Source organism: Papio anubis, chromosome 3 (genome assembly GCF_008728515.1).
Source record: "Papio anubis isolate 15944 chromosome 3, Panubis1.0, whole genome shotgun sequence".
Lineage (NCBI taxonomy): Eukaryota > Metazoa > Chordata > Mammalia > Primates > Cercopithecidae > Papio > Papio anubis.
In genome coordinates, this window is record NC_044978.1 from 36,814,078 (window position 1) to 37,102,435 (window position 288,358).

The 288,358-nt window shown below is 37.3% G+C and overlaps 1 protein-coding gene, 1 long non-coding RNA gene and 2 pseudogenes across 9 annotated transcripts; 3 read left to right on the forward strand and 1 right to left on the reverse strand.

Annotated features, from left to right (window-relative positions):
• The first annotated feature begins 9,796 nt into the window (after window positions 1–9,796).
• Window positions 9,797–10,771, forward strand: LOC116274234 (annotated as a pseudogene).
• An 11,724-nt stretch (window positions 10,772–22,495) lies between these two features.
• On the reverse strand, window positions 22,496–25,493 carry LOC101008015 (annotated as a pseudogene). Its single transcript, XR_001902299.3, has one exon. The product of XR_001902299.3 is annotated as an uncharacterized LOC101008015 (transcript).
• Window positions 25,494–26,305: 812 nt separating this feature from the next.
• Window positions 26,306–236,233, forward strand: FBXW7 (F-box and WD repeat domain containing 7). Of its 7 annotated transcripts, none has more exons than XM_031664221.1 (14): window positions 26,306–26,790; window positions 143,741–143,790; window positions 144,384–144,950; window positions 163,075–163,114; window positions 207,991–208,073; window positions 211,015–211,156; window positions 219,716–219,850; window positions 224,898–225,021; window positions 226,719–226,855; window positions 227,807–227,920; window positions 229,193–229,374; window positions 231,229–231,454; window positions 233,070–233,280; window positions 234,338–236,233. In XM_031664221.1, exons 3-14 carry the CDS (start codon window positions 144,712–144,714, stop codon window positions 234,604–234,606), a joined length of 1,902 nt encoding a protein of 633 aa, XP_031520081.1. In that variant the 5' UTR covers window positions 26,306–26,790; window positions 143,741–143,790; window positions 144,384–144,711; the 3' UTR covers window positions 234,607–236,233. The 7 variants fall into 7 exon arrangements, with proteins under 7 accessions (XP_031520081.1, XP_009205966.1, XP_017814619.1 ...); XM_009207702.4 differs by lacking the exon at window positions 163,075–163,114 and adding an exon at window positions 174,433–174,610; XM_017959130.3 differs by lacking the exon at window positions 163,075–163,114.
• An 8,665-nt stretch (window positions 236,234–244,898) lies between these two features.
• On the forward strand, window positions 244,899–259,747 carry LOC103884704. The gene is made up of 3 exons (XR_647401.4): window positions 244,899–245,889; window positions 246,652–246,784; window positions 258,892–259,747. It is a non-coding gene; the product is annotated as an uncharacterized LOC103884704 (long non-coding RNA).
• The last annotated feature ends 28,611 nt before the right edge of the window (window positions 259,748–288,358 follow it).

A 288,358-nucleotide genomic window follows, 5' to 3' on the forward strand; every position in this document is an offset into this window, starting at 1 on the left:
TTCCTCCACATATCTTCATGATTATAGACTTTAAAAACTTTGTCATCTGTATTAAACACCTACTATGTGCCATACATGGTGATGGGTGCTGAGTAGACAAGACAAACAAGATTACGGTTCTTGATCTAAGCTTTGAAATTGTCCAATATTCAGTGTCCAGCAACAATGAATTTTCTAAGACAATAAGCACTGTTCCTGGTCTGTTGAAACTCTTCTCTTCGTTCCCTGAGGAAATCACTTGCTTACATCATCTATGAGGAGATCAATGTTACCCATAATCCCATAACTGATTTACCATTTTCCAGACTAACCAGTTCCAGCTCCTTCGTGTAACAGGAATGAGTCCTCCTGGTTTAGTTTACAATGCAGATCCTGTTCTAATTTTTTTTTTTTTAAGAGACAGTGCCTTGCTGTGTCACGCAGGCTGGAGTATAGTGGCATAATCATGACTCCCTGCAGGCTTGAACTCCTGGGCTCAAACCATCCTCCCACCTCAGCCTCCCAAGTAGCTGGGAACACAGCTGCATGTCACCATGCCCAGTTAATTTTATTTATTTATTTATTTATTTATTTATTGGAGACAGGGCCTTGCTATGTTGCCCAGGCTGGTCTTGAACTCCTGGCCTCAAGTGACCCTCTTGCCTCAGCCTTCCAAAGTGTTGGGATTCGACATTGAGTTACGGCACCTGGCCCTATTCTAATTCTTGCTACAAAACTTGATGAAGCAAGAGAAAGGCAACTGCCCCCCAAAAGGTGGTCTCTAGTTGTGTTGTTTTGTTTTTGTTTTTTAACCTAAAGAATCATGAGATCTTCCTTCCTAGCAAATAACTAACATACATGAATTCATTTCTGCCTATTGTCAGCAGTAAAGTCTAAAATTATAGTTAAACTTTCAAAAGACAATTTATGAATCACCAATAATATTGATGAAAAAATACATAAGACATCCTCCAAGTCTTTGGCTGGTTTTTCCCCTGAAGATAGGCAAGATACTCTTATATATGGTAGATTTTACTGGATTAACAAATGGAGGAATCTAGTCCTAGGTTCTAATCAGTTTTGTTTCATTTAAAACCATTTCATGTTTTATGTCTCTTATCCTTGTTCATTATTGTTCACTCTTAAGATGGAACTAAATTGATGGATCTCCATGATAGTTAATGGCAGTTTTAAGTTTCCAGTGAATGTGGGGCATAATTTACCCTAATTTAAGGAGCAAGAATTTATCCTTTTACACAGAGAGTACTTAAGCCATTTGAATTCTGCTGTGTTTATCTCCTGATAAGACTAGATAATGCTAAAAATTGAATACGTTACCAAACAAAGCAGTTTAATTGTACATATAACATTAGAAACAATAGTTCTAAGAACATGAAAATATACAGCAAATCAGTAAGTTATTTTAGTTTTGTTTCCCCTTTAAGCACTGAGGTTTTCTGTACTATCCGTGTATTACAGAGTCATGAGAACTAAACCGGTTTTAGCCAGATTAGAAAATAGACTACACAGGATGATATCATGATACTCGAAGAAATGAATTAAATAATTAAATCTCTGATTAATGCAGGAACACAATGGTGATACTGAGATACCATATTTGTCATTGAATCTTTCCCTAGATTTTATTTTAAAGTCTTAGGCCAACAAAAAAGGACTGTCAAAATGGTTATTAAATCACAAAGAATGTGAACGCCCACAAACAGACAATTCTTTTCATCCCTGCTGCAAGAAAGAAATCTATAACTGAAAGATAAGAAAATCTGGAAATGGGGCTATATGTAGTATATTAAATTTTATATCAAGAATTGTGCATCTGTTTATAACCCAAATTTTCTATACCAAAGATAAGAAGGAGGTGTGATGATTTCAGTTATTCAGGCTGATTATTATTGGCAATAAAAAAGAGTATTTTAAAATGAAAAATATTTAGAATAATAGCTTTTTTCCCCTTGTGGTCTATCTTCACTTGTAGGATATAGCTGAAATACTTTGTCTTAGAGATAATTCTTATTTTCTTTGAATACAAACCTGTTATATATTTTTTCCTTCATGAATCTATCCTTAGATGACTTAATCACTGCTGCTGTTTTATTTGCTTCTTTTAATGAGGGAAGTAATACATGGAAGGAGCAGAAAATTGTTGTCAGACGAATGGGTGCCTGTGACTTGCCAGGCCCTAGGACAGGTGTGGCAGGGCATACAAGATGAGTGAGATCTTGTATCCCAGCAGTTTGTAAAGGAGCCAGTGCTGGCTGGAGCCATGTTGGAGCCCAAGGCTCAGGAAGAATCAGTAATGCTGATCCTGTCTTTATTTTAAATTCTGATATTTTGTTTAACATCAATTTTTTGCATTATCTTGATTTGTTAAAAAATTTATTTAAAATATTATATTATATACAATTAGAAAATGGAGTTATTCAATATGTACTAAATATAGTGCCGTTCTGCAAGATACATTTGATAAAGGTGGGGGAATGTTCTAGATGAAAAGGGTCTAAAGAGACAACTAAATGCAATGAGTGACTCTTGATTAGATACTGATTTGAAAATACTGGGTTACTGAGTTATTTGGCATCCCCTTAAAATTTGCAACTCAAGTAAGTGCTTCACTTGCCTCCCCCTGGCCCCAGTCCTGGAAAGAACACCAGGGGCGGGATGAACCATGGGTGGAGGTGCCTGTGGGAATGAACACACAGCTGGTTAGGGTGAGAGTAATCAGCAAAGCTTCCAGAAGAAGCTTTACAGGATGAGTAGGATTTCTACCTATCGGAGATGGCTGACGGGAGAAGGAGGCCCATGTGGAAAGAGGGTCTCTCAAGCAGAAAGAACATGGACAAGGGCATCAGCGGTACAGGCTTCAGTCAATCTGGGATGGGATGTACATAAGGTAGTAATGGGAGAAAAGGCAGAAAAGAAAGGTTTAGACCCTTCTGTGAGCTCCCTCTTTAATTCAGCAGGCAATTAATGCGCAGCCACTGAAATTTTTTTCTTTTGATTTTAAATGAAAATGCATTTTAAAATGTTTTCCGAAATTGTTTTCAGGCACTTTCATAAAATGTAGTTTAAAACTTAAAGTGTATTGTTGCTATTGTTTAAGATCGATGCCTCTTCAAATCCCTTGTAAAGTGCTGTAAGTGGAAGTAGGATATCAGAAATTTAGAAGCAAGTGCATTCTGTCCCCTCCAGCTTTTTAGAGTATTGAATTATAATTAATATACAGTAAATTGCATATATTAAAAATGTACAACTTAGTAGTTTTGATGTATGTATAGAACTGTGGAACCATGATCACAATCAAATAATGCACATATCACCCCAAAAATTTCCTCAGAGCAATCCACTTTTCCTTCCTTTCCCCACTCTGCCTCTTTTCCAGATAACCATTGATCTGCTGTCTGTCACTATACATTAATTTGCATTTTCCAAAATGTTATATATATGGAATTATGCAATATGTACTGTATATGCTACAGTCTATAAGATGCTTCTTTTTTCAAAAGGTGGAGGAATGTTCCAGATTAAAGGACTAAAGAAATAAAAGAAAAAAAGCAAATGCAGTGGGTGCAACTTGATTGAATGCTGGTTTGAAAACACTGTTGACACTACTAGGGTATACCCACACAATGGAACTCAGAAATGAAAAACAAACAAACAAACAAACACCCCGTTGATACAGGAGGGAAAAAAACCAACTCAAATTTGAATAGGATTGAATACAAAGTGACAATAAGGAATCATCGTTAATTTCCTTGGGTATAAAAATTGTATTACTTTTTATGTAGGAGCCTAGCCTAACATTGCATTTTGAAGCATTTGGGGTAAAGTGTCACAGTTTATATAATTTATGTTTAAATAGTTCCGAAAAATATCTAAATAAAGCAATATGGAAACACTTTAACAACTGTTGAATCTATATACTAGGAATATGGGTTTTCTACATAGTAGGACTAGTTCAACTTCTCTGTATGTTTGAACTATTTAATAATAGAAGTTGGGAAGAAAATAGGACAGAAAATTAAAAATCGGGACTGTCCTGGAAAATGTAGACTGTAGTCAGTCACCAAGTCCTTTTCCTACCAGTGTCTACCTTCTCACTGGTATCTTCTGTATATTCAATCTCAGCACTTCGCACCTGATTTAGAATAAGTGTATACTTTAAATAAAAATAATAATAAATATTGACTTTCACCTCACATCATATACAAAAAGTAACTTAAATTTGATCATAGGGCCTACATGCAAAAGCTAAAAATACAAAAAATTAGCTGGGCATGGTGGCTCATGTCTGTAATCCCAGCTACTCATGAGGCTGAGGCAGGAGAAACCCTTGAACTTGGGAGGCGGATGTTGCAGTGAGCCGACATCGTGCCACAGCACTCCAGCATGGGTGACAGAGCAAGACTGTCTCAAAACAAACAAACAAACAAACAAAAAACCTGTAAAATTTCTAGAAGAAAACAGAAGGAAAAATCTTAGTGACTCTGGGTTTGGCAAAGGTTTCTTAAATATAACACAAAAAGCTTGGACTATAAAAGAAAGAAAATCAATCAGTTGGGCTTCATAAAATTAAAATGCAAATTAAAACCACAGGGAGATACCATCACACACCTGATAGAATGGATAATAGTAAAAAGACTGACCAAACTAAGCATTGATGAGAATGTGGATTTCTCATGTACTGCTGGTGGGCATGTAAAATGATACTTTGAAAAACAGTTGAACCATTTCTTTAAAAATTACACACATACCTGCCAGATGTAACTGTCTATGAATACTTATGCAGCCATTCAACCCTTAGGTTTTTCACTCAAGAGAAATGAAAGCAAAAGTTGAAAGAAACATGAGTCCACAAATGTTCCTAGTAGCTTTATTTGTAATATCCCCAAACTGGAAACAACTCGAATATCCATCAACAGGTGAACAGATAAACAAATTGGGGTATACCCACACAATGGAACTCAGAAATGAAAAACAAACAAACAAACAAACACCCCGTTGATACAGGAGGGAAAAAAACCAACTCAAAATAATTATGCTAAGTGAAAAAATCCAGACAAAAATGATTGGTCCAATTATTTCCTTGTGATGATGTTTAACTTACACCTCCATGTTTTGGAAGTTAGGCCTGAAGGCTTGATTTATTTTTGGCAAGAATACTTCCTAGATCATGCTGGGTCCTTCATATTGTATCACACGAGGAGGTAAATAGGCTGTTTCACTGTGTGATGCTAAATTTGATCGTGTGTTTAAGGTGGTGATTGCTAGATCTCTCTTCTATGAAGGTGTATTTTTTCCTTAGCAATTAGCAAGCAATCTGTGTGCTGTACTTTAACCACAATTGAATATCTTGTTTGGCATTAACTTTTTCCTAACAGTTTTAGCGTCCATTGGTAATCTTTGGCTAAACTGATTATTCCATTGTTTGTTTGTTTGTTTTTTAAAAGAGGATTGATTTTTAAAATTCTGTTATTTCTTCTCAATGCATTAGCTGTTTTCTTCTTAGTCAATTGAAACTGAAAAGTTTTTGAAAGGAACAACTTTTTCATGTTTGATTCCCTTGGCAAATTCATATTCGCTTCTTATGGCTCCACTCAATTAACCCCTCTTCTCAAACCCTAATAATTTCCTTCTCCTTCCTAACTTCCTAGTCACAGAGGCTGTTTTCAAACTATATTGCAAATATCACTTTTTTTTCATTCACTCATTCATTCTGCATTTTTTTGTGTCCATACTATGTCTTAGGCACTGTTCTGGGTATAAGGATGTATATAGTGGTGAATAAATCAGATGAAGTCCCTGGCCTATATTCTAGTGGGAGTGGAGAGACAGATAAGAAAATAAATATAAATAGTGGCTAGGCACGGTGGCTCATGCCTATTATCCCAGCACTTTGGGAGGCCAAGGCAGGTGGATCACTTGAGGTCAGGAGTTTGAGACCAACATAGTGGGCAACATAGTGAAACCTTGACTCTACCAAAAATACAAAAAATTAGCTAGGCATGGTGGTGTGCCCCTGTGGTTCCAGCTACTCAGGAGGCTGAGGTGGGAAGATTGCTTGAGCTCAGGAAGCAGAGGTTGCAGTGAGCCAAGATCACACCACTGCACTGCACTCCAGCCTCCAGCCTGGGCAACAGAGCCAGACCCTGCCTCCAAAAAAAAAAAAAAAAAAGAGAGAGAGAGAGAGAAAGAAAGACAAAAGAAATAGAAATAGAATAGAATGTCAGGTAGAAGTAAAAGAAAGCAGCTGAAGAGGAAGGGTAATGATAAAGAAGGGTGACAAAGCTATTTTAGACAGGAAGTCGTTGGAACATGTATAGCTGACAGCCATCAGTGCCCTGCCCACATCCCCCAGATCCCTTGGGACTATCTAGTAAAAGCCAGTGTTATTGAAAGCACCTGTGACTTTCTGCCTGTGGCCCAAAGGCTTCTCTCTGTCTATGGGGCAGGTCCATGCTGGGGGAACAGCTCTTACTCAAGGGCAAATGGGAGTTGAAAGACAAATACCCCAACTTTCCTGCACCCACTGGGTGGGAAAATTTTGATGTGTATTCCACATCTCCCAGAGGTTTTTGGTGGGATTGAGCCCCAATTGTTCTCAGTGGGTAACCTGGCAATTAAATATTCTGCTGGCCTCTTTCCTTTGCTGGCTCATGTCTCCACTTCTCTACTAGTTCTTCCTGGTACATTTTACACTTCAAACTTACCACTTGTACTCAAATCCTTAGTTTTGGAGGAACCTAGCCTAAGTCAGTAAATCAGAGCAGTGGCCCAAGGCAGGAGACCCTCAGAATGAGATTCTAGCATTGGATCACTTGCTGGCCAACAGAGAGCAGGTCAACAGAAATCCCATCATTGTTAGTAAGTGGGGCAGTGATGATCTCTGGAGTGCTATAGCATCACTATTACTACGAGTCTTGCCTGTGATTAACTGGGGTAGTGTGTAGGTGTGTGTGTGGGAGGGAGGGGAGGGAATGCACTGGCTGATAGAGTAGCTCTTGAACTGAAAGATACAGGGACAATGATAATTATGACAACTGTGGAGCTGGTTGGTTGTTGTTAACTGCTAGAGAAGCCACAAAGGAAGGAAATAGCAGGCTCAGGTGAGGTAATCATTGACTTAGAGCATGGGTTAAAAGCCAGAAATCTTTCATGGCATCACTTAAAGGGAGCCTCATCTGTAGACAGAGGGTATAATGAGCTGGAGAATAAGACCCCAAGTTTGATTTTAAATGCAACAGAGCTAAAAAGGAGGCTGGCTTCACAGTCCACCAACCAACTAACTTTCTTTCTCTCTTTCTTTCTTTCTTTCTTTCTTTCCATGCTTTCTTTCTTTCTTTCTTTCTTTCTTTCTTTCTTTCTCCTCTGCCTTTCTCTCTTTCTTTCTCTCTTTCTTTCTCTCTTTCTTTCTCTCTTTCTCTCTTTCTTTTCTTTCTTGAGTGCTTTGCCATCTAGGCTGGAGTGCAGTGGTTGCAAACCTTTATCCACGCAAATATCGCTCTAAGACTCAAGTGACAGTTCCTGTAACTAACTTGCTCTTTTCTTTTCTTTCTTTCTTTCTTTCTTCTTTTCTTTCTTTCTTTCTTTCTTTCTGTAACATGCCTTCTTTCTTTTTCTTTCATGCCTTTCTTTCTTTCTTTCTCTCTCTCTCCTCCTCATATGTGTTTTCAAACAACAACAACTTCTTTCAAGCAACATTTGACATTTTATTGTGTACCTGTTTCTTTATTCTTTCCTCTTTACTCCTCCTCCCTCCTCCTCCCTCCCTCCCTCTCTTTCTTTCTTTCTTTCTTTTCTTTCTTTCTTTCTTTCTTTCTTTCTTTCTTTCTTTCTTTTCTTTCTTTGTCTAACTTTGCCATCAGGCTGGGTCACAGTCAGTTGGCTCACGCCTCACTGCAGCCTCAGCCTCCAGTGATCCTCACCTCAGGCCTCCAGGTAACTGGGACTATAGGCATGCACCACCATGCTCAGCTAATTTTTTTTTTTTTTTTCATAGAGATGAGGTTTCACCATGTTGCCAAGCTAGTCTCCAACTCCTGGCTCAAGCAATCCACCCACCTCAGCCTCCTAAAGTGTTGGGATTACAGGTGTGAGCCACTGTGCCCAGACCCCAAATTTCTAATGCTAAAGTAAGGGACCTGAAAAAGAAGGAGAGGGACCCTGAGAGTTCCGATGGAGATATTTGGGTGGATGGGCTCGAGGACCTTAAAACCCCAGATTCCTCTTAAAACTCAGAGTGAGAATACTCTGGAACCTTTCTCCTTGCTAGGAGAAATCAGACTTCTATTGCTCAGAGACTATGCCAAGGTCTCACATAGCAAGGGCAAATGCCTTGCAGGACGATGCTTGTTTCTAAGATCCGTCCCTACCTCTCTTCATTGCTTCTAGACCAATAGTGAGAAATCTTATTATGAGTCAAGCAAGGAAATACTGTTATGTGAAGAAAGGGGTTATTCACCAAAAGCACTGCAAAACCTGGCAAATATGTACTAGCAGGAAGTGGGAGAACTTGCCTGGAAATGAATCTTAAAGGTGCCAAATCAGGGAGGGCAGAATATAAGACTGAATAGGGGACAGTTTGTTAATACAGGTGTATTATTCAGTGACACGGGACTCACTCTCCTGGTAGAATGCCTAGAACTGTACCTAATACATTGCAGAAATAGCTCCTTGAAACTTGAAAATAATGATAAGATGGAGATACTGGAACCTCTTAGAAGAGAGATGAAGAAGAGGTCAGCAATTTCAAAGAGATTAGAAGTAAGGATGCATTTTTTTTTTTTTTTTTTTTTGAGACAGGGTTTCACTCTGTCATCCAGGCTGGAGTGCAGTGGCACAATCTCAGTTCTCTGCAGACTCAACTTCCTGGGCTCAAGTGATCCTCCCACCTCAGCCCTCTGAGTAGTTGGAACTACAGGCATGCACTACCATGCCCAGCTAAGTTTTGTATTTTTTGTAGAAATGGTGTTTTTCCATGTTGCTCAGGCTGGTCTTGAACTTCTGGGCTCAAGCGATCTGCCCACCTCAGCCTCCCAAAGTGCTGGGATTACAGGCGTGAGCCACCGCACCTGGCCAAGAATGCATTTACTATGTAATACCAGAGAACCCACCAGCCAACAATGTTTCTTGGGAGGTCCTAGAGGACACTCCCTTACTGAAGTGATAAACAATATGCTAATATATTCTGAGAAGCTCAGAACTGCTTGTCCTCTAGATTAAGCTTGATGGTAAGAAATGTCCCAGAGTAAATGGGAATAACAGAATTCTGGAGACTAGGTTGGTGGTACTAGACCATCAGAGGCCCTGGGGATATAATGATGGTTACGTGTATCAGCCTGAATCAGTTAGGAACCTAATATTGAGTAGGAAACAAGTGAGTCCCAGAATAACACATGAATCATTTAGATTTTGAAAACATGCAAAATGCCTTTTGGCTCTCTGAGCAGCAAGAACAAGTGCCTCACAAAAGGCAGCAAAAGGGGAACCAAGAAGAAAGTGGTTGATCTATTTTCTTCTTTTTTTTAATTTTTGAGATGGAGTCTTGCTCTGTCACCAGGCTGGAGTGCAGTGGCGTGATCTTGGCTCACTGCAACATCCGCCCCCTGGATTCAAGCGATTCTCCTGCCTCAGCCTCCCGAGTAGCTGGGACTACAGGCAAGCGCCACCATGCCCAGCTACTTTTTGTATTTTTAGTAGAGATGGGGTTTCACCATGTTGGCCTGGATGGTCTCAATCTCTTGACTTCGTGATCCACCCACCTTGGCCTCCCAAAGTGCTGGGATTGCAGGCATGAGCCACCATGCCCAGCCTAGTTGATCTATTTTCTAAGAAAGACTGGTAGGATGTGAAAGCACTTGCTATGTTCAATATAAGAAATATTGGAGAGACACTAGTCACCAGGACTGAAGGAACCAAAATTGCATCAGATGGCCTCAAGGGTCGTGTGTTTGAAGTGAGTCTTGATGATCTGCAAAATTATGAAGTTGCATTTAGAAACTTCAAGCTGATTACTAAAGGTGTTCAGGGAAAAAACTACCTAACTTCCATGGCATGGATCTTACCTGTGGCAGAATGTGTTATGTGGTCAAAAACTGGCAGACATGATTGAAGCTCATGTTGATGTCAAGACTACTGATGGTTACTTGCTTTGTCTATTCTGTGTTGCTTTTACTAGAAAACTTAACAATCAGACCTGGAAGACCTCTTACATTCAGCACCAACAGGTCCGCCAAATCTGGAAGAAGATGATGGAAATCATGACCTGAGAGGTACAGACAAATGACTTGAAAGAAGTGGTCAATAAACTGATTCCAGACAGCATTGGAAAAGACATAGATAAGGCTTACCAATCTATTTATTCTCTCAATGTGTCTTCATTAGAAAAGTAAAAATGCTGAAGAAGACCAAGTTTGAATTGGAAAATCTCATGGAGCTTCATGGCAAAGGTAGCAGTTCTGGAAAAGCTACTGGAGAAGAGACAGGTGCTAAAGTTGAATGAGCTGATGGGTATGAACCACCAGTCCAAGAATCTGTTTAATGCTCAGACATTTAAAATGGCAATTAAAAAGTCTTATTTGTGAAAAAAAACCATGGAAAATGAAAATGTGTGTGTGTGTGTGTGTGTGTATCACAGGTGGGTAAGCACAAAACTAGAATAATGGTTACTTCTGGGAAAAAAGGGAAGAGAATGGGGCTAGAGAGATGCATGCAGGGACTGCTAAGGTACTGGCAATATTCTCTTTCTCAAGCCAGCTGGTGAGTACACAGGTGTTCATTTTATTATTATTCTCCATACACATGAATAACGGTTTTTTGAACATACGTAATATTTAACAAAAAATAATGCAAAGAAATAGAGCCTAACCATAGTTCTCTATGTTTGTGATTCACAGTAGAGAGTAGTAAAAGGAACATGAGTTCCTTTGGCATTAAGTAGATCCAAATTCAAGCCACAAGGCTGTATAACCTCTGGGATGTTACAGTTTCTTAGTAATAGGTTTCTTACCAGTAAAATGATTTTGGTAGCCAGCTACCCAGCAGGGTCATACTAAGGATTAAATGAGACCATTTACATAAGTTTTATAGTCAGTGCCTGGCACCTATCAGGTGCTTAAAAATAATAGTTGCTATTCTATAACTTTGTCCATGCTTCCCATTTTTTCCCCTTTTAGAAAGCTTTCATTTTCGTCATTTCACTTCATTCAATTTAATGATTTCCTGCAAGCAAAGCATTATGTAGGTGGGCTATACTTTAATGTGTGTGATTTTTTTTTTTTTGTATTTTAAGTTAGTTTTCAAAATGTCATTATCTCATCTGATTCTCAATTTCAATCCTCAGTGCCTAGCACAAGTTGGAACATGGAAGGAGACAAATCTAAGCAAATGAATGAATGTAATAGGTGGGTATTAGGGGCTGAATTGAATTCTCCTAAAATCAATAGGTTGAAGTGCTAACCCCCAGTAGTTCAAAATGTAAATGTATATAGTGATAAGGTCTGTAAAGAGGTGACTAAGTTAAAATGAGGCCATGGGATGGGGCTAATCCAAGATTATTGATGCCTTTATAAGGGGAAGAAACAGGAATGCACACACATATACACTAAGGACCATTTCAAGACAGGAAAAAGGTGGACATCTCCTAGCCAAGGAGAGAGACCTCAGAGAAACCAAACCTGCCAACACCCTGATCTTGGACTTCCAGCCTCCAGAACTGTAAGACAATAAATTTCTGTTGTTTTAAACCACTTAGCCCATGGCATTTTGTTGTAGCAGCCCTGGCAAGCTGATACAGTAAGGCAAGTATAATTATCCCCAATTTACAAATGTGTAAACTAAACTGAATCTCAAGGGTTATTGTACAGTTACATGAACAGTAAATGGGCAGAATTGGTACTTGAATCTAGGTGCCAAATTCTGGTTGTTTCCCCTTCAGTCTGCTTCTTATCTAACTGTGCTATATTAAGACACATCAATCTGTATAAACTTAATTTTTTAAATTAAATTATTTTATCAAAGTAATATAGGGGAAAACAAGAGTTTCTTATAGCAAAGAAAACCAAGTATCACTTGTCTTTCCCCTCATTTGCTATGGCTTCCTTAGAGCAACCATTTTCCACTCTTTTAGGTGTTTTTTCCTTTAGTATTTGCATCTAACATGCTTATATATATGTGTCATAATTTTTGAAATCAAGACATCATCTACTAATTTCCCACAATTAAAGTTGAGTCTTTAATGATCTTAAAACTCATGCATGCCCCCACCATGCCCCGCTTCATTTAAATATACTTTTATCACAATATTGATAACTTTTACTTCCATTTTGTCTGTTTTCTCTAGGTTAATTTTCTTTTTAACTTTTATATTAGACTTTCCTCAAACATGTGGTCATCCTTGGTTGCCCATTCATGCTTAAGAGAAAGCCTGCTTTCTGCTTTACCCTGTGTTTTGAGAGGCAATTAGTGACTTCAGTTTCTGACATTTTCTGGGGTTCTGCAACAAGGATTAGCCTGAGAGTGCTGGACACTGGTGCAGGAGCATAGGTTTTAGCTTCTTTTTCTCTAAGTCAGTCATTCCTTGTCCAAGTACTTTCTATCTTCTAGAATTTCCTGACAATTCTTTTCCGCTGCCATCACCTCTTCTGTTCTCTTTGTATTTTTTTTGTATCATTTCCATTCCTTTACTGTTATCTTAGGGGGTTTTAGGAGGAAGTGGAAACACAGGTTTACAGCCAAGAGTTTACATTTAATATTTTGACTTCTCTTGAGGTTTTATTATTAGTCAATAAATATTGGTTAGTATCAACTCAATTTAAATGAATGAAAATATCATTGGATAACTATTTTTCCAGTTGCCTCTGCCAAACTTTCTTTTACACCGAAAACCTCAGTTGGTATTATTAGCAATAAGAGTAATATAATAGTTCAAACTTAAGTGTGACTTATATAAGACTTTTGTGCTTACAGCAAGATAAGGAGGGTGTGCATGGCATCACTTTAGTGATGTTCCTGCTAAATAAAAACACACTGAAATTGAGGGATATCCCACTGGGGAAGGATCTTGGTGGTGTAAGTTCCATACCAGTACAAGGAGGGTTTATGAGTGGAGGATAGACTGCTGTACGGTGGCAGAGCCTGAGCAGGGGGAGGAGAGATCCATGCAGTAGGGTGACCTGACCCAGGGTACCAGATCCCAAGCAAGGTGAAGAGGGCATCCATACCGTGGGGGTGGCCTGGGTGAGCTACCAGAGCACAAGTTGAGGGAAGAGGGTGTCTACATGTGGGGATGGCCTGGCACAAGGGTCAGGGCACAGACTGAGGAGGAAGCGACACTGGGGAGGGAGCAGTGGCAGCAATGCAAGTTTGGTTAACATACCAGGGGATGGATCAAACAAATAAATATATTAAGGTTCATGGGAGTCCAGTTTCTCACTTTGAAAGGAGTCATAAATATGGAAAGGGAGAAAGTTGGAATAATCCCTGAGGTATTGAATTAGAATTAGAATATCGGTGTGAACTCATGGAATGCAATGTTTCTGTATCCATATGACATCAATGTCAATGTTGACATGTACAGAGGTAAATGTGTATGTGAGTGTGTATGTGTTCCCTAGCACTGTCTACTGAGACAGCCTAAGAACTGTGAAACAAAACTGGAATCAGCAGACCTGCTCTGGTGGTTGTTGTTTTCTCTTTTTTTTTTTTTGTGATAGAGTCTCACTCCCATCACCTACACTGGAGTGCAGTGGCACAATCATGGCTTACTGCAGCTTCCGTCTTCTGGGCTTAGGTGTTCTACCAACCTCAGTCTTCTGAGTAGCTGGGACTATAGGCACATGCCACCATGCCCAGCTGATCGCTGTATTTTTTTTGTAGAGACAGAGTTTTGCCATGTTGTTCAGGCTGGTCTCGAACTCCTGGGCTTAAGCAATCCATCTGTCTTGGCCTCCCAAAGTGTTGGAATTACAGGCGTAAGCCATCACTCCTGGCCAGATTGTGGCGTCTAAATACCATTCACCACTTAAAGGAATCAGGGCTCCTTGGTAGGGTGCCAGATTTGGCAAATGAAAATACAGTAAATATTTAGCAAAGAAGATATTATTGCATGGGACATACCTGAAATTCAAATTTAACTGACTATCCTGTATTTTATTTAGCAACTTTACCCCTTGGAGAAATAAGTGATTCCAATACTGGGTCAGGAAAGGTATAAGATGAGCCAGAACACTTTTTTTATGCAAGAAAAAAAGTAAATAATCAAGGAATGATGGGATGAAATGACACAGACACCAATTTAAAGGGACTCCCATTAGCCAGATATGGGAGCAATTTAAGCATCAAAATAAATAAATAATAATAGTAACAGGTTATAATCCATTTAACAAAATAGGAAACCATGAGCCTAATAGAAATAAAACAATAAAATGGAAGTTTGACGATGAATTGAGTATTTATCTAGATTTATCTCCACTCAAAATACTTATTAATTCCATATGGACAAAATAGTAACTTCATTGTGGAGAAGCCTGGCAGATACCATTTTAATCAAGTGATTAAAGTGAACGTCATGAGTAACAGAAGGAATTAAAATTGAGCGTCAGCTGATGAGATGCAGTAAGAACGTAAAGTGATGAATATCATCGGTTTGGTGATGTTCCTGCTAAAACCAAACACGTTGAAACTGAGTGATGTTCCCTAATAACTAGCTGTAATCTTCACAAGTACTGAGGTCATGGAAATAAAAGAAAAGCTGAGGAAATGTTTCAGAGAAAGGGCACCAAAGACATGTGACAATTAAATGCAACACATATTCTAAAGTGGATCCATTATTTTTGCTATAAGGAATTTTACCGGGATAATTGATCAAATGATGGGATTTCAGGATTAGATATTATTGATTATAAAGGTCAATTGATAATTAAAAATGGACTAAAATTTAAATCAATTTAAATGGATTACAAAATCAAGTTTTACTTTGTTTCTGTTTCTTTTTTTTTTCTTTTTTGAGACAGACTCTAGCTACGTCTCCCAGGTTATAGTGAAATGGTGTGATCTCGGCTCACTGCAACCTCTGCCTCCCAGGTTCAAGCGATTCTCCTGCCTCAGCTTCCTGAGTAGCTGGGATTACAGGTGTTTACCACCACGCCCGGCTAATTTTTGTATTTTTAGTAGGGATGGGGTTTTGTCATATTACCAAGGCTGGTCTTGAACTCCTCGCATCAAATGGTCCTCCACCTTGGTCTCCCAAAGTGCTGAGATTAGAGGCATGAGCCACTATTCCCAGCCTAAAAAATAAATTTTAACTGTTGTACTGTGTTTCTGCTGGAGAATGTCCCACATATAGGGCATCACATGGGCAACTGACTCCCAAATGGCTCAATATAAAAGAGTGATTTGTAGTGGACTTCCAACTTTTCTGTAGGTTTCAGATTGTTTTAAAATCAATAAACATAATGTTTAGTTTTGGTTTTAAAAGGAAATGAATGATCATTCTTATATATGGGCCTAAAAAAGAGCTTAAAATACCACTAATAAAACATGTTTTGGCCAGGCGCAGTGGCTCATGCCTGTAATCGCAGCACTTTGGGAGGCCAAGGCAGGCGGATCACCTGTCAGGAATTCGAGACTAGCGTGGCCAACATGGTAAAGCCCCATCTCTACTAAAAATACAAAAATTAGCCAGGCATGGTGGCACGTGCCTGTAGCCTCAGCTACTCGGGAGGTTGAGGCAGGAGAATCGCTTGAACTCGAGAGGTGAAGGTTGCAGTGAGCTGAGATCGCGCCACTGCACTCCAGCCTGGGTGACAGAGTGAGACTCCATCTCCAACACACACACACACACACACACACACACACACACACCAAAATGTGTTTTGCAATGATGATGCACAGTACTCAAAGCCAACTATATGGAGACTACAAACTCATACATTAAAGAATGCTCCTGAAATTAGATTCCTAGAATTTTTAAACTATAAGAAGCCAAAAAGGAGACTCAACGTATTACTGATATTTGTATGCAAAGCATTGGGGGGAAAATAGACATTTAAAAGAAAAACCAATGGCAGTTATTTCTGGGGTTTAGAAAGTGGCATTTCATCTCTGGGGTAGATGGTCCTTTTGTTTAATAAAAACATCTTTAAGGGTGTGTCAGACACTGGTAATTTTCTACCCTATAACTATTTTTCCTGCTTCCCTTATTAACAGAACTCAAACTTCACTTTGGGCAACAATACTCGGGGCCTTCTCAGCCTTCGTTAGAGCTGGGTATGGCCTTAAGACTCCACTCTAACAAGGAGAGCTAAACAGAATTGTGCTGGGAATATTCAGTAAATAATCAGTGTGGATGTGACTCCGGAGGATCTGCAGATTATTTGTGAGTCATCAGGTAACGGGTTTGACGATAAAAGTTAATACAATATGGATGACAATAAAGATGGCAAAGGAAGAGAAATAGTCTCAGTATATGATGGTATTATGAGCATTATGGTGTATGACCATACATTGTAATGCTCAATGCTTCTGTTTTTTTTTGTTTTTTGTTTTTTTTTTTTTTGAGACAGGATCTCATTCTGTTGCTCAGGCTGGAGCGCAGTGGCATGATCACGGCTCACTGAAGCCTTAACCTCCCTGGGTCAGCTAATCCTTCTACCTCAGCCTCTCGAGTGGCTGGGACTACAGGTTTGTGCCACCACACCCAGCTAATTTTTGTATTTTTAGTAGAGATGGGGTTTCACCATTTTGCCCAGGCTGGTCTTGAATTCCTGGGCTCAATGAATCCACCTGCCTTGGCCTCCCAAAGTGCTGGGATTACAGGCGTGACTCGCCATGCCAGGCCGTGTTTCTGTATTTTTAAAAACTGCCATAATGAAAATTTGAAAAATGACAAATAGGATTGAAGGTTTCTAGAATGCCATTTGTTTATTCTGAGAATGCAAGCAGTGACTCATTTATTTGTAGATCAAATCCTCACAAAATATAGATCAAATAATTTTATTTTAATGTTTTCGAGATGGAGTTTTGCTCTTGTTGCCCAGGTTGGAGTGCAATGGCGTGATCTTGGCTCATTGCAACTTCCTCCTTCCGGGTTCAAGAGATTCTTCTCCAACAGCCTCCCGAGTAGCTGAGATTACAGGTATGCACCACCACATCCAGCTAATTTTTGTATTTTTAGTAGAGATGGGGCTTCACTATGTTGGCCAGGCTAGTCTCGAACTCCTGAGGTCAAGTGATCCACCTGCCTTGGCCTCCCAAAGTGCTGGGATTATAGGCGTGAGTCACTGTGGCTGGCCTAGATTAAATAATTTTAGATGGTAGTGGCTAGGGCCAAGTACTGAGTCTGGCACATTCTAGGTATCAGACTGTATGCTCCACGAAGGGAGGGACATGGTCTTTTTTTTCCTCTTCTCATCACTGTATGTTCAGTACTTTGCTCTGATGTTAGAAAATAGTAGATGATAGTAAAATTGTATTGACTCAATAGTGCCTTTTGGAAGTTAAAACAAAAAATATACTAATAATATTTATAAAGCTGGTCCCTTTGGGAACTCCCTATTGTTAATTCAATAATTTAACTTTGAATTTCAAGCCAGAACATTTTAAAGCCTTTGCTCTACAAGTTTAGTTACATTTAAGCCTACCTTAATATTTTTAAGAAGCTATTTTTAATTCTGTTTTACTCAATTTTTAATTTTAAAAATAGCTGGATTTTATTGATAAAAATATTTCATGACTATTTTTGACAAAATCAACTGGCTTGTATCCTGAAGGATTCCTCTAAAGCTAAAGGTTACATTTTCAATGATTATACGTGATTCAAAGTTATTTCAATTTCTATTAAAGCCAGTGGTCATCTATCATTAATCTTCAGTATTAATCTTTTTGCAAACACAGATGATCAGAAAGGTAACACAGGGGAAATCTCATCATTACTCTGTAAGTTTTCCAGGTTGATTTGTATTTTAATTATTTTATTTTATTTATTTTATTTTATTATTTTATGAGAAAGTCTCACTCTGTCGCCCAGGCTGGACCTGGCACAATCTTGGCTCACTGCAAAATCTGCCTCCTGGGTTCAAGCAATTCTCATACCTCAGCCTCCTGAGTAGCTGAGATTACAGGTGCAAGCCACCACACCCAGCTAATTTTTGTATTTTTAGTAGAGATGGGGGTTTCACAATTTTGGCTAGGCTGGTTTCGAACACCTGACCTCAAGTGATCTGCCCGCCTCAGCCTCCCAAAGTGCTGGGATTACAGAAATGAGCCACTGTGCCTGGCCTATTCTTGTATTTTAAAATATCATTAAATTCTGAAAGCCTCCAACATTTTTACAGTACTATGAAATTATTAAGAAACTCATTACCATATCCAATGGCATTCCTGCAACATTTGACACTTCTATTTGGTAAAACTCTTTTCTCAGTTATTAAGGAAGTATGGCGATTCTTTGAAGAAGCAATAGGGACCAGTGACAGATTGGCCATAAGGGATGAAGGGGAGAGTGGAGAAACTTTATGTTTTAAAGCAAGTTTTCTTCCATTTAATCCATTTTTAGTGCTACTATTTATATTAATCTTTATTTATTTATTTATTTTTTGAGACAAAGTTTTGCTCTTATTGCCCAGGCTGGAGTGCAATGGCACAATCTTGGCTCACCGTAACCTCTGCCTTCTGGGTTCAAGCGATTCTCTTGCCTCAGCCTCTTGAGTAGCTAGGATTACAGGCATGCACCACCACGCCTGGCTAATTTTGTATTTTTAGCAGAGACGGGGTTTCTCCATTTTGGTCAGGCTGGTCTTGAACTCCCAACCTCAGGTGATCCACCTGCCTCGGCCTCCCAAAGTGTTGGGATTACAGATATGAGCCACTGTGCCTGGCCTAATCTTTAACTTTTAAAAAATTTATTTCTATTTGTATCAATATTAATCTGATCCTAAAGCTGTGAGGCTTAAAATAAACCTTATTCAATTGTAGAATAAGAGGTCTGCCATGTGGAAATGAACAATATTCTACAGACTTTGGGAATTAATTTACCTTATTGTTCCAGAAGACAGAGTCAGAGTGATACAATCACAAGCGTACCGTATCTGAAGACTTGTGGTGGAGTCGGGGCTTCCCATTTACTTGCCCTCCTGACTCTGGGTAAGTCAATTTCTCTGGGTCTCACCTTCCTCCAGTTTTAAAATATCACTGATTCTAAACAGAGAACTGAGAGATAAGAAATTAATGAAAATAATAAAATGTAGAATGTTGGGAAAATATGCCAGGCAGTGACACCAATGTTGTGTATTTGATGTTAATGAGTGAAATTAAAAAAAAAAAATCCATAAATTGTAGCAGGAATGTTAGTAGTAAAGAAAAAGCCATTGTGACTTTTAAAAAATCAATGAACCTGGGAAATGAAAAGAATATGTAAAAAAATTTTTTGCACAATTGCCTTGAGAAAAATACACAGCAACAAAAACAAAGTTTAGTTACACAGATTCAAGAGAATTAAAATTGCCTTTATATTCTTGGAGGAAACTAAAATACAACAACAACAAAAAGCCACCATGAGGGATTGCTGGCAATAGTCTAATAGTTGAAAAATTGCATGATTTTGGATGGTAAAGAAAAAAAAGCGCTGTAGGCCAACTTTTAAGAAGTTTATTAGCTGGGTGTGGTGGTGCATCCCTGTGGCCTCAGGAAGCTGAGGTGGGGGAATCCATTGAGTCCAGGTTGAGGCTGCAGTGGGCTGTGTTCACTTGCATTAATGCACTCCACCCTGGGTGACAGGGTGAGACTTTGTCTCAAAAAAAAAAAAAAAAAAAAGTAAAAAAAGAAAAAAAGAAAATGAAAAAAGTCAAGAAAAAAAAAGTTTATAGGGTGAGCATGGTGGCTCACACCTGAGGCTGAGGTTGGAGGACTGCTTGAGTCCTGGCGTTTGAGACCAGCCTGGGCAATATAGTGAGACCCTGTCTCTATAAACAATAAAAAAATTAGCCAGGTGGTAGCACGTGCCTGTAGTCCTAGCTGCTTGAGAGGCAGAGGCAGGAGGACCGCTTGAGTCCGGGAGCTTGAGACTTCAGTGAGCTATGATTAAGCCACTGTACTCCAGCCTTTGTGACAGAGTGAAACCCTGTCTAAAAGAAAAAGTTTATAATCAAAGTAATAAAAAAATATAACTAGGTAACCTATAACTATTCTTATTTTGGAAGGAACTTGTCCCAAATATAACTTACTTGGTGGCATTACTGATGGCAATGGCAGGCCGTCCAGAGCAGCCACTGCCATCACGCCGGCTGCAGTGCGGATGTGTGAGCATTGGTGGCAGGAGCGGCTGTGGGAGTGGCAGTGGCAGTTGTGGGACCTTTGCGCCCCTCGTTCCCGAGGTGGACAACTGTGCGGCCCCCAGTACCCATCCTCATATGGCCAGACAGGACCCGTTCCCAGCCTTGGAGCCTCCACTGCTCCAGACCCTGACCCTGAATTACTGCTCTCGCCCACTGTCACTGTGGGGAGCACGTGCGGAGGAGGTGGACAGTCCCCAGAGCCCACTGCCCTGGGGGCTGCTGTGATGGGGCAAGGTTGAGCTGCCTGCCAGTAGGGGAGCAGCATGGTCGGGCATGGAGAGGTGGGCAGAGAGGGGCCCAGCAAGGACCTGGAGTCCTCGCCCTGGGCTGCAAGGAGGCGCAGCTGGGGCTGCCTGTACACTCCATGGAGCAGGCGGGAATCCCACCCTCCCAGGCGCAGGACCAGGGCATCTCTGCACTCTGCACCCTCTGGGGGACAGGAAGGCCCCATTCCCCCTGCAGGCCTGGGGGTGTCTGTTCCCACTGCCTGGCCTCTCTCCGCTCCCAGCGCCTGCTCCGATCTCAGAACGGGGTTGGGGCCAAGCCCGGGTTCTGTCACAGCCCAGCTGGGTATGTGCAGGCTTGGGGCAGTACTGACATGCCAGCCCCCTGCTGCTTCTGCCCCCTCTAGATGTTGGGCGCCGACAAGCATGGGAGGGAGGCAAGGGTTGGCAGGGCTGAGGCCTGGCCTCACAGGCGCCCCTCTGCAGGAACAGCCTGGGTGCCACGAAAAGTGGTACGAGGCAGACAGGCTTCAGAGTGGAAAGGAGCAGGTTCTCAGTGAAGCCCCACCTTTAGGCCGGGTAAGGCCTGAAGCCCAGGGACTGGGCTGCCCATCCTGCACACTAGAGGGGGAACTTATGGTGCTTTTTCCTGGGCCTGCCCAAGGGCCAATCAGCATGCACTTCCTCCCCTCTGAGGCCCGTAAAAGCCCGGGGCTCAGTCAGAACTGAGCAAAGGATGGATGACCAGCTGCAGAGAGGAACTACCTTCTCTGCTGCTAGCTGAACACTTGTTAGGATGACCAGCTGCGGAGACCAGCTACCCTCCCTGCTGAGAACTGAACATTTGTTGGAACAACCTTCCTGCATAGACGAGCTACCTTGCAAAGAGAAGCTCTCCTCTCTGCTGAGAGCTGAAAACTCATCAGGACAACCTGCCTAGCAGAAAGGAGCCACCCTCTCTGCTAGGAGCTGAACACTCATTGGGACACCCTGGCTGTAGAAAGGAGCTACCCGCTGTGGGTCTCCTCTGAGCTGTTCCATCACTCAATAACATCTTGCTCACCCTCCACTTGTCTGCATACCTTGTTCTTTCTGGTCACAGGAGAAGAACTTGGGACCTGCCAAATCGTGAGGCTAAAGGAGCTATAACACAAACGGGGCTAAGACATCCCCCTTGCTGCCAAATTGCGGGTGAAGAGAAGGGCTGTGGCCTTTCGGGGAGTCCAGACCTGGGAGCTCCCCAACCCAGGGCTGTGACTCCCTCTTTGGGTCCCTGCAGTTCCTGGCGTCTCCCAGCTTCTGGGTGCCAATGTGTTCCCTGGTGCCAGCTGTGGAAGCTGCTTGCAGTATGCCTGGTCCAGCCACAGCCTTGCAGAGAGCTGGCACATCTGGAGCTGCCCGCCCCACTGCAGCAGCTGGTGTGTCTGACTGTGCAGTAGCCAGACCTCACGCTTGCTCACACATGCCTTGCTGCTCCACGCCGTACTTGCTCTTGGCAGACGTGGGATCCAGGCCGGTAGCGTAAGTTGAGCACAGCCTGCCAGGCCAAGTAGGTGGAATGAGCCCAGTGGGCCTGAGCAAGACTTGGGCAAAGGCGCTACAGGCCACAGAGGTTTCCGGCCAGAAAAGCGACACCCTCAACATCCCATGACATTACTTTACCTGTTCAAATATGGACTATGAAAGGATATTGAAAAGTTGGGCATCTCAGAGACTTCGACATTGAAAAGATAATAACGCACCACAAAAATGTAAATCCAAATGGCTAGTTGTACACAAAAAGGTTCTCAACAGCATCAGTAATCAGAGAAATGCCAGTTAAAACCATAATGATATACTACTACACGCCCACCAGACTGGCAAAACCAAAACAACCAACAATGTCAAGTGTTGTGAAGGTGTGGAGCAATGGGACTCATACATACCTAATGTGAGTGTGTAACCCTCTAGAAAAGAACTTGGCATTATTTATTCAAGTTTATGATACATCTTACCACTCCCAGGCATATGCTATACAGAAACTGACATAGATGTGATGGAACACATATATGAGAATGTTCACATTAGCATTTATAACAGTCCTAAACTAGAAACAACCCAGATGTCTATCAGCAACAGAATGGCTAAACATATTGTCACATACTGGTACAATGAGACACTGTAATATGCAGCAATGAAAATGCACAGATTACAGCTATAGGAACAACCTGAACAACATATGAATTAAAAACAATGTTGAGCAAAAGCAGCAAGAACAACAGATTACATATTATATTGTTCCAGTTACATCAAGTTCAAAACAAAGAATGAAACTAAACAATATATTGTTTAGGGATGCATGCTTGTGACAAAGAAAAGCAAGGAAATGATTATCACAAATGTTAGAATAATGGCTACATTTAGGAGGGAGGGAAAGAGTTGTGTTCAGGAAGGTCATGGGGCAGGGCAGGGAACTTCTGAGTTGCTGGAAATATTCCATTTCTTGACCTGGTTGATCGGTTACATGGTGGTTTCCTTTATAATCACTTATTATACTATATAATTGCTTTATGTATTTAAACTATATTTCACAATAAAAATGTTAAAATTAATATACTATAGATAGCATTTCTGGAAAGCAAAATTTTGCCAGATAATTTAGCTTATACAATCTTTGACAGTAAAACCCACTGATGTGGAATAACAAAACATTGATTAATTTCTCATAAGAGCTCACTTTCAAGTGTAGAGGTCAAAAACTTTATAAGAATCTCCTTTGTTCTATATTTTAACACAGTTTTTAGGTCTTTATCTTAAATTGATGAACCAGGGAAGGAACTATTAGCTAAAACTTCAGATTTTTTGGAATTTTGAATTAACTAGCTGTTTTCTCCTCTGGATTAATAAGCAATACAAGGAACTAAAGAGATGCAGACCAAGTTGGAAATGTATGAACTTCCTTCTCTCCAGCCTCCAGTTCCAGCTGTTTCCTCCTGTTATCAAGCTGGATGTTGAGGAGGGTATCTAGCCCAGTAAGCTTAGTGTGCTGTTATTAAATACTTTCTAAGTAGGTGGCTCAGGCTCTCCTGAGTGTCCTTCTGTTCCTCAGCACTGAGGTTGTAAGGTGGAGCCACTGACAGTGAAAACAGAAGATCACGCTGCTGAAAACCCTATGTGGTACACACTTAACTGGAGGTGTTCTCTGCTGGGCTGCAGAATTCTGATGTTTGCACTCTTTTCCTTCAAAGCCCACAAAGGTTAAACTCTCTGAGGTGTTTAGCTTCACAAAATCCCCTAAATCTGTGTGTTTTACTCCTTTAATTTCCACCATTCCCCTGCTGTAAGATAGGAAGAGGGGGAAAAACAAAAAATATTTATTTTGTAGCCATGTGAAACCATCACTTGTTGGTCTGATTAACTGTGAGTCTTATTTGGAAGGCTGTAGCAGGGGATTGGTCATGTAAAGACAGAAAAATCCAGGGTAATTTAAGCAGGATATTTAACCTGGCTCTTGGAACTTCGGATCAAGGGCAGTAGGGTCAGGTGCTAGTCTGTGAGTCTCTCCTTGGTTTTGCCACATTCTCCTTTGCCCCTCCCACCACCTTTCCCGCAGCATGTTAATGAACACGAGGCCTTGTATTTACCCAGTTAAAAGGCTCCTTAGTCTACTGTTTGCAGATGTTAGTGGCAGTAGTGGGAGAAACCCAGAGCTTCCCACATTTGTCTATATTACATTTGCTCCTATCTCACCCCCTCCTTCAGGTGGAAAGACTTGTAAAGTCCATTACTACTGCTTCCCAAGGAGGTAGAGTGTACTAGGGTCCACGGACAGAATTGTGGAATCTGCTTTCATCATTGCTGCTGTTTTAATCTTTTCCTCATACTACTCACTTAAGACAGATTTCTGAGGATTCTGGTCCTTTTATCTTAAATTTCTTTTCCTAGAGAACTACACTTTAAACTTCATGAGTTTTTCCTTGACTTTCCTTTCCAGGATAACATCTGTAGGAAAAGCTGCATAATAGTAATAACATTTATTTTAGAAAGAAAATAACCTTTGAGTCAGACCTGAAACACAGGCTAACATTTCTTGATGACAACGTACACTGATGAACCAAGATCAGAAGTTCTCGAAAGCCCCAAGCCATAAGAAAGAACCATTCGTAAAAGTGAGGCACTATTAAATTCTTCCCCTGACAGTTAAAAATCCTTCAACAATCTCCCAGAGGATGGCTCCCTTCCAATCCTCCCTTCCCGCCATCCTAACAATCTGCACGAGGATGGGTTCCTTCCTCTGCCCGGCATTTCGTCTCCTTGTCCACTAAAGACTCAGGTTGTGACTGTACTCAAGCCGCACCCCTGTTTCCTTTCACGGCTAGGAGGAGGGAAGGAATTTATTACAACTCATTTGTACAATGCACTGTAGTTTACAAAGCACTTGCACTTCCACCATATCCTCTGAGCTTCGCGAGTGCCACGTGAGAGAGGCATTCATTCATTCATTCATTCATCAAACATTTGCTCGTCCCGACCACACGTTATCCAACGCCGGGTCTCACCCCACGCCACGGGAAGGTTGGGGCGCTCTCTCCCTGGAGCAGGTGCAGCGGGTCAGGCTGTGCGGGAACTCCTCGATCAGTCCGGCTTTTCGAGGGTCTGGGGCCAAATGCCTCATCTTCGGGTGGTGCGCGCAGCTGTCTGAAGGCGCGGCCTGGGCCTCCTCTTTCCTCCCAAAGGAGCAGTCCCCACCTGCCCCGAAGGAAACTGCTACAGAGCAAGCTCTCCAGGCCGCCCTCGGGTCAGGGGTAAGATCGAGCGGCAGCTTAGGCTCGACTCGGCTCCTCCCCTTCCTTTCTTCAGTTCTGACGCGGCCGTAGAGGCGGCAGCGGCGGCGGCGGCTGCGAGTCCCGCGGCCCGAGGCGCACCCACCCGCTCGCCGATCCCCACTTCCTCTTCCCTTGGAGCGTCATCAGAGGGCGCCAGAGGCGCCCAGGGCGGGGTGGCTGGAAGGGGAAAAGAGGCCAGCGGAGGAAGCCTCAGAGCGGAAAGAAGAGGGAGGGGGAAGAGAGTGGTTGCTAGGTGACTTGCGTCATCGGCAGGCGCCGCTCTCCTCCCGCCCCTCTCTCTGGAGTGAGGCGAGAGCCCCGCACAGAGCGAGGGAGACAGCGAGCTGAGCTCCGGGCGCTGCCGCTGCTGCCGCCGCTGAGAGTGAGAGCGAAGGCGCATCCGAGAGACCCAGCCCTCCTGCACTGGCCGCCGAGACCTTCGCTCTCACCTGGGCCAGCGGGAGCCGCGGCCGCACTCCTCTCCCCCCCTCACCTTCCCGGCCGGCAGCGGCGGCTGCTGCACACGCCGGAGCCGGAGCCGGAGCCGGAGCCCGAGCCTGAGCCGGAGCCGGCGGCTTGGGGGGCAGGGAGGCGGCTGCCACCGGCCGGGACTGGGTAGCTGCTCCGTGGTGAGAGAACGCTGAGGAGGCGCCGGAGCTTCTGCCTCGTCCCGGGGGGCCTGGGGCGAGAGACCCCCAAGGTGTAGGGAGGGGGGTCCCAGCCGCAGCGACACATGCGGGAGCCGGGAGCGGGGGCGGCGCCGAGCGGAGCCGGCCGGGTCCCTCGCCTCGCCGCCGCCTCGGCCACCCGCCCGGGGCCGTAGCATCTTGCCCCGGAGTGTATGAACCGGGGCCCCAACCAAGCTCGGCAACCACCCCCCGGCCGGGGGGGCGGGGACCCCGATGTGAAGCTGCGGCTGGGGCGGCGGAGAGAGCAGGACCGACGCCGCCGTCCTTTCCTCACCTTTCCCCTCCCCTCAGCCCCCTCCGGGGGTCTTCTCCCTTGGCCAGTCGCCGGCCCCCCGGCTCCTTGGCTGGACTCCGGGAGGAGTTCTTAGAGCCCCCCTCCCCCGCCCCAGTCCCGAGGGCGGCGGGGCCGGGGGGGACCCGGGGGGCCGGCTGCAGCCTCCACCTAGAGGAAACTTTACAAAAACAAAATTCGGAGTCTCCCAAACCTGACTGTCCCGGGAGAAGTGGCCCTGGACGGGCAGAAGCCGCAGCCTGAAAAGACCCAGGAAGAGGAAAAGAGGAGGTAAGCGGGGCCGCCGCCTCCTCTCCCCTGGCAGCACGGAAGAGACCCGGGTGGCCGCCTGGTTTAGCGACACGAGCACCGCTTCAACCTCAGTATCGCGCCGGAGCCTTCCGCAGCTGCCGCCTCAGTCCGAAGGAGGAAGGGAACCAACTCACTTTCTCGGCGCCGCGGCTCTTCTCTAAAAGTGTGAGTGGCCCCGGGAGAGGGGATTGAGGGGGAGAAAGTGGGAGGATGCCGGCGCTTCCTCCTGGAGTTTTGCTGATGTTCTCCAGTAGTGTTGGGAGTCTATCAATGAGAGGGTCTAGCTTTATTCACAGAGGGGGAAAGGTGTTAGAGAGGCCTGTATTTTGTGACTTTTTAGCTCTTTGTACGAGTAATGCAAGTATGGAGGTTTTACTTGGAGGAGTTCTTTCTCCAGAGTGAATACTCGCACCTTTCTGCCCAGTAGTTGGCAAAGGGAAATTGAGGAAGCCAGAGCATATGTGCGCACAGAGGCCATCTGTATCTGTAAACTTTTCCTGGTACTGTGGGTGTGTGCGGTTTACTTTTTGTTTCTGGGGTACTCTCATATAGGTTCCCGAGTGAGAACCACTTACCATGTGGACCCCTGAAAGTAAAATTCCTTTGTTTTTTTTTTAAACAAAACAAAACCAAAAGCCAGTCCTGAGAGAGGTTCATTTCAGTACCTATTGGTACAGGAGTTAAGCTTCTCAGTTCCTGGATCCAATTCATGTGTGTTAGGAGGACACTGTAACAGATGTCAGTTATTCAGGAACTTGAGTTCTCAGGAATCACAACTTTTTTGGGGAAGAGCATTTATCACATTAATCATTTTATAAAAGTTGTGATTTTTTTTCCCTTCACCCCTCCCTTTTTTTTTTTTTAGAGTAACAAATGACAACACTTTTTTATTTGGTTTGAGGACTTTTTTATTTGGTTTGAGGCTTTGCTCTTTTGAATTATCTTTATTTCTGTATCAATTTAGGATACACCTTTGATATTTAAGTCAGGAATGATTTTTTCTTTCCATTATTTTAAAGTTGAAGTTTATAAAACCTTTGACTTGTATTTTAGGTATCTTGTCAGAGTGCCAAGTTAAAGGTTCATGAAAGTAATTAACATTTCATATACAGACCTTAAGGGTTAAACATAGAGCAGGATTTTATATAGGAAGGCATAGGCAGTACTATACTGAGAATTGTGGTCCATCTAGACAACTGTGGGCTCGTTCTGTCTGAAGCCACTGCTGAGAGATGCTTTGTGGGAATGAATGTAAGCCTGGGATTATCTCTGTATTCGAAGTTCTCCATTCAGGATCTTGATTAGACTAATTTAAAACTTTCTCAAACTTAACAATGTTTGTTTTTTTTTTTTAAAGTAATGAGTTCTGCAAGTTTATTAGCCTGTGTATTATATGACAATTCATTTACATATTCCCTACCTGTGTCCCTAAATTTTCAGGACACAGAGTTTATATTTCAAGAAATACCAGGACAAGCCTCAGTTTATCTTTTCTTAATTTTATAGACTTTCATTATTTCTACCGTCATTTTCTCCAACTCTTGTCTTAGAATAATGTCTTTCATTTCTTTGACCACTTTTCCCTCCTCTGAAACTTCTCCCACTGAATTGTTTTTCTTTAGTTGCCTTGTTATGCTTTGGTAAGGAACTTTAAATTCTTTTAAATGTGTACTGACATGAAAATACTGAATAGTGGATGTAATGTTAGACTTAGAATCAGAGTCATGTATTCCGTTTTTCACAAAGATATGATAAAGAGAAATGTAGTCATGTAGAAGCTGTGTTTTGGGACGGAGGGGAGGACAAATTAAGAAACAAACTATAGTTTGAATGTAGGTTGTGCTCTGTCAAAGTTGCTTACTAATTTTAGGACCTACTTTTATTGCTTTAACTATAGATTGGTTAAAAATTATGGTAATTTTTTTTTTTTTTTTTTTTTTGAGACACAGTCTTGCCCTGTCACCCAGGCCGGAGTGCAATGGAGCGATCTCAGCTCACTGCAACCTCTCTGCCTCCCAGATTCAAGCGATTCTCCTGCGTCAGCCTCCCGAGTAGCTGGGACTACAGGCATGCACTACCACGCCTGGCTAATTTTTTTGTATTTTTAGTAGAGATGGGGTTTCACCATGTCGGTCAGGCTGGTCTCGAACTCCTGGCCTCAAATGATCTACCCACCTTGACCTCCCAAAATGCTGAGATTACAGGCATGAGCCACCGCGTCTGGCCAAAAAATTATGGTAATGTTTAGCATGTTTGGGCAAAAAAATTATGGTAATGTTTAGCATGTTTGGGTAGAAATGACAAACTATTTGGGGTCCCTGCCTTTGAGATGCTTTTACTTGGTGGTGGTGGAGACAATCAAACACAAATTGCACAAAGCTATAGGAGAGGGGCGAAAGACCAATATTTATCTAAGACCACACTAGATGTTAGATGTTATTTGGCAACTTATAGATGTGAATATGTTTTTACATTTTTCACTAGGGAAATGTTGCTTTTGGACGTGTACATATAGAACTAATTGAAGTGTTGAAGCCAAATCTGTGAAGGTTTCTTTTAGGAAGAAAAGAGCAAGTAGAGACAACATATTTAAGACTTGGAATTGGAAGGTATAAGGGACAGATAAAATTATGAAGTTGGTTTGAAGGGAATACAGATGGAGGTTGTTGAGTAGTGTTAGGGTCAGTTGTGTTTGTGTAGACACATGATTACAGTTCAAAGAAGCAATTGAGAAGAATGTTCCTGAGAGAGTAGTTTCAGATGACTGACGAGAAATTACATTTTAGGCAAAAGCAGTTATGCCTGGATTAGGATTTTCTTTTTCTAGGGAACCAACATTTTTATTATGTCATGGCTATCAAGGGCTATACAGAAGGAGGAGTGAAAAAGAAGATGCTTAGTATGTTGCTAGCAACTTCTTACAAAAAAGAGTTTGGAAATGGTACAGTAAACTTTGTTTTGGATGTGAAATTTTAGGGCAACAATTGGATACTGTTGCAGTTTCAAAACAGCAAAATAGTTTAGCAGGTAATATACTGAAAATGTAAAGTTGGAATTATTTTCAATGTATTTAGGTTTCCCAGAGTACTGATGGAAAGTGAAGAGCTGAAAAGTGGGTATTTTTAGTTAGGGGGAAAATCTGAATGAATGAGACACTACCTAAAATAGATGTTTTAGAAGTGGATAAGAGTTGAAGTTAAAAAGGAATGAGCAGGCTTTAAACATGGCCACCAGTTTAGTCCCAGGGTATATTATTCTGTGTTTTTGAAAGAAGCTAAAAGTTTTTATTTATTTTTTAGATAGGGTATATAGGTCCCTTGAGATTAAGTTCAGAAGAGCATATTTAATGATAATTTCATTGTTAAGGAATTTATAAATAGAAGGACAGATTTGTTTCCTCAAATTCATGTTTTTAAAGTTCGCTGTGCATTATTATCGTACGTTTGGTCTTAATATGACGAAGTAAGGCCAAAAATAGCTGACAGAGAAGGCTGCTTCCCTTGTTCACAGTTGGTGTGTGTCTTTGTGTCCCATACAATGGAGGGGATATCCCTGTGTAGGCACAGCAGTGCTGAACATGCTTTTTTTTTTTTTTTTTTTTTTTTTCCTTTTAACCTTTTTATTAAAAAACAAAAAGCAACTTGGCACTTAAAAAATGTAGACATTTTTGTGGCTTGCATTTAGTATTGACTTTAACAGGATTAAGGATTGTGAGGAAGGAAATATATATTCACACTTTTTTGTGTTCCTTAGTTGGAATTCTACACTTTCCCAGTAGCTTCTCTGACTTCTTAACAGTGATTATTCAAATGGCAGAAACTCTGGGGAAGAGATGTTTCAACAGGGAGATAGGTCTAAGGTGATTCTAGGGTGAAGATACAGGGATTGGATTATATGCCATATGGAGGCCTTCTCTTGTCACCCTCCACTTTCCACAACATTTTTTGTGCAGTCGAAGCCATGTTCAGATGAATTTTAGAAGGCAACCATTTATAGTTAAAGTTATTTACTAGTAAGGACAGTGAGAAGAGTGGTAACTTCATATACTTTGCCTTGGCAACTTTGGATTGATAGGGAACTAGAGAGACTTGAGGGAAATGTTTGTGTGTGTGCGTTTTAGCACCCACCAGATGACCCCAAAGCATAGGCTTATTGCATTGTACTTTGGAGATGGTTCTTGGAGAAGTCTTCTGGTGCTTCTGACATCTCATTGTGTAGAGAAGGAGTTGGCAAACTATTTTTGTAAAGGGCCAGTTAGTAAATATTTTAGGTTTTATGGACCACATGATCTGTCACAACTTTCAGTTCTGTTCTTATAGTGTGAAAGCAGCTGTAGACAACAAGGAAGTGAATGAATGTTGCTGTGCTCCAATTGGCCCATAGGCGGAAGTTTTTGGACCCCTGATACAGACAACTGCCAAATCCACCAACAAACAGTATGAGCTTTATTACACTACAAAGCCAGGACTGGCTGTTTTTGGTGGTCTTTGTTTTCTAGGTGAGATGTTTTTCTCTGAGTTCATTTAAAATGATTCGGCATAAAGCACATACTCTACTGTAAAATACTTTTGCCTTCATGATGATGCAAACTATGGATTGAGGGGCATGGGTGATGCCATCTTTAAAGGGATGCAGCTAAAAAATAGGGACTACCTGCATTTCTTATCTAAAGATAACCACAATTGACATTTAGTGATATACTGGCTTTGTATCATGGCCAAAAGTATCTGCAAAGAAGCTTGTGGTCATACTTTAGAAACCTGAAAATAAATGTAAAGCATTTTCTTCGTATGTAAAATTAGAAGTGTTTATGGTTGGTTTGAATAATATGAGTCAAACTGTAAGAGCATTAAAGTTTGATACTGCATCTCTTTAAGTCTTAATCTCTTGCAGTGACTAATTCAGTGTGTAGAATTATTGGCTCCGCAGTTTTTGTTTTGTTAATTTCAAATACTAGTGTATCTTAACAAATTACTTAAATCATTTAAATGTGTACTTTAAAAAGCTTTGATGTATATACATGTATATATACACATATATGTGTGTGTGTATGTTTGTGTGTGTGTGTGTATATATATATTTTTTGGGTCTCATTCTGTCACCCAGGCTGGAATGCTGTGGTGTGATCTCAGCTCACTGCAACCTCCGCCTCCTGGGCTCAAGTCATCCTCCTACCTCAGCCTCTCGAGTAGCTGGGATCACAGGCACGCACCACCACGCCTGACTAATTTTTTTGTATTTTTGATAGAGATGGGGTTTCATCATGTTGCCCAGGCTGGTCTCTTAACTCCTGAGCTCAGGTAATCCATTCACCTTGACCTCCCACAGTGCTGGGATTACAGGCGTGAGCCACCACACCTGACTAGCATTGAGAGAGAGAGAGAGATATATATATTTGTGTGTGTGTATATATATATGTATATATATGTGTGTGTGTGTATATATATATATTTTATTTTATTTTATTTTATTTTTTAATTTTTATTTTTATTTTTTTTGAGACGGAGTCTCGCTGTATGGTCAGGCTGGAGTGCAGTGGCGTGATCTCGGCTCACTGCAACCTCCGCCTCCTGAGTTCACGTCATTCTCCTGCCTCAGCCTCCCGAGTAGCTGGGACTATAGGCACTAGCCACTACGCCCGGCTAATTTTTTTGTATTCTTTAGTAGAGATGGGGTTTCGCTGTGTTAGCCAGAATGGTCTCGATCTCCTGACCTCATAATCCGCCCGTCTTGGCCTCCCAAAGTGCTGGGATTACAGGAGTGAGCCACCGCGCCCGGCTGCATTGCTATATTTTTAAGAGTGAATCTTTCTCACATGTGTTGTTCAGAAAGTGTAATTCACTTTGTGCAATTTTACATTACAGTTAATATTAAAATATTTGTTTCATATGTCAGCAGATGCCAACATTGGATGATGGTATATTTAGTTTCATAAATCCTATTTATTTTAGGATTCCCTTGTTTATGGCAGGGGTGGAGATTACTCTTGCAAAAATGATCACTTTTCAGTGAGTATGAAACCTGCTTTTACTTTATATATAGTATTTCTACATATTGTTACTTAAATTGAACAACTTTTTAATTTTTCTTCTTTTAAAAAGAGAGTATATAATCTGACAATGTTAGTATGTCTTTTAGAAGGTCACTATAAAGTTGCTTTCCTATTTATTTGGAAAGGATTATTTCTTTATTATTTTAAAAATCTTTTAATCTTTGCCTTTTCAGGTAATTTTATCGTTGTCCCAAGCCTAAGGATGAGTGGTAATTTAAAAGACACAAGGTGTGCATCTCATATCTGTAGATACTCCAAACAGAAATATTCTCATTCGTTGATACTTTCAGTGGACCAGGAAAAAATGTGTATTAGTTTTTTTTTAGTGTGACTGGATTGTCATTACAAAAAGATGAGTAAAATTGCTTTTAAATAATGAATTCTTGCTGTTAAATTGTCCTGTTTTTAGACTTTTCCCCCCATTAAGTATAATGGGGGAAAATGTACACACACATACACACAGAGTATGTGTGTGTAGAGGTACCTAGTGTACTGTGCTAGATGTTCATTTCTGCATGACTGCTCTGGAATTTAGGCAGTATTAAAGGACTTTACAAAATATTTTTGATATCACTTAATATCATCCTGTTTTATGTCTTAATGTACTTTTATGTTTTTGCTACTTTCTGATGATACCTCCTTGGTATTTCCTTATGATACCTTTGACAGTACATTTAAATGGAATGCATTTTTTCAAAGTATGTGACATTTTCTGAATACTATGGGATATATATCTTCTAGTAATTATATTTTTACATGCAAGTATCTTTAAAAATTTCTTCTTATTACAACTTCAGAATTGTGAAATGTTTGAGGGAGCATCTGCGGTTTTTCACCGAGCACTCGATCTGGATATTGGAATGACAAACTAAAATAACGTTTAACGAAATTTTTCAGAGGTGTTCCTTTATAATTTTTGAGTAACACTTGATTTCTCTAAAGCAGAAGGCTTATAAGAAGAAAATATGAGAGCCAATGTTTGTCTTGTATTATCCTGCCATGCAGGTAGTTGAAAATCAGAAACAAGCAGAAACGCACAAGAGACCTTATTGCTTGAGTATCTTTTGCTCTTCCCCCATCAGACCTAAGGGACAGCTAGTGGGTCAGTCAGATACTGTGCAGTTCCTGTTGCTATGCTCTGTCACCTTTGCCCTTTCTTTCTAGCAGGAAGATAGCTACTGGAAATCTGGCTGTAAGAAAGAGATAGCGTGTTTTCTCTGTCTCTCTCTCTGTGTGTGTGTATGTCTGTGTACACGTACCTAGTGTGTTGTGTTAGATGTTCATTTCTGCATGACTGCTCTGGAATTTAGGAAATATTAAAAGACTACAAAATATTTTTAATATTATTTAGCCTTTTCTCTGACAGGATCACATCCTCTGGCTTTGGCGTTTTCATCTCACAGCATCTTAAAACTAACCCATCAATGTATATTGTCAGTTCCAAATGTGAAGTCTCAAGGCAAATTGCTGGTTTGTTTTTGGAAGAATGTGTGTATGTGTGTGTGTATATATATGTGTGTGTGTGTGTGTGTGTGTATGTATATAATTTTTAAATTTTTAACAAAAATTCCTAATCTAGCCAATGCTTATGAGAGTGTGTGTGGTTTGTATAAAATTATTTTTTTTAGAGACAGGGTTACACGTTGTCACCAGGCTGGAGGGCAGTGGTGTGATCCTTGCTTACTGCAGCCTCGACCCCCTGGGCTCAAGTGATATTCCCACCTTAGCCTGCTGAGTAGCTGGGACTATAGGTGTGTACTGCCACACCCTGCTAATTTTTAAAAAATTTTCTGTAAAGACAGGGTCTCACTATGTTGCCCAGGCTGGTTTCAAACTCCAGGACTCAAGCAGTCCTCCTGAAATGGCCTCCCAAAGTGTTGGGATTACAGGCTTGGGCCACAGTGCCTGGTCAGAGTGTATGTATTTTTTAACAGCCTTTTAGGATTGTATGCTTTTTAGGGGGGTGTATAGGGGGTAATATACCTTTGCATGACATTCTTTAGGTCTGAGAAGGAGTTGCTTCACTAAAAGTAGTAATTTATAATTACCTAATGGTTGAAAACAGGTCTACCTGGAGTCAGCTAGTTTACTTCTGACCACACAGGCAGCTAGTTTACTTCTCATTTACCTAATAAAATACATTCATAATATGAATTCAATAACTCATAATTCAATAATTTCTTGGCTTCATGGCCTTGAACAAGCTATTTATTATCCTTTTAATTTTGGTGGCATCACCTGTTGATGGAGTAAAACATGTCCTTTACGTGGTGGTTGTTAGGATTAAATGAGATAATATAAAGCATGCAAAGCTCTTAATCCAGTGCCTGGCATATAGCATTTGACCCGTCAGTGTTAATTTATTAAGTTAAAGTTCTTTTAAAGTGTGCTATAGATAGAAGATTTAAATCAGGCCTTATATTGCCCAACATTTAAATTCAACACTTGAGTTTGGTGAATAATACCGAAGTAATTCTGTGTTTTCAGAAGCATCTAAAACTTCATTAACATTTTATTAAAAACTGAAGAAATGACAGAACTGTTGTGCTTTTTTTTAATAGAAAAGAAAGACTGATTTGAACATAACTGGAATTTGCATTTATTTTCAAAGATCTCAGTAGTATATGGACCAGAAAAGAATCCTTTTTTGAATAATTAGTGATTATCTATGATAGTGACTATGGTTTAAATTGCCCATTTAGAAATAGCAGGATCTAATTCAGTTATCAGCCCTTTTAATTGCCCATCTCTTTAACCCTTGGAAATAAAAAGCTTTAAAAAAATCATTAAGAAGTTGAAACAGAAGTTTTATCTGTGTCATTTACATCTCAAATTCAGATTGAAGTAGTTTTGTTTACATGATTCTATTTTAACTACTTAATTTTAGTTATTGTTTTTTCCTGAAATTATTAGTATGTGGGTTTTAAAAGTTCCTTTTTTTTGTGCTTAGTATTTGTTAAATACAAGATTGGTTTTCAGAAATACCTTTTCTTCAAGCAGGGCATAATCAGTGTTTTATTGGCCAATACAATAAATAAATGCTTCTTGATTGTTTTTGTATTTGGAAAGAATTTCTATGTTGAGAACAGTTTTGCTATGCTTTCCTTCATAGTTTGTTTATTTAATAGAACTATATTTAAGGTATATGAAAAAAATCTAAGCTAGAAAAAAATGATTGAGATATATTCTTGGGGGAAAATATTTGCACACTTTGCATCTGACATAGGTCTACGGTCTAACGTCTATAAGAACTTACATTTACAAGAGAAAAATGACCCCATTAAAAAGTGGGCAAAGGACATGAACAGGCACTTCTCGAAAGACTTACATGAAGCCAACAAGCAGAAAAAGTTCAATATTACTCATCATTAGAGAAGTGCAAATCGAAACCACCATGAGATACCATCTCACACTATGCAGAGTAGCTACTATAAAATGTCAAAAAATAACAGATGCTAGTGAGGTTGCAGAGAAAAGGGAACACTTATGCACTGTTGGTGGGAGTGTAAATTAGTTCAACCATTGTGGAAATCAGTATGACGATTCCTCAAATTGCTGACAGCAGAACTACCATTCCACTCAGCAATCCCATTACTGGGTATATACCCAGAAGAATATAATTCATTCTGTCATAAGGACACATACACATGAATGTTCATTACAGCACTAGTCACAATAGCAAAGATGTGGAATCAATCTAAATGCCCATCAGTGACAGATTGGATAAAGAAAATGTGGTACATACACACCATGGGATACTATGCAGCCATAAAAAAGAAGGAGATCATGTCTTTTGTGGGAGTAGGGATGAAGCTGGAGGCTATTATCCCTAGCACACTAATGCAGGAACAGAAAACCAAGGCTATTATCCGTAGCACACTAATGCAGGAACAGAAAACCAAGTACTGCGTGTACTTACTTGTAAGTGGGAGCTAAATGGTAAGAACTTATGAACAAAAGGAAACAATAGACACTGGGGTCTACTTGAGGGGGAGGGTAGGAGGAGGGAGAGGAGCAGAAAAGATAACTATTGGGTACTGAGTTTAATACCTGGGTGTTGAAATAATATGTACAACACACCCTCGTGACACATATTTACCTATGAAACCTTCACATGTACCCCCAGACCTAAAATAAAAGTTAAAAAAAAATAAAATCTTTAGCACTGATTATCTTGCTAGCTGTGACTTCTCCTTTTAAGGAAAATTTGCTTTAGATTTTGGTATAAATGTAGAAATTAGATTGGTTTATCTGCTAGTGGATCTCTGGTTAGATGATTAATGAATATTCTAGTTTAACAAATTTTCAGCATTTTAAATACTTTGTTGGTAACGATTTGGATTATGCTTCTAGGGATCTTTACATTTCATAGTTTTTCAAAAAAGACTTTATAATAAGTTACTGGATGGGAAGAAGAGCATGTTCTCTCTAGTTTACTTAATTTCTTCCTGATTATTATGTATGTAATACTGGGAGGTTGTATAAATAAATATTTGGGTTGTAAGTTTTCTTTTGCATGATTGGTGGTCTCTTAATTGACTGCTGTGTGAATTTGATAGTATAAACTAGAATGGTTATACAGTGAGTGGGGAAACCTTTTTCAGGTGGATTTTTTGTTTTTCCCTCTGCGGAGAAATACTAAACTTTTATGTTACCAGGTTTAGACATTTAGAGCAGGAAACAAAATTTCATTTTTTTTTTTTTTTTAACAACTGAGCAGGAGAAGAGAGTGGGGTTGTACAGAGGTGGGGAGAGGCAGTAAAGGAGGGAGGAAGAAGAGGCAGATATCAGGGCGAGTGGCTCCGGAAGTTTGGAGGTCAGTCTTAGTCATGGGTCACACCCTGTTATTTCTTTGGGTTGTGGACATGAGGTGTTACCACTTGTTATCTGTCACCCTTTGAAATGATGATTAGATTATTGGTTTTTATTCATAGCTTTTCAACATTTGGGTTCTTTAAACCATTAAAGATTTAGTTTGTATGGGATAATCAGTGTTATTTTAGGGTGGGAAAATTTCCACCATGCCTACTAGGAGAAGATGATGGCTAAAGAGTTTTTGACTTACAGAGGAATTTCTTTGTTCTGTTGTTGTTTTTTCCTCATTGACCCTATTTTGCTAGCTTTGTCTGAGAGGGGTGCTTGTAATTCTACATGTGACGTAGTAGCTGAGAGGCAAGCTTTGGAATTGATAGACCCAGGTTCCAGCTCTGCTGCTTTGTGATTTCAGGCAAGTTATTTATTTCATGTGTGTTTCTTTTAAAACTGGGATGATAATAATAGTACCTATTTCCCCCATAGGGTAATTAAGAGGATTGAGTGAGATAATGCATGTAAGCCTTTAGCACAGTGTCTGGCTAAGTTAGCATCCAGTAAATGTTAACTGCTGCAGTAATAAAAAATATTATAGTATTAAGTTATTGTTATTTCTGTGAGGGTGCTGGTTTTCTGAATGCTGAAACATTGGTGATCTTTGTTGCTGAACTTGTTACTATTTTGAATACTGCCTTTATTCAGCAGCAGATTCAGTTCAGATTTACTGAACACCTACTATGCCAGGAATTGATCTAAATAAGCAAAACAAAAATACCTGCTCTCTTAAAACTTACTTTCTGGTTAGGAGAGGCAAAATACACAAAACAAAATAGATGATGTGTCACTCAGGAGATTTGGTTGTTGGACTTTGTCTAAGCTTTCATTAACCAACCCTAGAAGTCTTAACCTTTAAATACTTTTTGATTGTTCCTGTTGCTGTGCTTGAGAGTGTTTGGAGGTAGGGGCACCCTAAAAGCATATCATAGACTAGGTTTATTGTCTCCAGCTTCAGCTTGATCCTAATTTTAAGGCAGCCTTAAATGATAGTTTTCATCATTTCCTTGACTTATTACTTAAATTGGCTATCTCAAGACTTTCAGTCCCCAAAACTTGTATTTCACATCGTTCAGAGAGATGTTGCTCCTGCCCAGCTGCTCCTCTTTTGCTCTTCTATGCCGTTTTCTTAAGAGGAGGGGATACTAGAAACCTCTTTTTAGAAGTATTTTCTTACTAGTCTAACTGTATACTTTTCCTTCTCATATTTTGTGTTTTCTACCCTTTATTTATTTTTAACTGACATTTAATTTGCTTATTTTCTTTAAAACGTGGTTGTTTTTGGTCTCTCCAATTAAATTGTGAAAGTTTTTAGGTCAGAGACCACTTTTCTATTTTGACCTTGAGCTTCCTCTCTTGAAAATAAGATAATACCTCCCAAGAATGTTGTGAGATCTCAAAGAGATAATGTGTGAAAGGGGTCCTGGAGCCAGATCCTTAATAAATGATAGTTTCTTCTTTGAAACACTGTAGTTCCTAAAAGTTAGTGCTGTGCATATAATCAGTGCTTAAAAAATGCTTGTTAATTTATCCTGAATTGAGTTTGTGAACTTTTAATTTTTACTTGTGGTGGTAGTTTGAGTTGTTAGTGCTAGATAAGATTCAAAATATTACTTTTCAAGAGTCAGGTGATAAATGCTGGGTCATTAGTGGTAGAGCTCAACAGTGATTAGGAACAGGAACTTGAGCCATCATTGTTTGGGTTCAAGTACAGGCTACCACACTTACTGGTTGTGTGACCTGTGGCAAGTTGTTTAACCTCCCTCAGTTTCTTTATCTGTAAGGAGGGGAAAATGATATCTGCCTACCTCATGAATACTTTTTTGTTAGTATTGAGGGAAGTAAATGAGAAGCTCGAAACAGTGCTTACCGTATAACAATCTGTAACAGGGTCCCCGGGGAACATTTGGCGCTATTTGGTGATGTTTCTGATGGTCATTTGGGGGAGTGGGGAGAGGGAATGGTGCTACTGGTATCTAGTAGGTAGAGGTCAGTTATAAACAAGGTGTAGGACAGCATCCACAACAAAAAATTACTTGGTCCAGAATGCCAGCCCTGCCAAGCAACATTGGGAAACCCAGCTTAGTTCCTTTGTATAAGGTACTTTGCCAGTTAGATTCTGTATAAATGCTGATTATTGATAAAGATGAGTCACAGACATGGATAGACTTCATTTAACCTTCATTTTAAAAGACAGACATGTAAGAAGGTTAGTAGATTTCTTTTTTTTTTTAAGGTTACAGGGAAATTATTCCAAAATTAATCTAAAAGTCCTTATACTTTTTTCAGTAACTGAGACAAGGTTCCAGATGGATTTTACTAATTTAATTTTTTTAATGACAAACTATTCATGTGAAAGTATGTTGAGAATAGAGGGCTTATGAGATATGAATGCCGTAATGTGTATTCATAAAGTCACATGTACTCTTAAAAAAGTGTCAAGGTAAGTGGAATGATCTGTTGGGGGAAACCTTGGAGCTCTCTCTCTTTCCTTATGCTTTATTGGTCACCAAGTCAAGGGCTCTTTAACTTAGAATCTTGTTTTTCTGTGTGCACTTTTCCCCTTTACTGTTTAAAATTGGACCCTTACTAAAAATACAGAAAATTAGCTGGGCATGGTGGCGTGCACCTGTAATTCCAGCTACTGGGGAGGCTGAGGCAGGGAGAATTGCTTGAACCAGGGAGACGGAGGTTGCAGTGAGCTGAGATCGCGCCATTGCACTCCAGCCTGGGTGACAGAGGGAGACTCAGTCTCAAAAAAAAAAAAAAAAAAAAAAAAAAAAAAAAATTTTTTTCCCTTGTCCATTTCAGGAGCCTCTTAATTGCCTTGCTTCTGTTCTTTCTCTGTATTCCCACTTGAATTAACTCTTCTTTGCTGGGATCCCTTTGGGATCCCTTCTAATCCAGATCCAATCTACCCTTCAGATCTCCTTCCACTGTCCCCTTATTTGTGGGAGAGAATCCAGCCTTAATACCCTAAGGCTGGAATTTGAATGTACTGACTTTTCTGCTATTTATAGTGTTGTGTATTATCTTTGGAAGAATTAGGAAGTCATATCATTTTCTGTATGTTGTGGTTCAGATGACTTCTTTCACTTGTATCCAAACACTGGTTGTGTGTCCATGTATATATAGCATGTATATACTTTAATGTCTATTTGTATGTGTGTGTACATGTATATTCTTTCTTGTATGTTTGTCTCTACACCTTGCTATTTCCTCTGCTTGGAATATTCTTTTCATCTGGGAAACATTTGTCTCTTCAGACCCTACTTAAATATTGGTCTCCTAGGAAGTGTGTCCTGATTAATATAGCTAGAGTTAGTTATTTTTTTCCACTGGTTACCCACAGTATCTCTGTGGCTTTTATAGCACTTAACATCCTTGTTTGTATTTTTCTCTTCTACTGATCTGTCAGTTCTTTGAGGGCAAGAGTCTTGTCTTAGTCAACACCTGCTCCACCAAGTACCTAACATTCCTGCCACATTATAGACATATAGTATGTTAACAAATGAATGGAAGAGACAAAAACCTGGAAAACTTTTAAATAAGTTCTGTGGGGGTTAGCGGGAGGGGAGACCACACATTGTTTTGTCCCCTTTGTTTCCAAGTGCTTAGTGTTGTGCTTGCCCATAGGTATTCAGCAAATATTTATTGAATGAATTAGAAGCAAATCCCAGGAGTCGATAAAATTTTCATGTGAACTTTTTTTCTTCTGCATTTCTAGAAAGTATATCCTAGAAGTAAAGTGTCTTAGATATTTTGGAACATTTTATTCTTAAAGTCAACCTTCCTATTTTTGACTTAGTAGTGAAACTTTGATCCAATGGATACTTCCTGAATTGTGCTTTTGGCTGATTTCTTTTTCGCAACATGGGTCCATTCTGGTGTTGAGTTTGTTGGAAAGATGAATATGTAGTATCATTTTTACATCATGGAGGAGCCATCATTAAGTAAAATTGTTAAATAAGGACTCTGATCCCCTTTGCACATTTGGGTCCAAATAAAGTGAGTAGATACTCTTAAGTATGGGTAATGACTGAGGCTATTGAAACGTAGGAAAGAGGACAGACAACTGGAGGTGAAGAAGTGACCTACTAGGTCTCTTTGTTTCGATAATGATTGATTTTTTACCCCCAGTTATTTTTAAAGAATTAGCAAGTAAGGAGAGGGGTATAAATCTAGAAGATAAGAATGTAGATTTTGTAATTCATGATCATTATTATTACCATGTATTGAGTGTTTACTGTATGTCAGGAACTGTGCTAAGGATTTTGACAACGGTTTTTTAACTTACTCCTCACAGCGATTCATATGAAATAACTACTGATGTTTTATGGCAAGAGGAAACAAATTCAGAGAAATTTCCAAGAACACATAGTTAGGAATTTTAACTTGCAGAACTGGGATTCAAATCTAGATCTGTCATACTCCATGGTCTATGCTTTTAATCATGCATGCTCTCTCTTAAGTTTTTGTTGAAAATGGAAAGTTGTACTGACATAGGAGGGGAAAATGACAGAAAATCATCCTATTGGAAGGCAGATTAACAGACTCATGAAGAAGCAATTCCCAGGTTTATGTCAGTATACAAAATGTGAAATTGAAGTCTGTCATTTGAATTAATTTGCATTAACCTTCATTTTTTAGTCTTGCTCTTGGAATCGTCATCAGGATCGGTGTCCCAGGTATGTTAGCAGTGGAAGAAATTTATCTAGGCAAAATCTGTCTAAGATTATGGAGCAAACTGATTTTATGTGTTAAATGTGTTTTTTAGTGAGAGTTAAGTCTTTTGAAGGAGATTATTCTTGGGTAGGGGATGAGCCTCAAATATATTATTTAGAATTTGAAAACCTGTGGTTTGGCATCCTTGTGAAGTGTAGCAAAAAATCTGAGAATCAACATTTGTTAGTCTCTTGGGTGTAAATTATTTAAGTCAATGGGTATCTGTGGAATATTTCTCTTACGTAGTTTATTTTTCTTTCTTTTTTTTTTTTGAGACAGAATCTCACTCTGTTGCCCATGCTGGAGTGCAGTGGTGCCATCTTGTCTCACTGCAAGCTCTACCTCCCGGGTTCACGCCATTCTCCTGCCTCAGCCTCCCGAGTAGCTGGGACTACAGGCACCCGCCACCACGCCCAGCTAATTTTTTGTATTTTTAGTAGAGATGGGGTTTCACCGTGTTAGCCAGGATGGTCTCGATCTCCTGACCTCGTGATCTGCCCGCCTCGGCCTCCCAAAGTGCTGGGATTACAGGCATGAACCACCGCACGTGGCCTCCCTTATGTAATTTCTTAAACTATTTTTGTTTGCTGATTTGGTGTTTGTAATTAAAAAAAAATTATTTTTTCTTTTACATACTTTGTAGAACTATTCCCTACCCAGTGAGTTTATTTATAGATATTTCATATTTAATTAATACTGTGAGAACATAGTTTTTATATCTGTATTTTTATTTTTTCATTAGGATATTTAAAATAGTTTTTGTAATTTTGTTACCTTAAAAAGAGCTAAACTTAGATGTTGGCCTTTAAAAATGTTTTGTGAAAGATTTTCTCTTGGTTCCACTTAAAATACTGTATTTGTAACTATAGTTAAGTACATTTGAACTTTGCCCTTTCCAGAAGTTTTAATTATATGCTTTTATAAAATTTTATCATAAGTTACATGCAAATACTAAGTATAGAGTGCTGAGCGTGATGGCTTATGCCTATAATCCCAGTTACTCGGAGGCTGAGGCAGAAGGATTGCTTTAGGCCAGGAGTTGGAGACCAGCCTGGGCAACATAGCAAAACCTCGTCTCTACAAAAGTAAAATAAATTAGCTTCGTGTGCTGTTGTGCGCCTGTAGTCCTAGTTACTTGGGAGGCTGAGGTGGGAGGATGGTTTGAGCATAGTAGTTCAAGTCTGTAGTGAGCCAAGATCCTGCCACTATGCTTTAGCCTGGGTGACAGAATAAGACCCTGTTTCAAATATATAAATAAATAAAATAGTAGGCTGGGTGCAGTGGCTCGTGCCTGTAATCCCAACACATTGGGAGGCCGAGGCGGGTGGATCACTTGAGGCCAGGAGTTCCAGACTAGCTTGGCTAACATGGTAAAACCCTGTCTCTACTTAAACTAGAAAAATTAGCTGGGTGTGGTGGCTCGTGCCTGTAATCCCAGCTACTCTGGGGGCTGAGGCAGGAGAATTGCTAGAACCCGACTGGTGGAGGTTGCATTGAACTGAGATTGCACCATTGCACTCCAGCCTGGGCAACAGAGCGAGACTCTGTCTTGAAGAAAAAAAGAAAAAAATAAGTATTGAGTGCTGAATGATGTTCTATAAAATATTAAGAATGCCTAAGTGGGACTAAATTCTGGTAACTAGAATTTAGGGGTTGGGGTAGAAGGAATCAGATAAGTACTTCAAGATTTTCAGAGTTTTAAGTCTTAGGCTCATTAGTATTCTCTGACATCATCTACTACAGGTTTCCTTTCTTAGAAGTGAATGTTAATATGGCACCACTATACAAATAATATCGATATCAATACTTGAGTGTTTAGTATATGACAAGCACTGTTCTGTGTCCTTCGTGTGTATTACCTCATCCAGTCCTCACGATAGCTCTATGAGGTAAATGGTGTTAATATCCCTATTTTATAGCTGAGAATTTGGCACAGAGAAGTTAAACATGGTCAAGGTCCCATCTTTAGTTAATAGTGGAGCTGGGATTGTTTCCAGGCAGTCTGGCTCTAGAGCCTGGGACCTTAATCTTTATTCTATACTATCTGTATCATCTGTAAATTTATTTCTTATATATTTATAAAACAGTGCCTGGCACCAGTAAGAGCTATAGAAGTACTGGCTATTTTCATTGGCATTTAATTATATACTCTATGAGGTTGGCAGAGCATGCATTATTATTCCATTTGTTTATTTATACTATTAATTAGATAGTAGACTTTATTCAGATTTCTGTGTTTCCTTTTTTAAAATAGTCGAGTTTACCGAGGTTCTTAGAAACTGGATGAGTGTCTTCAATAATGTGGCCATGCTAGATCTCAAAATTAACTTTTTTTTAAAAAAAACCACCCATCCAACTTTATTTATACTTCCGTAGAAATGGATAAAGACCAAGGTTGGGCTTTTGTTTTTGTATGTCATTGGTTTAGAAAGGCAGAAATGGCCTGGTGCAGTAGCTCACACATATAATCCTAGCACTTTGGGAGGCTGAGGTGAGTGGATCGTTTGAGCTTAGGAGTTCGAGACCAGCTGGACAACATGTCAAAACCATCTCTACTGAACATACAAAAATTAGCTGGGTGTGGTGGCACTCGCCTGTAATCCCAGCTACTTGGGAGGCTGAGGCAGGAGGATTGCTTGAACCCGGGAGGACAAGGCTGCAGTGAGCCAGCTGGGATGGTGCTACTGAACTCCAGCCTGGGTGACAAAATAAGACCCTATCTCAAAAACAAACAAACAAGAAAAGCAGAAAAAAGCATACTAAGTTTACAGTATTGTTTGTGTGCCTGCTTGGTGGAAGAAATAAATTCTTAGCAGTTATAACTTTTTTTTAACCTGTAAAGTGTTGAGATTAGTATTACCCCTTTTCCTGTTGACTTGTGAAATTGAATTATATTGCTTATAATAATGTGAAGTTTTAGAAATTGTTTTGATGATACAGTAAAGACTAGCAGCCTTTAAGATAAATAATGTAAACCATGTTTCCTCAGATCTAAATAGTCATCTGCATGGTATTAGTTTTCTATCGCTCTGCAGAAGCAGTCCCCAACCTTTTTGGCACCAGTGACCATTTTTGTGGAAGACAGTTTTTCCATGGATGCGGGGTAGGAGAGGCAGTGGGGAATAGTTTGGGATGAAACTGTTCCACAGATCATCAGGCATTAGGTTCTCATAAGGAGCATGCAACTAGATCCCTTGCATGCACAGTTCACAACAGTGTTCATGCTCCTATGAGACTCTAATGCCGCAGCTGATCTGACAGGAGATGGAGCTCAGGCGATAATGCTCACCTGCAGCTCACCTCTTGCTGTGCGGCCGGGTGTCTAACAGGCCATGGACCAGTACCAGTTGTGGACCCTGCTCTACAGCAAATTAACACAAATTTAGCAGCTTATCTTACAGTTTCTGTTGGTCAGGAATTTGGGTATGGTTTAGCTGAGTCTTTCCTCAGGTCCTCACTAGGCTGAAATTAAGGAGTCAGATGGGGCTACTATCTCTTCTGAGGCTCTGGGTTCTCCTCCAGGCTCACTGGTTGTGGGAAGAATTCAATTCCTTGTGCTTGTAGATCTGATGTCCCTGTTTGCTTGCTAGCTGTCAGCCAGGGACCACTTTGAGCTCTTTAGAGGCCCCCCCCCCCCCGCCACCATGTTCTTGCCATGTGGCCAAGTCATTATGTTGTGTATGACTAAGGAAGAAAAATGCTGGATTAAAATATAAGACAAATTGTTACTTTATATATGACTAAGGAAGAAAAAATGTTGAATTAAAATATCATACAATGCATTATTGCTTGGATAGTGCCTTGCGAAAAAAAAAAAAAAGAAAAAAAAAAGAATTGTGGTCATTCTTCCAGCCGCAATATCTGCTTCAGAAATGTCAAATTTATTTTCTGCTGTTGTGTTTGTATGCTTTTTTGTAAACGTAATTTTTTTTTGTTTCAGTGCTGAATCATAGTATTTTACAGGACATTTAAAATTAAGAAGTAAGCCTGACTTGTGTACCAAGAACGTACAGAATTTAGTACGAATTATGGTGAAATAAACTGGCATTACCAAATTTGCAAGTGTACGGGGAATGACAGCTATGTTGTGACTGCCACGGGCAAATGGTGATTTGTAAAGCATTGTTGCTTTTTTCCCCCCCATTTATTTTAAGTTGATTTTATTGAGATATAATTTATATACAGTAAACTACAAGACATTTCTATCACCATCAAAAGATTCTTCATGCCCCTTCACAGTTAAATCCTTCCCTGCACCCTCACCCCAGGCAATCAATGATCTGCTTTTTTGTCACTACAAATTAGTTTGAATTTTTTAGTATTTTAAACAGTGAGGAAAAAAGAGGATATGGAGACAGGCTATTTTAAATTTTTGTATTTTCTTCTTTGTTCTTAGAAAAATCCTAGTTTCTTCATTAGGCATTAGGTTTATTCCTTCAGTGTGGGGGTAAAATGATTCTTCTTGAAGCTTTCTAAGTACGTTTCCTAGATGTTCTTGAACTGTTTTGCCTAAGATAACTTTTCTCCAGCATACCCAGAGTTGGCTCTCTTAAACCATACATGCTTGCATAGCTGCCTCATCCATATTTCTACTTACTGTCTTTGTAGGACTATAAACAGAGGTGATTTTCAACTTGACATTCTCAGCTCCTAAATAATTTTGTAGTGTTACTGAAGCTTTTCACCTGTCACATACCTCCTGGCCTAGTCTGTTTTTGTGTTGCTGCACATACCCGAGACTGTAATTTATGAAGAAAAGAGGTTTATTTGGTTCATGGTTCCTGCAGGGTGTATAAGAAGCCTGATGTCAGAACATCTGCTTTCTGGTGAGGGCTTCAGGAAGCTTCCACTCATGTCAGAGCGTGAAGGGGAGCAGGTATCACATGGTGAGGCAGGAAAGGAGAGAAAGAGGAGAGGGGGTGCCCGGCTCTTTTTATCAGTTCTCATGAGAACTTATAGAGGGGAAACTCATTCATTACCTTGAGGATAGCACCAAGCTGTTCATGTGGAATCTGCTCCTATGACCCAGGCACCTCCCACTGTACCCAACCCTCAACACTGGGGATCAGATTTCAACCTGAGATTTGGAGGTGTCATATATTCAATTTATATCATCCCCTAGAGAACATACCGCCCCACCCCTGAGAATCTCAAAATGTATTAATCTCAGATTTTCTTGTTGAGAATTCATATTACAGTATGAGTTGTAGGAAACATGAAGGAAAGATTTCCCTTCTAGTCAGTTCTTATATTTATCGCTTGTTTCATGCTGCTTGGTGTGTATAGTGTTTTCTAGTGCAGGAAATGCTCTGGGAAGAATGTTGCTTCTTAGAACATAAGAAAAAGGGAACCCCAAGGGAAGACTCAAATGAAGTCCCTAAAAAGCCCACTTAGCTCCTTCTAATACAGCATTGTCCAATGGAATGCAAGCGAGATGGTTAAATTTAAATTTTCTAGTAGCTGTGTTAATAAAGCAAAAAAAGAACCAGCCGACATTAATTTTAATAATATATTTTATTTAACACGATATATCCCAAATGTTATTTTAACATTAATCAATATGAAAACTGTGAAGACTTGGATATTTAAAATTCTTATTTTAATACTAAATCTTTGAAATCAGTGTGTATTTTATACTTACAAGACATCTGAATTTGGACTTAGTCACATTTCGAGCACTCATGACCACCTTAGTGGACAGTGTAGATATAGATTATGAACTTTTCAGGAAAAGACAATAGCATGTGGACTCCACAAGAAATTGTCTTTAACAACTGTTTGACTCTCATAGGTTAGGGCTTTAGTGTTTCAGAATGGTTTATATGGTTGAGATACAAAGTTTTTTATTTTTATAAAGGTAAAGAGATTTTTATACATTTTCATTATACAAGTAATGTCATTGTTGAAGAGTTGGAAAAGACAACAAATGGTCCTCACTTCCTCAGTCCAGAGATAACCAATGGTAAACTTGATTGAATTTCATCTTTGGGAATGTTGCTTTTTAAAATCAAAGAGAAAATAGATTTCTTTTTTGTCATAATTCCTTCCTGTTCACATTCAGACATACATTATTATTGACAATTCTTTTACCTCTTTGTTTAAATTTATGTATTCTTTTTCTTGGGCTGTATCCTCCAAGAGGGTCTCTGTGAGTGGAGTACTCTGGATCACAGTAACCTGAATGGTGCTTCCCTGGATTAGGGTTAACAATAGAAACTTTGAGTACTTTTATGTACTCATTGCTAAACCAGTGTAGTTGCTTTCTATTTTAACTGTCTGCGATCTTTTTGCACATCCCCCAACTTTTTTAGTTATTGAGGAATAATTTACATACCAGGAAATTCACTCTATTAAATATTCAATTCAGGCTAGGCACAGTGGCTCATGTGTGTAATCCTGCTTTGGGAGGCTGAGGCAGGCGGATCACCTGAGGTCAAGGGTTTGAGACCAGCCTGGCCAATATGATGAAACCCCGTCTCTACTAAAAATACAAAAATCAGCCGAGCATGGTGGTGTGCGCCTGTAGTCCCAGCTATTCGGGAGGCTGAGGCAGGAGAATCACTTGAATCTGGGAGGCAGAGGTTGCAGTGAGCTGAGATGGTGCCATTGCACTCCAGCCTGTGCAACAGGAGCAAAACTCCGTCTCGAATAAATAAATAAATATTCAGTGGTTTTCATTGTATTCACACAGTTGTGCAGTAATTATCACTATTAATCCAGAACATTTTCATTACCTCAAAAGAACCCTGATGCTCATTAACGAGTCACTTCCCATTTCCCCTTTGCACAGTCTCCTGGCAACCACTAATCTACTTTCTATCTCTATGGATTTGCCTATTTTAGACATTTCTTATAAATGGAATCATACAGTACATGGCCTTTTGTGTTTGACTCCTTTCACGTAACACGATGTTTTCAGTGTTCTTCTGTGTTGTAGCATGCATGAGAACTTCATTCTTTTTAGGACTGAATAGTATTCAGTTGTATGGAGGGTACCACATTTTATTCATTCATGAGTTGATGGACTTCGGGGTTGTTTCTGCTTTTTGAGATCACATTAATTCTTCAAGAACATTAATTTCTTAATATCATCCTCCATTCTTGTCAAAGCTTCCGCTGCTTTCCTATTATCTATAAACATAATAGAAAAATATTTAGTTTGCAGTCTTACAAAGTGTAGCTTCAAGTTACTTTCTTTTCCACTCTTATTTACCATCTTGGTGTTGTTTACTATGTCTAAAATATGTGCTACATATGAATTATAAAATTATGTAGACAATATAGATAAACTTGTCATCTGATCAAATTTTTAAAAAGTGAATGTTAATACTGACAAACTAAGGAGTATGTGTAGTATGGAGAATTTGAGAAAGACAAGTTTCAGTAAAGAAGATACATTATAGCAAAACAAAATTTTTTTCTGCCATGGTCCTTTCAAAGAAATACTTAGTTTCATATAACATGAACAAAAACCTTCATTTTGAATAAACATTTGATACATAGAAACTCATTCAAATCATTGATTTTCTGGTTAACTTTGTTAGTAGTTTGTTTTTTTCTGAGTCTTTTGTTTTAATCCGGATAGAGTCAGTCTTTTTTTCCTTTTCACATGCCTGAAATAGTAAAAATGAAATATTTTTACTTAAAATATTTCCAGAATGTCTTACACACACGTACACTTAGAACCAAATACAAATATATAGTGATATTCTCTCACATTTTACAGAGAAAAACATAGTATACATACTTTGGTTTTTAATTTCACAGTAGATCTGAGATCTTTTAATATTAGCATACTGAGAACTTTCTCATTTTTTTTCATAATAGTATTGTTTATTCCATTGTAATGAATATGCTATTGCTTTTGAAACTAGTCCCATATTGGTGGACATTTAGATTGTTTCCAGGTCCGCTATTACTGATAATACTACAGTGAATAAGTTTGCACATGTATCATTTCATATGTATGCCAATATTTCTGCAGGATAATTTCCCAAAAGTGAAATTGCTATCCACCTGAAATTTGATTACCCATATTTTTAAGCATAGAGGAGGAGATAAAGGGAAATAAATAGAAAAAAAGAAACTATGGATTTTCAAAAACTTTGTTTATAGATGAAAAAATGGAGGATTAGAACTTTTAAGTAATTGTCCATGGTTATGCACTCCACAGAGGACTGGGCATAGTGGGGATCAGAGCGGGGGCTGTGTCAGCATGCTAACCCAGATGTTCCTGATTTTAAATAAGCTCCTATCCTTCCTGTTATATTCATACTGCATGTTATGAGCAAAAGGGGAGATAAGTCACAGAAAAATAATAAAATCCCAGACTTTACTTTTGGGATTATTTGAGGTGGGAAGATGGCTTGGGCCCAGGAGTTTGAGACCAGCCTGGGCCACGTAAAGAGACCCCCTGTCTCTACCAAAAAAAAAAAAAAAAAAAAAAAAATTAACCATGGTGTTTGAGGCTTCCGCGAGCTGTGATCACTGGATTCTCTAGCCTGGGTGACAGAATGAGATCCCAGTATACGTAGCTATTGAATCTGTATCAAAGGCAGCATTTCAGATTGGTAGGGGAGAAGATGAATTATTTGGTAATTTATATTGCAACAACTTTCTAATCATTTGGGGAAAAAACCCTGTCCCTTGCTCTTACTCTTTACATAAAAATTAATTTAAAAATTAAAGCAAAAGGTAATATAGAAGGATGTTGTGAGGTTAGCCTTATTAAATAGACTGAACTCAGTACTGAACTCATGAAATTTTGATTTTTTTCCCCAGTCACTGTCTTTTGCATTTTCCTTAATTGATTTTTAACATCACCTTGGATTAATCTTGTAGCTTTCCCAATGTGTTTTTAGTTATGAAAAGTCTGTTTCTGCTCTTGCCCCATATTAGGCTTGACCTGTGGCTCGAGAGACCTATGGTACTCTTTCACATTTACCACCATCCTCTTTCTCTCCTCCCTTTTTTACTTGTTGTGAAAACAATGAGTAAGGTTAAAAAATTATTTTTCACAAACTTGAAAAAGGTTGATAATACGTAAGTTTTGAATATGGGGGAAGTTACTCTCGTACTGTTGTTGGGAGTATACATTTTTATGGCCTTTTCAGAGAGCAGTTTGACAGTATTTATCAAAATAAAGTACACAGGCATCTTGAATCAGCAGTTGTTCTTCCAAAATTTAGTAGTACAGATATACTGACATAACTTTACTTGAAAGTAGAATCATTTTTGTAACTTGGGGTTTATTGACAAGAGAATTAGCATTTATTTGAGTCATTTATTATTCTAACTCTTCTACCAAAATGGTGTGATGTGTTGTAATTTACTAGAAGTTTAGGTGTTCCTGATTTTAAAAATGCTCCAGTGAACATCTTTGTGTGCTACCCATTGAACATCTTTGTCTGTGTGCTACCCATTCATTACTGTTGAGAGTGTTTCTTAATGGCTATATTTAGGTAAGTGTTATTTCCCCTCTTATACTTTAAGGAACACAGGAGATCTCAGTTTTAATCACAGCTCAATTGCCTAAATGGGTGTGTGAGTTATAACAAGCTCTTTAACTTTACTGAGCAGGAGGTTCTGCAGATATGGGCCTCTCAGGCTGTTTTATAGCAGTAACAAATGGACTACCTATTGTTGACCATAGTCACATTCTTCATCGTCCTGTAGGGAGTATGTGTCAATAGGACAACCCGTTGAGTGATAGTCCTAACTTTCTTGGTTCCTCTCTCTCATTGTGAAGTCATTGTTTCACAATTGTGTATACTTACTGATTCAAAAAACAACTCCAACACTTGTTGAGGGGTAGTACTGCTCCCAGTTGAGAATTACTGTTGTAAAAATTTTGGCAGGAATTAATATAAGATTATTCGTGATTGTTATTGACTTATCTTTATTCCTTCATTTTTTTTTTTAAAGCAGGAAGCAATAATAGTTTACATTTGTTAACCTCAATATCTACTCTAAAACGTCATTTTTCTTATTATCACCATGAAAGTCTGGGTTAACAAGAGACGAGACTAGCTTCTTCACAGATACATACATTAATTAGACATGATAGAAAAACGAGACTGTATTCTGACTTGCCAGTTTGGTTTTGATTGGTGGTTTCATTTTTTTTTTTAGACTCAGGAAAACGGTGACAAATATAGTATAAAGGGTAAATTCTCATATGCCCTTCATTCAAGTTCCCAAAATTTAACATCTTACGCAATGACAGAACAATTATCAAAATCAGGAAATTAACATTCATGTAATACTGGTATATAGTCTACAGACTTTATTCAGATTTCACCCCTTTTCTCACCAATGGCCTTTCTCTGGTCCAGGATCACAATATGAGATTACTCATGTGTTGTATTTTAGTTATCATATTTTCTTAGTTTTCTTTAACCTGAAACAATTCCAATCTTTCTTTACCTTTTGTGACTGTTACACTTTTGAAGAGTACTGGTCAGTAATTTTGTGGAATATTGCACACTTTGTGTTTGTATGATGTTTTCCTATGATTCAATTAATTTTAAGCATTTTTGATTAAGAATACTGCAAAAATGATTTTATGAATCTTATTTAGAGGCACATGATGCTGATGTGTCCAATTATCAGTGGTATTAACTTTCAGTTCCTTTGGTTAAGGTGGTATCAGTCAGGTTTGTCCACTCTAGTTGCTTTTTTTCCTTTGTAATTAATAAGTAGTGTTGATTCAGATTCTAAGTAAAGGAACAAAAAGTATCCTATGGGAAGGTACTTAAAAATAAGTACTTCGGGACACAGGTAATTATCATTTCTCATCATACTCTACCAATTTTTAACTTCTTTGCTTTTTTTTTTTTTTTTGCCGTGGCATGATCACGACTCACTGCAAACCTCGATCTCCTGGGCTCAGGTGATCCTCCTACCTCAGCCTGTTAAGTAGCTGGTACTGCAGGCGCACACCACCATGCCTGGCTAATTTTTCATATTTTTTGAAGAGACGAGGTTTCACCATGTTGTCAGGCTAGTCTCGAACTCCTGGGCTCAAGCAATCCTCCTGTGTTGGCCTCCCAAGGTGTTGGGATTACAGGCATGAGCCACTGCCTGGCCCCAGACTTTAACTTTTATTGATGATTTTGTCATGGTGATTTTCTGTTTCCATAATTTCTTCTGTATTTGGGTTTGTGGTTTTTGGTAAGGAAGAACTTTCCCTTGTTATGTATTTATTTAATGTTTTATGTATATCAAAATGGACTCACGGATTTTTTTTCCCTCTCTTATATCAGATGGACTTATAGATTCCTCTATGGATTTCGTCTGTTATCATCATTATTTATTTTGCTGCTCTAATTATCCCAGGTTTGGCCCCGTGAAGCCTCTTCAAGGAAGTTCCTGGTCCTTTTGACATGTCTCCGTCATTTTGTGAGAGCTTAACTTTCTGTTTCTTTCTTTTTTTTTTTCTTTTTGAGTCAGGGTCTTGCTGTATCACCCAGGCTGGAGTACACAGTGGTATGATCATAGCTCACTGCAATCTTGATTTCCTGGGCCCAAGTGATCCCCCTGCCTTAGCCTCCGGAGTAGCTAGGACTACAGACCAGGTATGTGCCACCACACCCCGCTAGTTTTGGCCTTTTTTTTTTTTTCCTCCAATAGAGAGAGTGTCTTGCTGTGTTGCCCAAGCTAGTCTTAAACTCCTGGTCTCAAGCAGTCCTCCCACCTTGGTTTCCCAAAGTGCTGAGATTATAGACGTGGACCACCACACCTGGTCAGAAGGCTTAACTTTCTAGTAGCACAAAATGTTCTAGTCTCATCTTGTACTTTTCTCTGCCCCAGCCATGAAATCAGCCATTTCACCAAGAAATATTGATTCCTTTTATTGGAAATTGGAATTCTTCCATTCCCCCTGTCCCTGGTACTTATATCTTACCATCTTTTTAAAAGTTTTTGTGTCTTAAAACCGTGTTGGATGATCTGGACACATTACCTTGATGTGCAGAAATTAGTTTATACACAGTAATTCTTTTTGTAGCAGACTCTATTTAGTTTGTAGCAGATTCATTTTGCACTGATTAATTCTGGAGGGTTTCTTCACAAGTTACATTGTGTCAAATACGTTATTTCATGGGAACACAATTGAATTTTTTCTTTAGTTTTGTTGGGTGTTTGATAACAATTAAAAAACTTTTCTAAGAGTTTCCTTCTAATATTATATGGTATAGAAATGTTTACATTTCTCATTTATTTATTTGGTGTAGTGATCTCAGAGTTGTTTTTAAAATAAAAATCTTGACTTTGTCTCAGGTAATCTCAGTTCACTTCTATGCGGGAGGGTGATTTGCCATCCATCCAGAGTACCTTTTTGATTAGGCTTTTCAATGTCTATAAATGTTTCAGTCTTTTCTGATCATTTAATTTCTAATACATGCATATGCTCCTAATGTATAATAAACGGACAGCAGTTTCTAGAAGGTTGGAAAAGGGAAACTTTGTGGTGTGTAATTTGCCAGCCATCAGATCCTACATATTTGAGATTTTAACTAAGCAAGTTATTAGATAGACCATGTTGTTTTGTCTTCACAGAATTCATTCATATTGTGCATTACACAATCAATGTGCATATTGCACATTGATTTTATCTGTAAGTTGTCTTTATCAGTGGTTCTCAAAGTGTGGCCCCCTGCTAGTATAGTATCAGCCTCACGTTGGAACTGGTTGGAAATGCAGACTTCTCAGGATCCACCTAGTTGTAGCAGTTAATTTTAACAAGCCCTTTGGTGATCCTGAAACATGTTACAGTTTGAGAAACACTGCTGTAATACGTTTCATTTAAATTGTTTCAAGTTGTGGGGGTAGGGAATAAGAGTACCAGTTTATTCATCTTCTGTGCAATATTACCTGTTTACCTAGCTCTTAGGGATATTGAGATGTTTTGAAGAAATGTGTCCCCTAAGATTATAATGGAACTGACAAATTCCTATTGCTTAGTGGTATCATAGCTATCATGAAGTCTTAGTGCTCTACCTTACTCATGTGTTTGTGGTGGTGATGGTGTACACAGATCTTTTGCATTGCCAGTTATCTGAAAGTATAGCACATGGCCGGGTGCGGTGGCTCACGTCTATAATCCCAACATTTTGGGAGGCCGAGGTGGGCGGATCATGAGGTCAGGAGATTGAGACCATCCTTGCTAACATGATGAAACCCCATCTCTACTAAAAATAAAAAAATTTAGCAGGGTGTGGTGGCAGGTGTCTGTAGTCCCACCTACTCAGGAGGCTGAGGCAGGAGAATGGTGTGAATCTGGGAGGCGGAGCTTACAGTGAGCCCAGATCACGCCACTGCACTTCAGCCTGGGGGACAGCAAGACTCCATCTCAAAAAAAAAAAAAAAAAAAAAAAAATAGTATAGCACATACAATTATGTACAGTACCTAATACTTGATAATAAAGAACTGTGTTACTGGTTGATGTATTTACAATACTGCACTTTTTATTGTTATTTTAGAATGTACTCTTTGAACTTTAAAAAATAAATTCACTTTGGGAGGCTGAGGTGGGCGGATTGCTTGAGGCCAGGAATTTGAGACTAACCTGGCCAACATGGCAAAACCCTGTCTCTACTAAAAATACAAAAATTAGCTGGGTGCGGTGGTGCACGTCTGTAATCCCAGCTACTTGGAGGCTGAGGCATGAGAATTGCTTGAACCTGGAAGGTGGAGGTAGCAGTGATCCAGGATAGCACCACCACACTCCCATCTTGGTGACAGAGTGAGACTCTGTCTCAAAAAAAAAAAAAAAAAATTCAAAAAAGCCTCAGGAAGGCCCTTCAGGAGGTATTCCAGAAGGCAGCATTGTTATAGGAGATGACAGTTCCACGTGTGTGATTGCCTCTGAAGACCTTCCAGTGGGACAGTATGTGGAGATGGAAGACAGTGATATTGATGATCCTAATCCTGTGTAGGCTTTGGTTATTGTGTATGTTTGTGTCTTAAAACAATGTTGAAAGTTAAAAAAAATTTTTTTTTAAAACAGGAAAAAGAGGCTTTTATAAAATAAGGATACTAAGAAAAGAAAATAATTTTATACAGCTGTACCATGTGTTTAAAGCTAAGTGTTATTACAGAACAGCCAAAAAATTAAAACGTTCATAAAGTAAAAACACTATAGTAAGCTGAAGTTATTATGGAAGAAAGAAAAAATCTTACAGTACAGCCTAAGTGTACACTGTTTATAAAGTATATGGTAGTATCCAATAATGTCCTAGGTCTTCATATGCATTCACCACTAACTGACTCATCCAGAGCACCTTCCAGTCCTGCTAGCTTCACTTATGGTAGAGATGCACCGCTTTAAATTTTATATACCTTATTTTTAATATACCTTTTATATATTTAGATATGTTAATATCATTGTGCTGTAGTTGCATATAGTATTCAGTACAGTAACATGCTGTACAGGTGGGAGCAATAGGTTATACCATGTAGACTTGTGTAAAAGCACTGTATAATATTCACACAAAGAAGAAATTGCCTGACACGTTTCTCTGAATGTATCTTTGTCATGAGGCGATGTGTGACTGTATAATTTGAGCCACCATATCCATGTTATTTTAAAAATTGCAGTACCCTTATTAATGTAAAAAGCAGTTAAATTAATTTTAAGATATTTAACCTGATGGAGCCAACATATTACCATTTCAACATATACTTTATAAAAAAAATGTTATTTTAGATTCTCTCTTTGTACTAGGTTTTTGAAATCTGGTAGATATTTTATATATCAATTTCAACACTAACTTTTTACCAGAAGTAATTGATCTTCCTTTAGATTTCCTAAAATTTATGGTTGGAAAAGTAGATTCACATACCTACATTGTTTCAAAGACACTTAAGTATTTGAAACTTAAGTATTTCGGTACCTGAATTAAGTACCAAAAAATAATTTTTCTGTAATATTTGCATCTAAATTGGTAAAACTTGTTCATGTTTTTTGGTAGAATGTATTAGATTTTGAAGCAAAACTATATCCATTTCAAAATTGAGCCACTCAAGCAAATTCACGAACTCTTGTGTCAACTCCGTATTACTAACATTACATTCAAAAGGATATTGGATGTTAGGCAAATCTATATTAAATAAAGTGTTTTTCAATGATATTTTGTAATTTTTGCAACCACTTTGCAAAACACTGTCAATTAAAATTTATGCATGTTGATTTATGTTAGAGCAAAGTGTAAAATCTTTTTTATTGATTGCGTTATGAAAACTTTAAATTTCAATGTAAATTTATAAGAACATTCTTACAAAATTTCTGGCATACCTTTTTCCAGTTTCTTTTTATTTTACTTTTACTTGTGTAGCCTGGTCATAAATAAACTCTACCTTTCTTTGGTGCAAGTTAAGCTTGTTCATAGGCATTGAGATATAAGTGAGAAAACAAAAGAATACTGCCATTTTTGTGTTTTATTACTCAATAGTGAAAAGCATCTCTTTCTAAAATCAGAGTTAACATTAGAGTAGATTTTTGTAAAGTCATTCTTCTATACCCGGTGAGCAAAGAACACAGGTGTTTTAAATGTATTGTTTTCTGTTTTTTCAACATTTCCATGAACTGGCTAGGATTCTTATTTTTGGCATGTACATACTGAACAATTTAACTCTTTACATAGGGCTTCTCATAGTCTGCTTCAGAAAGCTGGACACAGATATTTTTAATGTGTATTATACAGTGGAATAAAGGAATAGGAGAAACATCAATTTTTGCTTGTAAAATTCCTAACAGCTGCAGCTGTCTGTTGTGATAGAAACTAATTGTTTAATACCTAGCTGAAATTCTTTGACAGAGGTAAAGGATTTAAAAACATCTATGCCACTCTTGATTTTTTTTTTTTTTTTTAAAGCTATGTAGTGACAACTTCTCTTAAATTTAGAAGGTCTTTCAAATAAAACTTACTTAAAAGATTTAACTGGGGCCGGGCATGGTGGCTCACACCTGCAATTCCAGCACTTTGGGAGGCCGAGGCAGGTGGATCACTTGAGGCCAGGAGTTTGAGACCAGCCTGGCCGACATGACAAAACCCCATCTCTACTAAAAAATGCAAAAAATTAGCCAGGCATGGTGGTGTGCATCTGTAATCCCAGCTACTTGGAGGCTGAGGCAGGAGAATCGCTTGAACCTGGGAGGCGGAGGTTGCAGTGAGCCGAGGTTGCACCACTGCACTCCAACCAGGGCAACAGAGCGAGACTGTCTCAAAAAAAAAAAAAAAAAAAAAAAAAGACTTATTAAGGTAGCATCTCTTACATCACATAGCTCATCTAAAGCTGAAGGGAAATAGTAATTTTTCAAATTTTTAATCTGTTGATTTTTGATATTATTAGAAAGGTCTTCCATATGATGAATGGTGTCTTAATTGAATATCTTCCATGTGTTGTATCTATTTTAGTATTCCTCATAATTTTCTAACAAAATTTCTATAATTGAAATAATTTATTTACCATCTCTTTATGTAAATGTGATTTTCTTTCCTTTGGCGCAAGAATTTAAGCCAGTTTATAGCTGACCACAGTTACAAGCCCAGATTTGTTAAAAATCTTTTACACATGTTTGTTGGACATGTAATTCTGACATCGTTTGGCTAATTTTTTTGCTTTTCTTCTGACTGTAGAGCAGAAAGTTCTTATAAAATTCACTATGTATTTGTTGAAAATGTCTGCTAATATTGTCTACTTGTAAAACTTTAAAACACAAGAAATAGCTTTTAATTTTGCTCTGTCATAGCTAACTGTAATTGTCATTCATTAGAAAATTTCTGGCATACCTTCTTCCAGTTTCTTTTTACTTTACTGTTCTGGTGGTAGCATTAGCTTTTGTATCTCTACTTGATTGTGTATTGCTGTAATGCCTTCTTTTTAGTTTTAAAAATGTGTCCTCCTGTTATCCATTCATTTTTAAAGTAAGAAAATTAATTATATTCAAAATATATTAAAATTAAAAAGTAAAAATAAAAAGTATTTCAGTTGAATTACCAGTTGTGATTTACATAGGCATTGCTGCAACTTGCGTTATTTGTGAGAAGCATATTTAAGTAAACGCATTACAGAGTTAGATTGGTGAGTAGAAAAATACTCATTCTAACTGAATTAGCTAATTTTTACTGACCAGATCAGTATTTTTATGTGTAATACTAGAAATGACTCACTGTATCCTGAGCTGTGGAGTATAATATGCAGTGCAATGGTCACAGTGAAATGTAGTACTACCAAAACAATAAAACTTTCTTTAGTAGAAAGACATTTTACACAGCTTCAACTTTTAAATTTAAATTAAGTACAACTAAATAAAGCTAAAAACTCAATTCCCTGGTAACACTAGCCACATGTGGTCGTATGTGGCTAATAGCTAATGTATTAGAAATTAAGCCTTTGAGAGTTGGTTATGTATATGGTTACAGTATTTTGGTTACCTGGGACTACAGATTACAGTCATTTTTGCTAAGGCTTATGTCATAGGAACAGTACCAAGGGGACTTCTGAATCAAGCACCCTGGAAAGAGCTACTTAGAGCTACTTGCATTTTCTTTGTGGTGTCTCTTATAGTCATGAATAATTAGTAGAAAAAATTTCTAACATTTTTCATGGATAAAAGGATTTAATCAGAAAAGCATTTGGATGTACCTATTTGAAATCATAGCTTGCCTCTATGTTACTAGAGTAGTTGGAGAGTGGGAAAATATCTATATTCTAAAGACTTTCATCATTTGGGTGAAAAACCAAAAATGAGAGTAATGTTTTGCTTAATAACTCTTTCACAAATAAAAAAAAAGAATGTTCATCTGTAGAGATGTATCGAGGTCTCATCAGGTTTACAACAAACCTTTAGATTAGCAAGCTCAATTTCAGTTGACATGGATTGTGGAAAGATTTTCACTGGAGCTCAAATATTTAATATCCTGAGTTTGGATGGATATACAGTTTTTTAAATTAAGTACTTCAACTCCTCTGTGGTTTTAAAGCCAGTAGTGGCTATATCTTGACTAGTTATTAAAGCACCAAACTTTTTTTCTTTGTTACTTTGCTTTTATCCTTTGAGCAAGTTAGGCAGTAAGTTCTCCGTGTTTTTAATTTCCACAGAAGTAAATGAATGTTATTGCTGGTGTTTATTTCATTCTGTCATTATGTCATGATATGAGGATATAAGGAGATGTCTAAAAACTTGTTTTAAAAATATGAAGCGTAAGTTCATGAATAAAGAAGGAAGTGGAACTTGTCTTGAGAGAATTTGCCCATTTAGATGGTTTCCAAAGTACATTCTGCTAGTCACTAGAGATGGTCCTTGAAAGAGTTCTCTAATTAAGTTTGAAGAAACACTATGTACCATAATAATGGCCTATTGAATATTTTACCGTGCACATTAATATATCAAAGACTTCGAGATATCTTACAAGAAAGAAACTTGCTAAAGCTTGTCTTCCTGCATTTCTTAAAACTTCTTCCAGTGACTTTAAGTTGGACTTGTCTATCCTGTGAGAAATGCTGCCCTCTAGAGGCACAAATTCAGTTGCTCTTACATTTGAGTACCAGAATGCTGCTGCCTGATCTTAGTGTGAAGTTGTAATAATTAATAGTAATCAAATGCATGGTAACAAAACCAAATAGAAGAAATCTTATGTTGCCTAATTTTAAGAAAATATGAGGATACAGAATTGCAATTTATAAATACCCACTTTTTAAATTGTACATGTGATATTTTTGGCTGCTAATAATCTTTCGAATACATTTCTGTATATGGGGAATAGAGGACACATACTACTTCAAGTCTCCAAACTCTGAGTCTCTCCTGCTAGCAGAAGCCATCCTTCCCTGTGTTAATAACCTTGCTCAAGACAGTTACCATCCACAGGGAAGCTAGTTTCCTTATACCCCTTCCCATGATACTCATGTTTCCATACCTGTAACTGGAGTCAGATTATATCATGCTGCACCTTTGCAGTCACAGTGGGAAGAAAAGGATTCTATGTAATTTTAAAAATATATATATATTTTTTGCTGACATAGCAGCAAAACCTTCAGGAATGTGTGTAGAAATGGGTGATGAGGATGTGAGAGAGAAAGAAACATGCTTTTGCATTTGGCTGAATGTATTGGTATGGTGCAGTTATCAGAGATTCTGAATTCATTCTTCTCGTTCAAGTAGCCAGGAGTGGTTCTAGTTGTTTGCTCCTTTGGTCTCAGCATTGACTTATACTAAATGAAGTTGAATGCCTAGAAATGCATAGCATAATATAGAGGAAGAAGTCAAAAGATTAAAGGAAATAGAACTGGTGGAGTGGATTTATCACTGTGACTATTCACTTAGCTCCCCTATTCCCTCTCCAGTATTCTCTACTAAGAAGTCTGGAAGACACTTCATTCGCCAACCTAATGAGAAAACTTTGAGGGGAGTGCCAGCATACATGAAAAGTAATTCAATTGCTTTTGTCTGTAGGTTAGAGGAGATACTTTCATTGAAATTGTCTTTTTTACTTCAGGAGGTGTGGCCAGATGCTAGGTAAGGCCCAGGTATCATATTCATAGGGTAGCTTGACAGGCATGATGATCAGAGGTGTACTGACTTGAATTCTTTTTGGCTCTGGCTAAAGGATCATGGATCCCTAGGTCTAAAATAGAGAGACAGCCTGTTAAGATCCTACTTTATCTGTATGAACAAAAAATTTTAGGTCTCATAAGAGAAGGCCTGACTTGAACTACCATAAGAGTGAGTTGGCCAGCCTGGCAACATGGTGAAACCCTGTCTCTACAAAAAACACAAAAGTGAGCTGGCCCCTTTTTGCAGTTTAATTCATGGGTTATGTAAGAAAACAGAAAGGAGGGGGATATCACCGAGAGATTCTGATATTGGAGCTCTGTGCAATAACTGGTAAGTCTCTGGCTCTTACTTCCATATGAGGAACAGAGAGTTTTGTTTGTACAAGGCTTGAGGATCTACAAACCTTGATCTGTATTTATGGTTGCTCATTTCAGATACCCTCTCAATGTTGGATAAGTTTGCATGTTCATGTTTTATAGTCAGAACTCAATTTCCTAGCATTCCTTGCAGCTAGGGCACAAGCATATGACCTAGGCTTTATTGATCAGATGCATCTGTGTAAGACATGAATTCAGGGTCAGAGAAATGCAGGGTAACAGCTCTTGCCTGGAATTGCTTCCTAATGTGGATGTTGAGTGGTGAGACATTGAACTGTTTAGAGGTAGCAGTAACAGAGGTACTGGTGAGCCTTATTGTCCTAGGCTCAGCTTTCATGGTACTAGGGCTGAAGGGTGGGAACAATTTGGTGGGGAGACTTAGGTATTTTTCCTGGCTTCATACCTCCAAGTGGATTCTTCAATTCTCTGATAATTACTGGAATCACCTAATATATTAATAAATTTATTTTCTCTTGAAACCACCTCAAATAGGTTCTGTTGACAGCTTAGAGCCCTGATTGATTGTCTAACTTTAAAGATTTTATTTATTGTCAAACTATTTTATTTTTCTAATTGAGATCTGAAAATTGTCAAGCACTTTTACTCCATTTTCTCACTTCCTAGAGCTCTGCATCTTTTGCCATCATTTTTTCTTACCAGGAATGCCAATTTTTGTACCTTTTGAATTGTTTCTTATTCTTTGCTACTTGGCTTGAGCTCCACTATTGTTGTGAAACCTTTCTTGTACCATCCAAGCAGCCTGATGGATTCTTTTCTTCCTCTGAATTCCAGTAGCACTTGTTTAGACATTAAGTGCAAGGTGTTTTTTTGTTTTGTTTTGTTTTTCTGTATGCATCTTAAGCTTCCACACTAAATGATAAGCTCCCTGAAAACTAGTACTATGCCTCTTTATATCCCTTGCATTATCCAACAGAATGGTTTGCACCTATTAGATTCAAGGTTCAGCACGGTCACGTCACCCTCATAATATATAGTGATGAGTGTTGCTGAGAATCACAGTGATGCCAGGCTGAATAAGCTGAGATAGTAAACTAGTTAGATGCATAGTCTGGCCGTGAGGCCCAATTTCCATCTTCCTCAAGGAGTCTGAGACTTGCCTCCTAGTAATTTTCATTAGTAGGTGACCATATCTTCTGAATTACTATCTTCTTAATGTTTCATGAGTTTGTTTTTTTTTTTGCCTTGACAAAAGCCTTCTATTTCTCTCGTACTTCCTAGTTCCTTCCATTGTGCCCTCTGCAATTTCTTTTCACCAAGCTTACTATTTGCAGTCTCTTAAAATTTTGTGTAAATTATGAAATAATTCAAATATACAAAAAAAGTACAGAAAGTAATATAGCAAACACCTGTGTACCTAACCTCAGGGTCAAGCAGATATCAACCTTTTGCCTCATTTGATTTTCTTTTGAAGTTCTCCACTCCCCATACTTTTCTCCCTTCTTTGGAGGTACTCATTATCCTAAAGTCCTTGAGATTATTTCCCTGCTGTTTTTGTACACATAAAACATTTACGCAAAAGATGACCTGAAACATTTTCATGCAATGTTTTTTTCTAGATATGTTCATATTGACATGTGTAGATTTAATTCATTTCTTTAACTACTGTTTAGTTTTCCAGGTTGAATAATGCTAAGTTTTACAGGTGCCTGCCACCATGCCTGGCTAATTTTTGTATTTTTAGTAGATACAGGGTTTCACCATGTTGGGCCATGACCTCAGGTGGTCCACCCACCTCAGCCTCCCAAAGTGCTAGGATTACAGGCATGAGCTACCGCGCCTGGCCCAGTTCCATTTTTTTCTTGATGCAAGTCTTCTTTAGATTTTTTTTTTTAGGTCTTTATGATTTTTGTTACCATCATGAATGGCAAATTTTTATAAAAATACTTTTTGTTACTGGTAGTTACAAACCAATTAGTATAACAGAAAAATTGCTAAGAAACAAGTTGCTATTTGTATCTTGATTTTGTATCTCTCAATCTTGCTGAACTCTTAGTTGTTTTTGTTTGTTTGTTTGAGGTGGGGGGTTTTACTCTGTCACCTAGGCTGGAGTGCAGTGGCATGGTCACTGCTCACCACAGCCTTGACTGCCTGGGTTCAAGCAATTCTCCCATCTCAGCTTCCCAAGTAGCTGGGACCACAGGTGCATGTCACCACACTCAGCCAATTTTAAAATTATTTGTAGAGATGAGGTCTTGCTCTGTTGCCCAGGCTGCTCTCGAACTCCTGGGATTAAGCGATCCTCTTGCTTTGGCTTCCCAAAGTGCTGGGATTATAGGCATGAGCCATTGCACCTGGCCTAAACTCTTACTTCTAATGATAGATTCTCTTGGGTATCTCATGCAGATAATCATATAATTAGTGAATAAAGATGTTTTTTGTTGCTTTCTAACTAAGCCTATGTCTTTATATTTTTCTTCTGTTATTGACCTATGTAGGACCCCTTTACTAAAATTGCAGGTGTTCCTGGGTCTTGGCTTTATGTGTGTATTAATGTATGGAGTAGAAAGGGGTATCTGAGAACTGAAGTCTCACACTAAGGGCCAAAGGTCTCATTTCTAGTCCCTGCATATGAGTCAAAGGGTAAATATAGGTTAAGACTAACAACTCATTGAAGGGAAGAAATATTTCCAACTTGCAGCCTAATATATATGTTTTTAATATGTTACTGTTTTTTCCATGTTACTGGCACACACTTAAAGATTTCTGTTTCATGGTGGCTAAACGATTAATTTAAAATATATATATATATATTTTTCTTTTTCGAGACGTAGTTTCATTCTGTTGCCCAGGCTGGAGTGAAGTGGGGTGATCTCGGCTCACTGCGACCTCTGTCTCCCAGTTTCAGGTGATTCTTCTGCCTCAGCCTCCTGAGTAGTTGGGGCTAGAGGTGCGCACCACCACAGCCAGCTAATTTGTTTTTTTTTAAATTTTTAGTAGAGACGGGGTTTCACCATGTTGGACAGGGTGATCTCGAACTCCTGACCTCAGGTGATCTGCCCGCCTTGGCCTCCCAAAGTGCTAGGATTACAGGCGTGAGTCACTGCACCCAGCCTAAAAGAATTATTTTGTTATACCCTTTCTGCATGAAGTTTCTGTGGGAAGGCTTTTCAGGTGATCTGATCTGATACAGTGTTAGGACTGGAAGTATAGCTTATACTATATAGATTTCCTTATTTGAAATTTCCTTTTATTTGGGAACTCTGTGCCCTGAAGCTGTCTCACTCTGGTATTTGATGTCCTACAATTAGTTTAAGACAGCAGCCTTGGGTAAGTTTCTTAAAACTTCTTTATATTTGTTTCTTCATCAATATTAGTAGTATAGTATCTCCTGTCTTATAGATTATTATAAGAAATAATAATGTAAAGCATTTAGAACAGTATTAGTTATTGGTCTCAACCTCCTTTTAGCTGTTATCTACAGCCTTTCTGGTAGATTTTACTTATTCTGGGAAGATAGTGGCATATTCCTCATAATCTCCTTGTACATTCCAGGTCCTATAATAATTCTCAATCATTTTAGCATCCTTACATAGACTCTCCTATTTATATCCTGGTCTTATTTCCCTAATCTCCTCAAATCTACTGATTTTTCTCTTCCTCAGACAAGCGGTTTTTCACTTATTTGGTAAAATCCTAATCCTGGATTAACTCGGTTATCAGATTCTTTCATTCCTATACTACCTGAATGCTGCAGTAGAAAGTTACCTCAAAGGACATTTTAAAAACTTATAAATTCATGATTGTCGATCACAGACCCTAATACTGCGTGGAAATCCATTGCATTATCCTTGTCAGCTGGTTTCCTTATCTTTACCATGACTGTTTCAATCATCTGTTCTCCTCAGACCTCCAACATGCCCTTTTTCTTTCTACAGAAAACTTTTCCTATTACTTTCCAGTGAAAATCGGAGTATTCGATGCAACCCTTAGTTGCCCACTATCTTTTCTATATTTTTTTCCTTCTTAATGTTAAAATAGAGGTAGTCTTGCTTTCTATCTAAGGCTCTCTCCCTTTCTCTGCAGTACCTTATGCTGTTGATGATTTCCTTTTTTTTTTTTTTTTTTGGTATATTTAACTTTGCTTTACACTTGATTCTTCTCGTCAGTATTTAAACACGCTTAATTCCTACTATTAAAAAAATAAAAACAATAAGCATTCATGGGTACCAGATTACTGACCTTTCTGTTCTCTTTCCTATCCAAATGCTAGAAATTGTTGTTTCCATTTCTCACCTTTGACTCACCTGTTCAGTTTATTCATTCCACTATAATAGTATTTGCTTATTGATACCAACGACCTCTCTGTTAGTAAATTAAGTGGATATTTTTAGACTTACTCTTATTTGATCTCTCACTTAGTGTGCTAGGGCTTCCATAAAATACCACAGACTGGGTGGCTTAAACAACAGAAATTAATTTTCTCACAATGTGGAGGCTGGACGTCAAAGATCAAGGTGTTGGCAAGTTTGGTTTCTTCTGAGGCCTCTCCCCTTGGCTTGCAGAGAGTGCCTTCTTGCTGTGTCCTCACTTGGTTTTTCCTCTGTATGCATGCGTTTCTGGTGTGTCCAGATTGGATTGGGGCCTGGAGGATGAATTTACTCACCTCTCTAAAGGACCTATATCCAAATACAGTCATGCTCTGAGGTACTGGGGATTAGGGCTTCAACATGTGAATTTCAGGAGAGACAATCTGGCACGTAATCTCCTAGCAGGTTTAAGCAGTTTTGAAAAACTATCCTTGACTGGACACATTGGCTCACACCTATAATCCCAACACTTTGGGAGGCCGAGGCGGGTGGGTCAACTGAGGTCAGGAGTTTGAGACCAGCCTGGCCAACATGGTGAAACGCTGTCTCTGCTAAAAAAACAAAAATTAGCCGGGTTTGGTGGCACATGCCTGTAATCGCAGCTACTTGGGAGGCTGAGGCATGAGAATCGCTTGAACTCGGGAGGCAGAGGTTACAGTGAGCCAAGATCGTGACACTGCACTCCAGCCCGGGCAACAAAGTGAGAATCTGTCCCTGGAAAAAAATAAACAAAAAAACAAAAAAGAAAACTATACTTAAACTTTTGATTTTCATTTTGCCTCTCTGATCTATTGCTCTTTAGTCTTTTTTTTTTTTTTTTTTTTTACAGGCTTCTCTTCTACTTGGTCATTAAAAGTAGAAATTTCTTGAGTCTTGGTCCTTTGGTATTTTCTGTTTTCTCTTCCTTCTGTTGTTTCTCCCCAGGCAGTCTTACCACTTTGATTTCCACTTATGAAGGAACTGCATACCTGTTGTTCCAGCACTTATTTGCCTAAGTTTCAGACCTATTTGATAATGCCATTTAGCTTATCCCGGAGGTACCTTAAAAAAACGAGTTCAAATCTAAACTCATAATAATCCGCATCCATGTGGTTTGACCCTAATCTGCCTCCTTAGCCTTAACTATTCTTTGTTACCCTTTGCCATAGCTACCCTATAGCAAAGCATGGCCTCTTGGTCCAGGCGTAATATACCTTTTCCTCCAGAATCTTTGCTTTTGTTTCCTATGTTAATATGGTCCTCATTTTTCATTTATAACATTACCCAGTTTTCAACACATAAAAAGATACAAACATTAGTCATTAGGGAAATGTAAACTTAAACCATAAAATAATCACTAAAACCAACTAGAAGGGGTAAAATTAAAAAGACTGTCAACGACAAGTATTCTGGGAAGCCATCCAGAGCACTCATAAATTTCTGGTGTGAGTATAAAATGGGAGAGCCACTTTGGAATACCGTTGGCAATTTCTTATAAATTTAAGCATACACCTTTGGATCCAGCAATTCTACTTCTAGGTGTTTTCAGAAAAGGAATGAAAATATGTCCACAAAAAAGTTTTAAAAATTATATTTATAGTCTGTTTATTCCTTATATCTAACAACTAGAAGCAGCCCAAATATCAATAGGATTAATGACTAAACGTTTTTTGGTGTATTTGTACAATGTAATGCCACTCAGTAATAAAAGAACTACAAAATGGCAAATGTACACAACGTGGCATGGATGAATTTCACATACTTAGCAAAGGGAGCTGGACATGATACTGTATTATTCCATTTATATTAAGTTCTAGAAGAGGCAAAGCTAATCTGTAGTGAAAAAATAAAAACAGAACAAAGGTTGCCTTTTGCTTGTGGAAAATGCTGATACTCAACTGGGAAGGTGCATAAGGGGCCTTCCTGAAGTGATGAAAATGTTCCATATCTCATAGAGGTGTGTGTTACATGGGCTTATCTATTAAAGTTGTACAGGTAAGAAGTATGTATTTCAATGGCATACTTGTATCTTAGATAAAATATACAAGTTTTATCTAAAAATTATAGAAATAATTGAGTTGGGTGATAGGGAGTGGGAGGTGTAGATGAAAGAAGAATTGCAGAACTTCAGGTTGCTGAAGTTAAGTAACGGATGTGGGGAAGTTTAGTATACTATTTTGTTTGTTTTTTGTGTGTTCAAAATTTTCCACATAAAGAGATATTTTTAAATTAAAGTGATGAAGACACTTAAACAGCACCTGTGGTCTCACTACCAGCTTAATAAAGAATGCTTACTAATGGTAATTTTCCTCTCTTGTGAATCGTACCCTGATTCTGTACTCCTTTCTCCCCACCAACCACTATCCTAAATTCCTCTTGACTTCTTAAGACATCTTCCAAATATCATTCTAAACATCACTTCCTTGGGGGAAAGCGTTTTCTGATTCAGAACACTCACTAGTTTTAAGTGCCCCTGTTAAGTCCTTTCATAGCTTTTATCATAATTATGATTTATTTGTTTAACTGTTATCAACCTCTACACTAGACTAAGCCTAAGTTTTTGGAGGGCAAGATATATCTATTCTTGCTGTTTTAGTGTCTAGAATAGTAATACATTTATTGAATGATTATGTTGGTGTAGTTTTTAAAAAAAATTAAAGGATACCCAAATTGAAGAACTATTCTATCACTGCTTACACTGTAAGTTCAATGTGTTACAAAATTTATGAATGTGAGAGAATGACTGAGAAATGATAATGGTTTCTTTCTGATTTTATTGGCATCTGATAAAAACAAGGGGCAGTAATACTGTATTGTTAGATCTGGAACTATGTCCAGAAAGTCCTGTCAGTTGGTTCTCAAATGCCCTTGAGCTTTATTATGCTTCTTACTTATTATGTAAGTATTAAGTCATGTGAGTGAAAGACCCCTTTCCTCTTTACAAAGAATATTCAAAATCACCTCTTTCTTCTCTTTTCTCTAATGTGCTTCTTCCTTTGACTATTAGTTTTGGTATTTATCAGGGACAGTGATCTTTAAGAGCTTGTTGTTTTGTTATTTTTTGTACTGCTTGCTGTATGTTTTAAATTTTGATGTATCTTACTGCCAAATGAAGGTGTGAGCTCATAAGTAATAAAGATAGAAAAAATATGCTTTGCTTATAATTGTACCATTAAACATGTCCTTAATATAGATACACATTATTGGTATTGTAGGTGCAGGATTATGCTTTGATTTTTGCCAGTTCATATTTCCATGGAGTATTTAGACAACTTTAACAACATAGATTTCTGTAATGAATGTTTTTGTAACTTATGCTGCTGCTTGAGAAACAGAGTCAGACTGCCAGGGTTTGAGTCCTGTGCCCAGTATTTCCTAGCTCTGTGACTTTGAGTTATCTGCTTTTTGCCTGTTTCTTCCTCATTAAAACAGAGATACGAAGTGTACCTTATGGTGTTGTTGGGAGGACTATATGAGGTAGTATATGTAATGCCTGGTACTTATTAAATGTTAGCTCTTTTTTACTTTTTTGGGTTCTAGGGAGTCCAATAAGTAACAAATTTTTCCTCTAAGGTTTTTTTTTTTCTTTATTGGTGGCAAAATATACATAGTATAAAATGTACATTTCAACCATTTTAAAGTATACAATTCAGTGACATCAAGTACATTCACAATATTTTGCAACAATCCATCTCTGTCCATTTCCAGAAGTTTTCCATCATCTCAAATAAAAACTTGATACCCATTAAACAATAACTCCCATCTTTCCTCCCTTAATTCCCTGGTAACGTCTGTTACACTCTCTGTCTTTATGACTATCACTATTCTAGGTACCTCATAAATAGAATCATACAATATTTGTCTTATTGTCACTCTCTTATTTCATTTGGCATAATATTTTCAAAGTTAATTCATGTTGTAGCTATTGGCTTCTAGTTCTGTTTCTTGTGGTTGAAGAAAGTACTTCCCTAATAGAAATGAAAATATGTTTGCAAAGCTTTTTAAAAGAATGCTTATGGATTTAGTCATAATAGGTAACAACTGAAAACACTGGTATGACTGGGTCAAGTTGTACTAAGTGTAGCCCAGGGTCGTATAAGAACATGGAGTTTTCAAGGTAGGCATCGGGGGTGGTGTTGAGGGGAGGGTAGTAAGCATAAAATATGGTACTCAGAAGAAGATAAGGGTGCCAGGTTTCAGTTCCAGGGCTGTTTACAGTAAGGATTACAGTGGGCTAAAGTTTAAGATTAATTTTATAAATTCTAAACACATCCTGTTGACTTTAACTGCAACTCTTAAAATTTATCAATAACATGACTTTATGATTCCTGGAAACTGGTATTTTTCCCAATACTTTGAAGAGGTTTAAAATAGTTGACTAATATTAGAACCAATATTTCATGTATTGATTTTTCTCTTTAAGTGGCAATTAGTTTAGAAAATGCTAAACTTAAGTTACCAGTATAGAGTTGGTACATAGTTATACTGAGTATGAATGTCTTCGTAGGCTTGGAAGCCTACCATTTGTGTCCTCTTGAGGTACCTGAATTACCAAAAGCTATGTATTCTGAAGTTATTGAAAATAAGAGCTCTTGGGAATTCAGGTAGTTCAGGAGTGACTTTTCTAAAAAACAGACCTGAGCACCATATACTACTACTTATAGCCTTTTATTTACTGCCAGTTGCCTGGAATAAAGTTCAAATTCCAGATCAACACAAACATGGCCGTTCATGAACTGACAGACATTTCCTAATAATTCCTTACATACATGATACCCTTGAGCCTTACAAAATTAAGAATTTCTGAATTTACCTTGGTGTTTGATTCATCTGTGTTTCTATACGTGCTATTTACTTACCTAAAATAGACTACTCTCTATTTAGCCTCAAAAGTCTCATGGAAGGTTTTAAAAAAATCCTGTCTAAGCTCAGTTAATTATATTCTTTTTACTGTTCTATTTAGTAGTTAATATTATAAACTATCTTACAGTAATTTGTACAGATACCTGGCTTACTCCCTAAATTGAGTTGCGTGAGGGCAGGAATTGTGTATTAATCTTTGCCGTATTTTCTGTGCCTTGCTTACTGTAGTTGATTGATTAGTGCTAATTGAATAAATGAGCATTTATGCTTTTCTTTTTGAGAATATTATATGGGTGCTTTCTTTAGTTGTTTAATGGAAGATAGCACAGACTTCTATACAATTGGTTTTTATGGGAAGGCACAAGAGAATAATTAAAATATAATTTCATCTAGAAATAATTTTCTGCAGTTGGAGCGAATATTTTTTAAGTTATTAACTTACCTAGAGTGGAAGGTTGAATTTTTGAATGATAGTGTTTTAGTTATTAAAGTGGGCCTGTAAGAGAACTTTTAAGTTCATGTGGCGAAACAGGGAAAAATTGCAAAGTTAAGAGTCTGATGTTTCATAGACTAACAAAAGGTTGCTTTATTAGCAGCATTAATGAACGAATGGCTTTATTGGCCTAGGCATACTGGTAGCATTGTTGTTCCAAAGAGCTGAGAGTTCTTATTTCAATTCATGATTATGTTAGACAAGTGAAGTGAAAGCCGTTGACCTTCTCTTAAGGAGAAAATAGAAAGTTTTTACAAATAGATTATAGATTAAAGCCTTTTAAGGAACATGGTGAAGAACTAAATTACTGCTAAATCACTTGAAAAATTTACATTTTTTTTGTGCACCAGTCTTATAACAGGAGATTTTTTATAGACCTGTTAATTGATATTTAAAATAATAACTTTAATAGGATGATTTTGTAGAGTTAGGTCAAAGTGATTGACAAAAAGCAAATTATTAAAATAGGCAAACTTTCAATTCTCCAAAGGATGTTCAATTTTAAAAGCAATATGAGATACAGGAAATATTAAACTGGAGAAGATGTAATGCCACTTGGATGGCATACTTTTCAAATTATTTTTTATTTATTTACATGAAATGCATTTTGCTTGTTAGAATCATTTTGGAAGTGCCAATTTGCTTCTGTTGATTTACATCAAAGATTAAAATAGGAGTCACTGGTGACTTTCTAAATCAAAGTTCTTCAAAATGGTTGTTTTAAATAGCAAGAATTACAGAACTAAATGTTGTATAGCTAGCTGTTAAAACTAAAAATTATGTAACAGCAGTCTATTTTAAATTTAACAATTTTAAATGATACTTAAAAATATAAAAAAATACAAGGAAGAATATAAGATGCTTATGTATCTGTACTGCCAAAATTTGCTATCATTGTTTCAGAACTTTTAAAAATAAATTAAAAATATAATTGGAGATTACTAATCTCATTCTTTTTTCTCTCTTGTTAGAGGTAATTACTTTTCTAAAGGTATCCTGTAAGTTTTCAATACTTTTTAGCACCTATTTGTGTAAAAAGATAAACAGTACTGATTTAGTTTTAAAATGTAAAAAATAATATATTGTTGGTATAACTTTTTAACTTGCTTTTTTCACTCAGTGTTTATTTATATCAAGATTTATTCATGTTGATATTTGTATGTACTTAAAGTTTGTTTATTTTTTCCTCTGTGTTATTAGTTTGTTCCATTATTTATGATGTTGAGTTTCATTACTTGATTAAGGTGGTGTGACCTGATTTCTCTATTGTAAAAGTATCCTTTTCCCATTGATAATTAATCATTAATCTGTGGGGTAATGCCTTGAGACTGAGTAAACATTGTTTCTCAACAGCCTTTCTCCCAGTGTTTTTAATATCCATTATTGATTTATACCTGAATTGTTGGTTACATTGATGCTTGCAAAATGATTTTCTACACCTATTATTCTTTCCACATTTATTAACTGGCATTCCTCTTTCTGTAAGGGAGTTTCTGTCCTTTCACTATGGGCTCATGGTTTCTTCATTAATTCAGTGAACTAAAAATCCATTATTGTTATGTAGTCATGCACTGCATATACGACATTGATCCCATGAGATTATAATGGAGCTGAAAAATTTCTGTCGCATAGTGACGTTGTAGCTGTCATAACATCCTAGGACCAACGTCACAACCAACACATTACATGTTTGTAGTGATGTTAGTGTAAGTCAAATCTGTGCTGCCAGTTGTATAAAAGTATAGCAGATATAATTACGTACAGTACATACTTGATAGTAATAATAAACAGCGATGTTACCGGTTTATGTATTTACTATGCTATACTTTTTGTTGTTATTTTGAATGTACTTCTTTGTTGTTATTTTGAATGTATTAAAAAAAAAGTTAACTGCAAAACAGCCTCAGGCAGTTCCTTCAGGAGGTACTCCAGAGACATCGTTATTTTAGGAGATGACAGCTCTGTGCATGTTACTGTCCCTGAAGACCTTCCAATGAGACAGTATGTGGAGGTGGAAGACAGTGATACTGATGATCCTGACCCTGTGTAGGGCTAGTCTAATGTGTGTGTTTGTGTCTTAGGTTTTAGCAAAACAGTTTTAACAGTAAAACAGGAATTTTTTTAAAATAGAAAAGACTTGTAAAATAAAGATAAAAGGAAAGAAAATATTTTTGTGCAGCTGTATAATGTGTTTTATGTTAAATGTTATTACAAAAGTCAGAAAAGTTTAAAAACCAAAAAGTTTATGTAAGCTAAGGTTTATTATTGAAGAAAGAAGACATTTAAAAATAGATGTAGTGTGTCTTGAGTGTATATTTACAAAGCCTACAGCCGTGTACAGTAACACCCTAGGCCTTCACATTCACTCATTACTCAATCATTAACTCACCCAGAGCAGCTTCCAGTCCTGTAAGCTCCATTCATAGTAGGTGCCCTATATAGGCATATGATTTTAAAAAATCTTTTATACTGTATTTTTACTGTACCCTTTCTGTGTCTAGATATTTTCAGACACACCATGTTATAGTTACCCGGCAGTACTCAGTACAGTAACATGATGTACAGGTTTGTAGCCTAGGAGCAATGGGCTATACCATGTAGGCTTGTGTAAATACACTCTGTGATGTTACCACAGTGAGGGAATAGTCTAACGAACATATTTCTCAGAAGATATCTCTGTGGTTATGTGACGCATAACTGTGTATCCTTCGGTGACTCAAACTGTTACAATTTAGCCAGCAAGAACTCAGTCTGGTTTGTATGTTTCTTTGACATGCCCCCTCAGTTTTACAGCACCAATTTGCTTTGTGGCACAACAAAACATTCTCTCCTTACCTTATGGTATTCTTACCCCAGACCTGGACTTGGCTATTTTACCAGAAGTTCTTGTTTCTCTTAGTGGGGAATGGTATTTGGAAGCCAACATCATTGATGCGTTACTGGGTGTCATTGCTTCTATTGGTTCTTTTCATTAGACAGAGCAAGAAAATAATACTTTTAAAAACTAGTGATATTTGAATTCCTAGTGAGACTAAGGTTCTTTCCTTTCCTTGTTTCATATTCCTCTTCTTCCATAATGAAGATCCAGTTTACCAATAACATCAATATATGTTTATTCATTTTCTCTGTCTTAAAATATACATAACATTGGAATTACTATAGCAATACCACTCATAATAATCTCAATAACGTTTAAGATTTCTATGCAGTTTTTTATTTATAGCAGATAGCCCAGTGAAGGTTTATAGAGTGCTATGCTTATAGTTATTTTAATTATATTTTTCACATAGGCAATTTGAAACTTTTTCTAATAGGAAGGTTAAGCCTATTTACTTATCTTGGTGTAACTAGTATGTTTTATCTAATTGATATGTTGTATTTGCTGTTGTTTTACGTTATATATGTTTTTGTTTTACTCTTTTTAAAAAGTATTTTTACTAATACAAAAATCTTCCTTTCTCTAGATCTTTAGAATGTTGGTCTTAGCTCTTACAGTTTCCCAGTCTTTTTGGTATTTTTGTTGTCATTACTGTGTTTAATTTTGTTAGCTAGAATTCATGTTTTCTTTTCTTCATCCATTTAGTTGGGCTGTATACTCTCCTTTCTTTTGGAGACGGAGTCTCGCTCTGTCATCCATGCTGGAGTGCAGTGGTGCAATCTCAGCTCAAAGAGAAAAAGCTTCTCTTTTTCCCCTCAAGTAGATACTGTGCATTTGAACTGCAAAAAGGGTCATATTCTTGCTTTATCTCTCTTTTAAAGGCAAAGACTGATGGTTACTTTTTCTTTAATAAGAATCTTGATTTTTTCATTTTGTGTATTTGATATTTATTTTAAGAAAAAAAATCCTCTATACATAGTTAGAAATTTATGTAGAATGGATGTTGGAACCCAATCATAAAGCTATAAAACCATAAAATAAGTAGGAATAAATTTTAAAAAATGAATAGGATTTGTATGAAGAAAATAACAACAGTTCGTTCTAGGATCAAATAAATGAAGAGAGAACTATTTTTCAGAATGAAAAACCAAATAGTGTCCAGTGTAGACTATTCAAAGTTCTAACCCATAAAATTAATAGCAATTCTAGTCAAAATAGCTGCTTTTTCTTTTGAGGAGTTCGGGAAGTTTGACAACCTGATCTTCAAATATATGTAGTATAGTATGTGAATGAGAATTATCCAGTGTAAAATTTAAAAATAAAAATAAGACCGGTATTGTTATACTGTACCGTATTGCTTGCTATACTGTAGTGCTGTAGTAATTAAAACACCATGCTACTGATACAGGAGTAGGGTCCAGATAAATAAAAACTGAGAAGGAAATTGTATACAGATGCAAGTATGCGCACACACACACAGTACCAAAAGGGTTTTTTGTTTGTTTGTTTGTTTGTTTTTGAGACAGGGTCTCACTTTGTTGCCTAGGCTGGAGTGCAGTGGCATGATCATGACTCTTTGCAGCCTTGACCTCCCAGGCTCAAGCAATCTTCCCACCTTAGCCTCACGAGTAGCTGGGACTATATCTGTGTGCCACTGTGTCCAACTAATTTTTGTACTTTTTGTAGAGACAGGGTTTTGTCATCTTCCCTAGGCTGGTCTTGAACTCCTGGGCTCAACTGATCCTCCCACCTCAGCCTCCTGAAGAGCTGGGATTACAGGTGGTAACCACTGTGCCCAGCCTCAAAAAGCTTTTTTTTTCCCCCTATAAAGAGCCATATATCTAAAGAGGGAAACAGATTTGACTCTATTACAATGGAATTCTGTGAGAGAAGACATTTTAACAAGATCAGACTATCTAGTAGAAAATATTTGTAACATGTAACAAAGTTTTAACAGACATAATAAAGACCTTCTAAAAATTAATAAAATTGAAAAAATGGGTTATGAATAAGTACAAATAATTCAAAGAATGTACACAAATAGTTTTTATAGAAATATGCATAAAGGTGTATGTACAAGTATGTTAATTTTGGCATTATTTGTAATACCAAATAATGATATCTCAACCAAATAGTTGGAATAATCTGAATGTTCACCAGTAGGGAAATGGTGCATCCATATTTTAGAATATTATCAAGCTGATTAAAAAGAATAAGATCTTTGTGACCACGTATGACAAAATATCCCAGATTATTCATGAAAGTATAGAATGATCTGTGTAGTACAATCTCATTTACTTAACTCAGTAGGTCTATTGTTTGTGGTAAACTTAAAATTATTTTATTTATCTTATAGGATAGGGTTAACTTAAAAGTCAACCTATTATAGTATTAGGAACTAAAATATATCACTGTAAGAGAATAAAGACACAAATATAGAATAAAAGGAACTAAGAAAAATATTTTACCTCAGATTAATTGGAAATATTGGTATGAATCCATGAGTAAATAAATATCTCTCCCCCCACCCTGTTCTGTCTACTAGAAAATCTAAGAAGCATGGACAGTCTCAGTAGCAGTGGTTACATGCATGTTGGATGCCAAATATGGCTTCCCATTGAAAGGATTCAAGATGTCTCAGAAAAACAGATGATCCCAGTTCTTAGGAAAACACACAGCAAGCCAGAAAACAAGGAAGTGGTAAAAAACTGAGGAATTATGTAAAAAAGAACCAACTCAAAGGAGTTCTAGTGGCCACCTCCGAAATAATGATTGCAGTCACAGGCATATCTTGGAGATATTGTGGATTGGGTTCCAGACTATCACAATAAAACAAATATTACAATAAACTGAGGAGTCACACACATTTTTGTTTTCCTAGTGCATATAAGTTACGTTTATACAATATTGTCTAAGTGTGTAATAACATGTTTAAAAAATGTACATGCCTTAGTTGAGAAATACTTCATTGCTAAAAAATGCTAATAATGATCAACTGAGCTTTTAGTGAGTTGTTTTAACCTTTTTCCTGCTGGAGGGTCTTGACTTGATGACTGCTCGCCAGTCAGGGTGATAGTTGCTGAAGGTTAGGGTGGCTGTGGCAATTTTTAAAACTAAGACTGCAGTGAAATTTGTGACATCAATTGATTCTTTGATGAAAGATTTCTCTGTAGAATGTGATGCTGTTAAATAGTGTTTTACTTACAGTAGAAATTCTTCAAAATTGGAGGCAGTCTTCTCAAACCCTGCTGCTGCTTTGTCAACTAAGTATGTAATATTGTAAATCCTTTATTATTTCAATAATGTTCACAGCACCTTCACCAAAAGCGGATTCCATCTAAAGAAATCACTTTCTTTGCTCTTTTTTATAAGAAGCAACACCTAAGCCATTCACATTTTATCTTGAGATTTCAGCAACTCAGTCATGTTGTCAGGCTCTGCTTCTAGTTTTCTTGCTATTTCTGTCATATCTGCAGTGATTTCCTCTGCTGAAGTCTTGAGCTCCTCAAAGTCATCCATGAGGGTTGGAATCAACTTCTTCCAGACTTCTGTTAATGCTGATGTTTTGATCTCCACTCATGAATAATGAATGTTCTTGAAGGCGTCCAGATTGATGAATCCTTCCCGGAAGGCTTTCAATTTACTTTGCCCACATCTATCAGAGGAATCCCTATCTATTGACAGGGATATGAAATATCCTAAATATTAAGACTTGAAAGTCAAAAGGACTCCTCAATCCATGGCCTGCTGAATGGATGTTGTGTTAGCAGGCATGAAAACAACATGAGTCTTCTGGTATATCTTCATCAGAGCTCTTGGGTGACCAGGTGCATCATCAATGAGCAATGAGTAGTATTTTGAAAGGAATCGTTTATTCTGAGCAACAGTCTCAACAGTGGACTTAAAATATTCAGCAAACCATGGTGTAAAATAGATGCGCTTTCATCAAGGCTCTGTTCTGCACAAGCCAGAGTAGATTTAGCTTATTTCTTAAGGACCTTACAATTTTTGGAATGACAAGTGATCATTGTTCCCCTTGGAAGTCACCAGTAGCATTGACTCCTAACATGTTGAGTCAGCCTATCCTTTGAAGTTTGGAAGCCATACGTTGACTTATCCTTTCTAGCTAGGAAAGTACTACATGGCTTCTTCTTCCAATAGAGAGTTATTTCATCTACATTGAAAATCTGTTGTTTAGTGTAGCCACCTTCATCAGTGATCTTAGTTAGATCTTCTAGATAACTTGCTGTAACTTCTCCATCAGCACTTGCTGCTTCATATTGTACTTTTATGGAGACAGCTTCTCTCCTTAAACCTCATGAAATAACCTCTCCTAGCTTCAAACTTTTCTTCTGTAGCTTCCTCACCTCTCTCAGCCTTCATAGAATTGAAGAGAGGACTTTGCAGTGAATTAGGCTTTGGCTCAAGGGAATATTGTGGCTGGTTTGATCTTCTATCCAGAACACCAAACCTTTCTGCATATCAGCAGTAGGGTTCTTTCTTGTTCTTATTATTCATGTGTTCACTGGAGTAGCACATTTAATTTCTTTCAAGAACTTTTCCTTTTTTAACTTGGTTAACTGGCGCAAGGATCCTAGCTTTCGGCCTATCTTGGCCTTCATCATTCCTTCCTCACTAAGCTTAATTATTTCCAACTTTTGATTTAAAGTGAGTAATGTGTGACTCTTCACTCCAACACTTAGAGGCCATTGTAGGGTTATTAATTGGACAAATTTTAGTGTTGGTTTGTCTTAGGGAATAGGGAGGTCTGAGGAGAAGGAGAGAGAGAGAGGGATTGGCTGGTGGAGAACACACGCAACATTTATCAATTAAGCTTGCCATCTTCTATGTTTGTGATTTGTGGTGGCCCAAAGCAGTTACAATAGTAACATCAAAAATCACAGATCACCATAACAGATACAGTAATAATGATAAAGTTTGAAATATTGTGAGATTTACTAAAATGTGATACTGAGACACAAAGTGAGCACATGCTATTTGAAAAATTGCACCATATAGACTCGCCCAATGCAGGGTTGTACAAACCATTATTTGTAATGTAAAATCTACAATATCTTTGAAGTCCAGTAAAATGAAATGCAGTACAATGAGGTATACCTATAATTATAAAACCTTCTATTGAAAAGAATAATCCATGAGTCCAGAGAGATAAGAAGAAAAGAAAGAGAAAAGGAAGGCCCTCCTTAGAGAATTGTTATAGCAGTGTTAGAACTGGTAAACTTTGAAGAAAACAATCTGTGCCAATAGCATCAATGGATACCAAAACCTTTAGGTGTAAGAGTGCTGTGAACATGCATGATATGTATGCAATGGTGCCCAATTATTCTCTAAATCTTGTATAACTACCAAGGGAAAATGTGCCTTTGCAACAGATCTGTAGATTGCCACTTGAACTAAGTGTTCACACTTATAATGGAACAGCCTGATACCATGTTCCTTTTGTTATGATGTAATACGGAATGATGTAACCTTGAGTGTATTCTTGCCTGATGTTTATCTAGAATCCAGTCAGGTTTCTAGACTTGATCTTGTTTCCCAGAAATACAGAAAGTTGTGGAGTAAGTCAGAATACATTCTGGGAAGCAGTCAGACAAATCTAGGACGTGGGACGTTTGATAAGAAAACTGGCTATGAGTCCTCACACATCATTGTCTTAAGAAAAAGATGTGTGTGTGTGTGAGAGAGACTATTCTAGGACAGGCGAGACCAAAGAGATATAACAAGCAAATGTTATACATACATTTTCATTTGCCCTTGGATTGCTCTCTCTACCCTGAAGGCTTAAAAATAGGTATCTTTGAGACACTTGAGAAAACATCAAGATACCTGCTTACCTTGTTTTTACTTTTTTTGACTAGATGTCTTAATGGTTTTATTACCTTTGTAAGACTTGTTTTAAAAGATATGTTTCACTACTCAGTATAGTCTATGATAAAAACAGTAAATATAAAATATTTGTCGTTTGCATCTTTTAAGAGGTTCATCTCCATGGATGAAAGCTCAGCTTATGTGTAACTGTCTTCCAAAGTAGCTTGCTTGGAAGGACATTCACTGTCATCATATTCTGCTTTATTTAATAGCTGTGTAATCAGATCTACGACATCCTTGATTATTAGATTACTGCTTTTAAGCCTATTTTAGTTCTTTAATCTGAGAATAACAGTTAATTTCATTAAAGCAAGATTGCCTTTAATTTTTTTGTAACCTTAGAAAAGTACTGTGCCCAACAACAAAACAAAAACCTAATTCAAAAATGGGTAAAGGACTTGAACAGATATTTCTCCAAAGAAGATATAAAATGGCCAATAAACACATATGAAGAGTCTCTGCACCATTAGTCGTTAGAGAAATGCAAATCAAAACCACATTTAGATACAATTTGGCTATTAGCAAAGACACAGAAAATAGCAAGGATTGGGAAGGATGTGGAGAAAATTGGAACCATGCATGCATTGCTGGTGGGAATGTAAAATGGTACAGCTGCTATGAAAGACAGTTTATTAGTTCCTCAAAAAGTTTGATGTAGAATGATTGTATCATCCAGCAATTTCGCTCTTAGGCATATCTCCAAAAGAATTGAAAGAACGGACACAAACTGGATAACTTATACAGCAGTGTTGATAGCAGCATTACTCATACTAAGAGGTAAAAAAGGCCAAATGTCTATGAACAGATGAACGGACAAATGTGTTTACACATATAGTAGAATTATTATTCAGCCATAAAAACAAATGAAATTTTGGTACATGGTACAACATAGATGAACCTTGAAAACATTGTGCTAAGTGAAATAAACTAGACACAAAATATTGTATGATTCTACTTAAATTAGGTACTGAAAGCTGGCAAATATATAAAGCTGGCAAGTATATAAGGCCTAGGGTGAGGGAGGAATGGGGAGTTTGCTTAATGAGTATAGAGTTTCTATTTGGAATGATGAAAAGTTCTGGAAATGAATAGTGGTGATAGTTGTACAACATTCTGAATGTACTCAATGCTACTGAATTGTCCATTTAAAAATGGTTAAAATGGTACATTTTATATATATTTTATAATACAAAAATATTTTTAAAGTAAAAGTTTGTATTTTGATGTTATTTATGGAAAATATTTTCACTAATAAAATTTTTGTTTGTTTCATTGCTCCCTCTTTGAAAATGTATTAAAAATTTTATGCATTTTGAAATATTATAGCTATGTAAATGAAAAAGAGTATCAGTAAAGAATTTTAACTCAGTACTCTCATATCATGTTATTTATTGTCCTTTCTGCTTCACATTAAGTTATACAGAGTCACCAATTTAAATTTGCAGATTAAAAAAAATTTTCTGCTTTTGGCCCTATAGAAATAAACCAAACTGGAAAAGGTGTCATATTTCCTAGATTGTGGGCACAGAAAAAGAAGAGATCAAAAGGACAAGTAACTCAGCACAGTAGATGCTTATTGACCTGATCATATTTAAGAATACCCTAAAATGCAAAATGTTAAGAAGCGAAACTGGGAAATATTGGGATGATATATGAAAAATTCAAATGTCAAATATGCAGTAGTTGAGTATTTATGGGTTTTTTTGGGTTTACTATTTTTTCCCCCCAAATTTAATGTCTCCTCTTTTAAATACTTCTACTGGATTCTTTTTAGATGATGCCGCAATTGGATTGAGACATTTTCATTGTTTGACTTTATAAGATTTCCAAATGCATATAGTTGTTACAATACGTGTTCAATGAGGGTGGAAGGAAACACGGAAAAATAGAAATATGTCACTCTGGTAAGAGATGATAGGTCTGATGACTGCTAATACTCTTCCAAATGGCATTTGGATCCTTCTTAGAACTTTTATATTATTCTAATATTGACCTACCCCTTTTATTTGGAACTGGAGTCCCATTGTCAAGAACTGTGAAGAAGCTGACATTTTACCCTACTTGCAAGCTAGCAATTACTCAGTTGTAGTTTTATGGGTGGTGGTTAAAGATATGAGACTCCTGAGTTGGAGTTGAAGGACAGTTTATTAGTGCAGCAAGCAGTAGCAGTGACCAGGGTATTAGCTTGCTTCCCTGCCCCCCCGCCCCCCGCCAGTTTTCCAACTCCTGGTTCCCATATAGCAGTGTGAAGAGGAAGGCCACATGATGCTTGTACACACTGTGGATTGCATAACAGATGCCGAATCCTCAACTTCTTACAGAACCTGAATAGTAGTGTATATTAGGAAGTAAGAATGCCTTTCTTTGCTTTGGAGCAAGATACTGTCTTTGTCTCCCAACACTGTTGCTGTAAAAGTATCCTCAAAAGGATAGTGCATACCAAAAGGGTAGTGAGTGTCTTGCTCCTAAGAGGTGCAGAAACATGAGAGTCTCTTAGAAAATTATCACCCAGTAATATTTTCTGCTCATTTCTATACTATTTTGTCTTCAGGCAAATTTTTTTCATGAGTATACCACTCTGATTTACCTGACAGAAGATAGTGAAGTTATCTGTTCAGATGGTTCGCTGGCTTTTAAAATCAGGTTATTTGCTTTCTTATTGTTGAGTTTGAGAGTTCTTTCTTGATTCTGGGTACAGTCCTTTGTCCGATGTGATTTGCAAGTATTTTCTCTGAGTCTGTGATCTGTCTTTTCATATTCTTCAATCTCTTTTACAGAATAAAAGTTTCTAATTTTGATTACTGTCAAGTTTTTCTCTTATGAATTGTCTTAGGAACTTTTTGCCTAGTTGAAAATCAGAGTTTTTTTCTTTGTTTCGTCCAGATGTTTTATTATTTTGTGTCTTACATTTAGATCTGTGATCTGTCTGGCATTACCTTTTGTTTGTATAAGTTATGAGGTAGAGTTCAGGTTCATTGTTTTTACATATGGATATTTACTTGTTCTAGCACTATTTGTTGAAGAGAGACTATCTTTTCCTTCAGTGAGTTGCCTTTTACCTTTGTTTTACCTTTGTCAAAAATCAGTTGTCCTTATTTGTAAGTATATTTTGCTGGATTTATGATTCTGTTGTGTTGATTTCTGTGTGTGTCCTCTTGCTAATACATCGTTGCCTTAAATAGTAACAGTTTTATAGTAGTTATTGAAATTAGTGTTCTCAAATTTTGTTCTTTTTCTGAATTGTTTTGGATATTATAGTACCTTTGCATTTTCTTATAAATTAAGAATCAGCTTGTTGATAACTACAAAGATACTTTGAGATTTTGATTGGTATTATGTTTAATGTACACGTCAATCTGAGGAGACTTGACATTTTATCAATATTGAGCCTTCCAATCCGTGAATATAGTTATTTTTCCATTTTTTAGGTCTTTGCTTATTTTCATCAGTGCTTTATAGTTTTCAGCGTACAGATCCTGCAAATATTTTGTAGAAGTATATCTTTTTTGGATGCTATTGTGAATGCTACTGCTTTAAAAATTTTTGATGTACTAATTTATTGCTGATATATAAAAATATGATCGATTTTTACATATTGATTTCATATTCCACAACTTGTTAAAATCATATTAAAATCATAAAACCCTTTGGATTTTCTATGTAGACAACATGCTTTTGAATAAAGGCAGTTTTACAAAATTTCATTTTAAATTTGTATACCTTTTATTTCATTTCCTTTCTTAATTGCACTTGCTAGAGCTTTCCAGGACAAGGCTGAATAGAAGTGGTAAAAACACATCTTTGCTTTGTTCCTGGTCTTTTATTACTCTTTTATTATTACTGTTATCTTTAGAGATGGTGTCTCGCTCAGTTGCCCACGCTGGAGTGCACTGGTAAGATCATAGCTCACTGCAGCCTCAAACTGTTGGGCCCAAGTGGTCTTCCTGCCCCACCTTTCTGAGTAGCTGGGACTACAGCATGTGCCATCATGCCTGGCTGAGTTTTTTATTTTTTGTGGAGATGAAGTCTTGCTGTGTTCACAGGGTGGTCTTGAACTCCAGCCTCAAGTGATCCTCCCACCTTGGCCTTCCCAAGTACTGGGATTACAGGCATTAGCCACCACACTTGGCCTCTATTTATTAATTGTGTGTATATATATATATATATATATACACACACATAGATATATAAAATATATATATTTATTGAGACAGTCTTGCTCTGTCAACCAGGCTGGAGTGCAATGGCACAATCTCTGCTCACTGCAACCTCTGCTTCCCGGGTTCAAGTGATTCTCCCTCTTCAGCCTCCTGAGTAGCTGGGATTACTGGTGTTTACTACCATACCAGGCATGGTGGCTCACGCCTGTAATACCAGCACTTGGGAGGCCAAAACGGGCAGATCATGAGGTCAGGAGATCGAGACCATCCTGGCCAACATGGTGAAACCCCATCTCTACTAAAAATACAAAAATTAGCTGGACGTGGTGGCGTGCACCTGTAGTCCCAGCTACTACTGGGAGGCTGAGGCAGAAGAATCACTTGAACCTGGGAGGTGGAGGTTGCAGTGAGCCAAAATTGCACCATTGCACTCCAGTCTGGCAACAGCAAGACTCTGTGTAAAAAAAAAAGAAAATTGTTATGGGATGAAGTTTTAAAAAGACCTTTGAAAGATACAAGATAATAGGATTCAATTCTGTATAAGGTAGAGATAAACTGTTGATTTGTACTAGTTTGATTTGTGAAATATTACTATTAGGCTAAATCAAGTAGGTGATGGGTAATTGGAGAATTGATTTCTAATGCTTTGTCCTAGTTCATTCAAATCTGATGTTCACATAACTACTTAGAATTCTTGACTAGTTGTCTGTGCTTTTTAAAAACCTTTACCAGGCTGGCTCCAGCTTTTCTACCGCCAAAATTAAAATTGAAAACAAAAGAATTAGTCTCTTAGGAAAATAGTTTAAGAACACTATCTAAATATGCTAGATTTTAAAATACCAGTTAGAATTCATGAACAGTCTTCATTAGACTTAGTGCTGAATGAACAGCATACAGTCGCTAGCATATATGCTTCCCTGTATCTGTCATATTCCTTTACATGAAAGGTAACTAATATTCTGACTTGGTAATTGGGTCTTGCTACATTGCCCAGGCTGCACAAAACTGACTTTTTAAATCAGTCTGACTCTACAACCTCCCCAAGCATGAAACATACAGTCGCTGAATTCATTGTGCATCTTTTGTTTAAAGGGAAGATTGTTTTGCTTATATCTTTGCAGTCTTCTCTGAGATCTTCAATATTACTAGAAGTTATAAAGTTTGATTAATTTTCCTAATAAATCTTTATCTGATTCTGTGGGCTATTTAGATTTGGGATGGGATCTGTTGTCTTAATTTGGTCACTATTGGCTCTTGGCTTCAAAGTGGACCCTAACTATATTCCTAGTCTGTCTAGTATTTGTCTTTTTTTTGCTGAGATATGTGACCCCTGGGGAGGTACCCCTTATATTCAATAAGTTAATCTTTCTCTTTTAGGAAGATAAAACAAATTTCTCATAAGGGAGGGTTCTTTTCCTTTTTTGTTCTAGAGTGCCTCTCAAATTAACAATTTTGTTCATATCAAAAGTTGCCCATAATGATCACTGTAAGTCTCAAGTTGTTCTTGGTGAAAATATGCCATTTAGAAAGATAAATATCTGAATTGGAAGAAGCATGTTTCATGCTTGGGGAGGTTGTGGAGTCAGACTGATTTAAAAAGTCAGTTTTGTGCAGCCTGGGCAATGTAGCAAGACCCAATTACCAAGTCAGAATATTAGTTACCTTTCATGTAAAGGAATATGACAGATACAGGGAAGCTTCTGAGGAGCTGACATCTTGATCTGGGTTGTGGTTACAAAAGTGTGTTCACATTGTAAAGTTCATCAATATGAAAAGCTCATATGTACTTTGTATATGTAAATTATACTGCAATTTTTTTCTATGGAAAAAAAAAATAGGCAGGCATGGTGTTGCACACCTGTAGTCCTAGCTACTCCAGAGGCTGAGGCAGGTTGAGCCCAGGAGTTGGAGGCTGTAGTGAGCCATGATCATGCCACTGCCCTCCAGCCTGGGCTAAAGAGTAAGACCTCATCTTTTAAAATATATATACCGGTTTTTCTTCAAAAGATTCAAAAGGTATCGCTTTAAAAGATGTAAGATTTTCTAAGCAATAGGATGAAGTAATTTGCTTTAAAGTTTTTATGAATGCGTGGCTTGGCTATCTGGTTGCTTTTGAAATCAACATCTTAGTAAGCTATTAATGCTTTTAAAATGTGTGCAAATTTACATATTTGTAAATTTAACTTGAGTCTATCTAGGAAAGCATTAGCAAGACATTCCAATATCGTAGTGGTCTTTTTGAGATAGTCTTGCTCTGTCACCCAGCCTGGAGTGCAGTGCAGGTCACTGCTCACTGTAACCTTCACCTCCTGGGCTCAAGCTATCTTCCCACCTCAGCCTCCTGAGTAGCTGGGACTACAGGTGTACATCACCACACCCAGCTAATTAAAAAAATGTATTTTTCATAGAGATGGGGTCTCCCTATGTTGCCAGGCCGGGCATTAGTAAGATGTTATGGAAAATTTTTTATACTATTAGTAGAAAATCATAAGGAATCCCTTGCTGGTAAAATTTATATTAAAACTACTCTTAAACATATTTATATAAAATGACCAGAGATATTTAATTTACCTTTATATAATAAATAGAAATAAATTGAAATACATTGTTAGGAATTTCAGATTTTTTAATTAGTAAATTGCATATTGTTAGTATGATGGCTTAAAGTTATTTTATTGAGGTAATTTTTCATCTTTGATTAGAAAAACTTAAAAATTGTAGTATAATTTACATACACAAAGTATATATGACCTTTTATATGGATGAACTTTACAAAGTGAACACACTTTTGTAACCACAACCCAGATCAAGATGTCAGCTCCTCAGAAGTTCCCTGTATCTGTCATATTCCTTTACGTGAAAGGTAACTAATATTCTGACTTTGTAATTAGAGATTAGCTTGGCTTGTTTTTGAATTTTTATAAATAAATCATATAGTATGTAAGACTGTATGATTTATAAGTTTTTTTAAACTGGCTTCTTTCCCACAGCAATATGTTTTTGAGATGGATATTTGGCTTACAGCATTTTTCATTTTCACTGAGGTTTAGGGTTTCCTTGTATGAATATACTTACAGTTTATTTCTCCCTTCTCTGATGGACATTCAAATTATATCAATTTTGGGTTCTTACAAATAATGCTGCTGTGATGATTCTTGTACATTTTTTTTTTGTGCATAAATGTATACATTTCCTTTGAGTGTATGCTCAGGAGTAGTATCACTTAGTCTTTGGTTATATCTTCAGCTTTAGTAGATACTTCCAAACAGTTTTCCATACTGTTTATATTATATTATTATACATTTTTACCTGCAGTATTTTAGAATGTCAGTTGCTACACATTTTTGCTTACATTTGGTATTGTCTATTTTTTAGATAAAAGTTAGTCATTTTGGAGGGTAATAGTATGTCTTTTTCAAGTTTTGTTCGGTCTTTGGCCTATCTTAAAAATCTGTTTGTCTTTTTAGATCAGTTGAAGTGTTTTTAAATAATATTTTGGGTGCGAGTCTTTAGTTGAACATGTGCATTGCTAATATTTTCTCCTACACTGTAGCTTGTGTTTTCATTTTTAATTTATTTAATTTTATTAATTTTTTTTTTTTTTTTTTTTTTTAAGAGACAGGGTCTCGCTCTGTCACCCAGGCTGGAGTGCAGTGGCCTTATCATAGCTTATTGCAGCCTCGAACTCTTGAGCTCAAGCAATCCTCCTGCTTCAGCCTTCTGAGTAGCTGGGACTGCACATATGTGCCACCACACCTGGGTAATTTTTAAATTTTTTTGTAGAGACAGAGTCTCACTATGTTGCCCACACTCGTCTTGGACTCCTGGCCTCAAGCAGTCCCCCTGCCTGGGTCTCCCAAAATGTTGGGATTACAGGTGTGAGCCATTGCGCCAGCCATTTCTTTCTTTTCCTCCTTCCCTCTTTCCCTCCTTCCTTCCTTCCCTCCCTCCTTCCTTTCCCTTCCCTCCCTCTCCCATCCCTCCCTCCCCCTCCCCCTTCCCTGACTCCTTTCCTCCTTCCTTCCTCCCTCCCTCCCTCCCTGTAACTGTAATGAAATTTAGTTTGTTTGTAATGAAATTCAGTTTTTTTTTTCCTGTGCTGTGCATTAAATCTATGCCTAAATATCATGACAGTATTTATCTCGTCACTATATAAGCTTTATTATTTAAAATTTTATATATAGGTCTCTAATATACCTTATTTTTTCCCCACCTTTTCTGTGGCTTGTGGATAGATGTTACTCATTTTACTGATTTTGATTTTAACAGTAGTAGTCATAGAAAATCTATTGATATGGCTTACTCATGAGAAAACATTTTTATTTTTATATGTGATACTATAATTTCTAGTATGGCAACATTTCCTGCTAGTTATGATAGGTGATTTTCACTATGGAGATTCTTTAAGAGGAATTTAAAAACAGCTTTATTCCTGACTTTAGAGAGGGCAGTCAGTTTTACTTAATATGTCATTTTATGTCTTGTTACATTTTGTGTTTGGGGAGTCATACTGGTAGTTTAAAAATACTGAGTTTTATCATCAAATGCAGCTACTGTATTTAAGCTGATGACTTAATGTCTGTGAGGCATGAGGTGATTAAAAAATGTATGTATATGCTTTTTGAAATACAAAGTAAATTGCCTGGCAGACAAGAAGAGCTTCATAAATATTATTTAGTGCTTTTTATTCTAGATTTTTGAAATAAATTGGACTTGAGACTTGATGGAAAGGATTTGTACTATAAGCTTATTATAAAATTATTAACAGCTAGCTTTTGTAAATAGTAAAATTGATTTGCCCGTTATACATTTCTTTTTGTTATGCATAAAATATTTTTATTTTAAAGTACCAACATAGGATGGATTTTAAAATGCTTCCTCATGTTAATTTTTTGATAAACATAGAATGAATACTGTGTGAAATATATTCCCACTTCATTGGCTCTGTTTTAACTCAGTAGACTCTATAGTTAGATTGTCTAGGTGCCAGTTAAAAGATGGTAACTAGATACCAGAATGTGTTACATTATATGTTGATTGTCAGGAAGAACTGAATGCATGAATGCTTCCCTAAGACATTGTTAGTATGCTGTTGTCTTGATCTATAATTTTTTGTCTAAGTTGTGATAGAGCTCATTCTTTACATGGTCTAGTAAATTCTGCCAGTGTCTTTATAATTCATTAGCATCTCTGTATATTACCTATAACATTTAAATTGTAAGGCTATGAAAAAATTATTTCATATGTGTAATATGCCGAAGTTTTAGCATATGGTTGGGGTTTGAAACTGTTTTACTGAAGCAGATTACCCTCATTAAATGGAATCCTTGGGTAGACATTACAGAGTAGGTATAACTCTGAAGTTGAAAATGGTTTCATCTTCTTTTTTTAAAAAAAATTTTATTATATAGGGAATCTCAACCACCAGCAGGATTTTGAAAAGGCTATCTAAATATTTGGTAAGTAAATATTCTCCATGTTAAATATTTTGTATGTAACTTAAGTTTACACATATGCTACATGAATGACATTTATAATAGTGAGTGTAAATTACAGTTATAATTAATATTTTAAATTTTACTTGGTTACTAGAATTTTTGTCTCCTTAAACCTATTCCAGTCATTTTCTCTCTTGCTCTTTATGTTGTGTCCAGAAATTCTTTCAAGTGTATAGCCTTAATATTAAGAGTTCAAGGAAAGAAATGGTTTTAGTGAGCAGGAATGCTAATACTTTATGAATAAAACAAGATTTCCCCTACTTGAGATTTTGTATTATTTCTTGTGTGTGAAAACACTAATACAGATTTCTTCTTTAGCCATCCATTACTTGACTCCTCCTTGTATTTAGGTCCTATTTGCTGCAGCGTGCCAACATGAGCCAAATACTGTGGTCAGCATGTATGCATTTCCTATCTAGATTATTCTTTGTTCCAAGATTAAAATACGAAAAATTATGTAGGTGTCTATAGTTAAGAATTTCATAAACTTATGATTTCATAGATAAAGCTTTGACTTTTTCATTTTTGAGTAAAGGTAGGTGAGTCAATCTCAGAATGTATTTTACTTCAATTACGTAGTATTTTATACTTGTGTATTATGATTATATAGATACAAAATGCTTTTGTTAATCATAATAGATTTTAAAGTTATTAAATATGCTTCAAAATGAGAAAGAAGTGCTGAGACATTGCATAATGATGTGTCATAATATAGGCTTCTGGTTGTTGTTTTTAATATAGTCAGTAACAGATTAAGGAGAAAATATTTAGTGATAAGCATTGGCTTCTTTTATTATACTTTTTAATGTGTTTGAAACAGCAAATATTTGACCAAATTATTTTTCTTAAATTTTATAGTAACCACAGTAGATGCCAAAATGTTCAACAGTTACACTGTTCTGTTTACTGTACATTTGTAATAAATATAACTACTTTTAGGAACAAATGATGCCACAGAGATCTCTTAAACAGATTTTTACTACTTTAGGAGGTGGTAACTGATTTCTGGAGATGTATTAAGTAGAAAAGAGTAACTTATTGTCATTTTTTCCCCTATTGATGCATATATTTGAGTTAGAGGGAAGCAGTCGTCCTTGCATTGTGTGCTTATCATATATATTTCATCTTAGCAAATTTATTAATTTTAGTGACAGTTTTATTGAGATGAAATTTACATACCAGGAAATTTCATCTCTAAGTGTACAATTCAGTGATATTTTAATTTATTCACCAAGTTGTGCAACCACCAGTACTGTGTAATCTTAGGTTACTTTGATCATCCTTCTTCTCGATACCCTTTATCATCCAGCCCTAGGCAACCACTAATATGCTTTGTTTATATAGATTTGCCTATTCTGGGCATTTTATAAAAATAGAATCATACAATGTGTGTCCTTTGTGTCTGGCTTATTTCACTTAGCATGATATTTTAAAGCTTCACTCATGTTGTTGCATGTATCAGTGTTTCATTTTTGTGGCTGAGTATTTCTTTGTATATCATTTATGTATTCATCAGTTAATGAGTTATAGCCACTTCTTTTTTTGGCTATTAGGAATGCTTTTCTATGAACATTCTTATATAAGTTTTGTGTAGATATGTTTTTGAGTATATTTGGATGGGGTGGCATTGCTCGAAAATATAGTAACTGTGTGTAACTCTTTGAGGAACTGTCAAAATGGCTGTACCATTTTACAGGGCCACCAACAATGTATGAGGATTGTAATTTCTTCACATCCTCATAAACACTTATTGTCAGTCTTTTGTATTTCAGCCATTCTAGTAGGTATGAAGTTGTATCTCATTATGATTTTGATTTTGATTTTGATAATGACTAATGATAAGTATCATTTCACATGCTTATTGACCGTGTATCTTCTTTGGAGAAATATCTTTTCAACTCCTTTGCCCATTTAAAAATAATGGATTATCTTTTTAATGTTGACTATTGTAAACATTCTTTATATCTTCTGGAAACTAGTCCTTCATCACATATATGATTTGCAAATATTTTCTCCTATGGATTATCTCTTTACTTTTTATGATGGTGTCCTTTGAAGCAGAAAAGTTTTAATTCTGAAGTTCAACTGATCTGTTTTTCCTTTTGTTGCTTGTTCTTTTGGTGTTATATTGCAGATTTGTTTTTAAATAAATACTCATTGATAGCCTAGGTCTATGACAAAGTTTTAATTGTCATAGGACTACAAAAAAGCATTGGCATTTTCTGTGTTTGACAGTCAAAGCCCAAAGGAGGCAATTACCCTTGTATTTGTGCTTCAGTTCCTCAGCTAATTGTTTTAAGCAAAACCTATGTTTTGATCCCATGTGTTACTGTGAAAATATTAGCTGTGCGTGATATGTTTATTGATATTAGTCTTGTGAATTTACGTAGTTTTTCTTGGATTGAAGAAGGGAGGGGCCATCCTTAATAGGTGTTTTTAGTCTGTTCTCATGCTGCTAATAAAGACATATACCCAAGACTGGGTAATTTATAAAGGAAAGAGGTTTAATTGACTCACAGTTCCTCAGGGCTGGGGAGGCCTCAGGAATCTTATAATCATGGCAGAAGGGGAAGCAAACACATGGTGACAGCAAGGAGAAGTTGCAGAGTGAATGGGGGGAAAAGCCCCTTATAAAACCATCAGATCTTGTGTGAACTCAGTCACTATTACGAGAACAGCATGGAGGTCATCATCCCCGTGATTCAATTACCTTGCACTGGGTCCCGCCACAGCACGTGGGGATTGTGAGAACTGCAGTTCAAGATGAGATTTGGGTTTGGACACAGCCAAACCTTATCAATACTTTAGTTTATTATGACAATTACTGCATATTTCATTTCATAGCTTAAGAAACCATTGCTTTTTAGACTAAGGATCATCAGGTGCTTATCTTTCTTGTGAAGAAGGAATAGATTTTGATAATCTCACTGATTTTAATCGTACAGATTATTTTTAAGCAATGATATTTTGATTTCTTTGTAAACTTATGTATGGAATATGTAAGTTTTTCCTCTATTAAGTAAATGTCTTTAATTTTTTTTTTTTTTGAAATGGAGTCTTGCTCTGTTGCGCAGGGTGGAATTCAGTGGCACAGTCTTGGCTCACTGCAACCTCTGCCCCCCAGGTTTAAGCGATTCTCGTGCCTTAGCCTCTTTAGTAGCTGCGATTATAGGCATGTGCCACCAAACGTGGCTAATTTTTGTATTTTTTAGAAGAGACGGGGTTTCACCATGTTTGTCAGGCTAATCTTGGAACTCCTGACCTCAGGTGATCCACCCGCCTCTGCCTCCCAAAGTGCTGGGATTACAGGCATGAGCCACTGTGCCTGGCCAGTGTCTTTAATTTTTAAGGTACCAGTTTAGTTCCTTATTTTTTTTTTTATCGTTATGTGACGTTATGTGGTCAGTTGAAGGTATATTTCATGATATTTTGGCCTATAATGTCTAATTTAGTTTCTGGAGAAATGGTGTGTAACAATGGAATGTCACTCATCTTTAAAGCATTAGCTTTCTGTGTGAGGTTGTGGTTGTAATATAAATACGCTAGATGTGGTTTTATTAGGGGAATTGACTATTCTTACCTTTCGTGTTATCTGACAGTATTCTTTGTCAACTTAAAATAACGAAAGGCCTATTTGGATGAGATTTTATAGTGCTAAGATCACTGATACTCTTGTTAGTCGATTTAAAATCATGGTGTTCATTGGCTAACAGTCACTTGAGTGCCTATTAGATGGGTAATATTGTTTTGTTTTTTTTTTTTGAGAAGGAGTCTCTGTCACCCAGACTGGAGTGCAGTGGCATGATCTTGACTCACTGCAACCTCTGCCTCTGGGGTTCAGGTAATTCTCATGCCTCAGTCTCCTGAGTAGCTGGGATTATAGGCGCACGCCACCATGTCCAGCTAATTTTTGTATTTTTAGTAGAGATGGGGTCTCACCACGTTGGACAGGCTGGTCTCTAACTCCTGGCCTCAGGTATCCACCCGCTTGGCCTCCCAAAGTGCTGGGATTACAGGCATGAGCCACCGTGCCTGGCCAGATGGGTAATATTGTTCTATATATTGATGTTCTTATAGTTTATGTTATAGTTTCCATGGAAATTTAGCAATGGAAAAGGAAATGAAAAGCTTACTCATGATGTTAAATTTTCAATACTCTTGAAAGTAAGGAAAAGACATAATTGAGAGCTACCTCCAATGGTTTATATCAAATGTGGTAATTAAGAGGATTTTGGTGACCTATCTATGGCTGAATTAATGCAAAATAGCTTTTATATCGTATTCTTTCCTCTTCCCTTCTCTTGTTCTGTGTGCTTACTATCATAATAATTGAGTATACATTAATTTTCTTTAAGTATTTATATTTTAACTAGGATTGTAATGTCAATAGAGACTTTTTTTTTTTTTTTCCTCTTCAAGGTAAGTACCCTTTAAGCTACTAATTTGTCACTAGAGTCTATAGAGGCTTCCATATATAACAGGTAGCACAGCTTCTCAGGGCATGTCCAGCTTTGCTGCTCTGCTGATCCATAATACACCTTGGAGGTACTGGTTCTGGTTATATGAATAGAACAATTAAATTGTTCTTCATTAGATGGATTGTTGATTACTAATCTTACTCAGAAAGGCTCAGCTGGACTTGGATTATTCTAATTGCCAATACTGTTTTTGCACAAATGTCTGCAAACCATTGAACAGTAATACCCCTTTTTCTTCCAATGAAGTTATTGCAGTAACCACATCATCGCAGAGAATATTTCTTAAAAGCTTTTTTTCAGTATTCACTTCTTTAATGAAAAACTTAATCCAGATTAAGCCACATACATAGACGTCTTGACTTTATTATTTTGAATACTTGAGATTTCCAAACTCTCTTTAACTGTCTTCACACAATTTCTAATCTGTTATTTTAAGTAATTACAACTGTTCATTTCTTCTGCTTTTGTTTCCTCTTCATGGGCTGCCTAGCGTTGCTAGAGTTTCATCAGTTTCCTGTCTTGAGAGGTTTCTAGTACAAATTCACATTTTCCCTTCCTAGTTTATCCAAGTTCCTTCCTGGTAATTTTTATCTTTTTGATCTGTTTCATTTCACACGTTATTTGGAACCGTTCTACTGTGCTCAAATGACCAGTCTGATCCCTAATTCTCTTACTCCTTTTTCATTGCATATTTTGTACCCTTTTTTCGTCAGTCCGTCTTAAAGAATAAAGTGTTTTCATTTCAAAAGCTTATTATCTCTGTTTTTAATCTTAGCCTTTCTTTCTTCTACCATTTTTCTTCCTCTTATGCTTCATGCTGGGTTCTCTGCCTTATCAGACTTAATCTTGAAAAGTACGTTATTTCCTTCCCATTATCTCCAAGGTTGTTTGATTTATAGTCCATTCTAGGTGTCTCCAATTTCTCAGCTCTTATTCAACTACTTTCTGAAGTTTGCTATTATTTCTGCTAGTGTTCTGCTTTCTTAAGTGTAAGTAAACACATTTCTTACTTAACCAGGTAGATAAACATTAGCTGGATGGATCTGGCTGTAAACATGCTATTATTTCGAAGATAAAACTGAGTTCCAAATGGCTAAATCTTTGTCTTTTCACTTTTCATCCTTTCCTGTCTTTTTTAGCGTTTGTTTTTTTGCTGCTGCTTAACATTCACTTCTCCTTTGTCTTCTGTAATAAACCTTAATGGTTTTTCTCCTCTCTCTGGCTAAATGTTTGTTTTGTTATTGCTTTCTTCTTTTATATACCACTTATGTATAAATTGGGTTGAAGCTTTGCTCTTAGCTCTTTTTCATTACACATCATTTTGAGGAATAGGTCTCCTGTTCATTATGTAGATTATCACAAAGTTGATGACTCAGAAATACCACATTTTTCTTGGTGACCTGTTTTACCACTATCTCAATCGCCATGTCCTTAGCACCCCAAAATTGTTACTTCCCAGTGGAAAAGTTTGTCTTGTACAATGCTTGATATATGTTTGGAACTAAGTAAATGCTTTTTGAATTATGAACGAACTCCTTATCTGAGCTATCCAATCCGTTCAATTTGTTTTTTTTTTTTTGTTAAGATAATGGTTTTAACTGTCCACCTATTCTCATGTCACAAGCGCTGTAATATCTCTGACCACTTCTTGTCTACACTTGTTAATATTAGTTGTCATATTTTGGTCCTAAGTTTGACTAATGAGGAAGATGACATTTTTGTCTGCAGATGGTGGAAATCAAGATCACAGAGATTGTGATTTCCTTATGGTTTTATGGGTAGTGGTGGAGTTGAAACTTACAACTAAGTTTCTGATGACATGTTTCCTGGTATTCACAGACTGTTTTTTTTTTTTTTTTTTTTGAGACAGAAAGTCTCACTGTGTCGCCCAGGCTGGAGTGCAGTGGTGTGATGTCTTGGCTCACTGCAACCTCTGCCTCCTGGATTCAAGTGGTTCTCGTGCGTCAGCCTCCGAGTAGCTGGGATTATGGGTGCCCGCCACCACACCCAGCTAATTTTTGTATTTTCATTATAGACGGAGTTTCACCATGTTGACCAGACTAGTCTTGAATTCCTGGCCTCAAGTGACCCACCTGACTCAGCCTCCCAAAGTGCTGGGATTACAGGCATGAGCCACCACACTCGGCCAAAAACATTCTTTATAATGATACAAGTAATATGCCAGACAAAAGATTACTCAGTGTACTATGTGAGATTAAAAAAAAAAAAAGACTAGAAATGGAAGTGGGAGTACTTTAAATTCTTGTCTGATGAGGTAAAGATTTTAAGTTGGTGGAAGGAATAGGAAGGAGTAAAAATCAAGGGTGTGAGAAATTTTTCATTAATTAGAATTTTGAGATTCCTCTTTGAAGGATGCAGTGATGCTAGTGAAGTGGTTGAGTGAGCCATCTTTCTGGTAACAGTTATAAAATCTGGACAAAATATTGAAAGAAAAACTTTAACTGTTTTAAAAGCAATGGAAAGTAACCAAAGAAGGCAGAAACCAGATGAGAGCCTCCAACTGCAATGTGTAATTGTATGTTTGTGGCTTTCTTGCTTATATTTTCGCCTCCTATCGTTCAGTGGCATAGGAAAGAAGTTACGGGTAGCCTAACAGTTGGAAATTTACTCAGGGAAATCATGGAAGCAATAAGTAAGATCCAAAATCTGAATGTAAACTCTATCCAAATCATGGCTAATCACGAAACTATACATGCATAGGGGAGACTGCAGAGGACCCAGTGTCAAAACAGGTAGAAACAAGAGCGGAATCTGCTCCTGAAAGAATTGAACCATGTGGGGTTTGTGATTGCTTCTTTTTTTGACAGTACATTTCTCAACTTGCAGGCAATTCGCGTGGCCAACAGCTGGCTTGAGGTATCAGAGCACAGAACATATTGTTGACAGAAGAGTTAAAATTTAGGGAACAAACACTGAAAGCAAGATAACATCAGAGGATGTAGGCTACACATCTGAGTATAATCTCTGCCCAGTTCCTTCACTGACCACCAGACTACCCAGTGCAGAGGGGATGCCCTGGGCATCAGATTAGAAGGAGGAAGCAGCTGGAAGGTGAAAGAACTAAGCAAAATCATTGTTGCTTACCACAAGGGAGACACCCAGTAAGTCCTCACTTAACGTTATTGATAGGTTCTTGGAATCTGACTTTAAAGGAAACAATGTTTTTGTTTTTTTTTTTTTTTTTTGAGGCGGAGTCTTGCTCGGTAGCCCGGGCTGGAGTGCAGTGGCCGGATCTCAGCTCACTGCAAGCTCCGCCTCCCGGGTTTACGCCATTCTTCTGCCTCAGCCTCCCAAGTAGCTGGGACTACAGGCGCCCGCCACCTCGCCCGGCTAGTTTTTTGTATTTTTAGTAGAGACGGGGTTTCACGGTGTTAGCCAGGATGGTCTCGATCTCCTGACCTCGTGATCCGCCCGTCTCGGCCTCCCAAAGTGCTGGGATTACAGGCTTGAGCCACCGCGCCCGGCCCAATGTATAACAGAACATTTTTTTCCTCATCAGTTTTATAACAAAACTAAGTTAAAGGAAATGACAGTATTCAAGGACCTTGCTGTTTGTTGTTTTGCCTCAAGTTGCTGTTTCCAAGACCTATCGACGATATTAAGTGAGGACTTACTGAAGTTTGCAGTTTGAGTCCGTATAAGCCCATTCAAATCGTACAACATGAAAACCAAATGGTCCTTTGAAAGATTGCAACAAAATCTGGTTGCTGTAACTTGCTATTTATAATATGCATTTTCAACCAAAAACTTAATTAGATATGCAAATAAAGTGGAAGTATGACTCATTTTCAGGTAAAGAAAGTCATTCAATAGAAGTTAACCTGAGTATAGCTAGATATTGAATTTAGCAGGCAGACTTTAAAGTAGCCCTAAATATAGTCAGAATAATTTAAGGAATCCTATGTTCAAAGGATTAAAGAAAAATACAGTCACCCCTCTGTTTCCATGTTTCTGCATTTGCAGATTCAACCAACCATGGTTCAAAAATAGTTGGGAAAAAACATAATAAAATTTACAGTACAGCAATAAAAAATAATGCAAATAAAAAGCAATGAAGTCTTGTTGAGTGAATAGATAGGAGATCAAAACAGAGAAACAGATACTATAAAGAAGAAGCAAAAGATAATTTTAGGGTTGAGATCAGTAAATGGAATGAAATTATTTTATTTTATTTTATTTTATTTTATTTTATTTTATTTTGCGACGGAGTCTTGCTCCGTCGCCCAGGTTGGAGTGCAGTGGTACGATCTCGGCTCACTGCAACCTCCGCCTCCTGGGTTCAGGCGATTCTCCTGCCTCAGCCTCCCGGGTAGCTGGGATTACAGACGTGTGCCACCACGCCTGGCTAATTTTTGTATTTTTAGTACAGTAGAGACGGGGTCTCACCATGTTGGCCAAGCTGGTCTCGAACTCCCGACCTCAGGTGATCTGCCTATGTCAGCCTCCCAAAGTACTTTGATTACAGGCATGAGCCACTGTGCTTGGCCCATGAAATGAAATTAAATAAGCGAAACAGTTGTTTGGAGATGGCAAAAGAATCAGTTAAAGATAGATTAATAAAAGTCATCTATCTGAAGAGAAAGAATGGAGAAAAATAAGCAGAGTTTGAGAGACCTTTGGAGTAATACAGTGCTTGAACATGTATCTAAATGGAGTCTCAAATGGGGAATAAATAATGGCTGAAAACCCCCCCAACTTTGGTGGAAAGTGTCAATTTATGTATCCAGGAAGCTCAGCAAACTTCGAGCAGGATAAACACACACAGAAAACAGATGTAAGCACATAAGTGGTCAAATTGCTCAATGCCAGAGAATTTCTTGAAAGTAGCCAGAAATAACTTGCCAGAAACAATGGCGACCTCTAGCCATGAATATGGTATATTCACCTGAAAGGCAAAAAGCTATCAAGTAAGAATTCTGTGTTCAGCTAGAAGTGAAGGTATAATAAATACATGTTCAGATAAACCAAAACTGGGAATTTTTCACCAGCCAACCACCATTGCAAGCAGTTCTAAAGGAGTCAATTTCAAGGGAAATGGCAGCAGATGGCAAGTGCCATCTGCAGGAGGAAATCAACATCAAAACTAGTAAATACATAATTTACTCTAATTTTTATAAACTATATTTTTCCTTATTTTAAAAACAAGTACATATAACTTGAAGCAAAAATTATGATGCTGTATTGTTGAGTTTATAATGGAGTTGAGAATGTACATATTGTACAATTTTTAATATGTGTTATGACATACAAATTAACGTATTAATAGTCTTCTAACTTATGAACATGGCATATATCATTAAGGTTATTGTTTAATTTTAGTAATGTATAATAGGTTTATAAAAACTTAAAAATGGCCGGGCGCGGTGGCTCACGCCTGTAATTCCAGCACTTTGGGAGGCCGAGGCAGGCGGATCACGAGGTCAGGAGATCAAGACTATCCTGGCGAACACGGTGAAACCCCGTCTCTACTAAAAATACAAAAAAAATTAGCCGGGCGTGGTGGCGGGCGCCTGTAGTCCCAGCTGCTCGGAAGGCTGAGGCAGGAGAATGGCGTGATCCCAGGAGGCGGAGGTTGCAGTGAGCCAGCCAAGATCGCGCCACTGCACTGCAGCCTGGGCGACAGAGCGAGATTCTGTCTCAAAAAAAAAAACACACAAAAACTTAAAAATGTGGTAAAATGCATATAAAATAAAATTTGCCATTTTAGCTGTACAATTTGGTGGCACAGTTACATTCACAGTGTTGTTCATTTATTACTACTTTTTCCAGAACTTTTCTATCATTCCAAACAGAAACTCTGTACCTACAAAGCAGTAATTTCCCATTTCCCTTCCCCTAGTCCCTGGCAGTATCTAATCTACTTTCTGTCTTCATGAATTTGGCTATTCTGTATTTCATATATAGTAGTCCCCCTTATCCACAGTTTTGCTTTCCACAATTTCAGTTATCCGTGGTCATCTACGGTCTGAAAATAGGTGGTTATAGTACAATAAGATGTTTTGAGAGACCACATTCATATAACTTTATTACATTATATTTTAATTGTTCTTTTTATTGTTGTTAATCTTTTACTTTGCCCAATTTACAGATTAAACAAATAAGTATATATGTATAGGAAAAGACATAGTATATATAGAGTTTAGTTCTATCTGTGGTTTCAAGCATCCACTGGGGGGTCTTGAAACATATCCTCTGTGGATAAATGGGGGACTAGTGTACTTCCTGCCCTGCCCCTTGGTTTGGAATCGCTGCTGTATGAATATAAGGGCAGTCTGCCTGTGATGTGACTCTCCATTGATCACCAGGGTGTATGAATTAATTGCTGTTTATAAAGAGTCTTGGAATGACTGTTGAGTTTGCTCTGTGTATGTATACGTACAACAGTATGGCTACTGTTGTAGCTGATTTGGCTGTGGTACTGTAGTACCTTATTTGCTCCAAAGAGATGGAGTAGTGATAAAATCTGTGTTTACTAGGTGGAAGCTTGTGTAAAAATGTGTACTCTGTTTTATTGAATTAGGTTGATTGGAAAAAGTGGAAGTTCTGATGGTTTTGAAAATATGATGATAATGATGTTATCTCTCTGGTTTAAATACTTTGTAGCACTTGTGGTAGATTGAATGCTGGTGTCAGTAGTAAAGTCATGCTGTAGTTATAGTCTGAACTAGCTGTACTGTTTTGGGTAGTAACTTAGACAGTAGAGAATACCACTTTCCTAGGCAGGGCTCCTCACCTCTCCTAGGGGGCCATTTCACTGCACCTTGGAGTGAATATACAGAGAGGAAGTAGCTAGATCCTAATTTCTATAAGTTATGTCAGTTGGGGAACAATTGTGGTTGTCAACCTGTGTTAGGGCTGTATTGGTCTTGCTTTCAGTTGTGCTATAAAGTGGAAAAAATTGAATTGTTTATTTATCTCTTATTTATGATGAAACTTTCCTGTGGTCCATAGAAGTGGCATAGCAAGCTGAACATAGCTGGGTTGGTTCTTCATTACAAGATCCTACCCCCACCTCTCTTTCTTTCCTGCCTAGTTTCTTATATCCATACTGCAAGCTCTTTTTCCCAGTTAGAAGTAAGTTAGTTTAGTCTTAATAGAGCTGATTTACAAAGGAATTTTATGTGTGTCATACTGTTTGATTCTCTGAAAGGTAGATATGGGACTGTGGTAACATGCCAGCATGATGTTAACTGTGCTCTCATTTTTAAATGTGTAAATGGATGTGTGTGAAATGGTGGCTTGTCTGATACAATATTGGCTGCTAAGACATATCTGACCTAGAGCCTATATGTGTTGACTTCTTAATAGTCTCTTTACCGTGTCGGATGATGTATATCTAGCTCATTCTTTTTAATTGACTAAGATGATACATATCTTCTACCTCTTCAGAGTTAGGAATGTAAAAGCAAGTGAAAAAATATATTAGATGCTCTTAAAAGATGAAAATAGATGTGCTCCGTCACTAGTATAGTTTCTTTTTGACCACTGTGTCAACCTGTTTAGAAAGTATATTTTAGGCCAGGTGCGGTGGCTCACGCCTGTAATCCCAGCACTTTGGCAGGTGGATCATGAGGTCAGGAGTTCAAGACCAGCCTGGCCAACATGATGAAACCCCATCTCTACTAAAAATACAAAAATTAGCTGGGCGTGGTGGCACATGCCTGTAATCCCAGCTACTTGGGATTGAGGCAGGAGAATCGCTTGAACCCAGGAGGCAGAGGTTGCAGTGAGCTGAGACAGCACTACTGCACTCCAGCCTGGCAACAGAGTGAGACTCCATCTCAAAAAATAAATAAATAAATAAATAAAAAGAAAGTATATCTTAAACATCAAATTAAAAGAATTTCCTGAAGTAGCTTTTTTTTTTTTTTGTATTGGTGGGGAAGATACGAGTAGAAGAGAAATGAATTGGAAACTGAGTACCACTACCCTTTTGCTTACGTTCTATCCAGAAATCTTTCTTAAATTCCACAGTGTCAGTGCAACATCTTTTATCTTTTGAGCTGTCTTTGAGGTTCTTTACTTTGTCTCTAGACTGTTTGTTAGGATTCTACTAGAGAAGTTGTTTTCAGATTTTAATTTCTCTGCTCCATTTTCATCTTCTAATTTTTTAATTAAAAAAATCCCATTTTATTGAATTCTAATTAGTGCATAATTTGTTGAGTTTTGACCTATATGTCTACTCATGAAACCATCACCACAATGTATATATACAATGAATATATACATCACCCTCAAAAGCCTCTTTGTAATCTCTTCCCTCCCCACTTCCCAGGCAACCACTGATTTGCTTTCTGTTACTGTAGGTCAGTTTGTATTTTCTTGAGTGTTATGTAGGTAGAATCATATAATGTGTCTCCTCTTCTGTCTGATTTCTTTCAGCCCTAGCTCAATGTATTTGAGATTTGCCTGTATTGTTGGATGAATAATCAACACTTTGTTTTTGTTTTTGTTTTTTTAACTGGGGAATATTCATTTTTAGTACATATTATAATTTGTTTTTTGCCTGTTTCCATTTAGCTATTATTGCTGAATTGGGTTATTAACAGTTATTTATAATTGACTGTTATAAATAAAGTGGTCACAATTGTTTGTGTGTGGCGTTTTATGTGGACTTGTGCTCTTATTTCTCCTGTAAGTGGAATGGCTGAGTCATATAGTAGGTGTATGTTTACCTTTATAAGACACTGCCAAACTTTTCCAAACAGTTTGTATCAGTTTATATTACCACTTGCAGTGTATGAGCATTCCAGTTGCTTCATATCCTCAGAATTCTTGGCATGGTCAGCATTTTAATTTGATTTGTTTTAGTAGCTGTATAATAATGTCTTATTGTGGTATTCATTAATCATTAGGAAAATGCAAATTATGTTGAACATCTTTACCTATGCTTGTTTGCCATTCACATATTTTTTTGTTGAAGTATTTTTTCAAATCTTTTGCTTATTTATTCATTTATTTTGAATAAAACAGAGTCTTGCTCTGTCTCCTAGGCTGGAGTGCGGTGGTATGATCATAGCTCATGGCAGCCTTGAACTACTGAGCTCCAGTGATCCCCCTGTCTCAGCCTCCTGAGTAGCTGGGACTACAGATGTGTACTATAACACTCGGCTACTTTTTTTTTTTTTTTTTTTTTTAATATTTTCTTTAAAGAGACAGGGCCTGACTGTTGCCCAGGCTGGTCTCAAACTTCTGGCCTCAAGCCATCCTTCTGCTTCAGCCTCCAAAAGTGCTGGGATTACAGGCTTGAGCCACAGTGCCTGACTACTTAATTTTTTTATTGTATTGTTTGTCTTATTATTGAATTATAAGAGTTCTTTCTATGTGCTAAATACTAGTCCTTTGGATAACTATTTGCAGATTTTTTCAGTTTGTGGCTTGCCTTTTTTTCTTTACCATTGTCTTCTCAAGTTCAAAAGTTTATTTTGATGAATACATGTTTATATTTTTTCTTTTATATTTCATGCTTTTTGTGTTGTATTTTGGTAGGCCAAATAATGACCCCTGAAAGATGTCCACATCCTAATTTCCAAAAGCTGTATATATGTTACCTGACATGGCTAAAGGAACTTTGCATATGTGGTTAAGTTAAGGATTTTGAAATGGGAAGATTATCCAGGTGAGCCCAGTATAATGAGAGAGTCCTTGTAAGAGGGAGGCAAAACCAATCAGGGCAGAAGAGATGAATGACTGCAGCAGAGGTTGGAATGATGTGCTTTGAAGATGAAGGGAAGGGGCCATGAGCTAAGGCCATGAGCTAATAAATTTGTGTTGCTTTACACCAAGTTTATAGTAATTTCTTACAATAGCCAATACAGATATTACCTATAAGTGGAATGCTGCTGTAACACATATCTAAAAAGGTGAAAGTGGCTTTGAAGTTGGGGTTTTGGCAGAAGCTGGTAGAATTCTGAGGAACATAATAGAGAAAACCTAGATTGTCTTGAATGTACAGATGGTAGAAATACAGATGTTAAAGGCTCTGCTGGTGAGGCCCCAGAAGGAAGTGAGGAGCACAGTAGAGAAAATGTGTACCATCTTAGAGAATACCTAAATCATCATAAAGAGATTGTTGGTGGAAATGTGAATGTTAAAGGTGCTGCTGCTTGTGAGGGCTTTGAAGGAAATGAGGAAGATATTATTGGAAACTGAAGTGAAGGGGATCCTTGTTTAGATTGTGACAGAAAGCTTACCTGAATTCTGTCCTGCAGTTATGTGGCTAACTCTCCTGTCTTGCCTGGGTATAACAGCAGTCATTTATGCATACATTTGCAGTTCTATTCTGTACTTGTTATAAAGTAGTTTTAATTAAAGTGACAGATTTATATTTTTACAAATTAAATTTAGATTTAAAAAATCAGTATTTAGAACAAATATCTTAGTAGACTATATATACTTATTCTTGAGATATTATCATTATTAAATCTTTTTACAGCTTCCTTTTGAGTAAATGGATATGTAATTTAAACCTTTAATTTCTGGATTTCCTGATGACTTTTCTTAAAGAATAATTTTTAAAAACACATTTTAATTTATAACTAATGGTTATTTAAGGAAACACGTATATTAGTTTTATTTAGACATATGCTTTTTTTATTATTGATTTGGACAATGGAAGTGCATTGTTTGGTAGAATAGTATTAAATGGTAGCTCTTGTTAACGGTTAATATTTATTAGTGGATACAACTTAAAAATATCCATACATTTAGTCTTTATCCTTATCTTCCATATCTCTTTCTTCTGCATTCTAGGTTTTTTTGTTTGTTTTTTGGAAGGAGGATATATAAAAAAGTAATTATTTCTACATTTTTAGCTACTGCCAAGTTGAAAGTCAGTGTTTAAATTTTTTTAAAAAGGGCTGTTTAGTGTGGAATTCCTAAATATTATAGTTCCCTCTTCTGTCCTTTCAGAGCTATTGCACCCTGTTAAAATTTTTTTGCATTCAGTTCAACTAGTGTTTGAAAATTTCCAGTAGACTTAAAGTACTTCTCTGGAATTAGAAGAGCTCCTGTGTCTGATGCTATATTGCTAGTATTTCTCTTCAGGTTGGAATTTGGAATAGTCATTATCAAAAGTTATTTGTAGGCAAAATAAAAAAATAACAAAAAGAAAAAGAAAGTTATTTGTAGGATATATTGGAGATTGGGGTACAAGATAAGTGACACAGTGAAGAAACACAGACAATTTCAGAATATGAGACACCTAACATGGTTTCTGCAAGTTAGTGGCATGGGAGAAAAAAAAAAAAAAAAGAAGAACTTAGGGAGTTACTCTCCAGTAAAAGAGATAAAAGAAGCAGTACTATAGTTATATACAAAGGGTCGTTCTTTGGATTCTGTTTAGATCAAATTAACTAGAAAATACATTTTTAAAATAAGATGAGGAATTTGAATATTGACTGGTATTTTACTTAATGTCATGGAAGTATACTTAGTTTGAATGTGTATAGTGACTTTGTGAGCATTAAAGGCAGTGGCCAAATTATTTAATGATACATAATGATGTATGTGGATGAGTGAAGTAATGACGCGATGTCTGGAATTTACTTTAAAATACCTTGGAGAAAATGAATAAAAGATAGATAAAGCAATATTGCTAATATTTTAGTACCTGTTAAATATAGGTGATGGTAGATATATAGAGGTTCATTATAGTCTTTTCTCTACTTTTTGAAAAATTTCATTTAAAAATTCAAAAAAAATTCTAAAAATATTTTTTCTTTTAGAAACCAACACGTGCTGAAAAAATTCAAAATTTTGTTCATTGACCACGTTTTTGCTGCCACCACTCTTTCAGCGTTTAAAAAATGTCCTTAAATCTTTAAAAATTTGATTTAGTTTTTCATTAAGAAAATGAAGCATTTCCTGGCCATTTCATCCTTCCTCTTGTATTTTTTCTCCTTACCTGTTGCCACCGTCTATTAGAAAAGTATTTCTTTTTGTTTTTTATGTACCTTCTCCTTGAAATATAAAAGTTCAATGAAGGCAGGAGAGATTTTAGCCTGTTTTTGTATGACTGCATCTTCTTTATCTCCATACCTGTGAAGCATGTGGTAGGTGCTGAGTAAACATTTGAATGACTGCATGGATGACTGAATAGACTGAATGGACCAGAGTTCTAGAAGACATGGGGTGATGTGGGGTTTGGTTAAGGACAGAACCAAGGAGAACCCCTTTGAAAATTAACTCTGTGGGATTTACAGGGGAAAATGTGGGCTAATGCATAAGAAGATTAAGAAATCATCTTTCCGGTTTGACTGTAAAGCCTTAATATTTCAAGCATTTAACATATTCTCAGCATAGATAATTAAGTATTTTTTTAAATTTTTTTCTGAGACAGAGTCTTACTCTGTTGCCCAGGCTGGACTGCAGTGGCGCGATCTTGGCTCACTGCAACCTCTGCCTCCCAGGTTCAAGTGATTCTCCGGCCTCAGTCTCCCGAGTAGCTGGGATTACAGGCATGTGCCACCACACCTGTCTAATTTTTTGTTGTTTTAGTGGAGACTGGGGTTTCACCATGTTGGCCATGCTGTTCTCAAACTCCTGACTTCAGGTTATCCACCCGCCTTAGCCTCCCAAAGTAGTGGGATTATAGGTGTGAGCCACTGGCCTGGCCAGTAATTAAGTTTTTATACTGTAATTTCTCTAATTGTCTTTAATGTATTCTTGAAAGTGTTTTTCCTCCTAATTTATTTAATCCTGCAAGACAATCCGTTCTTGAAGTTCTATTTAAAGTTTATGTATTTCTTCTCAGGAAAAAAATTACTTAAAACTAGTGATTTGTACAGGCAAGATGAGTTTTAGAAACTGTTCTTATAATTTCTTTTTATATTAAAAATATATAATGTCACATTTCCGTTTTCCTAACAACTGATATTCTTCCTTTTTCAATGTATATTTATAAGCTAGATTTTTAAATTTTGCTCCATGGACTACTGTAGTTGTTCTACTACTTAAAAAATAAAGATGTTAGTATTTAACACTGTTATGAGACACAGCTGATAACAATTGTGCTCAACAATGACGGCTAAATATTGGGTTTTTAAAATGACAGTGAAAATTTAGAAACATTTTATGCTTGCTGTTCTAAAGTGAGTATTTTTCTAATCACTGCTTTAAAATTACTGAAGTCCTTTTAATAACCAACTCTGTATTTTAAGGAGAAAATGTGAGCAAAGATTTTTAGTGATTCTAAATTTGTTTTGTTCTCTTAACTTTTAAAAATTATTGAAGACCCCAAAAAACTTTGATTTATGTGGGTTATCTCTCTTAATATTTACCCTATTAGAAAATAAGGCTGAGAAGTTTAAATAGTTTTCATTTATTAAATTTATTTAAAAATAACAGCTAATTACGTGTTTACACAATTAAAGTCTGGCTTACAGGAAGACGGTTGGATGCTCATATCTGCTTTTGCATTCAGTTTGTTAGGATATTACATGCTGTATACTCTGACAGAAACTTTGTGTATACTCAAGAGACAGAGTAAAAAACATAAGTAACATCTTAGTATTATTATAGAAATAATTTTGATCTTATAGACTCCATGTAAGTGTCTCAGGAACTCCCAGGGTTCATATTTTGAAAATTGCTGGAGTCATCTCTGAGACACTATGTGTGACAAATAGTGTTTTTAAATGAAACAATAATTTTTAAAATATAGTGTCAATTGGCTAAGTTTTTATTTGATACTTTTTTTTTCCCCCCAGACAGGGTCTTGCTCTGTCATCCAGGCTGGAGTGCAGTCATGGCTCACTGCAGCCTCCACCTCCTGGGCTCAAGTGATCTTCCCACTTTAGCTTCCCAAGTAGGAAGTAGATGGGACTACAGGCAAGTGCCACCATGCCCCACTAATTTTTGTATGTTTTGTGGGGACAGGGTTCACCATGTTGCCCAGACTGCTCTCATACTCCTGGGCTCAAGCAATCTACTTGCACCTGACTCAGCATCCTGGGAGTTCTGGGAGCCAGATTCTTATTTGATACATTTTTACCTTTAGAGGAACCATAAAAATTAGTTTATGCTTATGCAAATAAATTTGAGCATTGAGGAAGTATGTCTTGTTTAGGATTGTGTTTGTAGATTTCACATCTTTTAGACTACCATTTAAGAGAAGTGATCACCTTGTATCTTAAGGAAATTAAAATTATTTGATAGAAATGGATTGTTAAAAATTTTTAAAACAAGTTTTGACGGTTACTTGTAATTAAAGGGGAAAGCAACTTTCAAATGTATTAGTTAATTGAAGAAATACTCAAGATCCTTAATTGTCGTTAGTGAGCAAGTATTAATGTTGTTTCCTCTTTGAAAACATATCTGTACCTAGACAAAGTTAATTATAAACTTTTTCATAAACAATATTATGCTTTTTTTTCTAGTAATTTTTAAACCTTATCTTTGTTGGTTTGCCTTCCAGCTCCATCTATCTGCAACCTAAGAATCAATAATACTCTACATCAAATCAGCTGATGTGGAAGGAAAGTGATAAATAATGAAAGTATCTCATATTGCTTATACTCTGTTTAAGTTGTAATTAATATAAGATCCAAGGGATATTGGTGTGGGGGATGAGGAGGAGGGAACATTGCAAGTCAAGCTATTTCACAGGTATTCTATACCTTTGAATCTTTTATTTCATAATTTTCTTTAGAAACAATAGTAATGCAGACTGAATAGCTAGTAAGATAACTTTCATTAATAGCAGTATGGCAAGGATTTTTAATGCTTGTTGGTAATATTAGACACATAATTTATTTATAGGCTTTTGTTAATTAGAAAACTAATACAGATATCAAATTATTATGGACAGGTTATACATTTTTTGGCAACACAAATCCTACCAGGTTTTATTACCTGATACCTTGTTTTTATGTTAGCATGAGGTGTTTTTTCATTACTACTCTTAGCTTCCCTGGCTTACCCATTTATTAGGAGTACATCAGCAGTACTAGGACATTTTTCCCCAACGTGTCTGACATGCATCTGAAAGTGTGACAGAGCAGGAGTATAGCTAGATTTTAGAAGTTCTTTTTTTCATTTAAGAAACTTAAATTTCAGATTTGATAGTACTTCAGATTTTCTACATAATGTGCTCTTTCGATGAATAGCTGTGTAGCAGTAGCACAGGAAAAGCAGAGTTCTTGGCAATACCCAGCTCAATTGCATCTGCAGATGAGGATTTAAAATTCTATGCAGCAGACAGTACCTCCAGCAGGCGAGTAAAAGGTTACTGCATTATTGTTCTTGTTTGTTTCCATAGCCTTTATCTACCAAAGGATTTTTAAAAAATTGAATGTGAAATGCGTGCCTGTTTTTAGATATTCTGGAAATTGATTTAAGTATAACATGAATATCAAAAGGGCAGTGCAAGGTGAAGGCAGAAGCAGTGCTGGATCTTTTTAGCTTTAAACCAGGGAAGAAATTGAGCATGTTGCATACACAAATAAGAAACCTTTCAGTGCCACAGACAATGGGAAGTTTTAAAATACGTACTTTAATTCAAGGTGTCTATTATTTAGTTTTTAGACTATCTTCCCCAAAAAGGGTGCTATTACATTAGCAATCATTGGTCTGTGAATGTTCATTTAAGTTATAGTAATTTGAAGTATGATTATTTGGGAAGACTATAAAGTATTTGTATTAATGTGACCCTCCCTTGTCCTGGAAATTGTAATGTGGATTAATTATGTGGTATAGACAGATATCTTTGTGCATTTTTGGCAAAGGTAAAATGCTTAAATATAAAAGATATTATAGTATAGCTAACATACTTAATATTATTGCTTATGTTTTCAGGGTGGTTCATGGTTTTTAAAATAATCTTTTAAATGAAATGCAGATAAGTAAGTGGGAGAAAATTCAGTATCAAAACAATGAGGTTTTTGATGGCTTTTTACTTGTTGTCAATACCTACCTATATAGCCATATGTCCTTTTTTTCTCATTAAAACTCTTCTAACATTTATGATAGCAGGAGCCACCTTGGATTCTCCAGCTTGTTTATTACATCATTATCTGCACCAATATTTTTGCTATAGATTTTTATTGTTCCATTACTTCTCAAGTCTACATAAAGCATCCAGAGGGAATTTTTACTTGCATGTCTTATTCAGTTACCCTCCTACCCTCTCTCATCAGTCCTCAAAGATTTGTATTAGCTACTGTCTACATTTTGTTTATTTAAAAAATACTTAGGCCCATATTTTTGTATTGTAGATTGAACAAGATTGAAAACAGTTCTGTAAATAAATCTACAGTATAGAAGTAAAATTTGTTGATTATTCTTACTGTGAGTATTTGGCAGGCTTCTTGAATTGTAGAGTCATAAAAGGTCAACAGTTCTGATTGGTAAGTTAAAGAATCCGTGCAGTAATTTGCTCCCTGTTGTTTCTCAAAGCAATGCAGCAGCAGTTCTTTTCCAGATATTGAACGGTTCTTGAACAGTGTGTGTGGAGATGGGGAGGGGTGGAGCTCATTCCTGTTGGTTGTTGAAATAGTGTGCATTTACAGAGGGAACAGGTTGGATAGGCTGAGCTGAAGGAGTAGGCAAACAGATCTAAACTGATGGAAGGCAGAAAGTGGTTAGTATAATTTTGGGGTGTCTTATCTAGAGTTTGCTCCTTTGTTAAGTACTTGGGCTTTAATATAAAACAATTTAAAATATTAAAGCACCTTACCTTCTTTCTAAAGAGTAACTGGGAGACTTCTATTTTTAATATTGAGTTTTTCTTGGTGATGAGTTTGTGGCTGGCATCTTCTGTAGCAAAGCTGTTGTTTTATTCTTTTTTAGCAGTGTTTCTTTCAGCCAAAGAGCTGCAGAATGAGGCAATTTGACAATTTTGAGTATATACGTGACATCACCAGTTCTGATTTTTTAAGTCAAGTTCTCATCCATTGAGCAAGTCAATGTGTGGCTGTGGCTGCAGCATTATTTCTTCTTTAATGAAGAGGTTGAGCCGTTCGACCTGCTGCTCCGATTTGTTCTCTTGTAGCCATACATCAGACCAGTTGCAGAGATTATCCATCGAATGTCCCAGGCAACCAAAGGTAACTACACAGATTTATTTCAGATAAAAATATGCAATGAAAATGGATGCATTATGACTAGGACCAAATGATTAAAAATAAAAGACCAATTAAAGATGTTCTTAGCAGTTTTCTTGACCTTGCAGTAGATATCCAATATCATTTTGTCATCATCAGATTGTGTAGCAATGGAAATGCACTGCAGTAATTGATTTTGTAATAGGATCAGGTGATTTACTAGCTGCACTGACAACCACTTGCTTGCTTGCTCTGAGCTGTGGAGCACTCTAATGGATGTTGTGATTTCAGCCTGGAGTTTATGTGAGACTGCCGGCCACTTAAAGCAGCAGCACTTATTTTAAAGATTAGATTAGTTTTTCTTTCTCATTTTCTTTCTTTCAAGTTTTGTGTGTAGCCTCAGTAATTTGATGGTTGTGTGCCCTCATGAAATTTTAGAGATTATATATTATTTCACTCATCAATTCATAGTCTTTCTGCTCCATATTCCTAGCTCAGCATCAACATATTCTGGTATTGACCATGAGAGTATATCTCTCAAATATGAGAGTTATTGGTGATTATGCTGTGTTATCTAAATGAAGTGGAATATTCCTCACATTCGTAAATTTCATTAGCTTCAAACTCTAGCTGTAATTAGAATGATGGTAAGGTTCTTGATCTCTTTGAGTTGTAGTACGGTTGTTTTGCATCCTTTTTTGGTCTTTTACTTTCTTAGTGGTTTCATGGGTACAGCACTATTCAGGAAATAGGAGTTGTATTACTTCTAAGGGATACTGATGAGGATATATAAAGCTATTTTAAAGTAGTGTTTAAGGATATAGCAAATTAAAAATCTAATATCCAGTATTATAAATTTCAAAGTGATTATTTTAAAATAATTTTTGTTTTCCTTTTCTATGCCTTTTAAACAAATAATTGGTTCAAATATAGAAGTGTAGGAATATTGCTAACTGTAAAATAGAAACTCAGATGCTGTCAAAGACTTGGTTACTTAAAAGTTTTGCTGATGGTGTTATATTAGAAAACAAACTCTCTTCCACTCACGTCCTCACCAATACCACTACCTCATGTAAAGTGTTTTATACAGATTCCGCCACATAAAAATACTGAATTCTTTATCATTCCCTATTTATGTTCTTGCCATGATAGAGACACCGTTTCTCTCAACCACATCTAAAAACATTTACAAAAATTAAATAACATTAACAATTTACTATAGTAGAAACTGAGCATAAAATTGTCATCACATGTGGTATTCAAATCACCATGTTAAGAGAACTTTCCTTTTTGATATACTCAAATAGTCACCCGTAGTGTTTGAAGCCTTAGTGTTTATAGAAAGTTGAAAATATTAGCTGTGCTAGTCTGCACATTTCCTTTAATTCAGATACTTTAAACATTAATTATGGAAGATTGAATATAATTTAAACACTAGTATTTGTAATCATTTATTATTCAACAGGTAAAAAGTTTATAGACTCTCCCGACTTTCAAGAAAAAACCCTTCTGTGAACACTGATGAACATAAGCACATTAATATCATTTAGGATTTGGTCAAGGGTGTGTCTGAATTTCATATATATTGAAAATGTTTAATGATGGGCCACCAGCAAATTAATCATGGATATATTTTACTGGAGTGCCATACATGAAAGCATCTTTTCGTGATGGGTTCAGCAAATAGGTGACGAGGAAGTAAACACCAGAGTGTTGACTACTTTTTATAAAAGTTAGAAAGATAACTATGATACTGTGATTAGACATTATTTTATGTAAAATAAATGGGCAGTGTGAAGTTCTAGCCTCAGTGGAGCTGCCTTTTCTAAAGAGCCCTGGATCGAGCATTAAAAGAGTTGGACTTAATTTGGCTCTGCCATTAATCTATTTGATAACCTTGATCAAATTACATAAGAACATTTTAAAGTCCCTTAAACATGCTCTTGAAATGTCCATTAAAAAGATTTCAATTTACCCTTACCAGTGGGAAGTATTAGAATACTTGACCTTGAAGTTATAGAAGTTAGGAAGAAGGATGAAATTTCTTAAAAGAGTCAAGTTGTAGGTGATCTTAAAACATTTCCTTTAACTTTTAATGCCTTTTTTTTGGGGGGGGAGGGGTAACATTTCTTTGCTAAGAGTACTGTTTTATCTCTTTGATATCCAATATTTCCTAAGTAGGATAGTAATTCTGGAAATTATCCTAGTGGTTAAAAGAATAGACCTGGGATTAAAATCTGGTGCTGCCATTTTTTTCTAGACTTTCTAACAAAGATGATGTCATTAGGGAGTTTATTCAGTACCTAGCATATTTTTTAGTAAACACCTTTTAAGAAGGGCGGCCATTACGTTATTGGTGCTTTCTTCCTATATGGTATATTAGATAAGCTGTGTGCAGTCATCTTTGTTGCCTTGGTAAAATGGTTTGTAGGTTGGTTGATTGAACCCTTACTTTGGACCAAGCGCTGTACTAAACACTTTAAAAAAAAAAAAAAAAAAAGAGTCTTGCTGTGTCACCCAGGTTGGGGTACAGTGGCACAATCTCGGCTCACTGCAACCTCTGCCTCCTGGGTTCAAGCAGTTATCCCGCCTCAGCCTCCCAAGTAGTTGGGATTACAGGCACCTGACACCACACCTAGCTAATTTTTTTGTACGTTTAGTAGAGACGAGATTCTGTCATTTTGTCCAGGCTGATCTCTAACTCCTGTCCTCAAGTGATCTGCCCTCCTTGGCCTCCCAAGGTGTTGGGATTACAGGCGTGAGCCACTGTGCCTGGCCTGTACTAAGCACATCTGTGATAATTATGTCATTTATGAGAAAGACTCTAATGATTATTTTTAAACATGAGAAAACTGAGGCTCAGAGAGATTCTACAACTTTCTAAAAATCACACAACTAGGAAATAGGAGAATCAATGTCAAAACTTTAGGCATCAGCCTGATGCTCAAAGGAAGTGCTCATTGAAGCACTTTGGATTTTGAAATTTCTGATAAGTATAATGCAAATATTTTTTTAAAATCCCAAATCTGAAACATTTCTGGTTCCAAGCATTTCAGATAAGAGATACTCTGTGTTTGTACTTTCAGTTAAGCTGTGAGTGTACAGATGAAGCCAAATTTCATCTGAAGATGTTATATAAATGATTACCTAATTTTTTTAGTCTTGAATAAGAAGTGATTTGTTCACCTCTTACTCAGCAATAATTCGTAGGAAGTAATTATTCATATAAAGCGTATTTGTACTGTTTGGAGTAATGTTTTCCAAAGTGTGGTTCAGGACTGGGCATGGTGGCTCACATTGTAATCCCGACACTTTGGGAGGTAGAGGCAGATGGATCGCTTGAGTCGAGAAGTTTGAGACCAGCCTGGGACACATGGCAAAACCTCATTCTACAAAAAATGCAAGAAAATTGGCCAGATGTGGTAACATGTGCCTGTAGTCACAGCCATGTGGGAGAATCATTTGAGCCTGGCAGGTCGAGACTGCAGTGAGCTGAGCTGTGGTTGTGCCACCGCAGTCCAGCCTGGGCAACAGAGTGAGACCCTGTCTCAAACAAAGAAAGTATGGTTCAGGGGATCACTTGTATCTATCACTTTGGATGGTGGTTAGAAGTACCAGTTTACATCAGGGCCCACTGAAAGAATCACCAGAATGGGATCCAGAGATCTTCGTTTTCAAATTAGCTTCTCACATGATTCTTGGTTATACCAAATTGTTACAACCAATGATATTGAGAATGTTTTCCTGTTTTAACTTGTTTCTTTGCCTTGCAGCTTTTCCTTTCTTTTACGAATTTGTTTACAAACCACAGATGATTTGTAAAATTATCCTTCTGACTTATGGTGAAATGTAAATTGGTTCTTTTGTGGTACTCATTTTAGGAACATGTTTAGGATTAAAAGTATTCATAAACTTTGACTCAGAAAACCTACTTCTCGGAATTATGCTAAGGAGATAATCAGATTCACAGGAAGACTTAGGCACAAGGATGTTCACACCATTATCGTCTATAATGGTGAAAAACTGGAAACAACTCAATTTCAAACATCAGATAAATGGTTTGTTTTTTATATCCATTTGTTTGGACTACCATCCAGCCATAAAATGTCATATGGGGAAGATTTTGTAAGACATAGGAAAGTGCTCATGATTTAATGTACAGTGGAGCCTACAAAGACTGGCAGGCCTCCTTGAGCTGCTGTGAGCTCCACCCAGTTAGATCTTCCCAGGGCTTTGTTTACCTACTTAAGCCTCAGCATTGGCGGGCGCCCCTCCCCCAGCCTCGCTGCTGCCTTGCCGTTAGATCACAGACTGCTGTGCTAGCAATGAGGAAGGCTCTGTGGGCGTGGGACCCTCCCGGCCAGGTGTGGGATATAATCTCCTGGTGTGCCCGTTTGCTTAAAGCACAGTATTGGGGTGGGAGTTACCCGATTTTCCAGGTGTTGTGTGTCTCAGTTCCCCTGACTAGGAAAAGGGATTCCCTTCCCCCTTGTGCTTCCTGGGTGAGGTGATGCCTCGCCCTGCTTCAGCTCTCGCTGGTCCGGCTGCAACAGCTGACCAGCACCGATTGTCCGGCACTCCCCAGTGAGATAAACCCAGTACCTCAGTTGATAATGCAGCAATCACCTGTCTTCTATGTGGCTCGCGCTGGGAGCTGGAGACTGGAGCTGTTCCTATTCGGCCATCTTGCTCCGCCCCCCTATTTATTTATTTAATTATTTGTTTTTTGAGACAGTCTTGCTCTTTTGCCCAGGGTGGAGTGCAGTGGTACGCTATTGGCTCGCTGTAACCTCCACCTCTTGAGTTCAAGCAATTCTCTTGCCTCTGCCTTCCCAGTAGCTGGGATTACAGGTGCACACCACCACACCTGGCTAATTTTTAGTAGAGACTGGGTTTCACCATGTTGGCCAGGCTGGCCTTGAACTCATGTCCTCAAGTGATCTGCCCGCCTCTGCCTCCCAAAGTGCTGGGATTACAGGCGTGAGCCACTGCACCCAGCTGAAAAATACTTTATTGCTAAGAATTGCCAACAATCACTTGAGCCTTCAGGGAGTCATGATCTTTTTGCTGGTGTAGAGTCTTGCCTCATTGTTGATGGCTGCTGACTGATAGAGTGATGGTTGCTGAGGGTTGGAGTGGGTGTGTCAGTTTCTTAAAATAACAATGAAGTTTGCTGCATTGATTGACTCTTCCTGTCATGAACGATTTCTCTGTAGCATGTGATGCTGTTTGATAGCATTTTACCCACAGTAGAACTTCTTTCAAAACTGGAGGTAATCCTTTCAAATCCTGCCGCTGGTTTATCAATTAAGCGTATGCAGTATTCTAAATTGTTTGACTTTGTCTTAGGAAACTACTTTCTTTGCTCATTCAGAAGAAACAACACCTTATCCATTCAAGTTTTATTGTGAGATTGCAACAGTTTAGTCATGTTGTCAAACTCCGGTTTTATTCTAGTTCTCTTGCTATTTCTGCCATACCTGTAGCGACTTCCTCCACTGAAGGTTTTTTTTCCTTTTTTTTTTGAGACAGAGTCTCGCTCTGTCTCCCAGGCTGGAGTGCAGTGGTGGGATCTCAGCTCAGTACAACTTCCACCTCCCAGGTTCAAGTGATTCTCCTGCCTCAGCCTCCCAAATAGCCCTCTGCTGAAGTCTTGAACCCCTCAAAGTCATCCATGAGGGCTGGAATCAACTCCTTCCAAACTCCTGTTGATATTGATATTTTGACCTCCTTCTGTGAAACACAAATATTCTTAATGGTATCTGGAGTGCTGTATCCTTCTCAAAACGTTTTCAACTTACTTTACCCAGATCCATCAGAGGATTCGCTATGTGTATATAGCAGCTAATGTATTTCTAAAACAAGACTTGAAAGTAGAAATGACCCTTGATTAATGGGCTGCAATGTGCTAATTAACACAATTAATGAGTATTGTGCTAGCAGGCATGCAAACAACATGAATCTCCATGTACATCTCCATCGGAGCTCTTGGGTGACCAGGTGCATTGTCAGTGAGCAATGAGTAATATTTGAAAGGAATCTTATTCTGAGCAGTAGGTCTCAACAGTGGGCTTAAAGTGTCTAGTAAAGTCTTGAAATAAATGGATGTGCTGCTATCTAGGTGCTGTTACTCCATTTGTAGAGCACAGGGAGATTATATTTAGCCTAATTCTTAAGTGCTCTACAGTTTTTGGCATGGTAAATAAGCACTGTTCTACCTAAAGTCAACAACAGTGTTAGCCCCTAACGAGAGAGTCAGCCTGTCCTTTAGTTTGGAAGCCAGGTATTGACTTCCCCTGTCCAGCTAGAAGAGTCATGGATGGCATCTTCCAATAGGGGGCTGTTTCATCTACATTGAAAATCTGTTGTTTAGTGTAGCCACCTTCATCAGTGATCTTAGTTAGCTAGACCTTCTAGGTACTTGCTGCAGTTTCTCCATCAGCATTTGCTGCTTTACCTTGTACTTACATGTTATCAAGACAGCTTCTTTTTTTTAAGCCTCTGAACCAACCTTTGCTAGCTTCCAGCTTTTCTTCTGAAGCTTCCTCACCTCTCTCAGCCTCCACAGAATTGAAGTGAGTTAGGGCCTTGCTCTAGATAAAGCTTTGGCCTAAGGAAATCTTATGGCTGATTTGATCTTTTATCCAGACCACTCAAACTTTTTCCATATTAACAATAAGGCTATTTCACTTTCTTATCATTTATGTGTTCACTGGAGTAGCACTTTTAATTTCCTTCAAGAACTTTTCTTTTGCATTTCTAGCTTTTGATTTAAAGTGAGAGGAATGTGACTCTTCCTTTTTGCCTGAATGCTTAGAGGCCATTTTAGGATTATTAATTGGCCTGATTTTAATATTGTTTTATCATAGGGGATAGGGAGGCCTAAGGGGAGGGAGAAAGATGGGGGAATGGCTGGTTGGTGGAGTAGTCAGAATAGACAGCATTTATTGATTAGGTTTGCCATCTTCCATGGGTGCCGTTTGTGGCACCCCAAAACAATTACAGTAGTAACATGAAAGATCACTGATCATTGATCATCATAGTAGATACAATAATAATGAAAAAGTTTGAAATACTACAAGAATTACCGAAATGTGACACAGAGACATGAAGTTGCCACATGGCTTTTGAAAAAATCATGCTGATAGACTTGCTCAACACAGGATTGCTACAAACTTGCAATTTAAAAAAAAATATACTATTTGTGAAGTGCAGTAAACTGCAGTGCAGTAAAATGAGGTATGCCTGTAAAACAAACCTGCAGAAAAGAAATCCTCTACTCAGAAGAGCACTGACCACTATCAGTGAATTATTATATCTACACCTTACTAATCAAGCTAATGTAGCGTGAGTTGTAGATATAACCATTTTAATGCAGGCGTCCCTGAGATCTGAAAATTATTTTAAGTGTTTCTCCAGTGTAGAAAGATTGAGAAAGGTTGAAAGTGAAGATCAGTAATGGGACGAACTGGAAATATGCCTACCTGATAATACAAAGCAATGAGAGAAACGTAGTATTACTTTCGTCATATTCGTGCCTGTGATGCATAATGTGAATAAAAAATTAGACAAACCAAAATTAAGGGCCATTATACAAAATGAATGGCTTATAATCTTTCAAAGTTGTTAAAGAAATGAAAGTAAAGAAAGGATCAAGAAAGTATTTCAGATATGAAACTCAAATGGGGTCTGAGGAATAGACAGTTTGATATGTCAATGCGATTTTCCTTAAACATTTATATTGTGATTATGAAGAAGAATGTCTTTTTTACAAGAAATGCATACTTATGTGTTTGGTAGGGGATGGTGCATCATGTTGGAAACCCCTCCCCTCCCCTCCTCTCCCCTCCCCAGACCTCACCTTTCCCCACCTCTTTTCTTTCTGATGGAGTCTCACTCTGTCACCCAGGCTGGAGTGTGGTTTCCAGCTGTGGTGCGATCTTTGGCTCACTGCAACCTCCACCTCCTGGGCTCAAGTGATTCTCCTGCCTCAGCCTGCCGAGTAGCTGGGATCACGGGCACCTGCCACCATGCCTGGCTAATTTTTTGCATTTTTAGTAGAGAGGGTTTCACCATGTTGGCCAGCTGGTCTCGAACTCCTGGCCTCAGGCGATCCATCTGCTTTGGCCTCCCAAAGTGCTGGGATTACAGGTGTGAGCCTCCGCACCTGGCCTGGAAACTTATTTTCAATGCCCTAGGGGAAGTATAAGTTCTTAATACTGTACTGTTTGTAGGACTTTTCTGAAAATTAAAAAAGCAGGGGAATGGGGGAGGGATTTGGACATCATTCTGGTTTACATCATTTGTTGCAAACAACCTTTGCCTTGTCTCCACAATTTTGTCACTATACATATCACTAAGTCCTGCTAAGTCTACCTCTTAAGGATGTCTACAATCAGTCCCACTTGTTTAGTACTATTTAAGCAGATGCCATCTGTCTCTTGCTTGAACTATTGGAATAGCACCCCTAGTCATCTGCCTATCTTTTGTCTCCCACCTCTTTCATCTGCTTTCTGTGCTGCTGCCAGAACATGAAATACCAACATCTCATTAGTAGTTTCCAAACCTTTTGCATGCTGAACCCATTGCTCAAATGAAGGCAGAATATTAAACACGTAAAAGAAGAGCTTGTGTGTGTGTGTGTGTGGGAAAGGAGTTTGGGGGAACAGAGAATTAGGAAACCTCGAGTGACTGCAGAACTTCTGAAAACCACTGTTCTGTAGGATAAAATCTAAACTCTGAAGCTCATTATACAAATCTCTATCTCTACGCACCAGTTTGTCTGAAATTGTGTATTTCTCAACAATTTTGATCATTTGTATTTCAATATGTCACATGCTCTCATATGTCTGTATCTTTGCAAATGATACTTTCTTCCCTGTAACCTTTTTTTGTCTTACCCTGCTGGCAAGGTAAGTCACCTTCCCTCTCCCTTCTATATATCCTTGTCAAAGAACTACTGAAATTGAATGGCATAGGCCTTGATAAAAGAACCTCTCTTTTCTCTTTATAAAAAAGTCAGTAAATAGTGGTGGAACATTCTGGAGAAAGTTGGGGACATAGAGACTAAGAAGGCAATGCAGTATTATTAGGTTGACAGAGGTATAAACTAAGGCATAGAGGACAGATTTGATGAACATATTATCTTTTTTATATACATTATAAGAAGTAGAAGGCTAGAAAAGTGAACATGCTTGCTATTGCAAATGTCCCACTTTCCACTTTCATGAAGAAAGCAGCAACTACTTCTACTTTATTCCCTCTTTTTGATGTTAATTGGTACCACATCACAAGTTTGCATTATAGTACTAAGCTTTAAAATGCAGGGATATACTCATGTATATACATAGACAATAAATAATAGATTCTTTTCTACATTCAGACAGTGAAACTCAGCTGTCTATACAACATTATTACCGACCATATATAGGCATCCCTCAGTATCTGCAGGAGATTGGTTCCAGGACCCTCACATACACCAAAATCTAGGTATACTAGTCCTGCAGAACCAACATATATGCAAAGTTGGTCCTCTGTATACTCAGGTTTCTATATCCCATGAATGTGGAGAATACTTTTGATATGTGAATATGGAGAGCTGACTGTGTTTGTTGAAAAAAAATCCACGTATCAGTGGACTTGTGCTGTTTAAACTCATGTTGTTTGAGGGACAACTGTATTCTGTTACTTCCTATAATTTCTAAAAGCCTTAACCAGCCAATACATGTAAGATGCATGGAATAATTTTTCCATTTCCCAGAAAATAGTCAATATCTTTTTTTTTTCAGATTGTAAACTAGAAAGCATAGTGAATATAGATTTTTAAACGTGAAAATGTAAGTGTCCATTTTAAATTGTTATGGATATTTCTGTTTGCTGAAGTTCAAGACTGAAGACTACTGGAAAAAACCTTGTGACTGAGAGCACATAGATTCCTTCCTTTTAGGTAGAGCGCTGCAGTCACCATGACTTCGGTGTTTGCATATGAAAGCAAAAATCTGTCTGAGAAAGGGCAAACAATCACAGAAGTCATTGATTTACTTATTTGTTCATTTTTAATGCAAATTTTAATTGAGCGAAAAAATGGTGAAAAGATAGTTGACTAAGGAAGATATGAGAAGGTTTAATAAATACATGAAGAAGTCCTCAGTAATATTAGCCACCACGGAGATGCAGATTAAAACCACAATGCCATACTACTTTCCATCCACAAGACAAGAATAGCTAAAATTAAAAGAAGTCAGTCACCACCGAATGTTGGTGAAAATAGGAAGCAGCTGAAACTCTCATACATGGCTGGTAGAAGTGTAAAATGGGACCAACCCTGTAGAAAACGTTTGACAGTTTCTTAGAAAAAACACTCACCCTATGAGCAAGCACTCCTAGTTATTTACCCAGGAGAAATGTCCACAAATAGGCTGGCACAAGAATGCTTGTAACAGCTATATTCAGAATAACCAAAAACTGAAAACAACTCCAACATTCATCAAGAGAAGTGATAAATAAACTGAGGTATATTCATAAAATAGAAAGTACACAGGGACAGAAAAGAATGGATTTCTGATACATGTGACAACATAAATGTCGAAAACAGTATGCTGAATTAAGGAAAAAGACAAAAGTAATGCAGCATGAGTCATATAAACATCATATAGATAATGATGTTTAAAAATCCACACAACTAATCTGCACTGATGGAACAGTGATTATCTAAGCGTCCTAAGGAGTGGTTGGAATGGGACATGAGAAAAGAGGGAACTTTCTGGAGTGATAAAAATATTCTGTATCTTTTTCTTTTTGAGACAGAGTCTCGCTCTGTTTCCCAGGCTGGAGTGCAGCGTCGCAATCTCATCTCACTGCAACCTGTGCCTCCCGGGTTCAAGTGATTCTCCTGCCTCAGCCTCTTTAGTAGCTGGGACTACAGGCTTGTGCCGCCACGCCCGGCTATTTTATTTTTTTGTATTTTTAGTAGAGATGGGGTTTCACCATGTTGGTCAGGCTGGTCTTGAACTCCTGACCTTAAATGATCCACCTGCCTCAGGCCCCCAAAGTGCTGGGATTGCAGGAGTGAGCCACCGCACCTGGCTGAAATATTCGATATCTCGATTAAGGTGTTGTATACATAGATATATATGTTTTTTAAAACTCACTATGCATTCTAATTTATATAAAAAGTACCTCAATTAAATTACATATTAATTGAAGGCAAGGTAAAAACATCTATGTCTTTAACTCTGCTTCTATGAGTCTGTTGCATGTGGAAGAATGCTTTTGTCTTCTTTTCTTTGCTCTCTTTAGTTGGGACTTCCCTGTTCTACTACCAGATATGCTCACATTAGAAAGCTAGGATAGAGGCCTGGAATACTGATTTTTTTCCACTTCAACAGGCAAGGCGACAGTTTTCCTAGAGTTGACAAGTCTTGGTATTGCAAGTCAGCACATAGTTCACGGTGATACATTCTCTAGGAGGTAGAGAGAGTTGTGACTGAAGAATATGATAGGACCAAATAAGTAGCTATACTAGAAGGAAGCACATTTGAAACCACTACCCTAAACAGCCAGTGACTACAGAACTAGAGAAAACCAGAATCTGCTAAATTTCAGAAATAACTCAGCATCTTTACAGGGAGCCTCTACATAATCACAGTGAGTCTCTGAGGAGTAGCAAGTACTCATTCAAATCCTTTTAGCTGTGGGCTCCACTCTGCCTCACAGTCATTTTAGAAGAGGGTTTTGAGCTTCAGAATAAGCCCATCACTGTATAAAACTAGTATAAAACTAGTGAGTCTGTTTTTTAAGATAGGATTCCCATCTTTGTAATAATAATTTTGGCATGGCAATTTTTAAATATGAACCACAAGGAGGAGAAAATGTCCTCTTGTTATTTACTTTTTAAATTAGGCATTTTATTTTCATTTACTACTGCTAACTCTTATCTGGGTTCCTGGGAGGTTTCGATTGGTAAGTATTGTTGAGTAAAAATTATGGGACACCATTGTTTTGGACTGTGCTCTTGCGCTAGGCCCCAGTGGACCGGATCCAACTAAAATGTAGTCATTCATGTTAACTGCCACATAATCAAATAGAAACTTTCACGAAGCAGATAGATCCCAAAGCAGACCATTTTTTTTTCCTGAAAACAGGAGATTCCAGCTGAATCCCCTGTGCTTTAAACTCTTAGAAAAAGTAAACTGAAATAATCTGATATTAATCAATCAGCTTTTTTTTTCCTGTTCTGTTTCCTTATTCCCACCTTAACAAAACCCACTGTTGTGCTCTTGCTCAGTAGGACCTCTAATTCTACCTTGCAGAATGGGGGCTGCCCTGATTCATGAAATGCAAATAAATGCCAGTTAGATCTGTAACTCAACTGTTGTAATTTTGTCTTTTGACAGAATGCAGCTAAAACTCGGGTATATCTGCACTGCTTTTATTTCATCTCCTTCCCATTTCAGAAACTCCTGTCTAGATTTCTTTTCTTGCTCTCTAAGGCAAACAATTACCACAGTTAGATGAACATGCCTGGCAATCGCTATTCACAGATAGACTCTCAGAAACAATCATTCCATCTTCCTCTTCAAATTCTTGGCAGGAAGGCTGAGTGGATATATTGAAGGAGATACTGTTTGATTGTACTGCACACAGTGTGGTTTCAAAAATGTGTATTTGAATTGGAAAAGAGAAATATATGTCAGGCACTGGGGATACAATACTGACCAAAGGTATATACCCTGCATCCAAAAATAAATATAATATAGTTGCTATAAAGATATTAATTTTAAAGATTATGAGAAGAATAGCTACCCTAGTTAGACCTTTGCAAAATATATAGATGAGAAAATTTCTAAAAGTTACATAACTAAAATAGAAACCAGTAAAATGAACTTCATTCTACTCTGGTTTCATCCCTCTAATGTTCTTATCTGTCAATACTGTGACTGAAAAAGCCAAACCTACTACCACCACCACCACTGACAAAATCCAAAAAACTACAAATATCTGCAACATTAATTCTAACACCAAGAAACATTATAATCCACTTAAAACTGTTCTTTTTTCTTTCTTTTTTTAGTACAGAGAGAACTTTTTTTTAAACGGTAAGAAATATCATGCTTTTCTTATAAAGATCTTCTCTATGTACAAATAAAGCTACACTATCATAGTGGTTAAATCAGTAAACAGTATCTCTTATGTAATGATCTGTAATTTTCACACAAGAAATTTAAAAAGTTTTTCAGGTTATAGAGCAGTATTTCTGGACAAACCTAATAAGGCAATAGTTGACATTCTCAAACTTCAAAACACCCTCAGTTTCAATACAAATAATGCTGTGTTGTACATTCAACCTCAAACTAAGAGAAAGCATTGTGGATTGGCCACAACTTGAATTTCTTACTACAGTGAGGACTGCTTCAGGATTTTACCACTAAACTCAGCCGTTCAAAGAACTAGGAAAATAGTAACCATGGTTACTGTTCTCCAAAAGCACTGATTTCAGATTTGTTGAAGGAGTATTTCTTAGATCTTCAAGTTTCTGAGTAGGTTTCCTTCATTCTGGTTTTCTGGATTTCCTTGTCATTCTGAAGTTATTTCTCTTGCACAGGCAAAGTCAGAGTACTCATTCAGTAACAACAACAACAAAGCCATAAAATATGTCGTCTTTTTTCTACAACACCAATTTAGCTACTCAAGATACAGAATTAAAATATTAGCCGAAAATCTTGTAGGTATGAAGCCAGTTATATATTCACATTAGTAAAGATGATTCCACTGCATTCATTTAATCAGCAAACATTTACCGAATGCCTACTACATACCAACAATTTATTAGTGACTGCATATTCATTTAATCCTGAACTCTGAAATCATTATTCCTGGTTTACGAAATAGGAAACAGGCTTGGATTAAGGTTGCTTGCCCAAAAATTTGTAGTTAGTAAGATTCACTACCAAGTTTGAAACTCAGATATGTCTGAGCCAAAATTTATGCTCCTTCCACTAAGCCGAGCTGTCTTCCAGCATACTTAGTATCTTGTTGTATCAAGAGAAAATAAGGTACAGGTGACAGTGACATGATGCCATTATGGCTATCTCTTTTTATATAAAAAGACCCTTGTTAGGATAACTACAACTCTTTTTTTCTCAGACCTCCTACACATTGCTTTTCCTTCAATCATCAGGGTCATGAGCCTTCTCCCCTCTCCTCCCTTCCCCCACCACCCGCCACCACCCAACTTCCCCCTAACAAAGTAAAAGAAATCAAATAAGATTTGATTAAAGTGTTTTGTCTAGACTGCTTCAGGACTAAAGGGTCTTGGTAATTTGTACCAGCATCTCACTTCTTCCCCACACCCAAAAACTCATGTACACAGTTTGATTGCTCTTGCTTTCTAAAGTGGTTTTTTTTTTTTTTTTTTTTTGAGATGGAGTTTCCCTCTTGTTGCCCAGGCTGGAGTGCAATGGCCGGATCTTGGCTCACCACAACCTCTGCCTCCCAGGTTCAAGTGATTCTCCTGTCTCATCTTCCCAAGTAACTGGGATTACAGGCATGTGCCACCATGCCCGGTTAAGTTTTGTATTTTTAGTAGAGACGGAGTTTCTCCATGTTGGTCATGCTGATCTCGAACTCCCGACCTCAGGTGATCCACCTGCCTTGGCCTCCCAAAGTGCGGATTACAGGCGTGAGCCCAGCCAAAGTGTCCTGAAAGCTATGTGTGAATCTGTTAAGTACAATCTATACTTACATTTGATTATAAATACTTTAATAGTCTGAATTGATAAGATTTTAGGCAAAACAATGAAATCAAATTCTATGGACTGTGATCCAAAGAATATATTCAGCTTTTTTTGAATATATTTCTTCTTGCTTCCTTACCAGTTCTCAACACAACTCCAGAATAACTGTTATTAACTCTTATTGAATCTTATTTTGTACTAAGCCTTGTTAAATGTTTTACCTATGAATTGTGATTTCATTGTTACAGCAAACCTATGATATAGATGCTGTATTACAGATGAAGAAAAGAGGTTCAGAACCTGTGCTACACTGCCTCGCAGGCACAATCCATCTGATGAAAGTAGTTGTCCCTTGAATCGCTCTTTCTGAATTCCAGTCCCAGAACAGTGGAAATATACAATATTGTGGTCAAAGATAAACCATTCTTGGCTCCAGGTGAGCTAATGGTTTTAGATAAGAATAAAGAATATTTGTTAGAAATAAAACGTTTTGTAAGTATAAAATTAGACTAGGAAAAAGCTCCTGGTTGAATTTTGTATTTATAAAATTCTTCCTTTACTGAAGTTGAAATCTTCTCCTTGAAATTTCTGCTTGGTATGGCCTCTCTGTTTGCCTCACAAGTGAAATTTAATCCTAATGTTATCTTACTTTCTAAGCATAACCACACCCGTAGGCTGCTTTGTCATGAGTTTAGTGTGGTGTCAGTAGAAATGAGACCAGTCAGTTATTAGGGTTACCTAATTCAAATCTTGACCCATTTTGGGTACTTCCTACAAGATTAGAATAACTGTCTTCCAAACCAAAAACTTACCCAAGGTTCCACGGGAAAGGGTGTAACTTCAACTCTTTTTAGGTGGAAAGAAAATCATTCTTTAACCTCTCAAAGGTCAGGAATAGGGTCGGTGGTCCTTAAAGTTTGGTCTGGGGACCACTGGTTGCTGGACGTTTTGCAGGAGGTCTGAAAGGTCAGACCTGTTTTCACAATACATATTAAGAAATTACTGGCTTTTTTGTTGTCATTCTTTTCCAAGTGTATTTGACTCTACAACTTGTTACGATGTTCCTCTGATAGTTAATGCAAGTATACTTATGTTTTAAAAGTTTGTCAGTTTTGATTTCTAATACAGTAAGTCTCAACAGATGGAACTCACATAACAAAACACTTTTGGGAGTCCTTCATAATTTTTAAGAGTGTGAAGGAGGTTCTAAGACCAAAAGGTCTGGAAACTGCTCTTCTAGGTTTCAGAATTATGAGGCATACAAAGACTAATAGACTCTTCATCTGGAAGGGTTTAGAGGCAATCTTATCTAATCCCCTTATTTTACAGGTTTAGAAACTGATTCTAGACATTTAAATTCCCAGTCTAATGTCACAGAAGCTAATGAATTGCAGAGGTTAATTGGAAGCCTGGTCTTAACACTCCCAGGTTATCTTAATGATGTCATGAGGATGGCATATGGATAATGTACTTCAAAGGGTATTTTAAATATTAACTAAGTTAATACAGGTCAAATGCATATATTAGCACTCGATGCATGGCAGTTGATTGATAAATGCTAGTGATTCTGATCAGAGAATCTAACCTCTGCTTCCACTCCCTGAGTAACATGTTGCATTTCTTGATCAATTGTATTTTTACTGAATTCTTCCTTTACTGAAGTTGTAATCTTCTCCTTGAAATTTCTACTTGGTATGGCCTCTCTGTTTGCTACACAAATGAAATTTAATCCTAATTTTATCTAGCTTATTTTCCAAGCATAACCACACCAATTTCATTAAATGATTTCTCATGTGGCATGACTTTAAACTCTGTCACCATCCCATTTGTCTTTCTCAAAGAACTCCGGTTGACTTCTCCTGTGAAGTTGTCCATCTATTAATGTAAATGTTTTTTTCTAATTTTACAGAGCTCCCTGTTGTATTGTGTACAGTGTTAAAATAGTTTTCTGAGATTTCTTGACTCTGTTTTCCCAAGCTTCTTGTGGCCCTTCTCTTTCCTTTGTCTCTATTCTGTGCGATTTTTATTTCACTCCCACAGTTTCTCATTACTGTGAGGCCCTGTTATGGAATGAGAGCCCTGGTTTTGAAAATTTCACAGAGACTAAACTTCTCTTGTCCCTGTAGTCCTGGCTGAGGGCCCACTACGCTTGTCTGTTATCCGAGTGGGCAAACGACCTACCAGTTTTCATCTGCTGAGTGGCTGGTTATTTGTGAGGATCTCCCTGTTGCAGGTCTGATCTCTGTTGCTTCCTTTTGCTTGTTCATGCTGTGACACTGATAGCATGTAGGTCTTGGGGATGTTGGTGGTTTGCCTTTATCCAGTTGTATTTTAGGGGTCTGAGGACACTCTGCTATTGAGTTTGGTTTTGGTAACTTCTTGCTCTGTTTATAGATTTGGGAAGATCCAAATACTGTGTTGCTGCTTTCTTCCTAGACTTCTGTTTTAAATTAAATTAACAAAGTTAAAGTTTTTTTTTTTTGTTTTTTTTTTTGTTTTTTTTTTGAGACAGAGTCTTGCTCTGTTGCCCAGGCTGGAGTGCAATGGCGTGATCTCGGCTCACTGCAAGCTCCGCCTCCCAGGTTCACTACATTCTCCTGCCTCAGCCTCCCAAGTAGCTGGGACTACAGCATCCACCACCATGCCCAGCTAATTTTTTGTATTTTTGGTAGAGACAGGGTTTCACCATGTTAGCCAGGATGGTCTGGATCTCCTGACCTTGTGATCCACTCGCCTTGGCCTCCCAAAGTGCTGGGATTACAGGTGGGAGCCACCGTGCCCGGCCAACAAAGTTAACGTTTTAAGCTAACTTTTCAAGCTATTCTTTAAAATAGGGAGTAATATCTAGAAGATTTAAATAATACAACAATTTGTACTGTTATACAGAGATAATTTTTGACAAATGAAATGACAGTTTGTAAAGTATACATTGATACTTTTAAATTTATTTGAATGTCAGATGTTGAAAAGTTAATAGTAGACTTGCATAATATAAAGAGAATTGCTTTACAAAGAGAAAATTCCTGTTATTTATGCAAGGTGGCATCATTCTTTGGCATTAGTAACTTAGCATAATGGTTAAGATCTTTCTTTCATACCTCTGGTTTGGGAGGTAGCTGTTACTTAAGGGGTCCCTGACCCCTGGATTGTGGACCTGTACTGGTCTGTGGCCTGTTAATAACTGGGCTGCATAGCAGGAGGTGAGCAAGCTGGCACGTGAGCATTACCGCCTGAGCTCCGTCTCCTATCAGATCAACGGCAGTGTTAGATTCTCATAGGAGTGAGAACCCTATGTGAACCGCGCATGCGAGGGATCTAAGTTGCCTGCTCCTTATGAGAATTAAACTAATGCTGGGTGAAACTGATCTCAGGTGGAACAGTTTCATCCGGAAACCATTGCTCCTCCCACCTTCCCCTGGTCTGTGGTTGGTATTCCGTGAAACTGGTCCCTGGTGCCAAAAAGGTTGGGGACCTCTGACCCAAGGGATCTGGCAGCTGTCTAGAATGTTATGGTAAAAGCAAATATCGATTGGGAACAATGTATAACTATTGAAACTCCCTCACCCCTAGTAGAGTTCTGTTTTGTCCTTGAAAGATAGCTTCACTGGTTATAAAAATGTGGTTGGGCGTTTCAGTAAAGGAAGCTATCATTCCACTGTTCTGGCTTCCACTGTTGCTATTCAAAATTAAGTCAAATGCCTAATTGCAGTTCCTTTCTAGGTAAACTATCTTTAGTTGTTTTTTTTTCTTTTTAATGTTTTCTCTATCTTGACTATTCTGTATTTGTACTGTAATGTGTCTGGATGTTAATTTATGCATACTTATTCTGGTTGAGATTCATTGAGCTTTCTGGATTTGATAATTGATGTATTGCAACAGTTCTATTATAGAAAGTTCATAGCTGGCCAGGGGCGGTGGCTCACGCCTGTAATCCCAGCACTTTGGGAGGCCGAGGCGGGCAGATCACAAGGTCAGGAGTTTGAGACCAGCCTGGCCAATGTGGTGACACTCCCGTCTCTACTAAAAATACAAAAACTAACCGGGCGTGGTGGCATGCGCCTGTAGTCCCAGCTACTCTGGAGGCTGAGGCAGAATAATCACCTGAACTCGGGAGGCAGAGGCTGCAGTGAGCCGAGATTATGCACTCCAGCCTGGGTGACAGAGCAAGACTGTGTCTCAAAAAAAGAAAAAAAAAAAAAAGTGCATATAGCCATTATATCTTGAAATATTTACTCTTCCTCATTCTTCTGCTTATATCTTTTTGGAACTCCAACTAGATGTATATTAGAGCTGTGATTCTGTTTTTCACACCTCTTAACCTGTCTTGCTTATTTAGTCATACATCTCTCAAGTTGCATTCTTCCTTGGAGCTTTTTCTGTAGGAATTCTTTGAGCCTTGAGTTGAGTTTATATTGCTTCAGAGAAAACTAAGGTTTGCTTCAGCTAGTTGCCCAGGAACATTACCACCTGGTTACCACTTTTAATTAAGGTCACTGCTTGAGGATTTCAGAGCGACACAGAGCCCTGTGTGAGGGCCTGCTTATGGTCATAAATTCTTGGGGTGTAGGTGGGGCGGGGATCCTGCTTCTTTACCTGGAGCTAAAACTAAGACAGAAAAATCCCTGACTGTCCATTTTTGTGTGGTGGGTTTATTTTCTGTTCACCCTAAACAATTATAGGTATTCACCTTGTAGAGCTCCCAGCTTTATGTGGGGGTTTCCTATTAGAGAACTATCTTATGTGGCCTTTTGGCTTATTTTCTTGCCTTCAGCACCTGTGCCAGTACATAAGTTAGAAACCCAAGGTTTCCAATTTTGAAAAACTCTCAGGGCAAAAGTTGGTTTTTGGCCATGCTTAGCTCCCAGGGTCCTTTGTACTTGGCCATATGGATTTCTTCTTCTTTTTTTTTTTCTTCACTGTGGTTTTATTTATCTATCTGACCTACTATTTTAATTTTTGTTTTATCTGGTATTTTAATTGTTTCATTTGAGAAGGTTTTTCATAGTATTTGTTTGGTAGTTGGCCATTCTACTAGGAGTTTAAGAGTTATACTTAACTCCTTCCAGGGAGACCTTGGAAGATTTTTACTAAAAATACAATATTTAAAGTGGGTATTGAAGTACAATCAGGGGTAAACCTGGGGTGGAGTAGGAAAACAAAACAAAATATTACAAACGGGAATAATTAAGAGTTAGGATATGTGAGATGTTTGGTTTTACTAGGCTTAAAGTAGAATTTTGGGGTATGGAATTGCTGCAAATGAGGCAGATGGACCCAGAGATGAGGCTCAAGAGAAGCCACATGCAACTTTTGAGAGTCTTTGTGTGTCACAGTAAGGAGGATGAACTTGTGAAATCACCAAAGGGTGGAATACATAAGGAGGAAGCTGACACTGTCATATCTATGCCTTAGGATATTTTGGCAGCAGTGAAAACAAAGCAGGTAGACAAGAGTGGAGCATTGCTCTTCAAAATTTGGTCATTGATTGGCAGTAATGGCATCATTTGGGAGCTTGTTAGAAATGCAGAATCTCAGGTCCCATTTCAGATTTACCAACTCAGAATCTGCATTTTAACAGGACTCCTAAGTGATTCATATACATAGTCAATTGATGTCTGAACCTGTGACCTGCAGAGCCAATGATCTGCAAAGCAAGTGAACATCAGCTTTATTTTAAATTTTAAGAAAGAAGTCTTAATTTGTCTAGAGTACATAGCATTCGTTAGATGTTTACAGTGTCACTTTATTTGCCTAATAACTATCTGACTCTAGATCCTTAGCATTAGATTTAGTATTTGACGTTTTGACCCTACATACCTTTGATATGTAGTGATTTGTAACTTACGACATAAATTTGAATTCCTTAACATGTTGCTAATTGCAAAACACTAGTGTCTGTAGCAGACTATCAAGAAATTGAGCAGGTTTTGTTCTCCACTCATTGTTAACATACATGGTAACTCACTAGGCGCTTAAAACAAGTGCGCTGTGGTGCAGGGTACTTCTTGTTTAGTGACAGAAATTAAAAGATCTAAGAATATGATGGTTTTAAATAAATATGATAAGAAGTAGAGAGAGTTTTAAGTAATAGAACTATTCTATGTTTTGGATGTTTGGTTTAGTGTCTCTAACTATAGTTCTCTTTAATGTCAAGTGCATAATATATTTGAACCATTCTATTTATTACATTTAATAACCATTGATTGTCTTTTTAGTCAAAGTTTCAGAAAAATGCAAAAAGTCTTGTTCTCAAAGGAATGCTCCCTGGACCATGCACATCAAAGTCGTGGGTGGCTGCTTGTGGGGGTAGAAAATACTAAAAACGCAGAAACTGGGCCCTACCACTGAATCCCAATGTACATTTTAAAATAAGCAGCATCTGGTCAGGCACGGTGGCTTTCACCTGTAATCCCAGCATTTTGGGGGGCCGAGGCAGGAGGATCACTGGAACTCAGGAGTTCAAGCCTGGGCAACATAGTGGGACCCCCATCTCTGCAAAAAATTGAAAAAAAGAAAAAGCATCTCCCAAGGAATTCTGCCAGAGCAAAGTTGTGTTTTTCCCCCTCAAATCTGGAAAACATAATTGTTCACTTTTTGACCTTTTACTGGAATACAGCATACACTGAGAAAAGTAACAGCACTCAGATAAAAAAATAGAACATTACTGCTATTCCAGAACCTCCTCTGGTGACTCCTTTTAGAAACTAGTCTAGCACCCCACCCCTCTAAACACAAATATAACCACCATAGTGACTTTTAACACCATAGATTAGTTTTGCCTGTTTTTGAACTCTTTAAAGTGGCATAATACAATTTATGCTCTTGTCTGTTTTGTGTTGTTTTTGCTTAGCATTATGTCTGTAAAATTTGTCTATATTGTTAGCTGCAGTTTGTCATTCTCATTCTCATTGCTGTGTGGTTCTCTGTTGTTTAAAAGTACCAGTGGTAAAATTATCATTTATGTGCTTTACGTCTGATGGACATTAGAGGTACGGTGGTACCACTGATAGGCACCAAAATCAAACTTGATAACCACTGTTGTATATTATTTGGGAAAATGTGTACTCTTGACATGTTTGGCAAATTTTTATTTCTCCAATCTAAAATTTAGAAAATTATAATTTTAAAATTTTATCAATAAAAATTTACAGGGTTTTTACTGTCAAATATTATCTAATAGCTCAGCTAGCACATGCTAGAGTAATATAGCACTACCAACTTTTCTAAGTAGACTATAGCACTGAGGAATTAAATAGCAAATAAGGGAAACATTTCTTTATGAAATCATTTCTTTTAATAAATTAAAAAGAAATGAGAGTATTAGAATACCACCATTTGCAGCCTTCTGTGTATTAATGGATGGAGGCAGTGAATATCAACAGCTGCTAAAATCATAAGAGGGAAACCAGATGCTAGGTGACACGTAATGAAGTAACACATTATTAGACAAAGGAACAAACCAAGTTCAATAAAGCCTCTGGATCCAACTTCCAATTTGCCAGAAATAAAGAGACCAGATGAATATGCTGAATTGCATTATGTGTAAATAATCAGTCAAATCTACACTACTAAAAGCCAGATCAAACATAAATTTTAAGAAAAAGAAAAGAATGGAAAATAAACCTGTAGATTAAAAGAGACTGAATAGAAGTAGCAACTCTTCTTAAAAATGGTCAAGATTAAATAATAGTTATGTAGGGAGGCTTACTTAGCTGTTAAAGGGATAAATACAGGATGTAATTGAGAATAATTTAAAAGAAGTGAGTTACTTAAGAGGAAAGGAAAGGGCTATGACTGAATCAGAGCACTTGGAGGAGCTTCTGGGCTTGCTGGCAGATTGCTGTGTGGTGGTCACAAGAATGTATTCTCTGAATATACTGAGGTATGAAGTTTTTGTATAGTTTTCTGTATCTGTATTTTATTTTACTCTAAAAAAGGAAATAGTTTTTTAAAAAATATTATAGATCTGCTAATCTAATAAAAACTTCCCTAGAGCTTCATCAGTAATAGTCCAGTGTCATCTGGATTATCTTCAGCAATCATTTTCATTCTAAATTGTCATAGTAAGTGTTGTCTCAAAGCAGAAAGAGATAGAGAGTTTGACAAAGTGTCTTAAAATGCCTGATGTCTATCTTAATGATTCCAATAGAAACTTTCCAGTATAATACTCAGACATACTGCCCTTAAAACTACATAATGGCTTATAAATTTGGGAAACTCAACAGATTTGGAAATACAGCATATATATAGCTGAGATCACTGATGAATGTGGCTACCTTAAATAACAGATTCTCAACATAGATGAAACAGCCCTCTATTGGAAGATGCCATCGAAGACTTTTTTGACTGGACAGGGGAAGTCAGTACCTGCTTCAGAACATCAAAGGACATGCTGACTCTCTTGTTAGGGGCTAATGCTGCTGGTGACCTCAAGTGGAAGCCAGTGCTCATTGGTCATTCTGAAAATCACAGGGTCCTTAAGGATTATGCTAAATCTACTCTGCTTATGCTCTATAAATGGAACAACAGAGCCTGGATGACAGCACAGTTTGCTAGATATGTTAAGTCCACTTTTGAGACCTACTACTCTCAGTGAAAGATTCCTTTGAAAATATTACTGCTCATTGACAGTGCACCTGGTAACCCAAGAACTCTGATGGAGATGTACAAGGAGATTCCTATTTTTTTCATGCTTGATAAACATAATAACATCTATTATGTAGCCCGCAGGTCAAGGAGTTATTTCTACTTTCAAGTTTCGTTATTTAAAAAATATATTTCTTAAGGCTATAGCTGCCACAGTGATTCCTGTGATGAATTTGGGCAAAGTAAATCGTAGACCTTCTGGAAAGGATTCACCATTCTGTGTACCATTAAGAACATTCGTGATTTATGGGAGGGGTTCAAAATATCAGTATTAATAGGAGTTGGGAAGAAATTGATTCTAACCGCATAGGCAACTTTGAAGGGCTCAAGACTAAAGTGGAGGAAGTCACTGCAGATGTGGTAGAAATAGCAAGAGAAGTAGAAGTAGAGCCTGATACAATATGACAATTGCTGAAATCTCAAGATAAAATTTGAATGGCTGAGGTGTTGCTTTTTATTGATGAGCAAAGAAAGCTGTTTCTTGAGATAGAACCTACTCCTAGTGAAGATGCTTTGAAAATTGTTGAAATATCAACAAAGGACTTATATTACATAAAATTAGTTGATAAATTGATAAAGCAGCAGTGGTTTGGGAGGATTGCCTCCAATCTTGAAAGAAGTTTTATAGTTAGGTAAAATGCTGTCAAATAGCATAGTGTCTTTCATAAAAGGAAGAGTCAATTGATGTGGCTAACTATATTGTTGTCTTATTTTAAGAAATTGCCACAGCCATACTGATTAGTCAGCAGCCACTGAAGTCTCAGTTGATCATTAGCATTTTTTTTTTTTTTTAAAGCAATGTAGCCCTTTTAAATTAAGGTATGTACTTTTTTTTTACACATAATGCTATTATGCACTTAGTAGTGTAAATGTGACTTATATGCACCAGGAAACCAAAAAATTTTTGTGACCTGCTTTATTGCAGTATTAACTTTATTGCAGTGGTCTGGAATTGAACCTGCATTTTTTCTGAATTATAAGTATTGGTGAAATCATTAACCTCCTTCTCTTTTTGTATGGTTTCTTCAACTCACAAAGGATAGCAGCCCCAGTGAAAGTCATTACAGAAGGCAGAGGAAACTCCATTTTTTTCCTTTTTTTTTTTTTTAAAGACTTTGCCGCTGTGTGTGTGTGTGTGTGTGTGTGTGTGTGTGTGTGTGTGTGTGTGTTTACCTTATCCTAGTGGGCCTTACCACCCATTTCTGTTATGTGAGATCCAAATGTGATGTGATATACACAAGAGTAATTTTCACCCCATTCTTAAAACTAAAAATGATGTTTAAGTTACTTTTTCCTGGGGGAAAATTCAACCCCGTGGTAATTAAGCTTCACTTGACTTGAAATTAATAACTTTTTATAAATTTTACGGACTCATAAGAAATGTAATACATTTTGCTTAAGTAACTAGCATAAGCCAAAATGGCATTTCATTTTTCTTAGGCTCAGCAGATTTAATTTAATAAAGATTATAAATTGATTTTAATTAATAATGCTTACAAAATGAAAATTAATTTACTGTGTTGAATAGTAAAGCTACTAAAACCATAAGCCAAAGCAATATGAATAAAAGTATAATTTAGATACAATTTTAAACCAGATTTTGAAAAACTTTTCTTTACTCAGTGATATAGTCAGGCTCAATTGTATACCTACTAGATTACTTCTTGTATAGGCTGATATATGCATAAAAGTATTATTTTTGAATTTTACATAAAATTATATTTATCTCTTTAATGCGAATTTATCTCTTTAATGTAAAAATTGTATTTGTCTTTTGTCCTTGTTTCTTGTTGCACATATCAATTACAGGTCAAGCATGAGATAAGAAAATCGTGTTAATTTCATTTTCAACTAAAATAAGACTATTTCTTAGCTTATTCTTGTTTGTTGAATAAAAAAAGATTGTTCATATGTGTGAGAAATTGCTGCAGCATAATGTTCAGTCTTTTTCTGTGAGTAGCATGATAATCTTTTCTTCATAGAAATCTACATCTTGTCTGGGAAAGATTAGTAAAACTCATCTTTAATGTATGGTAAAACTGCAGATCTTTTTCCTCTTTTCTCAAGTCAAATTTTCACAGTCAGAACATTCAGAAACAGGATCCCTTTTCCAGGTTTACACTTGTGTTTAAGTGAAGGAAAATGTGTTCAGTTTTGTTCTGCACTCCTCCAGGTGATTTCCAATAAGACTTGAGACTTGCTGATATCCTTCCTCACTCTCAAGCCCAAACAGCAATAGAAACATTTCAAGATTTTCTTTTGTAACATGTTTTTCAAAAGCTCATTTTCCTTTTAAATCTAAGAATGTTGTCCTTTGAAATAAAAAAAAAACCCAACCATTTTTTTCACACCTTGCAGAGACTGAAACATAAGTACTACGTAGGCTAGTTTCTACAGCTATTAATGTTTCAGGTATTCAACAGAATCTAGCCTGCTGTTTTCTTTAAAGGGCCCGTTTCAGTTCAGATACCCTATTGAGAAGTTTTCCACTGCTAAGTGGATTGTGTGTGTGTGTGTGTGTGTGTGTGTGTGTAAGAGTTCTTTAAATGAGTGAAATGACCTTTGTTTAATGAAGTTAACTATTTTATAACATCTTTCAGATGTTAAAACATTTTGCCCCAAGAGCTTTTGATATCAGTACTTTTATACAGATGTTTTTTGTGTTAGTTTGGGTCCTCTGAGACACAGATGTCAAGACAAGATTTGATGTGCAGGGAATCTCCCACCCCATCCTACTACCCTCCCACATTTTCTGTTGGAGCAATCCCCATTCTAGTACTTCTACCCTGCTCAGTAGCTTGCTGGGAGAAGCCCAGAGGCAGCAAGGCCAGGGGTGGTTGCCATGGATTCCAAGGTGCGATAGCTGGAGGCTGTCAAGCAGTTCTGTTCCTCATAGCAGGTTAGGTTGAAGGGACATCTGAGTAGGGTACCACTGTGGCCACTACACCCTCCTCTTTCCTTCAGCCTTTGACATCCTTCCCTCATGTGAACACACTTTACTGTGTTACCCACCCATGGGGATGTTGTCACTCTGTTCTGCCTTTGACCTATGGGGGCTTCTTAACTATATGGATTATTCCTCATGCTTCTTAGAGTCAAGCTTTGCCACCCCTTGCACCCTTGTTGGTCTGCCTCTGTTCCTCCCCACCGCCATCCCTCACTACAGAAAGGCTCTTTTCATTCTGCTTCAACTCCTGAATTTTGGACTACCTGCCTCCCACATATACACCTAGCTTGCTTGGCTCCATCTAATAGCTTTTTGACTAAATTGTTGAGGAAAAGAAGGAAGAAGAGCCATCTGGGTTTCTTACGTCTGCAACTGGCTAGAACATGGTTCCATTCACTGAAATAGAGAAAATAATAGGAGGATCTAAGAACAAATTTGGGCCTCACGTATGTGTGCATGTTGTGGGGAAATAGAAGTTTGGATGTTAAAATAATGAATTTGGTGTGACTTTGGGACACCTTCTTGAAATTAATAGGCTCAGTAGAGGAGTCTGACTGGAGATAATAGTATGGGGAATCATTAGCTTCTATGTGGTAGTTGAAACCCTGACTTTCAAAGAAACAACAAAGAAGGGAGGAGCTAGCGCTGGAGCACAGTGACAGTGCTGCCTGAGGGATGCACCGAGGAATGTACCAGGAAAATTAAGGGACAGGAGAGAGTTGAAAAGAGAGCTAGTGACCAACAGAGTATAAAGATATAAAAATGGCAAAAGAGTCATTGAGATTTAACAACCAGTTTAAAATTTAGTTATTATGGAGTAAGCCCATATCACACAGGTGGTGGCATGAATGGGAATGAGGGATTAAATTTAGCCAAAACAAAATATGTATTATAATTCAAATAACAAAAAGTATATATTGTCATGTGGACTGAGGAATAGTCTTTTTCATCCTTTGCAGTAAAGATATATATGATTGACTAGCCAAGTCGATTTAAATTATTTAGTGTACATCCATAAAACTTTATGAATTACTTGCTGCATATGTGATGACACTCGCCAGTATTGCCCATTTTGTGTTGATTTTGTTAACGTACATTACTAAGGAGCTTTTCATCAAATTTTGCAGTCCCTGAAACATTTTCATCTTTAAAGTTACAAATGTGATTTCTCAGCTGCTGTATAGAAAATATGGAACCAGAAATACTAAAAAATGATAATTGTTTTCAAAGTATTTATCTTTTTAGTCACACAGTTGTTTTTTACATGCTATGCTGAAAATAACAAGAAATTTGATGCAGAGGGAAAAATGACTTTTTATGACTTAGTAGATAATTCACAAATATGTGTTAAGATATTAGGATTTATGTCCTACCAGTTTCAGAAGTACTACAAGTGACTTGTTCAATACGGAGTACAACTTTAAAAAATGTATTTAAAGTAATTGATGTTGTGTTTGTGACCTGGCTTGAAGTTCTCTTTTGGTGAAGAGCATGCATAAAAAGGTTTGATAATTATTTACTCAGTGAACAAATGTTTTGAGTGCCTTATGAGTCAGGCATTTTTGTGAGTGCTGGAGATAATAGTGATGAAAAACAAAAGTCCCTTTTCCTTATAGAACTTAAAGTGTGGTAATCCCAGCACTTTGGGAGGCCGAGACGGGCGGATCACAAGGTCAGGAGATCGAGACCATCCTGGCTAACACGGTGAAACCCCGTCGCTACTAAAAAAATACAAAAATCTAGCCGGGCGAGGTGGCGGGCGCCTGTAGTCCCAGCTACTCGGGAGGCTGAGGCAGGAGAATGGCGTAAACCCGGGAGGCGGAGCTTGCAGTGAGCTGAGATCCGGCCACTGCACTCCAGCCTGGGTGACAGAGCGAGACTCCGTCTCAAAAAAATAATTAAAAAAAAAAAAAAAAAAAGTGTGGGAAGGCAGATAGTACAGAAATAAATTGATGGATGGATAGATGGATAGGTAGGTATTTACTATATAGCAGGTACTGTTTCTGCTTTTGTATAGTGCTGTGGAAATGAGTAAAGCCAGGACAAAGGAAAAGAAGAGGTGATGCTGGTGGGTATTATTTTAAGTTGGATGGTTAGAGAAAGTATTGAATAGGGGACATTTGAACAGAGTCCTCCATGAAGGAAGTAAAAATAATAAAAAGAGGAATAGCCAGCACAAAGGCTCTGAGGTTGCAGCACACTTTACCCCTCAAGAAAGAACGGTGACAGAAAGTGAGAAAGAGAGAAGTAAAATAAGAGTTCACAGTGGTGGGAATGTATGTAGATGATAGAAGGACCCAACAGGCAACCATAAAAGACATTGGCTTTTACTCTGAGTGAAATGGGAAGCTCTTAGTGGGTGTTGAGCAGTGGATTAGTAAGATAAAACTTATTTCATTATGCATTTCAGGTACTTACTCCTAATCATAGTAATTAATAAATTATTAATTTGGAGTATAGGAAGTTCATATGTGAAGTGATGGGTGTTGGCTCTTTTAGAATTCAGTGAAAATCCTAAACTTCTTGCAGAAAGTGATTCCAAGCTTTGAGTTACTCTTCTTGATGATCAGTACAATTGGTTTACTTTCTTGTTATCTTTGTCCTAAAGCTTCTTAAATCACTTTGTAGCTCAAGTCTAATGGATTATACTAGCCCATGTAAATTCTGAAAATGTTAATACTGCCCAGTGATTCAGAGGCTTTAGTAATTTGCTTAAACTACTTCTTGTTTTATTGGTATAAACTGTATTCCTCAGTGTCTACTATGATTCCAAAGTTAGTACTTGGCTTGGAATTTTCCTTTGAAGCTCGCGACTGTAGTTCAATATAAGATAGGCTGTCAGAGCTCCACTTATTTAACAACTGTATCTGTGCCCAGTTTTATTCCTTTAAGCATCCTAGAGTAAGCATTTCAAATGGTTTTGAATTATCAAAGGTCATTTTGGAAAACAAGATTATTGAGAAAATATTTTAAAAGTTCATGAGAAAGTTGTGTAAAATACACCCCCCCACCCAAGGTAGGCCTGAAATGCCACTAAATCAACAAAGGATAGTGAATAAAAGTTACCCTGTATTTTCTAGGATTTGGGGAAAGTGGAGTAGCTCTACTTTCTTTAAATAACCTATTTTAAATTTGTTTGAACAGCAGAATTATTATACCTCTGTTTCATCCAGAATGGAGTTGACTGTAGGCATCTTTTTAAAGTACCCATAGGTCAGGACCTCTCTGGACTTTCCACTACCTTGAAAGACACTGCCAGAAGAATGTTGTTCCCCACACTTACAAAAGGAACAGTAATGTTCTTTTCTCCAGCCATTATTTTATGCAAAGTCCAACTTTATTTGATCAGAGCTATCTGAACTTTCAATTTATTTGAAACATTCATTGACTAATATCTTTAATGGAGCTTTTAATGTCTCTGATCATTTATCCTTTGTTAGGTTAGCAGAACTGTAACAACACAGTTACTTTCACAGCTTCAAATGATACTTTCATAGTCATTTGTGGACATGTACTATGCAGTGTCACAAAGTTTGAGCCACCTGACAAACCTATTTCTAGTTGAGATCAACAAGGTGATGCTCTGCCTTCTTGTTGCAGCTGTCATACCATAAACAAGTGTCATTTTCATGGTCCATGAGGAAAAGTATAGCATTTTCCTCATTTTGGTGCTTTTCATTAGTGATTGTGCAGTTTAAAATGGCCCCAAAACATAGCCCTGAAGTTCTGTTTAATGTTCCTGAGTGCAGGAAGGCTGTAATTTGCCTTAAAGATAAACTAATGTGTATTAAATAAACTTAATTCAGGCATTAGTTATAATGCTGTTGACCATGAGTTCAATGCTGATGAATCAATCTATATTAAAGATATATTTAGACAGAAACACACATAAAAAAGGTTATGCGTTGATCAGTTGGCAACAATGTTGTGACCAGAGGCTTGTGAGAACTGTATTTCCCCTAGGAGCAATGGCTCAGTATTTGTTAATTCAGTGGTTGCAGCAGTTTTATAGAACACAATTACTGTGAATGCGAATCAACTGTATTTCATTAACAGTGGTGATTTATAGGGACTTTAGATACCAGAAGTGTTTCATAATTCCCTTTCTCGAAACCATTGTTTTAATATGTTTAAATGCATGCATGCAGAGTTGTGATGTTAAACATAATTTTACTGTGGGTTCTGGTCAAAAAGAGGAAATGTCATCAGTTAACTTGAAAGATACGTTATTCTAAACATTATCCTCCAGAAAATTGGCATGTACAAGAAGCATATTGAATGCTCAGCAAATAATTTGTTTTAGAGTAATAATCTTTGAGTATTGTAGTGATTCTAGTTTTGGAAAAGAAGGCAGTATCAGTGTTAGAGAATAATATTCTTTCAGGATTTTATGTGGTTACTTCAAGGTGTATGAAAGAAGACTCACTTGGGTGTTAAATTCTTGTCCCTGCTTTACTTAAAGCTAGTAATCTTGAGAAATTTACTAAATCATTTTAAGCCTGATTACCTTGCCTGCAAAGTGAGGAACATTTTCAGTTTAAAATTTTATTTCTTTTATTAGTATTCTTCCTGACCTTGAATCATTTCTATTCCCATCATATCCAGTTGCCAAGAAATCCATGAACCTTAATGTTGTTTATTAGCCATCAGATTTTATTTTACTGAACTCAAGTTCAGTCACATTAGTTACCGATAAAATCATGTTATATATATTAATATATATAACTTATATATTTATATATTATATTATATTAAATGTATAATATATTATATAATATATTTATATATAAATATATAACATGATTTTATCGGTAACTGTGACTGAACTTGAATATATCAAATATTTGATATATCTTGACATTTTGTATTATGGTAAGAAGAAATAAAAGACCTTCCTCAAATTTTAGGATATGGACTTCTGTTTGTTGATGTTGGTGTTTTATGATACACTGTTGTAAATCATACTAAAGGTTTTCTCTGAAAAAGACTAGAATTGACAATACTTCATTTGTTAACAGTTTCAAGTTTTAGATCACGGGTGCTTAATTTCTTGTGTGTGCACAATATGTTGGCATTATTTTATCTGACCTCAAAGATGTCCATATAGATACCAACAAAGGATAAAGTGTAAGAATAAATATCATGAAAAGATGCTGTATCAGATAAAATTCTAGAGCCAGGTTAAAAAAACATAAAGGTAAACATGCTTGATATATAAAAATTGAGAAATATGATAAAAAGAAATGTTTAAAGCATCTGTAATACCACTGCCTAAGATGCAGTTTATTTTGAAATGTTGTCTTCTAGTCTTCATACAGTTTAAAAATCATATTATAATCATTATTATTTCCAGTATTTTCCCCTTAGCGTAATATAATATAACATCCGTGTTTTAAAAAATGTTTTATGAACGTCATGTTTAGGGATTACACTGTATATATCCCATCTCATAGATTCCTTTATATTGAGCATTTGAATTTTTACTTTTATTTACATTTATTTTTATCTTTATTTTTTGCTTTTGTGGATAAACTGCAGTGAGCATCCTCTGTATAATTTTTTTTTTTCTGTTTTAGGATTACTTCCTTAGGATAGATTGCCAGAAGTGGAGTTACTGGGTCAGAGGGTATGAACTTATGAACTTTTTTTTTTAAATAAATTTTTTGTTTCTGTCCAGTCGTTTGTAAAAGAATTAAAATAATAATGATTATAATTGTTACCTGCTTGAAAACTGTGTCTGAAGGCAAGATTCTGTGATCAGAGAAGTTTGGGAAATACCCAAGATAAAAAGCCTTTTAATCTGATTTACCTCAGCATTTCCCAAATTTAACTGAACACTGAAATTTTTTTTTGATACACTTCTTAAAATTCTGTGGAAGTTTTATATAGGATATAGTCTATGAACTACTGATGTAAAGTTGAAATTGTTTTATATGCTTATGTTTTATTGGTCAAAGGAATTAAACTATAAATCTTTATGCTAAAAATTATTAAAAGCGATTAATGTTGTTTACTATGGTTTTTGTGCATGTCTTTATAAAGTCTTATAACTTTTAAAATTGAAATGTTCTATATTGTTTACTAAAAAGCATTTTAATGCCTTGGCATCAATACTTTTTTGCAATCATTAATGATATTTAGAATGTAGACATATAACATGAAAGTAGAACATAATATAGATTGTACAAATCTTGTTTTTTCCACTATTTTCCCCTGCAGAATGTGAAAACCTTTGCATCTTCTGATAGTCTAGCCAAGGTCCAAGAAGTAGCAAGCTGGCTTTTGGAAATGAATCAGGAACTGCTCTCTGTGGGCAGCAAAAGACGACGAACTGGAGGCTCTCTGAGAGGTAACCCTTCCTCAAGCCAGGTAGATGAAGAACAGATGAATCGTGTGGTAGAGGAGGAACAGCAACAGCAACTTAGACAAGAGGAGGAGCACACTGCAAGGAATGGTGAAGTTGTTGGAGTAGAACCTAGACCTGGAGGCCAAAATGATTCCCAGCAAGGACAATTGGAAGAAAACAATAATAGATTTATTTCAGTAGATGAGGACTCCTCAGGAAACCAAGAAGAACAAGAGGAAGATGAAGAACATGCTGGTGAACAAGATGAGGAGGATGAGGAGGAGGAGGAGATGGACCAGGAGAGTGATGATTTTGATCAGTCTGATGATAGTAGCAGAGAAGATGAACATACACATAGTAACAGTGTCACAAACTCCAGTAGTATTGTGGACCTGCCCGTTCACCAGCTCTCCTCCCCATTCTATACAAAAACAACAAAAGTGAGTATATTCATTATATTGTTAACTTGAGAAACTTTATATACCTATTTTAAGTAATGAAACTTTCCTCTCAGTCTTTGTATTACTAAAAATTAATCTTAAGATATGTAATAATAAAATGAACTAGTTTTTTGTTTTACAGAAGGTATTGGAAAGTATTAACAAGTAGAAATACTGATAATGGGACAATCTGAGTACAAATGGAGGGAAAGTAATTGAGCCTATTACTATGAAAAGTTATTAACATCAAATTTTTGTCTAAACCTTGAGTTCCGGGCAGGGATTAGTAGCTTGTGTGGGGTGTAGAGGTTTTGGGTGAAATATGATTTGTGTAAATCAAATAATGAAGAAGCTTTTTATTTACAAAATGCAGCTGCTGGAGTGGGCTGTCTATTTACAAGTGTCACTCTAAGGCATAAATTACTCAAAAGTTGCCTCAAATTAGTTCTAGTTATTTATCATTTGAGAATTAGAAATAGTGGATATTCATGTAGAATAGACTTACAAGTTAAACTATATTTTGGAAAGGAACATTTTAACTTGAATAATAGCTTACTTGTTTTATAGACATTAAAATAATGTCTGTAGTAGTTCATCCTCTTACTCCTACTTGCTTATTTCTTACATTTTACAGTGATTTTAGGCCATAAACAATATACAAACTGATTTAACTGATTTGACATCATATCATTTACCCTAACTTGACTTGGAATGAAGTGTCTTACACACTTGGATTAATAATAGTTGAATTGCTAAATCATGTTTTACATCTGCTTGTAAAACCTTGACTTTCTAAAATGTGTTTGGCCCTAATTTACCTAGCCTGTCTGCAAGTCAGATTATATTTAGCTAGCATGATCTAAGAAGGACGTGACATCAAGTAGTGATTTTTCATCCATTGTATCATCCCTGTCTCAAGATGTTGAAGCAGTAGCTTTGGATCTCAGCCAGATGGCTCTACCGCTAACAACTATACACTGCTTTGTTAAGGCTCAGACCTTATATAGTGTCATTCCTCCCTTCTATCCCCCCAGTCTTGATCGCCTTCTTCAAGGTTACTATATCAAAAGGGAGTTTATACATCTCTTTTTTTCCTGAGGGTTCAGTTAGAGGAATAGGGGTTTAATACTTAAGTTCCAATTGCATTATCTTATTTCAGAAAGAGGTTCAATCAAAACTAAGCCTTGCAGAACAATGCAGAGTTATTGCTGATTTCTGCTGCACTTTAAATTAAAAGCAAAAAAAGCTAGTTAGACAAAACTTTATCTTTTTCCAAAAGGAAAAGTCATCCTTATATTCTGTAGGAAACCTTCCAGTTCACAAGTTTGACAGGTACTTCATCTTTTCTTTACCTTCAAGATAAAATCATTAACAGAAATTTTATGTGTGTGATGATTACCTCTTTAAAAACGAAGTATACTGAATTTGTTAGTTTTTTTTCCTAGTGATTCTGAATCAGGAATAACAGTTATTCTTGTACATGCAAGATAACAAGAATGGACTGGGCCCTAACCATAGCAGGGATAGATGTGTGTATGCATTTGTATATATACACATGTACAATATAGATGTGTATATGCATTTATTATATAAGTGTGTATGTATACTTTTTGATATATTGTTGATCATGAGATGATTTGCCTTCATAAGTATGGCATGAAGAATACAAAGCTATTTGATTGCCAGGACAGTGATGCCCTTCTATAAGTACGATTTCAGTCTGAAATTTTTCTAAATGTTTTCCTTTTTGTCCATTCCTAAAACCCTTCTGCCAGAGTATTCCCGGAGCACTTTCAACAGCATTTAGAAAAGTCGCTTAGTACTGCTTTACCTAAAAAGAAAATGTCAATATTCTCCATCTGTAGATGTTTTAATACAATAAATAGAAGCTCTCACTAGTTCAAGTACTTTATTTTGGAAGAGCTTTAAATTCTTGATCATTATAAAGTTAAGACACTTCTACAGACGTTACCCTAGACCATAGTTTCGTTCAAGTCTTAAACTTTGACTTTTGAGAGTAGAGGCATAAGAAATGAAATCCCATTTTTAAATGTTAATATAGGATTAGCTTTCTACAGATTTTACTCAGGATACCTTTCAAGTTTTATTTTTTGGCGTTCTCATAAACAAACCCTGTGGACAGCTAGACTGAATTTTATCCATCATCCCTAATATGCTGCATAAGCAAATATGATATTAATGAGAAAAAAAGATGTTTAATTCTTCCTTGCATTGCTTTATTCTTTGAAAGCATTTTGAAAACTGTCAAAACTCTGAGGACAGTTTTTCCCCCCTTGTCACTAAAGGTTTGTTCTTTCGGGAGCCTTATGGCAAGCAATATATGTTAAAAATTCCATACTGTCTTAATGTTAAAAGTCAAGGAAAGTGATAGTCAAGAATTGCTATTTATTAAGCTCACACTGTTTGAAAGATCCTATGACAGATACATAAACAAAAGTTACAGAGAGGCCAAATGATCCACCCCAGATCACACTAAGTGATGAGAGATTTTAATCCTGATTTGCCTAATTGCAAAAAACCCCTTTCTCTTTCCATGTACTATGCTGCCCCCTATGGTAGAATATGACAAACATCACTAAACAAGATTTCCAATATAGTCATAGAGACTCTGGCGTGTGATGATTTTCTAATACTGTGTCCCATTTGAAGTGATCAGAGCTACCCTATAGAAAGGACAGAGAGCTCAGTTAACTACTTTTCTTTGTGGCACTTAACAAAACACTATTGAAGATTTTACAGCCCAAGGCTAAAGTAATCAGGAAGAAATGACGCTATTAAAAAATTTGATAGAGGTCATACTCTCTCGAATCCATAAAACATGCTTTTAAAGCAGAGATTGTGTGCTGGCTGTTCCTCTAAATTTGACTAGCCTGTAAATTCTAGAGTCAACTTGGTTCTCCAGATATAAATGTCTGTCTCTTCAGTTTTTACTTCCTTTGTCAACATCCTTATCATATATATTTTTTTAAAATTGTTTTCTGAAGAGACGCCCAGCTCATATTGAAGAATCTTTGACATATTTTATGCAGATATCAACTAATTTTCTACTAACATGAAAAACAAATGAGACAATTATTAGGCCAGATCTGGTATCCTGATCTTTTGATGAAGAGAAGTGTGTTTGAGCACTAATTTCTGATGCTTCCATATCTGTCATAGTGGCTTCCACCTGTTCTCTTCTCATATAACATCCTTACCTCAAATGAGTCTATTTTTTTTCCCATCCTGATTGTTGGATTCTTCCACCTGTTCTCGTCTCACATAACTTCCTTACCTGAAATTAGTCTATTTTTTTCCCATCCTGATTGTTAGATTCCTCTTAGTAATTAAACCGTGTTTATCCATTTGCCTAAATAAGAAATAAATGTTTATCAAAAAATACATATGTATAAAGGATAGCCGGGTATGGTAGCTCACACTGTGATCCCAGCACTTTGGGAGGCTGAGGTGGGCAGATTGCTTGAGCCTAGGGGTTCAAGACCAGCGTGGGCAAACATGGCAAAACCCTGTCTCTACAAAAAACAAAAATTAGCTGAGTGTGATGGCATGCACCTGTGGTTCCAGCTACTTTGAGGGCTGAGGTGGGAGGATCATTTGGGCCCAGGAGGTTGAGGCTGCAGTGATCTGGACCATAGAGAGTCCTGTTTCAGAATAAATAAGTAGAGAGGGGGGGAGTTGTGGAGAAGCATCTAGTGTATTGGAGTTTAGAGGCATAAGACCCTTTCTTTCTTGTCTATAAGTTCTGAACAATAGAGGAATCAGGTAATAGGATCATTAACCAATCAGGGTATCTGGTCCACCATTCTCCAACCACCTCCTAGGACCAGAGCTGCTGAGAAACTTTGTAGGACAATGTGTCTAACATTGGAAATATAACAGGGCTCTAAGTTACACTCTATTGTAGAGTTCTAGAGAATGATAGCTTCTTCAGAAAGTCCCTGGCCTAGTCTACCTACAAGACAAATAACGTAAGTTCAAATTCTGTTTGGTGTAGACATGTCCAGAGAGCAAAAAATGCTATTTAAGGCAGTCATCTTGAGTAACATCCACTAGTAAACATGGCCCAGTGAATAGCCATGTCCCCTACCTTTGTGAGGGAGGAAAAATGAAACATTGACTCAGCATAGTTTAGCCCAATTTTAAACATGTGGGGAGGATGATGGAAATGGGAGAAATGGGGACAATGGGTGAGATGGGTTTTCCCTTAACATATTAGAGTGATAAGAACTTTTCAGATCTGAGTTTGAATTCTGATTATGCCACTTACTATGTAACTGTAAGTATATAATCTCAGTGAACCTATTACTTTATGTGTAAAATAAAGACTAGAATGCCTACCTCTTAAGGTTTTTGTAAGGATTAAGTGAAATAATTTATGTAAATCAGGTAGCATAGTGTCTGGGACACTCAAGATATTTTACAGATACAGGCCTTATGACATCATTTTATTTGTCTCCTGTGCCTTACCCCAAATCCCACAAAATACACTTCATTCCCCACAGCAGTTGTCAGTCTCTATATGTATGTTTTACGACCTTCAGCATTCAGTCATCATATCACCCTCTAGTGTAAAAAGAAGAAGAGAAATAAATTCTTTTAAAAAGGTACACAGGAGGATTAGAAGAATACTATAATAAGCTAGGCCCATCTTCAATAAAAATAGACATAAATTTTGAAGCCGATGCTACCCACAGATCTCCCTAGCTGATAAAATATGTACCCTCTCCTTTCATTAGAATTTAAGTCAATTTCTGTAGACTTCCTTCTAATCTTTAGCTAAAGCTTCTGTATATTTAAATGCTTTAATGAATCTTCCATATGGATGCCACAATGAATTTTAGCTCATGGTTAATTTCTAATTAATGCTTGTTAATATAGTTTTAAATATATTTGTTAATATTGTGTTAAACTATAATAACTCTAAATGTTGGTGATAAACTGTATCTCATTCACTGCAGGTCATGACAGTTACTATTATTAATTATTTAAGAGATATAGCCTTGCTGTGTTGCCCAGGCTGACCTTGAACCCCTGGGTACAAGAGATCCTCCTGTGTAGTTGGGACGGCAGGCGTGGACCACCGTGCCCAGCTCAAAAAGTATTTTAATTATGGGGTTTCATTGTAGACTAAAGAATAATCTTCACACCAAATGGGCCATTTTAAAATTGTTTTATAGCGCTCCAGTGATTTGTTCTTTATACAGATGATAAACCTCACTGAAATATGCACAAATACCACAAATAGTTATCTTCAAAATACTTCCAAAGAAAATTGTTTCCCATGTGTATTATTATAATGATCTGATCCATTTTTAATGTTGTTTTTTGTTGGTGGTAGGGAAGACAGTATGAAGAAAAAGGATATAGGAATATATCATGATGAATTTTGTTTTCACTTTGGTAGATAACTCCAAAATGATTTCTCAAGCTCCATTCATTCACCCTAGCCATAGTTTTGCATTTCTAGCTGTCTATTGGGCATCATCATCTGAGTGGTCCACTGAAAACTAAAACTACTAGTAGTTTCTTTCCCCAAACCAAGTTTTTATTTTCCTGCCCAGATTTTCTTTTCTCTCTCAATCGTCCCGTCTTCTGGTCAGTGGATGGAAAGTGACTTGACTTCTTATGATCTGAGTCTGGGCCTGCTGAAGAATTTAACAGACTTGATCACTTAGTCTCTCTTTGTCTTACCCGCCAGGCACTTGTAAGATAAAAATTGGAGGGTTAGTGTTTAAAAATGTAAAGAGCATTTTTGCTTGTGCTTCTGTTTGCATCAGGCTATGATGCCATGCCCTTGACGGAGAGTTGGCACTATGAATAATTGGATGAGTTTTTTAAATGAATTTTTAGCTCTGTATAGATAATAGCCTCAATACAGATATCTGGTGCCCTGTTTCCCACCGATGAAGCCAAACCTAAATGAGAACATTTGAAGTCTTCCAATATCTTACCATAGTTTCTACCTGGTTTCATCTCCTTTCCTCTCTACTTGTTTTGAATGATACTCCTTCCCGCCAGCCAGATCCTTCAAATCCAAGTCCAAATCCCCTATCTTTATACCTTCCTAGATTTAGAAAATCTAATTCCTTTGAACCTGTTGTTGCTTCTCTTTATGGTGCAAGTTCATTTGGTATTACCTGGTGACATTTTTGGTAAGCTTTGTCTTAAGTTAACATAAAATTCTTCACGTTTTTGAGCAGTAGAAATTTGATAAATTTGTCTTCAGTCCTAATTCAGATTGAGAGTTGAAGACTGGCAAACTGTAATGTGAACAGTTGTCATTTCACCTCTTTTTCTTTTTTTTCTTCTAAGACAAGGTCTTGCTTTGTTGCCCAGGCTGGATGGAGTGCAGTGGCATAATCGCGGCTCACTGCAGCCTCCACCTCCCAGGCTTAAGCAATTCTCCCACCTCAGCCTCCAGAGTAACTGGGACCACCCGTGGCACCACCACGCTTGGCTAATTTTTGAATTATCTGTAGAGACAAGGTCTTACTATGCTGCCCACGTTGGTCTCACACTCCTGAGCTCTAGTGATCTTCCTGCCCGGGCCTCCCAAAGTGTTAGGATTATAGGTGTGAGCCACCATGCCCCAGCCTCATTTCACCTCTTAAGATGTACCTAAGCTAGACCAGAAATTGTAAATGGGCACATCATTAAAATTGAGTTTAAGACTCAGGTATTCAGTATACGTACAGATGGTTACATTGAGACTCCCCTGAGGAGAAGTTAAAAATCCCACCTTAGGAATCATTTTGTAACATGCAGAAATCGATTGAAGGCAATTCATACAGCCATTAAATATCACATTTGAAAGAATATTTAATAATGGGAAATGCTTAAAAATATTTTATTTAAAATATAGGATTCAAAACTCTATACAGTGTGATCTTAATTATTAAGCAAACATAGATTTTTATATATGTGTGTGTATGCATCTACATATATACATATGCAAAGAAAAAGATCAGAAGAAATTGTACCAAATGTTAGGAATTATCTCTGAATGTGGTTGAATAAAATGTTATTTTTTTCTTAAATACATTTTAGAATTTCTCCATTTTGTTATAACAAGCATATATGACTCTTTATTGGAAAAATAACTCTCTGCTGGAAACCAATTATTCTATGTAATCTTTTTTGATGACTTACATGGTGTGTAATGCTCCTAATGGAGGATTGGATAAAAGGATGTTCCTCACAAGAAATGGCATTATATAATGATCTCTGCATGAGAATGCAGCTGAATATAGTGGAAACCTTCCCCTATTCCCAACCCCCCATTTCATAGTGGAAAGGGCACAGAACTCTTCAAGTCCTAGTGTAACTGATTCTTCACATCTTTAGGGCTCAGGTGTTACCCTGGCAATTTTCTAAGATCAGCCTAACACATTACTAGAAGAGTAATAGCATAGTCGTATCTTTTCTTGTTTTGAAGATACTTATTTAATATGTGTTTTCTTTAAAGAGTTCTTTGGCCTTGATAGCACTTTTGGCTCTCTCTAAACGTGAATATTTTTCATATAAAAACCTTTCTCTGAGCAATTTCAGAGTCTGTCTTTGAAAATGGGTGTCCCCAACCCCCAGGCCATGGACCAGTACCAGTCTGTGGCCTGTTAGGAACTGGGCCTCACAGCAGGAGGCGAGTGGTGGGTGAGTGAGCATTACTGACTGTGCTCCACCTCCTGTCAGATCAGCTGTGGCATTAGATTCTAATAGGAGCACAAACCCTATTGTGAACTGCGCTTGCGAGAGATCTAGGTTGTATGCTCCTTCTGAGAATCTAATGCCTGATGATCTGAGGTGGAACAGTTTCATCCCAAACTGTCCCCCCACCTCCCCCGTCCACGGAAAAATTGTCTTTCGTGAAACCTGTCCCTGGTGCCAGAAAGGTTGGTGACTACTGTTTTAAAACACAATTATTATTTTTTTTTTTAGATGGAGTCTGGCTCTGTTGCCCAGGCTGGAGTGCAGTAGTGCAATCTCAGCTCACTGCAACCTCCACCTCCTGGGTTCAAGCAATTATCCTGCCTCAGCCTCCTGAGTAGCTGAGATTACCAGTGTCTGCCACCACGCCCAGCTAATTTTTGTATTTTTAGTAGAGACAGGGTTTCACCATGTTGGCCAGGCTGGCCTCGAACTCCTGACCTCAAGTGATCCACCTGCCTTGGCCTCTCAAAGTGCTGGGATTACAGGCATGAGCCACCGTGCCTGGCCTTAAAACAATTCCAAAGTGGCCATTGCTTTATGAGGAAATCATTAGTGCTTTCCCTTCCCTCCCTTCCCATATTCCCAACCCCCCATTTCATCAAACTAATATATTTAACATGTTAAGAGTTTTTAGTCTTAATTTTAAGTCTCCTAAGATGGACTCCAAACTGGAGTGGACCTTTGAGATCACCAAGGCCAAACCTGTGTCCAGTGGCTTTACCAACAGACTTGAACTTACAAATGAGGCCATTACAAAGGAATACTGCAATGTCAAGTATCTTCATAGTTTTAGACAGTTATTTATGTTAGGGTTCTTTATTTAATGTTGACATCTCTGACTTTGCTCTGGTCCTTGTTCTTCTGCCTAGAGCAGTGACAGCTCTTTTCACAGGAGAAGACTGCTGCCGTATTAATCTGTGATCTTCTCCAGACTGAATGCCTTCAGTGTGTTCTCAGAATGTGTATATATACTTATATTTTTTCTCATTAATCTTAACAGTACTAATAGGTCATTTCTAATCTTTAACCCCATAGTGGACATGAGAAATATGTGAAGAGAGGTTAAGTAATTAATCATGTATCAATCAGCTGGTAAATAGTGGAGTTGGGATTGGAACTCAGATCTTATTCTGGGTCTAGGTTATGGACATATAACAAATGTACTTATGTTAACATTTGGAAATTCAGTTAAACAATATTAGTAATTTTGGGATGAGTGGGCTGTGAAATAACCTATAAAGCTACAGCCCTAACATTTATTTTCATGTCCCCAAATGTTGCCTCAACTAAATCTCTTTGTGGTATATTTATTGTGACTCATTGTATTAAGTTTGTTTTTCTCCGTCTCTCATTTAAGCCCTTTGATTTCTTATTTTATTGCCTAGTAATATTTATTATATTATCAGATACCCTGATAACCTAATTATTAGTCAATAAAGAATTAGTGTATAAATTTTTACATAATACTTGTCAGTCATTGACCACATGGATATATATTTTGTGTAGCTGGAGTCGGTGCATATACTTCTTTTATATTCCTGATTCTTTTGGTTATTATGATAATAATAGCCTTATTATTATTTGATAACCTGTTTAAACAGTTGACTTGTTCAGCCTCTCAAAGGGAATTTTCCCCACTCCCCTCTGCTTCACTGAGATCTTGACCCATTTACATGAATTATTTCTACATTCCTTCACCTAGAATTTCATGTGTATCTTTTTTCTTTTATCCCTCCAATCTGGAAAGAAGAAATACACTCGTCCTTTACAAGGAAACCTTGTGTTTGGATTATTGATCCTTGAGGTTTGCAAAATGTTTTTTGGAGACTTCCTGCATTAGCCAGTCTGTCTTTTTAAATTAACAAGCTTTAATTTTTAGAGCAGTTTTAGATTCACAACAAAGTTGAATGAGAGGCCCAGAGAGTTCCCATATGCCCCCTGGTGCACACATGTACAGCTTCCCCTTTACCAGAATAGTACATTTGTTACAGTCGGTGAATCTACATTGTCATATCATTATCCAGAATCCATAGTTTCCACCAAGGTCTCACTCTTGGTGTTGTGCACTCTGTGGGTGTGGACAAATGTGTACTGACACGCATCTACCAATGTAGTACCATAGTGAATGGTTTCACTCCCTTAAAAATCCTGTGTTCTGCCTATTCATCCCTTTCTTCCCCAGTCTCTCATCACCACTGATCCTTCCACCGTCTCCATAGTTTAACTTTATCGGAATGTCATATAGTTGCAGTTATACAGTATGTAGCCTTTCAGATTGGCTTCTTTTACTGATGTAATATGTATTGACTTTTCCTCCATGTGTATTTATAGCTTGATAGCTCATTTTCTTCTAACACTGAATAATATTCCATTGTTTGGATATACCACAGTTTATCCACTTCCCTAGTGAAAGACATCCTGGTTGCTTCCACATATTGGCAATTATGAATATAGCTGCTTGTGAAAATCTGTGTGCAGGGTTTTGCATGGACTAAGTTTTTAACTCCTTTGCATAAATGCCAGGGAGTGTGATTCCTGGATTGTGTGTTAACAGTATGTTTAATTTTGTAAGAAACTGCCAAATGGCTTCCAAAGTGGCTATATCATTTTGCATTCCCACCAGCAGTGAATGAGAGTTCCTATGGCTCCATATCTTCAGTGGCATATGGTGTTGTCAGTGTTCTGGATTTCGACCATTCTAATAGGTGTGTATGGTATCTCTTTGTTACAATTTGCAATTCCCTAGTGATATATGATACTGACCATCTTTTCCTGTGCTTACTTCCCATCTGTAAATCTTCTTTGGTGAGGTGTGTGTCCAGATCTTTTGTCCATGTTTTAGTTGGGTTGTTCTCTTATTGTTGTATATTTTGGATAACAATCGTTTATCCCATGTGCATTTTGCAAATATTTTCTTCGAGTCTGTGTCTTATGTTCTTATTTTCCTGACAGTGTCTTTCAGATAGCAGACATTTCTAATTTAGTATAGTCCAGCTTACGAATTATTTCTTTCATGTATCATGCTGTTAGTATTGTGTTGTTGTATCTAAAATGTCATTTCCAGCTGGGTGCCGTGGCTCACACCTATAATCCCAGCACTTTGGCAGGCTGAGGTGGGAGGATCGCTTGAGCCCAGGAGTTTGAGACCAGCCTGGGCAACATAGTGAGACCTCCTCCTTAACAAAAAAAAAAAAAAAAAAAAAAAAAAAAAAAAAAAAATACACAAAATTAGCCAGGCATGGTGGTTGGTGCATTCCTGTGATCTTAGCAACCCAAGAGTCTGAGGTTGGAGGATTGCTTGATCCTGGGACATCAAGGATGCAGTGAGCTGAGATCATACCACTCTACCCCAGCAAAAAGTCTTTTCTATACCCAAGGCCATTTAGGTTTTCTCTAATGTTATCTTCTAAGAATTTTATAGTTTTGCACCTTACATTTATGTCTGTGATCCATTTTGAGTTAATTTTGTGAAGGGTGTAAGGTCATTGTTTCGATTAATTTATTTGCATGTGGATGTTCAGTGGTTCAGCACCATTTGTGGAAAAGACTAACTTTTCTCCCTTGTACTGCCTTTGTTCCATTGTCAAAGATCACTGTACCATATTCTGGTCTCTCTATTCTGTTCCATTCATCTACTTTTAATTCTTTCACCAATACCACACTGTCTTGGTTACTGTAGCTTTATAGTAAGCCTTGAAATTGGATAGTGTCTATGTCCCAGCTTCGTTCCTCTCCTTCAGTATCGTTTTGGCTATTCTGGGTCTTTTGCCTCTCCATATGTTTTAGAATCAGTTTGTCGATATCTGTTACTTGCTGGGATTTTGATTGATATTGCTTTGAAACTGTAGACCAGATTGGCAAGGACTGACATCTTGACAATATTGAGTCTTCCTGTACAAGAATATGGAATATATCTCCATTTATTTCATTCTTCTTTGATGTTTTCTTATCAGAGTTTTATAATTTTCCTTGCATAGATCTTATACATATTTTATTAGATCATCCCTACATATTTTATTTCAGGGGGCTGCTAACGTAAATGATACTATGTTTGTCATTTCAGATTTCACTTTTTCATTGCTGGTGTATAGGAAAATAATTGACTTATTATATATTAATCTTATATCTTGCAACCTTGCTATAGTTGCTTTTGTTTGGTCCATTTTTTAAAGGATTTTCTATGTAGAGTGTCATGTCATTGGCCAAAAAAGACAGTGTTATTTCCTCTTTCTTAATCTCTTTATCTTTTACTTCTTTTTCTTATCTTTATGCTTTAACTAGGACTTCCCCTACGATGTTGAAAAGCAGTGGTTAAAGAGGACATTCTTGCCTTGTGTCTGATCTTAGTAGGACTGCTTTGAGTTTCCATCATTAAGTGTGATGTTAGCTGTAGGCTTTTTGTAGATAGTCTTTATCAGATTGAGAAAGTTCCTCCCTTCTATTCCTAGTTTGCTAAGAGTCCTTCTGTCCTATTTCTTAATAGTTTAGTAGATGACTCTGTGGTACTTTGAAGGTTGTTTGCCATAGGCAGTTTACCTTTCCTTGACATTTGAAGGATTTGTGTTGATGCCAAGTATAGGATTTTCACAGAGTCCTCCTGTAGCTTCTAAAGGTTTAGCTTGGAAATGTTAATTACTTAACATTAGCAGGTGAGTAAAAAAGCTGGGGATAAATTTTATATCTTGCTTGTATTTCAGTTCCCACCTCTCCCCCTGACAAAACCCCAATATATAAACAGTAAATGTAAGTATATATAAATATATTTTTTAAACATGTAACAAATGTAAGTTCCTTTTGAAATTATTATTTCACCAACTTTAAACAGTATTATCGATTTTACAGACATTTGGCCAGTGGTTACAATTTTATGAATCTTATTAATGAGATTCTTTTCTGCTTGTGGGTCTACTTTTACTTTGACTCTTGTCCTAAAATCTCAGTCCTATCTTTGGCCTCTCTTCTGAGAGACGTAATTTTGTGTATTTAATTAATCTCTATTTTCTATAAATTAATATGATAAAAAGAATCAAGTTGGATGGATCACAAGTAGAATACAGAGAAAAGAAAATATGGTTAGGGCATTGAGATTAGGTGTGTTTAAATACTTAGTTTTTAGACACGACCCCATTCTTTTGTTTTTTTCTTTGAAATTTGCCTTACATTCAGTATTGTCTAGTTCTTAATTTGGAAATGCTATTTTTTTTCATTTAGCATTACAATTATTTATGGGAAAAACTTTAAGAACGTTTCAGAATTCTTTCACTGGATATTCTAAATATGGATAGTAATTCAAAAGAAAGCACAAAGATGTAAAATCACAGAAGATATAAAATATTTAGGTTTTTGTAGAAGTCATATATTAGTATGTTTAGCATACGTAGAAAATTTTATATATATATTTTTTTACTATGAAACATATCAAAAGCACACAGTTCCTTAAGAATTTATCTATTTCTTCACTGAACACTAGAGGGCCATATAGTACCTTATAGATAGAGCTGCTTTCCATGTATTTAAATATACTTAGTATGTGCTTGTCTTTCCTACTTTGTGTTTTAGTATAGTATGTCTTGCTCAGAATTTGGAGTATACACTCAAGAGTGATTATGTGCACTGTCAGATAATATGTGGGATACCTGGGGTTTTTGTTTTTGCTTTTTTTTTTTTAAACAAGCAACTAGCATTTTGCTACTTTGTAACAACAAAAAGTGATGAAAGAGTGAATCTTGGGATAAATGTATGTGCAGACTGACTATGCTTTGGAAATGTAAGTGTGCATTTAGAAAATTTCTCAAGTATCTGAACATACAAGCATAAAAAGAATAGGCCTTTCATTGTTATTTGCTCTGGGACTTCTTGGCATGTATGTGAGAAAAGAATTCTCTCTCCAGAGAAGCTACTTCCCTTGTCTAAATGTCATTTTGTGTTAGCACAGAAAGTAATATTGTGGGGCATAACCACCTAATCATCCTGGAGTAAAGAATATTTGAACAACTGATTTAATCTTCATTTTTTTTTTTTTTTTTTGGCTGCTTAGGGTAAAGAAATGAGAAATATAACCTATAGGTACTTAAATAGGTAATGTCAATGTGTGAAGAGAATCATGAACAGCCAGTAAGACTGTTCAGGCTCTTATGAACTACATAAGATATGCCTTCCCCAAAAGGTATTAATATTCAGTTAAAAGAATAAAAATATGAGGCAAGAAGATGGTTTGAGCCCAGGAGTTTGAGGCTGCAGTGACAGTACTACAGTACTTTAGCCTGGGTGACAGAGTAAGACTCTGTCTTTAGAAATATCAAGAAAAGAAAAAGAAAAACATTGTGCTGGCTCCAAAAAACTGACTTTGAGCTACATATGACCCATTGACTGTATACTATTGGATCTTTGCTAGCTTCTAGAGAAGAAGTTCAAGATCTGAGTAGCACCTTGCTTAAATTTTAATTTCTTCCTTAGATATACTTTAGAGAGCACTTTTCATTATTAATTTCTGTATTATGTTTCAGGGGGCGGAAATAAGGACATTTCTCGTTAGCTACTATTTATACAGTCTTTTGGTGTAGGAAGATTAGTATGATGAACTTAGAGGAAACACATTGTTTACACCTAGAGGAGACAATAAAAGAGGGTCATGTGAAAGAGAAGGAACAATAATTCACTTAAAGACTTAAAAGAATCTCATCTTTTAAGTCTCGCCTCCTTTGATTTGCCAATTTTAATACCTTAAATTATTTCTTCAAATTAGTTACTATAATAATGAAGTGACAAAACTTTGATCTTTAGTTCTAAATTTTACTGAGATGTTAGTCCTCTTGAATATTGATGAACTTATTATTATTTTAAAGTCACTGCTATGATAAACAGTATTCTCTAGCTGATAACATTTCTTATGCCTTAGTGGTGTGTTTGCTAGTTTTCTGTATCACTGCCATTTTCTGAAAACCACATTTATTGACAGGTTGACATGAGCTTAGGTAATTGAAGGCTGAGCTTGAATTCTGATCCTTTTGCACAAGTGATGAATTGAGTTATTGTTAGCATAATATAGGTGGTGCATGTTGAACTCTTAAATGGTCAAGAAGGTAAATCAAATAAAAAGATCAGTATTTGGATATTTTGAAAACCACATGGACTCCTTCTTTGAGTGGCAGAGATAATAGATACTCTTGATGGATTGAAGACATCCAGTATTGTGTCTTTAACATGTGTCTGAAGAAAACACTGACTTACTAGTTAAAACTTGATTCATTTAACAGTATTATTGAGCACTCAAAGAATTGCCATTATTTTTCTAAGATAATCCACAATTTACTAGTAGCTCTGGTAGGGAGGGGTTGGGGAAGGGTGATGTTGGGAGTAGATTACTATGCTAAATGCATATATTCATTGTTAGTTGCATTACATTTTAAAAGGGTTAATGGGAGGGGGCAAGTACAGGGTATGTAGTATTTTATAAAAGGTAAGAGATCACTTTTATCCACCCAGAAGTCACAGGTTTGGAAAAAGCAGGTTAGTATGAATATGAATACTAGAGATGTTTCTAGAATATCATACACCTGTATTGTAACTAATTTCCATCAATGATTTATTTCCTAACCTGGAGTGATTTTCAAGCAGAAAACCCTCTGGACCATAGGGTCCCGAAAGTTAATTGATATGAATGAAATGGGCTAGAAGAGCCAGGGAGCTAAAACGTCTCTAAAAAGAGGGTCTTGATATTGCCATGTTTTTGAATTTTTCAAAATTCGTTGGAATTTCAGATTTTCAGATGATATTTCTTAATCTTTAAAATACATTGGTGTCCAAATTTTACAAAAGCACTTCCGTGGGTTGGTTTGACCCATAGACCACCCGTTTTCCACTATCATGTATGGAAGAAGAATGGACTATTATTGTTGAACTGAATAACTGAAACTGGAATAAATGCAAAGGAAGATGTTCTTTGGCACTTCTGTAGAAATGTTTATCACCCATTGCAAAATTACAGTACACTTTGCCTCCAGTGCTGATCCATTAATGGGAGTTGGGTTGTTTGGAGTGGAAGTGCGACATATGCATAGCACTTTAAGTGCTTTAACTGGTGACCTGCAGACTTTTCCTTATGAATTTGGTATACTGATTTTAGGTATTAAACTGCCAAATGAATTGACCTCATTTTAAAGAAACGAATATCCAGCTTCCACAAGGAATTTGGGATTTGAAGTGGTCTAAATGTAGGAGAAATACATATAATAAAGTGACAAAGTGTACATGAAAATCAGAACCAGGGACCATACTGGAGTAGAATATGAGGGCAAGGTCATGAGAAGGGGTAAGGAATGAGTTATAATGAGTTAGAGAAAGCTGGTAATAGGATATAGGTTGTCCACTCCTAAATGTCTGCACTGGTATTTTTCGAAGTGTTACCTTGGACCAGCTGCATCAGAAGCATCTGGAGTGCTTTTTAAAAATAACAGATTTCTGGGTTACTCTCCAGAGCTACTTAACTAAACTCCAGGGTCAGGATGTGCGTTTTTAATAAACTCTCAAATGATTTTCATGTAAACTGAAGTTTGCAAAACACTGGCCTTTAGTTTGGAGTCTCTGCTTCCTTGTGATAAAATTAAGAAGACGATGTACTGAGTCCTCAGGGGAAGAGAAAAGATGTCTCTCTCACACACACACACACACACACACTTATACACACCCATGCATCTTTCCTAATATTATATAAAAGGAATTTCCCACATAGGGCTTCCTGAGTGACTCAGTAGATCATGTCCTCAACAGTATATCTAGAACAAATGCATTAATGCTCGTGAATAGTGGTAGGGTGTGATTTCTAAGGTCAAACTACTGGGGGATTTTCAAATGCTAGCTCTGTCAGTTCATGGCAGTTTGACCTTGCACAAACCGTTGACCTTGTAGTTTCGTAGGGATGGTAGCAGTATCTAACACATAGTGTTATGGAGAGGATTCAGTGAGGTAATGTATGCAAAGTATTCAGGACAATGACTGGCATATAGCAAATCCTTAAGCATTTGCTATTATATTTTATAAGGTTAATTATTGTAATGTTACAAGTCTATGCTATAACTAACTTACTAGTTCAGGCTAGGAGGAATGTTCTGCAAAATATTTTTAGTTCCAAAGATACTCTTTTGGGTGGGTTGAAACTATTCCATTGACTTTTGCCTACATTATTACGGCTTTTAGCATAGAGTTCAGCTGTTTGATATTGTACATTTTGTTACTGCTAACTATGAAGCACTCTTGATCCCTGACAGGTATTTTTTCCCTAATTGGTTGTTAATGCGAACTTAGAAGGAATTTGTAAAAGAACCCACAAGTAAATTTTGCTAATCCTAGAGCTTTGAGTACTCATATGAAAATGTTCAGAAGACAGGAAAAGGCAAGTTTTATTCTTTAATGATACTTGGGTGTTCTTGAACTGAATAGCTGAAACTGGAATAAATGCAAGGGAAGATGTTCTTTGGCACTTCTGTGGAAATTCTAGAATTACTGCTTGATACTACAGAAAATATCGATGTTTTTCACAGTGAAGGGATGATTATAAACAAATGAAGCAATCACTATGAATGGAACAATAGTTTTGGGTAGGTTAAAATTATCTTTATTTAGGATACATTTTAGAGAACACTTCATAAATTATTGGGATAACTTCTAGCTGTATCTAACATAGGACATTAACTTGATTCCTTATAATAAGTATTGTTGTCAGGGTAGCATCTTGCATATAAACTTTAACCTCTAATTATATGAAATGCAGGAAGAATGATGATTGTATTCATAGATCAGGTTTAAAAATGATGCTTAAAATTTTTTTGTATCTTTCCCCCTCCCTAGAAAAGGGTCTGTTTTATTCAAATATAGCTTGTCCTTCTGTCAGTTGGTTTTTGCTGATGCAAAAGGTAGTTTCTCTGCTTTAGAAATAGCAGTTGCTTTTAGGAGATGCATTACTTGGTTGGTTTCCATGGCAGTTTTTGGTTATTGAAATCAGATGCAAATCAGGAATGGAAGCATGAAGAAGGTACTGGTGAATTTGAGGAGTAAGTGCCAGCAGTTATTCATTTGCTTAGCTGCAGATGTTGGTTCTATTAATTTAAGTCTACATTATAAATTTAATTTTCTAGAATGCATTGTTTGTACTTTACCAATATGCTGCCATCTGTCTTAGGGTTTAATGAGTGAAAAACTTAAATATACTGAGGTACGTATCTCTGTAGTGTTTATCACGTAAGTTTCAGTTTTGGGGTTTATTCCTCATTATCATTTTACTCTGTTACTTGGTATAGAAAAGAAAATTAAAACTTTAAGACAGAATCATTATTCTCTATCAGATTATCACTAATCTTACTTTTTATTTTAATTATTTTTTTGTGCTTCTTTACTCCAGAAAGGAACAGAATAGAGATGACAAAATGATATCTCATATAGTAGGTATTTAAATCTTTTTCTTTTCATCATGACAGCCTACCATTGAATGTATTTTTAAAACATTTAAATTTGTTGCCAACATTGGAAAATCTTGAGAGTTCACATAAAGGTATTGATTTTTTTCACCTTCTTTTGAAAATATAGAACAAATGGCCTTGCTGGGCCAATGTACTTATATGATGACATCAATTGTACCCTCTAAAAGGGCTTTTCAGGTCTTAAACCTAATTGGTTTTTCTCCTTTAATTGTACTTGCCTTATCCCCTTGTCATCTGAGTTCGCTTGGAATATAGACAAAAGCACAATTTTAGGAAATCCAAAAGTGAGTTTGATTTTTCCTTTCTTGGTCATATATCAAATGACTTTGGATGTAAATTCAAGCCAAAGTAATATGAAACTTTTTTAAAAGTTTTATTATGAAAATAGAAACTTGCTAAGGCCTCATTTCCATTGAGTATCAAGGTGGGAAGTTGTCACCCAAAATTTTGCCATCCTCAAGATGATCACTTACGTTTTCATTTTGAATCACCCATTATCCTTTCCATTCCTGTTACATTGTAAAATTAACGCTCCACTACGATGACTATAAACCAACTTAGAACTCCTTGTTTTATAAGATGTTTTGGTTATCCATTGTCACCTGACCAGTCGCCATCAAAGCTTTGTGGATATAGCAAATGAGAATTATTTTATTATTTCTCATTGTTCTTATAGGTTTGTAATTTGGGGAGTGCTGATCTGGCCATTGTTAACTCTGGGTGGCAGTCAGATCATGGCTGGAAGTGCAAAAGCAGGGGTCTAGAACAGCTGAGGGCTGACCCAGAAACTCTTTTTCCGTATAGTCTCAGAACATCTCCGTGTAATACAGTCTTTTTACCTGGGCTAGTTTGGGCTTCTTCAGAGCATGGTGGCCTGAAGGTACTACTTAGTTACCACATCAGGACTACCAAGTGAGTGTTCCAGCAAGCTGGAAGCTGAATCTCCTTTTTGTGACTTAGCCAGGGAAGTCACATGGTACCATTTTTACTATCTCTAACGGTCCAAACAGTCACAAAAGTCTGGCCTGTTGTTAAGGCAAGAAGACATGGCCTCTACCTCTTTGTGAAAGGAGTATCAGAATCACATTGCAAGAAGAGCATGCAAGATGGGGGACAGTGTTGTGACTATCTTTGAGAATACAATTTGCTACAGGAGTTCATAATATCTTCGATGTTATTCCTGTTTCTTTTTTTAAATTTGGACTTCATAAAAACTAGGCACATTAAAACATTCCGTATATAATATGTAAATGTCTTATACAATACTTTATTTCAGTTATCTAGAACTCATTTATATCTGACAAACTTACATATCTGAAACACTAACAAAGAAGTGTCTCCGAACAACTAAGTTAGGATGTAACATTCTGTGGAATTGGACAGATGATCTGTTACAAAGCACAAGTTTGGGAATTAGACATACCAGGGTTAAAATCTCAACTCCATTACCTGCCAACTGTGTTAACTTGGGCAAATTTGTAAACCTTTCTGAGCCTTGGTTTTGTCTGTAACAAGTAGACAAGGATAATGATACCTCAAAGTTTCCTCCTGGTGATTAAGTGATACAAAGCATGATCTACTAGAAACTCTTGTCAGTGTTTAATCCCTTCCCCTCATCATTGTTCCAGTCTGAAACAATGTGTATGTATTTCTAAGCCCTACAGCTGCAGAATTCCTTTATATCTCTTATTGATCTCTGATAGTCTCCTTAGACTTATTTATCTTTCTATCCCAAGATCTTTCTATTACAGGCATACTATAGAATAGTAGGAATTGAGTTTTGTTTCTTCGTTTTTAATTTTTCTTGATAACCAGTTAGTGTTTCACTTATTGTAAAGAATGAAAACTTAGGCTCTCAGCTTAGTTTAAACCTCAGCTACAAAAAATAACATTGATGTTTTTCAGAAAAATTACTTTGTTGAATATGTAATATTGACAGCATAAAAGGCCAGTGGTATCAACTGTCAGCCCGTCCAAGAATTAAGTTCTAAATATGTATTTTCTATTGCTTAATCTTACTTTTCTGTACTTTAATCCCGTACTTAAATTCTGTGCTGAAGTACTTTCAGTTAATATTAATAAATCCCACATACTTTCATAGCACATTACTGAAAATTATATAAATGAAGTATGGTACTATGTTTATCTTACTCAAAATATATTGATTTTTATTTATAATTGCATCAGAAACTCAGCAGTGTAGGAAATAATCATTTTCCCCTCCTTACTATTTTACCTGTTTAAAACGCCAGCACTCCTTCAGATTTTTTACATTTCTGTAAGTGTAGCTTTTTATTTTTCGTAAGATAAATTTTTATAATTTGTTGAACTGTCAGTTTGGTTGAGCCATCTGCATTATAGCTTAATTTTTTAAAGCTGTATAGCAAAACAATACACTCTTACTGTATTTTAGAAGAATTATTAGTATTATTTACTTAGTCCTAATTATTAGTGTAATTAGTATTTTAACTCCCTGGCCTGCAATACTCTTCAGAATTTTTATTAAGAGAAAGAAATTATTGGTAAGTAATGTTTAATTTATTTTAACTGAAAGGCTGATGAACTGTTTATGTTTAAACTGTTTATGTTTGAACTGTTTATGTTTATGGACTTAAGTACTGATGTTACTGTCTTTCTTACACTTAAATTTTATTTTGAGAATTATGGAGAATTAGGTTGCTTTAAATCATTTACTCTGTCATTACATGAGGCTTTTTGCATGACTGAAATACCTGTAATTACTGTGTCATTTTTGTCATAGTTGACTTAAAGGTGTAACTATAATAATCACGAACTAAATTCTTGGTGAGCAGCTGTGTAAGGCCATTTTAACAGCTGGGGTAACCCAGCTCAGCCTGTAAGAGTTAAGCTTAATCATGAGACAGGTTATGTTAAGTCATTGAAGACTTCATACTGGGCATTTCTGAAATACTTACAAAATTCAGTAAGATAGTTGGATTTTTGTGTCATCTTAAGTACTTTTTAAAATGCTTAATGAAAGGATTAGGAAAAGTATTTTAACAACTAAAGTTCTTAGGCACAAATATAAATAAAATCCAAAGTTTACTCCTTAAAAAAAGAGTCAAATATACTCTGTATGGTAGTGTTTAGACTACTATAGTCAGTAGGAGAGGAAAAAAATATATAAACACACACATATTATTATAGTATAATATGGAATCAGAAAAATCCTGAGGTTATTTTTCTTGAATTTCACCTTTTAAAAATTTATGTAAAAATCATTATGCCTGTACCTTTTTTCCAATAAAAATGTTTTCGTATTACTATACAAAAACATTTATAGCACAGGCATACATGCCTTTTGTAAAAGAAGTCAGACACAAAAGAAGAAGCAATGCATTTTATTTAGATATATTTTATGAACTGGCTCTATTGTTCACTAAACTATAATAAAAGAAAGCTCACCAAATTGAACCTTCTTACAAGAAGGCCATATGCGTAATATTATTAGAGCTGTAATATACTTATTTTGTGTGCGTGTAAATTTAAGGGGTACTGCAGTTTTTTTTACAAGGCTGTATTACATAGTGGTGAAATTTGGGCCTTTAGTGTACCCGTCACCCAAATAGTAAAATTGCACCCATTAAGTGTTTTCTCATCTCTCAACATCCTCTCTGCGTGTCACCCTTCTGAGTCTCTTAATATCTATTATTACACACTCCATGTTCATGTGTACACTTTACTTAGCTTTCACTTGTAAGTGAAACGTGGTATTTGACTTTTTGTTTCTGTGTTGTTTCACTTAAAAATCATCTCCAGTTCCATCCATATTGCTGCAAAAGACATTTCATTCTTTTTTATAGCTGAATGGTATTCCATTTGTGTGTGTGTGTACACACATATAGGTGGGTTAGTTATCATAGTTGACTTAAAGGTATAACTATAATAATCACACACTACATTCTTGGGCATCTTTAAAATAATTTCATTTCTTTTGGGTAGATGCCCAGTAGTGGGATTGCTGGATCAAATGATAGTTCTATTTTTAGTTCTTTGAGAAATCTCCATACTGTTTTCCATGGAGATTGTACTAGTTTGCATTCCCACCAACACCGTATAGGCATTTTTTTCCTCTACATCCTCGCCAACATCTATTATTTTTTGTCTTTTTAATAATAGCCATTCTGAATGGTGTAAAATGAGATCTCATTGTGGCTTTACTTTGCATTTCTTTGATAATTAATGATGTTGAGCATTTTTTCATGCTTATTGGCATGAGAAAATATGTATGTCTTCTTTTGAGAAGTATTTATTCATGTTCTTTGCCCACTTTTTAATGAAGTTATTTGGTTTTTGTTGTTGAGTTGCCTGTAAATTCTGGATATCAGCCCCCTGTTGGAAGCATAGTTTGCAAATATTTTCTCCCATTCTGTAGGTTGTCTTTTCACTGTTGATTTAGAGATGTAATATACTCTTAAACCTGCAAGGGACTTAATCTCAATCATCTGAGAAGTCAGACCATCTATTTCTATTAATATTTAGCCTCCTTTTTGTAGAAACCTGAAGTATAAACTCCAGGTAATTGTACTGCAAGACATTAAATAGTTAAGGTTCTTGAATCTTGGAGTTTCTGGCATACCGTGGGATAGTTTTGTCATCTGTCAACTTATAATTTATTAGCACTTGTTTTGGTTGGTTTTCTGTATTTCACTTTTTAATTTATAATGTATTTTCAGCCAAATTTTTTGAAATAACTGGAATATAAAACAGCTTAAATGTCTAACATTGAGATGTTGATTCCATAAATCAGAGCAGTTACAATACCTTATATAATCTAGTATTCTAGCATTTTTATTTTGAAAATGCTACATATCTGTGTATATAGGCATGTACATGCAATGCTTTTATTTTGCAAATGTCCAATTATCAGGTCACATTTTTATAACACTTGTGTATGTTGTATGTGCTGCTTCAGAACCCAAGCATATTTCTCTTAGTTAGGGGCTGGCCTTGTTGCCCAAATAAAGAAAATTAGCAGGGAAGTGCAGTGTGCGACCTATTGAATGTTTACATACATATAATGTCTCAAATACATTGTAATTGGAAGTTGTAATCTGAGTGAGCACTTTGAGCATGTAAATAAATATCTTTTAGAACATGTTTAGTAATCATTTTAAATGTGATTTTCATCTTAAAAAATTTTTATTTATTTGACATACCTTTTGTGAATACTAAAACTTAAAAAAAAAAAAAAAAAAAACACTAAAACTTTAAAAGGTATACCAACCAGGCATGGTGGCTCACGCCTGTAATCCCAGCACTTTGGGAGTCCAGGGCAGGTGGATCACAAGGTCAGGAATTCAAGACCAGCCTGGCCAACATAGTAAAACTCTGTCTCTACTAAAAATACAAAAATTAGCTGGGCGTGGTGGCAGGCACCTGTAATCCTGCTACTCAGGAGGCTGAGGCAGGAGAATTGCTTGAACCTGGGAGGCGGAGGTTGCAGTGAGCTGAGATTGCAACACTGCACTCCAGCCTGGGCAACAGAGCAAGACTCAGTCTCAAAAAAAAAAAAAAAAAGTATGCCATATTTTTTTCTTTGATGCCCTATCTAATTGTATTTATGGTTCTGCTTAAAGTAATATGTTGCTTGCTGGATTTTTTTTTTTTTTTTTTACAGTTATTGCTAATACAAGCTTGATAGTTAATTTATCATTAAGCAGACGGTTTAATTTCTTGATTTCTGATTGTTTTCCTCCGTGTTTAAATTGTTCCGTCTTCAACCATGAATTGCTTTCATTCATGAATTGCTTGGTAGGGAAATACTTTAACACTCTGATATCTATGATGTTAGGAAGATTAAAAACTGATTTGTTAGAGAAAATAATCTGCCTTACTCTGTATCTGTGAATAAATGAGTATACTTGATAATACCATATTATCTGATCAGAAGGATTTTGATTCTGATTTATTGCACTTTAGTAATGGTATACTTTTTAGCACGTGGGACTTTCTGTTTCTACAACAGAGAAAGTCACTTGTTGCCTGAATTCACAGAAGCAGTGAATAATACTGAATTCAAATAACATATGTTGATATTCTTCCTGTGGAAGTTTTTGAGGTAAGACTTTGAAAACTCTTGGTATAAAGTCAATTTGAATTTGCAGGGAGATTTACATCTTCTGAGTGATTTGTTTTAGCTGATTCAGGAATAATATATGAAAAATGGAAAATCTTTGTGCTGCTCGTATGCTGTAGCTTTGGTCAGGAGCAGTTAAATTTCTAGCCTTTTGTATAATACTGAATGAAAGAAAAGATGGAACTCCAGAGTTAATTGCTGTGGTGGTATTTTTCTTGTTGTTACAAGAGAATTGGAGTGCTTGGAGTTGTAATGCATTTTACAGATACCGTATTGGTGATATTTTGTTACATGTAACATTTATATATAATTGTTTTTGCAGATGCAAATCTTTAGAAGAAAGAAAATCAGGAAGTGATAAGTGGGCAAAATAAGTTACCTTATATAAAGACCTTTTCTTTACTGCAGGTTCCCTAATATTTAGCCTGTCTTGGATGATAAGTGATATCTGGAATCTTAAAATGCTAAGACACTATGGCTAACATACTACAGCTTCATTTTTTGGCAAAAATTTTGACAGAATAGAAGTCTTTCTGAAACTTACAGATAATATGTTTTAAAATATTCTTTTCCAAAGTTATTGTAGATAGATTTTAGAATCTCTGCTTTATTTGCTGGTGATTTTAAAATTGGAAATGTTATCTACAAAGCTCTGCGTGATTTTTGATTCCATTAATAGTAGTAGTGATCATAATGGCAGTTTAATTAACACTATCGAACACTTACTAGATGTGAGGCATTTTTCTGTATACTTACATCAACTAATTTTTAATCCTCACAACAGTCCTATGAGGTAGGTACTGCCTAGGTGAAATTGAGACACAAAGGAATTAAATTAAGGTCATACCTGGTAAAGCCGGGATTTGGACTAAGTCAGTTTGGTTCTGGAGTCCATGCTCCTACCTACCATATTGTACTGCCTTATTATTTGTGGCATCATCTTTAAAAGAGCTTGTCTGTTTTTAAGAGTCTCAATTTGGGTAGTATTAAAGAGTATCTTAAATGTTTTTAAGAGGAGAATTGAGACTCAGACTTTATCTTTTCTTGAACACATGGAATTAGCTGCATTTTGAAGTATTAACAGTTGGTGTTCTTATATACCTTGTCTGTGATTTCCCTCATTTATTAGGGTTTTTGTCTATATTTGAAGGTTTGATATTTTGAGTGTTTCGTGTTGATTGGGAATATCGCTTTAGAAGTACTGTTACTTGAATCCTCCAAAAAAATGAGACTTGTAGTATATGTATTTGGAAATTAGTACTCACTTTGCCCAATCACTGATAATGTCTTCTTTTTCCAAAAATATATCATGACAAACACATGATTCTGTTACAGTGTTTGGTTTGCCACAGTTGCAATGCCCTGTATTATCCAGTTGAGGGCAGCTATTTACTGATTTAAAAAAAAAAAAAAAAAAAAAAGTTAAATTAGGATATCACCCCTTTGAGCTTACCAAAACTCGGTATCCACTAAAAAACTCAACATTCGAGGTACAAACAGCCTTAATTATGTTCACTTATGTTTTGTGTCTGTTGTCATTGTAAATTATTTCATGAAAATGGAAAGCCTAGTTTTAGTTCTTAATAACTTTTGGTCTCTTAGAAACTAGAAACTGTTGATTTTAGTTTTAATTTTCCCAGTTTTTTAAATTTTTAATTCTAAATCTTCCCCCCCCCCCCCCCGCCCCAGGATCAGACTCATTGAGATTAAGGATTTTTCTTATCTTTAAAATGTCTGCATGTAAATACATGTGACTTTAGAGTTCCTTGAGGGCTTTTAAATGTAAAAGTGAAAAATTATAATATTCAATACATTATCTTTATTAACCAGTGGAATAACCACTGATTGTTAACTAGATCTTTGATTCATTTTTCCAAATGCCAAATGAAGGTGTTAAACTCGTAGAATATATCACCCTCTTCTAGTTTTTCTGCACTGGAGTATCACACAGTTAAAATTGTATCTTCTGTGTAGTTCAGGAAAAGAAATTCAGAGGGGTTAATTATCCAATTGATTTCAAAGATATCACTGAGACAGAATTGTTTTGAAAATAATCTCAGACTACAGAAAAGTGTTGCAATATTAACAAAATAGGTAGTGTTAGTAACTGAGATAAGGATATTCCATGGGAACTACTTTAGCAAAAGGGATTGTCTAATGAGAGAAGGACAAAACATGACATATGTTTCACAAACAAAACGATTAGTCTTATGTTGGAAAATAAAGTGAGCATCTAAGGAGATGCTAAGAGTAGCATGAACCTATTAATCATTCTGCAGGGTAGTAAGTTGCCTCGTAGGACTGTAGACATGGTATCTTGGATATCATTGTCACTTTTTTTCTACTACCAATTTATAGGTTTCCAGCACTCTCATACTATCTCTTCTCTCTCCTAACCTTAGATCTCTCGAAGTTTTTTTGGTGATGATTGTTCCATTTTCAGTCATTTACTTTTTTGTTTAAAAACATTTAAAATTTATGGTTAAATATCCATAACATAAAATTTAATATTTTAACCATGTTTAAGTATACAATTCAGTGGCATTAAATATGTTTACATTGTTATACAACCATTACCACTATCCATCTTCAGAATATTTTCATTTTCTCCTACTGAAACTCCGTGCCAACTAAACACTAACTCTTATTTCCCCCCTCCCTGCCTCAGACAACCACCATTCTATTTTCTATCTATACAAATTTAAGTATTCCAAGTACCTTATATAAGTGGATCATACACTATTCTTTTTTGACCGACTTATTTTACTTAGTATAATAACTTCACCTCTATTCTTAACCCTTTAACAGAATATATAGCCTACCCATTCCTCGTGCTATCCTTATGAGGCATAATTATAACAAGCTTAACCTGCCTACGACAAACAGACCTAAAAATCACTCATTGCATACTCCTCCGTAAGCCACATAGCCCTAGTAATTATAGCTTCCCTCATTCAAACCTCCTGAAGCTTCACTGGTGCAATCATCCTTATAATCGCCCATGGACTCACTTCTTCCATACTATTTTGCCTAGCAAACTCAAATTACGAACGGACTCATAGTCGCATCATAATACTTTCCCGAGGGCTCCAGACTCTACTTCCATTAATAGCCTTCTGGTGATCTGCAGCAAATCTTACCAATCTTGCCTTACCCTCTACTATTAACCTAATAGGTTCATGCATGTTGTAACATATGTCAGAATTTCCTTCTTTTTCAGAGCTGAATAATGTTCCCTTGTTTGTATATGTCACATTTTGTTTATTCATTCATCAATTGAGACTTGAGTTGCTTCTACCTTTTGGCTATTGTTAATAATGCTGCTATAAGCATGTGTATACAGGTATCTGTTCAAGTCTCTGCTTTTAATTATTTAGGGTATATACTCAGAAATGGAAATGCTGCATCATGTGCTGATTTTATGTTTAATTTGTTGAGGAACTGCCACACTATTTTCCACAGCAGTTACATTCATTTCACATTGCCACGAAGGATGCACAAGGGTTCTGATATCCCCACATCCTAGCCCGTGCTTGTTGTTTACTGTTTTGTTTTGTTTTAAAACCATCCTAATGGATGTGAAGTGGTAACACATTGTGGCTTTGATTTACATTTCCCTAATTAGTGATGTTGAGCATCTTTTCATGTGCCTGTGGCCCATTTACATATCTTTGGAGAAATCTGTTTTTGTGTAGCATTGATACCAATGATTTTGCATTTTTAACTACATTTTAAATTGTGGTATAAGAGAAAGGTCTACTAGTAGGAATGGGACTATTTCGTGTATATGCATTGCCTTCCCAGCAGCCTGCTTTAATATTTAGCGATGCCAATCTTTCCAAAGTCAAAAAGAAATCACCCATTTCTAACTTTCTCCTTTCAAATCCTCTCTTGTCTTTGTCAAAATTCCTGCTGTAAAACTCCGTAAAAGCTTGGAAGTTAAAAGTTGGAAGGAGAGTTAACTGGAGCTGACTGGCTGTTGGAAGAAGAAATATAGAATGGAAAGAGAGAATAGTTGATTGAGCACTGTGAACAGTTAGTTCACAATTATTATCTACTATCTATTAGAAATATGGATTATAGTATAAAGATTAATTAATACTTGCACAAGTGGTTAATTTAGGGAAATATTTGAGATAATGCTGGAAAGTTTAGTTTGGCGCCACTTCAAGGAGAGTCTTCATCTCCAGACTTTATCTTAGGCCTTGGAGAACCATTGAAGGTTCCTAAGGAGTAAATGGCACACTGTATCCCCTCTCTGTGTTTTAGGAAGATTTATCAGACCATACTATGAAGGAGAAACTAGGCACTAGGGATTTGCAATGGACCGGCTAGTTACTCTCCATTTTACTATAATTACTTCCCATCATAGATTACTTTATAAATAAATACACTTTTTACATGTCTTTAATCAATTGGGTGACTGTTAAACTTTCAAGTATAATTAATAAGTTTTTCAGAATTAAAGAGATTGACAATTGAAAACTCTAGTACGAAGATTAATCTGAAGTGTGTATTAACAGCCATTAGAGAACCAGAGTGTACGGTATTTAATGTCTAGTGAGTATGAGATAAAGAATGGTGTGTATGGAAAAGGGAAAGAGAGCACACACTTGAAAATAATGCTTATTATAATATATCTAAGGTAGAACAAACATGTATGTGTGGGGTTTTTTTAACCATACGTAAACACCATCCTTAAATTTGAAACACAATTCAAAACATTCCTAAAATATTAATGCTGACATTTGGATAAGGAAGACTTAATAGATACTCAGGATACAATGTTTGTTTTTTTTTATTTTTTTAAGTAAAAATTTACTTTCACTTTCTAGGAAACACTCTTAGGTTAGTTAGTTGGAGAAATATTAAAAGGGACCTTACAGCATAGCCCTGCTTTGGTTGTGTTCACATTACTGACTTTGTATGAGAGGTTCACCAGCTGTTTGACTGGCAGGAGCAGGAGCTTTCACTTCAGTAGTTTATAATTCCTGGCTATTCTAGGATAGTTTGCACTTCACCAAGCCTCAGACAGGTCAGGACATTTGGTAGGAGAAGGTTGAAAGACAAAAGCAGCAGGCCTTGGGTTCTCAGCCTTTTTAAAAACTATTAATAAATATATATTTTTTAAATTTAGTGGTTAGAGCTTTACTTAGTAATGTGCCTGTATTACATGTAGAGAGTATTCGTCAACCAAGAGGAGTTTTAAAATGTCAAAACCGGGAAAAGCTACTCTAAACCATGGCTTGGTTCCTGTTGATCTTAAAAGTGCAAAAGAGCCTCTACCACATCAAACTGTGATGAAGATATTTAGCATTAGCATCATTGCCCAAGGCCTCCCTTTTTGTCGAAGACGGGTAAGTCTCACACATTTGAAAAATATGAATGTTTATTTAAATGAAGTACTTTGGCCTCTTTCAGTGAAGAGATGCCTCAAATTTCAATTGATATTTAAAATTAAAACTATCAATGCATTATGTAGCCAGTAAACACTTATATAAGTGATAGTTTTATAATATGATATAGATCCTAGAAGATAGGGTTACCCAGTTCACCTTTTTGTCTCGTTTATTTTTCATGAAATTAGAATCCTGCAGATTTATCTAAAATTAGTAAATGTAAAAAGGTATATTTTGAAATACGTTGACAAATATTAACACTATAAATTTGTAGTTTTTATTTTGCATGAAAGGCAAAAAGTTGATGGTATTCTCCTTATACATGGGAAATATAGCTGAAATTTCATTCGTTAAAAGGTATTCTAAATCCTTAGGCTTCTTTGGCCTCTTAAGCTGTATTTTTTTTAAATTGCTATTCTTTATATTTGAACTTAATAGGAACACTACTTTTTGCTGTTATATAAAATAAAAATAGCATGCTATTGTGTGGCAGTCACGATATGGTTTATATATAGACAATCCTGAACTCACAAACATTTTGTAGAACTTGTGTGGTCTATTGGATGTTTCTCAGGATTACGTACTCTTCTCCCCCGGTCAACAAGTTTTAACCCTGTTAACATGAGCAATTTTTTGTATTTCCTGGGTTAATTGAAATTGCCAGTTTCATATTATTTATTAGAGTAATATATTTTTAGATCTAACATAGGTTTATTAGCCTGAAACAAAAAACCAACCACTGCTTGGGATTAAATGACTGTATTTGTGTATATCAACACTGTTAGGGTTCTATCTTTTTGTGCGTTCCTTAAAGTTTTATTTTGTTTTTAATCGATACATAATTGTATTGTACTTTTTCTTTTAGCTAAAGGGAAATATTCTATTAAATAGAATAATCCATAACACTGGAAGAATATTTTTCCTCCTTAATAAAGAGAATCTTCTATTTGCTGGAACTTAACCTTCATAAAAACACATTTTCTAATTAGCTTAGTTCTTTTTGAGTAGTTTCCACTTCTACTCCAAACAAGTGGCAGCCATGTTGGAAAACTTTTGCATGAGGTTAAAATGTAATACAATTTAAACATTGAAAACAGAATACAAATATCCCCAGCACCCTCTTGTTTCTTTTGTACTTTACTGTTTTAAGAAAGTGTTTCTTTTATTTTGTCTGCTTTCACCTTATCATTTTAATGGCTTCTTCTGAATGAGGTCACTGCTCTGATTTGAGCATTTTACAGAGGCCTCTAATAGCTTTAAAGTTACTAATAGACTAATTTATTATCTTATAGCTCTGTAAAACAAAATACCAATAAAATAAATTTAAAAATTGAGAAAAAGAAGTGTAGGGCTTTTTAAAATTAAAGGGTTAAGATATTAATCAAGTTAATTTTCTTTTTATTGAATATTTTTAATAAACTTAAATACATATGGGAGATTACTTCATTATGTTACAGTATATATTTCCTATCTTTGTCTTCTAACATAGACATTAAGTTTAAAAGGCATAGGAGAAGATTCTGTAAGATAAATTAATAGAGAACTGTAAGGCTTCCCTGAGGGCTTTCTGGGGTCACTATTTAATTTGACTTTTCTAGGTTACTGTGTTATGTTAAATTATAGTTACAGCCTTGCAGTTATAATTGCAGAATAAAACTAAATATTAAAAATGAAATTCGTACTAAAAAATTTTTAGAAGATATTTAAAAAACAAAATGAACACATTGAAGTTTAGCCTGCCTGCCAATAATTTACTATTGCATAACTCATTGACTCTGACTACTAGAAATATTAGAGGGGTTGCGAAATTATATCCTTTCTTTCCTTTTTGCAAATGGTTAGTTGATTTACATTTTCTTTGTTACTTTCACATTTTTCTTTATTAGAAATTTTAAAGATATTTTTAATATGTTATAATTAATAATATTTTGTAACTGACATATTGTATGACTTTTACGTTGGGTAGTTTTACTTTCTTTCAAGCAGATTGCTATACACATTGACAGCAAAGCACACAAAGCAAACACTCTTCTGTATTTTGCAGACCACATTTTTCCAAGTCGTGAGCTGAATGTAATCTGTAGTTACTGCTTATGAGACTATATGCAGTCTTGATCTATTAGGATTTGAAAGCATGATATTCTCCTTCCAGTCATCATAGATACTGAATCAAGTTAATGTTTGCACAGTTCATATTTTGCACAAAATAAAAAAAGTTTGAAAATAGTGGAAAAAGTTTTAAGATAGTAATAACTATAACTTCAATTTATATCTCTTCAAATATTTTCAGGAAATTAATTTACCTTACTATTAAGTGTAATATTAGTACTGGTAGTTAATGTATTATATAAATTATTCTAGTTGCTCATTTGAGATAATTTATAAGCATTGGATTTAATACTAACAACAGTAAATAAATAGCAACCTAGCTATTAATCATTTACCTTCAAATGAAAATATTTTTAGGCCAGGCATGGTGGGTCACACCTGTAATCCCAACACTTTGGGAGGCCAAGGTTGGAGGATTTCTTGAACCCAGGAGTTCGAGGTTACAGTGAGCTGTGATGGCACCACTGCACTCCAGCTTGGGTGACAGAGACCTTGCCTCTCAATAAAAGCTAAAATTAGCAGAGAGAAAGAAAAAATGTTTTTAGTCTTAAAACTCATAATTTGTTCATGTTTTCTCAGATTTTCCTGGTCATAAGTATCAACTCAGTACTTACTAAAAATAAGTTCTGTGGGTATTTCTTAGTATCAGAAAAATTTGGGAATATAATTTTTAACTAAAAGCCTTGGTTGTCTTTTAAGGGAAGAGAAGTTTTACAGGAAAAAAATAATTTAACCTATAAATTAACTAGGTAAAGATATTTAAAATAACTAGTTATTTTATAGGTTATAGAAAAATAACTTTTTTATTTGAAATTAGAATTCCTAATTATAGTAATGTTATATTTCTTAAATCCTAAGATGCATTATTTTTTCACATTGTAAGCATATGTGAAATAAGGATACATCTTGATGGCACTAGATAGCTTACCTAGCAACATTTTTTTCTCTCTAGTAATAAGAGAAATTATATTAAGATGCATCTTACATCTAATAATTGCATGGTTTTTTGTTTTGCTTTTTGCAAGACAGTGTCTCACTCTGTCTCCCAGGCTGGAGTGTAGTGGTGCCATCTCGGCTCACTGCAGCCTTCACCTCCTGGGCGTAAGAGATCCTCCCACCTCAGCCTCCCAAGCAGCTGGGACTACAGGCACACGCCACTGCACCTGGCTAATTTTTGTATTTTTGTAGAGATGGGGTTTCACCATGTTGCCTAGGCTGGTCTTGAACTCCTGGACTCAAACGTATTATCTGCTCGCCTCAGGCTCCCAAGTGCTGGGACTACAGGCATGAGCCACCATGCCCGGCATAATGATTGTATGTTGAAAGAAAATGGACTTTTAATGTGTAAATTTCATCTCTTGACTCATTTTTTTTTTTTTGTCTGGAGCACTTTCAAGCATTTAGAATACTCTCTTAAAATTATTCTTCAGTGTTACTATTTTAGTAGATATTTCCAAATGACATGCAATTGTTGGTTTATTTGGGACTTAAATATATCAGGTTTGACTGTGCTGGTTTACAGACAAATATTGTATTTAGAGGGCCTCATATATTCTTGAGTTTGTGTAGCATAGGCAGCAGCAACACAGGAGAGAATGGGCTAGAGCTTTGGTGGAAAGGGTGGCGCACAGATAAAGGACAAGGATTTATGCATCTGAGACCCAGAAACTCAGGAAGTAGTGAGATAAACAACTGATGTTTCCAGTAGTTGAAAACAATTTCATAGTGATTATATTCTATATCAAATTATATTCCAAGTACCGTACTTAAAATTATTTTTCTTTAAAATAAAAATAGAAATAAAAGTAGAATATTTGTGTGTCATTTGAAAAAGTATTACAGTCACGTCTTATGTATCGTCATCTTAAATCAGGAGTCCATATGCTTTTTCTGCAAAGGGTCAGTAAATGTTTTAGGCTTTGTGGACTGTGTAGTTGGCCTCTGTTGCACTCAGCTCTCTCTGCCTTTCTATCATGAAAGCAGCCACAGACAGTACTTAAACAAATACGCAGGACTGTGTTTTAATAAAATGTTATTTATAAAAACAGTGAAAAACAGGTTTTTACTGTTACAACAGTACTGTAGTAAACTAATTTTCTTTTGCATACAGCTTTTTGCTTATGTGTAAGTTTCATTTTATGGTGAGTTTTTAGAATGGGGTTCTGGAGCTTTAAGCCATTACTTTCCTTTATAAGACTCATTTTCTCTAATTCTTTTGTTTTTGTGGGAGGAAGAATTTTATTTTTGTGTATCTAATTACTCTAAATTTATTTATTTATTTATTTATTTATTTATTTATTTTTGTTTTGTTTTGTTTTGTTTTTATTTTGAGACAGAGTCTCACTCTGTCTCCCAGGCTGGTGCGATGTCAGCTCACTGCAACCTTCTCCTTCCAGGTTCAAGCGATTATCCTGCTGCAGCCTCCTGAGTAGCTGGGACTATAGGTGCCTATCACCACGCCCAGCTATTTTTTTTTTTTTTTCTTTTTGGTATTTTTAGTAAAGATAGGGTTTCACCATATTGGCCAGGCTGGTTTCGAACTCCTGACTGCAGTTGATCCACCTCCTTTGGTCTCCCAGAGGGCTGGGATTAGAGGTAGAGCCACCGTGCCTGGCCTAATCACTAGAATTTTAACATACTGCTTTTTATTACTTATCTTCTAAATGTATGGTATAATAATGGTATTGATGATTTCCATCATTTTAAGAGCCAACTATGTATTCTAGGTACTCTTCAGCTACTTTGTATATTTTCATTTATTTAATCCTTAAATAGTTTAAATGTTAATGAAACAATGTAAGTTTTATCTCCATTCAGTAGATGAGAAAACTGATTCTCAGACAAGTTAATAACTCTCCCAGTTTTCCAGGCAGTTCGTAACGCTGGTATTTAATCTCAGGACTCTCTAATGCTGCAGGTACTAGCTCTTCTTTTACTATGCTCTGTAACATATACATTTTTTTTCCTTATGAACTTAACACTTTTCAACTATTAGTGTTTTGTAGAGTTAGTCTGAGGGCCTATTGCTGTTGACATTGCTTCTATGAGACAATACAAAGTTTCAAACAATTGACTTACAAATAATTTTTGTAGCACGGTCCCTTTATAAATTTAAAATTTTTTGTGTAATCTCTTTTAAGTTTTTTTGTTGTTGTTTGTTTGTTTACTTATAAAGTTATCCCACAGATTATGTAACAGTTTTAGTCATGAAAAAACTGGAAATATTCAGACTGTATGCATGTTTGTCCTGTGTCTTTTTGTAAACTGAGGGGTGATACTTCAGGGTCCGGGGTCAGGCAACTGAGAACAGGGTACCTAACAGGTGACTATCCTCAAAAGACAATGCAGTACCATTCTCATCGGTTAATCAATTAGTATGTTTGACAATTATGACCAAAAAAAAAAAAAAAAAACACAGCACCTCTCAGCAATACTGCATTAGGTTCAGGTTTTTCTTCATTGTTCAGTTGTTCATGATAATAATCAAGCCTGCATTCAAAATTTTAGTCTTCTCATTCAGACATAACCTAATTTGTTGTTTTTGTATGTATAAACTTCAGTTAGTTCAAGGGGTGTGTAATTTTAATCTATTATGCTCCTGTAGTAGACTGTTGAGTTCGTTAGAACTTTTCAGCAAGGTCTGCTAGGATTAGTAAACAGTCGTGCTGCTTTTGTTTCAGAAAATAACATCTCTAATTATTCTACAATAAAATTTTCATTAATATGAAGATTTTGTACATGCCCAGAACACTGACCATCATAAGCTCTGTTGGTAAAGAATTATTACTCTCTCAAATTTGGTAATTTAATGTCCTCCAAAGTCTGAGTTCAATGGCTATATAATGAATTTTTATTTCCCTCCAATATTTAATATCTTTTACTTCTCTTCATAACGCTGTTAGACATGTTAAATATATAATGTAGAAAAGACACTTGTCTTTACAGTTTCCTGAATTATTAGTAATCTCACTGGTCAGAAATAACCACAATGAGGATTTTAAGCATATAATTTTTAAAATAAAACTGTCACCTTAATTCATTTTTAATATACTGCTAGTATTTTCCCATGGCTGTAGGTATTCAAAAGTGTATAATCTGCCATATAAATATATCATATTTTTCACTATTGTTGATTTAGATTGTGACCTACTTTGAACATTGTTACACACAAATTTAACCACATCACTGTACACAGATTTCTAGAATTAGTTTTATTGGGTCAAGGAGTATGAACTTCCTTAAATTCTTGAAAAATATTATTAAATTTTTTCAGAAAAAATTGTATCAGTTCAAAAACAACATGGGGTTTCTAATGTTGTTACAAGACAAATTATAGTTTAAAGAACATTTATTCTTATGGCAAAGTTCTGTGGACTTTACTTAGCTGATACTGTATCATTATACTTCCATGTTTGTTTTTCTAGGTTTTCTATGAACTGAATTTTCATTTTGAGAAAATAACAATATGTGCTTTTACTTAAGGCCTCTTTTTTTTTTTAATTTATTTTTTATTATTATTATACTTTAAGTTCTAGGGTACATGTGCATAACATGCAGGTTTGTTACATATGTATACTTGTGCCATGTTGCTGTGCTGCACCCATCAACTCGTCAGCACCCATCAACTCGTCATTTACATCAGGTATAACTCCCAATGCAATCCCTCCCCCCTCCCCCATCCCCGTGATAGGCCCTGGTGTGTGATGTCCCCCTTCCCGAGTCCAAGTGATCTCATTGTTCGGTTCCCACCTATGAGTGAGAACATGCGGTGTTTGGTTTTCTGTTCTTGTGATAGTTTGCTAAGAATGATGGTTTCCAGCTGCATCCATATCCCTACAAAGGACACGAACTCATCCTTTTTTATGGCTGCATAGTATTCCATGGTGTATATGTGCCACATTTTCTTAATCCAGTCTGTCACTGATGGACATTTGGGTTGATTCCAAGTCTTTGCTATTGTGAATAGTGCCGCAGTAAACATAACGTGTGCATGTGTCTTTATAGCAGCATGATTTATAATCCTTTGGGTATATACCCAGTAATGGGATGGCTGGGTCATATGGTACATCTAGTTCTAGATCCTTGAGGAATCGCCATACTGTTTTCCATAATGGTTGAACTAGTTTACAATCCCACCAAGGCCTCATAAGGAAAATATATTAATTGATTAAAAAATTGTTTGTCACTCTTGGTAATGATATTTTTTATTCTTATAGGAGATAATATTTGCCATAGACTTGTCACCTATATTATTTTCAACTGTAATTTTCTTCAGTTCTCATGGTTTTAATACTGTGATCTGTGTTTTTATCTAAATAGATGACCCACATGTATGATTTGATAATTTATTATTGATTCAACGTATTTTTTATACGGCGAGTCTTCTTATGGTTGTCTCAGTTTTTGTCACATTAGATTATACTTTTACATTTCTGAATTTTAGCGTGGTATCTTTACAGTGTAAGTGACAACCTCTCCCAAAGTATATAGCTATTAATAATCTCTACTGTAAGAGTACTTCTCATGCTAGCAGGAGCAGCTGCCAGAAATACTTGCCTGTTTCATATAGCACTGTTACTTAGCATTACATTTCTGTCATAGCTTTGTCATTTAGCCCCAATCCTGGTTTGCCTTAAAAACAAAACAAAACAAAATTCTAGTCTAGCTATGATTAATTCTCATTTAAAATAGTTGTAGCAAGTCTCCTCTTCTAAAATGCCTTGATGACTAAAAGGGATTTCATGAAACTCAACATCACTTTCATGGAACTCTTAGCCAAGTAAAAATATATTGATATCTCCTTAACATACAGAAATGTAAAACCTTTTAAAAGCCAGCATCATCCCCTCCTCTCCTGTAAGTAGTCTATTTGGTATCTACTGGTTACATTTGTGCCTCTGTTTTTCTATATCCTTTCCATGACCTCATGGTCCAGCTTACCTCTCTCTTGAAACCTCCCTTCTGGCACTGATTTCATCCACTGTTGTCCTCATCCATTAAATGAAACATATTGCAATTATTGCTGTTATCTTTGGTCCCTAGGCATACTATATGGGCTGCTCAATGATGTTATATGACAACTTAGTATAGATACCTCGTTGGTTAGGTTATAAACTCTTACAATTCAGAGGTTATTTTTAATACCTTTTTATGCTTCCAGAGATATTTAGGAGAAAGTTAGTATAAATATTTGTATGGCTGATTCATTGAAGTGTCTGTTAAACTTGGAAAAATCTTTAAGGAATTTTTGTGCTGTAAGAATGTGGCATGTTTTTGTTTACTAAATGTTTTTAAATGACTGTGCAGCTGTGATTTTGAATATTTCATTTTCTAAATTTAACGAAACTCAGATACAGTTTGACACTTAATTTTAAAAGTAATTACTGCTTACTAATTTTGAAAATGAAAAAGAAACACACACGGTATAGTCATTTAGGTGGTACTTTTGGCAGTCTAGATTAGCTCCTAAATATCAGAAAATGCTAAAATAGAGAAAAAAATATAGTACTTTGAAGAGAAGAAAGAATAGGGTGGTGGTATGAACAAATTTAGAGAAGGAATTTGATAGGGTACCTGTTTTGTGGTGGGGTTTTTTTTATTTTGTTTTTGTTTGTTTGTTTGTTTGAGTGAGGAAACTAAAATGTGGCTTTCTAAGCTTCTCTTCCTTGCATATATCTTCCATTGGTACTTGGAAAATATAAACATTTCTAGATCCTTTGATGTTTTTTATGGTCACTACTTACTTTATCAATAAAGGCATTAATTACTGTTAGTTACCACATATCAGATCATTCTATTTCAGATCCTTTGGTCTTTTTCTCTTTAAGAATGTTTCACACATGATGCATCAACATGAGTAAGCAATATAATTGTCAGTTTTCTTTGCATTCTCTGTGTTGTGCCAGCCACCGGCTATAAATAAGATGATGATCCCCCATGCCCATGCACAAATGAAAAGTCACAGTGATAAAACTAGAAACAAACCATTATAGTACAAAATAATAATTGCTTAAATGGACCTACGTACAAAGTACTGTGGGGGTATGAGGAGGCACCCAGAGCTCAATATGAGTGGTTCAGGAAGGGCTTCACAGTAACCTTGAATTAAAACATGAAGATGTTTGCTAAGTAGGTGATCAGAGGACTGATAGAGGGAACTTGTATCATTGCTTGGGATCATGACTTATGTTTTTTCATATTAATTATACTGCTGCAAATCACATTTGTCATCAATTTATTAATGTTAATGTCAGCTAAAAAAATATGTGTTGAGCACCTAGAGTGGAGAACTTTCCTAGAACCTGGAGATATAACAGTGAACTTGACAGACAAAGGCCATGCCCTCGTGGAGCTTAGATTCTAGTTTAGGGAGACAGAAAATAAATACTACTGTTAATATTTTGATGACAATAAAATAGGGTAATAAAATAGAGTCTGATTTGGTATGTAGAAGAGGCACTAATCTAGTTACTTTCTATACATAAACCCATTTAATCCTTAAAATCACCCTGTGGAGTATGTTGTATTATACCTGTTACACATAAGGAATCTCAGGCCGAGGACGGTTCTTGCCCCTTAGCTGGTAAGTAATGTAGCTGGGACACTAATTCAAGCAATCTTATTCCAGCATCACAGCTACTGCAGTATACGGATCTGGAGTAGGGATTTGTTGAACAGCCCCTTAGTGTCCATATGTTTTAAGGGTTAACTTTTGCCATATAATCTTGGAATTTTAAATGTATAATTCTCACCTTTCCCAACAATTTATGATGTTCTCAATATCTAATTACTGATAATACTGCCTTCTATATGTTTTTGTCATCAGATGATGTTTTAGTATTGGGTTGTGCCTGAGTTGTCAGATATGAGTACAAAGCGACTTAGCACATGATTTGTAAATCTGTAATTACACTATGGAAACAATTCCTATGAATTTGTCTTTTATGTAACAAATTTTTAATTAGGTAACGATTTGTATAATTTTGACATCAAAGGGCAAGGCTATTTAAATTTGTAAATTTAAACTAAGTTATGTTTTACAGAAACTAACTTAATGTTAAGGCTTGTAATATAGAAGACAGATGAAAAATATGCTAAAAATAAACTTGGAACTAAGCTCCTGGCAAGGTAAACAAGTGTGAAATAAGTCCACAGTCCCTTGTCTGCAAAGTAGAAATCCAGCATGCTCTGAAAACTAGAAATTTAAAAATAAAGGTAGCAAAACCTAACCCAAACTAACATAAAACAGTCACCTTTATTATCTATCTAAATATTCATATATTTTGCTGGAGAAATATTAATGTGTGATATACTGGAAGTGTTCTATAATAAACAGTATATGCACTCTGTTACCTTTCTACAATTCAGAATATTCTGAATTTAGGAACACAGCTGTCTCCAAAAGCATGGAACTAAATCCAGAGACCTTAGAGTTTTACAACTGTCACCCACTCATAAAAAACGGAACACACTTTGAAATGTCACAGTAGTCTGAGCTTTATCTTGAGTCTCTGAGTACATGTATATTAAATATTTTAAAACATACATATATAGATGAGTACCTAAAGTTTATTAACCTAATTATAGGCTATTATAACCACATAATACAATGATAGTTTGGAGCTTTTATATTACTTTTCTTCAGTGATTAAAATGCAGCTCATGCTAATAGACTTATTCTTTAAATGAGGGTAGAGAACCTCAACCACATTTTTTTAAATTGTCCCAGTACTTTCATGGGAAATTAACACCACAAAATTAATTTTAATCTGCTGATATTTAGTATGCATACTCTGTGTGTGTTGCTACTGTTACAAAGATGAATAAGACAGCACACCTTTCTCTTAAGTAATCCACAAACGCCTTCATGTCTCTTAGAGACTTGTCTCATCATCCACATTTCATGGTCACATATCAAAATTAGATGAACATAGCTTAATTAATTTATTCAACAAATAAGCATCTACTAATAGCCAGGCCCAGTTCTAGGCACTTGGGATACATTAGTGAACAAAATGGGAAAAAAAGTCCTTTCAATGTTTTAGTGGTCCTGAGAAGTCCTCCAAGGCATAAGACAGTTTGTGCCAACATATAGTGTGTCATCAGGCTCCTTTATTAAATTATACACTTTTCATTCCTAAATCATTTGGTGATAATTTGTATTATAGTTTTTTCATATGTATATATAACTACATACATGTACATACAGTTTACCTGATTTGATAGAATTATGTTAGTGGCCTTATTGAAATATATAATCTGCCAGTTTTCAAATACTGTTAGATAGTATCTATTACAAACAAAATATTATTTTGATGCTCTGAAAGGATAAATAGGATTCCATTTAACTCCTTTTTTAAATATTTTTGCAAAACAATTTTCTTTTGGTGTTTTTAATAATTCTATCAAGCACAGCCTAGTGATTTCTTTCTGAATTATTCCTGGATCAGAATTAGACTTCTTGCCTTTTTCCGTGCCACTATGGAAGTTTGCATAAACTAACATGTATCTCACATATAAATTAGTTATGTAATGGTAGATAAAATTTATGGTATATATATTTGTGTTATATTTGTTATATTTTGGTAAAAATAACGGTAGATATAATTTAACATTTTTTAATATGATGTTAATTTTACTATAGAAATAGTAGTGGAAAGGCCCAGCATTTTTGGTAAAGCCAATGACATTCTAAATGTTAGCAGTTTCAATTCAGTTACTTCCTTTCACAAGTACCTATTGATGCAGCACATCTCTTATTTATATGTATACTATTTTATTCCTAAAATATCAAGGGTAAAATTATTAAAGTAGGGTTTTTTAAAGTCCATATCTTAGATTAATAAAGTTTTCTTTTGTGACTTTGATAGTGTCTTATGTTTATATATTTATAAACTTCATTGCAATTTAGGAATGGGGGAAGCAGTGAGTCTTTCTCAAATATTAATACTGGTTTTGTAATTCTGTTTTTCTATACTGAATATTTTTCAGAGCTATTGAACCACAAAATAGCAGGCTTTTCTTCTTAGGAGAGCCATCATTTCTCAAACGTACATCTTACTACATTGGCATTATTTGCGTATTTGTTTTTCTTTGAGAGAGAGAATAGTTGAAAGTGGCCATTGATAGTCGCAACTCCAAATGTAGATAATGCTAAAAACATTGCAGTGATTCACTATACATGTAAGATTTTGATATAATTAACTTGAAACATTAATTTTATGGTGGAATTCCATGTATGCATTCTTTAGGAATTTACTCACAACTAAATCAAGACTTTTAAGTTGAACTTTCTTCCTCAAGTAAATGTAGCACTTCCCACCCCACACATAAAAAAGACAGAAAAGGTTAAATATTTATCCCAAAAGCACATGGCTAATTAGCCATTTGTTTATGATTATTTTATAGTATCCTCATATAATGATGGGAAAATCTGTTTTGAGGATTTGAGAAAATTTATGGTAATGTTGAATGGAATTTTCTTAAATTTCTTCTCCTTTGCTAGTCTTGAACATGAAAATTGAAACTTATGAGGTATTTAATTACATTTTTATGTGTGGGTGATTTCATGTAGTTCACTTGGGAACAATTTCAGCTTAAACAGCTTTTCAGTAATCCATAGAAATCTCTACATTATCACTTTAGATTTTAAAATGTCATTGTTGCTACTAATATGAACATGTAGGGGCAGTATAGTACTGTTTTTGTAAATCTTGTCTGAATTTGTGAGTTTTAAAAATCTGTGTTACTGTTAGAAGTTTGTTCTTCTGTAAGATAACATAACTATATCTTGCTTTTTTAAAGAATGGTTAGTACTACTTCATTAAGTTGAAACTATTCTTTCAGTTCGTGTTCTTACGTGTATTACACAAAATCTCTTATATTATGAAAGCTCTTGGCCCTGATTTATATATGAAGTCAAGGAATATGTTTAGTTAAAAGGAAAAATGCATTTTTATTGTCTGACAATAAAAATGAGAATAAATGAATTCATAAAAATCTGAAAATACCAAAATCAGTGCAGTTTTGCTCTTACTCTGTGTCATTCTTTCAAAATGAATGTTAATGAGAATTTATAGTCATAATTTTTCAATATGACAAGTGAGCAAAACTGAGATTACCGAACAGTCTTATTTTTAAGATTCTTTAATTGGTACATCTTTTTTTCAGTATCAAAATGGTTAAGGTTATTACAAACTGTATTACAAAATATAGTAACCTTTCCCCCAACTTAATATTTAAAAGAAGACAACTGAGCAGTTATCTCTTCCATGTATGTAATCACTTTATTCAACACCTCCTGTGAACCACGGACTGCTTTAGGCATTTAGAGTACAACAGTGAACAAAACATCCAAGCCATCACCCTCGTGGAGTTCATATCAGAAAAGCAGAGTGCCTAAGAGCATGGACTGTAGAGTCAGTTGGACCTGGGTTTAAGTTCTTTGTTCTACCACTTACTAAGCCTCATCTGTGAAATGGAGCTAATAATAGTACCTTTTACAGAGGGTTGTTGTAAGGATAAAATGAAATAACCCATGGAAGGCATGGTTATGTACAAGAGTTCTGTAACTATTATGAAGCCCTCATAAGACATTTTTAGATGTGTTGGTAAAAATTACAATTAATTCTCCTGATGTAATAGTACTTATGATAGAGATTTTGAGTATTTTTTTCATTTTTAGTTTCTTCGAGTAGTGAAAGAAGATGCATGGCGCAAATTTTGAATAATTTTTCTTAAACAGTTTCCTGAGTGACTTTTAATCTTCTCTAAGTGGAAAGATGCTGCACATAAAAAGTTAATGTGATTTGGTTCTACTTACATTATGTAGATTCATTCAGTGTGACTATCATATATGTAAAAATTAACCCCATTATGTCTCCCTACATGAAGAAAATTATATGTGACATCTTGGTATTTTGTTTGGAGATTCTCAGATGTTCAGAGTAAATGTGTTGGTTTCAAATGTCATTAAATTGGAATTTTAAAAATCGCTATATAAGAATTAAAAATATGTTTTATTGATTTACATATTATGTTAGCTGCTAAAATGTCTAGTATATAGTTTCCATTATAATTTTAAGTCCTGGCACCATTTTCCTACTGAAGCCCCCAAATTTGGTAATTAAGAAATGGAACATACTTTTTAACAAATTTGAAAACTATCTTGTCAAAATTGTACCTGATATATTATTACTACATAAGAATTGAGACTTAAAACATTTAAAGAACTGATTCACGAATTTTAACAAAAGTACTTGGAAAATTAGACCTTTCTTTAGTACCCTGTGCTTCTCTTGGTTCTTGTTATTTGTGTGTTATACAGAAATTCCATATTTCACACACACATGCATGCATCCACACACACAGGCATCCCGCACACATAGAAATAAAATTCTAACAACCCCCTACCTCTATTTAATAGCTTACCAGCTATGTTCATGCTACAACTGCTTCATTGAAGGGAAGTGCTGTTCTGCTGTTTTCATATTAGCTTTGTTATCATGCAGTATTTTTCAGCTGCTCATGCTCATTACCATACAGCTGGTATGTAGAGAAGAGAAGGAAGCAGGCAGAAGTTGTAATGTCTACAAGAATAAGAAGCTCTCTTGCAGATGGGGTGCTGGCAGATGGGGCATGTGTTTGAACAGGTTTTACTAATAACAGAATGCATTAAAAATCATTCTGAGAAAGTCTAAGGTCAGTGCCATGAATTTAGAGCTTGAGAGGTTGTTCAGCTTTTTTGTAGACCTTTTTAGAATATTGATCGACTCTTACCAAAAAAAGTAATAAATGGCAAACCATACCTCCTCCAAAAAAAATCTTACCAGTTTTTTTCTTGTTTATGTTATATTAGTATGTTTTTTCTTTAGTATAATTTTAAAAGCGTTAATACTGTGACCTAGTATCGTTCATCAACTCGTGTTGTTGTAGTCTTAAATATATTTACTTAAAATGTCTACATCTATATACAAAAGTGTAGATGCTTTGTGAAAATGGTAATAACATTCTTCAGTTTCCATATATTAGAATATTCATTAGAAAGTGAAAACTAAAGATTTAGATATCGATATGTATAGTGTTGACTATGTTGAATTAGTGTTGACTATGTTGAATGTTAAGTTGAGGAATGTTTTATCTGCATTCAAGGTTAGAAGTGAATGGTATGCCCAGAAATGTATCTATTGTTAAAAATATTTCTTGCATATTTTGCATATTCACAAAACCAAAGTGAATGAAGTATAATTAAAATAACTGTCATTTTTATTAAAGTACTTTAGTAGGATCTTAGTCTTTTTGGCCCTTTTTTATTAACTATAGTGTTTCTTGATACATCCTCTCTCAATGGGAGATGCTAATGAAAAGCAACTGAAGCAAAATAAAGCTAGGCAATTTCGTGTAACATAGGTAGTATTCAATTTAATTTTAAAGGAAATAGAACTTGTTCTTTTCATAAAGATTAAAATGTGAATATATATAATATATATGAAATATATACAAGTATAGCTAGTTTTTTTTTAATACTTTAAGTTCTAGGGTACATGTGTACAATGTGCAGGTTTGTTACATATGTATACACGTGCCATGTTGGTTTGCTGCACCCATTAACTTGTCATTTACATTAGATATTTCTCCTAATGCTATCCTTCCCCCATACCCCCACCCCACGACAGGCCCCAGTGTGTGATGTTCCCCGTCCTGTGTCCAAGTGTTCTCATTGTTCAATTCCCACCTATGAGTGAGAACATGCGGTGTTTCGTTTTCTGTCCTTGCGATAGTTTGCTCAGAATGATGGTTTCCAGCTTCATCCATGTCCCTTCAAAGGACATGAACTCATCCTTTTTATGGCTGCATAGTATTCCATGGTGTACATTTGCCACGTTTTCTTAATCCAGTCTATCATTGATGGACATTTGGGTTGGTTCCAAGTCTTTGCTATTGTGAATAATGCCGCAATAAACATACGTGTGCATGTGTCTTTATTGTAGCATGATTTATAATCCATTGTGTATATACCCAGTAATGGGATGGCTGGGTCAAATGGTATTTCTAGTTCTAGATCCTTGAGGAATCGCCACATTGTCTTCCAAAATGGTTGAACTAGTTTACAGTCCTACCAACAGTGTAAAAGCATTCCTGTTTCTCCACATCCTCTCCAGCACCTGTTGTTTCCTGACGTTTTAATGATCGCCATTCTAACTGGTGTGGGATGGTATCTCATTGTGGTTTTGATTTGCATTTAGTTTTTAAAGCTAATATAAGTTACAACACTTTTGGTAACTCAGAAACTCATGCTTCAGATTTCTTGTCAGTAAAATGGAGGTACAAAATATTGCCTGTGAAGTTAATAACTATGAATAAATAAAATGATTTTAATGAGATCTGTGGGAAGTGGTGTACTTTAACAAACATTACTAAAACTGTGTATTCCTTTTAATAGTGAAAGTTTAGATTCTGTTGGGCATTTTAAAGGTACGTAAAGTTGCATTTTTATTGCACATCAAACTTATTTTCTTCCAATTTAATTTGTATTTGGACTGTATAACTGATAAATATCTAGAAATACTTTTATGACTTTTCCCTGAGGGGGGGAATATATTAAAAACAATATACAATATAATTATAAAATGAGAAACCTGTAAAATGTATTGTTCACCTACATCATTTCTTATTTAGAAAATAAGAAAATTGTGTTTTTAAAATTGTGTTGAAAATTAACAATTTTCTATTATTTCTATAGTTCTACCATTGTTGATCAGAGTATGTCTTAAGTTGCTAATTATCTCATATAAATATTTTTTGTTGGTACCCTACTCTATGCAGAAACTATGTGAGGAGCTGAGATACAACAAGAATCAAAACAGAATCAAAATACTGCCCTCATGGAACTTACAGTCTATTGGAGTAGATAGACACATATTTAATGTGCTCACACTGTAACAAGGTGTTGGCTTCAAGCACTGGGAAATCAGAGATAGCCTATATACAGATAATTCACATATTTTCATTTCCAGCCCAGACCTACCTTCTGGGCCAGAACCAGTTGGAGCATGAGATTTGGATACCTGGTTATCTCCAAGATATCTCAAGATCCTCCTCACCCCTGGTCCCCAGAAAACAAAAATAACCAACTAACACAGTCCTTGTTATCCAGTTGCACAAGTGAGAAAATAGGTGTTATCTTTGATACCTTCCTCTTTTTTACTTGCCATGCATGACCCATTTGTGTGGGTCATCCTATCAGTTTGATGTCCTAAATGTCTCTTAACCGCCCACTCCTATGCATCTCTGTTTCTACCTAGCTAATCAAAGCCATCATTATCTCTTGCCTGGTCTTGCGGAATAACTTCCTCACACAGCCTCTCCACATCTACTCTCAAATCACTGCCATTCTATCTATTTTCAACATTACACTCTGAATGATTTTTTTCAAGAAATACATCTGATTATGTCTTTTTCTTAACTAATATCCAGCATTAGCTTTTCATTACTCTTATGGTAAAACCCAAAATCCTTTGAGGTCTTAGATAATCTCTCCCTTGTCTACTTCTTCAGCCTCATCTTACACCTGCCATACTACCTCTAGCTATAGGTGGTTACCCCTCCCTGCCCCAAACCTAGCTCAGTCATTTATTCAGAGAGAAGATGCCTTCTCTGAACCTACAGACTAGGTGAAAAACCTTAACATTCTTAACACTCTTTGAACACTGCAGCATTTACCATAGTTGCAGTTTTGCTTTGTTTTGTCTCATTATCTTGCCCACTATGCTGTGAACTCCAGCCATGAGACAGACACAAGACTTAGTTTTGCTTATGTTAGGCAACTAAGTGACTATTATATTGAATGAATGAGAGTGTCTGTGGCAGACTAAGATAACCATATAAATTTGCATTTGTTATAATTGTGTATCCTAGGTAGAATATAATTGTAGAGATACTTGAGACAATAAAGTATAGGATAGAATCACAGAGATACATATGTATCAATACAGATGTTCACTGCTAGGAATGATAACCACACATGGATCAAGTGGACAATTATTAAAGATGGATTGGCTCTTAAAAAGGCCTTATGTAATGAAGTTAAGAAACAGGGCCCAAACGATAGCCACATATTGAAAAGCATGTGCTCTATATATTCAGAAGGAAAATCCTGTGAATATGTTACTACTCAGTAAGTCAAGTATTTTAAGGCTGTGTACTAAAAGAATTTTCAATGAAGAAGTCATAGTCCCTTGTTAAGTGTATTTGGGTTGGAGTAATCAACAAAGAGCATTTGAAGCAGTTTCTTTCGTAAATGTTATGATACATAACTTTTGTCAGTTTTCCATAGGGTTCAAATCATTTTGGTAAGGAGGAAAAAACCTAGTAGCTTTCTTGAAAGCACAGTCCATTGGAGATCCTTTGATGTTTGTGTTTTCAGCTCTGTTTCATTATTTCCTATTTTAGGAAAATAAAGCATAGGACATGAGAAGGAGAGTAAGATACAGAAGTCCTGAGAGGGTTTGGGAAAAGGAAGTAAAACCCATGTCTTGTGTTTCTTCCAGTATGCCCACTGATGACTGCCTGGCGTCACTATAATGTCACAGATTATGAGAGCAGTTCTTAACCAAGTGGAGCCACTGACAGTAGTATATTAACTTGTCGTCAAGCTGCTCCTGGTGAATTCCCAGAAATAAAGTGTATCACAGTACACAATTAGCTGCATAGTCTGTCTCTTCTTTCTGCGAGTCTGCAGTGGCTCTAGTGTGGATTTCATATGCACATCACACATTTGCATACTGAAATAGCTAAGAAAACATCTTAGAGATATTTAAACTGCCAGTATTTCTTGCTTTGTATATAGAGAACTCTATTTTTATTTTTTTGTAAACTGAAGACCAAGACTTCCTTAGGTTCAAATCCCATCTACCTTAAGTGACCTTGGGGGTCACTTAAAACTGTGTGCCTCTTTCCTCATCCGTAAAATAGAGACAATAATAGTACCTTCTGCAGAAAGTTGTTAACCCATTTCATTGAGTTAATGTAAGAAAAACACCTAGGAAGAGTGCCTGACATATAGTGAGTTTCCTTCCCTGTATACATTGTATTCTTAAGAAAACATCTTTTTGAAAAGGAGTTGCTTATACAAACTGGAATAAAGTTTGCAGCATCTTTGATAGTGGACACTGAAAGAGCATTCAGGTCAGTTTAAAATCTAGTGTTTATTTTTGCTATATACGTTTGGTTTAAAATATTGCCATGTGCATTTCTTGAAAATATTATCTCTTCCTCTTTCTAGTTGTACATACTGTCGTACAAATTAAGCAGTTTCACTTATTAGTCAAATGGATTTGTCATTTTTTATTGACTTGCCTGTCCTTCCCTCCTGAGTTGGGAGTGCTTTCGGGATAGATACTACATCTTGCTCAATTTTTGCATCTTTTTTGCTTAGTGCTTGGCTTTTAGTAACCCTGGACAAATATTTCTAAAATGTGGTAGATCTAGATCTAAAAATATAACATTTGAATCACTGCTTAATTTTTTCTTCCTCTTGTTTTATTGTTTAGAAAATGGAGAATCATTATATGACTCAGGATTCATTTGGATGAGATTGATAATATAATGGAATTTGGAGTTAGAGGCTCACATGAATTGCTCTCAGTCACTAGCTTTTTCTGTGCTACTATATATAATACACAGATATTGTGAATCTCACAAAGTTAAAGTGTTTGAAATAAATGGATTTGTAGGGGGTAAGTTACATCTTAGTCTAACAAAATCTGTTTATTGCAATGGTTTAATAAAAGTCAGGTGACTAAAAATATCTTAGAAAATACCACTTAATTTTAATCTTTGCTGTTTATGTTGTGATCGTGATGATTAACATGTCTTCATTTAACTTCTCTTGAAAACTATTCCAAGTTGTTTTTTGTTTTTTTTGTTTTTTGAGATGGAGCTTTGCTCTGTCGTCCAGGCTGCAGTGCAGTGGGCACGATCTCGGCTCACTGCATCCTCTGCCTCCTGGGTTTGAGCAATTCTCTGCCTCAGCCTCCCAAGTAGCTGAGGTTACAGGCGCCCACCACCATGCCTGGCTAATTTTTTTTGTATTTTTAGTAGAGATGGGGTTTTACCATCTTGGCCAGGCCGATCTTGAACTCCTGACCTTGTGATCCACGTGCCTTGGCCTCCCAAAGTTATGGGATTATAGGCATGAGCCACTGCACCCGGCCCTAAGTTCTTTTTTAATATGCTGTGTTGTCTGTTGATGGAATAACTTTAAAGCAAAGGTTTAAAATGAAGAAAGGAATGTGTCTTTATCTCATGAACTAAAAGATATTGAAATTTTAAGATTACACTAAAGTTCAGCATCCTTTTGCTAGCTTTGAATTTATATTCTTTTGGTAGATTTAGACTATTCCTCATAGAATTTTTTCATATTGTGTAATTATGAACATACATCAAGTCATAAACTTAGATTTTAAGGAACCTAAGATTTAGCTTTAAAAAGTGATCTCAATTTACCATGTCGCAGTTCTTAACAGACCACAGCTATATGCACTTGTTCCGATCCAGAGCAGTTCCTAATTTTAGTTATAATTCATATTTGTTTAGTAGTCATCATTCCATCATTACATACTCCGCCTTCATGCAACTGGTGGGAAACTAACGATATTCATTCCACATAAAGGAGTTTTTAGAATCATATATTAAATGTGACAAACTTTCTTTTTTCTTTTCTTGTCCTTTTCTTTTTTTTTCTTTTTTCTTTTTTTCTGTTCAGTTCTGTTCTTTTTTTTGAGATGGAGTCTAGCTCTGTCGCCCAGGCTGGATTGCAGTGGTGCAGTCTCGGCTCACTGCAACCTCCACCTCCCGAGTTCAAGCAATTCTCCTGCCTCAGCCTCCCGAGTAGCTGGGATTACAGGTGTGCACCACCATACCTGGCTAAGTTTTGTATTTTTAGTAGAGTCGGGGTTTCACTGTGTTGGCCAGGATGGTCTCAAACTCCTGACCTCAAGTGGTCCACCTGCCTCGGCCTCCCAGAATGCTGAGATTACAGGCGTGAGCCACCATGCCTGGCAAAAGTTAGTTTTCAAACATTTAGAGGTCTCAAGTATTTATAGGTAAATATTTTTTAAATCATGTGCTAAAATGAATTTTAAGAAAGTAAATCTGTAAATAAAATATTTCTATGAGAAGAATGTTGAGAAGATAGCAGAGTGCTTCTATCAGTCTTACAGTTCACTGCACATAAAAGAAGTATACATTAGATACCTTTTCTTTTTTTTTTTTTTTTTTTTTTTTTTTTTTTTGAGACGGAGTCTCGCTCTGTCACCCAGGCTGGAGTGCAGTGGCCGGATCTCAGCTCACTGCAAGCTCCGCCTCCCGGGTTCACGCCATTCTCCGGCCTCAGCCTCCCAAGTAGCTGGGACTACAGGTGCCCGCCACCTCGCCCGGCTAGTTTTTTTTTTTTGTATTTAATAGAGACGGGGTTTCACCGTGTTTGCCAGGGTGGTCTCGATCTCCTGACCTCGTGATCCGCCCGTCTCGGCCTCCCAAAGTGCTGGGATTACAGGCTTGAGCCACCGCGCCCGGCCTTAGATACCTTTTCAAGTTAAGTTGTCTTGAAAATATTTACTGAACCTTCAAAGTCTTTTGGAATCTCCTAAACAGGTAGGGAATCATGTAAGTATTTACTAGTCATAGAATTCTTGATGTTTTTTTAAAGCAAATAATGCAATTTGTTGAAGTATATATATGTATATAGGAATTGCTTTAAAATGTAAATTAATGTTTTAAAAATGAATAGAATCCTCTTTTTAAAATGTAGTGGGCACCTGATTACTGTGTTCTTCCCTATTCACCTGACAGCCATGTCAAACGCTTGAATACTTAAAGAGCAAGCAAGCTACATAAAAGCAAAGAATTGATGAAAGATCACCATGAGGCACACTTTCTAGAGCAAGAACCCAGTGTTATTTTTGTTTCTCACTGGCCTAGCACCAAAACAAAATAGGTACTCAATAAATATTTTCCAATTAGTGAAATCAGTTTGAATTCACAGACTTTGATTATAATTAGAGTTTTAAAAGATTGGTCCAAGTTGTGCCTTATCATTTTGAATTCTTCTGGAAAATTAGTAAGATGCTTGATGAGAAGGGATGCCTGTATTTTAAAAAGTTCAGTAAGTATGAATCTGGACTTTCTGTATCTGCCAGCCAAATGTTGGCTGACATTTTAATATATTTTTATGTATTTAATATGTTTTAATATATTTTTCTAGGCTTTTCTCTAAGCATACACAGTGCGCACGCACATAAAATGTATGCTTTTTTCAAAAGGGCTGTACCTTATATTGTGTTATCGAATCTCACTTACCTTCTAGTTTTACAGTCACCCTTCTATAGTCACCTAGCTCTGTACATGATGAGCAGTTTCTGAGACTTCAAATGCTCTATACTGAAGTCTGTTCTTTAGAAAGGAGGCTTTGAGTCTGGGGGCCAGACAGTAGAGGTGTGGGGAGAAAGGGCTGGGGTAGAACAAGATGAAAATTTTCTTAGTGAGCCATACCTTTTTGAATAGGAGAGGTTCTTTCAGCCATGTGTTGGTAAGAATCGGTGAGTTGTGTACTCACCTACTGCCCCGAGTAACTTTTTGGATTGTTTTTTCATGAACTTTTTCTGGGAATATACAGTTTCAATGAATGTTTTCTTCACTATTTCCCTACCCCATATATTCAGGAGCACAACTTGCTTGTATGTTTGAATGCCTGCTCAAACAGAAAGTCCCCTTGTTTGTCAGTGTTTGTAACTCAGATAAAAAGTCAACAGTCTTCACACCCACACAGTAAAGTTCTCCTAGTGCAGAAAGACACATAATGCCCTAAAATGGAATGATGAGCCATGACAGGAAGTATTTTGAAGAAATTTAACAATAAGTTAAATAACATTTTAACTCTAGTATTAAATGTTTCAATTAGGAGAAATAGCATCACATGGGTTATCCCCTAATGAACCTTGTAAGACCAGTGACTAGAAGTCTAATAGATGCTATTAATCCTGCAAGTTAATAATAGTCATATTTCCATTTACATCTCAGGTCCACAGGTAATAATTTCCTTCTTCCCTCTCAACACTTACCAAACTTCTGTTTTTTAAACACAGAAGCAAGACCGTGTCATTTATGAACTCTCAGACTATTTAAATAACTTCTCCATTTTCTGACCCACTCCACCCAATTTGGCAATTGATATGTAGTCCAGTATTGCTTTCTATTTGTTTCTTGTCTTTGTGGGGTTTTTTTGTTTTTTGAGACAGAGTTTTGCTCTTTTTGCCCAGGCTGGAGTGCAACGGCACGATCTCAGCTCACTGCAACCTCCACCTTCCGGGTTCAAGCGATTCTCCTGCCTCACCTGTTTTCGTGGTTTTTGTTGTTGTTTTGTTTTGTTTTTGGTAGTTTTTGTTTGTTTGTTTTTGAGACAGAGTCTTGCCTTATCACCCAGGCTGGAGTAGAGTTCTATAATCATAGCTCACTGCAACCTCAAACTCCAGGGCTCAAATGATCATCCTGCCCCAGCCTCTCAAGTAGCTAGGGCTACAGGTGCACATCACCATGCCCAGGTAATCTTTTTTCATTATTTGTAGAAATGGGGTCTTGCTATATTGCCCAGGCTGGTCTTGAACTCATAGCCTCAAATGATCCTCCTGCCGCAGCTTCCCAAAGCTCTGGGATTACAGGTGTGAGCCACCACACCCAGGCTCCTTTCTTATCTTGTCACCTGGATTTTAAGTATCTTGTGGGAGGAAGGTAATTATAATGTTTTTGTTTGCCCTTGGTAGCATTTCACAGATACTGGGACATAGGAGGTGACTTATTTCTTTTTTTTTTGGAGGCCGGGTCTGCTCTGTCGCCCAGGCTGGAGTGCAGTGGCCAGATCTCAGCTCACTGAAGCTCTGCCTCCCGGGGTTTTACGCCATTCTCCTGCCTCCAGTCTCGAGTAGCTGGGACTACGAAGCCGCCACCTCGCCCGGCTGTTTTTGTATTTTTTAGTAGAGCGGGGTTTCACTGTGTTAGCCAGGATGGTCTCGATCTCCTGACCTTGTGATCCGCCTGTCTCGGCCTCCCAAAGTGCTGGGATTACAGGCTTGAGCCACCGCGCCCGGCCTAGGTGACTTATTTCTTAAATGATTGTTTTTTTAACCTAAAATTTTCTCAGTTTCTGTCACCTTTCCCCCGTCACCAGGCCTTTGCCTCAGATTTCCCAGATGTAGTAGAAGCATAGTTACATGGACCTAAAATAATGATTCAATAAACTGAATAATCAAATTTAGTTGCAGTTTACAAACATGCTTATTTGCAAAATGTAACACTTTTTTCTTCTTTAGCAATGTCTCGTGTTTTAGCTTAACTTGAGCTACCACATATCTAATGGAAATCAGTAAGAATTATTGATCTTGGGACCAGAGACCAAAGTTCTAAATATAGCTAGCTATATAAGCCTGAGCAAGACTCTTAATTCTGTACCTACTTTTCTTACCTGTTAAATACACCTACCATTTCTAGGGTATCTCTTATGTGCTAGGCATCTTCTGTGTCCTCACAGTGACTCTGTAGTTTAGGTGGGTAAGGTAGGTGCATATCACTACTGTTTTATAAAAAGAGAAAACTGAAACTGATAAAGGTCAAGCACCTGACATTACACTGTGATAGTGGCAAAACTTGTGCTTAAATCCAGGTTTCTCTGGCTCCATTGCTTGTGTTCATTCCACAAACAAAGAGGAATTAGATGACATCCAAAATCACTCTATGGCTTCCTGCTTTTAATGTTTTTTGCTGATTCACTAGCTATACCTTTTTTTTTAGTCTTCAACTCTCTTCTCAAAATTTTTTATCATGACTAATCACTAATTTGGGAAATTAATCCCAGAATTTTAAACAGTTCTTGAAATGAGTACAAGATTAATATATAACACCTTTGGAAAATTATTCTCAAGTCAAGCAAATATATTTGAAAATCACAAACAGCAGCAATAAATATGGATTTGTGTAAAGAAAACAGAAGAGTGAATAGGGTTTAGGCCTTATATTGAGGGAAATTTGATTTTATTCTTTCTCCATGTTAAATTCTTTCCTGGCTCATATTTGTGATTTCATTTTTCTTGAAGTCACACTTACTTTACTTTTTTTCCCATGATACCTGTCTTACTTTACTGAAAGTATAACTATAAGAAATTCATAACGAAATTTTGAGAGGAAACTTACGAATTCCAAATGCTTATTGGTAGTTTATTTTGGATTTTAAGTATGAAAGATTCATTGCTTTCTGGATAAATCAGTAAACTCCACGGTGACTTGCTAACTTTGTTGTCAAATTATTGCACTGATGCTGGGTGTCTATGAAAAAGTAGAGGATGTTGACTTAGTATTAGTCTGACAGCTGTGTAACAATATAAATTTTAGAGGAACAAATAAAACCCCCATATTATTCTGTGGCTGGCATAAATAGAACTCTTAACTTGCATTATTGGGTACAAATTCTGGATGTATGTATATTTATATATTTGTAGATAAATACATTTGTGCACGTGTCCATCAGATGACTAATGTGACCCGATCTGAAGGAATGAAAAAACTTTCACTGTTTGAACTAATACTGCAGTAAATTTGTGTCAAATCATCAGAGGCTGCATCTTTGTGAGGAGAGTTTTAAATAGCTTACACTTCAAGATTTAAAACTTCTGGCCAGGCACAGTGGCGTACCCCTGTAATCCCAGCACCTTGGGAGGCTGAGGCGGGCGGATTATTTGAAGCCAGGAGTTCAAGACTAGCCTGGCCAACATGGTGAAACCCCATCTCTACTAAAAATAGAAAAATTAGTGGAGCATGGTGGCGCACAACTGTAATCCCAGCTACTCGGGAGGGTGAGTCAGAATCTCTTGAACCCAGGAAGTGGAGGTTGCGATGAGCCGAGATTGCGCCACTGCACTCTAGCCTGGGCAACCGAGTAAGACTCTGTCTTAAAAAAAAAAAGTACTACTTCTGTAATTATACTTATATTAAAATTTATTTAAAAGCAGTCAGCTGTAATATTTTGATTTGCAGCTTGATTTACAGAGGTTGGGATTATATATATTACTGTAAACATCCCCTTCCCCCCAAAAAATAAGTTTAAGTAAGATTATCTATTACAATGTTTAGTGTTTGGGATTGTTTTCTAAGGCACTAGTGTCATAGTATTTGTTTACTTAGATGGTAGTTTTGAACTAAAGCTGGCTCATCTTGTTTTATTTTACATGTTCTCAAAAATTTTTCAGAACTAGTTTCAGTATGAGTTCTAACAGTCAGATGTTTGTGTATATTACATTACACTATGCTCTTGTGTTAATTGACTATATTTCCAATGGAGTAAGAACAAAGTCTTAATTACTGTATATAATATTCTGTGCCCAACACAAAATAGGTGCTAAACAAATGCTTACTGAATGAATAAATGTGGAAGATTGCTTATTGGTCAATACTGCCACCTATTTGTGTTATTGAAAATGTAAATGCTGGGCATATATACTATTTCAGTTGATATCTGTATAGAACAGGTTTATTAGTTTGCCAGTTTTAATAAGCAAACCTTTTAATAAGCACTCACATCCCAGAAAGTTAATGACAGTGAGTTAGTGAAATTTCAAAAAGTATTTCAGTCTCAACATGGTTGGCATTCCTTTCATTGATGTTGAAATTTTGAACTGTCTGTAATTTTGAACTGTCTGTAATCTAAATTCTGTGCTTAGGGCAAGACAGCTAACTGTGGTGGTTTGCTAGTCCTTTCCAGAGTACAGAGTGTTGTCATGATAATAATAAAATCACTGACATAGGAATATAAACACATTCTCCTGCTGTTATAAAATGGAAGTGTATTTTTAAATGTTAGCAAAGTAATGAAAAGAACTAATAGTATTCATAGTATTTTCCACTAATTATAAACTTTTTAGTTGAGTTAAGCTTTTTAATACTGATTGTAATGTATGTTTATTCTTTAGAAAAATAATGCTGTGGTTTCTGATATTTGCTTGTATGGCCAATTCAAAAATATTAATTATTTGTTTTGTGACATTTTCTGGATGCCCTAGAAATAAAGTTGAATAAGATGTGAATATTTAGGGAAGAGATAGGGGAGAAAGATGTATAAAAATAATGACAGTGAACTATGATAACTGCGTTAATAGAAGAACTATATATAAGATGGAAATAATGAACTCTTGAGAGTCAAGGTGAGGTAAAGTACTCTATTAACTACTTCATCCTTTATGTTGACATTATGTACAAAGATAAGTATTTCTCTGAAGATAAATGATTCACTTAAGACCATTTGTTTATATTTTTCTCACTGTATGTACATTATTTTTTGTTTCTGCTCACAACCACAACTGGCCCTTCTAAAAACTTAAGTCATCCCAATTATTTGCTCAGAGAGAGCCATTTCTCTAGTAGGAGCTCACAGGTTAATGGTTCTATGGCATCATTCCCCAGAGGCAAAGACATCATCATATATTTGTGCTGTTTTTTTTCCTCGTTACTGCTGACTTCTATGCTAGCACACTAGTTCTACTTCTACACCTAGCACAGTGGAGTTGTGATGAGATGAGCATTGGATCTGAGTTAGCAGATGGATTTTATTCCAGGACCTTATTCTTGGTCATTCCCTTTGCTAATGGAATTTCAATAATGCTTCTAGGTTGTCAGTCAACACAAGAATTAATTTTTTGTAGAATGGGAGAAATGATTGCCTAGCTGAAATTGCATGAAAATTTACTTTATTGTAATGAAAATATATTTAATATAGTGAAATAGTAATTCTAAAAATACAGATGACAAACAAGCATTTTCTTAGCTGTTTGGTTGACTAACTTAGCTATTTGGTTTCTTAGTTATTTGGTTGGCCTTCTTCCCAGTGAACTTACTACTTAATATTTTAGTATAAGGCATAAAATACTTAAAAGAAACTTATTTAACAGAGATAATAGACTGATCTAAAGTTTAAAATGTTTATTGTCACAGAGATAAGATAAATACACAAACCAACAAAGATTTTTAAATATTATATTACTAAAAACTTAAATATGAATAAAGTTTCAAACTATATTTTAGCCAAGAGTGGTGTAAATAGAAATGTGAGAATGATTTTATTTGCTTTGTTCATATATAGATTATGATGACAGTAATACAATAGATCACAGTTTTCCTTGATAGTACGTCAGAGAATGTTGAAAGTCATTTTTATTCTGTTAATTTGAAATTCAGTTAGAGGCTCAGTTGACTAGCTTTGTTTGACAAGTTCTTCACAGTTCAAATTAACATCATAAGATATTAGGGAGAATTGTTTAAATACTTGGGAAGACACGGTCTTCACTAGTACTTATAAACATATGCATTTCTCACTTAAAGGATAAACAAATTAATAAAAATCTTTCCCAAGTGGGAACCATGGTAGATGGAGGATATGTGGTAGTAGAAAGACTTCTCAGTGTAGACTTTTTTGTATATCATTTCAATGTTTGAAGCATACAAACCTGGTAATAAAACATGAATCTACAGGACAGTACCCCCATGTAAACAATATTTGTGGGGAACAGGTTTTCCTGTAACTCACAGCCCTAAGTAGGAGACATATAATCATGGGAGCATGTCCTTTGAATATACAAAGTTAAGAGGTATTTCTTTAGGTTTTGAGACAGTATCCCCTACTTCATTAAAGTTGGTCTCTTCTTAACTGAGTAGACTTAACTTAAAAAAGTTAGTTCAACTAGAAATAGGACATGATTTCAGTTGAAGCCAAAGTATATACTATTATAGCACTAGTATTACACCTGTCTTATGAAAAGCTTGTTACCGCTGACAAATTCTGAATGAAATTTCAGGTGTTCTGATAGTCCAGAACATTGAGGAAAATCACCTTTTTTCCCCCTTTCCTAAATCTTGAGTCCTCAGAACTTCTAACAAAAGGGTTTATGGGTCCATTCCTAACAATTAGATTTTTTGGTTTTTTTGCTTCCCTTCGAAGTAAGATTATTTAGATAACTAACTTCTACTGAGTACATATACATATTGTTCCTGAGGGTAAGAATTAGTTTAAGAGCCAGGTAGGAGATTTTTTTTAAAAAGATAAGTAGACAGTAGAATATAATTTCTAGAAGACTCAAGATGTACATCTTCATAAAATTTTACATTATCTTATTTTCATTTATGTTTTAAAGTAAAAGATGTTGCATTGACATAATGTCTTAGTTATAAAGGTAAACATTTTTTGTTTTTAAAATTATGATACTACTTTATGCAGTATTTAGAACCATTTTACTAAATAATGCCATTTACCACCATAGCAGAGAGTATTAAAATATTAGTAAGTCCAAATCGTTGTTTTGTTTTTCTGGAGAAACTTGCATCGAATAGTGGTAACTATAGGCACACAATTTACTTGTAATAAAGAACACTAATGGGGAGGGTAGGAGTAAATTAACTAGACCCTTAATAATGGGCTTTTCTAGTTCAAGGAATCTTATAATTGTCCCTGAAGCTAGTTGTGAAGGAAGTTGCAAGATGAAATATCTAGATTTATGTAGTAGTCATTCCAGGAAAAATGTTGCCTTCTGGCAAACTTTGGCACCTTTATTATGTAAAATGCCTTTTTAATGATAAGCAATATAGATTGTCAAAATAATTTTGAGGACAGAAGTCCAGTGCCTCCTGTTTACTCCAGATTAAATTAGCAAATAAAAGTAAGCCTCTCCAGCGAGCCCAGTGTTTGCTCTTTTGGGGAGAAAATAGCCTTTTGGCCAAACTTTACACACTTAGGTAGTACTAGTTTGTTAATCTTAAAAAGACATTCTCATGTTTAGTAAGAATTGATGAAGCGTGTGGCTATTTTCCTGAAAATTACTATGTTTTAAAGGATTGAATTGGAAAAGCATAGAGGATGTTTTTATTAAATCAATACCAAAATATGCAGGTTGAAATATAAGTTAGATTACATAATTTCTGCAAATGCTGTTGGCTCCAAACCAGTTTACTTTATTGTCAGTCAACCCCAAAGAATTATTAATTTCTCTCTTTGGGATTGCCTGTTTTGTACCATCCAAGCTACTTGAAAAATCTGATTAGTCTGTGCCAGGACTACGGTAGGATGACAGTTAGTGAAAATAGCATGCTTTGCCTCTGTTGAGGGGGACCATATGAAAATATATCCTATTTGCACAATGTTTCTGAAAAGATTTATTTGTGGAAATGTTCCTTGCTATTTAAAACTCTTCAAAAATGCAGGTTTTACAAAATACAAAAATAACCTCCTGAAAGTTTGAAAGGGGAGAGGGGGCTGTCATGTGGGGGCGGTCTCATTTGCTGCCCACATCCTCCCTCTGTTCAGTGCGTTGTGTGCTTACGGGTTCCCTGGAGCGGATCACCATATAATTGATGTGCAGTCTGCATTGCTGAATCCTGGACTGCACCATTCTGTGTTCAAGGGAAGATGTAATCTGATCCCTCTGCTGCTGAGGGAGGAATCTGTTCAGTCAAGGCTTTGACAGGGCATAGTCTCCTCCAATAATCTTCTCCGTTCTCTCTCATTATTCCCTCGAGTTCTTCTCAGTCAAGCTGCATGTATGTATGTGTGTCCCGAGAAGCGGTTTGATACTGAGCTGCATTTGCCTTTACTGTGGAGTTTTGTTGCCGGTTCTGCTCCCTAATCTTCCTTTTCTGACGTGCCTGAGCATGTCCACATTAGAATCTGTGACATACCTACCTGAAAAAGGTTTATATTGTCAGAGACTGCCAAGCAGCCGGACACACGGGGGCACAGAATCACTGAAGGGGAAAAATACAGAAAATATGGGTTTCTACGGCACATTAAAAATGATTTTTTACAAAGTAAGTAATCTGTTTTCTTCCTATGCTGTGTGATTGTGTGTGTATGCCTGCCTGAGAAGGAAAATCTGTATCATCAGAGATGGCTGCAGTATCCTCTAATTTTGGTGGGTGGCTGGATGTCTGGTATTCTGTTTTATATCATGAATGTAAGCAAATAATGGAAAAACTGTGAGCTGGAAAAAGCTTTAAATTTAAGATTAAATGTATATTTTAATCTGAGAATTTTTCACTAAAAATATATTCAGACTTTAGAAATGTGGCTCCGTTAAATGCTGACCTGGAAATACTCTATCCTTAGTTGGCTTTTAGTGAACCTTTTGCCTTCAATTTTTCTATACCTTATATATAGTTTTTCTTTTTTCATTAGTTGACTCTTTTAAAAGTATAGAATCATGAGACTATTTGGGATTTATATTTAAAGAGATCATGTTTACTTTCCATACCCCTCAAAAATTGCAGAATTAATTTTTGGTTCTGAAGTCAGTATTTTCAGTAAACAGAACAGTATTTAAAAGACTTCTATAGTCATACAGAAGGTGCTTTCCTTTATAAAATATTTGTAAAATAAAATCCTTTCTCATTGGTTTCCTTGATACACATTTTGGGCATGTTTATTCATTGAAGGATTTCTAAGATGGAAATAAAGTTTGCTTTTAGTGGCAAATGGTATTTGCACCAATGTTTTTTACAAGGTATCCTGGGAAGTTCTGAAAACCAGTATTACAAACTTAATCAGAATAAATATCGAAGTTTCTCCTAATTATGAAGATAAGAATTTGAGGAAGTTATCAGAAAACTAGATTGTAACATAGTCTGTACTGACTGACCTTCCTGATGGATTCATTTGCATGTATGTGTATATATGTGTATCTATAAATTAGACACATGGAAACACGTGGCTACCTATATACTTCAGCTTTTATATTTATGTTTGCTTTTTAATAAAATTATTTGGAGAAAGAAAATAATGGTTTCTGAGAGGAATCACTTTAAAACAATGTAATCAGTACAGAAACTTCTGAAGGGAAAAAACCAGCCAGACCAATTCCATTTCTTTCCAGTAGGTATGTCATGAACTAAGGTATAAATTGTAGATGAGCTTGTTGTACCCTCACCTCTAGCCCCTAGTATCGTAAAATCATCCCAGTATTTTAGAAAACTCTTCGTGATGACAAAAACATGGTCTTTATTATTCCGTGTGGCTCTAAAACATTTTTAGTCTCTTTAGTATTTATATTGTATCATGCTATGTTGTGATGTTCCCGTGTAAGGCAAGAGGTAGGAAAATAAGGCTGCTGCAAAGCAAGGATTTTTACCTACTTATAAACATGAGGATAGCTCGCTATCACTCTGGAGTGTTTTTCCTCCTATAACTTGCAGTAATACAGTGATTAGTTAGTGGACACAAATCTTAAAAAGGGGTTGTTGAAATGGAAAAAGTTGAATCTTATTAGATTTTATTTTCTCATATTAAAATATACATATAGTCATATAAGAATATTTCAATATTGATGTTGACAAGATACAATTCTGAATATATAGTATAGCATGGCATAATGAAACACCTTAAAATGTAGATTTTGGATACACCTTATAGAGAGCCATAACTGATTCTTTTAAAACCTTTCTGTTGTTGCTTTTCAAGTTAGAATATTTTGTCCTGAGTATCTGTCAATAGAGCTATATTCTATATATATATCAATTGATGACTTTTTCCCTCAGCGTTATTATACTGTCTCCAGATTTCTCTTATTATTGATTTACTTTTTAAAACTATCCTTATTGCCCATATTAATTGCTTTATGCTTTATCACTATTCAAGATTATTTATACTGCTCTTTACCCTTTTATAATGGTATGAGTGTTTAAAATTGAGTTTGTTACTTTCATACTTATTTCTGATTTTACAATTTTGAATTTTGTTTATCTTTATTAAAAACATGTTTTTAAAGAAAAATGAAGATTCACAAGGAAGGCACGTTAAATATGATTCTTTTCTGTGGGGATTAACATGAGATTTTTCCCTATGTTGGTTATTAAATTGGAAAACATGAAAGATGTATTACCTCAAAAATATATATATATATATAAAATATCAGTTTTCAAATCATCACACATTGTTCTTCTGGATAAAATATTAGGGGGAAAAATTCACCTTTCCATTCCATTCAGAGGAAAACAAAGCAGAACAAATAGAAGAAACTATGAAACATTTATTTTATATATATAATTACAGTTGTAGGCATATGAAAAGTTAAGAATTTAAAATATTAACCATGCTGACTCAAGATTTAGACGATTTTTAAAAAACATATCTTGTTTGTTTTACCTTATAGATGAAAAGAAAGTTGGACCATGGTTCTGAGGTCCGCTCTTTTTCTTTGGGAAAGAAACCATGCAAAGTCTCAGAATATACAAGGTAATATTAAATATAATGATTGATTATGTCGTGATTCTCAGTTTTTTAGAGTTTATTCTGAAAGTGTTTTAGTTTATTCTTGTAGAATAATAATGTTACTAGTACGGTTGACTGTTTAACACGTTTTGAGATTACTAGAAATTGAGAACTATATCATTTTAAATAAGAAGAGGAATACCACCTTAGTTTATGTTTTGTTACTACTACATTTGAAGTATGACATAAGCAGAAATTATCTTATGAACAAAAATTTAAAATTACAATTTTTAAGGAATTCTAAAAAGTAAACCATAAAATATGAATATGAGCCCCTGTGTCTTGTTACTATAGCAACAGCTGTTCTAGGGTAGACATTTATGTATGGAAATTTGAAGATACGTTTATTAGCAGTGAAATAAAACAATTACTAACTAAATCTTATTTCATGAAAGTAATATGTTAGAAATTTTCTTTTATGGGCTTGGTAGGTCTTAAGTTTTTAACACATACATTTCCATACCAGTAGAATAGTTTCCATAACAACTAAATATAATTGTAATCTTTTTCTATTTCAGTCTCCATCATTTTTGAATTTTACATCAGTATAAAACTTTTCCCACTCTCACACTAATTAGGCTAACTTAAGCACAATGTCTGTTGCCCAGCCAATTAAAAGTGGCTTTGAATGTCACTTGGAATGTCGCATTTTAAAATTTAAATGACAGAAGTATCTTAGAGCTTTTTTTGGTCTTTAAAACAGAATTTTTAGTATAATTGCCAGTTTTTAAAATAAGTGATTGAAACTTAACAGTAGAAACCACAAGAACTTTATGGTTATGACGTTTCTTCCTTTCTCTCAAAATATTTCGATTTAGTTATTTTTGTTCTATAAGATGCAATACAATTAACATTGCTCAGATGCAATTTTTTATTGAACATTGTTACAGATTGTGTCTCTTACAGAAAAATAGCTTGTTTTTATTTCAGCTGTAAAAATATTTATTTCAAATGCTCTTTTATGAAATTTGAAAATCATAATAATTGGAATAGTCTTACATTCAAAAAGTGAAGAGATAATACAGAAGAGAAAAATGAAGCTATCTCTTATTCAGGAGCTGCTTTTCTGTGTGATTTTTTTTTATGTTAACTGTCCCCCTTCCTGTTAGTCTTTGCCTTTTGACAGTTTTACTGTGTTTTGGCACTTCCACCAGAGGGTGTGGAGGGATAGAGAGACAAGTGAAACTATTCACTTCATTTTGCTTTTCCCTTCTAGTCATGATAAAGTATTTCTTGGATGAGAAATTTGCATTTAATGTTAAACTGTTAATGCTATTTTTTAAATGTATCAGTCTTCGATTAATATGGCTGATACATGGACAAAGGTATTACATTGTTCACTTGTTTTTAAGGCGACTTAGAATAAATGAGTGCTGAATATTTATTACGGAGCACATTTTAGTAAAATTTGTTTTTTGTTGCTCACTTTTTATATTGACAAAGCAACTGAAAAGGCACAGGTTTTATTTTTAGCCTGTTAATACATAATTTTATTAAAGCAAAATTAGACCAAACAGCATATTTATTTCCATGTTTTTTTGTTGACTCTTGGTTAGGAAGATATATATTTGATATTTTGTCATATTTTTGACATTTGCTAATAAGATAAAACTATGATTTTTCCATAAAAAATTTGTTATAAACACATCCTATTTTGGAGAAAAAGAAAATAGAACTTACCTTTGAATTTGAAAGATAGATTTAATTGTTGAATGTTAAAGATTGTCTTCGATTTATACTATTAGAGGATTTAAAGGGGGTAGATAAGACTTTTCTGTAAAATCTGGTGCTTGAGATACATTTTTTTAACAAAATAATGCTGGATAGAAAAAAAGCTGGAGGAGTTGTTTCATTAGTAATTTATCAGAGTTTGATTGTTAACTGTTATGATGCAATTTGTAAGTGTTCTTTGAATTTAAAATAATCAACATAGCTCAATGAATTGAGTGAGAATTTCTTTTCAAATATAATTTCGTTAAAACAGACCTTCCTGCTGCTTTTTTTCCAAGGTCTTTAAAATGGATACCCAATAATTACCTTGAGTTTAGTTTAATTACATGCAGAAATTAGAAAGGAAACTTTAATACATTTATAATATAGTTATATATCTATATTCTTTCTGCTGTTAATTGATCATTTTTAGGGTAGTTAGACAATTTTAGAGAGATCATCTAGTCATCCTCATTTTACTGGTGGCAGAATTGAATTTCAAGTTTGTTTGAGACTGTTAAATCTCAAAATGTAAATTACTGTATAAAAATGTTTAGATGATCTTACTTAGTTTTGTATATAAGTTCTTAATACCTGTTTTGAATAAACGTATTTCTAATCAAGACTGAGTTCTGTCAACTATTCAGACCAAGCTTTATAAATAGCAATAAAAAAATTGGAAATATTATAGGCATCTGGGGCAAACTTAAGGAATAATGTGATTCTTGAAATTCAAAACATTTGAACATAGTATTTCTATGTATGAGTTTTTTAAAGCATTAATAAAGTATCACAACCCTTTGTATAAAGAAAATTTAAACTTTTATTTATGTCACTGAAGACCAGTCATAGAAGAAGTGGGACTTGTATGTTCTAAGGAAATATTTTAACATTATTTGTATATATTAACAACTTGCAGTTTTGTCATGGAGATTCTGTTATTTGGTTGCAATTAGCATTTCTGCGATAATAGCAGGTGTTACGTAGGAGGGAGGAAACTTACTGTAAGAACCGCAAATAGGTTTTGTTTACCTGTGATCTCTGGGAAGAAATGTAATTAACTGAATTGATGATTGAAATATGCCAGATCATCATTCTTTGTACTAGAATCTATTATTAATAAGCATCTATTTTTGCTTTCACTCTTGCTTTTTTCCTTTTTTCCTTCCTCTCCTTTTTTTTTTTTTTTTTGTAGTACCACTGGGCTTGTACCATGTTCAGCAACACCAACAACTTTTGGGGACCTCAGAGCAGCCAATGGCCAAGGGCAACAACGACGCCGAATTACATCTGTCCAGCCACCTACAGGCCTCCAGGAATGGCTGAAAATGTTTCAGGTGACATATCTGAACATAGTACTTGAGATGCCTCACTTAATTGCTGCAAAATAAGGGATTAATCATCCATAAAAAAAGAAGGAAGCACTTTTACATACTATACTATGGATGAACCTTGAAATCATTCTGCCAAGTGAAAGAAGCCAAACACAAAAGACCACATGTTGATTCTCTTTATATAAAATGTCCAGAATAGGCAAATCCACAGAGACAGAAGGTAGATTAATGGTTGCCTGGCAATGGGGGGAGGAGAAGGACTAACTGCCAATAGGTACAGATTTTCATTTTGGGGTGATGGAATGTTCTGGAATTAGATAGTGGCGATGGTTGCACAACAGAGTGAATATACTGGGAAGCACTGAAGTATACTTTAAAATGGTGAATGTTATGTGATGTATATTTCAATTTTAAAATGCTATTAAAAACAAGGGAACTCAATTTTTGAGTGTCATAATTGAGGAAGTCCAATACTTATTTGTGTAACTGTGCACTGACATTTTTTTTTTAATTGCTTTTTAAATAATAAGACCGACCTTCCTCTTCTCCTTTGTTTGAATTTCTGGGTTGTCTAGTTTTCTAAACTGCATTGCTTGTAAGTTAGGCATTTAAGAGTAATTTAAGAACCATGCTAGCTAGAGTTAATACAGCTTCTTTTCTTCAGTGCCATGCTTGTATATGGCTTACCGTACTTGAATCCTGATTACTATATTTTAATAGTATTTATATTTTTTGGACATTTACAGGGAAGATTGGTTACAACCAAACCCTGAATATTATGAATTTTATAACCTAAGATAGTGATATTACATTGATTTATCTCTTCTTCCAGTAAGATAATGCATATAAATCAAGTGTTTAGCAAAATACATGGCAAGGATTAAGTACTCATTCGTTGTAAATAAATAATATAAATTATGTAAAGTGAAGATATGATATTAGCCTCCATACTAATGTAAAATGAATCTACTACCCTACCTCTGGCTGCATGAATGGTTAGGTATTTAATCAATGCATAAGGGAATAATGGTTGATAAAGATGATACTTTATTTGACTTTTAGTGTTTCAGATTTTAAAGTGTTCACTTTGTAAACCCTAATATTTTAAACACCTAGATGAATATGAGATAAATGTGTCTATTTTTTTCTTCTGTAGCTAGAAAAGTAACTTGGAGCACTATTGCTTTTAAATGGATTTTTTAAATTATTTTCTACCCTTCAGGTGATTTCTGAAAAACTAGGATAACCTTTTTTTGGTTGGTAACTGAAAGATTTGAGCCTTGCTCTCAACAAGGATTAGTTTTTCCCCTGGTTGAGACAAAAGTGTCTCAAGACATTTTTCATTTTTGTAACTGAGGGGATGAGGGCACAGGACACTGCTGGTATCTAGTAAGTAGAGGGAATATAAAGGACGATCTCCATGCCAAAGAATTATCCAGCCCAGAATGTCAATGGTACTAAAGAATCTGGGTTAGAGGAATGAAAATTATACTTTATTGTTATTAAAATGTTATAAGCCACTGCAATTACAAAGAATTTTTTTAAGTTTTCATTTTCATAGTCATTTGTTGATTAAACTTACCTTTTCCCCAAGGATTATTCCTACCGCACCCCTCTGAGTTATTTTGCCTCTGGTTCATGATGGTTTGTAAAATGTTAATTAATTTTTATTTTTTCCTATGCATGCCCTCAGAATTCTGAATTTTTAATTTTGTCCCATCCTTTTAAAAGGAAATCTTTCCATCAATAAGAGGTGAAAATAAAACTCAGACACTTATATAGCCTTAAAAAAAATTTAAATATTTTTATGATCTCTGATTAAGCCAAAGAGGTAGGAATATGGTTGTGTGTTGCCATGCTAGCACATGCATATAGTGCGAACAGCATATATCATTCTGATTTCATATCACATGATTTCACTGATTTAATATTTTTATAAGAAAATACTAACATGATTGAAAATTACACTATTAGCAATAGTTTTATCATCACTGTAGAAAACCTCCAAAATGCTTATTTTGTATGAAAAGGCTTATTTCTCATCAGAAGGTAGTTCAGAGTAAGATTTACTTTTTCTGTGGTAGGGATCGTTTTTTCCAACGTTTTGGAATACTTGAATATTCTTTGCTTACTATCTAGGATATTTCTCAATTTTAAGGGGACTCTCTAATAGGAAGAGGCATTTCAGCTTTATTTTAGTCAGGGTATTTTAGAGAGTTCATTGTACACCGTTTGCTTGTTTAGCTAGTTCATGCTTTTTAAATGAAATGTCCAAATGTTACCACATACCGTATTTCATCAAATCGGAGACACCATAGATTTTTTTAAGATGCATTCCAATTTCAGAAATGTTAATATTTAAAAAAAAAACAAACTTTATTCAATAAGCTAAAGAATGTTAGACTAGCTTTTGGTCCTGTGAAAGAAGTAGGTACAGTGAAAAAACCTTGTTCTTAGTTAACAGGAATAGCATGTGGAATTACCCTACAGGTATAGTATTTTAATTTTTTTTTTTTTTCAGATAAATATTCTGTAGCAAAGAAATCTGTAGCAACAAAAGGTCAACTAGACAGGTAGATCAGGACCTTCATCTTTTGAGTACCATGTCTGTCTCTGACACACCCAAGGCCTCATTGTTGTACACTGCCCTTTATTTTCAGGGCTGGTCCCAGAGTAACTAGAAATGATTCACTTGCCTAAAGGCTTACAGTGCTTTAATGTCTAACTTGTAGAGATATAATTTCATAATAAAGTGGGGAAGTCATGAGTTGACCTATGTGAGAGAGTTGAGGGATAATTAAACTGGCATGATTTCTACAAATATGCTTTGGGGGCATTTCATGATGACTTTTCTGTTGCATAATAAGCAGTATGGGAGAGCTTGTCCCCTTACTGTTCTGCTATTGCTCCTAAGGCAGTGATACAGCATTGTTTTGGTCCAGCTCCATCAATTCTGACAGAGTAGTCTGTACTCTGTTTATAAATTGAGTGTGAACAAATGATATTCCATTTTGCATAAAAGAGGACTGAAACAGAATGCCACTGGAAAATAGAAGTGCAAATTAAAGACAAAAACCAAAAAAAAAATAGAAATTTTATACCATTTGAATTTTCAGTAGCCATTGATCCACTTTGTATGGCAGTCAGATTGATGCTTCAGATTAATTTAGGGAAGCGAAGTTGGTCATTTGTTTGGCTTGTTTATATCATTCAGGTGCTAATAAATGGTTTTTCACTTAAAATTTTCAGACTAATTACATGAACATTATTTTATATTGAAATTTGTATTCAGAAGCATCTTGAGAATAGCACAAATGACTTAGAAGGACAACTTCTTAGTTCAAATTTTGACATTGTCTCTTAAAAACAATAACTTCATTAATATATAACCAGTCTTGCCTTTATTTTCACACTCTATAAAACACATAACATTAAAAAGTTGTCAAAGGGGAGAAAACATGTACATCTGCTTAAAGTTATACTTGGAAATATATTGGAGACTCAACAAATATTAGTTTCTTCCCTTGGTCAAGAAATAATCTTAGTGGACCTCAGAAATTTTCTCGATCTAAAAAGGGACCGTTAACACTGGTTTCACAGTGTTGGTGTGAGGATCAAAGATAAAGTGATATGGAAGAACTTTAACCTTACATAGATGTCATTAGCTTTGCATTATTTTAATTAAAGCATATTTGAATTAAGCTATTTATGTACTTTGAAAAGATGTTATACTAAAAATATTTTTAAATGGTAAGTATAAAATACATGTGTTTTGATATTAAAAATGGAGGAAAAATTTCTCCATTGAAAGATTTAATTAGGTTTCATGGGAACACTTAGAAACTGTACATGTTCTCAAACCTACTTTATTTACATCTTATTCGCTACTCAACAAAAAATTAAAACCCACAGGATGGTGCCAAAAATTGAATTTATTATTACTTTGAAATTGTACTTGGGACACAGTGATTTAAAAACCTTGTTTTATGTGAAGGACTTGAAGAAAGTCATGTATAGAGAAGACTAAGGGAACATGTGATGTCTGTTTTTAATATATTAATGACTTTTGTATAAAAGTAGGAAAAGACTCATTCTTGGTTTCTTCAGAAAGTGAAACCTGAATCATGTTCTTTGAGTCAGATTTTGGCATTAAGTTAAACTTAACAATTAAAACTGGCCCACAGTAGAATGGGAGATAAGTTACTCGAATCCTGGAACTGTTCAAACAGCCTGGATAACCATGTGCTAGAGGTGCTAGAGAAGTGAATTCTTTACCACATGAAATTCAGGTGCAGTACTACCCAAGGTCATAAAACAGTCTATCTAATTGGGACACTAAAGATCATCCAGACCAGTGGTTCACAAGTGCTGCTTTGGATCATCTACATCAACACTGGATGAGCTGTTTGTTTAAAAAATAAAATGTCTTCAGCCACTGAATCAGACTCTCTGCTGTTGAGTCTTAGAACTCAGTAATTCTTGTTATCCTTGATCAGCATTTGGGAACCACTGGCCTGGACCAAGCCTCTCGCTGTGTAGGTGGGTTTTCTGAGACTCAGACTCATTAAGAGACTTCCCTGTGGTTCTACAGTGAGTTTCCTGGTGAAGCCCAGGCTCTTGATTGCAGTTCAGTGCTCCTTCTACTCTTCTCTACTACCTCTATGCTCTAATTTACCTGAAATAAAATACCACTTCCATGGGGAATTTTCAAATTTGCATTTGCAATTTTGTCCTCAAATTAAAATTTACTTCTGAACCTGGGATGTTTTTCCTCTCCCCTTCAATATGTTCCAACAAGACTACATGAAAGGCCAAAGGAAGTACTTTTTTTTTTTTCCTCTTTTCCGAGAACCACTTCTCAAGTAGCAGTAAAATAATAATTAAAAGAGTTATCCAACACTTTGCTTTTGCAGATAAACTAAGGCCTGAAGAGGTTAAATTGTAACCTAATTATAATGACAGTTATCTCCTAAAATTATTTCCTGATCCCCAGTTCAGTTCTCTCTCAACTATTCTTCGTTAATGGTTGCTGTAGGTTACTTCATATACACACATGTAGTCATTAGCTGCAAGGGTTTCATGTTAATGTATATGTCCCTTGCTGCTTAATTGTATATATACAAAATTTGAAACCACTCTTGGAGCCAGAATCAGCAAGCAAGTCCTAGTGATACCATCAAATACAAAGAATAGAAACACTCTCTAGAGATAAAATTGAGATGACAGCATTAATCTAGAGATAGTATTTCCTGATTCTTTTGGGACTCATTTATTTATTCAATAAATATTTATTAAGCACCTTTTCTGTGCGAGGCCCTACTTGGGCGTGGTATGCAATAGTGAAAAAAACAGACAAAAAACCCTTTTTCATGAAACCTGCATTCTAGTCAGAAGGGGATGAGGTGGATGGGTTTGGAACTGGTTACAATTTTAGAAAGGTTGCTCAGGGAAGGAAATAAGGAAGCAAGGCATGTGGGTATCTAGGGAAACAATGTTCCAAGGAACAGCAAGGAAAGATGTTGTGAAACTGAGTGTGCCTGGAGTGTTTACAGCACAGAAAGAGTGTGTATGGCAGAGCAGAGTAAATAAGAGGAAAAGTAATGGGAAATTGGTATGTTGTAGGCCACCCTAAGGACTGATTTCTACTTTGGGTGAAATGAAAAGCCATTAGGTTTTAAGAAGGTTAAGACTTTAACAGTAGCACCGAGTACAGTGTGGAGAATAGAACAAAGAGGCAAAGGTAGAAAACTGGAAGACCACTTAGGGAGTTACAGGAGTAATGTAGGTGAGACATACTGGTAGCTCAATCCAGTGTAGTAATAGTCAGATTGTGGATATATTTTAAAGTTTAAGGCTATGAGTTCATTTGGATCAAACCTGTCTGATGGTAAAAGAGAGGGAGGAGTCAGGAATGACCAAAGACTTCTTGGCCTGAGTAACTGGTAAAATAGAGTTTATTTTACTGAAATGAGGAAGACTGTGGAAGTATAGATTTGGAGGGAAAGATCATAGACATGTTAAGTTTCAATTACATACCCAAAAATAGATGTTGAAAAAGCAACAACATACATAGGTCTGAAGTTCAGGAAGGACTCCAGGCTGGAGAGAGGAAAGCTGTTTTTATGGTCCAGATCTTTGTTTAGAATCACCAAAGAGATGTGATTTTAACCAATAGAACTGTTGAATATGTATGGTCAGTGGAAACAGTCTTATTTTCTTATGCTACTCATCTTTATCAGTGGTATACTTTTTAATAAAATAACACGAAGTAACATCTAGTGAGTGTATATATAATTTAAATTGAGACATTTTTAATTGTCTTTGATTCTTATTACAGATTATTTAAAATAAAAATGCATCATTTCAAATATTGTTTAGAGTCTTAGATCTATTTTGTTATACAGGCATGATTTTTTTCCATGTACTTTTTCTTAAATATATGGAAACTTCTGACACAGTTTCAGATACTTAGCTAAGGTCTGAATTAGATGTTTATCATCTGTTCATCTGTCCTGTCTTCTTTAATTCTACACCCTATCCTCCAAAAGCCTTGATAAAAGATATGTCTCATATATTAGCTTTTTTTTTTGAGACAAAGTCTCACCCTGTCACCCAGGCTGGAGTGCAGTAGCGTGATCATAGCTCATTGCAGACTTGACCTCCTGCCACAGCCCCCCAAATAGGTGGGACTACAGGCGCATTCCACCATGCCTGGCTGATTTCTTATTTTTTTATGGAGACATGGTCTCATTATGTTGCCAGGCTGGTCTCAAATTCCTGAGCTCCAGTGATCCTCCTGCCTCTGCCTCCCAGAACTGCTGGGATTACGGGCATGAGCCTACGCACCTGGCCTAAAGCTACATTTTAATCAAGTCAGCATAGTTATCCATCACTCAAAATGAGCATGTCCTTATACTAGTGTCCATGCGTTGTCTGTGATGTAGATGGAGAGGAATAGCATTTTATCAAAACCCACCTCAAATCCTGTGAGGGATGTGAATCAATAAATTAATGAGTTTGTTCTGTTGATACCAAATGGAGAGACATGAGTGGAGATTGATCACTATAAGTTATGTCAAAGAGGTAAGTTTAAACCAGTATTTGAAGTTATGTGAGAGAAACCAAACAAGATAATTAAACTTCAAATTAACTGCTTTTAATTGGTCACGTGTATACATATACATGTTTATGAGTATTTTACATTTCTATGTATAATAAGTCCTCCCCCTGACCAAAAAAGGTACAAAGTAAGACTCAGGGTGAATGTTCTGGATACATGTATTTGTAGAAGCAAAAGGAAGGGACACAACTGGTTGGAACCTGTATTTCCTTAACATTAGGTGGTAATATGGAATATACTGTGGAAATAAATACCATTGAAATGTTTTATGGTATTGCCAATTTAACACATACTTTATGATAAGAAAGATGAGAAGAAGTTCATTGTAGATTCCACAGAGGTAAATAAAAAGTATTCCCAATACAGCTCCTCATATCCTTAGTGTATCTCTTGTCAGTTATTACATATTTCATGTCTTGGATCAAGTTTTCTTGTTTGGACAAGAAATGGAATGGCAAAATCCAGAACTTTTTAGCTGAAAACTTCACCTATTCTGTATTCACCCACTTCTGAAGTGGACACAATAATTCTTACAATGGTACTTAAATCAGTATAGACTTGCAGAAAGAAAGGCCTGCTTAAGAATGTGCTTTCATTTAAGTATTATGAGGTTAATTAAATGTGTGAAATTGTAACATTTTGAATTATTCACATGGCATTTTAGTTTTTCCTTTTAAGAACCATGGCTTTTCTGTGCAGGTGTTCTTCACTGGGGGGAAAATAATAATGTTTTAAGATGATCCCCTGATGTCATTTAAAGGAACTCTTATTTCTGAAGCATAATTGTGTGTTTTTGTGTTTTTATAGTGTATCTCTTTCTTACCCGCTTTTGGCCTTTGTTTATATTCTAATTTTACCACTATCAGCTACTATTTTCTATTGTTTATTGTTTTTATTGTTTATTCAATTTTCTATTGTGTATTTGTTTTCATATAACAAATCAAAGCCTGTTTAATTTGTGGAAGACACTTGTCAAATGTGTAATATATCCAGTTACTGATTTTTCTCTGAATGATGTTGCTCGTCTCCTTTCAGATGATGCCTTATTAAAACCGTCTAATTTTATGGTGCTCAAAATTGTCAAAATTTTCTATTATTTACTCAGTAACCCAAAATGATGTTTCTGGAATAAAATTTTGGCTTCTCAATTAGTGACTTGGTGGTAGATGAACATATAACTATTATAATAATGTAATGAAAAACTATTTTTCTGTCAAACATGATTTTTTTTTAAACCTTTTACAAAATGAAAGTGGTTGGTAAGCGATGATATTAAATGCATTCTTCAATGCCTTGTGGAAAAAATGTCACTGTAAGGAGCCACTTTTTATACAATTCTACCTTGTTCAACTATGTTTGTGTGTAGATGTGAGTTTTCCTTTATAAGCCTATAATTTGGGACATCTCTTAACACAATAAAAATTTCTAATTCTCTTTGATAGAGCTGGAGCGGACCAGAGAAATTGCTTGCTTTAGATGAACTCATTGATAGTTGTGAACCAACACAAGTAAAACATATGATGCAAGTGATAGAACCCCAGTTTCAACGAGACTTCATTTCATTGCTCCCTAAAGAGGTAAAGATTATCAATTACATTCTTCATTGGGTGTTATTTGAATATATAACTCAACAGCTACCACCTTTAAACATTGTCATGCTAATTATTGTATTCAGTATTGTCAGTTTGACACTCTTAATTAGTAATAAAGAGGGCTGTAAATTGATACATTGCCATGACTTAATAATGTAATTGTCAGATTAAAGTATGCATAGGGACTAAGTAACTCTTTTCCACTACTTGAATAAGTCATATATATGAGAGTAACTATTGAGTTTCACTAATTTGATTATTTATTTACCAATATTTTTTTGCAGGGTTATTTGAAGCCCAGCCTTTAGTTATCTTGGTATATTCATTATAGTAGATTTTTAAAAATTCTGACCTTATTAAAATAGCAATATTTTTTCTCTTATTTTATTGTATATCTTAAGTCCCTTCAAGACCAATAGTTTTTCTCTGGTACTTACATCGTGTAATTATTTTAAATACAAATATTATAATTTCACGTGTGTATATTTTTCTAATCATTCTCCTCCCCATCTCCATTACGCAAATACAGATATCCCATACTAATTATATGCTAAAAGCACTTCTTATGCCTATTTCTTTTTATATTTTTATGTAAGCTGAAACTATTATAGACTGATTATATGGGCATTCATAACTATTATATGGGCATTCATAATTATAAATAAGGCATAGTTTAGATACAGTTCCTTTATTGATATTATAGACCTAGTAATTTTATTTTGTCAGTGAACAGAAATAATATAACATTAAATAATCAGCATCACCATGATTTATATTTTCGTAAGTCATATGTGTATGCCACTAGTTATATATCAGCTAAGAATACAATATAAAATACTAATATACCATTTCAAATTATCCTGAAACTTCAAATTTGAACAGAAACGGAGTCATTTTTTAAGATTATCATTCTAAATATCCTAATGATATTAAAGGTAGTCCCAATTAGAATTGCATGTTGGATATGAATACAATAGTTGTGTCATATTTAATGCATGGAACCAGCAAAGAGCAAAGTATAGAAAATCTCTTCTTCCTGAAATGCGTTTTCTACTGAGTGCTTTTTAAAAATGACGTTGGCCCAGAAGAAAATTTTTAGTTTTGCTAACTCGTTCTAAAACTGAATCCTTTGAATAGATTTAGCTTATGAAAGTGACAGCAGCTCTCTTTGCTTCCAGAAGGGCATTAATAATGGGAAACACTTACATAAGTATTTGACTGAAAGTGATTTTCTTCACCTTTGATATATTCTCCGTAGTTTTCTTAGTGATATCCTCCGTATTTTAGAGGGTATCATTTTGGTTAAAAGGCAGACTTTCTCATTTCATTTTTTTCTCTTATTTCTAATAATGGTGAGGTTTTTGGTTTGTTTTGCTTTATTTGAATTTCCATAATAACTTCTTAACACGCAAAATGTGGTTTAAGATCAGAATATGAAAGTATTTTGAAAAATCTAAGAATTAAAAACAAATAATCAATAACCAGGGTAAATCCAATAAAGATTCTTTCGGTTTAAGTGTTCTTTTAAGGATTGCCTGGGGAAAAAGAAGTGAAATTAGATAGGAGACTAAGGGAGAGCCTTGGTTTAGCATATCATCTGTGTTTCCCTCTTGTTTTCAACTACCAGGAAAAACATTTCCTGTTTTGAAAAATGCTTGTCTATGTGGATAAATAATGGTATAGAAAATATTATCTTCTCAGAAACAAAGTATTATTATTTAAAACATTATTACCTTCTTGTCAGGAAATGGACTTATTTTTCTTATAATTCCTTTGGACATATCAAAACTATTTACAAACATTTACTTACTAATCTCAAAAAGCTTGACAAAAGTCTCACTAGTTTCACATGGGAGGGTTGTGATGAATAACATTGTCTTTATTTTATAAGTGAATACCAGGAAAATCATAATCTTAGAGTAGGTGATCTAGAGCAAAACCCAAAATTCTTAATAGAGGATTAGCCAACATTAAAAAAAAATTTTTTTTCCTTGACTAGTTTAATCCACTGAAATACAGCAAATCTGGGAAAATACTGGCTACCTTCTATGTACAACATGGTTGTCTTTTATATAGGTTATAAAGAAAAATAAAAAATAGCAATTCTTACAGAGTTGGACAAGGAAAAGATAATTATCTGAAATAGGTTTCAATTCAAGAGCTTTTCTCTGGCAGAAGTGGTCTTTAGGAAGAAATACTTATCTGGGTTTTACCTTTAAAACAAATGAATAGAAAACTGCATTAACTGCATGACTTGGCTATAAGAAACCCGTAACTCCCTACCATAGTGGTGGGACAGACAGAGTCTCACTCTGTTGCCCAGGCTAGGGTGCAGCAGAATGATCATAGCTCACTGCAGCCTCAAACTCCTAGGCTCAAACGATTCTCCTACCTTAGCCTCTTGAGTAGCTAGGACTACAGGCATGTGCCACCACACTTGGTTAATTTTTTTGGGGGGTGGGGGTGGGCATAGGGGCGGATGTCCCTTTTATGAGAGTACTAATTCCATTCATGAGGACTCCAACCTCGTGACCTAATTATTTTCCAACCACCTCACTTCCTACATTGAGGGTTAGGATTTCAACATGAATTTGAGGGAATATAGACATTCAGTCCATTTCAGAGCCCTACATGACAAAACCTTGCTTCCTTTGAGGGAACTGGTATACTCCCTCATAATACATAGTAAGAATCATGCAACTAATTGCTATTTTCTTTTTGGCCTGGCAGTTTAATTCAAAACCTTGTAAGACATACCTTGTTGACAGCATATTTGTGCTCTACTTTTTCTCTAGTTTAACCTTCTTTTCTGATTTTTTAATTTGTATTTTTTTTGTTTTGCTTTGTGTATTTTGTGTATTGCTTAGATGTTTTGATGGAACTGGCTAGATGTAAACAGGCAAACATTTAATAAGTTGAAGTTCTTGGTTGAGTTAGGGTCTTCACTACTTTTAAGGAAGGTGTGCCAGTAACCTATAGAGTTAGCACTTCAACTTTCTTTAGCGCCTTAGTATTTCTTTATGTTTCTCTTTAATGCACTGGACTAGATGATCTCATAATCGCTATTAATGCTGGAAATTTTACCTGGTGATTTGGGGATATACTTTTGAAATCTAAGCTATTCTGGATTTGTTGTTTCCTAGTCTTTAAGATCCATTGACTATTTCTGTATATTACCTGATTTCTACTTTAGTTAGGTAACTAAAGCAAAGAAAAGAATAGACTTTTTCTGTTTTTAGATAAATATCTTGGTCATTAATTAGCATCTCTTTTGCACAAATATTTTTGTGCCTGATAACTTCTATGTTAAATTACAATTACACACAGACTAATAATGGTAACATCACATTACTGCTATACTGACAGAAAGTGAACTTGCTCAGGCTTTGATTGATTGCTAATTCCCAAATTAAGTGGCTTTTGGAGTATCCATTAAGTACAATATTGAGATTACATATGTGTGAGTATTGTTGAATATAGTTATACCTTTTTATTTTAAACGACTCAGCTTCTCTGCATAATACTGGTCTTCTCTGATATACCAAAAGTAATTATTTCACAAAAAGTTTTTCACTATCATTCATCAGTAGTAGTAGTAAACTGAATACCGGCTGGTTGGAGTATTTTGTATACACAGTATTTACTGAGTATACTGAATATATAATATTCAACAAATACATAGTAAATATGTAATTAATGGTAAGTTTTTGCTGTTGTTGTTGAGACAGAATCTTACTCTGTCACCCAGGCTGGAGTGCAGCGACGTGATCTTGACTCACTGCAACCTCCACCTGCCGGATTCAAGTGATTCTTGTGCCTCAGCCTCCCGAGTAGCTGGGATTATAAGTGTGCACCACCACACCTGGCAAATTTTTGTATTTTTAGGAGAGATGGGGTTTCACCACATTGGCCAAGCTGGTGTCGAACTTCTGGCCTCAAGTGATCCACCCACCTTGGCCTCCCAAAGTTCTGGTATTACAGGAGTGAGCCACCACACCAGCCCATGATGAACTTCTTATATATGTAAAGTCATTGGGAAAGCATAATTTATATTATATAATTTATATTTAGCATCAAAAATAATTAAAATTGTGCTTTTACTCCCTATACGACCCTTGACCCTTTAATGGATACTTTGTTTTAGTTCTTGTCATTTAGTTCTTGTGAAAACTGAACTTAATTGCTCTATTTAAATGGTTTTCCTTGTATCATAATTTAAAATTTTATGTGATATGTGAGGCTATTTGAATAAACAGTCAGAGGCTATAATTCCCCTTTTTTTTCTCTTTATTTTTCCTCTTTATTTGAACTGACACACTGAAAAAAATTAATAGTTTACAAGTATTATAAACAAAATTTTTAAATCAGTGGTATACCAAAGAGTTAGCTCAAATATACAACTCTGTGTGGCCCATCAAGAAGATCCTTATAAGTAATGTAAAGTAATTAGAACTCAATTACTTTTATATGTCTATGGAATGGTTTAATAATTGTCCCCCTTTGTCATTTACAGTCAAGGATGTAAGTGTTTCAAAAGTTCATTATGATAATAAACACTTTGATTTGAAGACTGTTAATTATGATATATATCAATCAGAAATGATCTGAAGTCATACCACACAGAATATATAAAAATTATTTCTTGTCTGTCAGGCAAGCATTTAGGTCCTATCTTCAGTGAATTTACATTGTAGTAGGATAGAGAACAAAGTTAAACAACTAATAACATTTTTTAAAAAAAGAATTATTAAGTTGAGGCTCACAGAGCAAGGCAAGAGCAGAGACAGAGAGCTTTAATCAGTAGTCCCTGAAGAGGTAAAGAGTAGAGTGAAGTTCATAAAAACCATAAGGTGTGTGTGTGTTTTTTATCTGGTATATATTTGTTAGGACTGAAGTTACTGCCTTTCATAATTTTAAAAATCAGAGTGCAGAATTATATTTATCAAGTATCTCATCCTGTGGAGAATAATTAACTTATATAATATATATATTTATTTAAATATGGGTATTATACTATGCATTTTTTTCTTAGTTGGCACTCTATGTGCTTTCATTCCTGGAACCCAAAGACCTGCTACAAGCGGCTCAGACATGTCGCTATTGGAGAATTTTGGCTGAAGACAACCTTCTCTGGAGAGAGAAATGCAAAGAAGAGGGTAAGGTTCAAAATTGCACAGAGAATATGTTTATACTTTGAAAAGCAGAGTGATTCTGAAAACAAGTAGAAAAAATAAAAATAATATTCACCTACTTATAATAAAATCCACAGATTATTCTACACATTGAAATGAGCCAAATCTTACAGCTAACCCCTTTAACAAGCAATATAACTAATAGCAAATATATCTGATTTGCTTCCTATCACTAGTAGAATTAATAAACAATGAAAAAGTCAAGATGTGGATGATTTAAAGGAAACCCCAAAATTACATTTCCAATTAAATATCCAAATATTTAGTATTAATTAATTCTTTTCATAAATGTTTATTGAACACCTCCTATGAGCCAGACATTTCTTCAAGGTGGGGGATATAGTAGTGAACTGAAGTTCTCTTTCTGTCATGGAGCTTATGTTCTTGAAACCTGTTTTTTTCCTTAGTAGAGGAATAGTTATCCTTTGTATTGGGAGAGCTGTTTTGTTGTTTTTATTGTTGTTTTCCCCAGCAGACATCCAGAAAAATATTTCTGAAAAAATATAAAAGTATTATGTGCCTCAGAAGCAAATTTTTTTTAGAAAGAATCATAGAGCATGATGCAGGTACTCTATAGGTGATCATTCCCTTCATGGTGGTTATAGTCAAGTGGGAAGCATTGATGGTTAGTCCAGTTAATAAAGGTTTGAGGTAAAGATCCAGGGTACTTGGTTTCTCATCCTGCTTTTCACCTCTGTAGGACTTGGATTAATCAGTGAAATCTTCCTTCTTAAGTATCTGTATACATAAAGTGGGATTAATCTCTGCCTTCCCTTCTCCCATATAATCATTTTTTAATGATCTTTTTAAAATTGTGATAACATATATGTAGTTTATCAATTTAACCATTTTTATATGTACATTTCAGTGGCATTAAGTACATTCACATTGTTCTGCAACTATCACTATCATCTGTGTTCAGAACTTCATCTTCCTCACATGAAACTCCATGCCCCCTGTTATAACTCCCCATTATTCCTCTCCACAGCCTCTGGCAACCACCCTTTTACTTTCTGTCTCTATGAGTTTGACTACTCTAGCTACCTCATATAAGTGAAATCATACAATATTTTTCCTTTTGTAATCAGCTTATTTCACTTAGTGTAATGTCTTCAAGGTTCATCCATGTCATAGCATGTGTCGGAATTTCCTTTATTCCATTGTGTATATGTATCTAATGCTACATTTTGTTTATCCATCTGTCGATGGGCCCTTGGATTGCTTGCACCTTTTAGTTATTATGAGTCATCCTGCTGTGAACATAGGTGTACAGATAACTGTTTAAGGCTCTGCCTTTAATTGTTTTGCTTATGTATCCAGAAATGGAATTGCTAGATCATATGTTAATTCTGTGTTTGTTTTGGGGAACCACCAGACTATTTTCCACAGCAGCTGCACCATTTGCACAAGCATTCCAATTTCCTCACATCTTCGCCAGCATCTTTTAGAATCATTTTGAGAAATGAAATAGTGAATATAAAAATATGCCATATAAAGTGCAAACTTTACATTATTGCTATAAACTGTGATAACAGTATTAGAAATTGGACAGTGTCTTACATTTCAGTGGTTTTGAGCAGAGAGAAAGATGGAATACTTTATAAAATGTATAATTGTTATTGTTGGGGAAGGCAATTTACTCTTGACCTGTAACACTTCAGGGATTGATGAACCGTTGCACATCAAGAGAAGAAAAGTAATAAAACCAGGTTTCATACACAGTCCATGGAAAAGTGCATACATCAGACAGCACAGAATTGATACTAACTGGAGGCGAGGAGAACTCAAATCTCCTAAGGTAACTGAACTCTGCACAGTGTAACAGAAACCATTAATCAGTGTTAGTACCTAGTGTACTATTTCACTTCTTGGCAAACTGTATAGTTTGACACTTCTCTTCTGTGGAAAGAAAACCATATATTTTAAAATAACTGAAAGTATTACTGACAGTATTCTTTTATTGCTAATTAATCTGACAACTAATTGTGCTTGAACAAAAGATAAGTTAAATTGAGTATCTTTTTATCTTACTTAAATGAAAATCTCTCAATATCCTGTTGAATTGTACTGTGTCATACACATTCTACCTGAGAATTTGCTGTCTTCTCTGATCACATAGTCCAGACATGATTTTTTGAGGAGTGTCTGTGTTTTGGTGTTGGTGGCTTTCGTGTGTCTTATTTTTATAAATTGAAGCATAATTCTGGTTTTCTGTATTAAAACGTTTCAAATATATAAAGAATGTTAAGAACACTTTAAATTATTGAGCATATTTTTACAACTGGAAAAAAACAGTTTGGGGAGACATTGTGATACTAATATGTATATGTTATAGATTTTTTTTGTTTTGAGAATGCTAATAATTGTTACTCTTTGTGGTTAATAGATGCGTATTTTGTTCTTGTGTGTCAAAGTTGTAAAAATTAGAGGCATATTCTTCTGGTTTGAACAGATAAAATAGATTATTGTCAAATACATTGGTGTTCGAACCATCTTCATGAGGTCTTGATGCAGTAAAACTTTAATAGTTGATGTTTTGAGTATAAATAATAGACTATGGAAACAATAAAATGTTTAATTCTGAATTCGTCAGCCAGGAAAAATAATGCTTTATATTTTATATAAATTATAATTCTAGAGATAGACTACAAATTACCGTTCCTGTTTGTGCCTTCATTTTTCTCTTCACCAGTGTTTTAAAGAACATAATTTAATTAACATATTTCTAATCTGTACATCTATCTTATAGGTGCTGAAAGGACATGATGATCATGTGATCACATGCTTACAGTTTTGTGGTAACCGAATAGTTAGTGGTTCTGATGACAACACTCTAAAAGTTTGGTCAGCAGTCACGGGCAAAGTAAGTTTACTCTTCCTACACTTCACAAAGTCACAATTTTGTGTATAGCATTGCAAGTAGCAACTGGAAAAAAGAAAATCAGAATTCATTCTTGATTCTCAATTATTGGGATAGCAAATATCAGAGCTCGTAACTTAGCTTTTTCCTCCATATTTATGAAAATCAATGGCATGAGGATAATGATGTTTCTCATGATAGAGGTTTCATTAATTTTTTTTCATTTACGTAGTTTGTGACAGATATTTTAACATTTTCAAGGGTGCTTTATATTTTTCTTGGCTCAATTTGTCCCCACTTTTATTTACTGTCTAAGTTATATCTCATTACTTTGTAATGTTTTTCAAAAGTATGGTTGAGGGATATTTATTTTTCCTTATGAACTGCTTTATTGATAACCTACCTATAGTTTAGAACTTAATAAATCATGTTAATTTATACTTATCTCAAACCCTTGTGAGATGAGAGGGGACTAGGCATTTAAATGTAAGTTTGAAGAAAAAAGTAGCCCAAGCAATCAGCTTGACCGTGTACCATATCATACCTTAATGATTCTCTAGCAAATATTTATTTGTATCTGTCCAGTAGAGAATATTTTCATGAATTAAGTAATTGCCACCTAAAAAATAACAGAAGAGAGTATGAAAACAAAAAAAAATCCATGTATTTTAAAATGTCTTTTACCATGGTGCTTCTTGGCAAGTATCTTATAAATACGCCAAGTCAGATGTTAAAATTTTTTAAAGCAGCTTTATATTTCCATAGTGTAATATTAGTTTGGGATTTATTTCAGGGCCTTAATGTCTGTCTTTACTTGTCTAGAAGTAGCTTCACTGGCTCCTAACTACTGCCCTGGGGCAGATTCAGATGAAATGTGGTATGTAGCCACACCCAATACTGTTGGCATACTTTCATTGAATCTATTCCCATGGAAGAAACCCAGTTGCAATTTCAGTTTTTTTTCATCAAAGAGACCAGAGCTATCATAATTGCTTTCATATCATGTTTCCTTTTTATTATATCATATTTTATATCATATGTTTGCTTTCTACATGTTCCTCAATTGCTTGTGCTTATATAAATTTATAATGCTTTGAATAAACAAAACTATAAATAGTGATGGGATCATTTTATACGGATGTGTAAAATAATATTTTCTGAAGAGCCAAACAAATTGAATAAATAACTTTACTCCAAATTTTAATGAGCTATTAAATTTTATTTAAATCACTTTTCCTTTCTACCCAAAAGTAATCATCTTAAGTGTTTTTCCAGTGTCTGAGAACATTAGTGGGACATACAGGTGGAGTATGGTCATCACAAATGAGAGACAACATCATCATTAGTGGATCTACCGATCGGACTCTCAAAGTGTGGAATGCAGAGACTGGAGAATGTATACACACCTTATATGGGCATACTTCCACAGTGCGTTGTATGCATCTTCATGAAAAAAGGTAAGGGAAAATCTTATCGTGGTTGGGACTTCTTCCTCTATTATTTGTGAATTTGGGCGCTTTCTGTATAGAGTTACTGAAATAGTGACAATGAGCTCTTAAATTACATTTAATTATTAGACTTCAGATGGTTCTATTCTAGGAAAGCCATAGCGTTTTGTCTTAAAATTGGGGATTGTCTGTAAGTTTCCTTTTTCATTTGCTAGTGTTGTCGGCTTCCTCTTTTTGAAGCTCTCTACTCTCTAATCCTTTTTATTGTTCTGTATCTTTGATGACTCATCATGTTCAAGCAGAAATCATTTTTTCTCTCTCTTTTTTTGATATTCTTATTTCTGCAAGTGGGACAAATTCAGGCTTCAAGCGTCTGAGCCTTTTTAAATTACCTACCCACCTTACACCCACCCTATCTCTAAGTCTAGGCAAAAGCTGAGGCCTGTGAGTAATTTGTTCTCTCATTCTGAACTAGTGTCACAACTTTCTAACTTGGTCATCTTACATTTTATATGCTGACATACAGTCCTTTTATAATTATGATAGTGTCACTGCCCAGTTCTTAAGTCTTTGTGAGCCTACTGTTGACTAACGAATTAAGGAAGAAATCCTCAATCCAGTTTTCAAAATGGTGTCTGCCAAACTGGATTGCTTGACTTTTTCTTCTCAGTGCCTTTGCTGTTACTTTTATCTCCTCCTGTAAAGCCCTCCTATTAAAACCCTATCTTTCTATTATCTTCATCATACCCCTGTTAAACAAGTGTGATTTCTGCCTCATTTGTCAAAAAAGGTCTCTCTGAAAGGTCCTCACAGTGAATCAATGGCAGTCTTTACCTTTAATTCTGTCTATAGCATCTTCTTATATTAAGAACCATTACATTAAGCAGATTTCACACCAGATTTGTAATATGTTTCCATTGTGTTCCATTGTGTTCTGACTTAAATCTCAACCCTTTAATTTTCTAATTTTTCCAGTATGGAAACTGTGGTATTTCTTTATCTCTTCAGAATGACATAAGGATACCTGAGTTTTCAGCTTTGTTTTGTAATCCAAAAGTGATTACAGTATTTGCATATTGCTCTGGTTTTCAGGAGAGTGTAGCGCTAATGTTGAACCACATGTTTAAGGGATAGCCATTGTTTTTAAAGATGTACATATCTTTTAAGATCCATATCAATATTTTTATAGCCTATTGCATATTTATAAATCTAATCATTAAAAGCATAAGCAGCCTGTGTTTGAGGACATGTCTAAAACTGGTTAATTTTTACTGGAATGTATAGTGTAAACACAAATCTGCAGCTGTTTAAATTCCAAATCCTGACTTGTTTTGTTGTATAACCTTTATTGAATTTTTTACCTAATCGCAAGGGAATATATGCATCCATAATTGAAATTTTGGAAAATGGCAAAGAACATAAAGAAGAAAATTTAAATTCTTTAAACTCCTACCACCTGGAGTTCTCCCATTAACATTTTATACACATGCCCACATTAACATTTTATTTCTAAAATCAAAATCTTATTGTATATATTTAGAGGCAGCTACTGCTGCTTTTTAAAAAAAATACAGTACAGTGGTTTTCAAACTCAGTCCCACAGAACCTCGAGGTGCTGGAACTAAGGTCCACAGGTCAGGGAACCAAGCATGAGGCATTCTAGGCTTCCCAACTTCCCATTCCCTTATTGTATGTTTATATACCAAGGTTTTACATAGGATTTCTTTTGACAAGAGTTGTTCCTGTGTAAGAAAAAGAAAGCTAAAAAACCTTGACTAAATCTATCATGTTTTCTCATATTATTAAAAATTCTAAACATGGGTTTTTTTGTTTTGTTTTGTTTTTCTGTTTTTCCCTCTGCAGAGTTGTTAGCGGTTCCCGAGATGCCACTCTTAGGGTTTGGGATATTGAGACAGGCCAGTGTTTACATGTTTTGATGGGTCATGTTGCAGCAGTCCGCTGTGTTCAATATGATGGCAGGAGGGTTGTTAGTGGAGCATATGATTTTATGGTAAAGGTGTGGGATCCAGAGACTGAAACCTGTCTACACACGTTGCAGGGGCATACTAATAGAGTCTATTCATTACAGGTAAGATCTCTTATCTCTCCCTTAAATGCTCTCCTGATGAATCATAAGGTTGTTTTACTCAGATAATCGCTGTCAAATTGCTGCTCCAGTACAATCCAAAAAAGATTAACCAGATTATTCTGCTGTTTTTATATACATTAAAATTGGCATGAAGAAAATGTAAATTTCAAAATTATTTAGATGCTTTCAATTTTCTGTGATCTATTTCTCCTCTAAATACAAATATTTGTCTTGTAACCTGACAATTTGGGACTCTAAGGTTTGCTATATTAATTAATGGTTAAATAGTCTCATAGGAGAGTAACCTGGATTTTAAGAAACTCCTTTGCAGAGGATTAATATGGCCCAAAGCTGACCCTTTGCTTTGATAGCTGAAAGTTGATGGACCATGTAATTGTGATTCCATCCCCATTCAAAGTGGAAATAGATCCTTTCTGCATAAAGCACTCTACTGTCCCAGGCCCACTGATTTGTAGTCATAAGGAAGTAAAGTTGACTAAACAGATTTTTTTTTTTTTTTTGGTTTACATTTCAAGCCCATATCCTTGAAAACATTGCCATATTTTAAGATCATTGACTAGATGAATAGGAAGTTTAGAATGTGAATCTTGTTTTGTTTCCAGAAAGGCAACATTTTCAATGTAAAAATATTTCCTACAGCCTATATAGTTTATTTATCAGTTATTGCCCATTAATGTTCAGCAAATTAGCACATAATCTTAGTACTGTCAATTCTGTTCTTAGGATATTTGTTTCTTTGTCGAAGGAATATTGTCCATGTCATGAAATATTGACAATATGATCAAGATGTTTGCTAAATTAGAAAAGGTGATGAATTTGGAGGAAGGGAAATTGGCTGCACCTGTTTGTGATATGCTCAGAAGCTTAATGAATATAATATTCTAATTTAAATAACCCCATTTGATTGAGAAAAGAGGTAGCCACATTATTATATAGAAATGATAGATTGTTGTTGACTTTTGGTGTAGCTGGGAAGCTGGAGAAGAGGTGGTATGTAGTTTGCTTTTGATAACAAAATGCCACCTCTTCTAATTCCAGATACAATTATCTTTTGGCACATTTCCTAATTAGCATTAGGTTCTTATAAATAAAATTTTATTTTACACACGGTTTTTAATGGAACTTACTTTTGAACATCACGAAAGTTATCTCTAGCCCTTTTCATGCCTTAAGTGCTGATAAGCACTCCGTTTATCATAAGCTATGTCATTAGTCTTAGCTTCCTAGTGGGAAGGAAAACTCAAATAGCAATTCTCTCAGTCACCCATGATATATAGCTAGGTGGGGCCAGATGATTTGAAAATTAATATATTGTTCATTTTAGGTGCTTTGTTTTCATTTTAAGTTGCTTCTGCATCTAGTTTGAAGCAGCTTGGCATAAAGATGAACCTTTCTGATAGAAAGGTGTGAGAACATACATTGTAGAATGGCTTGGCATGCACTTTATCCTCATTGCCACTTTACCTTAGTACCTCATTTTGTTCCTGGCATTACCCATTTCCCATCCTCTTCCCCCTTTCCTACTAGGATTAAGGTCAGTAATTGATATGAAGAGCATCCGTACTTCTATTCTAATAAACTGTGTCTTTTGTAGTTTGATGGTATCCATGTGGTGAGTGGATCTCTTGATACATCAATTCGCGTTTGGGATGTGGAGACAGGAAATTGCATTCACACGTTAACAGGGCACCAGTCGTTAACAAGTGGAATGGAACTCAAAGACAATATTCTTGTCTCTGGGAATGCAGATTCTACAGTTAAAATCTGGGATATCAAAACAGGACAGTGTTTACAAACATTGCAAGGTAAGTATTAGTTACGTTTAGTTTTGTTCATTAAAAATGAGATCATTATTCAACGGAAATACGGAGCTTTAGCATTACAAAAAGAGTGAACCTCATACGGAATGATTACTTCAGAAAAGTTTATGCATATTTTCACCCTGACTTACAGAACTAGTCTACTCTTGAGGAAATGTTTTGAACTGTGTTTTTAATATATAATATAAAATTGTTTAATTACTTCCTGCATGTTCAATTTACTCTACTTAACCTTTAAGAACAGTGAGAAGAAAGATCTTGGCTATATCATAGAAGCAACATACTCATTATTAATATTTTTTGATTGGCCATTGCATTTTGAATTTGTAGTCCAATTTTGAAGGGCTACCTTATTGAAAAAAACAAAAGCATCCTTGATAGAAAATTTATTTGGCCTCTTAGTCACGTGCTTAACTGGAATGGAGAGGAATAATAGTGCCTACTAAAATAGAGAAAGAAACAAGTGAAAATCACTAATATTAGATGAGGTACAGCAGTGCCTCATGATTAACTTTTTCTATTTGTTATAGCCCTTAGAAAGCGTTTTTTTCTGGGGTGGCGGGCGGGGGGGGGGTGGGCGGCATCTGATAGGCAACATTGCAGCTTTTTACTCGTTGGTTTTGTCTCTTCTCAGAGTTTTGGAATAGTGACCATTCAGCTTTGAGTGGTTCATAGTGGTAGAGTAATAGATCTCTTAGTGCTCATTTGTCCATCAGCAGAATGTATGGAGTTGCACTATCTGCATCCTCACCAAGGAATGCTGTCGTTCACACAGCCAGAAAATAAGACATTTGTCTGGTAGCTAACCAAGCGTCTTGGAAGACAGACCTCTTGAAAGTTAATGTTTCAGTTACAAATTGCTACCAGATTTTCTTATATCCCTGCTGATCCTAAAATACTGAGGACATAGGTTTCTAAATATGTATCATTTCAAATGTTGCATTTATTGTATGTTGTAAAGTAGAAGTCTACAAATTATAATGTAACTAACCCATAGCTATTATTTCTAACCAGTAATTAAATTCTTTTGGTTTTTGTCTAGGTCCCAACAAGCATCAGAGTGCTGTGACCTGTTTACAGTTCAACAAGAACTTTGTAATTACCAGCTCAGATGATGGAACTGTAAAACTATGGGACTTGAAAACGGGTGAATTTATTCGAAACCTAGTCACATTGGAGAGTGGGGGGAGTGGGGGAGTCGTGTGGCGGATCAGAGCCTCAAACACAAAGCTGGTGTGTGCAGTTGGGAGTCGGAATGGGACTGAAGAAACCAAGCTGCTGGTGCTGGACTTTGATGTGGACATGAAGTGAAGAGCAGAAAAGATGAATTTGTCCAATTGTGTAGACGATATACTCCCTGCCCTTCCCCCTGCAAAAAGAAAAAAGAAAAGAAAAAGAAAAAAATCCCTTGTTCTCAGTGGTGCAGGATGTTGGCTTGGGGCAACAGATTGAAAAGACCTACAGACTAAGAAGGAAAAGAAGAAGAGATGACAAACCATAACTGACAAGAGAGGCGTCTGCTGTCTCATCACATAAAAGGCTTCACTTTTGACTGAGGGCAGCTTTGCAAAATGAGACTTTCTAAATCAAACCAGGTGCAATTATTTCTTTATTTTCTTCTCCAGTGCTCATTGGGCAGTGTTAATGCTGAAACATCATTACAGATTCTGCTAGCCTGTTCTTTTACCACTGACAACTAGACACCTAGAAAGGAACTGCAATAACATCAAAACAAGTACTGGTTGACTTTCTAATTAGAGAGCATCTGCAACAAAAAGTCATTTTTCTGGAGTGAAAAAGCTTAAAAAAATTACTGTGAATTGTTTTTGTACAGTTATCATGAAAACCTTTTTTTTTTTTTTCTTTTTTGCCAACCATTGCCAATGTCAATCAATCACAGTATTAGCCTCTGTTTATCTATTTACTGTTGCTTCCATATACATTCTTCAATGCATATGTTGCTCAAAGGTGGCAAGTTGTCCTGGGTTCTGTGAGTCCTGAGATGGATTTAATTCTTGATGCTGGTGCTAGAAGTAGGTCTTCAAATATGGGATTGTTGTCCCACCCCTGTACTGTACTCCCAGTGGCCAAACTTATTTATGCTGCTAAATGAAAGAAAGAAAAAAGCAAATTATTTTTTTTTATTTTTTTTCTGCTGTGACGTTTTAGTCCCAGACTGAATTCCAAATTTGCTCTAGTTTGGTTACGGAAAAAAGACTTTTTGCCACTGAAACTTGAGCCATCTGTGCCTCTAAGAGGCTGAGAATGGAAGAGTTTCAGATAATAAAGAGTGAAGTTTGCCTGCAAGTAAATAATTGAGAGTGTGTGCAAAGCTTATTTTCTTTTATCTGGGCAAAATTTAAAACACATTCCTTGGAACAGAGCTATTACTTGCCTGTTCTGTGGAGAAACTTTTCTTTTTGAGGGCTGTGGTGAATGGATGAACGTACATCGTAAAACTGACAAAATATTTTAAAAATATATAAAACACAAAATTAAAATAAAATCGCTGGTCAGTCTTAGTGTTTTACAGTATTTGGGAAAACAACTGTTACAGTTTTATTGCTCTGAGTAACTGACAAAGCAGAAACTATTCAGTTTTTGTAGTAAAGGCATCACATGCAAACAAACAAAATGAATGAAAAAGTCAAATGGTTTGCCTCATTCTCCAAGAGCCACAACTCAAGCTGAACTGTGAAAGTGGTTTAACACTGTATCCTAGGCGATCTTTTTTTCCTCCTTCTGTTTATTTTTTTTGTTTGTTTTATTTATAGTCTGATTTAAAGCAATCAGATTCAAGTTGGTTAATTTTAGTTATGTAACAACCTGACATGATGGAGGAAAACAACCTTTAAAGGGATTGTGTCTATGGTTTGATTCACTTAGAAATTTTATTTTCTTATAACTTAAGTGCAATAAAATGTGTTTTTTCATGTTAGTATGCCTGTTTCTTCCACTGAAGTAATAATCCTTCATTATAAGTATTTAGGATTTGTCTATAATATTTAAATCAGCAAAATCTTGGTTTCTTTGCATCTCCTGCTGTGTGGCATAGAAATCAATACTTCAGACCTGTTTTATACAGCAAAAGTAAGGATAATGTGCTGCAACTGCAAATCTTACTTCTCTCCGCGACTATGAAGGAGGACACTCCACTGTGCTCATCTCTGTAGATTGCATTGGGGTATATAAATATGAAATCTGGTTCCCTCAAAGAATCAACAAAACTTTTGTGATAATTACAACTAGAAGCCTTATAAATAACAAATTCATTTTGAAATTTTGACCACATATTAAGTGCTTACCCTCGATACTTTCTGTTCATTCTCTCTCAAGCTCCCACTATCCCTGAGAAGTAGGCACTATTATCTCCCATTTTAAAGACGAGCAAAAACCTGCAGCTGAGACTGGTTAGGCAATTTGTCGAATCATAGAACTAGCAGAATGCCAGAACTCAAACCCATATTTCCAAAGACTAAATACATGCTGCTCTTTGAGAAAGTTTGACAGACTAAAGCAAGGTTTGAGAGGGAAATAAGCCATTTTTCTGGTACTTTCTGACTCTTCTGTAGCCATTTTGTTCAACAAATCTAAATTTTATAATGTAAGGGGAAAAAATAAAGTTGTTTTTGAAACTATGTAGTTCTAAAAATATTTAATGTCTCAAATAGGATGTATCTATATATGGATATAGATATATATACACACACACACATACATACATATATATCCAGTAATCTCAACTAACCAGGCCCTAGATGAATATCTAAAAGCTACTAAAAATGGACTCCCCTTTTTCTCATAGTCATAAAGTATGTGTTCTTTACTCATAGGGCAAATCCTGGGCCTCATTCTCCCAAAGCTACTAAATCAGAACATCTGGGGAGTGTGACCCAAGAACCTGCATTTAAACTAGCTCACCAGGTGAGTTGTGGATACTAAAGTTTCGGAACCACTGCTTTAGATACCATTCCTGTACATTTGGTTATTTGGTTTATTAGTCCACAGCAAATTACAGACACAAAAATAACAAGGAAAAGTGACAGGGTAAAGGAAATAAAAAACAAAAAACTAACTGGTTAAATGCAAGGCAAAAATCCTACTAGGCCGTGAGGTGCAGGGTCTTTAGAGTAAACCAGGTTACAGCCCAAACCGTGACTACCGTTCACATTGATGACCGTGAATTGTCAAGAAAAAGTTGTAATTCTATTTGATAGTTCTTGAAACCGCTTGATTGTTTCATAAGAGCATATAAATGAGGCTTAACTATAATTGAAGAGAAACATCCATTTTTGGAACTTTAGAGAATAGAATGAGTTCACAGGCTTTGCAAACAAATAGCCCTGAATTCGTATCTCAGTTCTAATATGGTCTAGTTATGGGGACCTTTATCATGTTTCTTGACCTCGTATTTCTTCATTTAAGATTGTAGAGGATACCTGTCTCCTAAGGTTATTATAAAGATTAGGTGAAATGTAAAGCACATAGCATACCGATGGCATTTACAGCTTAGTAAATGGTAGCTTCTATTAAAAATTTTTAAGTAAATAGACCCAGAGAACTTTCTATATTTGAGAATTGAATGTATTTGTGACTCATTCAGATTATGTAATAAAAATAGAACACACACACACACACACAGAGCAATCCATTCTTTTCAGTGGAGCCACCTAGATTCTCATTTGAGTCTTAAAGAAACCTTGTGAGATAGACCGGTATTGAGCACCTAACAGTGGTTTTGTATATACAGTCATCCCTCAGGATTTAGGGGGGATTGGTTTTAGGATCCCCCCAGCCGCACTCCCGTGGATATCAAAATTCATGAATGCTCAAGTCACTGTTATAAAATGGAATAGTATTTGCATGTAATATAGGCAAATCCTCCCGTATGCTTTAAATCTTATCTAGATTACTTATAATACCTAAGACAATGTAAATACTATGTAAATAGTTATACTGTATTGTTTAGGGAATCATGACAAGGGAAAAAGTCTGTACATATTTAGTACAGACATAACCACCCTTTTTTCTTCCAAATACTTTTGATTCTCGTTTGGTTGAATCCGTGGATGCAGAACCCACAAATAATAGAGGGATGACTGTGTTTAAGTGTTCATTAAACATCATTTTAAGAATAAATGAATGATCTTTATTACAGTACATCTTTGCTTGAAGGGAAAACGTTAGCATCCTTCTACAGGAATCAAAATATTGTAGTTAAAAAAAAAGGTCACAGAGAGCTCCATTTTGTGGCCTTTTTAATGAAAAACTTTACCACCTTATATAACTGTACATTTTTAAATCTTCATAACAGATTAGGCACTCTTCATATTTAGATGTTACAAGTTCCCAAATATCAAACATTGCCTGAAACTAAGGCTGAAATTAGGACACAAAAGTAACCCATAAAAGCCAGTAGCAGGTACTTAGTATACTTGTTGAATTGAGCAAAGAGAGTTGATTATCTCATTATTTTTTATTAGAATTGTTTATAATTTTGACACTTTGAAACCCCTTTACCGAGATTCAATTACCACAGCTATTTCATTAGTTTGCAACAGCTAATGCCTACCAAATGGTTAAGTAAATGTTTCAACCCACCTTATTTGTTTCGTTTCAAAATAGTAATTGACATTTTGTTATTTGTATTAACTGCTTTGAGCCATTTTCTCTACCCGCTTTGAGCTAGTCTGTTGTAAAACTCTTCTAGTTCCTTGAATTGATTAGAGGCTACAGAAGACCTCTGTGCTTTTCTCTTCTCTAAAGTGAAATGGGGATCAAAGGTAGCTTTCCCAGACCCAGCTGAGCCCTGGTTTTCTGTACATTTCTCCCTGAGAGACACATTGCACACTGTGAAACAAAGGTACGGAGGTGGAGGAGAGAAGACATCTCAGAGGCGCCTGCCCGCCACTGTCCTTGCCCTGTGACTCCCTCTATTCCATGTTGAAACCAGAAATATGAAGCTCCGTTGCTTTGCATAGCAGAAATAGATTCACATTACATCTTTTTCTGATTGATTCCCTCCAGGAGAAGGAAGGTTTTTGAAATATTTCTCCCCAATCAATACCACCCTCAGACACAGCTTCGTTTTCATTCTTTTAAGTCACCCTCGGCCCCAGTAAAAATCAGAATTGTAACCTATACTCCTTCAGGTTCATCAGCCAGTAAAGGATCCAGCCTTGTCCCTTATGGCAATTGGAAGAGAACCTCCTATTTTGCAGTGCCATTTGTAATTCTAATAGTAGAAGTAGCTTAGGGTTGCTGATAAATAAGTTTGAATAAATGCTTCTGACACAGATTGTTTTAATGTTCTCTGCCTTACTGCATTTTGAAGATGGCTTTTGTTTATGTGTGTATGTGTTTACACATACACACACATAAATGCACAAGAATATATTGGAAACTCAGAATAAGCCTCATGTTCTTATTGAGTCATACCATCATTCCTTTAGGCCTCTTTTTTTCATCTATCAAAAGTAAAGAATGGGCCATAAAGGGAAGGAGTTGGTGGCCAAGAGGAGACTTCCTAGAATTCCTCTCCATGATAGATTAGTGGCCTCTATGTCTGAAGAGGATGTGTGTGTGTGATGTTCCTGGAGTCCTGCGTCAAGCAACCATATGGTAGTTTGAAAAGTTGATGGATAATTTTTTATTTGCGCATTTTCTGCTGCCCAGGAGATGGATATGAAGTTAGATCCAAAGTAGCTGCACCCAGCTCCTTTTCTGGGGAGTGCCTAGTCATTGCTTTGAATTGCAAACAACATAGCAAGATCTGACATTGTTGACTAACCAACATGTCCCATCCATTCAGTTAATACTAATGATGCCCAAATGAGTGAGGTTCTTGCCAACTTTGTCCCCTGCCACCTTCTCTTTCTAGGTTGAATGAGACAAAAAATTTCAAGGATTCTTCAGGGAAAGGAAAAGCATCAAAAGCTGAAAGGATTCAGAATGCACCTTTCACCAGAGCATGAAGTATAAACAAATTCTAGATCCAGTTCCTAGGAAGACTCATTGCTGAGACAAAAAGCCTGGTGACTTCCCAATTTGCAATTGGGTATAAAAATAGCAGAGTTTCTATTTCAGATGATCTGATTCTCCACAGGATTCTTAAGGACAAGGAGCCACTGAGTGGACATTTTGATGTTTCATTCTTTCCTTTGGAATATCTGTGATGGCAAAACCTACGAAGGCTGTTTGGATTCTGTTTTACTTCAGCAGCCATGCTCTGCAAGTAAAATTACTTTGAAGCCACTTGCAAATCAAAGATTCAAATGTAATGGACCACAAAAGTATATTGCCAATCTACCCTCTTCCAGGAGGCCCATCGATTATAAAAGAGACATTAAACCCTGCTACTCACCTAGAGGGGAAGCTTATTTGCAAGGCTTTTTAAACTTACGTTACAGCCCCTAAGAATTCATCAGACCCTTATTCCTTACTAAATGTAGTTAGAAAAACTATGAGTCTTTTCAATTTAAGTATGTTGTCCACTCCTTTAAAGGGAGTTTGAACAGCTTAAATACATCCAGCAAGAACAGAGTATGGTATAGAGATAAAGAGTAAAACCGCATACATCTCTGGTCAAGGTTGGATCTGGGTTTCGGGAGCCTAACGCTTACAAACTTAAGGACTCTCTTTAAGAAAAAATAAAATTAGATCCAAAAATAAACATTTAGAATGAGAAAGATGATAAATTACTGAAGCCTAGGAAATGCAGATCCTTCTGAGATATATATATATCTCAGGGCTTAGGGTTGCTGATAAATGAATTTGAATAAGTGCTTCTGACACAGATGTCCCCCCATAAGGGACAAGGCTGGATCCTTTACTGGCTGATGAACCTGAGGGAGTATAGGTTACAATTCTGATTTTTATTGGGGCCGAGGATGACTAAAAGAATGAAAACGAAGCTGTGTCTGAGGGTGGTATTGACTGGGGAGAAATATTTCAAAAACTTTCCTTCTCCTGGAGGGAACCAATCAGAAAAAGATGTAATGTGAATCTATTTCTGCTATGCAAAGCAGCGGAGCTTCATATTTCTGGTTTCAACATGAAAATATATATATATATTTTTTTTTTTTTAATTTATTTTTTTTTTTTGAGATAGAGTCTTGCTCTGTGGCCCAGGATGGATGGAGTGTAGTGATATGAATCTCGGCTAACTGCAACCTCCACCTCCTGGGTTCAAGCAATTCTCCTGCATCAGCCTCCTGAGTAGCTGGGATTACAGGTGTGCACCACCAAGTCTGGCTAATTTTTTGTATTTTAGTAGAGACAGGACTTCACTATGTTGCCCCCAGGGTAGTCTCAAACTGAGCTCAGGCTCAGATAATCCGCCCGCCTTCATCTTCCAAAGTGTTAGGATTACAGGTGTGAGCCACCAAGTAAGATCTCTTTAGGCAATTACCAGAAATGCTTCAGATTGCAGCCTAGCTTCTCTAGCCCACCTGAAATACTACAACTCCCAGCAACCCCTAGCTCTCCCAAGGATCTGTTAAATGAGGGCCTCAAGATTAGCTTAATCAGTTTCAACATGAATCCATGTCTGCCTGTCTCAACTTCTGTGTTCTACCCCATCTATAAATGAGGTAACATGAGGACTACATAAGACAACGTATGTAAAGCACTTGGCATAGTGCCTGGCACATAGTATTTGTTAAAGGGCTGTTTGTTGTTATTACCTGTAATAAACTATCGTAGCTAACTGCCATTGTGCACGTAACACTTAGCATAGCTCTAAGTATTTTTATATTATTAATATTCTCAAGTATCCCATGGTTTACTATTATTATTAATACAAAGTCTCATTTTACAGGTAAGAAAACTGAGACACAAAGATGTCAAGTTACTTGCTCAAGGACACACTTAAGAGAAAAAAAAGGAGGGCTGACATGTGTGGTGGCTCACACCTATAATCCCAGCACTTTGGGAGGCCAAGGCAGGAGGATCACCCAGGAGTTCAAGACCAGCCTGGCCAACATGGCGAAACCCTATCAATACTAAAAATACAAAAATTAGCAGGGCGCGGTGGTAGGTGCCTGTAATCCCAGCTACTTGGGAGGCTGAGCCAGGAGAATCACTTGACCCCAGGAGGTGGAGGTTGCAGTGAGCCGAGATCACATCACTGCCTGGGCAACAAGAGAGAAACTCTGTCTCAAAAAAAAAAAAAAATATATATATATATATATATATATGTATGTATGTATGTATGCAATCCAGTCTAAAATGACAAATTATTTCTTTCTCTCCAAAGAACCTATTTCAATTGAGAAATCTAAAAAGCAGGACCCCAAAAAGGAAGCAGGAGAAGAGAATTGAGTAGACAAAAGATTTCATCAACTTTGGATGTAGGAAAACAGATGTAGGAGTGGATTACTCTAGTTGAGTAGAGTAGAAAAGCCACAATCTAATGTGCCCAGAAAGGGGGACACAAATGAGAAGCGAGCTAATTCCTTTTCTGTGAAAGGCAAAGGTAAGACAGGAGCTGAAAACTGGGGGACTAGCTGAAAGGAAGAACACATGGAATAGTTGGAGTCCTACATCCTTTTCTCACCCAGGGAACCACATCTGTGTTACCCCCTATCCCGTTACCCACCTCACCCGACCCTTCGCTGAGCACACAGGCACAGGAGAGGCTCAGAAACAAAAATGGAGATTACATTCTCCCTAACCCTCTCCCAGAATGCCAACAATCTGAAATATACCAAAGGATTCTTTCCCAGAGAAGTGAACAACCTGAGAGAAAAAGTCTCTAGATACTGGCATTTTATTAGAGGACTCCTTCAGTGAAACTGCTGGCTCCCCACCCAATCAGAGAAGAAATTTCTCATTCTAAGAGCCCCAACCATACAGAGCTTCCTATTCACTTTTTAGCATCTGTCTCTAAAATATGAACAGATAGTCAAGAATCAAGAACATTTGAGAAAAGACTCTGATTTAAAAGACTAAGCAAGCCAAAAACCCATGGAATAAACTTTGAGAAAGAAAGTTTTATACCCTCAAAAGATATTGCATCTTATAATATGGGAACAGAACACATTTTTTTTTTTTTAAAGACACAGTCTCACTCTGTCCCCCAGGCTGGAGTGCCATGGCAAAATCTCAGCTCACTGCAGCCTCGATGTCCCCAGGCTCAGGTGTTCTTCCCACCTGAGCCTCCTTAGTAACTAGGACTACTCATGCCACCACACCTGGCTAATTTTTAATTTTTTTCTAGAGACAGGGTTTCAGCATGTTGCCCAGGCTGGTCTCAAACTCCTTGGCTCAAATGATCCATCCACCTTGGCCTCCCAAAGTACTGGGATTACGGGTGTGAACCACTTTGCCCTGCCTAGGATACAATTTTTAAAAGAGCTCATGGAAACTAAAATATAATAGAAATTTAAAATGAAAACCTTAAACGGAAAAGTAAAAATTGAGGAAATCAAACAAAAGTTAAAGGAAGACATGGAAATTAGTAGAAAAAATATTAAAAACTTAGAGGATCAGTCTGGGACATCTGACATTCAAATAACAGGGTGTCCAAAACAGAAAATAGCAAACAAAGAATAAAATGTTTTTAAATGCATGAAAAATGAACAGAAATGGGTGACAGAAAACCCCTAGATGACAAGACCCACTGAGTGCCCTTTGAATAAATGAATGAAAAACAAACTGCCCATCCATGTCCATCATTATGAGATTTTGAAACACCTAGGCTAAAAAGACCTTCCTAAAAACTTGTGGAGAGAAAAGTCAGGGTTAAATAAAATAAGAATTGGAATTTTGGACTTCTCAATAGCAACATCAGATGCTATAATGGAAGACAGAAGTCTTCAAAATTGTACAGGCAAAGTATTTTCAATTTAGAATTTACACCCAGCCAAATAATCAAGTGGGAGGGAGAATAAAGACATTTTCAGCATGGAAGACCGCAAAGCACTCCCTCTCAGAAACCCTTTCTTTCTGAAATGAACATGTGGTCCAGTAAACCACAATCAAGAAAAACGTGGTAGACAGAAAATAGGGATTTTAACACAGGAGATGGGTGAAGCGAGTTCTAGGATGGGAGGTGGGCATTTGAATTCAAGAACTAGCAGTTGAGGTGTAAGCAGGGAAAGTAATGGAAGAAAGGTCCCAAGAGTACAAAAGGAAATGATAATCATCTCATTATCATGCCAGAGCTTTTAGAGAAAAAAAGTCTCAGGGTTCCGAACAGCTGATGGTACATTTAGAAATTTTTTAAGGTTCAATATATAAAAAGCTATGCAACAGATAAAAATTAAGGCAATTATTAATTTTTAAAAGTATGTTTAAAAACATAGTATACTAGTTAGCCCTAGAAACTATACTAAACTATATGTAGCCATAAAAATGTAAATACTATATGATTGCTAAAACATCAGTGGGGGAGGAGAGGATAGTAGAGGGAGAGTTAAATCCTCATCTACCATAATTAGAAGTTATTAGTGTCTAAAATGAAAAAGTAAGATGCACATATTATATATCATATATATCCATAGATATGTCAGATATATCCTATCTTTATATATCTGATATATAAATATATATATAAATATATATGATATATAAAAATATATATGATATATATAAATATATATATATGTATATCAGAAGAGTTAGCTAAAAGTTAAAAATATTTGCCTCTGTGGTTGGGGGGAAAGTGGAGGGTTATAGCATTTCTATATACTTTGAGTGTTTGCATTACTTTGCTAGAAATATATTTTTTAAAGCAAGTTCCCCCAACACCTTCTGCCAAAAAAGCAATCAATATGGCAGATTTCAGAAATAGTGACCTTTCTTTACCCATGCCAGTAGAATCCATCAACAAGAATGATCTATCTAGTCAGTCTCGTGTCACAAAGAGGGGCTTAGGGGTGCTCCTCCTAGAGGAGTTCTATAGCTAGATAGAGGCTAGGATGGAATCCATGTGTGGGCAAATTACCTCAGTTCTCTGGTCTCTTGTTTCATCTGTAAAACAGGCACAATAATAGTCCTAACCTCATCAGGCTTCTGAAGACTGAACAGATGACGTAGGTAATGTGCTTAGCATAGTCTCTGGCTTATGAGTTCTTAATAAAAAGTACTTGATAATATCACTGTTAGCAGCATTCTTCAGTCTCAAGGTGGAAACCATCATACATTAGGATCTGAAACTAGCAGAATCCAGAGCTTTTGGCTTCAAGTTCTGGTTTGAGTATGTGCAGATGGATAAACTGAGTTGTAACCCCATGCATCGTATATCAAGAGGACCAGCCATTTGGGGATCCTCAAGGATATAGGTGCCCTCTCCCCTCTCCAACCTGTTTTCCCATCACCTCCTCCTGACTTTCATTGGGGTTTAATTCCAAAATCTCCCACCAGGCATCTTAAATGTTTTCTCCACATGGAAATACTTTTCAGTAAAATGAAAATGACTGAACTTTTTGTAAAGTGAAGTTCAGAGTATCCCTTTTGGGACTCTATTTTTTCCCTTGAAATTCTAGATCAAAATTTCAAAAAGGCCAGAGTGGGGTCCATAGAAGAGCAGAAGCAATGAGTTGGAAGAACTTCTGTGCACCTCTATTAGTCCCGCTACATGGAATCCTTAGGGTAAGTTCATAATTCCCATGATGACCAAAGGTCTTTCATACCTGGAAGTGTGCAGTGTGAATTGGTCCGGGTGTACGTTGGTCCCCAGCCCAGCTGTGACAGGGTGTGCCATTACTGTGAGTTACTCCTGACTTTCCAAACCTGCCCAAGACAGTCAGAGACATTGCCGATGAAATCATCTGCCCTGGCTGCTCTCTCTAAAGGCCTAGAGCCAGTGAGAGCCTCAGAGGCCCACTCACAGGCATGGCAGTCAGCCTGGGGGGCTCCCTGTGTCAGCTCAGCTCTCCAGGCTAAGTCCTAAGGTCTGCTGCCACCTGATCCTTCTGAACACATCCTAGATTGCCAGAAAGCCCCCAAACCACAGGCATTCCATGTCTCTGCACTTGGTGGTTTGTGGTGTTTGAATCCCATAGCCACAGGCTATTCATTTGTATTTGTTTCACTGTGGCTTTCTGCTTGGTGACCTAGACTGTTACCCAGCAAGATTCCTTAAGGTTTCAAAGCAGCTCGAGAGACCACTAGCAAGTTTCTCTTTGTTAAGAGCTTTTTAACCATTCCTTCTCAACTGAAGTTGCCTGTTGGTTGAAGTGGGCAGCTTAAGTTTCTGAAGTCATCAGTGATGATACCTAAGATGTATCTGCAAATATTTTTAAGTATGTGTGAACAAATCAGGCCTAGTATCACTACCCTCAGTGAATTTTTCTTTTTTTTTAATTAAAGCAGCCCTTAGGGGCTTAAGGTCTAATTTAATTGAATAACTAGGTGTCATATCAAGGGACTCCAATGAAAGAATGAAAGAATCTCTGAAGTGTTGATTGGCTGTTTCTGGAACTTGGCCCAAGTTCCTACTACAGATGTGCCATGTCCACTTGTCTCAGAATTCGTGTCCTGGCTGGTGAGTACAATTCTTTAAAACTCATAGGAGATGGATCCTGGTACTATATTCCTCAAAGCCTCCCCGCCCCAGACTAGCACACGCACACACACACACACACATATTCTCCACCTGCAGGACTTGAGTCTACACACACCCCAGTGTTTCTGGTTATTTCCACTCAGCTAAGGAGTCATTGCAATGGGGAAAATAAATTAGAACCAAATTAGACTAAGATTCAGAGTCCAGGAAGCATGACTGCTTATGAACATTACTGGTTGTTTTATGTATTCACTGCCTGGGGAGTGAGGTTGGGGGAAAGCTCCCACATCAGTAGCCAGCAATGTGGCTAATCAGTGCACAGAATGGAAATCTGGAAAGAGGTCCGAATCTGATAAGATATATAGTATCTTCCCTCCAGTTGTGTCCACCTCTAAGAAAAAAAATTACAGAATATTCTCAATCTGTTAAAAATATCTTACTTCACTCTTTTCCCTTGCTCACCCTGGAGAAATCCAAATTAGAAAACTTCCTATTTAAGATAATCAACAGAGGAGAACAACAGATCAACTTGGGCTAATGTCAGTAGCAGGGAAGACCAATTAACAAATTCATGAATTGTGCTGTTTACACTTCTATTCCTAAGGTTAATTATGCGATCAAGTAATAGCTTTTGCCTTGATTAGAGGGCCCTTAGGAAATAAAAGTGTGTTTCCTCTTTACAAGTATGTTTGCATTTCAGTCCTGCAATGATAGCACAGGAACTGGGCTCAGCAAACATCGCCTGTGCACACAGCTGTAATCAAAGCCGAAGGTCTTAATTTAAATAGCCTCAAGACTCAAAGTGTAAACAGAAGCATCATCCATAAAAGTGCTAACATTCACCTATACATTTTTCTCTCTCTCTCTGCTTTGGACTACTTATAGTGTCAATTCTTTGCAGAAGTTTATTTTCCCATTATTCCCTATTGTAAAGAATCCGTAAAAGTAGCTCCATGGGCTATAGGTATAGAAGAAAGAAACATTGCCCACATTTCAGGGAGCACTCTCTGCAAGGCTGTTCCAGCTTCCTGTTAATAATGGCAGCTCATGTTTTTGAGGTGCTATCCCATGGCAAGGGACCTCACATGAATAAATTCTGTAATCCTCATAATAAGCCTATGAGGGAAATATTGTTATCATCCTCTCCTTTTCAGGTGAGAAAACAGAAGCACAGAAAGGTTATGTAAATTACCCAAGTCCATAGCAGCTAGCTAAGCCAGGGTTTGAACCCAGGCATTCTGGCACCAGTGCGGACACATTTAACCACATGTGCTGTTGCTCCTCTCTTTAGGGCCCTGACTTAAGCATGCAGTGTTAGAAAAAAGTGAGTTATTTCTCCCAAATGGAGAAGCAACACTTTGTGCCATTTTAAATCCTCAAGTGAAGTGCAAAAGTTTCTTTGTCCACCTACAATCCACTTCTGAGTAATCTGACCCAACGTCATCAGAGAGAAAATGGCTTCCTTGGGGAGTGCTGAAAGCATTAGAGAGATGTGACCAGAGACCTCCATCACACTGATTCCTCCCTTGCCTTGCCAGGAGCACTGGGCCAGCCTACCTTGGCTACTCAGCGCTTGTCGAGGTTGGGTTCTCCTACGGCAACACAGTGATGCCCAGTGGACACAAACCTTGATTGACAATAGGGGTAAATTAAGAGATGGCTTATTGGCTTTAACAAGGACTACTCACAGAATATTCTGGATTAAGAGCAATGAACCAAATTCATTTCATGTCTTCCTTTTCACAAGAGCACCTACTGAAAAAGGGAGGAGCGATGTGCAGGGGTCGTATGCTCAGGCTTTGGAATCAAATGGAACGGAATCAAATTCAGACTCTGCCATTTACAGCTCGGTGGCCCCAGGTAGATTACTTCCTCTTTTTGCACATTGGTGGCCTCATCTGTAAGAGTACTACCTCAGATGCCTTAATGAAGATGAACTCAGACTATCCAGGTACAGAGTTTTGTTCTTGCTACTCAGAGTGTGTTGCACTGTCCTGCGGCAGCAGCCGCCTCCCCAGAGAGCTGCTCGGAAATGTAGACTCTTGGGTCCTGTTCCAGACCTGCTGAACCAGAATCTGTACGTTTGCCCTGCGGTGCTGATCTGAATGGTCCTTCATCTCAAATACTGAAATTTAGGAAGTCATGGCAAGTGAAGCACATAACGGCCATTAATTGTAATGATATATATTGAAATTATCTGCCACCAAAGTAAGCTCAGCATCACCATTCCAGGAGTAAAGTGTTAAAGGAAAGAGACCTTGGAAATGAGAGGTAAGGTCCAGGTTGGAAACCGCCTCCCTGCTTCTTCAGTTCCTCAGTTTCTAAATTCTCAGAGATAAAGGGAAAACACCTGCAGAAAGTAACTAAGCCTTTTTGGAGAAACTGTTGGGAAAACCAAAGTCAGGGAAACAAACAGCTATAAAATTTATGGTTTTTGCGTCAGGCAATGATAGAAACCAGTAATTCATGCCTTGTACCTGAACTAGGAAAGCCTTTTCTTTTCTTTTTTTAAAAAGCACAACCCAAGTCTCCTGCCAGATCATGGCTTTTAATTTAAGTGTACAGTTACTGCTCAAAAGTGATTCACAAACCTTTAAAGAGCCACTCTCCTCTGTTTAGAATGCAGAGGGTTTGAAGATTAGTGTTGGGAGTGAGAGCATTTGACTGCCTAAGTGTTCAATCTCCCAGGTACTTAGATATTTCTCAGCAAGAACTGATGTTCATTAAACTGTAAGCAAATTAGAGTTCAAGCCAAAGATATAAAGGAAGACATAATTAGTGTATGGGAGTCATCCACCATCGTAAGCCTTCTCTTAGGTGAGAAGTCTTCAGAACTAGTTCCCTGCACAAAAGAAAATTATACAGCTGCATTATGCAGGCCCGATGCTATGTTTTATTGCATGCAATTTACAATGAAATGAAGCAGAAGTCTGCAAGACTGCATTAAAGCTTTAATTTTCCTTTTGGGTTTTGCCTCCATTTTATCTTTAGAAGAACCCAGAATGGTTTGATAAATAGAGTATTTTGCCAGTCAATAAATTATAAAGCTATTTTTACCAAGTGGCCGCTGAATTGCTACTGCACATGACAGAAGCTTCCTGGGAGTTCAGAGGGTGGGAGGGCACACCATCTTTCAGCAGAATTGATTTGTGGAAAAAATATTGCTCCCCGTTCCCCAAATCCACCCACTCTGAAGTAATGTGGTTCTCAGTGACTTCTGACACACTCTGGTTGCTGTCTTATTACAGGGTCTGGGTTTCAGGCAAAACTTTTGGGAATCAGAGACCTTTCTCTGATTGGACTCCCATAAGACAATAAATCTCATCAGACATTTTGTAGACTGACCCTCCAGCCCCAACAGGAGCTTTGTAAGGCGTGAAATACCAATGCTCCCCCATGCCACCCTGTAAACGATTATTTTCAACTGGGCTAGAAAACCTGAGAGAGCCGGGTTTGAGTCTGTAGAACTGTCACGTGCTGCACTCCGTGCCACCTCCAACTATCCATCACCAGGCTTTGCCAGTTAAAAGGCAGGATGGCTGGCAGTGGTGGCTTACATCTGTAATCTCAGCACTTAGGGAGGCTGAGGCAGGTGGATAGCTTAAGTCTAGGAGTTCGAGACCAGCCTGGGCAACAAGGTGAAACCCCGTCTCTACAAAAAATACAAAAAATTAGCCAGGCATGGTGGCTCACGCCTGTAGTCCCAGCTACCCGAGGGGCCGAGGTGGGAGAATCACTGGAGCCCAGGAAGTGGAGGTTGCAGTGAGTCATGATTGCCCCACTGCACACAAGCCTGGGTGACAGAATGAGACTGTCTCAAAAATAAATAAATAAATAAATAAATAAATAAATAAATAAATAAATAAAAAGAAAGCTGGGGGTGAACTTGGAAAGAGGTCGGGAAAGGCCCTTCCTTGAATCTGAATCTGGAAGGTGGTTGTAGAGCTCCGCCTGGCATTTGCCCTAGGACCCCACTTCTCTCGCTCTGCAGAGCAGGTGAAGGCCCCAGGGTCTGGTCTGAAGGGGGAGGTTTTGGAAGCCATCATTGGCTGAACAGATCCCTGAAAGAGTAGCCGCAGTGTGGAGGCTCCTGGAGGGTCTGAGAGAGGAACCCACAAGCTAGCTGGGAGTTGGAGGTTCAGCAGGCTGACCACATTTAGTCAACTGCCCTCAACCTGCAGCCTTGAGGTCCAACTTTATGGGAAAGGTACTGGTGCAGCTGACCTGGCTGGAAACACCATTTTGAAACTAAAATGGTATTCCATCTGCACCATCAGTAGTAATAATGGCCACCTCTCAACAAGCCAATTTTTGATACAACAGCAAATCTGAGAAATGGGTGAGTGGGTGAGTTTTATCTCTAATTTACCGATGAGAAAAAGAGGCTGAATGTGTGTCTGCTGTTTGACTCGTCGAACTGATGGTGGTGGAGATTGGAGATTGGTCTCTACCCAGGAAACTAAAGCTGGCCCTCCTCTTTGTACAGTTCCAGAAAGTTCTGGAAGTTGGGAAATATGTAAGACACAAGAAGAAACTTGTGATCTCTGAGGAAGGCAGTAGAATGATCAGAGAAATGGGAGGAAACAGGGATTCAGGAAAGCAGGGGAAATTTTTAAAAGAAGGATCCCAAGAAGGAGGGTTAGGAATGGAAGGAAGCTCATGGTCATTCCGAGTTCTGGGCAGTGAGGAGTGCGGCTCTCTCTGTCCACTCCCACCTTATTTGAGTCAAGAACCTCAAAAACATTCTTGGAGCCTCCTGTGTGGGAACTGTAGCCAAGAAGTAATCTGAAGGGACATAGCACAAACCACTCCAGAGTCACCTGCAGATGTGGAAATTCTTCCATCACAGAACATGGTGCAGTGAGGTGACCACTGGCAAAACTCCAGCTTGAGCCTGAGACCCACCCCCTTCCCCTGCCCGGAGGATAGCTGGGGATGCTCCCAGGGGCCTCTCTCCCAAAGAAGGAGGGAGCAGTCCCGCTGCCAGGCTCAGTCTACATGACTCCGTGTTCCAAGGGGGATCTGGTGGTGCCCCCAGTCTTTGGAATAGGGAGGAGATGGGGTACCCAAGTGGGAAGACATGATGCAGGACCCAGTCAAACGACGCAGTTCTGTTGATTTCACAACCATCATCCACCCAGTGGCCTTCTTTCTAAAAGCACCATAAGGTGTATTTTGTTTGTTCCTTTGTTTTATAGGACACACATTTTAGTTAAAACTTAATTTTCTCACTGGCTAAGACACCTGACACCAAGACTTTGGAATTACTTGTTGAAAAATTGATTGGGGGGCAGGGAACAGAGTAAAATACAGAAAGAGAGAAAACTAAAAGAAAAATCCTTTCTCCCAGCACTACAAATGAATCACTAACCCCCTCCCCCCCCCAAAACTCCCAAAGCAGCAGTATGTCTACTGTTTTTCCTGGGAACAGAATCACCTGGCACGCACGAGCTGTTTCCTGAGCTTGGTCTGTCAATGCGTGGCCTCATCGTTAATTAACATTTCCGAAAGGCCCTTCTTGCACGGCAGATGAGGGAGCTCAATTTGCTGTCCTGAGGACAGGGGCAGGCAGCTGATCCATAATATTTTGTAAAAGAAACTGGTCTTTCTGCCCTGGTACAGGGACAGAGGCTATGGGAGTAAACGAAGCAGAATCAGAAGAATCAAGAGAAGCTGCAAACAGAGGCAAAGCCCTGCCAGGCAGGGGCATCAAAAGGACTCAAGCTAAGTCTCCAGCCCAGACCCCTCCCTGTGGACCACGAGGAGGTGCTGAGGGGGAGCTGCAGCCCAAGGGTTCCTCAAGAGGACTGTCAGGCTCTGTGGCAAAGGAAACAGGCCAAGAGGGGCCTTGCACACAGAGACACCAAACGTTCTTAAATTTCCAGGACTGACCTGACTGCCTTCTCTTCTTTTCAAGAAAAATGTATTGGCATTTCTGCTCTAACGTCACATATACATTGCTAAAAACCCTGAGTTCTACAAAATGGCATGCTAAAAAATAATAGGGCTTATGGGAAAAATAGAGTTGGGGCAGTCCATAAAAACTGGTGGAACTTGGTAACCAAAGCACTCGCAAACAACAATCACAACCTTAATAAAATATGAGCGTGGTTACATCTCTCCTGACATTTCCACTGGGCATCATTGGCATGAATTCCTGGCAGCCTTAAAGCCTCTTGCTTCTTCCTGAACATAGGGTCTGGGTGGCATTCACTTCCACGAGAGATGAGTTTCTTCAAAGTACAAAGTCTCAAAGCCTCATTCAGGGTGTAGGTTTCCTCGTTAATGTTTTTAACTTTGGGGAACACATAATTAAGCTCCTGGATCTAATTCTAGTTTATAAGAAATATGGGAGATAGATGAACATCTTAAATCACACCATGAAGATACAATTAGCCAAATCCAGTATAAACCTGATTTCAACAACCCAATTGTAAAAATGCCTTTTTTAACAGTCAGGCAAGATTAAGCAATGACTTATCATAGGTGATATTTAGGAATTCGTGTTTATTTTGTGAGATGTGATAGTGACATTGCAGTTTTTATAGTTACATGTTTCAAAAATCTTTGTTAGAGATAAAAATAAAAACAGATGATGTGAATATACCAAAAAAATTTTAGCAGTTGTTAGACCTAAGGGACTGGAATGTGAGATTTCTTTATACTATTTTCTTTACTTTTCTGTAAGATTGAAATGTTTTGTAATATTTTTTAAAAGGCTCTTATCTTGTACTGCCAGAAAGTAAGGAAAGGCTAAAGATAAATAAAAATGTTTAAAAAGCCAAACAAACACCCTCTCCCGCCAGTTGTGGGGTATGTCAACTGGAAGAGCTCCCAATGGCCAAAGCTGGAACAATTTGAGCAAAATAATAATAATAATAATAAAATAAGATAGAATTATAACTGAAAGTATAAAATAAATTTCCTTAAGTTCATACTGACATAGACAAATGAGCGGAATGGGACAGAAGAGACAAATCTCCCAAACAGAAGAATTCCAAATAATTGATGTAGATACTCCATCTTGTAAGGTGGAGCCTGTCTGCCCACTCCTTCAGTGTGGGCTCCATACAGGGGCTTCTGTCCAAAGGCTAGAGTGTGGAAAAGATGGGAAAAATCAGAAACTCTGTAAGCGAAGAAACCAGACAAACACTACCTCAGCCCGGTGATCAAAGTCAGCATCAACAGTGATAAGTCATATTGATAATATGTGCCCCGGATATGTGATTAAAATGTCATTTTACCTCTGTGATCTTCGCCTGAAAATCCTTTAAGCTCAGTCTAATGATAAGAAAAGCATTAGACAAATCCCAACAGAGGGTTTCTACAAAATGCCTGACCAGTACTCCCCAAAGCTGCCAAGGACATCAGAAACAAGGAAAGTCTGGGAAACTGGCACAGCCAAGAGGAGCCCAAGGAAACGTAATGATGGAAGGTAATGTGGTGTCCAGGAGGGGTCCTAGGACAGAAAAGAGATACTGATTTTTTAAAACCTAAGGAAATCTGCATGAAGTATAAATTTTAGTTAACAATAATGTATCGAGCCTGGGCAATACAGTGAGACCCCATCTCTACAAAAAAACATTTAAACATTAGCTAAGCATGGTGATGTATGTCTATAATCCCAACTACTTGGGAGGCTGAGGTAGGGGGATGGTTTGAGCCAGTGAGGTGGAGGTTCCAGTGACGCCACTGCACCCCAGCCTGCGCAACAGAGCGAGACTCTGTCTAAATAATAATAATAATGTATCAATATTGGGTCATTAATTGTGTCTAATGTACTATACAAATGTCAATTGTTACTAATAGCAGAAACTGGGTACGGGGTATGTGGGAACTATCTTCACAAATTTTCTGTCAGTCTAAATTTACAGAAAAATTTTCTGTCAATCTAAAACTGTTCTAAACCATACTTTAAAAAAAAAAAAAGGAACAGATGGATTAGCAAGATATAATCGTCCCCCGCCCCAATTATCTTTTGATTTTAAAAAATGTCCTGGAACACTACGGCAGTTAAAGGAATTCAGTCTGGTGGACCAGTGGAGCAGGCTGTGGCCAGCTGAGGCAGGATGGGGCTCAGTGACCTCCCGCCCTCCCACCTCATTCATTTTTATTACTTCCCAGCCCTTCCCACTTTTCTAACCTCTGCCCTTCTAGAAATGCCCTTGGTTTACTCCCACATGCTTTTGCTCTGGACCTCCTTGTTTGTTTCTTTGTTTAATAATAGCTTTATTGAGATATAATTTATATACCCAAAAGTTTACCCTTTGAAATGTACAATTCAGTTGTTTTGCACAACCACCACCACTGTCTAATTTTAGAACATTTTCATTACCCCAAAAAGGAATCTCAAACTCATTAGCCATCACTAACCCATGCCCCCAAAAACTACTAATCTGTTTTCTGCCTCTATCACTTTGATGGTTTTGGACATTTCGTATACATGGACTCATACAATGTGTGGTCTTTCGTGACTGGCTTCTTTCACTTAATACAGTTTTCAAGGTCCATTCATGTTGTTGCATGTATCAATATTCCATTCTTTTTTAAATTTTTAAAAAATGTTTCTTTAATTTTTTTTTTGAGACAAGGTCTCACTCTCACCGAGGCTGAAGTGCAGTGGCACAATCACAGCTAACTGCAGCGTCAACCTTCTGGGCTCAAGTGATCCTCCCACCTCAGGTGCCCTCCCCTCCACCGCAGTAACTGGGACTACAGGTCCACCCTGCCACACCCAGCTATTTTTGTTTGTTTGTTTTTAGTAGAGATAAGGTTTCACTATGTTGCCAAGGCTGCTCTCAAGCTCCAGTAATCCTCCTGCCTTGACCTCCCAAAGTGCTGAAATTATAGGCAGGAGTCACTAGGCTGGGCCCATTCCTTTTTTTTTTTAAACTGTTGAATACTTACATTGTATGGATATACCACATTTTATTTATGCATTCAATCGCTGATGGATATTTGGGTTGTTTTCACTTTTAAGCTACTATAAATAATGCTGCTATGAATATTCATGTACAAGTTTTGTGTAGACATGTTTTCATTTCTCTTGGGTATATACCCAGGAGTGGAATTGCTGGGTAATATGATAACATTATATTTAACCTTTCGAGGAGCTGCCAAACTGTTTTTCAAAGGGGCTGCAAAATTTTATAGTCCCATCAGGAATGTAGGAGGGTTCCAATTTCTTCATATCCTCACCAACATTTATTACTGTCTTTTTTTATTTTAGCACATCCTAGTGGGTGTGAAGTCAGGTATCTCACTGTGATTTTGATTTGCATTTCCTTAGTGACTACTGATGTTGAGCACATTTTCATATGCTTATTGGCTATTTGTCTATCTTCTTTATAGAAATATATATTCAAATCATCTGCCTATTTTTAAATTGTTATATTTTTTATTGTTGAGCTGCAAAGTTCTTTACATATTAAGTGGGAGAAATACAAATATTTTCTCCCATACTCTGGGTGGTCTTTTCACTTGTTTAATGGTGTTCTTTGAAGCACAAAAGTTTTTAAATTAGATAAGGTCCAATTTATCTTTTTTTTTTTTTGTCTCTTATTCCTTTTTGTTGTATCTAAGAAACCGATGACCCCAGTTCTGTGAAGATTTATACTTGCATTTTCTTCTAAGAGTTCTATAGTTTTAGCTCTTACATTTAGGTGTGTGATTCACTTTGAGTTAATAATGGTATGAGGGTCCAACTTCATTCTTTTGCTTGTGGATATCCAGTGGTTCCAGCATCATCTGTTGAAGAGGATGATCTTTTTCTCTTGTTGAGTTACCTTGTCACCCTTGTTGACAATTAACTGATCATAAACGTAAGGGATTACTTCTACTTTCTTATTTTCTAATAGCTATTTTTTTCTTATTACTAAAGAAATATTTGTTCATTGTAGAACTGTTGGAAAATATGACAAAGCACAAAGGAGAATATATTAAAACATGCTATAATCTCATCATCTAGAACAAACCAGGTTTTTGAACCTATCATTTTGAAATTGTTTCCTGGTAAATAAAAATCCTGGGGCAGAGAGTGGAGGTGTTTTGATGGTCTGTATATCCTAACAGCTCCAGAAGTGATTCTGATGTGCAGCCAGAGTTGAGAACCACACTGAGAAAGGCTGTAGTGAGCCATGCAGGTGTGCTCAGGGGAGCTCCAGGGATGAAGGTTACGCAAGCATCCTGGGGAGTGAGTTGACCCAGGACAGCATCTCAGCAGCCTAACAGTTGGGGAGAGTCAGGGTGCCTGGGGTTGGCTGACTTCCTTGGGCTCCCCTGCCGCACCCTATGGTTCCTGCTGTGGGACCCACCACACCCAGGGTTCAGCCTTCCTCCGTCTATGCCACAACTGCTTGTGCTTCTCTGTTTCGGTTTTTTCCTAATGTCTGTCTTTTTCTTACTCTCAAATTCACAGCCCTCTGAGAGTAGGTCTGATTGGGTCAGTGATTCACAATTCAACTTGGAGTCCTCAATACAGGTCACTGAAAGTGACCATATAATTTATCATTCAAATTGGGGCCCTTCTGAGAGTGAATGTAGGGGCTAATGGTGATGAAACTGGAGCAGCAGGGATAAAGTAGGACTGTCCCAGGCAGATTGGAATAAATGGTCACCCTACCTACAGGCCACCGATCTTCCTGAGGTTCATTCCAGCATTCTCCAGTGTGTTCTGTGTGAAATCCTACATATTCAGCCCCCCATTCCTGCCTCTTTCTTGATCATGTATATTGTAAATGTGTAATATGTATACATTAACATATTGAAGGCTCCAAGAGAGAAATGAGTGACCGTTTAACCTTTTTCATATTTATGTGACTATCGCATCTTTTCTTTTTGTAATATGTGTTTCATGGGTTCCTTAGCCCCATGGATATTCCTTCTCCCACCTCTCATAACCTCCAACACTAGCCAATTAGTGCATCCCCTGACAATAATTGATTGGTTCAGGGATGGTCACATGATAGAATTTGGACAAATGAAGACTTTACTCCCAGAACTTATGTAAAAGCTACCAAACCTTTTTTCTTTCCTCCTCTAGAAGATGTGAGGTAAAGATGGAATTACTACATCCATAATGTGAAAATGAGCCTAAATATGCCATCAGCTCCCTGGAGGGCAGAAGAGAAATCCTCTGCATCTTGCCTGATCCTAAGGGGATAAGTAAATGAGGGACAACTCCAGTGGTTTCCTAGCAGAGATTAAAAACCCCCGTCAATGATCAACTCACACATCATTCGTAAGGAAGGACAGGGGAGACAAATAACTTCCCAAAAGAAACCAGGTCTGTGGTGACATTGTGGAATTATTGGATGGTTTCCCAGCTGAATCCAGCCCTGCCTTTGGGTTATTAGCCAATTTAATACTGTTTGTTCCTAAGCCTATTTGGTTTGGATTTTCTTTTACTTGCAATTTAAAAAAAAAAAAAAAAAAAAGCTACTTTGGGGAAAGTTGATTTTGTTCTATACTTCTTGAGCACAGACCAAGATATTGGGGGAAGAGGCAGGTGTCACATGTCACAAAAGCAAGTGGCTATTGATGAATACTGAGGAGAGAGCTGTGGTCATAGCAGGCTGGGTGTACTCTTCAGTATTTTATTTGACAGTAAAGCACAAATACTTTGAACATTGTCAAATCTCCTTCTGCTACATGATTTGTAACTACTGCACAGTATTCTGTTGTATGTATTTATTATTCACGTAATCAACTGCCCTATTTTTGTTCTTTTAAGAAGAACAAAATATAAATTTAATATTATTTAATATAAATGATGCTTTGATGAACATCTTGTGCGTAACTAATTGTTCGTGGACATCTCTGATTATTTCCTTATGACTGCTTAATCAAAGTGGAATTGCTAGGTCAACTGGTGTGACATGGTCTTAAAGCTGTATGTACGCATTGTCAAATTATCCTCCAGGAATATTGCATCAGTTTACACTCCCAGGACAGGGACAGGAGAGAACATATGCCAGGGGTTCCATGTGAGATTATTCCAACACCTTTGCCAATTGATAGAAAATGAGATCTCCTTGTTTTAATATGCTATCTTATTATTATTAATTGGCCATCTTGGGTTTTTATAGGTTTTTTTCTCATCCAAGAATCTAAGAAGAGTCCACAAAGAAGACTGACAACAAATGAATGGAGAAAACCCAGGCCCCAAAGCCGGCAGCACAGCCAGGGACCCTCTGGGAGCTGAGTCAGTGAGTTGGGTAAGAGCATCTCCCAGAGGTCTGGAGATCGGCCTGGGACTCTGAAGAGAAAAGGGCAGGCACAAAGGAAGGTGACACTTTACAAGATCCATCAGCATCACATGTAGTAACTCCATACAGAGTCATGCGGAAGAAAGAAGAAAAGAGAGAGAGAGAGAAAGAAAGAGAAGGAAAAGAAAGTCAGATCATTTTCAGAGGAGAAGATGCCAGCCAGGACTTTCTGCAGCAAAGTCATTAAAACTCTGCTTCATTTCAAAGGTGTTCCTGCGGGAAGGTGAGGGCCTCACAGACTGAGGACAGGGGAGCACTGGGGTACAGAGGGTTCTTGCCTCTTGGGAGGCCACAGAGGGGCCACCTCCGATCCACAACACCCCTGCCTTCGCTAAACTTAAAACTTGGTGCCTTCCTCTATTTCTCTCTTGGGTTAAAGGCCAGTTCTTATTTCTGAAATGAAAGTAGAACTTTTGTCATTTTTTCTTGGAGCAACATATCCCCCAGGAACCAGCCAACACCCATTTTTCCTGGATTTCTCTGTCCTGGCACGCAGAACCTCTCCTTCTGTTTGAACCTCTCGTTGTCATCACTGTTTGTCTGTGGGTTTTGTCTCCTGCACACATACCATATCCCCAAGGCAGTGGGACTGAAGACTGATTTTTAAAACACATGAGTTTTTTTTCTGACTACAAAAGACATACAAGAGCAAAGAATAAATAAAAATTGTACATAATCCTACCGTCAGAGATAACTATTATTAACATGACCTCTACATATCTGATAGTTTTCCTTGGCATAGATAAATACGTAATCTTTTCAAAGTGTAATTTCTAAAGGAACCTTCTTCCTGGGGCCTCCTCCTCCCTATCCTTGACCCATTTGCTCCAAATAAAATGCGTGTCACAGACTAATGAGCTTATTGGAAAAAGAGAAAGCAACATGACTACTTTAGAAATTCTCTGTGATACACATGAAGGAAATTACTACCTTAACATGCATTTCAAAGGTTTTCTTTTGTACAAATATGACCTGCCAGATGGCCCCTGCTTCCTAAGCTTCCAGGAGGTTATTGTGAAAGAGATTCTTTTCTCTTTTTAACAATCATAAATGGGAAATAATATTCGAGCTGGGTAGTCTCAGAGGCCAACCAGTTGGTGGGATAATGAGATACAAATAGGACCATATAACAGGGCAGGGGAGGTGCAAGGTCTCTCCTTGTGGGAAGCCAACAGGGAGGTTTCCTGGTAGACTCAGGGTCCACCAACCCCCAGGACCCCAGAGCAAGTGTCTCTTGAAGACCCAGAACAGGCTTGTGGACCAGATGCAGCACTCGTTCTGGCACCTTCTTTGACCCCAGCTGCCCCTGGCACTTGGGTGAGGGAGGTGCCTTCAGGATAGAAGGAGCATGCCAGGTATAGAGGCTGCTAAAGAACTGCCGTAGCCCAGGGCTGCTGACTTCCTGACCTCATTTGTCTCAAAGCATCCTAACAGGCATTTCCTCCTTAGTAAGACGAGCTCTGCCATCTAACTGTCATTTGAAGCCCGAGAATCTTTGGGGTGAATCCTGGAACTACAGACTGGCTCATCTAATTTGATGAGATTTCTTTTAAAAATAATTAAAAAGTTACCCAGGCATGGTGGCTCACATCTGTGGTCCCAGCTACTGGGGAGGCTGAGGCAGGAGGAGCGCTTGAGGCTAGAAGTTCCAGGCTATAGTAAGCTATGACTGTGCCACCTCACTCCAGGCTGGCCAACAGAGTGGGACTCTGTCTCAAAAAAACCAAACCAAACCAAAACAAAAACATAAAGGTAGTTTTTACCTAAATACTTAACCCATCCTTTAGCCTTCTAAAGAATACTTTACACCAGTGATTCTCAAAGTATGGTTTCTATCAGCAACAACCTGTCAGAAATGTAAACTATACCTTACTCCCAGACCTACTGAATCCAAAAATCGGAAAATGCTGCGTAGGCCCAGTAGTCTGCAATTCTGACTCACCTAAAATTTGAGAACCACTGTTTAGGAAGGAAAAAGAAAAGAAATATATGTGTATATGTGTGTGTGTGTGTGTGTCTACACACACATTTATATGCTGTATACACACTCTCGTAGATGTGACTTCGGTGGCTGTGCAAACACAAGGCAGTCTATTATAACAGAAGTTTCTTTTGGGAAGACTTAGATAAAGATTTTGCCAACACCTCCGTCCCCAAGGTCCCGAGTGCACAATCCGAACACCATGACAAGGGCAAGTGGCAGTTTCCAAAGGTTTGTCTTTGGAAAATGAACTCCTTCTGCTGCCCTTGCTCCCTTTCCCCTTTCCCAGTTCCCCACCCTGCACTCTCCCCTTTACATTTTCTTTTCTTGCCCCTGAATATTCCCTTCATGATTGAAAAATGCCTCCTTTCAGGGACCAGCTGTCTTCTCCATGAAGCCTGCCCTGATTCTCCCCAGGGGAAGGCTGGCCCCCTTTTGCAAACTCCCACTACATTTTGTTCAAATGGTGTTGGAAGCCACTGGGACTCCCCAAGAGCAAGATCCAAGTTGAAGGCAACTTTACCATCCCCGCCAGTGCCTGACGTGGAGGGAGTGCCGCACACACCCGCCCTGAATGCAGAACCAGCAGGAAAGGATGCACAGCAAAGCAGGTAAGGGAGGGCTTGAGGGAGGAGAAGGAAAAGTCACAGAAATGAATCAGCATTTAAATGGTGACGTGATGGACCAAGACAAATTGCCCCCCTAGTTTCCAGTTTAAAGATGGATTATCACATTAATGTTAAATTCTATTTAAATGAGCCTATTTCTTCACAGTGGGCATTCAATGAAATGCCCCTGTGGAACAGAATATTAGGAGAAAAGCACAAAGGCTCAATAAAGATGGGAATAGCTAAAGGTAAAACCAACTGTATCCGTAAAAAAGTACATCTTTTAAGCTTTATTTCCCTGGTCTCAAAGACATCATCCCTATTTTTCTTTTTGCAACCAGTACCAATTGCTCCTTTGTGTGGTTAACAATGAGCTTTTTAATTTTCTACCACTTGACCATGCTCCATTCAGCAAGGTTCATCCTTATTCCCCAGCCTTCTCTGACAATTTCATCTTTCATTCCAGGAATGTAATTGCTGAAAGGCAACCTCTGAATCCTGGGAATCTGGAACAGCCTTCATTGTTCTAGCCGCCGCCTCACCTCCCTGTTTTGTATCAATCCACTGAACTTAGTTCAATGCCAGAACATCCAAAGTATCTTACACAGACTGTTGGTGGGAGGTGAGACATCACGACAGCCAATTCCCTCCTCATTCTACAGACGTCAGAACTATCTCAGCCTCTTGCAGCTGCCATTGATCCCTAGGTCTGTGAAAACAGCACATTCAAATTTCAGTGGTTGCCTCCACCACAGCAAGCATAGATTAGAACCAGCTGTGGTTCTAGATGCCCAGGCATCTACACGGGAACACAGACCTGTGGTCCATGAGAGCAGAAGTTGGAAACCAGACTGACTTGGGTGGGTTCCCTGCCCCAGCGTTTGAGGCATTGACTTGTAGCATCACCTCCCCAAGGCTCAGGGTCTCTCGCCTGTAAAATGAGGTACTAAATGAGAAATTAAAAGACTACTTGGCAGAGTGTCTAGAATAGAGTAAGCTCTCCATAAAAGATATTAACTAATAATTATAATAATAGTAGGCTTCCATATGGTGACTAGCCAATCAAGCTGACATTTGGCCTGGGGTCCCTGGGACCTGTCGTTGTTGTTGAGGTTCTTTGTTTAATTTTTACCAGTCACTTCTCTCTAACCTGCTCTGATCAGGCAGAGCTGAAGCTGTGCATGAACACAGCTAGCCAGCTGAGGTACCATCATCTCCTCCCAGTCCGTTTCAGGAGGCTGGACTCTTCTGCTGTATCAGCTGTACATCACCTCACGTAGATCGCCCTGACCCCCTTGCTTGTAACAACTCGAGAACAGGACCTGTTTCATTTAGTCCTAAATCCTCCTTCTCAATAAATATTTGCTGAATGAATGAATGAGTGAGCAAAAGCTACTTTCCCCAGTGCCAGTCGTATTTCTATATCCAGTCTAATTCTTTGCTTGATCAACACTTGGTCTGACTTGTCATTGGCCCCTTGGGCTGCTAGTTCCTCCTGGGACAGGGGCTCCTCAGCTTTCCACATGGACCCTGCATGGCCCTCCCTTGTCAGGAACAGTAGAAGCCTAGGCAGAGAGGGCTGGGTCTTAAAGGGCAGAGGATCAATAAACTTCCTCTGCTAAGGAAAAAGTTCCCATAATGGGATAAGGCCGCACCATTAGGACAGTAACCCACGGCCTTTCTTTTTCAAATCTAGCTTCACACAGAAGCAATAACTTTTATTTGAACATCCTTTGATTTTAAACATTATCAATCAATATGCATTTAAGAGCACCAGACATGTGCTTAGCATTTTACTACATGCTGAGGGTAAGAAAGAAGGGCTGCATTGTTCTGAATATAAAGTAGGTTTTCTTTAATATTATACAATAAAACATACATTTCTGCCATTTGCTTTACTGGTGATCCCAGCTTTTTTATGCATGCAGACTTCATCTCCAGGAAGAGAGGAGGAGAGTCAAAGGATACTGGGGTGGGAGGGTGTAATAACAGCACATATTATTTCACTCATTGTTAGTAACATTTTCATAGCAATTCAAGTCAATAAACATGCAATAGCACTTTGGTAAGAAATAAACTTATAGGTACAAATTAAATATAACAAAACCTAAACTTAAACTGTTATCAATTAATGTTTAACTCTGGTGTCTTTTTCATTTTAAGAAAAATGTTTTCCCCCTTCCATGTTGATTGGGCCAAGATCCAGAACTTTCAACTTCCCACTGTGTTAGTTGATGCATGGAACAGAGAGGCTGGGAGGCTACTCACAGGATGGTTGGGAAGGTTGCAGATGGGAATTAAAAAACAAAACAAAACAGAACAGGACTTCCCACACACAGCTATATAGCTGGGTCTTGCAGAGATTAGAATGGAGGCCTGGAAATGGAAGGATCCAGCACAGCTCTTGGGACTGGGCTCTCATTGCCCCCATTAGCAGGAGTTGTTGATTCTCTGCCATTACTGAGACTGGCCTCGTTCTGCCTTGGTCTCTGTTGTTCCTGCCTTTCCATTAACCCCTCATCCTCAAGTCAAGCCATTGTTCCCATACCTTGTGGGTTTTGTCTTCTGTTTACACAAAATTCAGCTTCTCTCATGTGAATTTTCTCTGCTTCTAGTTCTATTAGCCAGCTCATGAATTTTCTCCACCCACCCTTCAGTTCAATCCTTAGGAAGAGAGAATAGGATTTCAGCAGCTGATCACCATTGTCTCTGTTGGGGATGAGTTTTGCTCCTTACCTACTCAGAGGTCACAGGTAGACATGTGGATCGGCTGTCCTCAGGCAGTGCCCACTCAGCCACTAGGGTGCAGGCAAAAGACAATGCATCCGCCTCATGCATCTCCCTAAGCACGGCACCATGATCCCCATGTTACCTATATTTGACCTTCTAGCAAAATTGTGTCAATCCATGCGGCCTTTCTCCTGCTGCCAGGAACTGTGTGCTCCATCAGGACAAGGCATGAGTCTTTTCTAAAATCACAACTGTAACCTCAGTACAGAGCACAAAGGTAGTTTTTCCTCAAAGTTATTGGAATATTTTTTGAATGTTGAATGCCACTGAAATGTTTTCTCCCTGCACTTCTTTGCCTGGCTAAGTCCTACTCAGTTAAGGCTTGTTTTAGGAGATTAATTTCTGTGATGTCTCCATCATTCTAGATTAAACCTTCTCTGTAATCCTAAAACATCCCATGTATATGTCAGTCACATCATTTGTGCTTTCTACTGAAGTGTTTTATTTAATCACTGTAGAGGACATGGTCATTTCTATCAGCCCTAAATCTTTTAAACAGCTTCTCCATATTCTTATAGTTTCCCATGGTATACACCTCAAATTCCCACCAAACCACACCTGCAGTTCCCAGCCTCTTGTGCGAGGGTGCAGATACTGATTTATATTCTGCAAGTCAGATATGTTCATGCAGGACTTGGATTCATATCTACATTTCATGGGAAAAGAGGCAGGATATGGGCCATTCATTCTGCCGGCTTGGATGATGGCAGATGTGATATGGTTATGGAGCCAACAGCAGTAATGCTGGTAGCTTCCTGATTCAGAGGTTCCTGTCTGTGGGAAAGACAACTTATCTTTTGGGCAAGCTATTTTGGTGGAGTCCTGGAAGCTCAGCATAGAATCTGTTTCTTCCCAATGGTTTTCTGAGATATTTATAAACCTTAATTAATCCCTTTCAGTTTAAACTAGCTGCAGTGGATTATGTTGTCCACAATCCAGAACCTTGACCAATACTGGCTTCTTTCCTATCAGTCTGAACATGAAGGCAGGAATCATGCCCTATTTGTCTTTGTATCTCTAGTACTTAGAACTATGTGTGGCACATAGTAGGTTCTCAATAAATGTTTATAGGTGATATGGATCATAGTCATGTGCCAAATGACAAAGTTTTGGTAAACAATGGACTGGATATATGAAGGGAGCCCCATAAGATTATAATGGACCTGAAAAATTCCTGTTGCCTAGGGACATTGTAGCTGTTGTAACATCCTAGTGCCATGTAGTACCTTTTCTATGTTTGGATATATTTAAATGCACAAATACCATTGTGTTATAATTGCCTACAGTATTCAGTACAGTGACATGCTGTACAAATTTATAGCCTTGGAGGCTATCCCATATAGCTGAGGTGTGTAGTAGGCTCTACCATCTAGGTTTGCATAAGTACGTTCTGTGATGTTCACACAATGATGACATTGCCCATTGACACATTTCTCAGAGCTCATCCCCATCATTAAGTGACGCATGGCTGTAGTGTGTTAGTCAGGCATGTTTGCCTAACTATGCATAACTCCTAACTAGCTAGTAGTTTTGTTGAATACAAACTGTTCTTGTGAGAAATCTAAAATGTGTTTCCTACACAATTATTATCCATTTCAGCAACTGTGCTGGGCACTGTGCACATAAAGTTTAATAAGATACAATCCTCATTCCTCCCTCAAACCAATGGGGGTGATGAATCATTTTATCATTTAAATATGATTTATAACTCATCTTTGGAGTGGGAAAGAAAGCAAGATGGTATTTAGCCATCCTAAGACAAGGTTGACTGAATCCTAAAAACACTGTGGTATTTCGAAAATACTCCCCCTTTAACCAGAGTCAAGTCTCGATTATTGGTACTGACGGCGAAGAAAACAGCTTTGACCATGTTAAAGAAGCTAATCAGCCAGATAACATTTCTATGGAATTTTGGAACATTTTTTTTCGGAATGTGGCAGAATCTTATGTTCTGGGAATTTATTTCAAACAACATGATGAAGCAGAACTGGAAAGACTTGACTCGGGTGAATCTGGGAATCCATCCAGTTTCCCAAGCCTGCCCCTCTGTTCAAACCTTTCCGTTAACAGTCTCAATGCTGGGAATAGATTCTTCATCCATCGTATTAATGTAAAGCATCACCCAGAGCAGAGCTGCCCTTACTGAAATCTTTCTTAAAGTTGGAAATATTATTAAGTATTTCATTTCCACAGGGCTTCCCTGTTTGGACACAGGATTTATATAAAATCAGAGCAATATGCTGTTGAGGTAACAATGAAGGAAAGAGAAAAATAGCAAATTGAAAGCAGAAAAGATATAACCTAATCTGCTGACAAACCTTGGACAGTTTTTGTCTATTTTCTCTGTTGCCTTTTTTTAAAAAAAATACTTTTCTTTAGCTCTCCTGGAATCCCAAGTTTCTTCAAATCATAACCTTTCTTGGCATTCACTTCTTGCCAGGCACTGGGCTAAAAGCTTCCCTATGTTTCTCATTTAATCCTCACTCTAACCCTCTTTGGTGTGTATTGTAATCCCAATGTTACAGATGAGAAAACTGCTCAGAGGCAGTAAGGAAGAAAATGAGCATAAGGCCATGTAGGCAAGGATTCAAACTCTAGTTTGAACTGTGTTCTCACTACTATTACACAGCTGTCCATTACCAAGAAACATACAAGTAACTTCCAGAAACTTCATCTTGCTCTTTTCAGTACCTGGAGGTACTCAAAATTTTTTGCAGCCTTTCTCTACTTCAAAATTAAGTTCCTTCTGGCCAAGCATGGTGGCACACACCTAACTCCAAGCACTTTGGGTGGCTAAGGTGAGTGGATCATTTGAGCCCAGGAGTTAGAGACCAGCCTGGGCAACATGGTGAGACTCTGTCTCTACCAAACAAACAAACAAAAATGGTTATGTTCCTTCTGATCATTTTCAATGGCTAAGTCTCAAAGGGTAAAAGTCTACTCATTATATTTTTACTCCAATCTCACTTTCCTAAGCTCATTCCTTAATAGAAAATCACATTCTGTCTCCCTACGGCTGGTCTTGTGCTGTCTGTGTGGCTTCTAGAACATGACCTTAGGAACCTGCAATAGAGTATCTCATGTGTATGTGCCTTTTTGTTTGCAAAAGGATCATGAATCTATTACCTATTACCTATTTTAAGTCTTTTCCAAAAGCTATGAAATAGGTATTAGTATTGTATTTTACACCTGAGAAAATCAAGGCTCAGAAATGGTAAGCCATGCACGGCAATGACATGGCTGTCAGCGGCAGAGCTTTGGGCCCTGCACTTGGATGCCACTGACTCCAGCAGCTCCATTCAGGAGAAGAGCCCTGCTGAAGTGATAGACTGTTGAAACAGGGCTCAGAAAGCTCAACCATAATTTCCCACAAAAGTATACATCTTCAAAACAGGCCACAATTAAGTTTCCAGTGGCAGAAGTGTTCCTTACAGTGGGCTTCAAAGTCACCATAGCAGCCAAATGGCAGCTCTTTTGAGCACATGGAAGAACAAAGTATAATTTCACAATTTAGACCTCACTTTTTACGTTTTTCAAGCAGTTTCCTGGGATGATCTGTGCATTTTGGGGTGACCAGTACTAACATATTCTGGCCCTTTGTGGCCTCCTCGAGCTGTGGGGAGAGTCTTCACAGGCTGGGGAACACATCTTCTCCCTCCTTGGCTAATTGCTGCATAACTTCCCACTCTCTGTAAATGGCAGATGACAAAACTCCCAAGGAAGCTTCTCATGGCTGTATTTGTCCGTTATCAAGGGAAATTAAAATACCCGCATTTACATACTCTGGAGTTTGAGGCTTCATTTGCATATTTTATTGATCTCACACACACACACACACACACACACACACAGTTTTCTGTTCAACTGGGAAAATGCATCAATCTGTCGGCACTTACCTGCATAACCATGTGAACACTCAGGCCAGCTGGAAACCCCTGGGAGGAAAAATAACGTTGCAAAACTCTGAGAATATTGTTCATTTTATAGCTTTCTCTACAGCCTTCATATTACTAGATTCAAAATTTGCCCAGTAAAATAAGTCTTACAATCATAAACATTCAGCAACGAAGAGTCCCTCTGCACAATTTTTTTTTTTTTTTTCGGATCTGAAAATTCTCTCGCAAGCGTGGGAAACCTATCCCAAGGCAAGGGCGAGGAAGAGAGAGTTTATTCTGTTTTCTTGGGCTTCTTGCCTGACTTTTTAAGGTAGACAGTTACTGAACAGGGCTTAAATGGCTAAGTGGCTAGGGTGAAAAAATATATATGCATGCACACACAGGCCTCCCCCCACATATATATGTCTGTGTGCCTCTCTATGTACTTATTTTCGCTTAAACTGTTGGGAAGAGGAGAACTACTGCTTTCCTTTGCTTACCCTGTCTAGCATTGGGAATTCCCTTCTTGGGTAAGTCAGGACTTGAAGACTCTTAGGAATAAGTGACAGGAAACCCAACTCCAACTAGTTTAAGCAGAAATTTTTTAAAAGTGAGAATTCTTTAGCTCACTTAGCTGGAAAGTCCAAAAGGAGCGAAGCATCAGGCATGGCTGGATCCAGGGGATCACACAGTGTTATCTAGGCATGGTCTTCTTCCTCCGTTTCTTAGTGTTGATTGCATTTTTCAGCCAGACTTTCTTTATCTGCTGGTCTCCAGCATCCAAGGTTATAATTTACCAGTTTGGCAGCACCAGTGGAAAGAGAGCATCTTTATCAATAGGTTCAGTGAAATGTCTTGGGTTGGTTCTTATGGGACTAGCTTAGTTCATGTGCCCATCTCTGAACCAGTGACTGACCAGGAGGATGGAATGTGTTGCAAGGCCAAGTGTGAGCCAGGTGAGGTGCTCACCCTTAAAGCTCAGAATGTGGTCAAACCCACCTGCACACGCGTCCTGAAAATGGGAGAGGGATGCTTTCCCAAAACAAAACACAAGTTCTGCCCCCAGAAGGGGGAATTATGCTGGGTAGGCCAAACCTACAAATGTCTACTACATTTATGACTCCTCAGGATAGATTTAAAGACATTTTTGTTTTCTCTGATCTAGTCCCATCAGTCTCCATGAACTCATTTTTCAAAGACAGGGATCTTAGTGAGAGGAGAGATATCAGTCTTACTTCCCCAGTTAAATAGTCCTCGTCCTTTCCTTGGTGGAGTAGATTGGATTATTATTAAAAAATATTTGTTGTGTGATAAAATTGCATAGAGCTAAATGCACACACACACACACACACACACAAAGGAGTGTATGTAAAACATGACATCTGAATTGGGTTGCTGGACTGTATCAGTATCGATTTCCTGGTTGTGATATTGTTCTATAATTATGCAAGATGTTACCATTGGGGAAAACTGAGTGAAGGGTATAGAGGATCTCTTTGTATTATTTTTTATAGTGCAGGCAGTCTATAACTAATTCAAAAATAAAAGCCAAAAAGAAACGTGTTGCTTTTTCCTGGGGAAAATTCATATTCTCAACTTCATTAATCCATTTATGGAGACTTAGCCATGTGACTTGCTTTAGCCAATAAAATGTGAGTCACAACCCTGCTAAGCAGAAGCCTTAGAGTGAGGTTGTGGTTCACTGTGCTCTGATTTCCCTCTGCCTTGATGACTGGCATCGTTCCAGACAAGGTAGCTCAGTGGGTCAGCCTGGGTCCTGAAGAACAGCACAATTAGCCCTTGATGAATATGAGGTGTCAGCAAGAAAGCAATCTTTTTCATTATGAGCCTAGAGATGAGGGTTATTTGTCTAGCCCAGTGCTTCTCAGATTCTGTAGGTTGCTCAGAATCATCTGGAAAGCATGTTAAGGTACAGATTTCTGAGCCCTGCACCAGCGATTCTGATTCAGCACCTTTGAGGTAGGACCTGAGAATCTGCATTTCAAACGAGCTTCCAGGTTATACTGATTTGCCCATCTGAGGACCACAGTTTGAGTATCACTGACCTCCTTGACTGTTATACCTTTGATTCTCCAGTGAACCTTCCCTTGAACTTTCCAAGTTGTTCATGTCCCTGCTATCATGGAGCCCAGAACTGAGCCTAGAACAGTGCTTAACACACGACACTTACTGAATTTGTTTAATAAATGGCCCAGTGCTCTTGACAGAACCTGATCTGCCAGCTCAAATGAAGCAATTACCTTTCTAGCCTTAAAATCCCAGTGAAATGATTGTGCCCTTTACAAAGTATGCTTATTGTTTCCCTGATTACAAAATAAGTAAATGTTTGTTATAGAAAATTTTATTTTCAAACACAAAAATAAAAACCAACCCATAATCCAACTAGCTAAAGAAGGATACTATTAAAATGTTGGCCATATTTTTCATGTTTTTTGGTATTTATAGTTATCATATGATACATCATTTTTGAGTTGCTTTATTAACAGTATGCTGTGCATATGTTCCCATGTCATAAAGCAGCATTCCACAGCATCCTTTTTCATGGCTGCACAGTGTCAAGTTATGAGGTAATGCATGTTGCCCAGAGTTTTGCTAGAGCTGCATACATCGTTAGCCCGTGTTCAGTCCATGGTTCATTCAGATCTCTTGCTTCCCGTAACTTGTAACTGCTCTTGTCCAATCATTTCCTGTCTGTGTGTGTAGAGTTCTCCCCAAGGATTTTAGCAAGCACCAGTGTTCCTCATTTTGCTTGTTTTTGATGCCTAAAGAGACAACAAGTGACTAACAGACTGTTGTCCATGAATTGTCTAGAGTCAGCCTTCTCCTTCTAATAGCTCCCGAAGGGCTCCTCATGCTGGTGCAACCCCACTGCTGCTGCTCCCAAGCCTGTGTTCCCTTCTCTCCACCGTGCACCTTCTGACATCATGACTCACTGGAGAACCAGGCCAGGATCCCAACCACGCCATGTCTCAGTGGGCCTGGGTGAGAGCCCTGTGCTGCCAGGAGGAGCAGAGATAACATTGATTGTCCAGGAGCTCTATGATGGAGACGGGTTGTCACTGGAAGTCCAACAAGAGACAGAGGCAAGTGAGCTTTATTGAGCACCTACTGTGCGCCAGGCCCCATGCAACGGGCTTCTGTGGAGGCCTGCCCCTGCCATCTTCACAACCCTCAGGTGAGCCAGCTTTAGCTTTACATTTTATAGATGAAAAAAACAGAGTTGATGAGACTAAGAGACTATTTCTGAGACCAAAAGAAAGAGGAAAATCTCGTTTAATCTCCAGGGTTTGTTAAATTAGGCAAAGACAAGAAGGAACTTTTTTGTGAGGACAGACTGAAGTGCTGGCATTTTGCAGCCCAGAAAGTCCAAGAAAGGATATGCTCAAGGACTGTCACATGAAACAAGAGCTCCTGCTTGACCGTGAGCTGGGCCGTCAGATCCCACATCCTCATGGGGACTCGATGCAGCCTGGATAGCAGGGTGGTGAGACTCTCCGCCTCCAGGGTGCAGGGTCTGCCCTCCTCTTGTGAACTCTGTGTCCGTCACCAAGTCATTGAACCTCCATCTGCTTCCTCACCTGTTTAAGAAAGGATGATAGTAATAGGACTCACATCATAGGGTTTTGTTAAGGACTAAAAGAAAAACATGTAAAGCATCTTGCCGAGTGCCTGGTACTACAGTAAGGATTCGATAAATATTAGCTGTTACAATAATTAGGAGTCATATTTTACACCCTACAAGAGGCATCTGTAGATAAAAGAAATCTCACATTACAGGGTGGGAAGTAAACTCGCTAAACATAGCCCCAAAGGTGGCACAAACTGAAAATATAAATAGAATAAAAAAGGGTTAGATCATGAGTGGGTAACCTTTTCTGTACCATAAGCCAGTGACACACAGGGGCAAAAAGAAAATCCATTTCTGGCCCCATGTAAGTCAACGAAGGCATTATAGGCTGTGAAGGGAATTCAATTAGTCACTGGTTGCCATGCCAATGCAAACATCACCCTTCCACCTACTCTACCATCAACACATTTGAATAAGTAACAATGATAATAGCATGCACTAAAAATGCTATTTTTTAAAAAGTTAAATGTACTTCTTTCAAAAGTCTGGTTTTCAGAAATAATTGCTATAGTCCAGGTGAGAATTCACCTAGAATCCCTAAAGTGGGTTGAGTGTCCTCAGAAGAGACGCCATCTGTAGAGTGTTAAGGGACTCAGGGTTTGGAGTTGATTTTCTTGTGGGGGAGGGGAAATTTTTTCAACATTCCCAGCTTGATCAAGTATCCCTTCATGGTGTCAGAAATTGAGCTCAGACAGTTCCTTGCTCAGCACTGCTCTCCTTACACCCTGAAGCCTGACCTGGATCCCTGGTTTTCATTATGCCTTCCTCAAGCTTTGCTTGAGTATCTACCAATTGGCAGTGTGTACCTAAAACTTAAAAAAATACTTTGACCTAAGAATTTACTTAAAAAAACACTTTGACCTCAGAATCAATCCTAAGAAAACCACTACTGATATACAGAATTTATAGTAGTAAACAGAAATAATAACCCAAATGTCCAAATTAAATTGTTATACATCCATATGCTAGAATATGACGAGCTATAAAAAATGAGGCTGTCATAAAAATAAACAAGATCATGTCCTTTGGAGGGACATGGATGGAGCTGGAAGCCATTATCCTCGGCAAACTAATGTAGGAACAGAAAACCAAACACAGCGTCTTCTCACTTACAAGTGGGAGCTGAACAATGAGAATACACGGACACAGGGAGAGGAAAAACACACACTGGGGCCCGCGGGTGCAGGCGGAGAGAGAGCATCAGGAAAATTAACTAACGCATGCCGGCTTAATACCTAAGTGGTGGGTTGATAGGTGCAGCAAACCACCATAACACACGTCTACCTATGTAACAAACCTGCACATCCTACACATGTATCATGGAACTTAAAATTAAATTAAAAAATAAGAGATGGAAAAAAATGAGGCTGTCAAAGAACATTTGATGATGTGGGAAGATATTCTATATTGTTAAGTGAAGCATGCAGATTACAGAACAGAGGATTTGGTAAAATCCAAATTTGATGTATGCAATGTTATGCAAATATATGCATAGGAAAAACTAGTAGTGTGTTACTCTAAAATGTTAATAACGGTTATTTCTGGATGGTAGGATTACAGGTGGCTTTTGTTTTTCTTTTGTGCCTTTCCATATCTTCAAAAAATACTTCTTATGATGATTGTATATCTATTCTAGTAATAAGAAAAAAAGTCAAAAATGTGATTGAGAGAGAACTGAGACCTCTGTGTCGGACACGCCAGAGGGAATGGCTTTGTGGAGGGCCGCACTTGGGCCTTCTGTGGCCAGGCCTGCGCTTTGCCCTGAGCACCAGCAGCTATGTCTGGGGGGTCAGCCAGGATGACTACATTCAAGTCTGAGGTGACCTGGGCTCTCAGAGGGCTTGTGTGCTCCTGGAAGAAGCATTTCACATTCCCTGAGCTTGGCGCCGCCCACCCCACTATTAATAGTGTTCCGATGTCTCCAATGGTCTGTACATGCTGGTCCTGGAGGTGACCTCAGATGCTGCCCAAATAGCCTGCTGGTTTTCTAATGGAAATTTGAGGGGGGAGGTCATTACTGGGCTTATGGATGTTCCAGATAAGCTTTTCTGACCAAATGAACTCCCATCCTCACCTTGCCTTTCCTGCCACGACTCCCACTTCATCTTCCACCCCCAGGAACCTCACAAGAAAGGGAATGAGAGAATTGTATCCCGAGGGGCCCCATGCTGATCGCTGTGTAGGAGATGACTGTGTCAATGAAGAGGGTCCCCCTCAGAGAGGACATTTCCCTTCTGCAGTATGTCTCCTAGTTCAGCCTCTCAACTATTTGCCCCAGACTTCCCGGCATGAAAGTGTAGATCCCTGGGCCCCACCCTAGGCCTAACAAAAGCAACGTCTCTGGGAGTGGACTCTAGAACTGGAGAGCTCCTTCCCCATGAACTGGGAAAGGCAAAGAAAGACTGTCCACGTGTTTGGACTACACAGCATGCAGAGGGTCACCTTCGAACTGAACCGCTCCACTTTAGTGCCCTCGAATCTAAACCAAACTCTGCCATTTGTTGAGTGTCTCCTGTGTGCTAGACACACCCCAATTGCTTTATATTCTTTACCACAAATCAGCCTCATGATCATCACCCTCCCAGGAAATTTTTAGCTACTTCAGGAAACTGAGAGTAAGAGGTTTCCTTAGAACTCACCTAAGAGTCCTTTCAGATAAACTTGGTGACTGTCAATTATCTCCTGTTCCCTTTCTCCTCTGGCTTCCTCTCTTCTCTCCCTCCCACACCTAAATTTAATTGACTTTCCTTGACCTCGACAGATAAAAGGGGTCTCTGAGGAGAGACTTCCGAGATGCCCCACACTGCTGGCCCTGCAGGTCCTGTCTCCTAGGTGCCTTCCTAAGTGTTTCTCTCAGTGCTCTCACAAGTCAGAGGCCCCCTAGTGCACGGCCCAGCATGGATTCAGCACAGGGTGGGTTTGCCCTCTGCCTGGACCCTGCTGAAGTGGAGCCTCCAGGCTGCCATGCCAAGGCTCTATCTTGCAGCCCCCTTTCAGAACTCCCTTCCTCTTCCCACCACAACTAACTGGCCTGCCTGTGTCAGAGATGGCTGGTGCCCCCTCCCCCATTGACCGCCTAGCAAAGAAAACATATTCTGGGCTCCCTTGAAGCTAGGCTTAGTCCTGTGGGTACATTCTGGCCACAGGAATGGAAACGATGCAGGTGATTTCAGGGCCATGCCTTTCTTCTATTCTGCTCCTGTGGTGTGGATGTGGTGGTGAGCCCTGTGGACCATGTGGGCAAAGTCCTCATCCTAAGAATGACAGAACAACAAGAAGGAAGGAGCCTAGAGCCCCAGCGACTTTGCAGAGGAGGGCTGCAGGCAGTGTAGACTTTGGCAGGAGAGAAACAAACGTGGATCTGGTTGAAGCCAACTGTGGATTTGGGGTCTCCTTGTTGGAATAAGTCACACTGATATCTGAACAAGTGCACTGAGCCTATTAAAACTCTCTCCCAGGAACCTGGAATTACTATTCTGGAGCTCACCGTGGGGGACTATAAGTTGTGACCACAGTCAGAGACCTGGCCAGCCCAGATAGAAACCCGAGGAAGCAGACTAAGCTGTTGGTGGAAAGATGAGTGTGAAGCGTGTGGTGAGAAAGATGCAGAGAGGGGACAGCAGGCAGAGGGTGGCTGCCACCATTCTCAATGCCATTCCGGCCCCAGCATGGTTCCTGTAGGGCCTAGATGTGTATCTTGCTGTTGCATTCATAAATTGCCCTCGGTTCTTTATATTTGAGTTACTGTGACTGAGTTTTTCTTTCTGGCAACCAGATAAGTTGCAATTAAAATAAAGTGACCTTTATGACTACATTATATGTTATATTACTATGTATTATTGTTGTGTTACTATAAACTATACTATTATAGTTCTTTGGGTTTCAGATGTACATTTTCTCTACATTTTAATATTTCTGAAAATGGGATGATGCACTTTTTTTTTTTTTGAAGACAGAGTCTCACTCTGTCAGCCATGTGGGAGTACAGTAGCATGATCACAACTCACTGCAGCCTCAATCTCTTAGGCTCAAGCAATCCTCCTGCCTCAGCCTCCCAAAGTAGCTGGGACTATAGACACAAGTCAGCAATGCTCAGCTAAATGTTTAATTTTTTATAGAGACAGGGTCTCATTATGTTGCCCATGGTGATCTTGAACTCCTGACCTCAAGGGATCCTCCCACCTCAGCCTCCCAAAGTGCCGGGATTGCAGGTCGGGAACCACCGCGGCTGGCTGGATGCACTTTTTATCTCACTTGTTACCTTTTATGTTTAATGTGGTAACTTTTTTTCCCCCTCTCTCTCTTCCAACTGTTAGTGAATTCAGGTTCTGTCTTAAGAGCACCTTCCCCCTTGGAAGTGGAAGCTCCCTGAGGGAAGGGTCACAACAGTGCCAGACCCATAGTAGATGCTCAGTAAATATTTAGTAGGATGAATGATGATCAGCCACAGGCATCGTGGAATTAGGAAATGATCCACACATGGTGGGGCCTACCCCCTCACCATCACCTATCCCACCTGCTCTGGGCATGGTGATGACGATGGTGCTGGCCAAGGCACCCTGCCTGGCCGTGCATTGCCCCGGGCTCCATGACTCCAGTGAGAACAAGGCACCAAACCCTTTGGAACTGTGGACACTTGGCTCATTTCAGCGTTTACGGTCAAGGGCAGTTGCCTTGGATTAGGTGCTGAGCACAGTCCAGCCAATGTGCTGAACTCTCTGCAGGCTCCTTCTCCAACAGATGTGGATACGAAATAAATCAGATCCAGTAACAGCTGATGCGTCTGAGTGAGGGATGCGGGCAGAGATGGAGACAAGTACCTGTGCTAAAGGCTGTTCTGGCAGGGCCTGGCCTGGGGGGCTGGGGCTTCTCCCCTGGTCCTGGGTGTCCTCCTTCCCCAGCCTGGCTGCAGTTGGAGGCAATGCTCCAGGGGACACTGTCAAGGTCCAGGTGCAGTGGTGAGCATGGGCCTGGGGGGCTGTATCCTGCTCAGGGAGCCCCCAACTGTGAAGACAAAGGGAAAGGCACCTGTCCTCAGCCTGTGCTCTCAGGCCTGGGAGCTCCAGTCACCTAACCCTGCAAGTGAACTCTAGGCCTCTGGTGATACCAGATTTGGGCTGGCCTTAGGTGACCCGGGGAGGGGAGGGGGAACTGAACTGTTTTCCTGCCATGTGCAGGATAATCAGAAGCCAGGGCAGGGCCTGCCCATACCCTCCGAAGAGACCCATCCTTCTGCCCAGGGCATATCAGACTGGGACTAGAAGAGGCCTTCTCAGCCTCACCCCCACGCTGGAGCTCAGGTGGCACTGACAGGGCCAGGGAAGGGCAGTCAGAGGGAAGGGAGGAGGCCCTGGGTGGGCAGCACAGAAGAAGCCGGCTTCAGGCATCAGCCGCACTGGCTTTTGCCTGGCAGTGGAGGATGAGCGGAGGCACTGGGATTTAGTCATCAGGAGGCCATGGGCGACCGTCAGGAAGGCATTTTTGGGGAGTGGCAAGGGGAGCCCAGATGTGGGGCTAGGAACTTTCCCTGGCAGGGGAAACATTTCCTCAATAATTGGAAAGAGCTTGGGCCTGATGAATTCTGGGACAAGCTGGTGTCACCAGAGTGGTGTCACCTGGAGACCCTCCCAATCCCTGTCATGGGGAGGTGTCCAGCCTGCAGCAAGAATGGGGTGTTGGGGGTTCCCAAGCTGCCCTTAGAGCTGGCCAGGCAGGTTTGCAGAATAATTACAAGGGCCTGATGTGGAGAGTGTTTGCATATGATTTGCATATGATTTGCACACGAATAGCCGAGCTTTCTGTTCCCAGGCAGTTTTCAAGTTAAATATTAATTGTTGCTGCCCTTAGGGTTTTTATTTCTTGATTCTGCCTTCTCTGTTTCTTCTCACCCACTTGCTGTCAATGACTCAGATCTCTGCATGGCAGGGGAAGGGAGGGAGATGCCAGGGTGGGAGGCAGAGGCTGGGTGTACAAGGAAGGGAAAGAACGCAGAGGCGGAGCTGGCAGGTGTTGGGGAGATCAGATACCTACTCCATACAAAAGCAATAAGCACACAAAGCAACAGACCAGCCAGCGCCGCTAGAGAAACTTCCTGGAACTCTCCCAGCCCCAGGCAAGGTCCTATCTTTCCTAGTGATGTGGAGAGCTGTGGTCTCTTGGCCCTACCCTAGGCCAGAAGGACAGTGCCAGCTACTTCCTGTCAGCCAGGCTCACATGGTTCCATCTCCCCTGTTGCCAGAGGCCCTGGTCGCAGGCAGCATGTAGGCAGGGCAAGGACAAACTGCCCCGGCTACAGCCATGCAGTGCAGCAGTTAGCTCACAGGCTCTATGGCCAGCTGTGCCTGGATTTGGATCTTGGCTGTGTGTTCTAACTGTGAAGCTTTGGCAAGTGACTAACCATCCAAGGGCCTCAGTTTCCTCTTCTGTAAAACAGAGCTACCAGTAGTGCCTGCCTCATGTTGGTGTTGTGGAGGTGAAGCCAGCTAGTGTGTGTGAAGTACTTAGCCTTGGGCCTGCCTGGCATGTAGACTGTGCTCAATGCAATGGAGCCATAGATAGCCCCATCCCAGGAGTGGGCTGCCTAGTCTCAGCCTTGCACAGTGCCGGGTGCCCCTCCCCAGCATTTGATCATCCAGCTTCAGCCTGAACATTTCCTGAGGCAAAGGTTCTCTAGCTCTGTTCTCCTGAGGGTTGTGTGCGACACACACGTTATACCTGTGGTAAAGGGCCTTTGAGGAGGGAACTCAGAGCCTCTCCAGACAGCAACTTCTGTTCTTCACCAACTTTCACGAGGAGGAAAGACTTCCCTGGGCTGCCCCTGAGCTCCGCCCTTGCCAATGGACTCAAATCTGTCCTCTGGGGTAGCAAAGCCTGAAATCCCCTCTTCTCTCTGAGAGCTCGTCAAAGATTTCAGGATGGCGCTCCTTTCCTGGGTCTCTTCTTCCCAAGCTGTTTAGACCAAACAACTCACTCTAGCCCCAAAACATGATGGATTCCTCAGAGTGGTCTCTGCTGAGCCACTGATGGGGCAAGAGGATTCCCCCTTGAGGTTCTCTACCCTGGGCCTGGCTGGGTCCAGAGTGCCCCTGAGGGCGTGAAGAACAGCTTAATGCGGACGACAGCTACCTCTTGTTGCGTGTGCTGGGCACAGTGCTAAGTGCTGAAATGCAGACTCACTTTCTGTCTCAACACTCCAAGAGGAAGGGTTATGACCATTACCCCCATTTCCTAGCTGTGGGAACTGAGGCTTAGAGGGGCTGAGGGATTTTCCCCAGATAGCTCAACTGTTATGCTAGGAGACAAAACGTGATCCAGGCCACCGGCGACTGCCTGCTGCCGGGCCGCCTCTCTATGAGGATGTCCCCTCAACCAGGCTGTCTTTTCTTTCTCTTCTGTAGGGGTGAATGGGATTGACATAGGAATCCTAGAATCTGCCTGTCTCGGTATCTGCGCTGTGAACACTATTGGGGTGTGTGCTTAATAATGCAGCCAGCAATGGTCTTTATTTCTTTTGACTCTCCTTGTTAATATGATGCCTTGAATTTTTCCTGGGTTTCCCATATCCATAGGGATGCCCACGCCAATCTCTCTTTTCGACAGCAGTTACCTCACCCCACCACCTGCACCCCAGCCCCCCACTCCCAGGTGTCTCAGTGCCTCTGAGACAAGGGCACCATTTTCTCCTCACCCACAAGCTCCAAAACACATTTCTCCTCGTTCCGCATTATCCTCATGCAACCTGCCCACACCTGCTCTCCCTCAGGCCTGCCCTGGGCTGAGTACTTTCAGCAGCCCAGATGCTGGGGCCCTGACTTCCCAGAAAAATGCAGTTTCTGGATGGGCTCTCTGAGTTAGACGGTCCATGAATTTCCCCATGACAAAGAACCAAGGCCCCACAAGAGCTGGTAGATAGCCAGTTCTACTGGCCATGAGCTTATCCAAATGTATTCAGCAGAAAAGCCCAGAAATCTTTCTGCAAAACTCAGCCTTGCAAAAATATGCCTAGGGAGGGGAAGTATGATTAGGAAATTGGTTAACAAAGTTGTGATTTTTTTTCACATTCCCAAGGAAACTGCTCTAGAGGAGGGTTCTTGCATAGAACTTCAGGGGCCTGTGAAGCGTTAAAAGACCTGGCCAATTCTCACTGTATTGAGAATACCAAATGAATGGCAGAGTATTGGAAATACCATGTGAATGACTGCATCTTTATTTTGTGAATCCAGGAGAGAGCACCTGGAAAGAGGAGAGGAGATCACTCTTATGTTTTCTTGTTTGCCTGGACAGGGTGTAGCTACTGGATAGCATGGTTGTCACTGGAGAGGTTAGAAACTCAAAAAATCACCCGTTCAAGTGCTAGCATTCCATCAGGAAGAATCCAGGAGCTGCCTGGGAATGGTGGTGACCTGTTCCAGTTCCATCTATCTATTCTCCTGACCTTAACTTCCTCCCTGTGGTCATCAGTCTTTGCAAAACAAAGATGATGACCTACATCTTTAGTTTTCAAACTTTTTAAAAAGTATGGACCCTTCTCTTCAAATGAAATATTTTATGAAAGTCTAAAGTATAAAACAAATCAAAGGGAAGCTGCTTTGGTCAAGACAATGTGTTCTCTGCAGGTGATTCTCTTAGAGCCCTAGGAAATCTGATGGGCAGGTTCAGGATCCACTTCCAACCTGATCTCTAGATGCCCATCCACTCCAGGGGATCCAGAGGAGACTCTGGTCCTTGGAACCTGGACTCGGTAAGACCGTTCGAGGCCCTGCAAGGGTGGCTGCTGGGCTTTTAGTAGAATTCTTGAGCACCACACTTGGTGGTCTCTTTCCTTACTTTTTTTTCTCACCCTTTCTCCTCTTTCCTGTTCTTTCTTTTCCTTCTCCTCCTGTCATTTGGAGACAGAGCACTGCCCCACCGGTGGCTTTCATTGTGGAGCCTAAAAGCTGCTGCTGAGTCCCAATCTAGAAAGCTCCCCCGGCCTATTGAGAGGACGCAGAGTATTCTCCAGTAACACCCCCAGCCAGCGGCCCTCGCTAACTGAAGAAAGGTCATGATCGGGTCCACTGTTGGGAGCGAGTGGGGAGGGGTTGCCAAAACAGGCCATTATTTCATGGATTTATAACCTCCTGCATCTGAGGTACAGTGTCAGTGTTGCTGGGAGAAGCGTCTTTTAATGTCCTGGGTCATTAAAACCCAATAATCTCTTTGAAATGGCTTAACTGCTTCCTGTAAGAGATAAAGTAAATAAAACTGCCATCTCTGTGTCGGCTGTCACTGTATTGATTCAGCATTTCTTTTCTTTTTTTAATAACTGCATTCATTTTATTTGAGGCCAATGCATTTATGCCATACTGGTGGTTTATAAATTTGGTAATTAAATCCTGTTATCTTGACACCATGCACAGAATAAGAAGCAGTTGTGATGCTTCCTAGAGGAAAAACACTGTGAGGGGAGAAAAGAAGATTTGTCTTGCATTTTTAAAAAATAATTTTCATGGAATCTTGTTTTAGTATTAGAATGTTGACAGATGCCTGACTAACAGAGAGATGCTTCTGTGAGGAAGGATTCTAAGGAAATCTGTGAAATCACTCTTCACGTTGTTGCACACTGTAGCAGAAGAGAAAGTTTGTGGGATGACTTTTGTCATCCCACAAGAGATAGATGGAATGGACATTTGTCATCCCACAAGAGATAGACGGAACTGGACATTTGTCATCCCACAAGAGATAGATGGAACTGGACATTTGTCATCCCATAAGAGATAGATGGAACTGGACATTTGTCATCCCATAAGAGATAGATGGAACTGGACATTTGTCATCCCACAAACATTGAATTTTATCTGTGCTCTATGGCTTACAAGCTGTGTGACCTCAGGCAAGTCCCTTCCCTTTTCCATCTGTCAGGGTGCTTTGGGCTGCAAATAAGAAAAATCTAGACCAGGCACTATGGCTCATACCTGTAATCCCAGCACTTTGGGTGGCTGAGGCAGGCAAATTGTTGAGCCCAGGAGCTTGAGATTAGCCTGGGCGACATGGTAAAAAACCCCGTCTCTACAGAAAATACAAACACCAGCTGGGTATGGTGGCATGTGCCTGTAGTTTTAACTGCTTAGGAGCCTGAGGCAGGAGTATCGCTTGAGCCCGAGAGGTGGAGGCTGCAGTGAGCCATGATTGCACCATTGCACTTCAGCCTGGATGACAGCGCAAGAACCTGACTAAAAAAAAAAAAAAAAGAAAAAGAAAGAAAGAAGTAAAGAAAAAATAAAAATTTCAACTCAGAGTGATTGAATAGTTAAAGAGAATGTTTTATATGCTGTATTAAGAAGTTCTGATTTAAGGTAACTCCAGGGATGTTGCAGCATGAGTGAGAATGATGGAGGATGTGCGATGCTAATTCTATCTGCAGTGGCTGCTTCTTCCCTAGTTCACCTAAGAGGTAAACACATCGCAGCTAGGCAAGGTCTAACTTGTCTTGGAGATGACACAGTCTTAACTTGGATAAAGAAAACAGTATTGCCCCTATTTGGAAAGTTTTGTTCTTGCCCTTTTCCTAACATTAGCCCCTGACATTATTGTGCTAAGAAGTATTTGGCTTTTCCTTGAATCTCCTATTGTGTTACATTACAAGAGTCACACATTGACAATCAAATGGCTGTCTCAATGGTACCCAGGAGGGATGGCACCCGCGTGGATTATATTCTTTTGGATTCTCCTGACGAAAAAAGAAGGGGGTGGCTTCCAGCTTATTCATAACATGTGTTTTGCTTTTGGTTTGTGAATGAATTATTCCATGAAAATATAAGAGTGAACAAGGACCTGCTTACCACATTATGGAACACCAGAACTCGTGGGTAACACATGAGGTTTCACTGAGGTGCATTTAGGATAAATGGAAGGAAATGCCACATCATTCAGCAAAAAATAAACTTTTCAAATTCTTGCACCAAGGGGCAGAAAAAATTAAAATTATAAATCACCTTCAAAAAGATTAGATTTGTATATAGTTATGATGTTTTGAAACCTGGAAAACCCAAAGGAATTAACTAAAAAAGCAATTAGAATTAATAAAGTCACTTCATACAAGATTCAGGTAAAATAAAGCATTACAAAAGTCAGTAATATCCCTGTATACTTGGATTATGCAGTTAGGAAAAATATAAGGGACAAACAAGCGGAAATGTCAGGCCTGGCACTGCGTTTGTTCTCCTACCTGTTACTCAGATGAAACTGGAGACACTGTGTCCTCAGAAAGAGCTTCCACCCACAGACTCCTTGGACTGCTGAGGGCTCCTCAGGGTATGGTGTGTTTTCCAGAGAAGCCCATACTTAACTTGTTCATTCGAATGACCAATTACTGCTTAAGTTTGTATCTTCCCTATTAACCTGTAAGCTTCCTGAAGGCAAAGACAGAAGGCATCTTTTTCATGACTACTAAATTCCTTGTTGAATGAATTAAATAATTAACAAAAATAGAGCATTATCTAGAAAAACCTCTCTCTAGAGAAATGTGTGTGCCCTATATGAAGAAAAATTACAGACTGGTTTTTTTTTTTTGGAGACAGAGTCTTGCTCTGTCGCCCAGGCTGGAGTGCAGTGGCGTGATCTTGGCTCACTGCGACCTCAGCCTCCCAGGTTCAAGCAATTCTCCTGCCTCAGCCTCCTGAATAGCTGGGATTACAGATGCACGCCACCACGCCCAGCTAATTTTTGTATTTTTTTAAGTAGGGTCAGGGTTTCACCATGTTGGCCAGGCTGGTCTCAAACTCTTGACCTTGTGATCTGCCCACGCCAGCCTCCCAAAGTACTGGGATTACAGGTATGAGCCACTGCACCCGGCCTCCTGCGTATTATTTCCCTGATCATCGTCTCATTACAGAACACGCAGGGGCAACATCTTCGGGAGGGGCGTTTCTGTGCCTCGGTTCTCTGCGATCTCTCCAGGAGGGGCTTGCTGACATCTACAGCTCTTCCAGGCTTCTTGCCCAGCAGCATCTGTGAATCAAGCCCACTTCACTGTGACTGGGGACTCCCCATCTCCCTTCAGTGCACCTCACTCCCTTGGCTTAGCAGTAGTTTTCAGTACAAAGAGTCAAGAAAAACAAAATCATAGGAAGTATTAGCAAATCAAGCATTTATGTATCTCATTCTTGAACCAAAACTCAAGCAATGACATTGTGCTCCCTCCCCTGAAACTTCATTAAATCAAATTCAACCTAACTGCCTATAAAAATACATCCGTCACGTCACTTTACTTTGTCCCTGCAGTTGGGGCATGCATCGTAAGCTGTAATATTCCACTCTGTCCTCTCAAACATTTAAGCCTGCTGGAACTCTTTTAGTTATTAACTCCCTTAGTTACTGTAAAGCCCATCAGACAATTCCAGAGAATTTCCTACTGGACATGGAACCATAGATATTCCCACGGACTGCAGTTTCACGTTTGATATTTCGGATCAGGCCAGGAAAATAATTCACCCTTTCCCATTTTTGCTTCCAAATGACTCCAGTTTGAAATGGTTGATGACAACAGGAGACTGAGGTCAGGAGTTGCAGCAGAGCAAGAACCAGGTGGAGAATCTATGGCTCAGGAAGGAGAAGAGGGGAGTCCAGTGGCTTCTAAGGCAAAGGGGCCTGCAGCCACTGAAACCAGGAGTGTGGATTCAGGAGGACAATGCAGGGAGCAATGGGTGAGATACACCTGGGGAGTGGTCAGGAGCAGTTAGCCGGAACTGGCATGTTGTCTGCCGCTACTTCGCATGCCCAACACAGGTAGGTTACAGTGGGTCTGAAAAAGAAATAAACAAGAGCCTGGGGCCGAATTCCACGGAGCGTGGTTTTTTCCTCCATCTCCACGTGGGAAGTTGAGCCTATGTGAGCTCCAGCCCCTGGCCTGAGAAGCCCATTCTCTCACCTTGTTCCTGCATCCTCCTTTCCCCAAGCTCTGGGGACTTCTGATATCCTTTGTGCTTAGCTTGAATGGATGACCCCCAACCGCTTGCAGAGGACCAGAATCCCATTGTTCATGGAGAACCATTAGCATATAGAAGTCTTCACAGTGGGTTCTGTACTGACTACCTTGGACATTGTGGGATCCTAAATTGTACTCCATGTAGGAGACTGCTGGTGTCTTCCTAAGACAAAATGATTCACCATCTGCCCTGGTTGGTTTCCACCAGCCATTGCCCCATGCCAGCCTCATCCTTGAGACTAGCTTGCCTCCTTTTCACCAGCGGAAGCTCTCGGACACTGCATGGCTGTGCATCAGTCAATGACCAGTAGTAGTCAGAACAGGAGTTGGAATCCTGGACTTGAGTTCCAGTGATGCCATCTACTATCTGGATAACTCTGAAGAAGTCATGTAGCTTCTCTGAGCTTGAACTCTCCTGTCTACAAAGATGGAACTTGTAATAACCTACCTCCCAGGGTTGCTGTGTGAGGATTAAATGAGACTCTGTAGATGAAGACACCTAGCACCCAATCAATAAATCTTTAATCACATTCACAAATCTTATATGACAGAGTACAGTGGATCATTTCCTTCAGGAAAGTCATCCCAGTTTAACCCTGTGTGTAGTGACTATATCCTCCTGTCTTCCTCATTCTCCATGAGTAGGTAAGCTACTTGCAAGCCAGAATGGACTGAAACCCACAAAGTCAATCTCAGAGTCCCTAGTTCAAGGCCAGATGTTTCAGAGGAGCCCAGCAACAGAAGCCCATGTGAGGGCTCACTCAAATACCCATGTGGAACAGACCTGGGGACATAGATTGGATTCTGCCTTCACGCGCAGAGTCTCACTGTTCCCCGGCTCACCCTTGAGTGAGGAAACGACTGCATAACCATGCTGTATACACACCCACACACGGATTAAAAATATAGGCCAATATCTACTTGCCAAGGAAAGGACGAAGCTATTTTCATAAAAGAATATATTTAGACTTGACGGCAAATCCCAGTATTCACTGAGCTGAACGGGCCTGGATCTGACATCATAGCTTTCCCACCTTGGAAGGGCTTCATGCTCAGCAGAGTTACAGTTTTGACAGGTGAGGGGAGGCAGCCTCCAGAAAGCCTTGTTCATTTCGGAGGTGAAATGGCAGGATTGACACTCGTGTTGATTCCCCACCATAAGGCCATTGAAATAGTGTTTGTACAGGGGGTGAATGGAAATGGGTTCTGATGTCTTCTGCACGTGGTGACAATAGCTCACATTAAATAACCATTTTGTGTCTGTCTCTCTGGGCTCATTTAGTAGCTTATTCTTCTCTAGTTGTCAGGGCATGGCTCCTATTCATCTCAGGGAGAGAAAAGGGGAACTCAACTTCCAAAGGGAAACTTTCCCCCGGTGTAAGCTTTATTTACATGGACTCCATGTTGGCCAGAGAGTTTCCTAGGAGTTAAAATTACTGGGAAGGTGTTTGGGACATATTTTATTTCACATCCCCTGACCATTTTTTGTTTGTTTTAAGAGACAAGGTTTTGCTCTGTCACTCAGGTTAGAGTGCAGTGACTCAATCTCCACTGCTTGGTGCAAATGGTCCTGCCACCTCAGCCTCCCAAATAGCTGGGACTATAGGCACGTGCTGCCACACCTGGCTAATTTTGAAATTTTTAGTAGGGATGGAGTCTCACTATGTTTCTCAGGCTGGTCTCAAACTCCTGGCCTCAAATGATCCTCCTTCCCTGCCCTCCCAAATCACTGAGATACTGGCATGAGCCACCTTTCCTGGCCCTTCCCCGTGACTCTTAGTCCAACTGTGTCTAGCACAGAATATTTGGAGGTGGGCTTTATAAAAGGAGGATGGGAAAGCAGGAGTAGCCAAGAACCCATATCAAGCCTTTTTACAAGAAGAGGCAAACTTAACTGGATGTTTCTTGCAATGTGTTTTTTGTTTCTTCTATTTCTGGAAGGTGGTAAGTTTTTCTACTTGATTTTAACCCTCTTGGCACTGACGGTTGGGTTGGATTAAGGACCACGTTCAGAACTGAGTTTATTATCCGTTACTTGGCTTTCTTTTCTTGTGAGTCAAGACTCGTCAGGAAGCTCAGAGATGTTGGACCAAGCATATGGACTGTTGGGTCCACCCCCATTTTTCCATCGTCTTTATTTACCTTTTAGGACCTCCAGTAGTAGCTTCATTCCCACCCATAGCACCCTCTCGCTGCAGGGCCTTTAAGGAAAGACACCAAGCCCAGCTCAGGTTGTGGATAAAGAAGGGCAAAGCCCCCATCTTAAAAGTCATCATTCTCCAAACCTTTCTTGCAAAGCTCTGGGACCCACCCTCTAGAAGGATCTTAGATCTGCTCTCTTTTTCTTGCAGGAATTGAGGCAATGTTGTTGTAGGGAACATATCCTGAGACATATCCGGGGCTTAGATTTGGTTGGAAGTGGGTGACCTGAAGCCCTCCTGTTATGTTTTGGTGCGTGTGACTCAAATCTCTGTGCATATGAGTGTATGTCTTTATTTCCCTTAGTGAAAGCATTCACACACCATCCTCCTATCCTTTTTTCTCTCTAGCTGCAAGCAATGAAAGTGAGGCACTCTTGCTTTGTAAAAACCTTTAAAGCCCTGCTGTGTCTACTGGATAGTGCTAATTCCTGAGTCTCTGGATGATTCTCACCTTTTTGTGGATCACTCAGAGCTTTGGTGCTTTGGGCTATAATCAGTCTTACTTTTCATCTTTCATCTCTTTTCTGCCGGTGACACACGGTGTTCCCTGCCAGTTTCCACTTCCTCTATCATCCATCTATCTCTATCTACCGGCCCATCTATATATATCTACCTGTCTGTCTATATATATCTCCATCTCTGTGCTCACAGTTGACAAATGCTAGCGAGGCCCATAAGAAAGAGCCCCTCCAAGTTTAATCTATAGTAAATATGCTTCAGTATCTACCTGAAATGACACATTATATCCTCCACCAGACCTCCTAAGGAGATTTGTATTAGATTTTCTGGCCTTCTGGGAAGAGATCAGGGAGAGGAGACAATGCCGATTTCTGCAGAGCTTCAGAGGTGGTGAGTCCCTGTTTGTAAAAGGCTAAAATCTTCTTCAGTTTATTATTTATTGAACACTTCCTGGATGCTGGGCATCATACGGGCACCAAAGGGGAAAAGGTCATAGCCCCTGACCTCCGGGGCAGTTAGTGGCTGAGGAATGAAACTGAAGACCTTGCAGGCTCCTGAACTTTGACTGGCTGTCGCAAAATGGCCTAGGGAAAGAAATCAGTAGAAGGCAGGCCACGGGGCACGAGTAATGCAACTGGGGGAAAAGAAAAAGTCTAGATGGGGATAGAGAAGGACAAACAGACAAAACAGAGCTGGAAAACAGTAGCCATTTCTGGGCCATTCACTGTGCTCAGGGAATTTGTCTTTCTTGCTTATTGTT

What these genes read in the sequence shown, in the direction of transcription:
- FBXW7 (XM_017959130.3), top strand. Translation starts at nt 144,453, where the DNA reads ATGAATCAGGAACTGCTCTCTGTGGGCAGCAAAAGACGACGAACTGGA. An exon ending in TCTATACAAAAACAACAAAA is followed by an intron (nt 144,951 to 207,990) that starts GTGAGTATATTC and finishes TTTACCTTATAG; the next exon opens with ATGAAAAGAAAGTTGGACCA. An exon ending in GTGTTTACAAACATTGCAAG is followed by an intron (nt 233,281 to 234,337) that starts GTAAGTATTAGT and finishes GTTTTTGTCTAG; the next exon opens with GTCCCAACAAGCATCAGAGT.